The 283,508-nt window shown below is 38.7% G+C and overlaps 13 protein-coding genes, 1 long non-coding RNA gene and 1 other non-coding gene across 19 annotated transcripts; 8 read left to right on the forward strand and 7 right to left on the reverse strand.

Annotated features, from left to right (window-relative positions):
• Positions 1–433: 433 nt before the first annotated feature.
• Positions 434–150,915, forward strand: LOC149948166 (uncharacterized). Of its 3 annotated transcripts, XM_090173098.1 has the most exons (29): positions 434–464; positions 9,248–9,304; positions 72,936–73,747; positions 128,977–129,068; positions 132,803–132,925; positions 133,003–133,112; positions 133,182–133,243; positions 136,393–136,930; positions 137,580–137,793; positions 137,889–137,990; positions 138,053–138,159; positions 138,227–138,421; positions 138,486–138,545; positions 138,618–138,717; positions 139,328–139,471; positions 139,602–139,689; positions 141,812–141,944; positions 142,023–142,075; positions 142,261–142,375; positions 144,554–144,660; positions 144,727–144,980; positions 145,048–145,114; positions 147,080–147,146; positions 147,215–147,303; positions 147,377–147,506; positions 147,924–147,965; positions 148,065–148,121; positions 148,200–148,236; positions 149,214–150,915. In XM_090173098.1, the coding sequence occupies exons 3-29, from the start codon at positions 73,074–73,076 to the stop codon at positions 150,143–150,145; spliced, it is 4,692 nt and encodes a 1,563-aa protein (XP_090029224.1). In that variant the 5' UTR covers positions 434–464; positions 9,248–9,304; positions 72,936–73,073; the 3' UTR covers positions 150,146–150,915. The 3 variants fall into 3 exon arrangements, with proteins under 3 accessions (XP_090029224.1, XP_090029223.1, XP_090029225.1); XM_090173097.1 differs by lacking the exons at positions 434–464; positions 9,248–9,304 and adding an exon at positions 33,381–33,661; XM_090173099.1 differs by lacking the exons at positions 434–464; positions 9,248–9,304 and adding an exon at positions 33,381–33,661 and having other exon boundaries at positions 136,396–136,930.
• A 20,486-nt stretch (positions 150,916–171,401) lies between these two features.
• On the reverse strand, positions 171,402–172,132 carry RpS21 (ribosomal protein S21). The gene is made up of 5 exons (XM_090171859.1): positions 172,026–172,132; positions 171,850–171,901; positions 171,649–171,784; positions 171,533–171,588; positions 171,402–171,475 (listed from the first exon to the last, which is right to left on the reverse strand). The coding sequence occupies exons 2-5, from the start codon at positions 171,897–171,899 to the stop codon at positions 171,466–171,468; spliced, it is 252 nt and encodes an 83-aa protein (XP_090027985.1). The 5' UTR covers positions 171,900–171,901; positions 172,026–172,132; the 3' UTR covers positions 171,402–171,465.
• A 163-nt stretch (positions 172,133–172,295) lies between these two features.
• Positions 172,296–175,995, forward strand: Rab1 (RAS oncogene family member Rab1). The gene is made up of 7 exons (XM_090173101.1): positions 172,296–172,510; positions 173,166–173,238; positions 173,456–173,503; positions 173,572–173,619; positions 173,687–173,782; positions 173,842–173,973; positions 175,187–175,995. Exons 1-7 carry the CDS (start codon positions 172,488–172,490, stop codon positions 175,385–175,387), a joined length of 621 nt encoding a protein of 206 aa, XP_090029227.1. The 5' UTR covers positions 172,296–172,487; the 3' UTR covers positions 175,388–175,995.
• An 823-nt stretch (positions 175,996–176,818) lies between these two features.
• On the reverse strand, positions 176,819–179,682 carry rept (RuvB-like helicase 2 rept). Its single transcript, XM_090173102.1, has 8 exons — positions 179,567–179,682; positions 179,250–179,502; positions 179,062–179,191; positions 178,829–179,002; positions 178,551–178,768; positions 178,159–178,492; positions 177,114–177,243; positions 176,819–177,053 (listed from the first exon to the last, which is right to left on the reverse strand). Exons 1-8 carry the CDS (start codon positions 179,582–179,584, stop codon positions 176,907–176,909), a joined length of 1,404 nt encoding a protein of 467 aa, XP_090029228.1. The 5' UTR covers positions 179,585–179,682; the 3' UTR covers positions 176,819–176,906.
• Positions 179,683–187,302: 7,620 nt separating this feature from the next.
• fy (fuzzy planar cell polarity protein-like protein) lies at positions 187,303–205,125 on the forward strand. The gene is made up of 8 exons (XM_090173105.1): positions 187,303–187,814; positions 199,617–199,738; positions 203,551–203,704; positions 203,768–203,884; positions 203,949–204,242; positions 204,305–204,668; positions 204,726–204,852; positions 204,914–205,125. The coding sequence occupies exons 1-8, from the start codon at positions 187,644–187,646 to the stop codon at positions 204,969–204,971; spliced, it is 1,407 nt and encodes a 468-aa protein (XP_090029231.1). The 5' UTR covers positions 187,303–187,643; the 3' UTR covers positions 204,972–205,125.
• LOC149948171 (uncharacterized) lies at positions 204,147–205,418 on the reverse strand. Its single transcript, XR_016480559.1, has 3 exons — positions 205,329–205,418; positions 204,293–204,428; positions 204,147–204,229 (listed from the first exon to the last, which is right to left on the reverse strand). It is a non-coding gene; the product is annotated as an uncharacterized LOC149948171 (long non-coding RNA).
• Positions 205,398–206,767, forward strand: Uba4 (Ubiquitin-like activating enzyme 4). Its single transcript, XM_090173106.1, has 2 exons — positions 205,398–206,209; positions 206,266–206,767. Exons 1-2 carry the CDS (start codon positions 205,497–205,499, stop codon positions 206,765–206,767), a joined length of 1,215 nt encoding a protein of 404 aa, XP_090029232.1. The 5' UTR covers positions 205,398–205,496.
• A 73-nt stretch (positions 206,768–206,840) lies between these two features.
• Positions 206,841–208,896, forward strand: LOC149948173 (cytochrome P450 302a1, mitochondrial-like). The gene is made up of 8 exons (XM_090173104.1): positions 206,841–206,972; positions 207,032–207,254; positions 207,320–207,507; positions 207,568–207,775; positions 207,835–207,985; positions 208,043–208,291; positions 208,417–208,623; positions 208,689–208,896. Exons 1-8 carry the CDS (start codon positions 206,843–206,845, stop codon positions 208,797–208,799), a joined length of 1,467 nt encoding a protein of 488 aa, XP_090029230.1. The 5' UTR covers positions 206,841–206,842; the 3' UTR covers positions 208,800–208,896.
• A 1,366-nt stretch (positions 208,897–210,262) lies between these two features.
• LOC149948174 (uncharacterized) lies at positions 210,263–212,973 on the reverse strand. Its single transcript, XM_090173107.1, has 9 exons — positions 212,880–212,973; positions 212,398–212,752; positions 212,220–212,336; positions 211,824–212,160; positions 211,626–211,761; positions 211,512–211,554; positions 211,137–211,307; positions 210,883–211,063; positions 210,263–210,818 (listed from the first exon to the last, which is right to left on the reverse strand). Exons 2-9 carry the CDS (start codon positions 212,722–212,724, stop codon positions 210,691–210,693), a joined length of 1,440 nt encoding a protein of 479 aa, XP_090029233.1. The 5' UTR covers positions 212,725–212,752; positions 212,880–212,973; the 3' UTR covers positions 210,263–210,690.
• Positions 212,858–215,104, forward strand: LOC149948175 (protein ILRUN). The gene is made up of 7 exons (XM_090173108.1): positions 212,858–212,984; positions 213,068–213,382; positions 213,510–213,664; positions 213,755–213,952; positions 214,024–214,167; positions 214,263–214,429; positions 214,722–215,104. Exons 2-7 carry the CDS (start codon positions 213,204–213,206, stop codon positions 214,785–214,787), a joined length of 909 nt encoding a protein of 302 aa, XP_090029234.1. The 5' UTR covers positions 212,858–212,984; positions 213,068–213,203; the 3' UTR covers positions 214,788–215,104.
• A 5,785-nt stretch (positions 215,105–220,889) lies between these two features.
• Positions 220,890–232,388, reverse strand: LOC149948176 (uncharacterized). The gene is made up of 4 exons (XM_090172870.1): positions 232,286–232,388; positions 229,528–229,797; positions 221,965–222,075; positions 220,890–221,095 (listed from the first exon to the last, which is right to left on the reverse strand). The coding sequence occupies exons 2-3, from the start codon at positions 229,793–229,795 to the stop codon at positions 221,969–221,971; spliced, it is 375 nt and encodes a 124-aa protein (XP_090028996.1). The 5' UTR covers positions 229,796–229,797; positions 232,286–232,388; the 3' UTR covers positions 220,890–221,095; positions 221,965–221,968.
• A 13,752-nt stretch (positions 232,389–246,140) lies between these two features.
• TRNAL-CAA (transfer RNA leucine (anticodon CAA)) lies at positions 246,141–246,261 on the reverse strand. The gene is made up of 2 exons: positions 246,224–246,261; positions 246,141–246,186 (listed from the first exon to the last, which is right to left on the reverse strand). It is a non-coding gene; the product is annotated as a tRNA-Leu (tRNA).
• Positions 246,262–246,861: 600 nt separating this feature from the next.
• Positions 246,862–256,167, forward strand: msps (msps cytoskeleton-associated protein 5). Its single transcript, XM_090173109.1, has 32 exons — positions 246,862–246,998; positions 247,430–247,522; positions 247,583–247,776; positions 247,835–247,961; positions 248,029–248,280; positions 248,377–248,500; positions 248,559–248,779; positions 248,843–249,037; positions 249,109–249,273; positions 249,329–249,637; positions 249,703–249,825; positions 249,888–249,998; positions 250,058–250,431; positions 250,489–250,546; positions 250,613–250,887; positions 250,949–251,123; positions 251,203–251,316; positions 251,379–251,631; positions 251,693–251,949; positions 252,007–252,282; positions 252,342–252,545; positions 252,606–252,741; positions 252,810–253,398; positions 253,463–253,772; positions 253,852–254,115; positions 254,188–254,376; positions 254,490–254,672; positions 254,834–254,929; positions 254,992–255,235; positions 255,301–255,404; positions 255,481–255,525; positions 255,586–256,167. Exons 2-32 carry the CDS (start codon positions 247,466–247,468, stop codon positions 255,700–255,702), a joined length of 6,141 nt encoding a protein of 2,046 aa, XP_090029235.1. The 5' UTR covers positions 246,862–246,998; positions 247,430–247,465; the 3' UTR covers positions 255,703–256,167.
• A 9,813-nt stretch (positions 256,168–265,980) lies between these two features.
• Positions 265,981–270,687, reverse strand: LOC149948179 (uncharacterized). 3 transcript variants are annotated; one of them, XM_090173111.1, is made up of 8 exons: positions 270,491–270,686; positions 270,341–270,416; positions 269,366–269,498; positions 269,219–269,265; positions 269,050–269,124; positions 268,676–268,856; positions 268,090–268,179; positions 265,981–268,021 (listed from the first exon to the last, which is right to left on the reverse strand). In XM_090173111.1, exons 1-8 carry the CDS (start codon positions 270,491–270,493, stop codon positions 267,538–267,540), a joined length of 1,089 nt encoding a protein of 362 aa, XP_090029237.1. In that variant the 5' UTR covers positions 270,494–270,686; the 3' UTR covers positions 265,981–267,537. The 3 variants fall into 3 exon arrangements, with proteins under 3 accessions (XP_090029237.1, XP_090029236.1, XP_090029238.1); XM_090173110.1 differs by having other exon boundaries at positions 270,341–270,687; XM_090173112.1 differs by lacking the exons at positions 269,219–269,265; positions 269,366–269,498 and having other exon boundaries at positions 270,341–270,687.
• A 124-nt stretch (positions 270,688–270,811) lies between these two features.
• LOC149948180 (transmembrane protein 41B-like) lies at positions 270,812–272,401 on the forward strand. Its single transcript, XM_090173113.1, has 6 exons — positions 270,812–271,061; positions 271,244–271,358; positions 271,419–271,547; positions 271,611–271,704; positions 271,771–271,875; positions 271,938–272,401. The coding sequence occupies exons 1-6, from the start codon at positions 270,950–270,952 to the stop codon at positions 272,244–272,246; spliced, it is 864 nt and encodes a 287-aa protein (XP_090029239.1). The 5' UTR covers positions 270,812–270,949; the 3' UTR covers positions 272,247–272,401.
• Positions 272,402–283,508: the final 11,107 nt, after the last annotated feature.

Here is a 283,508-nt window from a genome sequence, read left to right on the forward strand (position 1 = left end):
CGGCATCATCTCTCTCCGGGAAGCTGAGGAGCCGAGGACTATAAAATTCGGTCGCAATGCCGATGTTTGCCGTGGTGGCGCTGCGATAGCTCCTCCGTTCGCGGCTGCAGCCAGGAGAGAGAAAAGAGAGAAGTGGTTGAATGTGGTTCTCTCTCTTTGTCCGTGACCGGCGCGGCCTTTTCTTTCGCCGTGAACCCCAAATTTTTGGCCAGTCGGACGTTCTCTTCCAAATTTGCACAATCGCGCGGACCCGGTCCAGTCCCTGCGTCCGCCCTTCGAGGACTACGGCGATTGCCCATTTTTTCGGACATTGAGGCTCGCGATTTCTGGACTCTGTTCGCCAATAAGGACCGAACCCTGTTCCTAATAAGGTATTTCGCGCGGTAACGCGTTTATTGAAAGTCGGACGCAAAAATTAATTACCTTTTTTTGTGTATTTGTGGACAAGTCGTCTCCGTTTTCGGGTAAGATTTCTATTTTATTTTCTTTTGCTAGGTTTTTCATCGTGGTTTTAATAGTTGATATTTAAGTTTGGAGGTTATTTGAATAGTGGGAAACATTTTAGATGAAAGCAGACGTAATATAAGGACCCAAAAAAGCAATTATAATTTACCCAACAGTCTCTAATCTATTTAATTAGGGTTTATCACGCAATCGCGATCAATTTTTAAACAAATTTTATGTATATAAATATTGATCCACCATTTATTATATAAAGAGTAAAATAGCTTGATATTACTTAACCATTCCATCTTTTCAAATATAAATGAAAAAAATTATAATTTCTTGTCGGTTATGACCAAATAGAATTGAAGATCATTTTTACTTGCTAGATAATCCAAACCACGAATCAAAAAGATAATTAAATAATAATTAAATTAATTATCTTTTACCACTTTAAATTGAATATCGTCGCTTATGCGAAATCACTTTCGTTAAATAACTACAAAATAAAATTTCATCGTGAAAGGAACTCATTGAGTTTCGTTAAATCCTTAATAGAACAACTTTTAAAAAAATTAATCAGTGATAATCAGTGAAAGAGAACTGTCACATTCTAGGGTCTATCTGAAGATAAATAAAACAAGATCGAGTTACGGGAGAGAAAAAAAAGGACCCGATGTTTGATTAGAATTCTGAAAAATATGCCATGTCGATGGAGCCATTTAAGCGTAAAAACTATTCATAAATACACTTTGAAACTGAAAATAGAAAAAGGTCCAAATCTTAGAGCGCTTTTAAATCATTAAGATTCTGGAAAATATATTCAACCTCTCGAATTTCCCGTTAAGTGGCTGAGCAAGACACACGCTCCTCAGCAGGGAAGACTCTCTGCCGATCCTTACAAAGTCCACCCCCCCCCCCCCGCCTCTCTTCCGCGAACTGCCGACCCCCCCCCCCCCTTTTAACTCGACATCTTTCCAGCACTGGATAGGATGATGAGGAAGGCGAAATCTTAAAAGAGTTTAATCTAATATTTCATTTCTATATAAACTAATTCCAAGTCAGCCGCCCACCACTCGTATAAATATTCTTAAAAAAATTCTATATATGTAATAACGAATCAATGAAATAGCCGTTGGTAAATTTGGTTAATTTTACGAAGTTTATGTAAATTATGAGCTGTATTTCTTTTTCCGAGTTTTCTTACTAGGGTAAAAATCGATTCGATAAAGTCTACGCTAAACCGTTTTTCTTCCAAATAATACCCTAGAGAACTGGGTTTTATATTCTTGTCAGATAATCCTCGACAAATTTTTAAATGATAGTTGTTTTGGCTGTAAAGTGTTAAGCGGCAATTACGTTCAGGGCTTCAGCATAATCCAATTTGATAACCCCGGCTTAAGTTTTCAACTTTGTATCATAAGAGGTTAAATTTTTTTTCAGAGCCTAATAAGGAACGTTTTTAAAATCTTCGCGCTAATCTTTGTCTTTAAGTTCCTTAAGAAACAAAAATGTTGATAATAGTCAAATCCCACCAAAATCAATCATATTTTCTCTAAGATAATCGTATCATTTAACATACGGGTCCATTTTTAGTCCAAGCCATTAAGTAGGCCTTCGAAATCGCTCTATACAATTTTGAGGCGAAACTTTTAGAGCCTCCGCGATTCGAGTCGAGCTAATAGGCGAGGTTGTAGTCGTATTTCTCGTCCGTTAGCAGAGTGGCGTAAAAGATTGAAATGGCGTATACTGTGATTGGCCCGAAATATTCGTCGTTCGATAAATATTGTTAGTCGCGGTGTCGTCCTATGTTTGAACATCGCCTCCTCACTCGTTATTCATGGCCGGTCCGCCTTCTTCGATATTGTGTCTGCTCCATCAATCAGCCGATGCGGGGCCGATGCGGAGTCGTACAATTAACTGGAACTATAGAGTGGCGTGGAGTAGAGGAAAGCCCGCGGGGGGCAGGCGACGCCCTTTCCACCATTGTTTTAATTGTTTCTCTATATTTATTAATGGTTAGCTTCTGGGAAATCGCTTAGTCGTCGCCGTATTTGGATTTAAATTTTCTCCGGGTTTAATTAAATCTTCCTCTCTGTGTTTGCGTGTGTGTGGAAAGTGGAGGCGTTGAATTATCGAGAAAGTTTTCATATTTTAGGTGATGTAGAATAGATCTTTTAAAGCGTCTTCAAAATGGGCTAAGACTTTATTTGAATTTCATTAATACGCCGTTAAAATCCGAAATATTGTTTCGTTATTTTTGGGAGGAGAAGTAACGTTGAATCTATTAGGCGAGATTCCGGATAATCGAGCCGATTCTCGAGTCGCGAAGGCTGTGGCAGCGAAGCCAAAATAATCCGTCGAAAATCCAATATGTTATTTCGGTGAAATTGGGAGTCGTCGGCGATTGTGAAACGCGAAAACGCAGATACGAGTATTGCAGGGAAGGCTATTTAGGCTGTCCGGCTTAGCATCAATGGGGCGCTCGCGTCGGAGGCATTATTTCCAATCTAGTCGGGGTGTTGCTCTGCCGATAAGAGTGATTAGGCTCCGCTCTATGAGGCGCGGCGCGCTCGAATTATGTCGATTGGGCTCCGCGCTCCCCTCAACGCTCTTTCGAAGCACCATTCGCCTCTAAATGAGCGCCTCAATCCCAGTGTTCTATGTAGATTGCTCCAAACTGGAAACCCTATTTAGAGAGTAGGCCAATTACCTTAAGCCTCGGATAGCCCGCCTTTGCCGCTAGTTGATCCACCCGAAAATTATTATTCACGCGATTTTTTTAAATTGCCATTATGACTACGGAAGACGAATTGGCGTAAATTTATATTAGGCGTTTATCACCCCATCTCCACGAGGCTACCGTCGATAGATGCTGTGGTTTTCCTCGGATAACTTTCGCGTATTTCATCATTTTCCCCTTCGTACGTAGCTACGAAGAGCTAGTGATGCTAGCGAGGGGCCGACATTCGTACAAATCCCGTACACTCAATCGAAAAATTATTTTGAAAATCCGAAAATCAGCCCAGAAAACCCAGAAATCAACACGATATTAATCGTGCTCTGAAATCTCAAAATCAGTTTCGGATTTCTGTAATCACTTTGAGATTCAATCGCTTCCAAAATCTCAAAATCTGCCCAGAAAACCCAGAATCAACACGACAACCGTGCTCTGAAATCTCAAAATCAGTTTCTGATTACTGAAATAACTTTGAGATTCAATCGCTTCCAAAATCTCAAAATCAGCCCAGAAAACCCAGAATCAACACGACAACCGTGCTCTGAAATCTCAAAATCAGTTTCGGATTTATGAAATCCTTTTGAGATTCAATCGATTCCAAAATCTCAAAATCAGCCCAGAAAACCCAGAATCAACACGACAACCGTGCTCTGAAATCTCAAAATCAGTTTCGGATTTATGAAATCCTTTTGAGATTCAATCGATTCCAAAATCTCAAAATCAGCCCAGAAAACCCAGAATCAACACGACAACCGTGCTCTGAAATCTCAAAATCAGTTTCTGATTACTGAAATAACTTTGAGATTCAATCGTTTCCAAAATCTCAAAATCAGACCAGAAAACCCAGAATCAACACGACAACCGTGCTCTGAAATCTCAAAATCAGTTTCGGATTTATGAAATCCTTTTGAGATTCAATCGATTCCAAAATCTCAAAATCAGCCCAGAAAACCCAGAATCAACACGACAACCGTGCTCTGAAATCTCAAAATCAGTTTCTGATTTCTGAAATCATTTTGAGATTCAATCGCTTCCAAAATCTCAAAATCTGCCCAGAAAACCCAGAAATCAACACGACGACAATCGTGCGCTGAAATCTCAAAATCAATTTCTGATTTATGAAATCCTTTTGAGATTCAATCGATTCCAAAATTTCAAAATCTGCCCAGAAAACCCAGAATCAACACGAAAGTTGCGCTCTGAAATCTCAAAATCAGTTTCTGATATTACTATGAGATTCAAAATCCCGTACACAAAATTTTCAAATGTCGAACCCCTCGAATGTTGTAGTCTGGCACTGAACTCTTTAAATTTCGCCCCCGAAAGCCAAAATCAGGTGCTGTCACGAAACTGTGAGTCTTGACTCCGCTATTTGTCGAGGATGGTATTTTGGGGAAAGATACTAGGCGCTCGTAAAAGTGTTGGAAATGCGGTGCTTTTAAAGGCTAAAAATAGATCTGTAGCCCGGGAATTGCCGTTTTTAAGCTGAAGAAACTCAACATGGTTATCAAAGGATAAATTATAATTTCTAAAATGCCAATGAATTTTTACGACCAAAACTAGGAGGATTCAAGCTAACCTGGAGTGGTTGTCTCCCGTTTTAGGCGGGGCAGTAAAAAATTCACGGACATAACAAGTATCGCCATCTATCGTAGAACCTTTACACTTTTAATCGGCTTTACGTCTGCTAGTTTTTCTATTCGCGTATTTCTAGTCCCGTGTTTTTAGTAGGAATAGACAATGAATTTTAATATTCGACAACTAGCAGACGAATTTTTTAAAAACATGTAGAAAAGGTGGCGCTAAACTCGTATGTCCGCGATTCTGGCTCGCGCGGCGTTGCCGTAGAGAGAGAGGGGAGCTCGTAGTGGGGGAATACACTTTTCTATTCCAGGGTACCGAATTTTCATATTCCTAGACCAAATAATTGGGTTTCATTTTAATTTTAAATTTTCAAGGGGGGAGTATAACTTAGAAGGAGAGTACCCGAGGTGTTTATGGCTGATTTTGTTCAAAGTCGGGCGTGATGTAGACCTATATGAGATATGAAATTCCCCAAAAGGAGACGTTACACTACCCATTTGTTTTGCCATGGTAACCGAAAATATTTTGGACCACTTCAAACAAAAAAATCTCCATTTCTCGGTTTCACCTACGAAATTGTTTTTTAATTTGGACCACATTTAGATAAATTTCATCAAGTTTGGGTAAATTGTAACATTTTTGGGGTAAAATAAGGAAAAAATCTTATTGTAAGTGGTAAAAACCATTTTCGTTTGCCATGGGAAATTGAAAAGGTAGTGCAACGTCTCCTTTTGGGAAATTTCATATATCATATAGGTCTGCATTACGCCCGACTTTGAACAAAATCGGCAATAAACACCTCGGGTACTCTCCTTGTTAGTACACTTTTCAGGACAAATGATGTCATCCAGGAACCTTCTAACTGAAATTTCAAGGGGAGAAGGGCAAGGCCCTTGATATTTCACCCTGACACTTTTATCCGCAAATTGTATCGTGGTTTAAACATACCATTGTTTGATTTCCGCAAACGAAACATTGAAATATCACGAAGGAAGGGAGCGCTTATAGCGCAACAAAGCGTGCATTAAAATTCTAAAACAAATTAGCCTGGATACTACGCGGTATAAACCGGCCAAGCTCGGCGGCCGAAGGATCAATTACTTGAAGGACCTTGAAACGAGAGGTCGTTGAACAAAAGATGAATTTCCACGCGCGCGAAAAGAGAGCCGTGGGCGGACACCGAAAGTACGTGGAGCCCATCTTTGTCTTTAATGATTCCCGGGATGGTTTTTTTTTGGCCCTTTGAACGAGTTTTAAGAAATCTCGTAATAATGCAACCGCGGCGGTCGTCGGCGCTGGGATGATCTGGCATTAAGCGCCTTTTTTATCGGGTCGAAAGGGGGTCGTTTTAGAGACGTTGGTCAGTCAGCCGATGGGCATTCTTTGGCCGGATGTACGCGCCTCTTTCGCCTCATCAACGAACCCTTCCTCTGGCCACCTTCATTGACTCTCAATCTGAGCGGAGATGATCCAAGGCGGAATTGACCGTCCTCTTTTATGGTGGCGTGTTGCTTTCCGATACGTCGACTTTTATTATCTCGGTCGGCTTCAGTTCAAAAGCCACACGATATTTTACATCTTAAAGTCCAAATCACTCCCTGCCACTATTGTACCATGACCGCCTTTATTTATTTTGTAAATTTTTATTAAAATGCTTTATCAGAAGTATGTAATATTTGGCGATTAGTTCATCGATTTTTAAAAATTTTGTCATTTTACGTCGTCAGGCGGAGTAATACACGCTGTAATTTGTTTAGCAGTGATGCGGTGTACGCTTCCGCGGTTTGACCATGGGAAATTTCTTGGATCCTACTGCGACACCAGTAGTGGCACTAAGGATGGGCTGAAGTCGGCTTTAGCCCCCCTGCATTTCTGAGAGGGGCCACATATTTATATTAAAAGGGCCACATATTTGAATTTATGAATTGTTTCTCTCGAGAAATTGGTTTTATTGCAAAGAACCCTTTTTCTGGAAACAAAATCTTTCAAAATAAATTCGTTTACTGAAGAAGATAATAGACCATAAACAGATAGAGGAAGGGAGGAAGGGACATGTGGGAAGGCTAGCCACAAAATTATAAGGGGTCACTAAAGTTGTAAGGGCCACAAAATTCTTAGGGGTCACAAAATAATTAGCCCACCTGTGAAAAAAAAATTAGCGCCGCTACTGCCTCTCACCTAAGAAATATAGTATATAGGCTTCAGCTTAGGAAATATAGCGCCATCTACCTTAAAGGCCTAGGTTTTCTTCTGTCTGTTTTCCTTTAGGTTCACTTCCTACCGCGCAAATATCCTGGTGGTAGGCCAACGTGTTCTGCGGTTGGCCTACCACCATTATATTTGCGTGGCGGGAAGTAAACTTAAAGGAAAACAGGCGGAAGAAAACCTAGGCCTTTAACATCCGTAAACTAAATATGTGAAGAAATAGCAGACACCTTTTGAATTTCTTGGTTTTCCGGTAGAACTTTCGGCCGTTATGCAGAGACAATTTTGAACCAGCAGACAGCTTTCATATATTTAATTTAAAACTCGGTCGGTAGGCGGCGATACTTATGACCAAAATTTAAACTACGCACGAAGCCTATAGGCTTCTAGTTTTTGTTAACTTTGAATTTTGATCGCAGCCAGGACGCGGTAGTTTAAGCGTTAAGCGTTCGTTACTTATATTTACAATAAAACGGGCCTTAATTGCGTTTCTGGCCGCACGTTACTACTAGATTTTATACATTTATATAGGAGGCGTTACCTTCGGGCCCCGCCGTTAAAAATCTTATTCATCGCGTCACGAGATGGCGCCATTCAACTTTGATAAAGAAAATAATAAAAATGGCGGCAACGAGGCACGCACTTTCGGGGGCTAAGTACCGGAACCTAGAAATAACGGTAGGCTTAAAGAAAGCTGACGGTAATTCCCCCATCTGGTCACAAATTTCCGGGGAAATGTTTTCTAAAGTGCAAAAAGAAAAAGTAGTGAAAAGAAAAACCAAATATATTTCACGTTTTAAGTGAAGTGGTTCGGCACTCGCTCGGGAGGTGGTGCCACAGTCGCGGTCTTCTCGGCGCGGTATATTCCAGTGTCGAAATGAAAAATGGCCGCCGCCAATGGCACTTCTGGGGAAACTCGGCTGTTTTTTAGCCTAAAGTGGCTCCACCGTGCCGTAAAGGAGAGCTTCCAAGGTGGCAAATACGGGGAAGGTGGCGCAGTATCAGCGCACTCCACTTATACGGGGAATAGAGGTATTAGGCGCGCCATTGTAACGTCCCGTTAAAAGTACGTTATCGAAACACTTTTCTTTCGCCTCGCGTAGCCGTTCCCTTTTAGTCCTTCAAAGGAAATTTTACTACTTAGTTTCGCAACCATTACGCAATTTTGATATTAAACGAAGCGTTTAAAGTAAACAAATATAAAGTTTCGTTGCTTTCAGCTTCGTACTTAATGAGAAATAATTAGTAGAACGCCAGAAGAATTTTAATTTTAGCGTGGTGATTGACGTCATTGACTACACGTTATTTCTCATTGGCCGCTATCCCCAAAATGTAGATGCTACTGATTCCGTGATCAAATCCGAAAAATCTCCTTTAGAATTATGGAATTCTACTACTGAATTTGGTACTTGCGTGCTTGCACGGTTTTAAAAACACGCGCTCACGCTTATCCTTTAGAGCGCGAGCTAAATTGGCATCGCCATATTAGCTAGCAAGGATATTAGAAGAATCATCTTGGTAGGATAGCGGGGACGATATAATCTACCAGATGCAGTGGGGAAAATTCAGGCAGAACCATAGTTCATGACGTCACAAACTAGGCGCGATCAAATTATTGTTCAGAATAAAAGCCACAGCACTCGTAAATTTAATTTTAATATTTTCGGAAAACCCATCATCAAATGAACGAGAAAATATTAAGTAGTTCGGTTTCTTTTCCTAAAATCTATTTTCAACTTACTCTTTAAGAAAAAATAGTGTGGGGATAAATACATCCTATGGTGTCATAGTAAAGCTATTCCATAGGGGGGAATATGGTTTTAAAAAAAAGTAATTATCCCCAGAAAGTTAAATTTTTAGATTTTACATCGTTTGCTGAGAAATACACTCGTTAAATTTTAAGAGTTTTATGTTTCTTTGGAAGCCTAGGTGCAATTTTGTTAATGTTTGAGACCACGAGGCCTTAGGGGCGGTCCCAGTGGCGTAGCCAGGATTTTGTTTTGGGGGGGCACGCCATTGTAAAAAAAGTAAAAAAATAAAAATATTTGTACGTACGACCATACGCTACTGTTAGGGCCCCTATTTGCTAATCCGCCATTGGTTCGGGGCCATTGGAAACTGCCTTGGGCCTTCGAAGTTATATAGTCTAGATAGAGACTTTTCTGTTGAGAGTTATAGAATTCGGGTAAAAGCAATTTCCGCACATTTTAACAGAAATTCGGGCTGGTTTTGGATAAATTTCTTTTGTGAATTAATTTGAACTTTAAATTGCAGATTGGTTGTCCAAAGGAGGTGAATCGAAACGGTACCTTTCGGCGGACACCATTTTCCGTGAGTTTATATTTGGACCATTCAATTACTAGTCCATTAGTAATGTAAATGATAATTGCCTTAATTGTTAACCAATTTGTCTTAACATATTCGTGTTGATTGGTCAGACCTAGCATATAAGGCATACGTTTTTGGTTGAAATCGGACGCCATCTTGCAAAATGGTGGATTTCCTTATCTACAAATAAAATAATCTTAGCCGATTTGGTTGAAATATACTTGATTGGTTGATCATATCCAATAGATCTAGGAAAATAATGGATTCCATAAAAGGGTAACTTCACCATTTTTTGCGCAGTTTTTAGCATTTAGTTTCTTTTTGTTGAAATTGAAAAAAAGATAAAGTTTGAGAAAATTTTTACTCAACGGATAAATTAAAAAACCACATTTAGTAGGAAACCAAAAGATATCTATCCACGGCTTACTTGTCCCAATATTTCTATCACCGGGTAGATTTCACTAAAGCCTAGATTAACGCGTTTCTGAATGTTAAACGTAATTACTAGTCTTACCTACATTGGCTGGCTGGCTGTAGAAGATTTTTCTTAAATTACTAACAAATTTTTTTTATAGAACTACATAGATACATCAGAAGCCATTTTCATTTATTTTCCCTAATGAAATAACACGGTTAGTATGAAGTGACGTACCGTGAAAATGAAAAATTAGTTTCTGGGCCACTTTTTATAGTTGATATACTTGTTTATGAGTAATATGAGTAAGCCGTCAGGTAGCGCTTGTCCGCGGCTCAAAGATGCGCGAATGACGTCACGGCGAGGAAAGTTAGTCGAAGGGGTTCCGCTTTTCTTTAATAAACGAGTTTAGGCCGACAACTTTCTTTTTTCGTCGTTGCGTAAAAATGTAGCCTACCTTCTAATTAAGGGCCGCCGAGGCTTAGGGAACAGAGAGAGAGATAGAGAGAGAGAGTATTAGATGACCAGCTGGGACAGTTTAATTATCCGACAAAACTCGACGTGAAATCCGCTACCTTCTCAAGCTTCCTTCTGAATTCTTAATACTAGTTTTAATATAGTCTTCTGAACGTAGATGGCGCCCTCAAATTTTCCTTTTCTGGAAATTTGACGTTCTCTTTTTACCTCCCTCGCGATTGATTTACATTACATTGCAGTACATTTTATAATATTTTATTTATTTTATATATTCGGAGGAGTGAGACTGCTGTGATATAAATATTTGTTGAAATGATCTTTCAGGTGGTTTTAGGTCGTTGTCTGATAGCAAAAGTCTGGCCAAGGCCTACGCGCAATGTTTTATCTTTACAAATGTATGTTTCAGTTTTAAATATTGTAAATAATTCCGGGAAATATATTACTTACCATTATTTACTAGTGTCGTTAATTTTTCGGAAAAATAAAATTGGAACATAAATTAATTTTTAAGGGTTTTTAATTTTTTTATCTTTTATCGATTTAAAACGTCTAACTTCTAAGAACAGTAAACATACTACAAAACATTAATAGTGTTACATTGTTAATCAGTTTAAGCTAGTCTAGAGATTTAGTTTTACTTTTAGATTCGAAAAAAAAAGGAAAAATTTGCAAACAATATTAGAGTAATCATGCAATGAAAACTTTTCTTTATTTTTTTCGGAAAAATACGGAAAATTTTCCGGAAAAGGGCCTCGGTCATTTTACGGAAAATTTTACGACTTAGTCAAGTTACAACACTATTTACCACTTTACCCATTTTATAGCATAACGTTATTTACCTCCCGTTAAATAACACTTTGGAATAGGCCACAAAATCGGAAATAATATGTAAAAATGTTTAGTTTTATTTACAAATTGTAGGAAATCAATGAAATTATTTGTTTACGATATAGTTCGGCCACCGAGAAGGGGCTGAAAGCTTTCCGCTTCCGAGTCGGGCGCCGTAAATTGTCTTTCACTCGACATAAATAATTAAAGAGCGTAGAATTAAAGTTCCTCACTCGTATTTAATTCACAACCTCAAGTTATAATTAGTTTTTGAAAAATCCGTTCGCTTTGAGTGGCCGAGGAGCTCAGCGCAATTCATCAAGGGGACCCCAATATAGGAAACCGACGTTTTTTTGTTGAGAATTTCTCCGTCTTGGCGAAGTTTGCGCTTTGAAACGGAATAAAAACGCATTAGGCGATGGCGCTTTGAGGCGCTTGACAGAATCTGTTTGACTGGACGGCGGGTGGCGACGGGGCGGGGGGCTTCTGGTCGATGTGATTAACGAGCTTAACTCGCGTCGCTTTTCGGCTCTTAATGAAGGCCGATCCCGCTTGTTTCGACGCTGCGAACTTGACCCTCGCAAGAGGCTTTTCCAACTGCCGTCAAGCTGGCATCACCGAAAGATGGCGATGCTAGCCAAACTCTCGGCCGTCTTCGCTTTTAAGCCGTTTGTCTCGAAAATGATATTACAGCGATCGCTTCCTGGTTCCTTCCCCCCTTTTTTTGGCCGTTCGGGGTATCTTAAAGGGGTGTGTAGCCTATTCCAAATGTCGCGAACAGTTTTCTCAAATGGCCTTGCTTAACAAATATTTAATTAGCGTTTTCAGTTAACGTAGAACCACCTAGCGACCGCGGAGAGAAGCTCGATTTGTTACCGGATTTTCGAACGTTAAACAAACGCTTTGTGTTTTAAAATGACAAATCGTCAATAAACTTCTCGTATTGACCGCTACGTGGCTCTATTTGAAAGGCGATTTTTCCTTTCTGTTTTAATTGAAATAAAATCATCTCCAACTGTCTCGCCCCGCCCCCTGGTGAACGTGCTGCCAACACTTTGGAAACAAATGCGTACAACTTTGACAGTAGCTCAGTCGTTGTAGCAACTGATTACGATTATGATATAGATTTATTTTAAAATTATGATTTAAGATTAGCGCCCCCAGACGAGTTCGCGAAATGCATTATGGATGTTCGCTTTCTTTATCAATGACGTCACCAAACTAATAAAAAAATAAAATAAAAGCAAGGAGGATAGGAAGGGAGGTGAAGTAGGAGGGATGAACGCGCCGGCATCCTTGTAAGAAGCTTAGCGCGTGCTCGGCGGGAAAAATGGCGGCAAGATTGCGGCCGCTACGCTACGTGTACCCGCCGTTTTCCCGAAATTTTCCCGCCGAGCTCGTGCTAAACTTCTTACAAGGATGCTGGCGCGTTCATCCCTCCTACTTCGCCTCCCTTCCTATCCTCCTTGATAAAAGCTTGTAACTACGAATAATATCAAAACTTCAGACAAAAACACGAGACAAAATTTAAGCGCAAAAAACCGTTAAGAAGCGAAAACCAATAATTTATTTTGTCACTTAAACCACGATCACACTAGAGCTTAAGTCGGTTTGAATGCCAGTTTTGCGCAATGAAATTGAGAGAACCTGTGAACGATGCTTTAGTCTACGCAACTTGCCTATTGACACCGATAAATCCGAATATCTGAACTATAGGTGACTTTGGGGAGGTCGTAACGGGGAAAAAATAAAAATGGTAGCCCCCAGTCGAAAGCGCCACAAATTATCTATAAAGTCTGCGTTGAACATCAGTTTCTCCTCAAACTCAATTCGCGACCGAAAACTATCGCTACGGCCCCTTTGGTTCGCCATTGAAACCTAGATAGGTAGCGACATAAGTCTATAATATTGTTAAATAAGTTTGTCATTTTGGGGAATATTTTACTAGTAACGGATTGACGTCATCACAAGAAGAAAATCTCCTCCTAGCGAGGCGCTGTCAAAGGCTACGTGTAACGCGTTAGCAAGCGGAAGCAAAACTGCGACGAAGCCCGTAATGCAGTCGGTCTTGTGAATAGCTCTAAGTAAAACTTTTGCATGTGAAGATTAGGAAGTGTCACACTTATGTAAAATATTATATACTTATGGTAGTGGCTAAAGCAGACGCTATTAGCTTTTAGTCATCGTTTTTGGTAAATTTGACTTTATAAATAATTATACTTGCATTTGAATATAATTTTTGCATCGTTTGCTTATAAATTTATTTAAAAAAAACGTTATTTGTCTGTAGCAGACGCTAGATCAGAGGCGCTACCTCGGAGAAGCTAGCGCCGTTACGCCACCTGGACTCGTTTCGGTCGAGAATAATGTTTCCCGCTCCCTGGCCGTGATCAAAACATAGGGGCTTCGTCACTAAGCCTAGGTTAAAAACGTGTTTCAGTCATAATCTTTAATTTTTTTACAATTATAGATAGAGACTTAAGTATTATTATGTCCAAGTCGTCATTAAATTAAGTTTAACCAGTTAATCTTTTTTTCAACTAAAAATGTATAAATATTTAAAAACATGACTTGCCACAAAATTTTAAGTATGACTTTCTTTAAAAGCTAAACTTTTAAAGATTTATTTAATGAAGCTGTTCAACGGTAAACTTTAAAGCAATTTTATAACCACGTGACTATTTTAAAAGTTTATACCGTTTGATGGCGCACAAATGTTTCCCGAAAGAAATTTTACCCAGTTTACCTTGCAATTTATGCTATCGCCTAAACTTCCTTATTAGAACTTTTGCGGGCAGCACTGTTTTCTTCCAAGTATTTTTCAATAATAAATAGCCAGCTTTTTCGGATATGTTTCAAGTGCACCAGTTCGTAAATCCTCTGTTTTTAAAAGAATTCTTCTTCTTTTGTTCCGCTGATAAGAACGGAGTCAACGGCGTATCCAGGATTTACCTAAAAGCACTTAAGTTTGATCCATTTCGTAGAATCGTGGTATTCAAGTTTTCGTGATTCCCAGAAGATATTCTCCGTCTACACTGAGAGAAAGAGAGCCTGTGTTCGTACCAGATTGCCCCCCCCCCCTTACTGGCAGAAATGGGCAACGATTACACTACAAAAACTGTGCTCACACGAATAATTGTTGGTATTCATTTAAGCATACAACATTTTAAATCTTAATAAATAAAAATTAAAAACCACTTTAGTTACGAAATAATTAACAATGATTGAATTAAATATAATGAAATCATATTTATTACGTAACTAAAGTGGTTTTTAAAATTTATTTATTACGAGATACAGTAAGAAGCCGTCGATTTTTATTATTTTAAATATTTATATAACAGCTACATGCAGTTGGGACACTAAAAATTAAGGAAGTACACCCAATTATTCAAATTTCGTGAACATCGGAAGGAATTTAATGTTTTATAATTTATCCACAAATGCTTTGCTAATTAAACTTGTTTAGTTTTCTGACTACTTAGAGTATATTATAAAAATTTGATATTCGCAACTTTACGAAAAAAATTCTTTTAGTTTTTTATCCATATTGCTGTTAGTTATTGTTTTACGTTTAAGAACCCAATAAATTACATGATTGGGATATTACATCAATGACACGTGGCGGAATCCATGCCTCTACTTGGAATGCTTATCCCGCCGTATCGCGTATGGTAAGATCACTCTGACGGCTTTGGCCCCGCCTACGAGAGAAAAAATCCCCTCTGCGCGCGCTCCCCTTTCACGTTGTTGTTTGTTAAGTTAATATAGTGACGTCAAAAAAACCGTCAGCCACATCGAGATGAAAATCTGCCACGATAATCATTCCAAGTAGAGGTATGGATTCCTGCACTTAGAGCCGTCAAATCTCACTGAAATAACAAAAGGAAAGTTCTGTAGCAGTCCAAAGTGCAGTTAAAAAAGGCGGTTCGAAACACATTGATAAAAATATATTTTAAATTCGACCTACTGTTAATTCTTGTTATAGCAGACGAATGTTTTTAATTACACCAGTGGCGTAAGTATAACAACCACTCTTTGGAGATAGGTGGCCATCCTCCAGAAGCTTACCGCATTCTTTATCCCGAACGCATGGTATTACGGGAGTTCGCGTTGAAGACGCGGGAGCGGCGGGATGGTGCTAGTTACGGTTGAGGACATGGGATGGTGCTAGTTATGGATGAGGACATGGGATGGTGCTAGTTATGGTTGAGGACATGGGATGGTGCTAGTTACGGTTGAGGACATGGGATGGTGCTAGTTATGGTTGAGGACATGGGATGGTGCTAGTTAGGGTTGAGGACATGGGATGGTGCTAGTTAGGGTTGAGGACATGGGATGGTGCTAGTTAGGGTTGAGGACATGGGATGGTGCTAGTTATGGTTGAGGACATGGGATAGTGCTAGTTAGGGTTGAGGACATGGGATGGTGCTAGTTACGGTTGAGGACATGGGATGGTGCTAGTTAGGGTTGAGGACATGGGATGGTGCTAGATAAGTGTTTAGGACACGGGATGGTGCTAGTTAGGGTTGAGGACATGGGATGGTGCTAGTTACGGTTGAGGACATGGGATGGTGCTAGTTATGGATGAGGACATGGGATGGTGCTAGTTATGGTTGAGGACATGGGATGGTGCTAGTTACGGTTGAGGACATGGGATGGTGCTAGTTATGGTTGAGGACATGGGATGGTGCTAGTTAGGGTTGAGGACATGGGATGGTGCTAGTTAGGGTTGAGGACATGGGATGGTGCTAGTTAGGGTTGAGGACATGGGATGGTGCTAGTTATGGTTGAGGACATGGGATGGTGCTAGTTAGGGTTGAGGACATGGGATGGTGCTAGTTACGGTTGAGGACATGGGATGGTGCTAGTTAGGGTTGAGGACATGGGATGGTGCTAGATAAGTGTTTAGGACACGGGATGGTGCTAGTTAAGTGTTTAGGACACGGGATGGTGCTAGTTAAGTGTTCAGGACACGGGATGTTATTACCTAGGACTGAGGAAACGGGATGTGGTTAATTAGGGTTGAGGACACGGGGTGTGGTTATTAATTAGGGTTGAGGACACAGGATGTTGTTAATAAGGGTTGACGACAAGGGATTAGAAATAAGAGTTGTGTTTCTGAAGGTATTTATTTTTCAAATTGGAGATTTAGACGCGTTATGTGTGTCATTTATCAACCCGGGCGTGGCTGCTCTACCAAGTAAGATAATATTTTATATGTAAAAATTTTGAAAAGATGTCATTATTGCCCTATCGTCGTACGTTAATTTTCTTCTCGCCTGGACAATCCCGTAAACATGGGGCTCTATAGAGTACGAGTGATTGACGCGCAGCGCCTCTAGAGGCGAGCTCGCGCGTAACTTAAAAATGAACTACAATTCCCGTTGACGCTAATGTAAATGTAGCGACGATTTAAAGTAAATTAAAAACTGTTTTAAAAAAAAATATTTGATAAACATTTTTCCATAATAAATGAATTTAAAGGAAACCCAAAAAAGCTTTTAAGATATATTTTATCGTTTTATTTTCGAAAAATGCGGGCGTAAAGTTCATGCGTATGCCTAGATCTACATCTACGGAGAGAGCGGTGATTCCCGGTGAATTTTAAATACTTCTATCTTTTACAACCTTGAGTAATATTTTATAGAAATTACAAGCTTTAGTACCGGGCTTCGCCCGGGGTCTCAGTTTTAATGAATTAGATCTGATTTGTACGTAAGAAAGGTAAACGCTGTAGCAAAAACGACACACGCGTAGCAAAAACGCCACACGACTGTAATTACGAAGGCTTATTGTTCCACGCGCGTAACAGCGAGCCACGGATTTAAAGATTGATCGAAAATCTCAGGCGTATACGCGTTTATAAGGGTTATCGGAGGATGGCAGTTTCCGATCACTTAGTTCGCGGATAGTCCGTCGTTGATCCTCGGCCCGAGCGGGCTCTCTTTGAAGTACGAATGGCGGGTTCGCGCGGGAATCTTCGCTGGCGATTAGCATCGAGTCCGTCGATATCTCGGCGCCGCCTTTAAAATGATTCCCGACAATAAGCCTAATTCGATATTTTAAATAATTACTCCCGAAATCCGCGATTCCCATTTAACACGATGGCTTGCCCCACTTTGATTACGTCCAATTAATATTAACGACGCTGTAAACACCGCGAATTAACGACGTAGTCCGGATTATTTAAAGGACCACGTCGGCCTTTGGATTTTACTCTTTTCCCGGGCGAGTTCCGGAAATAGCGCTGGCAAAATTCCAGAATGTGATTGGCTGAAGTGGAGATTTACTGAGATTTTCAAACGCCGCTGTGGCCTTGTGGTCCTTTCTCCTGGCGGACGTTAGACCTAAGGTTATACTCCCTTTAAAGGTCCTCACCTTTGTCGATATACTTGATATCTGGAGCTGGGAAAATGGCAAAATTTTATTGACAAGGGTAAATGTTGGGAAAGAAAAACTTATGTTGCGTTATGATACGAATCCGTACTGGTAGGGTTTTCTGATGGTTTTTCTGAAATCGAATGATTTACAGTTAATTAATTCTTAAAAATCTTTAAATTGTTTATCGTTTGTCTTAGGTGAATTAAATATAACACGATTCTAGTCACTATAAAATCACCTATACGCGAAACCTTTCAGAAATTATTTATTTTCGTAACTGGATATTTTTATGATTTATTTTCTACTCAATCGTTTCGTACAGCGAATGTAAAGTACGACAAAGAAAGCGAAAAATGCACTTATAAAACTAGGATATTCATGCTTTATAGCAATTTATTATAATTCGTGCTTTAAATGCGCTTAATAATAATAAATACCATGGCATTAAGAAGAAGGTCCGAAAATGTTAGCGATGAATAATTTCCTTTTGGAAGAAACGGAAAGTTATTTGTACTTTTGGAGACGTGAAATAGTACTTCTACTATTTAGAACGCCTCTTAGTATTCGTACCGTTGATTTCACCCGATGATTCTTAACACTAAACTCAACTCATTGATATTGTTAGCAGCCTTCAACAGTACATGTACCATCAGGCATCTTCAACAAGAATTTATTTCGGTCCTTTAGAATATGGGACAGCTCCCTCGCATACTACCAGACACCACCCTCGTATACTACCAGGCACCACCCTCGTATACTACCCGGCACCACCCTCGTATACTACCAGGCACCACCCTCGTATACTACCCGGCACCACCCTCGTATACTACCAGGCACCACCCTCGTATACTACCCAGCACCACCCTCGTATACTACCCGGCAGCACCCTCGCATACTTCCTGACACCACCCTCGTATACTACCAGGAACCACCCTCGTATACTACCAGGCACCACCCGTGTATACTTTTAAACCTTACCCCTGCATACTACCAGACACCACCCTCGCATACTTCCAAACCCCACCCTCGTATACTACCAGGCACCACCCTCGTATACTACCAGATACCAGCTTCGTATACTACCAGACACCAGCTTCGCATACTTCCAAACACCACCCGTATATACTTTTAAACCTTACCCTCGTATACTACCAGGCACCACCCTCGCATACTTCCAAACCCCACAATCGCATACTTCCTAACCCCACCCTCGTATACTACCAGGCACCACCCTCGCATACTAACTAGAGAAATATGGGATGGTGATACCAGAGGCGTCAAAATATTTACAAGTACCCGAATACAATCTTCATATTATAAATGATAATATAATTTCGACTGACGCCATTATATGAACAATGAGCTATAAATGCGCTTCTTTCGGAAAACCAGGTTGTCGTCAATTAATTTTATTCAAAAATTGCATTGGTCAAAAATGTTTCTTATTTTCCGCCTAACGTTACTTTTCGGTATTTCATTTTAAAAATATATTTCTTTAACTGAGGTAATTTTTGGAACGAGAAAACTATGGGAATAAATTTCGACGTCGAATACATTACGCGCAGTGAAACATTTTCTTTAAATAATATATCTCCGCCATTGAAAATTCTCCGATCGTTTTCTGAGAAATGGATATAATAGCGTGATTAACTGGCGGGGGCCGTAGTGCTGTCCCGGAGCTTCTCGCTCCGCTAAAAGGAGGAGTCACTTTCGCTGCGCGGAATAGCAGGGAAAAATGATCGCTGATTGCTCTTCGGGGGGGGGGGGGTCTCGGCCACTGTCACCCTGCTCTGGCGAATGTCCATGGGCGAATATAAGACGACCCGGAGATGATTCGGACAGAGCCGGCGCTCCGATCCGAGAGAGACGTAATATGGCCCGCTAGAAAGCCAGTCCCAATTTCTCGGAGGTAAGCGAGCATTACGCCCCCTGGTTGCCGAAGAGGGCAACCGCCGCGTTCGGGCTAGCGGGGAGGGGCTGCTCCGGACAGATTTAGATAAAGGTTGACAGAGGCGAAGATCGAATGGTGGCCCCCGAAAAAGAGAAGGTTATTTTAAAACTTCCTTTCCCGAGCTCACCCCTTTTTAGGCGATGGATGCGACCGTTCCTCTTTCGCGATCCCTTTATTTTTGGGCGGCCTTAACCCCTTTTTTTAACCCTCGCCCGAAACTAATGCATTTCGCGTCCGTGTTCGCGCGCTGGGTGATATTCAACTTCGAAGGGAATTCGATAGATTTGAAAATTTAATAAAGTCCAAATTGGAAAAAGTCGGATCCCTAGATCGTCAAACGATTTGGAACGTAAAATTTCTGCAGCGGGTGTCAGAGTGTCTTCGCGACGCGGCCACCTTGTTGGTCGTCATCGCTGAGAAATGGTCTTTCGGGGAGTCGCGAGCGATCGATTTGGCGTGCCCTCCTCTTCGTCCCGTCTTAGCGGGGAATAGAAGAAGCTGCCAGCTGGATAGAAGAGCGGCCGCGACTCCAGAAAAGCGGCCAGGATTTTCTGGCTTTCTCCTTTTGGCCGCGTCGTTGATGGCTTACATTAAATTTTTTCACTCTCTCCCCATTTTTATTTCTCTTTTTTATTACCGAAGTTTTCTTCATTCGCGCACCGCACGCGCTGCTGATCCGCGCCCGCCGCGGTGGCCTTTTTTGGTTGTAGAAAATGGATGTTCCGACGTTTCCCTTTCGCATTGAAAATGACAAGAATGGATGCCTCTTTTAGCAAATACGGACGGATTTAGTTTCCGGAATATCCCGGATCTCCGATAAACCTTCCACCTCCTCCGACAACCAAAGTCTCCCGTATTTTATCTATTTTGACTTCTGATACTTAAGTCGATTCTGGTGGAGGGCGCAAAAGCACCCCGCTGATTTGCTTACGTTCTTTCCTTAATGGAGGCAACACCTTGTATTCATCGCGTTGCTGAAACCCTTTTTTTAATTCCTTTATCAAAAATAATTTCCTTATCCAATTATTTTTTAATTCCTTGATCAAAAATAATTTCCATATCCTATTATTTTTTAATTCCTTGATCGAAAATAAATTCCTTATCCTATTATTTTTAATTCCTTGATCAAAAATAATTTCCTTATCCTATTATTTTTTTAATTCCTTGATCAAAATTAATTTCCTTATCCTATTATTTTTTAATTCATTGATCAAAAATAATTTCCTTATCCAATTATTTTTTAATTCCTTGATCAAAAATAATTTCCTTATCCTATTATTTTTTAATTCATTGATCAAAAATAATTTCCTTATCCTATTATTTTTTAATTCCTTGATCAAAAATAATTTCCTTATCCTATTATTTTTTAATTCCTTGATCAAAAATAATTTCCTTATCCTATTATTTTTTAATTCCTTGATCAAAAATAAATTCCTTATCCTATTATTTTTAATTCCTTGATCAAAAATAATTTCCTTATCCTATTTTTTAATCCATTTATCAAAAATAATTTCCTTATCCTATTTTTTAATCCATTTATCAAGAATCATTTTTAATTCCTTTATTTTTTAATAAATAATAGAAAATAATTGTTTAATTCCTTTTTTAATACCTTGATCAAGAACCATTAATACTATCATTTAAAATTCCTTGGTCCAATATACTTTTTTACTTCCTTTAATTGTTTGATTTATTGATCAAGGAATTAAAAAATTTAAATAGATTAAAAAAAGATTCTTTATGTAATAGTACCTGCACTAAATAAATATTTCAGTGATTGAAGATGAGTAGAGGCTATCAAGGGCACAGTCAACTTAGGTACTTAGAAGAATTCAAATTAGTAGCCTCCGTAGTCCAATGGCAGTGGCTTTTTTGGCAGCTCTTTCTACCAAATTTCGCGTAACAAATGACGATACGATGTTGGGATGAATATTTTCGTCTATAATCTCGGTAACCAAACTTCTTTAACTCTCCGGGCTAGTTCGGAGATTATGAAATGATGAAATCCCAAAAATATCCTATTACCACGGTCTTACGTGCCCCAAAATAGTCTCGGAATAAAATGAAAAAAGGACACCACCTCAGTCAGTAGCTGGCAGGACGCAAACGGCGGGTTCAATTTATTAGGAGTCGATGCGCTCCCCTCGTTGGTAGCCACCTCAGTCGGTAGCTGGCAGGAGGAGACCTTGCTGGAAGAAAGAGATCCACTTCGGGCTCCATACTCCGTTTCAATTAATCTTTCTCAGCTCGGAGGCGGCCGGGGTGGTCGTGCCCGAGACATTTCGTCACCCAGGGTGCCGCCCGGGAATTGGAATTCAGCTCCTCTTCCTCGCAACCACCCAGCCCGAGCTGCCCATTTTTCACCCTGAAACGAACCTAGGCTAGCGACGGTATCTTCTCGAATGCAGCGCGACGAATTTCATTTTGTCTAATCGAACAAAGGGACTTTGTTTTCTGGCGGAGGTAAATTTATACCAAATTGGCCTTTATAGGTTTCGCTCGAATACCTTTCATTCGCGAGACAAGAACATCGATAGATTATCTCTCTAACTTTTGAATTGGTACATAGAGAATCATTTTTAAGCGACGAAACCACTACTAAAGACGGTGAAAAAAAATCAATACACTTCTGGAAGGAATTGAACCTACGCCACTGCCATTGGACTACGGAGGCCACCAATTTCAATTCTTCGTATATAGTAGCTACTAGCTAATCGTGTTTCATATATTCGATTGTTGACTGTGCCCTTGATAGCCTCTACTCATCTTCAATCACTGAAATATTTATTAATCTTTTTTTAATCCCTTTAAAGGGACTTTCCAGGGAGGTGTGAAGTCGATTCCAAAAACGTCGACCAAGTAACGTATTTTAAAAGGACTTCACCCCCCACCACAGCTCTCCCTTGAAAGTCCCTTTAAATTTTTAATTCCTTGATCAAGAAATCAAACAATTAAAGGAATTAAAAAATTATTTCGGACCAAAGGATTTTAAATGATAGTATTATAAAATGGTTCTTGATCAAGGAATTAAAAAATGAATTAAACAATTATTTTGGATTATTTATTAAAAGATAAAGCGATTAAAATATTACTCAAGATTAATGAATAAAAAATACAGGAATTAAAAATGATTCTTGATAAAGGAATTAAAAAATTATAGGATAAGGAAATTATTTTTGATCAAGGAATTTCAAATGAAGGGATTAAAAAATTATTATTGATCAAGGAATTTCAAATGAAGGAATTATAAAATTATTTTTGATCAAGGAATTTAAAATGAAGGGATTATAAAATTATTATTGATCAAGGGACTTAAAATGAAGGGATTAGAAAATTATTATTGATCAAGGGACTTAAAATGAAGGGATTAGAAAATTATTATTGATCAAGTAAATAAAGAGATTATAAAATTTTTATTGATCAAGTAAATAAAGGGATTATAAAATTTTTATTGATCAAGTAAATAAAGGGATTATAAAATTATTATTGATCAAGTAAATAAAGGGATTATAAAATTATTATATCAAGTAAATAAAGGGATTATGAAATTATTATTGATCAAGTAAATAAAGGGATTATAAAATTATTATTGATCAAGTAAATAAAAGGATTATAAAATTATTATTGATCAAGTTAATAAAAAATAAGGGGATTAAGAAATGATACTTGATCAGGGAGGTGAAAAAATTTAAAGAAATGTGAATCTTGGATCTTATATAATCTGTAATATCTCGCTGACTGTTACAGGTGGCTTCCTGGTTCAGTGTTTCGTCCACCTACAAGACGGCATCTTGTTTCCAAATCGACCTTGTGATTCCGAGAATGTTTATCCGGAGTTTCCCTTAAAACCCTTCAATTATTATCAGTCATTTATCAGATACATTATATAACGGTTGCCCGTTGCAACCTCTCGTACTCGCGCGGATCTGTCGCAAGCGAGAGGTTAAACTTCAAGAATAAAACGTGTACAAAGAACGCGTGGAGGACATTAAAGTTTTAAAAAGTAATTTCTTTCGTAGAACTTTAATTGGGTCAGGACGAGTATTAGCCAAAGAAATAATCATAAATCAATAATTTCGTTAGCGTAATTTAGGCGTTCGACGCATTATCCTTACGCGTTTTACGGCATGGCGCTTAATCTCCGCTAATAAGAGTCGCGATTAGGCATGCGAACTTAAGTGAGCGAAAAAAACTTGTCTGAGAATTTAGGTGGCGATGTCACTTTCGAATCAAAAGAAAATTTACTTTCACGCGCCAGAAGAACACCGAAGAAGAGTGTGGTGATTGAGAGGCCCTTTTCTCTTTCATATTCGGAAAAAAATGAATTTCTGCGCCATGTTTTGGGCAGCTTCTCTTGGTTAATAGTCCGGAACGCGGGTCATCGCTCCCCCTTCCTTCCACTCTTTCTCCCTAAAAAAAAACCTGTTTGCATTTCTTTTTGGTATTTTTTTATTTTCCAATTTTTTTAAAAGTATTGTTGAACCCTTTAGCTGAAATTATAGTTGGAGAACAACTCGACGATGCGGTTTAATCGAAATATAAATGGGTCTCCGTGTCTGTCTTTCTGTTTCGAGGTTTGATTTTTCGACGAGAACTGTTTTCACAGAAACGGGATTTTGTGTTTACAAAATGAGTTGATTTATAGAGATCACGTTTACAACAACGCCATTAGAAAAGATTAATTTTTCTAACAGTTAATAATTTAATTAACCAAGGTTAGACGCTTAACAGTTCATTTTTACAACTTAACGGGTTTTTTATTTTTATTTGATCGCGCTCATAATACTGACAAATATTCCAAATATATTTAAAGCCAATAGATAGCAGCTCTAATATCGAAAGTATTACTTTTAGGCCATCAAATTCTGTACGGACGATCCCTCGATAACTTCAATCGACGCTTCTTTAGATTTTAGTCAATCTAAACTTAGACCAAGAAACTAAACGTTTATGTTATAAAAAAACGGGAAAATAGATATTTGACATTCAGGTGGTTTCGGTTCGCGAGAAATAATTTTGAAAAATCAATTTTATTTTATTATTTATTTATTTTTTAGACGATTAAACCAATTTCAGCTTCCATGACCAAATTAAAAGTTGACATCAGGGTTGGCAAAAAAACCGGTTTTTTCTTGAAAAGTCCACTGGTATGGTTTTTTGCAAGTTAAAACCGGATTTTTGGAGTTTTTCCGGATTTTTCAAAAATCATACATTTGCCTTGTTATTAAATAAAATCGTATTATTTCCGTCCTCCACTATGATGCCCACCCGCTTTTGGCATCCAACACCAGCCTTGGAAATAAGTTTTTTTAAACTGGTCCTTATGACCAGTGACCCCCTAGCTTATGAATTATAATAACAGTAAATTACTGTTATTACACTTAATTACAGCAAATTTGGGATAGTTCCATAGACTAAACTGTATGTTTCCACCAATAAAAATCTCTTTTTTGGCTAAGTATAGAAACGTTTCTTAGTGATTTTTTTTTATAACAATGAGTTTTTAAAAAGTCCAGATTTTTTCATAAATTTTTTAACGTGGTTTAAACCGGTTTAATCTACGTGGATAAAACCGGACTGGTTACCACCGAGCCAACCCTGGTTGACAGCGTAATCTTCCCTGATGTTTTATCCCCTTGAATGATTTCGATAGTACCAGCAATTTATAAAAGAGTAAATGTGTTTTTATTTCACTTTTAATTGGCACTAAGCCGCTTCTTCATTTCTCACGTCCGTTACAACTATTTTCCAGTTGATTAACTTAAGATGGTTCGAAAATTCGACGGAAAATTAGCCTTTTTAGTTTTCATAGAGCCTCCTAGAGGGAAACTTGAGAACTTCACTAAGCTGTTGAGCAGACGGATCTGGTTTAGGAGCGACAAACGCAGCACCCCACGCAAGGAGTTAGACGCTTTAGCGCCTGCTGCCGTCGGAAGGGGAAAATTCGGATATTGTCATCCCCCCGCCCGTAAAACGTTCAGTGTAAAGGCTCGTCCAATGAGATTTGTACGCAACACTGCGTTAGCGTGTTTAAAGACTAGCCGCGTTCTTCTTGTGTTTGTTGCTCCTAGCTAGCACTTTCGCCTCGCAGCAAGAGGAGCCGGGTTCAATTCCAGCTGGGTGAAAATTTTAAATAACTCCTTCCGTGTTGAGTTTGCAAGTTATTTCCCCATTGGTTAAAAAGGGGTTTTCCCTTCTATAAAAACTGCTTGATAATAAAGGTAGGTTGTGTAGGGTAGTGCTCGGAATTGTTTATTCATTATCCACAAATTCTCCGATTTATTTAAAAAACGTTGGTAAAAAGAATATCATTTTAACTTATTGAATTATGTTTTTTACGCAACCAAGCATTTATTTGAATAAAAGTGGCATTTATTTAAATAATTGTTTGTTTTATTTAAATAATAGGCTTACTCACTTTCGATTATTTAAACATTTTACAATTTTTATTCAACTATTGGTTATTTAAATAAATATTATTTAAATATCGTCGAACTTATTTTATTCATGGATAAAAATTAATCGAAATCCGAGCACTAGTGTAGGGAGTTGTTGGCTCGTGTGACATCAAAGGCTTGCCAACACCACCCTACGCATTGTAACCCGGCCACTTGAATGAAAAGGCATTAAAAGTAGCTAGATGAATTGGGCTTAAGGTGGTGCTTTCAGGGGCGTCCCCAAGGAGGGGGACGGGGTGGAGAGCCCCCCCCCCCCCCTTGGGGAAATCAACCCCTTCGGTATTAGCCTTGTTAATTATTATATATTAATATTATTTTATTATTTAAAAACGACAAATATTTATACTTTGTACGTAAAATTTTTAGTAAATGTCGCTAAGGTTTTCGGTAACCTTAAATTAGGCTTGAAAAAGTGTAAATATTTCGTTGGCTAACAATGATCACCAATAAAAATAAAATAAAGGCAGCTAATCCGCGTAAGAAATTATCTCGAATACAAACTCGTGATTCCAACATTAACTTTAATTTATTCTGATAATGAAGAATTGTAGCAATTTACAATTCAAACACCGCGTGGTTTAGAGCTCCGTATATATCGCCGTACAAATATTTGCGACCGAGACATTGTTCAGACGCGCTTGTCGGTTTGGCACTCGTTACCTTCCTCAAGGACGCGCCACTCTCACTCCAGGAAAATTTGGCAATAAACCGCTTTTTATAATGAATTAAAAATTAACGTTGTATCTACACTTCTTAGTGGGAATAACCCAGGAGGAACTGATGTCGCTGTTGACATTTAAACATCCTAAATTGCTTCTGGAAAACACATTGGCACACGTATACAGGCGTAATTAATTTTTCGTTTTGAATAATGAAATAACTATAAAAGAAACTCAATGGTATTCTCTCAAGAAATTATTTTTTGAGTTTTATTGTTGCAAAGTTGTAGCGCCGTCTTACATACTAATATGCAGGAAAGTTTTGCGCGTGTAAAAGTAGTTGTTAGTTCAAATGCCAAAATTCCGTAAAATCATTTCCTTACAAAATTAATTTTCTTCCTCCATCAATAAAATTATCAGCATGAAAATGTTTTTTTTTGCGCTGAGTGGTTAGCTCTTTCGCCTAGCAGCAGGAGGAGCAGGGTTCAATCCCAGGAGTCGTGGCACTAGGACTCTGTAGGAGCACTCGTAGCTATTCCTTCCGAGTTGAGTTTCCAAGTTATCTCCTCACTGGTTGAAGGGGATTTCCCTCGAGTTCATCGCTTTCCCTCTTGCCATGAAAACATGTTAACGTTAATAGTAAGTGTAGGGAGCTGTTATCTCGCGTGGCATATATAATACATCTTACGCAACATACAATAAAAAGTAAAATTATTTCTTCCCTAAGGAAATGTCAAATATTATTCAGTGGTCATCTCTAGTAAACATGTTTTCGATTTAACGCGTGTAATGATAAAATACAATTTGGAATTTCGCTGTGGCAATTCTGATCATTTATTACTTTGACATTCGGGTCAAGGTAGTATCGACATTACTTTCCTTTTAAACTCGGTTAAATTGGCAACGTGTCAATCACGGTGAAAATGAAGAACCACGCGTGATAGCTCTCACACTTAAAGCCAAGTTATAAAACGAATTAATTTTTCCGCATTAAATTTGTATAAATAGTAATATTTGTTGTGTTTAAAGGAAGAGAAACGAATAAAACTAAAGAATAGAAACTAATAATAATAATAATAATAATAAAAATAATAATAATAATAATAATAATAATAATAACAATCAGCTAGGCTAATACCTAAGGCACAACCTTAGGCCCAAGTCAAAAGTAGGAGGCCACCAACGGTCAATATATAAGAATTAAATGACAAAACTGGTAAAAAAGACCGTATATTTAATAAAATAAATCGCAGTACTTCGGCAAAATATGCCTTCAAGGCGGTACAAGATTTGAAAATTTAAAAGCACGCGCGGTGGAATGCCTAATGAACGCGAGCCGTAAAAAGAGAGCTAGAAATAACTACACCGAAAAACTAAAGAGGGAAAAATATTACAGAAATATAAAATTTAACGGAACGAAAGCTTTTCGTTCAGTCCGGCTGGGAATTCCGTTCCGAATTTGATAGGCCCAAGTCATCAAGCGACTTTTAATGAATTTTAACAGGTGGCCGGGTTACAATGCGTAGGAGGGTGGTGGCAAGCTCTTCATGCCACGCGAGCCAACAGCTCCCTACATTTACTATTACCATTAACCTCTACAAGTTTTAAGGAAGAGCAAACCGAAGAACTCGGGGGAAAACCCCTTTAACCAGCGTGGAAATAACTTACAAACTTATCGCGGAAGGAGTGGTGCCGAGTTTTCACCCAGTGCCCCAATCTGGAAACGAACCCGGAACCTCTTGCTGCGAAGCGAGATTGCTAACCACCCCACTTACGGCAAGCCAGTATAGCTTTCAAACCTTTATATACTTTTAACGCCTAGTGATAGCAACAGTTATACTATTCATTATCGATATTTTCTTTATTGCTATACGTGAATAATTTTATAACCTGAAATTATGAAAAAATAACAACAAAATTTTGCCAAGGTCCAAGTTTTTAATTGACAATAGGGTGAGGAGGAAGTGAAATATATGAGTGTTTGTCGGCCGTCGACTAACTGGTCACAGTTCAAACCCCTTGGCAACATGCACGCGATCTTTCCAAGTTGAGAATTGTAACTTTTGGGCAGTGGTCTGTGACCGTCCCTTCGTGACTGACGCCTAGTTATGAACTAATATTTACAAAAATTCTTTTAACACTAACCTTTTGAAATGGTCATTTTTCTTTTGTGGTGCGGTGAATTTATTTAACGCTCGAAGGAGAACGTCAAAATTCGACTCACGGACTGATTTGGCGATTTGATAACAGCTGTTTTATAAGGGTATTATGCACCAATGGCATTTTACAATAGTCTAGGACTATGTTGCTTTTATATTACGTCAAATCCGGTATCGTTAAATCGTATATTCTTAAATATTTTTTCGTTGGCTTCTTAAGTCGTATATTCTTAAACATTTTTGCGTTGGGATTTTAAATCGAATATTCTGAAACATTTTTCCTTTGAGTTTTTAAATCGTATATTCTTAAATATTTTTTCGTTGGCTTCTTAAATCTTATATTCTGAAACATTTTTTCGTTGGGATTTTAAATCGAATATTCTGAAATATTTTTCCTTTTAGTTTTTAAATCGTATATTCTTAAAAAAAAAAATTCGTCGGGTTCTTAAATCGTATATTCTGAAATATTTTTTCGTTGGGTTTCTAAATCATATATCCTTAAATATTTTTTCGTTGGGTTTCTAAATCGTATATTCTTGAACATTTTTCCTTTGAGTTTTTAAATCGTATATTCTTAAATATTTTTTCGTTGGCTTTTTAAATCGTATATTCTTAAAAAAAATTTCGTCGGGTTCTTAAATCGTATATTCTTAAATATTTTTTCGTTGGGTTCTTAAATTGTATATTATTAAACATTTTTTCGTTGGGATTTAAAATCGTATATTCTGAAACATTTTTCCTTTTAGTTTTTAAATCGTATATTCTTAAAAAATTTCATTGGCTTCTTAAATCGTATATTCTTAAACATTTTTTCGTTGGGATTTTAAATCGAATATTCTTAAATATTTTTCCTTTGAGTTTTTAAATCGTATATTCTTAAATATTTTTTGGTGGGCTTCTTAAATCGTATATTCTTAAACATTTTTCCTTTGAGTTTTTAAATCGTATATTCTGAAGCCTTTTTCCTTTGAGTTTTTAAATCGTATATTCTGAAGCCTTTTTCCTTTGAGTTTTTAAATCGTATATTCTGAAGCCTTTTTCCTTTGAGTTTTTAAATCGTATATTCTTAAATATTTTTTGTGGGCTTCTTAAATCCTATATTCTTAAAAAAAAAATTCGTTGGAATTTTAAATCGTATATTCTTAAACATTTTTCCTTTAGTTTTTAAATCGTATATTCTTAAATATTTTTTCGATGGATTCTTAAATCGTATATTCTTAAACATTTTTTCGTTGGGATTTTAAATCGAATATTCTGAAATATTTTTCCTTTGAGTTTTTAAATCGTATATTCTGAAATATTTTTTCGTTGGGTTTTTAAATCATATATTGTTAATTCATGGAAATACAGTATATTATTTACCACTTTTTCCATTTTATACAATAACGTTATTTACCATTATTTACCACATAATTTACCACCGGTTAAATAGCACTTCGGAATCCTGGTGGGCGCTTTTTGGGCTACTTTAATTTCCGATTGTGCTTGGGGACTTCACTTATACCTGGCAACTCTGACTAGTGACGCCACTGTACACCAGTAATCACCGGTAATCATGTAGTATTCTATAATAATTAAAAGGTAATCAAAGGTATTAACTTGTTACAATTTGGAATACGCAGTTATTATTTAGATGATAAACGGAGTTCAGTGTCGGGTATTCAACGGTATTCGGGCATGGTATCCGAGACAAAATTCTTGATTTCTATTGAAAATCTGTTCAAAGTGAAGAATTCGAATAGAAATAACGGTAATCATCGTAATCATAATAATAATAACGTTGAATAAATGGAAATGTTTAGTAATCATGTGTACGAAAGACCCCCGAGCGTCAGCCACGTCTCCAGGATCTCCGAAATGAAGGGGACACACACTCCGTTGCCTCCACCTCGAAATTCAAATATTTTTTCCGCAAGTCAATATTGGCGTACGGGGAATACATTTCAATCGAGATGAGGTATTATTAATTGTTATTGATTTTAAAGCGGTATTAGCCCGTTGGGGGAATTTTCGACGGGAAATTTTTTCCACTGCAGTATAAGCGCTACTTATAAATATTTAACTTTTTTTTCTGTCATGGCTTTTTATGAATGTAATAAAAGAGACACTGAAGTTGAGTTGGTGTTAAACAGTGGCTAGACGTGGAACTACGGTTCGAAAAATTTTGAGGTGTTAAAATAAACTAGATTTAGTCATAAAGTATCGTGTCTCTTTTATTACATTCATTTATAAGCGCTACTTAATTTTGGTTTAATCCATCATGTTTTTGTCAGTTTACGAATCTCAAGCAGCCATTGCCACAAGCGAACTTGGAAAAGCTGTCGAAGCTAAACTTGAATCATTCCGAGGTTCCCGTTTTAAAAGCATAAACGCTTAACCTCTCTAATGATAAAAACCTGTTTCCCAGTAATATCATTTTATTACGACACTGGAGAGCAACAAAATTAAAAATTTAAACAGCTTTTATTTAGAAAGGGTCTTCCAAACCAGTCATTTCACGGACATCCTACGCGCGATTTTACTACTTGGAATTTCACTGTACGTGTACTTAAGACTGTAAAATAATTAACTTTAAAATTGAAATTTTGCTTAGCGTGGATGAAACGCGAGATACGACACCAAAAATATTAAACTTTTATAACATGTCGGAATAACGTACAGAAGGTGCCTAATTTTTTTTAAATTGTGTTTAATGTGACATTTTTTCAGATAAAATTAATTACGCGATATCTAAGCGTCCTATTTTAATCAACTTAAGGCGAAAAAAAAATTTTAATTTAATTCCTGGGTTAAACTACAAAAAACTCGGAATATAATTCATTCGTGTTCTGAAACCACGCTTTAAATTTCCCCTATGGGTGTATTGTACGGGCTTAGTCTCAGCGCTCTCCCCTTTTATTTGTGGAATGTACACGAATAGTCTAAATGTACACGTTCTCCGTACACGTTCTCCTTACACGTTTTTGTACGGCCGTAATTTCTATTTACAATAGCTATATCATAAGTTTATCATCACACTTCGTGTAACTGTGTCATTTTTCTTAAATGACAAAACATTTTCGTTGGATTTTCGACTAAATTATAACAGATCTTTGGCTCGTCGTCATAGTGATTGCACCACTTGGTTTGGTTTTTAATATTACGTATATTTCGCGTCAATTCTACGTCACTCCATACATAGCCGCAGGAATTCATACCTCTACTTGGAATGCTTAGCCTGCCGTATCACGTATGGTAAGATCGCTCTGACGGCTTTGGCCCCGCCTACGATAAAAAAAAATCCCCTCTCACGTTGTTGTTTGTTAAGTTAACATAGTGACGTCAAAAAAACCGTCAGCCACATCGAGACGAAAATCTGCCGCGATAAACATTCCAAGTAGAGGTATGGATTCCTGATAGCCGTCAATAACTATTCCGCAAGGTTGTTCAAAATTCTTTTTGAGTTAGTAAAAGTATTTTGTGGGTTTGATATGCGGAAAAACATTTTCCAAATGTTTTTACTCTGGTACGAACATTGCGGCTCTTGTAGAGAAAGTTCGTCTGCTATTTACTCCCAAGTAATCATAGAGGGCGATACTCAGTTACTCACTTACTCAGAAGCTTTATTTATTTCCCACGCTGGCTGCGAGGATGGTTTTGAAATATCTACGTAATTATTATTAATTACTAATTATTAATAATTAAAAACTAGCTGTGCATTTGTAAAATCATTTTGAAAAACCCTTTTCAAAATGCATTTTGTATTTTATTTTGAGTTGCAAAAACCATTTTCAAATTTTGTATTTTTATTTTGAGTTGCAAAAACCATTTTTAAAACGCATTTTGTATTTTTATTTTGAACTGCAAAAACCATTTTCAAAATGCATTTTGTTTCTTTGAACTGCAAAAACCATTTTACATTTTAAATTTTGTTTCTTTGAACTGCAAAAACCATTTTACATTTTACATTTTGTTTCTTTGAACTGCAAAAACCATTTTACATTTTACATTTTGTTTCTTTGAACTGCAAAAACCATTTTACATTTTACATTTTGTTTCTTTGAACTGCAAAAACCATTTTACATTTTACATTTTGTTTCTTTGAACTGCAAAAACCATTTTACATTTTACATTTTGTTTCTTTGAACTGCAAAAACCATTTTACATTTTACATTTTGGTTCTTTGAACTGCAAAAACCATTTTACATTTTACATTTTGTTACTTTGAACTGCAAAAACCATTTTACATTTTGTTTCTTTGAACTGCAAAAACCATTTTACATTTTGTTTCTTTGAACTGCAAAAACCATTTTACATTTTACATTTTGTATTTCAAATGCATTTTGTATTTTGCATTTTGAGTTATGGAGAAAGTATTTTGCATTTTGAAAAAAAACGCTTTTTGAACAACCCTTCTATTCCGACAAGCTGACCCACTTACGAAACGTATTCATATATACTTATGGTTATACGTTCTCCGTTACACTCAATATAACTTGTAAAAAGCCAGAAGAACGCTTACAAAAATATAGCTATAAAAATTGTATATGTCGAAATACATAATAACGTTTTCATGTCGACGGTGACGATCCCAACAGGTTCTTCGCGCGATGAAATCCGAATCCGGCGCGTCACGTCGTTCTGTATGAAAGCTCCCTCGTGACCAGCTCTTTCGTCGCTACCCCCCTGACACGGTCGTACATGTACCGGATCCCGCGCCGTCGGAGAGAGACCGGAGAGCGGTAGAGGGCAAACGCGGCGTCGGCTCGCTAACGTCGGTACCTGTCGAGCGAGTGGCTCCGTTTGAAGTTTCGGCGCGCAGCTACAGGTGTACTCGAATTACTCGGCGCGCGCGCTCGAGTGACGTTCCGCGTGTGGCTCCTCTTCGATCTAATAAAAGCCCCCTCCCCCTTCCATATTCCGATCATTTGCTCGATTTTACGATTAGTGCACGGGCTCACTTCTCCGGCTCCGGCTCTGAGCGGGGTTTTCTCAAAATCTAATCTCGCTAAAAGCCGACGGATTGCGCTTCTGGTTCGTTTCAAGCCGGGTAAGTTTTCCGAACTTTTAACAAGTTCTTGTTTTTTAATACCTTTTAACCGAGCGCGAATAAGCTCAGTTTCTTACCTTCGACGAGGTCAAGGTTAAGTTTCCCGGAACGATTTCGATTGAAAAAGGGTTTCCCACCTTCATTTTGCCGATCGAATTTCTGGCACGATTATTAATTTATATATTTGCAGGGCTCCCAGAGTTCCTATAATTCCTATAAATTCCTATAATTTCAATATCCTCCTATAATTTCCTATTTTCTCAAAATTGTTCCTATAAATTCCTATTTTTTCGAAATTTTCTAGTTTTTCTATAGCTATATCCAGAAATTCCTATAATTTTAAAAATAATGTATTAGAAAACAGCCTTAACGTTTGGGAAAAATTTGCCTTCTTAATAGAGCTTAGCCCGAAAACATCAACGGTTGGTCTCCCAGAGTTCCTATAAATTCCCATAATTTCAATATACTCCTATAATTGCCTACTTTTTCAAAATTGTTCTTATAAATTCCTATTTTTAGCTAAAATGTTAATAAAAATTCCTAATTTTAGTTAAAATGTTCCTATAAATTCCTATTTTTTGGCTAAAAATGCTCCTATAAATTCCTATTTTTTCTATGAAATTTCCTATAATTCCTATAATATTTAAAAAAAAAATCGCTGGGAGCCCTGTATTTGTAAAAAAAAAAAAGTGAGATAGAAGCTCGTACACAGGGCCATGACATTTCGGGCCTCGGGCCAAATTATGTCATCGCGGGCCCATAAAAATGACGCGGATTTTGCCCGTACAAAAAAGAAGTGTACGCAAAACACGCGCAACGCGTAGTAACCTTGAACCATTGTGTATTTTTTTTTGCCTGGGCTTAATCACTCTCGGGGTACGTTCAACAACCTTCATATTCATATTCGCACCAAAAAAAACCGTAACAGTTGTTGAACTATAGAGTAGCTTGGGCTACGGCCACCATTTTGTGCGGGTGTTTTTTTTCTATGCGAAATAGCATGGATGACGTCTTGTCATATGAGACTGAAATCACTGAATTGTCGCTTTTTCCGGTTGCAGGGTGACCACAAAATTTTCAGATTCAAATTCCCTGACTATTCCCTGTTTTCTCTGACCCTTTTTTTATAATTTGTATTATATGCTTTACTTTTATCAGAAGTTAATAAGTTTAAATGGACTTTTATTTCAGTAAAAGGTTATTTTAATGTTCAAAAAATTAGCGAAACTTTCAAGGAAATAAATGATAATCATAGAATTTATCATAGATTTACAGTAAATTTACCTTCAAAAAGTGGCATGATAAAATTGAATTCTCTGACTTTTTACCAATTCTTAAAATGTCCTAACCTTTCCCTGACTTTTTAGGCCCCTTTTTAAATTCCCTGACTTTTGCAAGATTTCCCTGTTTTCCCTGACGCGTGCCAACCCAGGTATGTAACGTACCGATGGGTATCGGAGGAGATCCGATTAACCCGATCGACGAGCATGTTTTTCAGATACGTTTAATAAACGTATACGCTTCTTGGACCTAATTTTTATTGATTGATTATAAACGATTTTTGAACGTTTTGGCTTCGAACAACCATTTACATCGATCGGTAACGCAATCGGAATTATCGAATTGTTTTACGATTTTGTTTGTTGATCCCAGTCTCTATTAGAGAGGTTAAGTCACCCCTCCGAAACCTGCACGAGGAACTTTTAGGAGTGAAGTTTGTACAGAATACAGCTACGTCTATAGTCCGAAAAGTGTTCCCTTTCGCGTTTCAGAGTGGTGGCTTAACTCGTCTAATTTGTTTCCCTGTACAGACCACTTTTAGAAAGTCCATCAGTTGAATCGATCTAAATTGTTACTTTTGATAATCAACCGGTACCGCCAAAACAAATCTCTTTACAAGCGAGTGGGCTTCGGTTTTGAGAATTCGGGTTTTGTAACAGTAATTGCGCGTTTATAAATATGGGAGATGTAGACTGTTTACGGTAGTCATCATTTGGTGAGTCAACCTTCAGGCTGTTCTATACATCTGCTCCAATGTATTATGATAGAAAATACGGTACTCGACAACCAAATACTTTCGACGAAAATATTTCGGATTCCAGAATATCATTTCTTCTTAGTACTTTGTAAAAGGTACGATTTCATTACCTCCACCGTTCTTATGATTTTAGGTGTTTTGGGTGGTTCATTTTTATTGTAATAGAAATTCATTTATTTTGTAATTTTTAAAATGTTAATATTATATCAAAAGTCAAAATTTAGGCCAGAGATTCCAACAGTAGACCGGTTTGGGGCTCATCAGTACTGCGTAGGAACTCTGGCTATCCTCGGAAATCTGCCGATATCAGTAAAACTAATAAACATTAGGACACTCTGAATGTTTATTATGTTAATATTATTTTATATATATTATGTTAAAGAGGTTACTATATTGGTTTTTAAGAATATGATCATAATTAAGTGTTTAAATGATAATGTAACTAACAAATATATGGTCACAAAAATAGGTTTTTTGCTTCGGAATATCGAAATTTTTATTTTAAAACAAACACTTTATTTTATTACCTATTTTAAATTTTTAGTTATTCCGTAATTAACTAAAGTGTTGAATAGTTTTAAGTATACATTCGGTGAACGATAAGTAGATATAATTTGGGGCCTTCAGTTTTATCAAGACGTTTGACGTATATACTAATGATACAGGCTAAATTCGTATCTTTCGAAGATAAAATGGGGTGTGATAATCTCGTATTTTAGTTTGTTCTCGTTTTATTGCCCTTGCACCTCATGTTTTTGGCGTTTTCGAAATGGCCCGCTAGAAGTAAATTTTGTGGCGCATAGCTAGATACCATTTTGAAAATATAGAAAAATTATAAATTAAATAATAACGAAAAATGAGATATCGGTATTTGATTGTATACAAAAGTGTTTTTAAAATTTCGTAGAAAAATTAATAGGGTATCGCACACGTATTAAAAAATTGGGAAAATACCTTTTTTGACGAATTTCCTCAGCACTATTGTTTCCTCCGAAACATTTTGAAAAATCCACGCGTGTCCTTCTATTGTTGAAAATTTAACGTTTAAACTTAGGGAGTAACATTTAATATAATCGAGTTTAGGCACTAGAAATAATTTAATTAAAAGTTCAATTTATTGGTAAGATACGTGTTTCAAGCGAAAAACATTAGCTGTATATATGGAAATGGTTACTACTGATCTCGGTGAATAGAGTCAATAACTTTAGAGTATTTCCACCATCACTAGAGATTAAACTAACAAGGAGACTACCCGAGGTGTAACACACCGATTTTGTTCAAACTCGGGGGTTAAGTAGGCCTTAATGAATCAAGAAAATTCCCAAAATGAAAAGTTTCAATGGAAACCGAAAATGTTTTTGACAACACAAAATGGAAAATTCCTTACCGAAAATAACATGGGATTTTGAAAATTTATAAGGAAAAATTTCCAAAAAAATTAAAAATTTTGATATGCAAAAACTAGAAAAAAATTGATCAATTCGTCAATTTTGATAAACATTTTTTAGTTTTTGCATTTTAGAAATTTTCAAAATCCCATGTTTTTGGGTAAGGAATTTTCCATTTTGTGTTGTCAAAACATTTTCGGTTGCTATGGCAAAACTAAGGCCCATTGAACTTTTTCCTTTTGGGAATTTTCTTGATTCATTAAGGCCTACTTAACCCCCGAGTTTGAACAAAATCGGTGTGTTACACCTCGGGTAGTCTCCTTGTAAGAGTGGGTGTGTTACTTAAAAGGTGTAGCCGAAATTTTGCTAGGAGTAAACTAATACTCGAACAAATAAATGAAATAATGAAAAATGTTATTAACGGGTGAAGTCTATATGGTTTAGACTTCCCTTCACCCCATATACCTTAATACAATGTATGGAGATGCTATTATTCTATAAACTAATATTTCCAAAAATGCTATTAACAAATTAAGGACAACATCTCGTTAATTCTCTTGAAAAAGAATATTTTGTTATGCCTAGAAATATAGGCAATAGCAAAGGTAGTAAGTATAATTATAATGAGAAAAAATACTACTAAAGTAATACAATGTCAAAACAGAGTGTAATTTTGCCAAGTCGCTAAATTACACGTGTATTGATCCACATTTCGTTGCTGTCACTATAAATTTTGTAGAACGCGGTACCGGTATCAGCGGCTGTTGAATTAGACGACAGATGTCATTTATTCCGATTTAACCGGTACTTCCCCTACCCTCAGAATCATCTTCCTAATTTAATCGGAAGTTTGCGCAATTTGAAAGGGCAAAGAAGTGTTATCATTAAGGGACGATGCTGTCCATGGCAAGTCGCCGTTCCTTTGACGCATCCATAGATTCTCAATATGCGTCACTTTGTTTTTCATTTGGGAAAATAATAGGAATACACTTCCCACGTCTGAAGCTTGTTTTCCACTGGCGCGCGCAACGACGCGTTTCTCAGCTTTGAAACGTTCCAACGTTTTTACGCGCGTAAAGAAAATAAAATTATGACGCCCGCTAGTGGAAAACAAGCTTAACGCGAAACGAAGGTTACTGCTCTATCGAACGGCTATAAAAAGAATTACATTGTGCATCGCTTTCACGATTACAAAAGCAATTCAGTTCATAATCTGAGATGGTATATACTTTTAGCGGCCTCAAAAGTAATTCAGTACATAATCTCAGGTTTTATATTTCATCATAGCCTCAAAGTTATTTCAGCTTATAATCTGAAACGGTATATCGTTTTAGCAGTCTCAAAGGTAATTCAGTTATTAATCTGAGACGGTATATCGTTTTAGCAGTCTCAAAGGTAATTCAGTTTCTAATCTCAGACGGTATATCGTTTTAGCAGTCTCAAAGGTAATTCAGTTCCTAATCTGAGACGGTATATCGTTTTAGCAGTCTCAAAGGTAATTCAGTTCCTAATCTGAGACGGTATATCGTTTTAGCAGTCTCAAAGGTAATTCAGTTCCTAATCTGAGACGGTATATCGTTTTAGCATTCTCAAAGGTAATTCAGTTATTAATCTGAGACGGTATATCGTTTTAGCAGTCTCAAAGGTAATTCAGTTTCTAATCTCAGACGGTATATCGTTTTAGCATTCTCAAAGGTAATTCAGTTCCTAATCTGAGACGGTATATCGTTTTAGCAGTCTCAAAGGTAATTCAGTTCCTAATCTGAGACGGTATATCGTTTTAGCAGTCTCAAAGGTAATTCAGTTCCTAATCTGAGACGGTATATCGTTTTAGCAGTCTCAAAGGTAATTCAGTTCCTAATCTGAGACGGTAGATCGTTTTAGCAGTCTTAGAAGTAATTCTGTTCATAATCTGAGATTGTATATATCCTTTTAGCAGCCTCAAAAATAATTTAGTTCATAATCTGAGATTGTATAAAGTAATTCAGTACATAATCTGAGATTGCAAGGTGGGGTGGCGGAGTGGTTAGCACTTTCACCAAGAGGAGCCGGGTTGGATCCCATGTGGAAGCACTGGGTGAAAACTCGGAAACACTTCTTCCGCGTTGAGTTTGCAAGTTATCTCCCCGCTGGTTAAAGGGGCTTCCCTCGAGTACTTCGTTTTCCCCTTCCAACAAATCTTGTTGAGGTTAACGGTAATAATGAGTGTAGGGAGCTGTTGGCTCGCGTGGCATAAAGGGCTTTCCCCCTCCCTCCTCCGCAATTTATCCCGGTCACCCAAATTAAATTGCAATAAAAGTCGCTAGGGGACTTGGGCCTAGGGTGGGGCCTTCAGTATTACTATCATTTTAGCAGTCTCATAAATATTTCAGTTCGCATTCTAGGACTGTATATCATTTTAGCAGCTTGAAAAGTAATTCAGTTTGTAATCTGACACTGTATTTCAGGTGCCTTTTTTTGAAATTATCAAATATCAAAAGGTGGTTTGGGGTTTTTACTTATTTATTTATTTTAGTATATTTATTTAGTTTACCGGTAACTTTAACCTTGGGCAGTAGCGGAAGCAAATTCCTAATATGGTCGCCATTTTGAGATCAATTGTTTTTCTATGGGATGTATGTGTTGAATGGTCTCGCGCTGTAAAAACCTCTCGATACTCAAATGTTAATAATTATACTTATCTTTTTCAAAAGTATTCTATGTGAAGCGAAACACCTGTTCAAAGTGCGATCAAAGAAAATATAGAAGAGGATTTGAAACTACATATATCTCGGCTTTTTAAAAGCGTAATGACTTCTATTTCAATAGACACAGGCTTACGTGAAAATATTATCGGAAGTGAGTAGCCCTAACATCCTCGAGATGGAATTACCTCTACTTACTTTAGACCAATATTTGAAAGCGCTTTCCCATCGACTAAAAGCATTTATTCTAATATTTGATTTAGTTCTTTATATACATCGTTAGTTCGTATACCCCATTTATACCCACAATCCCTAAGCGATTTGTGTGTATACTAAGATCACGTACTGTGTAGCCGCCGCCGAAACTTACATAACTCTTGAACAATTAGGCCTAGAAAGTTCAATGATATGTCAATCGACATTAAATATCAGATACTCAATAGCTCAAAATTAATTTCGAGTTGGATACTTTCGGCGTGCTTTTCAGGGCACCGCGCGTTTTTAATTTTATATTCAATGTGACACTATTGCTATGGACGGAATTCCGTTAAGTATTTGTTTGTCGTGGAAAGCGACGACACGGTAGATGGAGCTACAAGCTACACGCCAAGCTTTGGTGGGAAGTTTGAAATAACGCTTCGCGAATCGTTATATAGTCTTTGTTGGAGATCTGGTGGGAAGTTTGAAATTAATAAAAATAATTAAAAGAAAAAGAATTAAAAATTTAATATGATTAGTTTGGCGGGAAGTTTGAATTAGACAATTTCTTTGGATATGCTAGAATAGGATTATAATTGGCGGAATGTTTGAATTAGACAATTTCTTTCGATATGCTAGAATAGGATTATAATTGGCGGGATGTTTGAATTATATAATTTCTTTCGATATGTTATAATAAGAATATTTTTCGACGTTGTAAATTAATTATATTGGATTATTATTGCACGTCGTAAGACATCGAAGGTAGCTTAACTATTTAACCTTTGATACTTTGCGTCGATTTGAAACTAATATACCGACTGGGCCGACTTGTTATAAAGCGTGGTCATGGGTTAAAATCACTCTTTGGTTATTAATGCTTAGTGAGTTAGTTATGTTAAATGACAGGGTGATTGAAATGTTTTTAATATACAGGGTGGTTGAGAAAACCGTAACTTTTTTATTATAGTACGTTTATTAAGCTAATGTACAAGGTGGTTGAAAATTTGTTCAAATTTAAATTTAATATTCAAAATATATTTAATACATCGGAGGGTTTGTGTGTACTCAAATGTCCGTGACATACTAGCACAATAACCCTTCCAAGAGTGCGCACTTTTCTCTCGTGATAAGCCAGCCACCTTATGTTGTTCACTTTCCTTTTCACACGAAAAACAAATAGTAGTTTTACCAAGAATGTATTTATTTATTTTTAGGAAGAATGATTATGTTGCGACAATCGCCGGGCACGTTGAACGCCTTTCCCCCGTCTCGCGCGGGGGGGAAAGACAAAACGTCACCGGCGTTTGATTTCCATCGCGTTAGGTGACGTAAATTTTAAGCAGCCAATGAAATACCGGGACTATTCGTTTTATTTTAAGCGGAGGAGCGTACTGGGGGGACCAACGGGTGGTTTGAGAGAAAGGCTAAAAACCGTCTCGACATAGACATTCTCCCTAGGTATAAATAAATACATTCTTGGTTTTACCCTGTACTACATTTTTACATAAAGAAATGAACCCTACCCTAATATCGACTAAAGGCTAGACCCTCCTATGCGCGAGCAGTTATTAAAATGCTATATATAGACTTAAAAGACTATTAAGCCCGTGTAACCAGTGGCGCACCCAGGGGGGAGGGGTTTTAACCCCCCCCCCCCGAAATTAAGTTAAAAAAAGATGGAACATTTCTCTCTAGCCCCCCCCCCCTCCGAAAAATATTCTGGGTACTCCACTGCGTGTAACGTTTGAAGTTGAAGTTAAGAAAACCTACGTAAAACCTCTCGATATGCCCTTGACCATGAGACATTATTTAACTTCTACATTGTTAATGGACGTAAGCCAATATTTTAATTAACTATCGCGGCAATATTTCTCATTTATATTCACGACATCATCTCGGAGTGAGAATACGAAATGACATTAGACGAATAAACGATGTGTTGTTCATTTACCCCAAATGAAGAAATTCGCCTTTTTATTCTGGTGGACTCATAAGACAGGTTGAGGCATGATGGAGATTTTTCCTTTACCCGTTTCTCTCGAGTTTTTTAGATGGTTTCTTCGCTATGTAAAAATAAGAAGACCCGCTCGAGATTACATTGCTTCAGGGGTAAAATTATTTTTCCATGAAATTGAACATTTTGCGGTTCGGTCGCGGACTAACGGGTTTTAGAGGGTATACTCTAACTCAAAGCGAGATTTATTTCATACAGTTCCTTAATGATAAAAAAGTCGCTAATTACATTTGTGACTTAACCATTTTTTTACTTAGCTACTTTTACGAATTACTGCGTGCATTTTTTGCTTTCATAAATTTATGCGGATTTCTGTAGATTATTTTTCGTCATGTAATTAGCTTAAAATGTAAATGATCTACTCTTTTTAAACCTTCAATCTAAAGTTCCAAATTAATTAAAATAAGAAACCGTTTGGAACAAAAAAGGTATTGTTTTGCATTGATTTAAGCGTTGACGTGCGTAAATATCGTAAATTTCGCAATTTTGTTTATATTTATTCTGGAGAAAATAGCGTGATTTATGGGTTAATGCACTACGTGCGTCAATAGCTCGCTCCAGTCTTTTCGTGCTGGTATATTTCCCCAAAGCCAAATTTAAAAACAGCTTATTCAGATATATTATTCAAAATGTACAGTTTTAATGTTCGCATTTGAATTTTTTCCCGAATAATAATTATTTCCGTTCCATATTTACTCAGCTTAAAATCTTCCCATTTTATTCATACATAAATTAATTGTGTCGAATAAACAACCAAATAAACTTGAGCCTTATTATAAACCTCTCTGATTTGGTTCTACTAAAATAGTATTGGTATTTAAAAGTATACAATCTAGCTAACAACTTGCGCTACGATGTTTGAAGTGCGTGATAAAATTTTAATTTAAAAACTAAAATAAGAGTTTTAAATAATATTTTTTCGCGCATTTGAAACATCGTTGTTCATTATTTTCTATCATTATAGTGTTGGTAATTTTGTTTTCGTTATTTAATGATATATATAATATATAAAACCAGAAGTAAGGTTTTCGGCTGCGGAGAGGCGGTTCCCTTTGGTACTAATTAAGTATTCATTTTAATAACGTAGCTAAATTACGGTCACATTTTCCCTGTTCAATTTTTCTATTTACACTTTCAAAATGATGTTAATGATGATTTTTTATTTTTACGTGATTTATATTCCAAGTTTCATATTTTAATTTTATCTCATACGAAAGGAAATAATCAAGTTACTAACTTTTGTAACTGATGTAGCTAAAAAGTTTATGTATTCAACAAAATGTCTCAGAAATGTAGATAATTTTGACGCTAATTTTTGCTGAAACGTAGATCATTTTGACTATAATTTTGGTCAAATGTAGATAATTTTGACTAAAAATTTGGTGAAATATAGATCATTTTGACTTTTATTTTGTTGAAATGTAGATAACCTTGACGGTAAATTTTGGTAAAATGTAAATAATCTTGACGGTGAATTTTGGTGAAATGTAGATAACCTTGACGGTGAGCTTTGGTGAAATTTAAATAATTTTGACAGTGAATTTTGGTGAAATGTAGATAATCTTGACGGTAAGTTTTGGTGAAATGTAGATAACCTTGACGGTGAGCTTTGGTGAAATTTAAATAATTTTGACGGTGAATTTTGGTGAAATGTAGATAATTTTCACGGCGATTTTTTCTGAAATTTCTAACTAATAATGATTTTGATAATAACAACAATTTAGAGACTGATACTGCGTGTTAAACAAACTTTTTTTATTAAAATTAAGAATATATACTTATAAATGAAAAAAAATGCTTCTAGGACTGACGTAACTCAGGTGCTTTATTCATTTGACAGCGTTTCGAACTGGAATAATCAACTGTTTATCTCCAGTTTTCAATTAAGTTTTTGATGCTGTAAAATATCTTATCTATTGATGGGTTCGGCCACAGTCAAGCCTCTTCAAAATGTGATAATTGTAAACTCTTCACCCGTTTCCGATGCGAGATAAGATCTTTAAATATATCTGAATTGGGAAATGGTTTTGTATTTGGAAAATTTTCAATATAATCTTGCAAATTCAAAGATTCCCCAAATATAGAAAACAAAACGTTATATATAGATAGATATAGATATATATATATATATATATATATATATATATGTATATGCTCTGATGCGCAATTAAAAGTTTATTGATTAAAACTCGTTAATCTTTAAGTACTATTAGATCATTATTTTTAGAATGTAAATTAAAATTCAAAGACTTTTGTTGATATTGGAAATAAGATAATTAAGTGATCGAAAAAAGGTACGATAAAGTGAAATCTTTCTGAATATAGCTTTCCAGAATACTTTGAAAATCGCTTCACTATCCCACATGAATGCCCCTCATTGTCAAATAACACATTGTGTCGAGGTGATCGATGAATATTATACGGATAAACATATCTATTATGTAAATTTCATCGATGACGTATTAGGGCTCAAATCAACCTGTTTAATCGAGGGAAGGGGGGAGGCACCAACTTTTGAAATATCTTTTTATTCATTTTGTGATTATCATAACGCGCTCTTCGCGGGGGTTCATTCCCGGCGGCCCCAGAAGATGTTCCGACGGAAACGCGAGTAGTAAAATGATCGATTCCCAGCGGCATTTCGTAATAGAGTTTAAGCCTCGGCCAAAGTTTTTCCTTCTCAAATGCCGAAATGGAAGGCTGGCACGCGACTTTGTTTTTCCTATATTTTATGGCCATACGTTACCATTCGCTTTCCCGTTCAAGGCAGAACTTCTATTTTCGATATTGTTATAAAACTGGGTCGAACTTGCATTATTAAGGATTTCGCTCAGTCTTACTTAGATATTTGACTAGGTATGCCGATACATTCCATTAAATCAGCTAGGCTAATACCCAAGGCACCACCTTAGGCCCAAGTCATCGAGCGCCTTTTAAAGCCATTGATTCAGGTGGCCGGGTTACAATGCGTAGGAGGGTGGTGGCAAGCCCCGCATTCCAGGTGAGCCAACAGCTCCCTACACTCACTATTACCGTTAACCTCAACAAATTTTTATGGAAGGGGAAACCGAAGAACTCGGGGGAAACCCCTTAAACCAGTGGGGAGAGAACTTGCAAACTCAACGCGGAAGGAGTTGTTCCGAGTTTTCAACCAGTGCCACAAGTAAATTTTTTATTAATAAGTAGCAATGCGAAACCGAACAATACTATAAACCAATTTTGCGTAAATTACTCGCTACAATATAACTGTTGATTTTATAAAATAAAAAGCGCTCTTGCCCAACTTGTTAAAATGTTGCTCTTACGTCACAAGACCCAGCCTTATTAGTATATTCTTCACACGAGCGATTTGCACTCGTGCTAGAAAAACCTATTTCCTTCTGGCGACTGCAGCGCGCGCTCGTAGGCTTGTATAAAGTAAAAGACTGTGACGTAAGAGTAACATTTAAACAAGAAAGCCTCGTTACTTTATAAAAAGAACTATTCACGTTTTATTTTGGAACCACGCAACATATTTTTTTGTAACAGCCTTTATAGGGACTTGGCAGCGTGACGTCACGCCGTACCTTTGGCTATGGCCGCCATACTGTTACGCTTTTTCCTCCAATTCGAAAAAGCATGGGTGACGTATATCTACGTCATTCTGTCCAGTCTCTATGAATTCTCTTTTTTTCTTAACATCGTTGGCTTGGTTTAACAAAGTCGTAACTTGAAAAATTTACTTTTGAGAAATTCAACTTTAAAGTTTTAGAACCTTGTACTAAATCAGGTATTTTAGAGAAGTATAAAATAGAAACTATTTTAGAGTATAATATATATGAAAAACAACTTGCAATGAGTTAAAAAACAAAAATCTAATGTTAAAATAGAAAATATCAAGTTTAATTACTACATTTTTCAACCCAGTTGTTTAGATCAATAATATCGTAACTTGAAGTTACTACTTTTTTAACCTCAGTTGCTAAGATCAATAATATCGTAACTTGAAGTTACTACTCTTTTTAACCTCAGTTGTTTAGATAAATAATACCGTAACTTGAAGCTACTACTTATTTTAACCTCAGTTGCTTAGATCAATAATGTCGTAACATGAAGCTACTACTTTTTTAACCTCAGTTGTTTAGATCAATAATATCGTAACTTGAAGCTACTACTTTTTTAACCTCAGTTGTTTAGATCAATAATATCGTAACTTGAAGTTACTAAATTAATTTTAAACCAAGTTGCTTAGATCAATAATATCGTAACTTGAAGTTAATAAATTAATTTTAAACATTTTTCTGGATTAATAATATCGTAACCAAGATAAGACATTTTTTAAATTGTAATATCTCCATAACTATAAATTATAGTAAATGTCCTCAGTAGAGTTACGACTAAGTTAGAGTTGCGACTTTATTAAACCAAGCCAGCGACATGTAGTGGGCTCAGTTAACTTGGACCCCCCAAACGCTGTGTTCAAAAACTAACAAGTTGATTGAAAGGCACCCATTATGCACCATTTTGCACCATCAGTAACCCATTACGCACCCATGGTACATCAAATAATAATTGGGGGGGGGGGCAAAGTTAACCCCCCAATTAATATTTGATGTAATGCTATAGGGCTAAGGGTGCATAATGATTCGACTGTGGTGCATAATGGTGCGTTTGATTGGTTAACAAGTTTTAGGGAAAAGTGGAAGTGGGGGGGCTCGGATAAAGTTGCCCCCCCCCTTTGAAATTGCAATTTCTTACTGCCTTTCAATCAACTTGTTAGTTTTTGAACACAGCGTTTGGTGGGGCCAAGTTAACTGAGCCCATGTGGTGGTTTATTCAGACGAAAAATGAATGTTTTTCTTTCGGTCGAACGTCTGTGCTAGCATTTGATATTTATCTTTTCCGTGTCCACGATCTTCTTAGTCGCTTTTATAACGTGGCTTTTAATGGAATTGAGATGTTGATGTAAACTCTTCTGTATCGGGCAGTCGCCATGGAAACAGCTTATAATGTTCAAAATAAGGGTAAAACGTGATAAAGGTCGTGTTATTTTAGGACACACATTTTTTCCTCCGATATATTGATGATTCGAGAGAAAAAAAGTAGTTTTAATCGAGAACTCGATAAAAAACATTTTTTCGTGTTAGTCGCTTTGGTAAAAGTATCCATTATCTATTTCCTATAAGTTATTTATTGGGGCATTCGCCGTCGTTATTTTTCACCGATTGACTATCCAAATTTCCATGAACTACTTTCTTACGCTATAAAAGTTTTATTTGTCTAATCTATTTGGGCGACGTGCACCCGAGGAAACGAGCCCAGACACGATCCGCGTAAATCAATACGTAGATAAAATGCTCCAGTCATCTTTGCTTTGTTAATGTTAAATAAGTATTTTATTTTCCGACCGAAACGATATTATATTTAGATACAATATTTAAGTTTTGCTATTTAAGAATTTTAAATGTGGGTTGTGTAATATTTAAACTCTTTTAAATAAAATATTTATTATATACGCGTATTTTTTTAAATTTTCCCAGTTCATGATTAAACTTTCTCTAATGTTTCCATAGAAGGTATTAATATAGTTTTAATAAACACTAAAATACTCGTAACAAAATTGGTCCCAGATCAGAGTTATATTTAACATTGAACTGTTCTTGGTTTTACAAAACCATCGATAAAAATAACAAAAACCTAAGAGAAGTTAATGAAGGTTTATATTCCAACCACGCTGAAGATGGCGCCACACAACGCTAGGGTACTTTCCCGCTTCTTATTAATAACGGCGTAAGGTGCATTGCAACGTGTTAACTGGCGCCATCTTCCGCGTGGTCGGTGTAAAAATTTTCTCATTATCCGTAGATAATTTCGTATTCTTTTAGTTCACATAATAAGCGCAACGTATACAGGGTTGTCATATTTTACAATTTAAGAGTCGCCATTTTGAAGGTTATAAGATCGCCATTATGGCAATTTTATTTCCCCCTGTTTTTGTTTTGTAGATATTAACGCTAGTTTATTTATATATATATAAAGTTATATTTTATATTTTAAATTTCGATAATCGAATTGATACTATAAGTAAATATGTTCTTTAACTTGCTCCAAGTATATGTAAGTAACATTTATACTCGTTGAAATTCATATGAAAAAACTGGTTTGGCAGTTTCTCGGTAATGTCTTTGACTGCGGCCAATTTAATACTTCATATTCATGAAATTGAAATGAGTATTGATCGCAGCGAGTGTTTCTTCCCGAAGAAAAAACAGTGCCATGAAGCTAATATGCAAGAGCCACGCTCTTTATCCTTGCTTATTCGCAGAGCTGTTTTGCCTTTCAGTTCCTTTAAATTAAACAAAGCTTTTATTGATAAGAAACCTTTCTCAGAAAATGGGACACGTAACGCGGCCCGAGACTTTTCGGGGAAGTAATTTATTCACCAGATCGAACCGAAGAAAGAAAAATATTATAATTGATAATACTATAATATTTCAAAAGTTAAAATTCAAAAATAAGATTATCCGGGGAACTCCGTGAAATAATATTCATACTTTAGAACGCTACCTGAGGTATGTTCCCATTTAACCCAATTTGACCTTCTCCCAAAGTTATCAGTTCTCCCAAAAACATGGTGTCCCATTTGTCCCAATTCCATTTCTCCGAACCGGAGTTCATTTAACCCAAAAATATGTATTCCCATTTTTCCCAACGATCAAGTTTCCCAAAAATATAGATTCCCCTTTCTCCCAATCATTATTTGGAATCGGTAAACAAAGTAAGTTTACCGTTTTGTGAATATGTGAATTGACTTGGCGTTATAGGTTAGGTTAGGTTAGGTTAGGTTAGATTAGGTTAGGATCCAAAACCCCAGAAGAATTCCTCGAAGCGATAAAATGGGGATTCGATGTAAAATGAAATATGTACTTGCATATTAAAATAAAACTTAGATTCATGTTTATACCAAGTGTAATTTTGGGACAAATGGGATTTGGGATAACTATTTTGGGACAAATGGGATTGGGACAACTATTTTGGGACAAATGGGATTGGGACAAATGGGATTGGGACAAATGGGATTGGGACAAATGGGATTGGGACAAATGGGATTGGGAGAAATGGGAATTGGGAGAAATGGGATTGGGAGAAATGGGAATTGGGAGAAATGGGATTGGGAGAAATGGGATTGGGAGAAATTGGAATTGGGAGAACTATTTTGGGCGAAATGCAGGTAAACCCTACCTGACAGCGAAACCTACGTGACCTTTGAAAGAAATTTGAAATAAGTAATAACAGAAGTTAATGAACCGAAGTTATCGAAATAGCGCTCAGAATCGGAGGGCGTTTTCCTTATGAAAATGATGTGAAAGTCGAGTCAAATAAAAGCTAATTTCCATCCCAGTCTTTTGACGCGATAAATTGCACTTGGGAATTGTGGGTATAGCTATTTATATGTATAAAAAATGGTTTCATTAAAACAAAAAAGTTTTTTTTTCGGCCTAGGAGTGCGCAAAATTTCAAATTCGAGGTCAAAATGTTACTTCATAAGGAAAACGCCTCCAACATGGGGAGTATAGCAGTCTGATAACTTCGGTTCATTTACTTTTGGTAATAAATAATAAGTAAATAATAATCAGCTAGGCTAATACCCAAGGCACCGCCGTAGGCCCAAGTCATCTAGCGACTTTTATGGCCTCTGGTGGCCGGGCTACAATGCGTATTACTTTATTTATTTATTTAATTTGAACGTTACTTTAACCTTCGTTTTAGTATATTTCAATGCTTTTCCTATAATTAGATATTATTTTGTATTTCAGGCGGTTTTTTCTAATTTCCCGCGTGCTTAGTTCGCTTTTCGTAATAAAGATGGTGCTCAATGTACTAAATCCCTTTGATAAAATGTAAACTGCTTCTACAATGAACTGCACTGAACGGAATTAAGAATATCGTCGTCTGCTTAAAAGAAGTTCCTTTTATATTAAAACAAATTTAAATTTTATTCGTGCAAATTTTCCTATATGTACCTATATTATCAAAGAAAATGGTATTATATTATCTTAAAAATCGACGGTTGAATTTTCTATATTCCTATAAATTTGTTAGGGTTTTTCAGTGGTCACCCTGTATAGAACAAAAACCTAATTTTTCTCAAAATGTGGTTTTTAGAGTCGCTTCACTTTTACTCTCATGTCATGTCGCGTTCTATAGAATTAATATTATTTCATAGAGTACTCTAATAACACTGAATTTAGAACGTTGAATGGGATAACGCCATTATTCAAACCTAAAGCTGAAAAAGGCTTAACGGTGAACGTCGACGGAAAATCAAATTGTATTTAGTGCCAATGGAAGTTTTTACCCTTGCCTCGGGCTGGTTTGACGCTCAACCAACGGGACAAAATAGCAGCCTCGCTAAATTCGCTACCTGAGGCCAAACGTAAAGCGAAGCTTTAAGGAAAAAAAGTGTTTTGTTTTATAATAATCATAATCATAATCTAATAATGGGAATGTAATGAAGTAAAATACATAGGTATATTTTAATAAAAATTAAAACATTAGTTCGGGGTAAAAACAATTAACCGATTTATAAAATGAAAATTTTGAAGATGAAAGACATTTTGATTGATTTGGGTACATTTGTTCGAATTTCATTCTTCCGAATGGTGGTACAAATGTCCGAATGATCATTTGTCCGAATGTCGGAAAACGTATTTCATTTGCCCGAAAAATTGATCACAACTTTTGTTGGTGATTTAGTCGTTCAATTTATGTTAACTTTACTGGTGAATTTCATTTGTTCGAATAATCGTTTGTCCGTTAATATAAGAAATAGTAACATTAACGTGAACCTAACCTAACCTAACCTAAAACAGCAATAAGAAATACTAATTTAGCGACAGAATTCGGACAAGTGATGCTACCGATTCGGCCGAATGAAACAAACAAGTTGTCCAATTCGAACAATTGAAACATTTGTTATTTATGAAATTCGAACATTTGTTCCACCGTTCGGACGATTGAAATTCTAACAAATGTACCTACCCCTTTTGATTGATGCATTAAGTGTATTAAAAAATTTGTTGTTAAACTTGTTAATTCATATTTGACAGTCTAAAAAAAATTGGTACGTACAATCTGTGTAGTTTATAACGTATATTACGCGTCGCACCATCTTTTTCAATAAAATAATTACCACAAATTAACGCGATATTTCTTTAAAAAATGATCCACGACTGTCTTGTTTCTTGGCCTAACATTGCTGCCAGAATTTTGACAAAAGTTTTGTAAGTCCAGTCACGTTATCACAAACTCTATATTTGATTTTGATGGATACAGCAATTTTTTGGCAAAGAATTGCAGATATTTATTTAAATTTGAAATATTGAATGCTATTTTGTTGTCTACGTAATCAAAGATATTTTTGCAATTTAATGATAGGATATTTTTAATTTATCAAAATATTTAAATTAATTTGACTGGTAATAAGATTATGACACGTCTTTGTTGAAATAATGAAACACCACAAATAGAGTTTTTTCTCTCTGTAACTCTAAAATTTATCTAGATGCCATTTTTTTAATTTTTTTTAATTAGTATTCGTTTGATAACAATATTGTTCAGATTGTACTATTACGTTAGTTTAATAGAAGGTTGCCTTTAGAGATATTTCTAAGGGTATAGAAAAAGTCTTAATATGGAATAATTGTATTTCAAGGCCTTAAAAGACTTTATTTACTGGATATACGAGAAACCACCCATAACTGGATATTTCTATTTTTCCGCGATCGTAAATAAATTTAATATTTATTAACTTAAAGAAATAGGCCGATAAAAATATTTCGCCTAAGTTGTTCTCTTTCCCTCACTACTAGAGGATTTCGGAAAGGGGGTAGGAAGATGAAGTAAGTCTGTGACGTATTTTCAAAGCAGCGCCATCTATGTACAGATATAAAAACTATAAAAAACGTTAAAGACAAATTTCGTCTGCTGCAGTATTTTTGTGGGAAAGTCATAAGCCTTAGCAAGAATCGTGGCCTTACGCGAACTTTTCTTATGATTAACAAGTCAATTTTAAGTTAAAAATATAAAATAAATCGTCTAATTGGAATTGGAGGATCTGTTTACTGTTTTATTTAAAAGCTATTTAATTTACATTTATCAAAAACATTAACAAACCTTTCCATTGGAAAATCCATCGCTTCAAACTTGCCGATTCGCGAATTGCGAATTCGTTAGACTGCAAAAAAAAATCGTCGAGGTTGGCCGTAAATTCCGACCAATCAAAGAAATCCTCTTTTTCGCAGGTTTACGCGGCGGAAGTACTGATGGGAAGTCTCCTCGTAGGATCATATTTTTATCGGCCTATTTATTAGTTTTGGAGAAGGAAAACATGTAAAAATATTAATAACAATTATGTGAAACAATAATTATCCACAATCGCTTGATTCTTCATTTAAATCGTCCAGAATGTATGCTTAGACGGTCGGTGGCCATCTTGGTCCAACTCTCCTTCGGGTATGGAGATGCGACTTATATTTACGTACTAAATTCAGTTTCCAAAGAAGGGTCCGGAGTATCGCGTATCCGCCGCCCCAAAAAAGTATGATTGTAAGATCAATAATTTCTCCCCCCTCCCTCGAACTTAAATCCTCGCTACGCCACTGATTCTATTCAAACTTTCATTTTGATTTGGTAAAGGATAGAAATGACGACATCAGTGTACGTCAAATATGCCAATGGAAAGTCGAAAATTGAAAGTGGTTACCACGGCAACGGGATCGCTAAAGTGAAAACTTGATAAACCCGAGTCTTCCGCGTCAATATAGAGCCACCGTGAATTTATTCATAGGAATAAATTCCAGTTCGCGCGTAATAATGATGAAAAAACGCTGAGAGAGAATTTGGTAAGCGAACCGAAATCTTTCTGGCGGATGAGATGTATTCCCGTGACATTTCTTCGAACTTTTCCCGTTCGTTCAGATTCTTCCGCGAAAATAACGCGCCAAACGGAGAATGGAAGTAAAATCTATCGTCTTAATGTTTTCGTTGATTACTTATCGGGAGCGTAGCCCGTGGGGAGTACGGTCGCTAAAAATAACAGCGTACGCCGGAGAGAAAGGAGACTGGCCTAATTAAATTTGTGACGTGTATACTGCCGTAGCATTCTCTATCTTTCTGCCAGTCCGTTCGGGGCTATAGTTAATGAGTCTTTGTTATTTCGGCTATCTGCAGGCCGGCAGATAGCGGCGCCATCGTAACAAGGACTAATGAACGCGACAATTAGCGCAATCGAAAGCGAGGGAGAGCTAGGCGGTACTTTTTGCAGCCCGGGATGTTATTGGAACATGGCTTCTCATTCCGTTTGTTTTTACATTTACTGTCGATGCTTTATCGTTCGCTGTTTTTTTTTACGCCCGCGAGGCGGTAACGGGCGTTTTAGGCCTTAAGCCTTTGCTATTTGTAGTACACTGTTTTTGCCCCCCCCCCCGGAGAAGATCGCCTAGTTTTACTGCTAATGGTGAGATATCTGAAATGTTATTTAACCCCCCCCCCCCCTTCTACCCTTTGGAGTAAATGGCCGTAAAAAAGATTGAAAAATATTATAATTTATTTTTGCCGAATTCGGGTGTTTTTATTTATTTCGAAATAGGTAGTTCAAATTAATTATTCGCCTAAATTGAGGAAAGTCTGGAAACGGCGATTCATCCTAATAGCGAATTAATTCCCTATAGATGACGAAATATAAACAATGGAAAATGTCGAGATGTCCCTGTTGAATATATGTATGAATTCTTAATTTTTGAAATAATTGTTTTTATTCACGCGCGATGGACCTCGCGATGCTAATACCGGAGCATTTTATTAGTATTGTTGCGATATTCCATATTTAAATGTATGAATTTAATGTGTTGGCACAGGTGTCTTCCAACCTTAACGAGGAAGTTCTTCGATATAAAAATTTGTCGTGTTTGTAATTTTTTCAGATGGTAATTTTCTGGATCGTAGCAGCTCATCCAGAAACAATTTTTTGACTTGTGGCGCTCAATAAAATCCGAATACCTTTATCGCTTCCGTACCCAGCAATATAATTAAAGGTTTAAGGTCGTAAGGTGGTGATTTCCTGAATATGTAGCCTATAAGCCCGCGTCAGGAAACGCGTAGGTTAAACAGTCTGAGAATAATTAGACTACAATCCCTTTTCTAGCGCACGCTTAAGCTAGTAAAAACATTTGAGCTCATAATGAACCTGAATTATATGATGTTTTTCAATCTTTTTTTCCTCTAAGTCAAACCTGAAAATGAACGGTTGTTTTTAATGTATTAATATTAAATGACAGGCTGCAATAGGTCCTTCAATAAAATATTTTGAAGGAAATCGCCAAGAACCTGGAAGTTACTGTTTATTTGGTGCTTGTGGAAATAATGAAAACTTTTCACCTGTATGGTATGCAACAAATGTTTCCTTTTAACCAGGTAGCTTTTTTGGCAAAAACACGACGTTCTGTTTGAAATTTAATAAATAGGTTTCCCATAAAAATAACTTTTCTTCAAAACAATCTTCAAAGGCTTTCTTGATGTGGGCGGTGAACCAAAGAATAACTTTGAACCGAAATGCGTTTGCTCTTACAACGAACAAGATGGATTACAACTATAGGGCTATAGTAAAATAATCTGAAAAATTCGACGAAGCACAGAGTTTCAACAGAATTGTGATAAGTCCTATAACAGGTCGTTAGCAATATTGGAATGAATTATCGCCTTTACAGACAGTTTACGTTTGGCCGGGTTTCTGCTAAATCGTACGACATTTTCTGTTCCAAATTACCCGGTTTCCTGATCAAACCTGTAGGAGACTTTTATTAGTATGTTCCAAGCTAGGAGCAACAAACACAGCACCCTACACAAGAAGAACGCAACCCGTCCAAATTTGTGCATTTTCTCGCGTACAATTTCCATTGGTTAGACGCTTTAGCGCCTGCTGCCGTCAGAAGGGGAAAATTAGGTAATTGTCTTCACTACCGCCCGTAAAACGTGCAGCGTAAAGGCTCGCCTAATGAAATTTGTACACAACACTGCGTTAGCGTGTTTTAAGGCTAGCTGCGTTCTCCTTGTGTTTGTTGCTCCTAGGTTCCAAAATGGAACGTAAATTGATGTGCAAATTCCCCTTATTATTGTCTTCTCTTAAGCTTTGGTAATAATTTTTAATTGCGTAACTAACACTTTCATTTTCAACGGATCCACGTATCTTTACTTATATCATATCACTTTATGTTCCTATTAATTTTTATAAACTATAATAAACTTGACATAACTCGATTAATTATAAATATTATCTTAATAATTATGATTAATTCCTTTCACGTTAATTTTCATTAGGGGGTATTTCTAATTTTAATTATTTTAAATCAAATCGGGGTGGCGTTATTTTTTTAATTGACCGCGTGCTAAGTTGAAGGCAGGTTTCGGATGAACCCATCGTTACGCGCGCTAATTATTTGTGGAGCTTCTGGGTGAGAGGTTCGTTGCTCTGAATTATAATCCACTCGCTCTAATTACCCAAGAGAGTACATTGTAGGGCCCGAGCTCTGCGCTGACTTTGTAGTTTTTATTTCGTAATTCGAATTAATATTCGTCATCTACGAAGTCGCCAACTTCACAATGGGCAAATGACGGGGTTGATTTTTATAAATTTGTGTCACACTGCGTGTTTTTCTGTATCAGATGTTCTCGGAAATACAAGCGCGCTCCTAGAATTGGGTGAACTCGGTCGAGGGAAATAACAACCGTTACAACAAAGTTCAGTTTCCGTTTAGAAATTCATTTTGAGGAGCGATAACGAGATGATTTTTACGAAACTTCCCCTTTTTGAATCTGAATTTTACAATGATCTTATAGTTATATTTTTGTTAAAATATTTTTATAATAAATAATAATATTCAGCCATTAATTCAGGTAGCAGAGTTACAACGCGTAGGCAGGGGCGGATCCATAGGGGGGGGGTGATGGGGGCGATCGCCCCCCTTAGAATACTTGAAAAAACATAAAACACATTTGAAGTTATTGAAATATATTTAAAGAGACTAGAGTATATTAGACTTTCTAGTTGTAGAAAGTACTTTGTTTAAGCAAACGAAAATGAGAGCTCCACGTTACATTTTCACGCTCCATCTACTTTAATACCAGCCAACTAAATTTGTGAAGAAATAGCAGACGACTTTTGAATTCCCATGATCGCCCCTCCTTACTTGATGGCCTGGATCCGCTCCTGCGCGTAGGAGGGTGTTGGCAAGCCCTTCATGCCACGTGGACCCAACAGCTCCCTACACTAACCATTACCGTTAACCTTAACAAGTTTAATAGTCTAGCGCTCGCGATCACTTTTGTACATTGAAGCGTGAAAGCTTTGTTACATTATTATTTATGTTGAACTTTGTTAAATTATGTTTCGAAAAACATAAAATAACACGAAAGCAACGTATTTTTGAAATATTTTTAACTAGATTTCTCGATTCGAGTGGCATTTATTTAAATACCATACTAAACATTTCTAACAATCTACGCGTAGCTTTTCTAAAATAATTCCACATTTTATTATTTAAATAATAATTTAATAATCAGCCAATAGTTCCCATGCCAAACGAACTGGGTTAAAAATGCTCGTTGGAAATTCAAATCTTCAATAGCCGCTTCAATAAACCCCCTTCGTAGCCTAATCGGGAACACTGAAAAAAATATTTGCCAGTTTCTAGATTAGCCTTGATAGCCAAAGAAGCCAATTTCAATCCATGCTCAAGTCAACTAAATTCGACATTCACCTTATATTAGTAATTGTTTCCTTAAGGTTGGTTTTCAATTTTCAAAATGGAAGAAATAAATATTTCCGTTAGGCCTAAAGCCTGGGTTCACACGGGCAGTGTTTTCCTGGTTTTCTATATTTTCTAGTTTTACCGCCTTTTCCCGTGGCTCTGGCGTGCAGGAACACGACTGTACACACGGACAAAATTTGCCGGAATTTATCACAGCGAGCGCTGCCGGGGAACGAGAAAACGGATAACCTTTTTTGAGGGGCGTTGGGCTCGACCTGCAAGCGAGCGTTATGCCGTCACGCAGGAATCCATAACGCTACTTGGAATGAATAACGGCTTCGTTTCCCCGCCGTTGTGGCGGAACATAGTAGGCGGAGCTTATAAGCCTTTGTTTGTCACTGAATTTGACGTCATTTAAGGCGGTATAAGCGTTTTAGCCCCTCCCACAATGTTCCGCCACAAAATACCACAGGGGATATGTGGAGATACTCATTCCAAGTAGCGTTATGGATTCCTGCGTCACGTGGTAGACGCAAAAATTCTTAAGCCTACTTTTAAAGGCTTTCAAAATCGCTCCTTATATCACGTGACAGCGAAACGCTCGCTGATTAGGCGAACTCAAAGAGCTTCAAAAACCGGGAAAATAAAGTAGAGATATTTCAACATTTTTTTTCTCCGTTTTCTCGTTTACCGGCAGCGCTGACGGCGGAAAAATCCCTAAAATTTTGTCCGTGTGTACAGTTTTTTTCCCGTGCCCCAGAACAACGGGAAAAGGTGGTAAAACGAGAAAATCAGGAAAACACTGCCCGAGTGAACCAGACTTTAGCCGTGGTTTCCAAAGGGCTTCAAATACCCAAAAAACGGTGCCTGTGCAAGCGGTTTTCTCATTTTTTTCGCGTTTCATATAGACTAGTTTCCACAAGGGGCAAAAACGTCACGGCGGAGAGCGTCGACGCAAAAATAATGTATAAAGCCTGATTTTCACTATAGGCAAAAACGCTAAAAAGTATTAACCTTGGTTTCCACACTAGCTTAAGTAACGGCGTCTCACTCAACTTTTAGTACGTAAATAGTGCTATAGTGGAAACTAAGATTTCGGCCTATAGGTCACGAGGTTTTCGCTATAGTGAAAATCAGCCTATCTGGCGCCATATCTTGCTCTAGGCTCTGTGTATTGATACTGAATCGGTTTTATTGAGTATTTTAAGCCTTTTACGAATTGTACAAAATACTATCGGGTATGAACTAGGCTGAATAATAGAATTTAAAGGATAGTAATATTTGTAAATAAACAGGACTGAATGTCGATAAACAATCTTTATGTTAATTGATACGTCTCATTTATCATCCGCGGAAAAATAGTGGATTTTATAAAATAAAAAGTGGTCTTGCCCAACTTGTTAAAATGTTGCTCTTACGTCACAAGACCCAGCTTTATTTGTGTATTCTTCGCACGAGCCATTTGCACGCGCTCTAGAAAAAGCTATATTCCTCGCGACTGTAGCGCGCGCTAGTAGGCTTGTCAAAGTAAGACACTGTGACGTAAGAGCAACATTTCAACAAGAAGGCCACGTTAGTTTATAAAAAGAACTATTGGCTCCACCACTTCAAACTGTTCAAGTTGGAATTTTCTCACTCGATTTTTTATTTCGGTTCTGTGTTAAGTCAGTCTCGAGAAAACGGTGAATATCGTATACTGGAATAACTCGCGCCGAGGTCGGAGGATACTCCGGAACGCGATGGAATGTGGCCCGGAAGAAAGGCGGCCACGGAAACGTCGAGGAGTCGCGTTTGACGACTGCAATAATCTCTCCCTTTCTCATCGTGGCCGCCCGAGAGCGTTTAAGCCGCGAAATGTATTCCATCGCTGAGAAAAATTCTCGTTTTCGTCGGTGATGGAGAATGGCGAGAGCATCCACGAGACACCGGAGGGAAGATGAAGTCGTTCGAATCTCTCTGTTCTACGTTTCTCTTTTTACTAAGACAAAGAAACCGGGAGGATTTCGCGTAGATACCCGTTCGAGTTTTCCGCCGCCCTCGAGAACCTGCAATTACGCAAACACGGACTTGCACGCACCAATCTCGGGAGATTCGAAATATTTCCAACCATACGGTATCTCTTCTACCCACTTCGTAATAGAAAATCAGGCCTCTAAAATGCGTTAGAAAATTGGGTAGTTGGTATAGTCTACCTACTATTTCCTAGAAGCAACAAACACAGCACCCCACACAAGGAGAACGCAACCCGTCAAAAGTCGCGCATTTTCTCGCGTACATTTTTCATTGGCTAGAAGCTTTAGCGCCTGCTGTCGTCGGAAGGGGAAAATGCGGAGATTGTCTTCCCCCCCGCCCGTAAAACGTTCAGCATATAGGTTCGTCCAATGAAATTTGTACACAACACTGCGTTAGCGTGTTTAAGGCTAGCTGCGTTCTCCTTGTGTTTGTTGCTCCTAGCTATTTCCGAGGGGTCGGACATTTGCCTGTTTTGTGTATGGGATTTTGGATTTTTTAAAAATCCAGGATTTTTTAATCTAGATTTGTCATACAAAGTCTATGGGAGCAAAATTCTTGGATTTTGGATTTGTGGATTTTTTCCCAAATTTTGTACGGGATTTGGCCAAATGACCGACCCCTCGGCTATTTCGTTGTTGGTCATTATAACCTTTGTTTCGACTTTAACCTTAACACTTTTTATATCATCTTTCTTACCGTGGCAAAATCAGGGTTCATACAGACCTGGAAAACCTGGAAATATAAGGGAATTAGATTGTTGATAGAAAAGTCAGGGAAATATCAGGGAAGTTCCCATTTTTTAGAAAAAATCATGGAAATTTATGAGGGTTATGTGCCTTAAGTTTTTATTACTTCTTTACCAATTTACTTGAAAGGTCTTAGTTTCAATTGAAATTATCTTGCACCTGAAAAAATCAGAGAAATCTGTTTGCCAATAGTTTGAAGAAAACTGAAAATCGTTAGTTTCCGAGATCATTGTTTTTTTGTTATTTCCAACAACGCAAATTGTTTATCCATATTTCCAAACGCCAAAGAACGAAGCTCGATCGTTTAGCCCGCTCAGCTTGTCCACTCCACTCTGTTCTCCTTTTGGCATTTCGAGGCATTTGCATGTTCGTTCGAGGCTAGAGAAGGAACCGTCAAATTATTAGTTTTCCCGGAGATGCGTTTAAATATTCAGATTGGTCCGCTCCGCCGAAAAGACAAGGCTAGAGAGAGAAGGGGAAAACGTTTCTTTGGCTCGCGGATACGCCGCCTAAAGACTTTTCGCCGCGTCGGCCAACTTCACTCGCCCTTGCCATTTATATTTATAAGGTAGAAAATGGCCTCCACTCGGAGAACGATTCCTAAATCAATTCTTCTTTTCTTCAGCGCCGTTTTCGCCCAGCATCCAAATCATCGAATTTTAATAAGAACCTTCGATATCATTTCAGTCGCGCTTCGGATAGATCTCTATTTTTAGAATGTTTACGATATATTAATTTCAATATTTTTATTTCGAGCCGTATGTTTTAGAATTAAGCTTCGTTTCGTTGTAAAGGAAAAACATTTATTTAATTCGAGAGACATCTGACGAAGGGTTTTCGAGCGTTTTCTTCTCGAGGAGAGACGGATGTAGGCGCGTTTTTAAAAACCGGAAAGTAAAGTACTTCTCACATTGGAGAGTCAAAAAGATTCTTTCTTAAGAGCTCTTCGAGTGGATTTCTCGTTGTCGACCTAAATTTAAATATTAGAGAGGTTAAACTAAGCTCTGTAACCTTTAGCGGTACCACCGAGTTAACTTGACGAAACATTGACGAAGTGTAGCGGGGAACCTCAATCTCTAGTACAAGCTCTTCAAACGTACTCGAAACTATACACGCGGCTCACTTGACGGTTTGTTTTATTAATCGTTTCTGCGATTGCAAAGTGCGCTTTAAAAGCCCGTTTTCTGGCAACGCTTCTTTCCATCCGAGCTCGAACGCTTTACGCTGTCACTAAATTTGATCGATTCGCCACGATTTCCAAATTCGCGTTCGTATAAGGACCCCGAATTGTAAGTGGTGTTATGGCTTATTAATGATATTTTTCTTGGTTGAATTTGGCCTAGATTGGGGACGCGCGTAAAAAAACTTAAAGGGAATATAACCTCAGGTATTTGGTGTGGAACACCAACGTTTGCGGCTCTGGCCGCTCTTGCCTTTGGCTTTAGAAATGTTTGGCGCCACTGTACAGGGTAATTTGAAAAATTGATGGGTTTTTCCATAAAGATTGCTTTGCGGGTTATATTCGCTGTAAATTAACCGGAAATTGGTATTTTCGACAAGATGAAGTAAATGTGTATTTCAATATTATACTTTAGTAACAAACCTCTGGAAAGAAATCTATAAATATAAGTCTTATTGTTTGTCCTTTTATTTATTTATTTGTAAATGTCATGTTCCTAAAAACTCGAGAACGGTTAGCTCTAGAGCTTTGATATTTTAACTCAATGTTCAGCGCCTAATTTCCAACCAAACGCGCCTAATTCCAAATACCTGACATGGTTATTAATCTAATTCAATTTTATTTTACTCGACTTTGGACTTTCGCCTCTTTTTGTTTCCCGTATCTATTTTTCCGGCTGGTCTCGGCTTTCAATTTTTGTTCTCGACTTCCACCACTTATCTTAGTCGCCCGTATAGCTCTACATTGACGGACAGGTAGAAGGGGTCATCTTTGGTATATCTTTTTTGTAAAAGAGGAAACGAAAGTCAAGTAGTTCCTTTGTAAGAGGCCGAGTGAAAGGGCTAAAAAATTTAGGTCGCTCCCAAATGGAGAAATAAAATAAAGTTTGGTTAAGGAATACAAAATAAGTCTCTTTAAATGTAATCGTAAGTTTAAATGTTAGTTCGCTTTTCATTCCTGAAGACGGCGTACTTTGATTACGTACAAATCAAAAAAACCCCGGGCGAAGCCTGGTATTAAAGCTAGTCACCTATAAGAGGTCTTATATTCGAAATAACTGTTACCTTCGACAGGCGGGTATTGTTCGGGCTCCGCTGGAAATAAAGTGATCTGTGATAAATATGATTAGATTTGAAATAGGTGAAATTTATTGAAGAGCTTGAAAGGGCTTGTAAAACAATTTGTTTTTTTTATAAATATTTTCCCACTTAAAAATTGAATTGAAAGTACCTCAACCACCGTTCGCTTATTCTGGAACAAAAGGGGGATACTTTTCGCTTATTCCGGAACAAAAGGGGGATAGTTTTCGCTTATTCTGGAACAAAAGGTGGCTACTTTTCGCTTGTTCTGGAACAAAAGGGGGATATTTTTCGCTTGTTCTGGAACAAAAGGGGGATACTTTTCGCATGTTCTGGATCAAAAGGTGGATACTATTCGCTGGTTCTGGAACAAAAGGTGGATTATATTCACTAATTCACTAGTTCTGGAACAAAAGGGGGATTCTTTTCGCTTGTTCTGGAAAGTGGATACATTTGCGCTAAGTTAAACTATTCGTTTGTATTGGTGGATACAATTACTCTAACGGTGAACGTCCGAGTATTGGGGATACACTTTTTACTCCTCCTCAAAAGTAGGTGTAAAGAGAGTAAACTGATAAAATCGTCTGCTTATCCAGAATTTATCTATATACTAACACGTCTATTTTGGGAAAATATTTTTACATCGACTCAATCTATTCGCTACCACAGAATCGGAGTAAAATGACGTCATAGGGTAATTCTTCTTACTCTACTCCAAAAACCCGGAACAAACGAAAAGCCTCTACCTATTGGTGAACAATCCCTAGAAAACTAACCATTTTTTTGCGTCTTGAGAAATGTACCTGATCTTTTTCCACTATTAAAATAAATCAAACCTTCGTACTCCATTTTCCACGAATAATCCTGATTCAATATCAATTTAAACCAAGTCTATGAAACAGCGCGATCAACAAATTTGAACGAATGGGACCTACTTTATTAACGCGAGAGAAAAATAAGTGAATTGTGTACGGGCAGATCCCGCATTAAAGGTATGAGAAAATATACGTTTTCGAGGGTCGTCGTTCTACTTAAAATATAAAGAGAGGGCGCTACGAGCGAGTTTGTAGGCTAGCCTCTCGCTAAAGAACGTCATCAGTCTCTGGCGGCGTGTCATCTTCTCCCTTGAAACAACTCCTGGAATTTCCCTCTCGCTCTCTTTGGCTGGAAATTCAGTGGAACCCAAGAATTTTTGCTTGTTCAGAATTCATTCGACATTTTCGCGGCATCGTTCTCTCTCTACGCTCCTTTCTATTCCAAAGAGCGAATTTTGAACGAGAGAGAGATGTGTGAAGCAAAGAAAAACCTTTTATAGGAATAGGAAAACTTTCTCCAAACTTATTTTCGACCCTTTTTTTTTTGGAGTAACGTTTGTCGGTTTCTGGAACCGTTGTGGCACTTCAGGCTAACCCCACTCCTTCCTCCCTACCGCATTTTTACATTTTTAAAATGTTTTATTTTTTTACACGAGATCTATAGGCGGTGGCGGGATGGGTGTTAAAGGAACCGCGGGAGGGGGGGGTGAATAGATGGTTGAACGGGCGGCGGGTTATTTGAAGTGTGACCGACCGAAATGGATTCGAAGCCTATATGCATTATTTTTCTTTTTTTCGGGCGCCCTTTTCGTAACGATCGGAAGGTGGTGGTGGTGAGTTTTCGGTTTTGTGGCTGGGTTTGTTTGGTGTCCTTATTTCGACATATATTTGTTGCTGTATATATTTTTATTCTGATGGCTCTCTTCGTCGGCTATTGGTCGCCATTTATTTTTCCGTTTTGTCGTCGGCCGAACGCTTCGTGTATGCGTTTCCGTTCGCGAATATCGCTGAAGATTCACTAGGAATTCACGTTGTCTACTCGGAGTGGATTATCCGGTATATTTTCCTTCCGATTGGGAAGAACGTGGCGGGTGGATGATAGATATAACCACGGGAGGTTTCTATTTTTTGTCCGAGAATACCCGGAAAGACAAATACACCTGTTACGCTGGAGAGTATTATCAAAAGTTCTTGGATTAACTGATGAAGACGAATTATCTTTTCAGTTGGTTTCGTAATTGTAAATTTTGGGTGCGTTCAGTAACGCTCATAGAAAACATCGATGAGTAATCGATGCCAACATTTGGTTACTGTACGATTTTTCGCGTCACCCAGGAATGTTTTAGTTGGGTTGTAATTCTTCGAGTGGGTTTACAATTCGCGTGTGTTCTTGAATTTAATAATAACTTTTAAAAAATGCCCTTAACTAAGACGTTTTGTCATTACGCTCCTTAAACAAACAAAGACAAAGAGTGGAATCAACTCACCGATCCCGAACGGTACAGATCCGCTATAAACCAACAAATCGCCTCCACCCATTACCAAAAACCATATCATATTGGCAGATGATTTTTAAATAGGCATTTTAACTAGGGGCTTCCGTGATTGAGTTCTAAGAGACTGCAATTTTCAAAAAGAAAGGGGACTTCTTATTTTTACAGTGACCCTAGAGTAATATTCTTGGAACTGCCGCTGGTGATTCTGTCCTACTTGATTTACCCGTTTTTGAACTTTTGATAATAACAGCCTATCATTAACCCCTAAAAATCACACATATTTCAAATTTGGGGTACGTTCGGTAACGCTCGTCAAAAACCTCGATTTGTAATCGATGCCAACATTTTGTTACTGTACGATATTTCGATGGGCATCCGATACTCATCAAATAAACCATCTCGGAGAGAAGGTTTTTTTTGATGTCTCGACGTCAAACGCGGCGGTGTTTACAGTTTAGCTGGCGGATGAGTTAAAATTATACAACTGTAGTTTTAATCAACAATTCTATTGGTTTGGTCAAAGGCCTATCATTTAATTGAAATGCCTCAGCAACTGAAAGGACCGTTTTCGCTTTTTTAATAAAAGACTGATCGTTGCGACAATAAAGAATATGGTCGTCAACAATTTCATCATTTACCAACTCCTGAATTATTGAAAATAATATTTTTAACTTCCTCTGATTTTCGGGCTCCGTAACATTTATAGCCGCCATCTTTGCCCACCGACCCTCGGGATATTATGTCATTCCTAAAATTTCCAGGGTTCCGCGGATTTGGTTTCTGATAGCGAAGGGTTCGGCGAACAATAAAGGTTGAAAACAACTGGTTGAACAAGCGAATAGTTTAATTTAGCATTTTAGCGTAAAAGATGTACACCTTTCTTTCCAGAACAAGCGAAAGTATCCACCTACTAATTCCGCTTGTAACTGGGTGTAGTGGCAGTAAGATTGGTAGTTTGAAAATCGTTTGCACGCGTCCCAGTCGGATGTTTGGAAAGGTACTTCTATAGGAACCGTGTTATCCCGTTTCTATTTAGCATACGTTTAGGTCGAGGTCGAGCGGGCCAGGTGGCGAATTTAATCCTCTTTGTTTCGTCGCCTTCTTGGTGGCCTTTAAAATCATTTCCATACATTCTCATTCTCTGGCGATTCTACTCAAACGGAATGACGGGCGATGCACGGCGCGCGCTCAAATTAAATCTTTCAAATGCAAATGCTACAATCTAGCGACCAAACCAAAGACCCTTTTGACTAGCTTGATTTCGATTATTTTTCGCTTCGCCTTCAACGATTTTTACCTCCCGTAAAAAAGATTTTGATATTTTTGCATTTGAAATTTGATCAAAGGTGGCATTTCGCCATTGAAAAGAACCATGACGTAAAGTTTGGTACCTCCGCTTTGGATGGCAAGAACAAATGGCAATGTGCAAATGGAGGAAATTTCCAAAACGTGTTGGCCACGCAAAGGCTTTTGTTGGTCGAGTTTTGGAGATTGATCTGTTTTTTTAAAACGATTCTTAACTCCAAATAAAACTAAATCTTAATACGAAATACCTCTATTAATAGAAAGGTTAAGTAACCCCACGAAAACGTAGAAGTGTAGATTGTACAGAACAAAGCTACATCAAAATACCTACAGGTTTCACCTATAGGTTTGCGATAAATGGGCATATTTTGTAGTAAAAGAGGTATTTTTCTCGAGCGTGTGTGTGAACACGGAAACGCAAAATCTGTTAACAAAAGTCTAAAACTATGGTGATCAACAAAGTTGTGCAAAAAATTAGTTCATGACTCAGTGGCGTAGCCACGTAGACAAGGGGCCTACCTTTGACTGTACTAAATTTCCATCCCCTTCTCGACTCCCCTTTTAACATTTACTTATACTTCGACCCCCCCTCTTGATGAATTTCTGACTACGCCACTGGTTCATGTGAATAGGTATTATGTTGGTAGTTAATTTCATGAGCTGAGAACTGTTTTCAATCAATTTTTATAAAAATTGGTAGCTCAATTCTTTTGAGTTGGAAAATATTGGGTTGTGGTGTACAATCACTTGTATTTGTCGTGTCATATGTTTATCAAAAAAAGGTAAATTTAATTTTAGGTTTTCAATCTATAATGTTGACATATCGAAGCTAGATTATTTTCCAGATATTCGTAAAGATAATTTGCCGATATATAGGCCCATTAATATCGTCCCTCCTTCATTGTTGAACTTACTAAATTGGAGAGTGTATAGATCATATCTAATTGCGAAGAGAAAGTTTGGCTCGTTTGGAAAGGGACAGTTGCGCGGGGCACCCTTCAGCGGTGACACACGCGACCGTCACTGGACACTTGGCGTGAAAGCGGCGCTCATCGAACGTCTTACGGGGTCGGAGTGTCCGGTGAGGGCGGCGAGGCGATGGGAGGCTAGTTGGTCATCTGTCAGTGGCACGCGTTCGCTTGGTCAGTGACCGACTTTTGTCCGAGCCGCTTTTCGCGTGTAAGCTGTCATCGGCAGAATGGGCCGCCCACTTACAATGCCATCCTGTCCGACCATTGTCCTTTTTCTAATCAATTGGCTCGTCGCGTATACGCAGTTTACGCAACTTTTAAAACTCAACAATTGAATATGTCTATAGAGACCTGGCCGAAGTTCCAACCTGTCGACTCGATAACTATCTCGCTCGAAAACGGAGAATCGCTGTCTTTGGTTTTAATTTGCCCACTAAGAAATGGTGACGTCAATCGGATGACGGAGACTACATTTATGTTTTGGGATTTGGCGAGATTTCCCATGTCTTGAAAAGATATAATATTTCAGACTGTAGGGCCGCATTCTAAAGGTAGGCTTCCTTATAGTTATTATAGGAAAAATGAAAAACAAAAAGTGCTATCGCGGCCCCGAACCCAAATCGTATACATTGGCTCCAACGCGCTAAACGTTGGCCTTCTCAATTTTCGGAAGTCAATTTGGCGAGATTTACCATGATAATAGAGTAGGCGAAGACGGCCGCGAGAATATTTTAATTTAACGGCTTGGCCCCTTTAAGTCAGTACACAGTGACTTTAGTCAGATTGAACGACGAGGCGTTGCAGCGGAACCCGAGAAGTCCGCGTTCTGCTCGCGGCGGATTGATCCACCGAAACTCGCGATTCAATTAGAATAGACGTTTCTGAGATTTCCGCCGCTAGTTTCTAACGTTGCTCACACGTTTTAAAGATATTATTCAAATTAACTAATTAAAACCAGATAGAATAACAGTCCTTTTTAATTATGGATTTAATAGATCTACAACCACTAGTTTTAGTGGTTTATCGCGCTAGCTCCGGGAAAAATTCCAAAATACGATTGGTCGGATAGTAGTATCACGGAAAGGGAGGAGTTAGGCGATTGTCACCTAAATGGCGGTGTGTCCCTTTAAGGCATTCACCTCCTACACTTTTCGCCTGTTCTCGAACTAAAAGTGTAGTGTACTCTTTTTAACCTAAAATGTTTTATTCGCCTGTTCCGGGGATGATAATTACTCCGCCCCAGAAACTATTCGCTTGATCCGTAGTAATTAGGGCTACTCTTTTTACTCCTTCTGGAAAAGAGGTGTAAAGAAAGTAAATCGGATTTGGTCGTCTGCTAGCCAGCATTTATCCGCTGAAAAGGCCACAGGCAGCCTTTTTTTAAAAAGTTTTTACTCTGACTCAAACTATTCGGCACCTCAGAATCGGAGTAAAATGACGTCATAGTATTAGTCTTCTTACCCTACTTCGAAATCCCGGAACAAGCGAAACGAAACCACCTATCGCATCAGCGTATCGTTCGACAAAGTGCTTTAAGGAACCTTCTCTTTGAACCTTAGAACGGTAATAATGCTACGGTATTTTTGAGAGAGCGATTAGATGATGGTGGAGGTGAGGGTGTCGATTGAAAACTAAGCGTCGCCATCTAGTAGCACCGCTAGACGACATTTTTTCGCTTTAAAATTGATCCAACGTGTTGCGGACAAACCTTGCCCTCCTACTCCGGGTCCTCGGAGCCCGGGTCGATAAGCGGGAGGGAATCGGCGCTCAGGTAGTTCTCGTCGCGAGCGCCGCGGATGGCCCGGGCTTTCATTTGGTAAACTGATATTTATAGGACGCGTTATACCTTGGCTATTCAGTAGGCGGCGGCGCGCCTGTCAAGCTGAGATAGAGCGGCTTTAAGCCGATTTTGGTAATGCATATTAAATGGCAGCACTGCTTGGCGGCGCGTTGACTTCCTTCCGACGCCCGCATCCGTGCGCCTCCGCAATGCGCGCCTTATCGCGAAACCGGCGGCAACCCATCTCTACCAGAGAAAGATGTTCTGGTCGAAATACTCGCGGGTTTTGCTGGCTAAGGCGCCACTTCATTTGGTATTTCTTACTTCGCCTCAGATTTTATTCGTAGAATATGTTTTATTATTGGAATGTGGTTAACCTATGCTATCAAAAATATATTCGGGTTAACGAAATTTTTAGCTTATGACTTAACTTGGACTGAAACAAGTTAAAGGCCGACTACATAAATCTTCGGTTTACTCTGTCTTTCACTGGAAGTAGGCTGACTGCATGGCACACGTGTATTGCAGTAAGCCTACTTCCAGTGAACGACAGAATAAACCGAAGATTTATGTAGTCGGCCTTTAAGGCTAGAAATGAAAACCACGTTACGTTATTTTAACCTTTTACGGTTGAGAAAAACGTGTCTTCTGGCCTTCTCCACTCCCTGGACCCTCGAAGAAAGCTCTAAAACGAACGCCAATATTCGATGCAATATTACTGACGCGCTCATTTCGCGAATTTTCCCGAAACGCGCAATTTTTGGGATTAAAATACGATAGATACATACAGTGAATGATTTTGCTGCGAATTTCGCAATTACCAAATATTTACGTTATACATTTCTAAAGTTTAGGGTTTTACAGGTTTACACATTTAATAACATTTATAATTTAATTATTTTATATTTCATTTAATTAAGATTTATCGCGCAATCATTTATTTGACAGGTTGATTCGCTCGCGTTAATGGCGCGACTGTCAGCGGTAAGTTTCTCTCGCGGTTTCTGGCTGTTTTGTCACTTAGCGCGGGGCATCCTGATGAGATCACCGGTGATATGGGATGTTTTATTGCTCCTAGGTGCAGCGGTATATTCAATTCTGACAACGTGATCATCCGGATACATTTTTGACAATGGATAAAATCTACAATTTATCCATATGATTTATTTATAGAGATGTGAGCCGGTAAATTTACCGAGGTTAATTTACCGTTAATGGTAAAATTACGGAAAATTTAACAATATTTTTATAAACCAAAAACCACCCAAAAATATTTTGTTAAACTTCAAATAAACGAACCAAAAAGCACACCTTAAGCTTTTAAAGACATCGTAAAAAGGATCATTACCAGCTTTACAAGCTAATTACGAAAATTCTGATATTGAAATAAATAAAAAAATTCATGGTAAATTTACTGATTTTATTTTTACCGGTAAATTCGCCTCAATACTTATTTATGATTACAAAACCGGGCACATAGCCCCTCACTACCACGTAACTGTCGTAGAGGCGGGGCTAAGCTTATCGATTTTTATGACGCTGTAAGAGCTACTCTCCAATTGGTCCGAGAAACGAACCCCACAATCCCACATCATTCTGGTCATTTAAGCGGGCATATCATTTAATTCCATCTTAAGATAAATCTCTTCAATCTTTTACTGTATTACCGTATGCGAAACAAATCATACCTTTTTAAACATCATCTTAGACCCGAGTCATCTAGCGACTTTTAATGCCTTAAAACAGGTAGCCGGGTTCTTACAAGAAACGCGATGCAATTACCAAACTCAACGTAGTTTGAACACAAAGCGAGTAAAAGTCCTTCAGGGAAGCCCCCAAACGGAAACCGCATTTTAATATCCTTTAAAAGTGAAATAAAACGTTCTTTCTGTTTCGCTATTAAACCTAATCGGACATTTTAAAGACGACTACCGTATACGGAATTGGTTTAAGGTAATTGAATAAAATATTCTTCCTCTTTAAAAGTTACCAAACGGCTTTATTTTTATTTTAGCGTGGCCGAGCAATCCAAACTTGTCTTAAGTTCATTTCGATGCCGGAATATCAAATTTATTCCTTCAAACAACAGGAAAATTCTTTTAAACGGGGGATGCGAGACTAACTGTCGATGCTTAAATATCCTTTTATAGACAATGACGAATTATTCCAAAATGCCTATACTGTTTTTTTTTCCCGTTAGGCTAATTTAACCGGGAAAATTTTCGAATAAAAAGCTTTATTTCCTGCTAGGTTGCGAAAAAAATCCGATTCATTGTTTATGAACTTTATCTTCGTATAGCCTTGAAGTATCTCAATCGCGTCTGACGTAACTCGACAGCGAACTCAAAGCCTATAGTTACCATTCGGGGCCGTTGCGTCGAGCCACGATAGACATTGTCCTTCCTGTTAGTTTGTATAAATGCGCGTAGCTCTATTATCCGTTTAAACGAGTGACTTTTGTCTCAATTTATACGCCAAGTTTCGGCTTTATCATCGCGGTCGCTTCGCTGTCGTTAGTCGATGTCATTAGAGGATCGACTGCGCCACACCGAAAAAGGCTTACTCATTTCCCGCGTCACCCTGACCCCCTGCCCCCCCCCCCCCCGGCCCTATTGGCCCTGGTTTCGGTTTCTCCTTTTATAAAAATCTAATCCGATGATGGTGAAGTGCTTATTTGCTCTAATCTTGGAAGAAATCCATCTTCCGATGAGTTTACTTTCTCGTGCTGAGCTCCATCGCTGCTTACGACGGATATTTCGCCTCGCGCCGTATCGGATGAGATTTTCAGACGTAGCTTATGACTCGGACGTAATGTTGTCGTTGTTGAGGCCTAACGTTTCGCGCCGTACCTCTTTTACGGCAGCGGTGGATACATATGCCTCCCCCCCCCCCTTCTTTGACGCTGGTGCTGATCGACCTACGGTGGTATGGCCCCAGTTGCTAGGTACACCGGGCTATAAATTCTGACACACTGCTTTACCTAGGAGCAACAAACACAAGGAGAACGCAGCTAGCCTTTAAACACGCTAACGTAGTTATGTGTACAAATTTCATTGGACGAGCCTTTACGCTGAACGTTTTACGGAAAAGGGGGGAGACAATTTCCGAATTTTCCCCTTCCGACGGCAGCAGGCGCTAAAGCGTCTAACCAATGAAAAATGTACACGTTGCGTTCTCCTTGTGTGGTGTGCTGTGTTTGTTGCTCCTAGGTTATACGGATAAGTAAATTTAAGGCTGAACCATAAAACCTTTACGAAATTTGCTTCACGTTATTTAAATTTAATAAATTTCGTTTGAAATAATAATTGTTGGATTCTACAGAAAGAGGCAACGCTCGCTATCATATTAATATTTTACTCTCGCGAGCGACATGATTGCGCGCCTGACGAACTTGTTTCATCTTTATGGCGCTTGAGGCTCTCGAATATAATTTGAAAGCGCCTTGAAGTAGGCTTTGCGCCGGAGTATAGTTTTTCTCTCAGTTCCTCTATCTATTTCCAGCCAGAGTTCAAAATATTGGAGTAAGGATTTTGACAGTTTTTTCACGAAGGGCAACAAGTTTTTCCATTTTCTCTCTTTACACTTTCGAGCCATTCTTCGGTTCTCTTGACATTTATGACTCTAAAATGGGACATTTTCTGGGGGGAGGAAGAGATAGAAGTATACGCGTGTAGCCTAATTTACCCAAATCCCATATCCGTACAGCCCACCACGTCATCTTTGTTTATCTTGGGAAGTCTTGAATGGGAAAATATATTTACATAAAGGGCGAAAGTGGGGGGAAAAGGATGCTTTTTGAAGGGTAAATTTTAATACTTTGAACCTGGCATCTCGAAACGGCGGCTTTTATTATTGGAAATTTCGCGTCTCGAAATGTTGGCGTCGTGTGACGCGTCTGTTTATTACTTTCGAGAATAAACGAATTTTTTTTCAATTAAGCTTAAAACCTTATAATACGATTATAATTGTGTTATAAGTGGACCATAACTCTATAATATTGTTCCATAAGTTGGTCACTTTGGGGAATATTTTTCTGAGAGCTAGTAACGGAGTGACGTAATCCCAAGAAGAAAATCTCCCCCTAGCGAGGCGTTGTCAAAGGCTCGCGTGACGCGCCAGCAAGCGGACTCAAAACGTTGACAAAGCCCGTAATGCAGTCTGTCTTGTGAATAGCTCTCAGTAAAACTTTTGCGTGTGGAGAATATCAAGTGTCACCCTTATGTAACCATATTATACACTTATGGTGGACGGTAAGGCAGATGGATATTTCGTTTTAAATTAAATAGGATGAATTCATTAAATTTTAATTCGATTTGTTAGTCATTTCGGAGTGGTTAGCACTTTCGCCTCGCAGCAAGAGGAGCTGGGTTCGATCCCAGCTTGTGGCACTGGGTGAGAACTCGGAACAACTCCTTCCGCGTTGAGTTTGCAAGTTCTCTCCCCACTGGTTTAAGGGGTTTTCCCCCGAGCTCTTGGGTTTCCCCTTCCATAAAAACTTGTCAAGGTTAACGGTAATAGTTAGTGTAGGGAGCTGTTGGCTCGATCTCGTGGCAGGCAGGGTTTGCCACCACCCTCCTACGCATTGTAACCCGGCCACCTGAATTAATGGCTTCAAAAGTCGCTTGATGACTTAGGCCTAAGGTGGTGCCTTGGGTATTAGCCTAGCTGATTATAATCTATGGAAATGACCCACTCATATTGAATATAATTTTAATAAACCATATTTGATCAATTCGAGCGAATTAACACTGAACCACATTCCTTTTTTTCATTCGCAGGGCAAAGAGTGATCTGGCTGGTCAATCTGACTGTAATATGACCACCAAAGATGGACTGGGGGTCAGCGACGGACGATTGGGGACGGACTTGGAATCGAGCGGAAGTAGTTGTAGGTGGTGACGCGCTCAGTCGGAAAGATGACCTCGGTGCGTCAACTCGGCGGGCGTCTGCTGCTGACGGTGACTTGCTTGAGCAGTTTGCGGTTGGCGACGCTCGGATCGGAGACCACGTACACCAAGTGCGGCGGGACATTCAAGGGGGACGTTCGCGGGGTCATCGCGACCCCCAATTTCCCCGAGCCGTACCCCGTGCCCATCAGCTGCCGATGGGTCATCGAGGCGCCCCAGGACAAAGTGGTGGCGGTCTACTTTACGCAGTTCTACATGCGCGAAGGACTCCAGATCTCCGAGTACGCCCACTTTCAGCCCGAAATGTTCATCGATAAACGCGACTACGGCACCGTCAGCTCGGACGGCGAGCCGACCTATTTGGTGACGGACAAGCCCATCATGGTGCTGGACTTCAACGTCCACGACGCGGGCAACATTCACACCCGGGTTCGAGAGTTCTTCCTGGACGTTTTCGGCTTCAATTTGACCTACGAAGTGTTGGGCAAGGACGAGCCGGTGCGCGTCAAGGACACTTGCATCTACCATCGGTGTTCCTTCACCGGAAATTGTTACGCCAATAAGGATTTTACCGAGTACAATTGTAGCTGTTTCGCCGATTTCTACGGCGACGAGTGTCAGTACAGCAGCCGCTGCGGACCAGCCGTCAAGAACGAAATTTGCCAGAATGGAGGAACCTGTCGGTGAGAAGCGTTCCTTTCTATTCGCTTACTTATTTAGTCATTGTCGACTTAAGCGACCATAGCTGAACGCGAAGAGCCGGGCTCGAGCTCACCTCACAGAATTCGTATATGAGCTTATGGTTGGTCTCGGGCTCACCTCACAGAATTCGTATATGAGCTTATGGTTGGTCTCGGGCTCACCTCACAGAATTCGTATATGAGCTTATGGTTGGTCTCGGGCTCACCTCACAGAATTAGTATATGAGCTTATGGTTGGTCTCGGGCTCACCTCACAGAATTCATATATGAGCTTATGGTTGGTCTCGGGCTCACCTCACTGAATTCGTATATGAGCTTATGGTTGGTCTCAGGCTCACCTTGGTCTCACCAATTACTGGCCGGGTCTCGGGCTCGAGCTCGCAATTTAAATTTCTTCGCCGATGTGAGGTCTCGAGCTCATTAGATTTAAAACCTACAAACCGTCTCGGGCTCGGACTGTAGTTATAAATATACGGGCAGTCTCGGGCTCACGCTCACTATATTTACAATTTGACATTTGATCTCTGGCTCAGGCTCACTATAGTTACTTACAAATAAAATGGTGTCCTCGAGCTTGGTCTCACTATGTTTTAAACTACTAAAGACTCAAGCTCGATCGAGCTCGATGTTTCGTCGCACAATTTATTTATCAAATAGCCAAAATAAATTTCGAACGTGGGCTTAGGGCTAAACAATATCGCGAATTGGAAGGAGATCGAGCTCATCCCCAGATACGAAAACAGTATTCACATCGGTCTCTGGCTCAATCGTAATCGTCAGTTGAGCTTGGGCTCACCTCATATATGAAAACTACCAAAATCTGTCTCGAGCTCGGGCTCAAGTATTATGATAAAATTAGCGAATAAGTAGATTAGTCCATTACGAAAATGGATAATTAAGCTAAACCCTAAAGAAATTTGAAGAAATTTAAAAACTTACAAATAGCTCGTACCGATAGGTCTTCGAGCAAACCAAATGACGCGAAACTCGGACCAAATAGATCTTCGAGTGAAAAATTAAATTAAATAAAATAGCCAGAATTTTCAACGGTAGACCGGTTTCGTCCTATTTGGGACTCGTCAGTACCGTGCGGGAAGGCTGGCTTTCGACTATAGACGCTAAAAGAAATTATTCGCTCCAAAATAAAAACCGTCAAAAGGAAGGGTTTTTAAAATAAAAACGCGTGAATCTCGATGATATCGCCCATTTTTTCGTCGCACGTGTAATTATTTATTCTGATAATAAAATAGAATCACGTGGGCTTAGCAATATTTATCTGTATTTGTCTTGGCCAATAAGATTATCCCTTCCGAGCAAGCACGCGCCAATTTACACAATGAACCGATGAAGATTTTCAAATCAATTTCTTTTAAGATCTATTACACCGAAAAGAGAAACTAAGCCTAAACCTTAAAAATTTCAAAACGAGTTGCGTAGCAACGAAAAGCCGAATAGGGGGAGAGTGGTGGAGAATAGTATATACGAAATGTAACGTTAAAAGGAACCACCTATGGACTGAAATGCAAAGGATGATAAAATTAGCGAATAAGTAGACTAGTCCATTATGAAAAGGGATAAAAAAGCTAAACCCTAAACAAATTTGAAGAAATTTAAAAACTTACAAATAGCTCGGACCGATAGGTCTTGGAGCAAACAAACGGTAGACCGGTTTCGTCCTATTTGGGACTCGTCATTGGTTAGACTCTTTAGCGCCCGCTGCCGTCGGAAGGCTGGTTTGCGACTATTACCATAAGTAACATAATAACAATAAGTATGACACTTATTGCTTTAATGCTAATTTTCTAACCGAACCTTCTTCCGGCACTGATACTCTCTTCAAGCTGTGACTTGGACTGGCGACTTACCGTTTTGGATGACTACTTTTTGATAAAAATTTAAGCCTAATATCGGAGAGCACGTTCTGGAGTCGCGAGGGGCTTTGGCTTTGTTTTGAAGCCCGCGTGCGAATCACACGTGATAAAAAAAACACGAGCTCGTGGCGCCGAGAAAAATGTTTTTAATTTTTATGATTTAGCCTAATATTCCGCCTATCTATCGGAAACCAGATATTTTGGCTTAGCGGAAGTCTCGCGTATTTTAGACACTAGAGGGCTCCGTGCTGAGAAAACATCTTGATTACGCAATAACTATGAAAATCAGTTCGGTTGTAAATCTCGTTAATTGTCATACTTATTGTAATTACGTTACTTATGCTATTACTAATACTCAAATATTATTTCGAGCTCAAAGTTGAGCTCTTAGTACGTTAATTTTGAATACGGGCTCGGGCTGGAGCTCCAAGTAATGTGAATCATGAAATGGGTTCAAGCTCGAGCTCGAAATAATTTGTATTTTAACAGGGGATCAAGCTCGGGTTCGCTAGTTACAATACGCGTTCCACATTACCTCAGCTCGGGCTCAGTTTTAACGTGAAAACTTATCGGTCTCGTCTCAGGCTCACAATATTTATTTAAAATACCTGAGCTCGGTCTGAAATTGAGCCCGTTGCGACGGAGCTTAATTTGGATGGAAAGCGCTATTAAATGAAACCTCTCCGTAACGAGACGTTGTATTAAAATAAAAGCAATGATAACATTAATTCGACATTAATTCGACATTAATCTGAGAGATTAATCATCCGAAACTTGCTAGCTTTGCTTTCTCGTAACTAAAACGCCTATCGAAAGCTCTTAGTCTTCGCAAAAACAATCAAAATTAAGCGATTAAAAATTCTAAAAGATAAACCTATTTAGTCTAAATTTATGATGAACGTAACTCTAAAACCTCATATCTCTAAATCACTGACCTGTTGGTTTGATTTTAAATAATATGATTTTTTATCGTAACCACCGCTCTCGAATGTCCCCGGGAAGAATAATAAAAACAATGGTGGCAGGGGTGGAAATTCTGATTAATAATCGAAGAATTAGCGTATAAACCGCCGAAATTGAGTATCGTTCGCGATCAATAAAGAACCGCTGTCATTTTTTGACGGGGCGGCGATTGCGCTCCCAAGGAAAATAGTAATTGATTTCCCCTTTTTTTGGGGAGGCGACCACTAGCCCCCTCGCCCGTTTGATGGGCCCGGGATTACGCGCGCTGACCCCCCAGGCGGGGCTATCGGCGATGAGGAGAGTCTGCTTTGTAATTGATTCCTTTTCCCAACTAATTAATTTCCTGGTCTAATTAATTCTGTTTCTTGCTACAGTCGTTAGATTACGGAAAACCCTGACTGGTCCGGGCCCCTTCTCTACCCCTTAATTGCTATTGAGCGTCACTTTTTGGCGCTAGATGAGCCCGAAAGTGGCGCCACAGCTCCTCTTCCAAAAATATGAATTTTGCGAAAATGAATTTGTCGATTTTTCGGGTTAAGTTGCGAATTAATTGGGCGCGCCTGATTGAAAAGTAACGTAATTTATGGTTAAATTTGGGCCCACATTCTCGTTCTTTATAGATGGCCTTTAAAATATTAAATTTTTCGCCTGGAAAATCTAATCGAGCCATTTTTCAAATTGTGGCTTTAAAAACGAAATTGTGACCGGTGGTTCAGGGTACACTTTCACGGAAAATCGGGGGGTTTCCTTTTTGTACACTGCACTCGACTTTGATGCGATTTGAGCTCCTAGGTGGCAGCAGTGGTAGCCCCAATAAACCGCGGTGCCTTTTTATTAAATGTTTATTCCGTTAAATTGACTCGATTCCGCAATTTTTGACGCTAGATGGCGCCTAGGAGCAACATTTGAGCGGTAGAAGCCTTTATAAATAGTCACGTGGTTATAAAATAGCTTTAAAGTTTACCGTTAAACGACGATTTCCAGCTTCATTAAATAAATCTTTAAAAGTTTAGCTTTTAAAGAAAGTCATACTTAAAATTTTATGGTATGTTATCTTTTTAAATATTTTATGTATACTTTTTTAGTTGAAAAAAATATTAATTTGTTAAACTTAATTTAATAACGACTCGGACATAAGTATAATTATTGTGATAGTGATGTTAAGTCTCTGTCTATAATTGTAAAAAATGAAAGACTAAAACACGTTTTTAACCTAGGCCATGGCCAACTTTGACCCTCTTGCAATAGAGGCCAACCCATTCGCCGAAATTCCATGAACAAGGATTTTCCCGCTACAAACCATCCTATCAACTATCGGCACGCTCGTTTTTATATAGGCTTCAATGCAAAAACTATTCTAAAAATAATTTTCCGCTAGGGGCGCTGAACGCCGAGAGATATTTTGGTTCGTAGGTTAACATAGAAACTTAAACGAATGGGTTGGCCGCTACTGCGTGAGTGTCAAAGTTGGCCGTGCCTAAGCTTAGTCCATTGAGTTGGGAATATTAATCTAGAGATCCAATCAAATCTGCTCCCCGCGAAACAAGTTTTTGAAAAATACGAATGTGCCGTCTGCTCTAAAATGACGAGCAAACGTTATCATATGACCCGTGGCGCCATCCGTTATTTTGAAGAAAAAAATCTTTTTGCTTGAAAACGCGTCTTATTTGAACGAACCATTGAGAGATAGACGGCGCCACGGGTAGAATGATAACGTTTTCTCGTCATTTGGGACGCCGATGGGAGCAGACGACAGTATTCTTATTTTTAAAAACCTGTTTCGCGAAATACTGAAATCCGACGTTTTGATTGGACCTCTCGATTAATATTCCCAACTCAATGGCTTAGTCACGCAGCCCCTATGTTTTGACCACGGCCAACCCCGATCGCGGAAACGCGTTATAGAATTTGGCAGTGCTTTGACGAATTTCCGGCAACATTTTAACAAGTTAGCTAAGACCGAAACAATTTATGCTATCGCCTGAAGCTAAGTTTTAGTAGGGCTCTCGGTCCGGACAATGCCCGCGGGGGGATTTCGATATGGTTCGCTTTATTCGGACAGACGGGGTCCGGGTTTTTTTTGGCAAGCATCTCAAAAAGGATCACTTTTCTCGGTTTGTCTTAGCGCGGTAGGTTTTTTTTTGTCCTTTCCCGAGAAAATCCAATTAGCCTTTTATGAGCCTTCGATGCTATATTTCGAGGGATGTTGCAACGGGGAAATCCAGCCAACGGAGGAGGGAGACCGTGAAGCCGATGGTTCAGGCGGAGCGCCGATTCACTTTTCTACAAAATGACCCGATGGTCGCGTTCGCACTGATTGATTCCAACTTTCAGAGATTTTTCGTCCTTAAGGCTGGTTCGCACGGGCAGTGTTTTTCTGTGATTTTCTCGTTTTACTTACTTTTCCCGTTGCTCTGGCGCCCGGGAAAACGACTGTACGCAGGGACATAATTTGCCGGATTTTACCGCCGTCAGCGCTGCCGGTAAACGAGAAAACTGAGAAAAAAATGTTGAAATATCTCTACTTTATTTTCGCAGTTTTTTGAAGCAGTTTGAGCTCGACCAATCAGTTACGTGATATAAAGCCCCATTTTCACGGCCCGTGTGAAACAGCTTTTACAAAGACTGACACTACAATCTAGTTAATTACAAGATTTCAACCAGCGCAATGTGGTCAAAGCTCTGTTAATTGCGCGTTATTGAATCTGATGTCGATTTTTATGGGGCTTAAATAAACTCGGCGTGTCGCTCTCTGATGTAGTAAATCCTAATGACATTGTCGTTAAATAATGATTAACCCGTTTTAACTCGACCAATTTCCGCCGCGTTAAATCACCCCCCCCCCCCCCCCCTATAGCCTTTTATACGTTTCCCCGCTGTACAGGCAATCTGAACTACTCTGCGCCCGTAGAAGTGTTCCACACGCGCAACACCCATTTTCGCCGAGAAGTTAATTTACAGGATGTGACCTACTAGCCTACTAACTCCATCTATACGGAAATATACTTATTAAAAATGGTTAGTTCAAGCGATAAACATTTGGCTTGAAATTATTTCGTGGAGTTTATAATTGTCTCGGCCAGATTGAACGTTGAATTGAAAGGTTTTAAAAATAATATTGTGAGCTTAACAGAAGTCTAAGTAAATTAAGTGGTTTACATAATGTTGAAATGATACACTTACCCCTGTAGCACAAAGAGTCGATTTAGGGTCGGGCTTTAGTCGAATAGTCGCTTTTCGGTCCTGGTCCAAATGCCGACTCTAAAAGTCTTAAACCTTTTTGAGATAATTTCGCGTAAGTACGCTTTTGATCCCTTTTAAGGTCGGTATGGTGACCTAATAGATTGGACCACTTACCGACCCAATAAGTCTTATCAATGCAACTATTAATTAGAGTCCGAACGTGGACCTTAAATTGTAATTGCAGTCGTGACTTGAAAAAGCCATTGCACATTTATAACACGACTAATGGTCGACTTATATCCAACAGTTTATTTTTAAATTAATCGCGCAGAACTGTGAAAATTAGCAATTTAATAAAACAAATTAAAACAGTTTTTTAAATAATTTCTTTTCTTTTGTCGAAAAAGATCATATATTCAGCCTGAAAATGTTTGCTTTTTCAAAAATCTCTTAACTCAAGTAGGTCATATTCGTGTAATTAAATATTTTAGGGAAATACATTGTTAATTCAAATCGAGGGAATGTTCTGCGAGCACTGCTAAAATATTTTATGCCTCTTAAACTGTTTGGATTGAATCTGAAATTACGATAAATCGTTGATTCATGTTTACAAACTTAGAAAAAGATGTTACCAATACAAACACAGCTAAATATTTTTTAGGAAATCAAATTGGTACATTTTTTAGGTCGAGTCGGAAATACGGTTAAATTGGTCGTCGGCCCAACGTCGTTTCGGAGTCGCTAAACTGTCTACTTGAAGTCGGCTCAGAGTTATTTCAGATTCGGCCAGTAGTCATTTAAGAGTCGGTTATATATCCATATTAAGTAAAATTTTCTAGTCGATCGACGGTCGGCCGACCATTATTCTACTAGGACAATATTTGTCGGCCCCATATGCGGCTAGGACATTTCGACTAAAAAAGGAAGGTCGGCCAACTGTCGGCCGACCATGCTGATTGACCTTTTTTGTCGACGTCGGCCCGACCTCAAATTGCTACATGGGATTACTTTTTTAAGTTGGCATACAGTCAAACGTTAAAGGTAGGCCGACAATTTTTCGGGTAGGACATTTCGACTCAAAATAGTACGGTTGGCCGACAGTCGGCCGACCACAGATTTTTAATAATTCGTCGACGTCGGCCCGACTCTGAAACAATTCTTTTGTGCTGCAGGGGTAGCCGAAATCAAATTAAATTAATTCAATGGTTTAAATAAAGTTTAAGTAAAAATAAACTTAGCTGAAATCAAAGTAAATTAATTCAATGGTTTAAATAATATTTAAGTAATAATAAACTTAGCCGAAATCAAAGTAAATTAAGTTGTTTAAATAATATTTAAGAAATAATAAACTTAGCCGAAACAAAGTAAATTAGTTAAATGGTTTAAATACTATTTAAGTAAAAATAAACTTAGCTGAAATCAAAGTAAATTAATTCAATGGTTTAAACAATATTTAAGTAATAATAAACTTAGCCGAAATCAAAGTAAATTAAGTTGTTTAAATAATATTTAAGAAATCATAAACTTAGCCGAAACAAAGTAAATTAATTCAATGGTTTAAATAATATTTAATTTATAATAAACTTAGCCGAAATCAAAGTAAATTAATTAAATGGTTTAAAAAATATTTAAGTAATAATAAACTTAGCCATAATCCAAATAAATTAAGTGGTTTAAATAATATTGAAATAATAAACTTAGCCAAGATAAAAGTAAATTAATTAAATGGTTTAAATAATATTTAAGTAATAATAAACTTAGCCGAAAACAAAGTAAATTAAGTTATTTTTGTTATAAAAATTCAAAGAATACTTAATAATAATTTCTTAAATAGATGGCGCCAGCTCTTTTCGGTTCATAAATATTTTTATTTCTTCCCGTTAATACGCGGAAAAACGCGTCATTATGCTCCTTCAACTGGCGTTTTTTTCGGGCGTGACAATGACGACCCTGTATTGGTTCGAATGGGTGAAAGAAGCGGGTGCTGCCGCCATTTGCCTTCTAACGCGAACGGAGCCCCTCGCGCGCGGAATATAAAAGCGAGGACGATTGGGTTGTACCGGTATTTTATCTTTTGAGGCGATAAGAGGCATAAACACAGGGACGGCGGGAACGCGCATTGTGTCTACAATGGACGCGTCCTCTCTTTCTCTCTCGCTTATAGAGGGAGCCACTCTCCGCTAAATACGATTAGCGGCCGCCGTTGGAATGCCAACTGCGCCCCGGCCTTTCTTCCTGGGCGCCGGGATGAGCTCTTATAGCCAAAACGAGAGAGAGGGTTTCGGGGGATCTGGATAGTTTTATAACTGACTTAAAACGCGGCAAGAGGCAGCGTTGCGTAAACGCCTACAAAATACTAACAAATGTACGAGCGAGGGTGAGCGTGGCACGATCCTTTCGAACGTAACGCGCTCCCTCCGCCATCTAGCGAACCATAAAGGAAAGATAAAACATTTTGGTGCCCTCTTCTTCTCCCGTATATACGCACAGAGCGATGATTCTGGGAAACCTTTGTTTGTTTTTATTAGATTTAATTTCGCACGGATGAAGTAGCTTTTATGTTTTCTTCCCAAAGATGGCGCTTTTTGAAAAAAGTCACCCGAAGGCGGCTGCCAAGAACGGTTTCTCTTCGTGACGCGTTCTGATATAGCTAATATCATAAGTAAAGTAATGTTAATAAGGATAACATTTCTAGCTTTTCGTTCTGCCTCCTTACGTCTCCACTGACTAATTACTAGAAGGATTGGAAACTTCTTAATATATTTCCTTATTTCTTACTTGAAATTTAACAGTTCCGATAATTCGCGGAAAATGTAGACTGCACACAAATTCGATAAATATAACCTCTAGGGATGTAAATTGGGCTTATAATAGATATGTTATTTAATAATTGTAAAATTTTTGCATTTTAAATTTTACTCAGCCTTGACTTTGATTAAAGGCCGACTACTTAAATCTTCGGTTTACTCTGTCTTTCATTGGAAGTAGGCTGACTGCATGGCACACGTGTATTGCAGTAAGCCTACTTCCAGTGAAAGACAGAGTAAACCGAAGATTTATGTAGTCGGCCTTTAAGTGAGAAATTGATTTTTTCGTCACTTTGAACCTAAAGTTAATTAATCCGTGGTAAGACCCTGTAAATTTCTTTTATCACCAATGAATATGTACCTAGTTAACAATATTTCCTTAAATGGAGTACGGACTTCAGTATTTAAGACAGATCAACTAATTTGGCTCTAATGGAAGTTAGAGCTGATTGGCGCTAATTACGTTACAAACAAGCTGTAGCGCTTATCAGGGACGATTTTTCACTGAAATTGGTTTTGCATCGTAAAAATATTTCGTTTACACTATTTACAGGCTACAGCCGCGTTTGAAAAATTCTGGATGAAAATCGAGTAGTCGGGGAATTTGAATATGGGTCTAAAAGTCAGGGAACTTCCAAAATTAGTCTAAAAATCAGTGAAATGATAGGGAATTTAATTACGGTTGCAAAAAGGAAACCTTTACTAAAATACAGGTTAACAAAAGGAAAATTTAGCGCCAAATATGTCTTGGAAAATCACCGGAGATGGTCAGGGAAAATCATGGAATTGATTCTGAAAAACTGTGACAGCTCTGTGGGTGAAATTCAAACGCCAACGTGGCCCTAGAGTTAATTCCATATGGAAGCTCTTTCAAAGGACACGTTATAAGGAGGAAACTTCAGCTAGTTATTGAAGGTTTTTGCCATTTCAGGATACAGTGGATGGCTATCGACTCTAATTAGGCTGAAATGATCTGTTATTTGGTTCTGTCTGGCGCCCCTTCCAACGAAACATTGTTATCCTCTCATGTCTACAACCGAAACTATCGGAGAGCTCTCGATGTAGCGTAGTAATGGTGGTAGAAAATTCGTCTATTGGGACGAGACGGATGACGTGGAGGAGGGGGGGGGGTTTGGGGGAAGGGTTCGAGTTGGAATTTCATTACGAGAGAGTATCAGATTGTGATCTGTGCGTGTGCCGGTATGTGGGGGGGCTTCGGCGCGATGGAGAACCGCATTGCGCCTAAGCCCAACCCGGCGCCCAGGATCAATAGCGGCCTCGTGAATATATTGATGCACCCCTTCCGCCTAAGCCCCTCTCTCCCTTTTCAACGCTCTCTGGCGGAGGCTCCATCTTCGGCGCGCCACTTGTTTACTCTGGCTGGTGGCGCACTTTTTATTATTCTTGATGAATTAATGGCGAAATTTTTAGTGCATTATTAAAGCGTGTTCGCCTTCTTGCCTCTCTTTTTTGCCGCTGATGTTCGACGCGCTGAAATATTTCGCGGAGGAATTTCTATCCGTTTTTCTATCACGCGCTTCTCCAGTGTTTGCTCAGGAATGACAATCGATACAATGTACAGGCCCCCTTAGCGCTGACTAGCTAGACTAAGCGGTTTTTTTCTTACCAGACTCTATGAGAGAGTAAGAGAGCGCGCGCCAGGGATGAGTTTACGTCACGCTGATGGGTTTTACACGGGTTGATGCGACTTGTTACCCTTGTCCGTCAGAACGTTTTGTCGGTTTTTCCGTGGGTTTTATTTCTGTTGATTGTTGATCTATTTCGAATACGTTGGTTCGTCGGGTTGTTTGAACGTGTATAAAGTCTGGAATCTTTTCAAGTCGACCAAAATATTATTTTGTCCGTAAATGAAGTAAAACTTGTAAAATTCGTAGCTAAAGCTATGAGGATGCTATTAGTAACTAAACTCTAATAGGTTAAGCGTCTGAGCTTAAATGTGTAGGTTTGCACGAGTTAATTTCTAGCGGGGTTGGCAAGAACCAGCCAGGCCGGTTTTAACCACCGAAAAAAATCCATGGTTAAATCCACTATTTTTTATTAAAAAAATATTCAGAAATGAATTAGAAATATTGAAAATTTAAGTACTATTTATTTCAAATAAAAAAGCAGAATATTCTGCATTTTTTATTCCAAAACTTAACCTTCACTTTTTGTCGTCTGCTACGTCGTCTCACGAAGTAATGAGGGCTAGATATAAGCAATTGAGGGATCTTAAAATTCATTTTGCACGTGGAAATATGCCGCCATGTTAGGGTATAAAAGCCTGCTATAACTCACAATGTGGACTGTCACGCGCAATAACGTCATTTTGAAATCGGGCAATTTGAGCATTGTACTGTCACGCGCAAAAACGTCATTTTGAAATCGGGCAATTTGAGCATTTTCGAAGTGATGAGGGCTAGATATAAGCAATTTGAGCATTTGTATTAGTGGTTTTAACCGGTTTCCAGCCCTGATTTCTAAAAGTTCGAGGTAACGCGTAGACGCGTGTCGTGAAATTGCCGCTTAAAATGTCTAATATAAGTAGAGCTCGGCGAAACAGCTAAATTAACCGCTAAAATTTCGATTAACCATAAAAATTAGGATTAACTGTTTATTCGTGGGTATTATCCAGACTAAAAAGCAATTTAACATGTAAAAATAATAGATTTTTTCGGGTAATTTGTGGATAAATGTGTGTTTTGGATAAAAATAAATAAAGTGATTAATTCTTATCCAAACGCCGAGCTCTAAATATAAGGGTGACGTCGAAACGAAATTACGCGTCTTCGATAACAGATGGCGCTGTATTATTAAACACCACCCCACGCGCGTCTTCCTTTCTTTTCTGGTCGGCATTCGTAAGCCTTAATATATTTTCGGACTGTATTGAAATTCTAAAGGAGAGTTTTTTGGTTATTCCCGGACAGTCCAGAATCCCGGCGTGTGCCCCCGATTGGCCCTAGATCCGGAGATAGTGTACCCGTTGTAAAGCGAAATCTGACCCTCGTAATATTTGGCGAGAGGGGTTTATTCGCTGGGCTCGATCGGAAATCAATGCGAGCCTATAAACCGCGTTTGCGAAGATTGAATAAAGAATCGGCGAGTTTAAAGGCTAGAACGGCTCCTCCTTTCACACGCTCTTCCTCGAGAAAGAGAGTGAGAAATTTTCGGCCACTCTGTCAAGTTAATGCTTCCGAAAAGGGAGCCTTCCTCCTTCTTTTTATAGGATTTGCTCACTTTTCCAACGCTTCTTTTCGCTTGTTTTTAGTTTCAATCGTTCTGCCATTAAGGTATTAAGGTTTCGACTATTTTTCGACGGTGTCATACCGTTGATTAATTTTTAAATTGTTTTATAATATTTCTAGCGCATTTTCGTTTTTTAATGTCGCTCACCTAGAGATGGCGGTAGTGGGTAACTTCTTCCCTAACGTCGGTGCAGCGCGCTCGGAACACGTCTACAGGGGCCACTTTTGGTCAAAACGGGAGTTCAGTTGGTTTTGATTCGCTATTTGGTCAAAAACAAGGGCGCAGTGAAGATTTTTTTAGGGGAAGAGGCGGATTAGAATTTACCCTACTTGAACCGAATGTTGCGAAGGCAAAACATTTCGGAGTTGGCGTCCAAAGTTAGATTTCGACAACTCAATTAATATTTGCCAACTGCGAAAACGTTAAGGGATTTACCTATCCCCCTAGGCCTCAAATTGTTTCGTCCCTGGTTCAAAAATAGCAATGTTTTTACAAATCCCTAAGTGCTTAAACGGTCTCATTGCTCGGCGCTCAGAAATGGGTCACCAACCTTTAGGTTAACTAACAAGGAGACTATCCGAGGTGGCTATCACCGATTTTATTGAAACTCGGAAGTTAGGTAGACCTTATAGTAGTATGAAAATTGCCAAAGGGAAAAGTTGCAATGGGCTTTAGGTTTCCTATGGCAACCGAAAATGTTTTGACCTCTCCATTTAAAAAAAACTTGTTATATTCTCGGTTACCCAAATTTTGTTAAAATTTAACCAATATTGATAAATTTTACCCAAAATCCTTAATCAATTTTACCCAAAATAAATCAAATTCATCTTTTGGGTAAGTTTTGAAAATTTAATTTTTTCAATTTTTTTAAGTAAGTACCGTGTAAAACCGAGAAAAGCCCATGCTTTTTAAATGGAGATTTTTTTGTTTTGGAGATCAAAAACATTTTCGGTTGCCATGGGAAAACTAAAGCCCATTGCAACTTTTCCTTTTGGCAATTTTCATACTACCATAGGGCTACCTAGCCTCCAAATTTCAACAAAATCGGTGATAACCACCTCGGGTAGTCTCCTTGTAAGAAGGAGCGTCAACGTCATTAAAGGCAATCGTGATAAACTTATAGTTTGTCCTTCAAAGATCGTATGATTCAGATTGAGCCGATTCCCGGTCGTGCCGTTTGAAAGTGTGTACGTTGAAATAAATTTGGAAGACGACGAACGCGTAGAGAGCTCCCGTTGGCAGCGCGACGCTTGTTAGGTGCGCTAAATGAGAGAAATCCTGGAAGGCCGCTTATGCGAAGGGCTCTACGGGGTTGGGGGGGGGGGGGGCGCTGAGAGTCGGTCGGCGGCTGGGCTTTACTTAGAGAGCGGCTCAGTATTGGCCGCTGGCATTTCAATCACCGCGCTTCCGGAAAGATCGGCTTATCAGCTCCGGGACGGCGCTTGCGGGCCTCGGGCCAACGGCCCCGCTTTTTACGCCGTTCTCCGCCGCCCGGCGCTATTCAAAGCGACCGCCAACCCGAGAGGAAGCCCCGAGAATTGAGCCGCCGCGTTGGTATCTAAGCCTTGGCCGTATTCGAGCCGTAGGCGTAGTAAGCGAAAGCGAGTCCATAATGACCTTAGCCTTTAGGCTGTAGTCAAAGGTTTAGTTGATCGAACGAGGCGCTAGAGGGGGCCGTAGTGATCGACTGGTAATCGATGACGTCATAAGGGCCTTTCTCCTCGCCTTTAATACGATAATAAGCCGGCCAAGGGGGGGGCGAAATGGGGGGCGGCGAGCGTCCGTTCTCCGGGCCGGAGTCGATTTTTGACAAATTGCGGGCCGCCAGAGGCTGTAATGACGGCTTCTGTTACGGACCTAGTTCCTGGCACTCCCGACAGGAGGAGCCCGTCTCCCTCGTGACGTAGCTGACGTCCTCAATTTGGGCCTTCGAGTATGATGACGCGACGCACCTCGCCTCCTGATGTACCGATTTGACGTTGACGCTTCGATTGTCTGACCCTGTTTTTCCCAACACTTCGCTGTAGAGATTAAAATATTTAATTAATAACCCGTCGACCTTATTCCTTAATGCGTTTGGTCAGATTTTTCCGAAACGTTATTACGCTCGTAGGGAGGATTAAATCATAAAAAAAACGCGCGATAAGTTGAAAATAGCTACAGACGCTTTTCACCCGTCAAGCTTGGTTTCCACCAGCGCGCGTCAAAAAGCGACACTCAGCTTTAAAACGTGCAAATGTTCTTACGCGCGACAAAAAAATTACATTATGACGCTCTCTTACGCGCGTTGGTGGAAACCAAGCTTTAAGCTTTTTTTCCACTAGCGCGCGTCATAATGCTATTTTCTTTACGCGCGTAAAAACGTTTGAACGTTTCAAAACTGAGAAACGCGTCCTAGCGCGCGCCAGTAGAAAACAAGCTTTATACTATACTTGCAGCAGTTTTCAAAGCTTTCCGACGTTGCGTTAAAGTTACTATTATCATAAGTAACGTAATACGCGTAATACTTACGCGAGATGGTAAAATCTTTGTACAATGATTAATGCTTTTCGGAAAATATTCGGTGATTTCCAGTTATTTTTTATAGATTTTCCATGATCACCTGATTAAACTTGATTACTAGCCTATAGTAGTGATGTTACTTACGCTACTACACAACTAAAAGAAAGCTTATGTCATAACATAGCCATAATCTTTATTTTCTTTTTCATTAACTGTTTGAAACAAATTATCGATTGGGTTTACTCTCTCGCATTTCTACAATATTTTTATCGCTTAAATAATAATCAGCTAGGCTAATTACCCAAGGCACCACCTTAGGCATAAGTCATCAAGCGACTTTTGAAGCCATTAATTCAGGTGGCCGGGTTACAATGCGTAGGAGGGTGGTGGCAAACCCTGCCTGCCACGAGATCGAGCCAACAGCTCCCTACACTTACTATTACCGTTAACCTAGACAAGTTTTTATGAAAAGAGGAAACCTAAGAACTCGGGGGAAAACCCCTTTAACCAGTGGGGAGATAACTTGCAAACTCAACTATCACCCAGTTGCCACAAGTTGGGATCGAACCCGGCTCCTCTTAAATGAACTAATTAAATTTAGAGAACCGATAACAAAAAGGATGACTTTCCTAACATTTCGTGTATAGAACAGATGGCTAAACTGCTTAATAAAATCTCCAGCACGTCGAAGCAAAGATAGTTCACGAAACCGTTAAATCGTCCCGTTAAGAACAGAAGTACATCATTGTTCTTCGAAATAAACAAGCTGGAAACACGACGGGAGGCCATTTCATATACTATCGCGGCCTGCTATAGTTTTTGGAATGTTCTTTTTTATCGCAGTTATAGGATGAAAGTATTTGTAGTCTTTGCCGATAGATGTCGCGGGATTAGTCGAAAGAATAGTAGCGGAAGACGAGGCGGAGGAGGAGAGGCGCGGGAGGGTTTCGCCGGAAGTAGGGATCGCGATTCCGGCATTAATCTCTCTTGTATTTCTGCCGCTGATTTCCTGCCATTCGTCTTCCCCTCAAAACAACCACCCTCCCTCCTTTTTTTCTACCCTCGACCTTTTTTTTATTTATAGGACAGATTCTATCGAAGCTTTTGTTGTAGGTATTTTTCTCGCTTGAATAGAAACCGCGGAATTGGCATCAATTTTATTTTTTCTTCACAGCGTGAAAATAAAAATAAAACAATAACAGTTTTATTTTTTTGCTTCTGTAACGAACGAAATTGAAGTTCGCGGTCTGTCTGTCTGTCTGTCTGTCTGTCTGTCTGTCTGTCTGTAAGATAGCTTTCACGTGACGTCATAGTTTCGATAAATGAAAGCTAATTCTTTTCCCCATCAGACACGGCCCTCCTTTAAACCACAGGGTCTGAAATGGTGAGCTCATAGGCATATTTATATAGGTAACCGTGATAACCTAAACAAACCTGATTCTAATTAGAACAGCTAGCTAACCACAAACTTCGCGTTCTACAAACAACCCCGCCGTCTATTGTCGAATAAGCAAACATTGAATCGCTAAGTAGGGTGAGCGAAATTAAGAAATTTTATTTGAAAAAATCGTAAACTTAAAATAACCTCCAATGTAGAAAATTTTATTTGGTAGGAGGACTGTCACCAAAACCAAAATATACGAGGTTTTTTTTTACAGAAAGATAGAAAATATATTAATAATTATGTCCCTGAAATTTTATACTTATTGGAAAAGTATTTAAATGGTTACGCTACTTTTTCCGCAACCTACAGCAAACGGCTCCAAAAATTTCCGAAATCGCGGTTGAGCCTGCGTGCAGCGCCAAAAAAATGAAGCGGCCAGAATTTGAGAAAGGGTGGCGTGTAAGGCATATTAAAAACACGATTAACTACAATCTACCAATATAACTCGGCTAAAAAGCCAAGGAGAATGTGGTAGCAGACGACAGCTCCGACCGAAAAACGATAAAACCGGGGAAAAAATATTTCGTTCACGAGATGGCGCTGCAGGTAGGTTCAACCAAGCGGTTCTGAGATTCTTGAGTCGGGGGGGATAAACCATGAAATTTGGTTGCTAATAATAAATCAAATACTGGAAATATTAACATGATTTTTTTTGTATAACCACTTTCGGACGTCCTCTATCCATTTAAATGGTTTTTAACCAATTTAAGGGTGGTGACAGTTCTCCTTTAAGACCTTATTTTTTTATAACACTATTTTTCCTTCGGGATTATTTTTTTATACATATCTTTAAAGTGTGGTTCACACTGCCACGAATGTTTTTGCGTTTTCTCATCTTTGACAGAACGGCGGACATCTTCCGGTCGTGTGAACGCGACTTACGAGCGACTCGAGCAAAAATTTGAAAATCGTAGAATTGGTGAAGCGGGCTGGTCTTCGAAAAGCTCCTTTTCGGAACCGAGCTTAGACGCGCTTGGGCGGGGCTCGGAAGCCATCTCGATATCGCTCATTTCGGAGCGGGGCCTACTTAATGAGCCACATCTAAGTGCTGTCTAAAGTCTCAACTCCATAGATCAAATTAAAATCGCCCGCTAGACACCAAAGCCCTCCCCGCAAATAAATATCCATTTACGACCTTTTTTCTATCTTTCTTCGCCTTTTTCACAATAGAAACAATCTCCCCTTCTTAAGCCTCGCCACGAATTTCTTTACGCTTAATTTAAAAATATCTCCGAAATGGAAACATAACCGTTAACCGACCAAAAAGAAACAACGGAGAGACCCGATTGCTTTTAGATTTCATTGTTGTTTCGTTCGTACGAGAATCATCTTTCAAATGTTTCTTAATTAAGTCTCTTTTTCCCGGATTTTTTTCGTTGATAATATTCCAGCAAAGATAATATAGAACTTCGTAACGAAGCTTTTACCCACTTCCGGCAATTGACCGTCAGAAAAATTGCCCTTCGTCGGTTGCTGTAATACGCTATTCAAAGTTGGTTACCATGGTAACTATGGAGCTTAATTTTTCGGGGTTCCGGCAGCAAGTGGGTTAACGCTATTGACTACAAATAGTTATTTTTTTTTCGTTGAGTTTGCAAGTTTTCTCCCTGTCTGTAAAAGGGGTTTTTCTCCATGCTCTTCGGTTTCCCCTTTCCATAAAAGCTCGCCGTAAAAAATATATTTTAAACTTCTAGTTAAAGGAAATGACGTACTTCTGATTGAACGCGTATTGCTCCAGAATTCTGGGTATTGACTGGCGCCCTCTCGCGCCTACTTTCATATAGTCGCGGAAAATCGAGTTTATTAATTATAGTGTATTATTATTTTTTATTTATTATTGCAATTATAAATTATAATACATCCAGTTCGCAAATTCAAATTAGAAAAAATATATTTTTCAAATAAAATATATCCCGTTTCAACCATTTTTCAGATGGCGCTTCAGGCGGAGTTCTAGAGCGTTTACATTCTGAGAATTATAACATCATGGCAGCGCTAGGAGCAACAAACACAAGGAGAACGCACCTAGCCATTAAACATGTTAACGCAGTGTTGCGTACAAATTTCATTGGACGAACCTTTTCGCTAAGCGTTTTTCGGAAAGTGGGAAGACAATTTCCGAATTTTTCCCTTCCGACGAGAGCAGGCGCTAAAGCGTGTAACCAATGAAAACTATACACACGAAAATGCACGATTTTTGACGGGTTGCGTTCTCCTTGTGTGGGGTGCTAAAATAATTTTAAAGAACCCATGCATATTCAGACTTGGAAATAACGGGAGTCCAAGTCGCAAATGGCTCTTAAAATAAATCAGGGGCAGTAGCGGCGCCAGGATTTTTGGGGAGGTAGGCCAACCTTTGGAGGCCCCACCAAAATTATGGAGGCCCACCCACCACAATTTTTTCAAATACGTCCACGGGCATTATTTTTTTTTTTTGAAGCAAGTGGTGAAATTTTTGGGTAAAATGGGTACGCGACGAAATAATTAGAGTTAATTATGAATTTAAACATAACTAAAAACTGAGTGTGTGTTGATCATTTTTTGTGTACCGATAACACTTAACAAATGAGTGGTTATTTACTAATTTCTACCACTGAATTCCAGTCTATCAATTTACATTCATTCCTTCGATACTTCGCGTGTACATTAATTACATCAAAACTTACAACTTTACGAAAATGAATGAAAATTATGAACGTAGCTACACTAAGTAAAGTAAGTTTAAGAACCAATTAATTAATCTAAAATTAAAGATACAATTTCGATATAGTAGCGCTCGCGGAAAATTAAAACTAAAAAATAAACTACTGTCGCAGAAAAGTGACTCGTACCTTTGAAAGGAATAAAAACAGCAGTGTCGTTAAGCCAATCACTCGCATTGAATATTGGAAAATTAATAAATAAATAAATTATTTCGCAAACAAATTACAGAATTTTTTATATTAAATAATTTGGAGGCCCATATATTAAAATTTTGAGGCCCCTTAAAGGGAATATAACCTGCAAAGCAATCTTTACGGAAGACCCCTTCAATTTTTCAAATGTCCCTGTACAGTGGCGCCAAACATTTTTAAAGCCAAAGGCAAGAGCGGCCAGAGCTGCTAGCGTTGGTGTTCCACACCAAATACCTGAGGTTATATTCCCTTTAAGACGACTTTTGGAGGCCCCTACCAAAATTTCAAGTAGGCACAGGCCTACCCCGGCCTATTGCTGGCGCCGCTACTGATCAGGGGGCCCTTAAAATAAATCATTCGAAAGGAGGTTGCGGGCCATAGGGTCCCCAAATTTATTAAAAATAGTTATAAAAAACTTCACGGAAATCCTGGAAAATAATTTTTCACGCCGTCTCAGAAACACTGTTTTCCTACCCTTGTCGAGAGCGAAATCTAGCCTTAAAGTTAACGTTTTAAAGTCAATAAATGCTTGCGTAAGTAACGTAACCAATTTTTATTTTCCCTCCCTATTTTTAAAATGCTTGCCCCTTTTCACCCCCCCCCCCACCCCTCGGCCTTCAATAAAAATAAACTTAAGGGGGGACGGGAGACCGTAGGGCCCCTGATAAAAATATCACTATTTCCAAGTCTGCCCATGTTGAAGGATATTTCAATAGTAATGTTAGGCCTAACTACGAACTCGCAATAACCGTAGTGCCGTCGTAATCTACTTGTTCCAACAATTTAAGACGCGGCAGTTCCGAGTGATTAAAATTCTAGAAGCGAAATTAGGAAGTTAATTCAACTGGCAATTTCTCGATATCCGCTCGTGATGATTTAGGCCGTAAAAATTGGATTTCTCGTTTTCGCTTTTATTTTCCACTACGCTAATAGATGTCGCTCTATTGGTGTAAATCGGGCTCGAGCCGTGGCTGCGGGTGTAATGGCCGTGATAATCTCCTTCGCCGTAGTTTCGGTCCGCATCAGTCATTTTTAAAATTGATCGTCGCGCCCAGTTCAGTGTGCAATTTCTAGAAAAGCCGTAATAAGACTCGAGGTACTGCTATAACTCTATACTACTAGTATCGCTACACTAGCGCTTTTGAATTTATGGCCATCGAAAAGTACAGCGCCGTACTAACACCGTCCAATAAGCAGTCACACTCACCCCCTCTACCGGACAGCTTTTCCTCGCTTAACAAATTTCGTAATGGTCCATAAAATTTGGCTGTAAATCGCCTACCTCCCCCCGAGTTGCCGCCTTTACTTTATCGAAACATTCGCCGTAATAGTTTTCCCCGTTAGATGGCGCACAGAGCTGTTTTATGTCGAATGTAATTATATTCACGAGGCATCCAATTTGTTTATCCGTCGCTTTTTAGGAGCGAAAAAGTTTGTCGCACTTTCATTATTGGATTTTTTCATTTCTCTCAACTTTGGTTTGCTTAAAGCGTAGAAAGTCTGGAGCGAGCGAATCGATTTGGTATCCACTCGTACAAAATTTTGAACATCTCAAGAACAAACCAGGTCCCATTTTTAAATAGCGAACCTAGATATTTGAGGTCAAAGGTCAAACTGAGATGGAATCAAATATTGAACATCAATAGACGAAATTTGTTTTTTTTCAGCCATCCGCCGTTGAAATTATATCTTCGCAAGCAGGGTTCGTACATAACCTGGAAAAGTCAAGGAATTTAAAAATGTTTGCAAAAGGTCGTTGAAAACTCAGGGAATTTGAAAATTATTCCAAAATTAAGGTCAAGGAAAAGTCAGGGAATTTAAAAAATGTTTGCAAAAGGTCATTGAAAACTCAGGGAATTTGAAAATGATTCTAAAATTAAGGTCAAGGAAAAGTCAAGGAATTTAAAAAATGTTTGCAAAAGGTCATTGAAAACTCAGGGAATTTGAAAATGATTCCAAAATTAAGTTCAAGGAAAAGTCAAGGAATTTAAAAAATGTTTGCAAAAGGTCATTGAAAACTCAGGGAATTTTAAAATGATTCCAAAATTAAGGTCAAGGAAAAGTCAAGGAATTTTAAAATGACTCCAAAAAAATCAGTCAATAAATTTTTGAAAGATGTATTAAAAAATACATAATAGGCCTAAATATTTTTCAAGATTTTACCTTATCCTCCAAAAATGGTCAAGGAAAATTTGGCAATTTGGTCGGGGAAAACGTGGAATTGTCATAGAATTTCATTCCGGAAATTTTGTGTGAACCCTGGAAAAGTGAACTAAGTTTAATAGAGGGTTTCCAATAAAAGTTTTCACTCTTGCTGATGAAATTCATTGACTTTAAATTAAAAATCGCCACAGAAAAGGATTGCTTCTTACCTTCAAAGTCACAGATTGCTCTCGCCTATAAAAAAACGTTTTCGCATCAGATATAAATAAATTAGAGTCAAATATACATTTATAATTTAAGTGATTAATTAGATAGATTAGTGGCTTCTAAACAATTATTCGCACATGGACAACTTTTATCTAACCCTTCAAACCAACTAGTGTACAAGGAGACGACCCGAGGTGTAACGCACCGATTTTGTTCAAGCTCGGGGGTTTGATGTTTCATGTAACTTGAAAAACTCTAAAGGGAAATGTCTCCATAGGCAACCGTTTGGCCATGGCAACCAAAAATATTTTTGACAACACAAAATGGAAATTTTCCCATTGAAAATAACATGGGAATCTGACCAATTTTAAGGGTACCCCTGTAAAAAATTTAAATTTTTGAAAATGCTTAAAATAGAAAATATAAATAAAAAAATAATGAAAAATTTCGAAATTGATTAATATTTTTACAGGGGGGAGGGGTTACCCTTAAAATTGGCCAGATTCCCATGTTATATTCAATGGGAAAATTTCAATTTTATGTTGGTTGCCATGGCAAAACGGTTGCCCATTGAAAGTTCCCTTTAGAGTTTTTCAAGTTACATGAAGGTCTACCAAACCCCCGAGTTTGAACTAAATCGGTGCGTTACACCTCGGGTCGTCTCCTTGTTAGTTAGATAGTAATCATTGAAATACTAATCACTAATCAGCTAGGCCAATTACCCAAGGAACCACCTTATTCCCAAGTCATCTAGCGACTTATACCTAACCAAACTTGTTTTTGCGTTAAGCCAGAGCTTCGATACTAAATTCTCGAACGCATTTGCTTAATTGTAAGGACATGATATCGGAAACAAGTTCTTGTAGTTTAATTGTAGAAAATGTACTGTCGAAATACATTTTGCGATCGCTTGTAGTACCATTCAAAGTTAGTCGATCGATTTAAATAAAATATTTAACTTAAGCCCCAATTCTAAATATTATCCACGTTAGGATTCCGATTTAGTTTAGCTTCGCGTTGCTTCAATATCAGATCCTCAACTAGCGAAAGACAATCTAGTCTATTTTTGGTCTACTAGCGCCTGTAGAAGTGTTCTACGCGCCATACACCGGAGCTCCGGGAGAAGCTTACTGTACGACTTCTCTAAATATATAATTTCTACTCCAAAAATAATCTAATTTTAGTTTAGCCTCGAAAGAGACGAATATCCGTAGATATCGGCGCGTCTTTAAATAATTCGGGACGGTTTTTTTCGTAGCAATGTCGTATAAACGACCTTACTAGGCGTTTTTCTTCGAAACATAAGCCTCTTATTATTATACAGAGCGAGGTTTCTTCCACTGACAGGAACTGGCCAAATACACCGAAAGAAAGCGAAGCTCGATAGTATTCTACGAGGCGTGAACAACGTTCTTGTTTTTTGGCAGAGGATTTTCTTGGTGAAGCCGAGTAGCCTTTTCGTTGACGATAGGGTTTGATGGGCAAACAATGGAAGTTTGGCGGGAAACCCCAAACTTAAGAATAACAATACTCTCTCTCTCTTTTGGTTTAGCTCCGAGGAGCGAGCGGCCTATGTCACTCCACTCCAAATAATGTCTCTCAAATTCAATTTACGAGATTCCTCGTCCGGGATCTGTTAGCCGGCGAAAAGACCATTTTGGGCTTCTTTTGAGTGTGTCTGTGGAAGGGGGGGGGGGTGAAAGGGACCTTCTTTTGCTTAGTTTCGCTTCACTTATTTTGTCGGAGTTATTACACTAGTTTTCCTTTTACCTCGTCTCGAGCGACGACTTTGAGACGGTCAGCAGCTGTTTCAATTATTTTTTCTCGCCTAGTAATACCTGTCTGATTCCATGCCGTCATTCACTAAGATCATAATTCATTTTGCTTAGATAATTAAAAGTAAATATTGTTTATTCCCGATATTTTCTCTAATTTCCGATAATTGTATCCGTAATGTTGCTATTCCGAGGATAGGTTTCGTAGTTTTTCCAGATACAGGGTGGAAGCCTCAGCCGTGGTCCAGCCTCGGTACTTCTCCTAGTACGCCAGAGTGCTGCGGATGGAACACTTCTACAGGCGTCGGTAGGCCAAAAATAGACCAATGGGAGAATTGGATGCCTCAGCCGTGGTCCAGCCTCGGTACTTTTCGTAGACTAAAAATAGGGCTCGGTAAAGTTGGCACCCCCTATTTTTCTTTACTCGAATTAACCATCTTATATTATGGCACCCAATATGCACCATAACGCACCATCAAAGACACGTTACGCACCCCCTGGGAACCGAAGGAAATTTACAATATAAAAGGGGTGCCAACTTTATCTCAACACCCCCACTTCAACTTTTGTGGAAAAGACATGCACCAATCAATCGCACCCATTACGCACCATGATGCACCATTATCAGCGTTTTTCGCACCGTATTGGTTTTAGATTTATTCAAATATTACAGTGGGGGTGCCAGATTTACTTCAGCACCCCCATATACCTAGCGCCCTATAAAGATGACCAATCAATCGCACCCATTACGCACCATTATGCACCGTACGCTTTTAATTACGCACCATACTAGTTCATGAATTACGTTCATTTTTAATTTTAGGATTATTTAAATATAAATTGGAACTGGGGGGGTGCCAGATTTACTTCAGCACCCCCATATACCTAGCGCCCTATAAAGATGACCAATCAATCGCACCCATTACGCACCATTATCCACCGTACGCTTTTAATTACGCACCATACTAGTTCATGAATTACGTTCATTTTTAATTTTAGGATTATTTAAATATAAATTGGAACTGTGGGGGTGCCAGATTTACTTCAGCACCCCCATATACCTAGCGCCCTATAAAGATGACCAATCAATCGCACCCATTACGCACCATTATGCACCGTACGCTTTTAATTACGCACCATACTAGTTCATGAATTACGTTCATTTTTAATTTTAGGATTATTTAAATATAAATTGGAACTGGGGGGTGCCAGATTTACTTCAGCACCCCCATATACCTAGCGCCCTATAAAGATGACCAATCAATCGCACCCATTACGCACCATTATGCACCGTACGCTTTTAATTACGCACCATACTAGTTCATGAATTACGTTCATTTTTAATTTTAGGATTATTTAAATATAAATTGGAACTGTGGGGGTGCCAGATTTACTTCAGCACCCCCATATACCTAGCGCCCTATAAAGATGACCAATCAATCGCACCCATTACGCACCATTATGCACCGTACGCTTTTAATTACGCACCATACTAGTTCATGAATTACGTTCATTTTTAATTTTAGGATTATTTAAATATAAATTGGAACTGGGGGGGTGCCAGATTTACTTCAGCACCCCCATATACCTAGCGCCCTATAAAGATGACCAATCAATCGCACCCATTACGCACCATTATCCACCGTACGCTTTTAATTACGCACCATACTAGTTCATGAATTACGTTCATTTTTAATTTTAGGATTATTTAAATATAAATTGGAACTGTGGGGGTGCCAGATTTACTTCAGCACCCCCATATACCTAGCGCCCTATAAAGATGACCAATCAATCGCACGCCGTGGATCTTTTGTATTCGTTAGATAGTTGTAAAAGATGTTGTAGTTAGGTATTGTTTCCTGCTAACTAATCATACTAGTTTTGTCCCGCTGGAGTTGGGCAAAGGGGGGAATTTTCGGCCCCCAAATGGAAACCAACGACGCGTAATCTAAAATGAGATTTTTCTTCAACAACTCATTGGAACTGCTTTATTTTCCCAAGAAGCGCGCATTCCTCGCTTTTCATTACAACAGAGTTTCCGAAAGTTACACCGGATAACCAGGGAGTGGCCGCAGGGGGAGAGGCGACGACTTCGGGAGACACTCCCGCAAAGAGGAAAATTATTTGGGTAGCGTCGCCAACCTGTAAGACAATTATCGTTTTGTAGGATAATTTGACATTCCCTACAACGTACGATACCATTTGAAGTGTCCCACGTTAACTTTAAGCTTTCGATGTGCATCTAATATTACGGCCTTGGCCGACTTGTTAATTTTAGGATTATTTAATAATAAAGGAGGTCAAAAATTTTTACGTTTAGTTTTTTAATAATATTGAATAACTCAAAAATAACGAAAACAAAGTTTCTAAACTTTTGACAATTATATGGCTGGGGGCAAAGGGCTTTTCGCGCCCTAATAATATTTAGAACCTCAGAAATACCCTTTTCACTATCTCCGCTTCTTCTAAGAAGTGACTTTGCTTACTTTGTATCAAAAGTAAAATTTTTCCTGTTGGGATTCTTGAAAGTTGGTAGACATAGTTTGAGTCGTTCTTTATTTAATTGGGGTAAGGTTAAGGCAAACTATTGTTGGATTTAACGTGCGCATCCGACTTAACACTTCTACGAGTTTTTTTGCGCGAATATAATTTGGCATCTTGTTTTTCACAAGTTGGCCCATTACCAAAGAAATCTATGAAGTATTTAAAGGTTTTGTTTCTTATCTCCAAAAATTGAAACCCAAAGCTTCTCACGTGCTCTTGCTAATTAGAGTTGCTCCGGTTTTTTGGTACGTAACGCAATACAATTTACGGAGGAAAGACTGTTTCCCCGATTTCGTGTATACGTGATATCGGCTCCATGGAAACAGTAAAGAGGGATTTTTTTTTGGTCTTCTAGGAAAAGTTCATGTGGACGGTAGGTAGGGTCCATAGTTGTACATTTATTCTTTCGACGTGAAATTTTAAAACAGGCTAGTTGGAATAGACATGATCTCAGAGAAGGTTTAATTACTTCCCAGTCTAGTAGTTTTGAATTTTATATTTTAAGCTTAAAATAAGTGTGAAACCAAAATGGCTCCCAAAGCTAGAACGAAAGAAGACACAGAAAATATCTTACGTGCTTTATCAAAATTTAAAGAAAAAATATATCATCATAATAGCGTTACAGGAAAATCGTTTAAAGTATGGCAAGATGTAAGTGCCGAATTGGACAGCCATATGACGGGATTGGCGTTGTATACTTACGTTATGAAAAACATCAAGGAAAACAACATTCAAGTGTGTAAAGCTCTAGGCATTGATTTAACGAGTGATGAAGACCGAAGTGGAAGTTCGTCTCCAAGATCTAACCGCAGTTCTCAAGAAAGCGAAACTCCGAGTGAAACCTCTGAAAAGTCCGATAATTCGAATACGGCTCGTTTTGTTTTATCAATTAAACCCGAAGACTATAAGTTAATGGCACCGGAAGAAACTACTTTTAGATGTCGAGAGAAATCTAAATTACGAAAACATCGTAAGTACGTGGTTTTTAAACCCCGAGTGTGGGCAGACATCGTGCAAAATTATTTTTTCGAGAAAACCAAATTTCCCTGCACCTTAAGTTTCAAATGTGCACGAATCCATACTAGAAGTGATGTCTATGCAAAAATCCTGGGTCGCTGTTCGGACTGCCAGGCGACGTTTTTTGGATACGTCAAAGATGAGCCAAACCCGGTTTATGGTATGGACATCGAATGTGTTTTGCGGGGAAAATTTAATTCGTCCCATGAAGGATTAAAAAGGAATTTATCAGGAGATAGAAGAAAAGAAATGGTGGAAAAAATGACAGAAAAGAGTTTAACACCAGGTATGATTCGAATGGAGATGGCAAGTGATAAAATGAGTTTCGGAGATATCGAACCGTGTATTATCCCTTCGGCGGAAGTGCTTAAAGTCGCTAAATATCAGCACTTAAAGGCCCTTAAGCTGGACGATGATCCTTTCACGGCAGTTTGCAAGATGATGAGTATATCAATATTTCAAGGTGTAATTAGAGACTTAGGTTATTTTAAATTCCGAGCCATCTACTGGACCCATACGCAATTACATGTTTACAAGGCCTATTGCGAAAACAATTTAGAGAACTGTAAAATATCAATAGACGCAACTGGCTCAGTTGTGAAAAAATTACAGCGACCTAGTGGTAAAAGTGGCCATATATTTCTTTACGAAGCAACCGTGAACGACTTAATCAATAAGAAACAATTTGCAGTGACTCAAATGCTTTCTGAGGCACATGATGCAACGTCAATTTATCTTTGGTTGCAAATGTGGATAAACTCGGGTGCCATAAGACCGAAAGAATGTGTATCGGATATGTCTTTAGCTCTACTTCATGCCGTATGCAGGGCCTTTGCTAATTGCACGTCCCTTTCGGATTACATATCGCGTTGTGGGGACATTTTAATATCAAAGAAGATCGATGTTCTTTTACCAGAGTCTTTCATTAGATGTGATGTTGCTCATACAATGAAATTAATTGCCAGTTGGCCTAGTTTAAAAACGGAAAAAGTAAGAACCAGAAGGTTTTTTCTACACGCTATGGGTCAAATTATCCAAACTGAAACTCTTGAAGATTTAGAAAATTTTCTTCGAGCTATTTTGATAGTTTCACTTAGCGAGACAGAAGGGCAAAGCCTTAAGACCGGAAATAACACAAAATGCGAACTTAGAAAGTCATGGCTTCAAGGAAAAATATCGGGAATTCAATCTGAAAGCGTTGAGGTCTTAGCCGTGTCAGTACCTGAAAATTTGAACGTCGAACATGAGGAGAGCACAAAGAGATCGCCTTTCGAAGATTTTATCTCTCAAATTATTCACACGTGTGAGCAAGAAGTTTTTAACTCGGAATTTCCAGAAAATAATCCCGAGGAAGAAGGTAACCGGGGTAACCAACAACTAGTTCCTCATTTGAAAAAAAGACTTGATGAAATTGGCAAAACTTTTACCACTTTGGACCAGCCTAATGCGACCTGTTTTTAAACTAGGAAGTACAGTGGCTACCAGTGCCGGAGTTGAAAGTAGCTTTAATGATTTGAAACATCGAGTTTTTAAAAACCACCAACTCCCCCTTAGTATCGATGAGTTTTTGTCGATTCATATCAAATCCTTGGTTGGGAGAATGAACTTAATTGAATCAAATACGCAATCTCAGAAAAAAAACATCATGGTCATTTCTCCACAAACTAACGGTGAGTAAATAATTTTATGTATAGCATTTATTCACTATGTTTCTACATGCATGTATTAATTTATACCATGAATGTAGAACCGCATTAGGTAGGTCTAGTTTTTATGACGTCGCTCACGAGCGGCAGCTACAAACGTTTTAACAAGCAGATTTTTAGTTTTCTTTGAGTCCAAAAAGTTGCAATATTTATTCTTACGATCAAACGAAAATAATTTTTAATAATATTAATAGTGCATTTTATTATAAATAATATGTAAGATTTTTCGTATTAGTAGAGGTAATATTCTAAGAGTAGCAAGTAAATTTCTTTATCGGTTAAAATACGAAAAACGGGGATTTTTCGTAGAACCAGATACGCTTGTGAAAATGTTTAAGCCTATCCGAGACGCAGATGACAGCAAAGATATTTCAGATCGATATTCTTGGTAGAAATGAATACATTCATGGTTTCTAGAATCAATTGAGAAATTATGTAACAACTGAGAATATTTTGGAAAGTTATCTTAAATAATACACTTATTTACCAAATTCCATGTCTGTTTTTATAAACGTCATGTTATTTAGTATGATTTAGAACTTAATTTTAAAAAAATGAACTATTTCAAATATGGGGCTGTTCACAAATTACGTAACGCAAAAAAACCGTTTTCGACATCTCCCTCCCCCTTGTAACAGAGAGTAACTAAAGGACAGACCCCACCCCCTAAATTACGTCACAAATACTCGACACCCCCCATTATAATAACACCATTAATCTCAAAAATATAAAATTTCTTTCAAAATTAAGTAAATTTCGGTATTATTCTGCCCCTAGAAAGATAATTTGTAGCGTTTTTATTTTTAATTGATCCTTCATATAAATATATTTCACTTATGTAACACTAGATGGTAGTCCGGGACTTCCGCTAAGATTTCACTATTGGGTCTTGCGGATAAAATGGTCTGTTATTGTCTAGGGGATTTTGTTGTAAGCTTAGTTTAGATTAAGGGAATCGAATGCGTTGCCAAATTACTTATTTTATTATCTTTGCTTAAATGGCCAATCGACCAAGTTATAGTAAGAATGGAAAAATCAACCCATTGATAGTGATAGTAATTTAATTTATACCAGAATCCATGTAAGGATGATAAATTCGAAAACTAAGCTTTGTGAAATTATTATAACTGAACGGTAATTAAAAGTGCCCTCTCGGTACACTTGTAAAGGGGTTTTCCCCGAGTGCTTCGGTTTCCCCTTTCCATCAAAACTTGCAGAGGTTTTAAAGCGATAGTTAGTGTAGAGCCGCTAGCGGTTATCTGTGGCAGGGCTAGCCACAACCATCCCACGCGGTTTAAATTTCCCCCGCATCGCTGTTAAAAGGGCCTCAGGCCTGTTGCGATGCAGGTAATAAGCAGTAGATTATTATTATTATTATTATTATTATAGTATATCAAATTATAGGCTGTCAGTGATATTATGAAATTGGCTTAGTCGGAAAATTATTTAACTATCAAGAGGGTTGCTTATAAATCGAACTTAAGACATTGACATTAAATTTTAACTTTAAATATTAAGATACCGATTTTAAATCGAATTTAGGAAATAAAATGTACGATACGATTAGGTGGCTGTTGGAGTCCATTGAGAAAGATGAGCTTGATGAAAGTGCAGTCACGGCTTATGAGCTTGATGAAAGTGCAGTAAATAAGTACCGTACACGTTACCCGGTAGCGGCGCATGGTGGGTTATCTTGCCTCTTTTTGCTATCGTGAGCTCAACGCCTCTTTTCTTACATAATCGGGGAGCTCATGGAACGCAGCATCATTACTGGTCCGCACTTTATTATTTTTTTCGTTTTTAATTTTTTTCTTGTTATCAAAAAGGTTTTAAGACTAATTTTTAACTTTAGGTCTCTCTTTTCTGTTACCACTCTGTTACCACTTTTTCTTCCCGCGCACCATAGTTTTTTATTCATCCGTTTGTGGGTCATCTTTATGGTCCCTTTTCTAGGAAAGCGCCAATTCGAAACGTAGTGACTAAGTGGTCATAAAACACAAATTATAAGATTTTATTTTTGGCAACGCATTCGGTTTTGGGAAATGCGTAAATGTTTTTATATGGCCTAAGAAAAATGCAACCATATGTCGGGGTGGTAAGAAATTGGATATCTGACCAGCAGATTCCAATCGTTAGAAGCGGACCTCCCTCGTGGTTGAGCGGGAATCTGGGGGGGGGGGGGGGGGGATCCTAACCCTCGAACCCTAACAAACAATTTTAAAATTTAAATTGGGAGATATCGAAATAGATAATGCTTAGGAATAATATACGCTGCAACTCACACTATTATATATGATAAAACAAGTTAAAATAATTGATAATTTAAATTCCTATGCTAATTTATGATATGTGACGTAACAGTTCAGTGAACCCTCCCCCTGTCACATTTAGTAACGCTTGAACAAACCCCCCTCCCCCTTATCGATTTAGGTAATTTGTGAACAGCCCCTATTCCCAAAATAAATACTTAGACGTTCCATGCCTCTCTTTATTTCAAATACGGAAGTATATATATTTATATTAAATCATTAGAACATTCAGATGAACAAATTATTCAAACAGAGGAATCTCCTGATGGTAGTTTCCCTGAAGATGTCTCCGATAAAATTTGTCACTTTTGCCAGGTAATACCAAAAAACTGTCAAGATTTTAGTTCTTTATAAACATATTTAGATGAAACCGTTAGCTTTTAATTAGTAATTACAAACGAATTAGTGTTATAATTTTTGTTAACTACCGTTTTGTATTTGATTCAAACTTATGTATTTGAAGGTCCAATTAGCCTTATGAATTAGCCTTTGGAACTGATGTAATACTGTAGCGAATCAGAGTCTTTCGCGAAAAGTAGTCGCGATACAGATGCTCGGGAATTTTAGAATAGTCTTTAAATTTAAGCAATATAAGTTATTTAACTACTTGTGAAAGATATTACTTAAAACGGATGAATCGTAAGAATAATGTCTGAAAGATATTAAACAGTTTTCCCAAGGCAAAAGCATTATTTGTTACTATTTTATTCTCTATTATACGATTAAACTCTCTAAGCTCAATTTTCACCGCCTCTGATTAGCTACAGAATTATTAAAGCAGTTTAAAAATTTTCAGCTACCTTATTTTATGCTCTGATTAGGCGTAAAGCTAATTTATCGTTACTATGTTCCGAGCTATATTTTCTCCAATTAAATTTATTTTTTGCCTTAAAATAAACAAAATATTTCATTTATTTAGAAAACTTCAACAGAAACGTTTCTTGTACGGTTTAATAACCCAACGTCTTCAGATCAAAATGCTTATAGTTGGAGTTGCAAAAATCACCTGGAAATTATTTCTCGTAAAATCATTTTATTGATAAATAAACAGTGTTGTAGTCGAGAAAAGCATTGTTAGCTTAATGTACCACTTTAGAGAAACGATCATTACAGTGGTAAAATTGGCATATATGACAAAAACTGGTGTATATAAAAAATATAAAAAAATTGTTAATATATATCTCCCCACTATAGAGTTTTAACTACCTCAGTAGCGCTTTGTTAGCTTCGGGACTTTGTTTTAGGACTACACCACTGTAAATAATTTTACTTTAGTTTTAAATTTTTATGATTTTAATATTTAGCCGATACTAGTTCCTCATCTACAACAAAATGCATCGCTTGTATTCGGGGAGACTTCCCATCAAGTGCCCACAAGTGTACCATATGCAATGTATGTTTAAAAATAATGTAATTACAACGCAATAACTAATATAATATATTTATGAAAACGCTAGATAAATGTTCATATCCTTCCTGGATGTTCTCTCTTCGTCGAAGGAGAAGAAGAAGGATACGGCGAAAAACGTATCTGTTGCAATTGCGCCCCGAAGGCGCCCCAACAGAAAGAAGCGATAAAAGAGTCTACTTCATTTGAAAACTGGCGAAACCAAGGCACTAGTCCCAAAAAACGACCACGAAAATCCTATCTAAATAAACTATCTGAACTTTCCAGAATTGACTTTTCCTCAAAACAGAACGCACTGCCTATAGGTCTCTTAAAAAATGCTAATTCGTTATCTCTGCAACCAATCAAAATTCAAAAACTTAAATATTCACTTACCAACACTTGCGCGTTTGATAGTATTATTCAAGCTCTGTGCGTAGGCTATTGCGATTCCGCCGAGGTTAAAAACGTAGTTTATGATCCAAACACGGACACACCGATATTTATACTAGTTGAACGAATGATGCGTGTTGGAATTAAACTAAATATTTACAGACAAAGAGCAGTAATTTTGAAAGATCTTTTCGAAAACGAAACTTCGCCCTTCAATATAATTATTGTAAAATGCGAATTATCAGCAGTGGAACTTTTAAGAAAAATAAATTTAGGACCATGCCTTAAAGAAAGTAGTAAATGCGATTGCAATTCCGAAACAAGAGACATATTGAAGAATTTCGTCACAATAGATTGTTCACCAACAGCTATTGACCAAATGGAAGAGTTAGTTCAAACGTATTTGTCAACGGAAATATTTGTGGAATGCTACCTTTGCAAGGGCATTAAGAAAATAACACAATCTTTCCCAGATTTTCATTTCTTTATAGAATTGACAGATATTACGTCAAGAATGGATTGTGAAACCAGCGTGGCATTAAAACTTTCAAACATACCAAAATCAATTAAGTTAAATAGCAAGACCTACTTTTGTCGAGCCGTAGTATCTTTTCAGGGATTGAATTCACCTGGTATTATTGGCCATTACGTGTGTTACGGGCTACGTCCAAACGACTAGTGGGAAAAGTACGACGATTTGGCAAAGACCAGTATAGAGGTTTCAGATAACACACAAGTTTACCCTCATATAGTATATTTCTCAATATAAAGGAGAAGAATCGTTAAAAGTTGAATAAAACCGCCTATATTAGTGATAAAAACTCTTTTGGCATTTAAGTATTTTTTGTTGCTACCATTTATTCTTATATTCTAATATAAAACTACTCCGATATATTTGTTTAAAATATTTTTATACCTTTATATGCTCTACGCAATTGAATTAATTCCATCAGTATAAATATTTCTTTACCTTAATTATTTTGAATTAAAAGGTAAAATAGTCGACATAACGGAAAAATAAGCGACAAAATGCCAAATTTAAAATAGTGCATAGAATGTCTCGAACATATCTAAAATATAAACGCAGTTTTTATTACACACTAAAAGTTAAGATAAATACACCATACCTAAAATTCTATGTCTTTATTTTGGATTTCTTTCTCTTTGTAATAAAAATATTTGCAAAAAGTTCAGTTGACCTAATTTCTAGGGTGCTAAGTAAATCCGGCACCTCCACTGTAATATTTGAATAAATCTGAAACCAGTATGGTGCGTAATTAAAAGCGTACGGTGCATAATGGTGCGTAATGGGTGCGATTGATTGGTCATCTTTATAGGGCGCTAGGTATATGGGGGTGCTGAAGTAAATCTGGCACCCCCACAGTTCCAATTTATATTTAAATAATCCTAAAATTAAAAATGAACGTAATTCATGAACTAGTATGGTGCGTAATTAAAAGCGTACGGTGCATAATGGTGCGTAATGGGTGCGATTGATTGGTCATCTTTATAGGGCGCTAGGTATATGGGGGTGCTGAAGTAAATCTGGCACCCCCACAGTTCCAATTTATATTTAAATAATCCTAAAATTAAAAATGAACGTAATTCATGAACTAGTATGGTGCGTAATTAAAAGCGTACGGTGCATAATGGTGCGTAATGGGTGCGATTGATTGGTCATCTTTATAGGGCGCTAGGTATATGGGGGTGCTGAAGTAAATCTGGCACCCCCACAGTTCCAATTTATATTTAAATAATCCTAAAATTAAAAATGAACGTAATTCATGAACTAGTATGGTGCGTAATTAAAAGCGTACGGTGCATAATGGTGCGTAATGGGTGCGATTGATTGGTCATCTTTATAGGGCACTAGGTATATGGGGGTGCTGAAGTAAATCTGGCACCCCCCCAGTTCCAATTTATATTTAAATAATCCTAAAATTAAAAATGAACGTAATTCATGAACTAGTATGGTGCGTAATTAAAAGCGTACGGTGCATAATGGTGCGTAATGGGTGCGATTGATTGGTCATCTTTATAGGGCGCTAGGTATATGGGGGTGCTGAAGTAAATCTGGCACCCCCACAGTTCCAATTTATATTTAAATAATCCTAAAATTAAAAATGAACGTAATTCATGAACTAGTATGGTGCGTAATTAAAAGCGTACGGTGCATAATGGTGCGTAATGGGTGCGATTGATTGGTCATCTTTATAGGGCGCTAGGTATATGGGGGTGCTGAAGTAAATCTGGCACCCCCACAGTTCCAATTTATATTTAAATAATCCTAAAATTAAAAATGAACGTAATTCATGAACTAGTATGGTGCGTAATTAAAAGCGTACGGTGCATAATGGTGCGTAATGGGTGCGATTGATTGGTCATCTTTATAGGGCGCTAGGTATATGGGGGTGCTGAAGTAAATCTGGCACCCCCACAGTTCCAATTTATATTTAAATAATCCTAAAATTAAAAATGAACGTAATTCATGAACTAGTATGGTGCGTAATTAAAAGCGTACGGTGCATAATGGTGCGTAATGGGTGCGATTGATTGGTGATCTTTATAGGGCGCTAGGTATATGGGGGTGCTGAAGTAAATCTGGCACCCCCACTGTAATATTTGAATAAATCTAAAACCAATACGGTGCGAAAAACGCTGTTAATGGTGCATAATGGTGCGTAATGGGTGCGATTGATTGGTGCATGTCTTTTCCACAAAAGTTGAAGTGGGGGTGTTGAGATAAAGTTGGCACCCCTTTTATATTGTAAATTTCCTTCGGTTCCCAGGGGGTGCGTAACGTGTCTTTGATGGTGCGTTATGGTGCATATTGGGTGCCATAATATAAGATGGTTAATTCGAGTAAAGAAAAATAGGGGGTGCCAACTTTACCGAGCCTATGAACCAATGGAAGAATTAGAAGCGCATCTTCCAAATGCTTTTTCGGGCGATTGAATAAAGATGCGCTTCTAATTATGCCATTGGTCTATTTTTGGAATACCAGCGCCTGTAGAAGTGTTCGACCCGCAGCACTCTGGTGTACTAGGAGAAGTACCGAGGCTGGACCAAGGCTGAGGCTTCCATCCTGTATATTTGCGAATAATTAATATGGATTACATTTTTGTTTCTGTTGTAAGTCGGAAAATTTTCCGTATTTTTCCGAAAAAAATGACAAAGGTATTCATTCCATGATTAGTCTAATATTGTTTGCAAATTTAAATAAAGCGACATTTTCGCCTCATTTTTTCGAATCCAAAAGGGCTCCATTTTAGGTGCACTAACTAATTTTAAAATTGATTTCTTGGGGGGGGCTAACTTAATGGAGCCATCTAAAAGTAAAACTAAACCTCTAGACTAGTTTTATCTTTAAAGGCGAGTCTTTCTAACGGTACGTCAATAAAGCGCCAACATAGCGTAGTAGGTTTCCGAGAGTGCGGTTGTGTAGAACTACGTTCCACTGTAACAAGCGAGGTATCAAGTTATCAAAAATATCTGTCTGCACTCTGAACGTTTTTCCCACTAACCATGATACTACTACTGATATTTGGCGTTATTTTAGGAAATCTACAAAATTCGGGAAATTTATTGGTGAATACTACAAAATAAAAACCCGTAAAAAGTAATTTATGTTTAAATTTTTTATTTTTCCGAATTGAGGAAAACTTTATGGAAACTTTTCCTCATTTTATTTTTCCGGAAAATAAACAACCCTAATTTTTGTTATTTTGGGGCACACCTGCTAAGTTCATATTGTTCTAGACCGTGGCGTAGACAAGGGGAGGGTTTCCGTGTCAAAAGCTCCCTTGGGTGTACCTTTGGCTGTACCAAATTTTCACCCCTTCTCGACCCCCGTGAAGGATTTCTGGCTACGCCACTGGTTCTAGAATATTACCTATAGATCGATTTATAATTTTTAAACGGCAAAGACGACTTTAAAGGGGTAAAATTCATTCGAGGTAACATGGTGATGGCGTTATTTGTTAGTAGATGGCGCTCTGATAGCAGCATGACGTCATAATTTTGATTTTCAACGATTGGTTGAAAGTTTTCAGTTTTTATTGGAGAACGGTTTTGTCGAGATTTAAAATACAAAATTTTCTTCCCTGATTGGATAGTTTAAAATGATATTATAGTGCCATCTATGGCGGAGAGTGTTAACTTCTTTTAAAATTAATTGTTAATTTAAATTACAAAAATTATATATTTTTAATAAGAATTTAAAGTATTATATTTTAGTATTTAGTTAATAACTTTTAAAAAAATTATTTTTAATAAACTTTATAGTGTCGCCATCTACCTCAAACATTATTAAATAGGAATGTACCTCGGGTGGATTTCGCCCCTTTTTGCATATTTTCCTGTAGGCAATATGTGAATGCGTCTATAAGATGGTAAAAGATTAATATTTCTACTTATTTCGCAGTCTAGAAACTTGAGTTTTTCCCACTATACGCGGGCTATTTTGGATTTTTCGCTCCTAAATTCCATTCTATTTCTAATACTCTAGCTTTCTTTCAATGGTATTATTATTCCACGCGATGGCTTTTGATTCGTGCCGTCTTGGAAGAAATGGGTACTTTCAGACAGCAAAGCGCTCATTTAACGGAGGAAAGTACAAATCATGATATTTCCAGTTGATTACGGAGCAATGTAGCTTTGGCATTAAAATAGGCAGTAGGATCAGAGGCGTACCGACCCGGGTTAAGGGGGTTAATATTTAACCGGGCGCCAAGCTGTCTATCATGTAGGGGGGCTCCAAAACACTCCTATCTTTAATGTTCAATTGTTCTTTAAATTAGTGATAATAGAATTTTAATAATTTTATATAGGGGGGCGCCATTTTGAAACTTTTTAACTAGGTGCCATGTACCCTCGGTACGCCACTGACAAGGAGACATCCCGAAGTGTAACCCACCGATTTTGTTCAAACTCGGGGGATTGGTAGACCTTCATGTATCATGAAAAATCCTAAAGGGAATTTATTCAATGGGCAACCGTTTTGCCATGGCAACGAAAAATGTTTTTGACAACACAAAATATTAAATTTTCCCATTGAAAATAACATGGGATTTTGACCTCAAATTGATCAAAAGTTGATCAGTTTTGATGTTTTTTTTTCTCAATGTATATCTATTTTTTCTATTTTTGTCATTTTCGAAATTTTGAAATTGGTTAAAATTTTTCACAGGGGGGGCTAGGAATCGTTCAGAATCCCATGTTATTTTCAATGGGAAAATTTAAATTTGTTGTTGTCAAAAACATTTTTTGTTGCCATGGCAAAACGGTTGCCCATTGAATAAATTCCCTTTAGGATTTTTCAAGTTACATGAAGGTCTACCAATCCCCCGAGTTTGAACAAAATCGGTGGGTTACACTTCGGGATGTCTCCTTGTGAGTACGACAGCATTCCGTCAAAATACAAAGGCATAAAGCGAGGAGATCTAAGATAATAAGAAGAACAGTGGTACCACATTCCCCTCCCCCGTGCCCTCCCCCTCTACGGTTCAAAACACGGAAGAGAGTTAGAATTTAACCAGAGTATACACATAGCGAGTAATTGAAAAATAGTCTGATAACTTGTTTTTTAACGTAACTAGAGCCAATTACCCTGTCCTTTGTTCTGATGGCGGGGTTGTGAAATTCGTCGATCCACCATAAATATGGAAGTTCATACTCTATTTAAGCCACGCCTACCTATCTATAAAAGTATAGTGTCGAATCCCTCTACGGATTTCTTAGTCCATTCAGGAGTGATAATTTTCCATCCAAATGTAGTATCTTCTGTAGAATGGGTGGCATTCCGACTGGGATAGAAACTCGGGCTGGAAACCTTGTTACGGGGTATTCTGGTAAGAATGCAATAAAAGTTGGCAGCCGGCGTTAAACGCCATAAGAAACCGCTTCCTTTTCCCATCGAATTGTCCGCGGCGCGGTTTATCCAGTGACTGTCTTCGTCGTATCGGGGCAACGGTGGGGCCATTTTGGAAGAGCCCGCCCTCCCGAAACGAGAGAGAGGGGACTTGATTCTAGTAAGCGGATAACGTTCGTAGTAAAAGCAATGAGTCTATGGCTGGCCAGCCTATTTCTCTACCAATAAGACATCGATTTTTACTTTAGGTTTTTACTCTGACGTCATCGGCGTCACGTGGTCTCTGGAACGGACAAATATAGCGGAACGAGGCGGGGGGGGCAGAAGCGGGGGCGGCGAGGAAACATTGTTCCGGCCGTCCTTAATGCGTTTGTCGATGACAGTTGGTAAATGGAGTGAGGCCTAAGGCGGGGTCTTCTCCGCACTCGCACTCTCTGTCTTCGTCTGGACGACAACTCTTTTTATTCTGGTACAGGCGGGGATGTTACGCGCGATATTCCTAATGCGTGAGATGCTTTTTATCGGCCATGTGCGTGGTACGGTCCCCGCCGAGGGAGAGACCTCTGAAGAGAGAAAATGTTATAGCATCGGCGCGCCGCTATTAATTTATGGCCTGGTGTTTCCTCCAATATAGTTCATCCGAAACGAGACTTCGCGTATCATGTTTGTAATCAACCCCTCTCTAATATCCATTATTTTTCTCTATAAATCATAAATTTTTCCCGCTAAAAGTAATATCTCTACTGTTATCTCTCAAATATTCTAAATATTTAATCTATTGCGTATTTAAATTAGTACTTGTTAAAATATTATAACTATAATTAAAGATTTTTAAAATGGTTTAAATTCGCAAATCGCATTTAGTTAAAATCTAATTAGTTAATTTTGTTTCAAAACGCCCTTTTAGTTTGATGTAGAATTTATAAATATTCGATGTAGTAGCCCAAACGCTCTATCGTGGAACTATTTTCCGTACGGAAGAATGTTCCATTAAAAGACAGACATCGCTATTGGGTCCCTGCAACCCTTAAAAGCAAATTTCCCTGATTATTCGGAGAGACTCCTGTTTGTTGGAAGGCGCATCTTTTCCGGGGCTGGTGATCGGAGATACTCCTGTTTGTTGGAAGATGGCGATATCCATCCTTAAGGCGCATCTTTGTCGGGGCTGGCGAGGGAATCTCTTGTCCGCTTAAACCTCGTGGACTAAACCGGACAAATACGCTTCAAAATTCCACATTTTTTTAAATCTTAAAGGCCGACTACATAAATCTTCGGTTTACTCTGTCTTTCACTGGAAGTAGGCTGACTGCATTGCATACGTGTATTGTAGTAAGCCTACTTCCAGTGAAAGACAGAGTAAACCGAAGATCTAGGTAGTCGGCCTTTAAAAGACTCTAATGTTATTATTATTTCAGTCAACCTTTATATGAACTCTTTATACTACATCAATAAATAAAATTACTTGATCAATTTTTGTGCGGTTAAACAAATTTATCTCCATGTTCGTAACGTAAATTTGGTCAGATGAGTTCATAAGTTAAGAAAATTATGATCTTACTTTAATAAATGACAAATTCTGTCTTTTTGGTAAAGTTGTTAGTATTCCTAAAAAATAAAATGTGGAAAATTTTTCAGAAAATTTCCGCAAATCGGAAAAAAAATTGAAACATAGATTACTTTTTAATGATTTTTAATGTTTTTAACTTTTTATCAATATAAAATGTCTATTAACTGTAAAATACTACTAAACATTAATAGTGTTACATTGTTAATCAGTTTAAACTAGTCTAGAGGTTTAGTTTTTCTTTAAGATTCGAAAAAATGAGGCGAAAAAATTTAAAGTGTTGGTTGCACGAAAAATCGATAGTAATAAAAACGAATGAATGCGGGCTTGTTTTGAAGCCCAGGATGTTCTCTTTGCAAAAATGTCATTGTCGAAACACATTTCCAAGCCTAAGTGTATTAACTTTGAGTCCGAAACTGACCTTTTTCGCTCCCCAAAATCCTGAAATTTTTGGCGAATTTTTCTCCTCCGTAGCACGAGCAATTTGGGGCAAATCAAAGCTGTAGTTTTATTCCTAAAATAGAAGGAACTGAAGTGGAGGGATTCTGTTTACTTGTAGAAGTTTTCAAACCAGAGGTTTTTAATCATAATATTAGGCTTATTATCGAAATAAAAAATATTTTTTTACGCGCGCGCGACCCGACGTTTAACAAATAATTTACGAGGAGCCTTCGGTTTCATATCGTTTTTCTACTACGTAGGCTTGTGTATGCCTATTTCAATTACTACTGCGTAGGACTTTTTCCTGGGTGTTAAATCAACCCGCTTTTAATCCCAGATGTAAAGAAATGTATTACAGACAATTAGCCAATGATACGCTTCGCATTTTCTGACGTCATGGGTGCCGAGAAGTCTGGAAATTCGCCGAAAAACTCGATTTCCACCATTTCAACTTCTTTTTATAATAATTCAAAGACCACTTAACCGATTTTGATGAAATATTCTGTACTTGCTATAAAATGTTTGCTCTTTCTAATGAACCATTAATAGCCATAGCTAAAATTTCGTGCAACCAACACTTTAAATTTGAAAACATCATATTAGACTAATCATGAATTGAAAACTTTTTTTTACTTTTTTCGGAAAAATAGGGAAAATTTTCCGTAAAAAAGGCCTCGGTCATTTTCCGACTTCCAACTCTGTTTTTTGGAATCTTTTCGGTTGTTGAGATGCTAGTCAATCCACTCTTTCTTTGAATATGTGGCCTGTGTTCGATACCCGGGACTTTCAATATTTATGTTAATGATCAGCATTGCAACACTTTAAAATAGTAACAAATCATTTTCGGATGCTGGGTTGTTGTCAGCATAAGCACTACAAACAAGGATTTATAAAGATGGTAACCGAATAACGGGGATGTAAGCCCAAACAGAGATATAACTGAGGTATTTCGGTTTCTTTATTTTTATTAAAGGAAATATAACCTCAACGCATTCTTTGCGGTCAAGGTACGTGAATTTTAAGAGGGGGGTCGAGAAGGGGGTGGAAATTTAGTACAGTCAAAGGTAGACCCAAGGGGGGTCTGGACTCGGAAACCGCCCCCTTGTCTACGCCACTGATCTCATTTAGGAATACGCGTTTAACTAATTTTTTTCAAAATCAGCGTTTAATGGGTTTTGACTATGGATAAAAATAAATAGTTAAGGGGGTGTTTTAAAAAAAAAAAAAAAAACAATACGAAACATAAAGTGGGTTGAACCATAAAAATCATTTTGAACCGAAAAAAAAATCCAATTAAATCCACTAGTGTGGACTTTTGCCTAAAAACCCGTTTTTCTGATCTTGAACCATCCTAATGGTTTAGTAAAAAAAACCAATGGGGGAGGGGGTTATTAGGAACGCCTTACCCCCCCCTCAAGTAAATGGATTAGCTTCATTTCCAAGATGGCTCCCGAGAAATGTCACGCGATTTATTCTTTGACGATGGCGCCACTTAACGATATTGTGGTGAAATTGGATTTGGTCCTTCCCACGGTTCTTGCTCGATTTATTTTCATCCTTGAGCGTATATCCCACATACCTCCTAAGGATATCTTATAATGTATTCAATATGATTTTGTTTGCGAGAACAACGTTTCCGTTTGCGGAAAACCGAGGAGCTGACGCGGCCATTTGGATCTCGTTTATCCGAGTAACGTTAGTCTCTCGGTAGACACCAAACACGCGATGTTATTTGAAACTATGGTTTATTACATTATCTCGAAAGGTTTTGATCTACTGGAGAATAGAAATGTCTTAATGGAACTACTTCGCTACTTTATCGTGCGGATTTTCCACCGAAATTAATTGGAAAAAAATAACTCTTACAGGGCAACCTAATTACCGCGACCAAATTGATTGCGGTAGTTTATTTCGCAACTGCCCAATCTATTATTTTTCATTTATTACCTTTTGCGGCTAACTGGGTTTTCACTTCACTATTTTGTCTCGGAAACCAATTCCACTTTTCTTTTTAAAACTATAAGTCGTACTTTAAACTTAATTATTCCCATATTGTAATTTATTTTCACTAACGCAAAATATATTTTATTACTCATCAATTAAAACCAAGAATTTAGTAATTCACCCCAAGTTGAAATAAATATGTTGAAATTATTTATAGAGCTGGTCGCAATTCCCCCTCACGCTCCCAATGTTTCCACACGGGTGACTTTTTTTTCCCTTTTTTGGAGCGAATAAAGCAATTTTTCCCGCTAAATTCTAACCGACGGCACTTCTGTTAAAATGCGCCGCAGAAATTATTATTTTTTCCCAAATGTGGACTAAATGAGGACGATTTTCATTCCATATTTAAGTTTAAGGAGGCCACAAATGGTATAATTCCCTTATCGGTTCCTTTTTTCAGTTTTAATAGATTTTAAACTACTAAACAGCCGCTCTGTTACTGCATTAGAATAAGGCAAGCACAAAAAGAATCTCACTAGTTTTGGAAGCTGAGTGAACATTGGTTCATTGTATTTATTCGAAAGTAGCCCAACTGGCATATCATTTATTCATTTCGAAATTTGAAATGAATAAATGATATGGCCCGTAAGTTCGTAACGGCAAGGATACGGGTAACCAAGGATAGGATCCTTGGGGTAACGACCCAGCCGGGCCGTAGCAGACTATTCTAATTAGAACAAGAGCTGATTCGATTCGAGTACGCAGTGAGCAGCCTTGCGCAGTGAATCTAGCGAGTTCAGAAAAGGTCTAGAAATAAGTATGCACTATATAGTTTTCTCTATCGTTAACTTTTCCCGCGAAATTTCCCGTTCTGAGTGATTTTCCCCGCTTTATTCCCTTTTTCCCGCTTTCGAATATTTTGCAGCGCTCTTAGTCAGTTTTCCCCGAAAACGGGATTTATTCCCGCAATGTGGAAACACTGCCCCAATTCCCCCTCACGCTCTCAATTCCCCCTCACGCTCTCAATTCCCCCTCACGCTCTCAATAACCCACACGCACCCAATACCCCCACACGCTCCCAATCCCCCTCCCAATTCCCCCCACACTCCCCATATCCCCTCACGCACTCATTTCCCCCTCACGCACTCATTTCCCCCTCACGCACTCATTTCCCCCTCGCGCACTCATTTCCCCCTCGCGCACTCATTTCCCCCTCGCGCACTCATTTCCCCCTCACGCTCTCAATTCCCCCTCGCGCTCTCAATTCCCCCTCGCGCTCTCAATTCCCCCTCACGCTATCAATTCCCCCTCACGCTCTCAATACCCCCACACGCTCCAAATCTCCCTCCCAATTCCCCCCACGCTCCCAATACCCCCACACGCTCCCAATCTCCCTCCCAATTCCCCCCACGCTCCCAATATCCCCTTGGGCACCCAATCCCCCCTCACGCACCCATTTCCCCCTCGCGCTCTCAATTCCCCCACACGCTCTCAATACCCCCACACGCTCCCAATTCCCCCTAACGCTCCCAATTCCCCCTAACGCTCCCAATTCCCCCTCACGCACTCAATTCCCCCTCACGCACTCAATTCCCCCTCACGCACTCAATTCCCCCTCACGCACTCAATTCCCCCTCACGCACCCAATCCCCCCACAGGCTCCCAATCCCTCCACAGGCTCCCAATCCCCCCACACGCTCCCAATCCCCCCACAGGCTCCCATTCCCCCTCACGCTCTCAATTCCCCCTCACGCTCCAAATCTCCCTCCCAATTCCCCCCACGCTCTCAATTCCCCCTCACGCTCTCAATTCCCCCTCACGCTCTCAATTCCCCCTCACGCTCTCAATTCCCCTTCACGCTCTCAATTCCCCCTCACGCTCTCAATTCCCCCTCACGCTCTCAATTCCCCCTCACGCTCTCAATTCCCCCTAACGCTCCCAATTCCCCCTAACGCTCCCAATTCCCCCACAGGCTCCCAATCCCCACACACGCTCCCAATCCCCCTCTCAATTCCCCCTCACGCTCTCAATTCCCCCCACGCTCTCAATTCCCCCACAGGCTCCCAATCCCCACACACGCTCCCAATCCCCCTCTCAATTCCCCCTCACGCTCTCAATTCCCCCACACGCTCCCAATCCCCCCACAGGCTCCCAATCCCCACACACGCTCCCAATCCCCCTCTCAATTCCCCCTCACGCTCTCAATTCCCCCCACGCTCTCAATTCCCCCTCACGCTCTCAATTCCCCCTCACGCTCTCAATTCCCCCTCACGCTCTCAATTCCCCCTCACGCTCTCAATTCCCCCTCACGCTCCCAATTCCCCCTAACGCTCCCAATTCCCCCTCACGCACTCAATTCCCCCTCACGCACTCAATTCCCCCTCACGCACCCAATCCCCCCACAGGCTCCCAATCCCTCCACAGGCTCCCAATCCCCCCACACGCTCCCAATCCCCCCACAGGCTCCCATTCCCCCTCACGCTCTCAATTCCCCCTCACGCTCTCAATTCCCCCTCACGCTCCAAATCTCCCTCCCAATTCCCCCCACGCTCCCAATATCCCCTTGGGCACCCAATCCCCCCTCACGCACCCATTTCCCCCTCACGCACCCATTTCCCCCTCGCGCTCTCAATTCCCCCTCACGCTCTCAATACCCCCACACGCTCCCAATTCCCCCTAACGCTCCCAATTCCCCCTCGCGCTCTCAATTCCCCCTCACGCTCTCAATACCCCCACACGCTCCCAATTCCCCCTAACGCTCCCAATTCCCCCTAACGCTCCCAATTCCCCCACACGCTCCCAATCCCCCCACAGGCTCCCAATCCCCACACACGCTCCCAATCCCCACACACGCTCCCAATCCCCCTCTCAATTCCCCCTCACGCTCTCAATTCCCCCCACGCTCTCAATTCCCCCTCACGCTCTCAATTCCCCCTCACGCTCTCAATTCCCCCTCACGCTCTCAATTCCCCCTCACGCTCTCAATTCCCCCTCACGCTCCCAATTCCCCCTAACGCTCCCAATTCCCCCTCACGCACTCAATTCCCTCTCACGCACTCAATTCCCCCTCACGCACTCAATTCCCCCTCACGCACCCAATCCCCCCACAGGCTCCCAATCCCCCCACAGGCTCCCATTCCCCCTCACGCTCTCAATTCCCCCTCACGCTCCAAATCTCCCTCCCAATTCCCCCCACGCTCCCAATATCCCCTTGGGCACCCAATCCCCCCTCACGCACCCATTTCCCCCTCACGCACCCATTTCCCCCTCGCGCTCTCAATTCCCCCTCACGCTCTCAATACCCCCACACGCTCCCAATTCCCCCTAACGCTCCCAATTCCCCCACACGCTCCCAATCCCCCCACAGGCTCCCAATCCCCACACACGCTCCCAATCCCCCTCTCAATTCCCCCTCACGCTCTCAATTCCCCCCACGCTCTCAATTCCCCCTCACGCTCTCAATTCCCCCTCACGCTCTCAATTCCCCCTCACGCTCTCAATTCCCCCTCACGCTCTCAATTCCCCCTCACGCTCCCAATTCCCCCTAACGCTCCCAATTCCCCCTCACGCACTCAATTCCCCCTCACGCACTCAATTCCCCCTCACGCACCCAATCCCCCCACAGGCTCCCAATCCCTCCACAGGCTCCCAATCCCCCCACACGCTCCCAATCCCCCCACAGGCTCCCATTCCCCCTCACGCTCTCAATTCCCCCTCACGCTCCAAATCTCCCTCCCAATTCCCCCCACGCTCCCAATATCCCCTTGGGCACCCAATCCCCCCTCACGCACCCATTTCCCCCTCACGCACCCATTTCCCCTCGCGCTCTCAATTCCCCCTCACGCTCTCAATACCCCCACACGCTCCCAATTCCCCCTAACGCTCCCAATTCCCCCTAACGCTCCCAATTCCCCCTAACGCTCCCAATTCCCCCTCACGCACTCAATTCCCCCTCACGCACTCAATTCCCCCTCACGCACTCAATTCCCCCTCACGCACTCAATTCCCCCTCACGCACTCAATTCCCCCTCACGCACCCAATCCCCCCACAGGCTCCCAATCCCTCCACAGGCTCCCAATCCCCCCACAGGCTCCCAATCCCCCACACGCTCCCAATCCCCCCACAGGCTCCCAATCCCCACACACGCTCCCAATCCCCCTCTCAATTCCCCCTCACGCTCTCAATTCCCCCTCACGCTCTCAATTCCCCCCACGCTCTCAATTCCCCCTCACGCTCTCAATTCCCCCTCACGCTCTCAATTCCCCCTCACGCTCTCAATTCCCCCTCACGCTCTCAATTCCACCTCACGCACTCAATACCCCCTCACGCACTCAATTTCCCCTCACGCACTCAATACCCCTTCACGCACTCAATACCCCTTCACGCACTCAATTCCACCTCACGCACTCAATACCCCCTCACGCACTCAATTTCCCCTCACGCACTCAATTTCCCCTCACGCACTCAATACCCCTTCACGCACTCAATACCCCTTCACGCACTCAATTCCCCCTCACGCTCCCAATTCCCCCTAACGCTCCCAATTCCCCCTCACGCACTCAATTCCCCCTCACGCACTCAATTCCCCCTCACGCACCCAATCCCCCCACAGGCTCCCAATCCCTCCACAGGCTCCCAATCCCCCCACACGCTCCCAATCCCCCCACAGGCTCCCATTCCCCCTCACGCTCTCAATTCCCCCTCACGCTCTCAATTCCCCCTCACGCTCCAAATCTCCCTCCCAATTCCCCCCACGCTCCCAATATCCCCTTGGGCACCCAATCCCCCCTCACGCACCCATTTCCCCCTCACGCACCCATTTCCCCTCGCGCTCTCAATTCCCCCTCACGCTCTCAATACCCCCACACGCTCCCAATTCCCCCTAACGCTCCCAATTCCCCCTAACGCTCCCAATTCCCCCTAACGCTCCCAATTCCCCCTCACGCACTCAATTCCCCCTCACGCACTCAATTCCCCCTCACGCACTCAATTCCCCCTCACGCACTCAATTCCCCCTCACGCACCCAATCCCCCCACAGGCTCCCAATCCCTCCACAGGCTCCCAATCCCCCCACAGGCTCCCATTCCCCCTCACGCTCTCAATTCCCCCTCACGCTCTCAATTCCCCCTCACGCTCCAAATCTCCCTCCCAATTCCCCCCACGCTCTCAATTCCCCCACACGCTCCCAATCCCCCCACAGGCTCCCAATCCCCACACACGCTCCCAATCCCCCTCTCAATTCCCCCTCACGCTCTCAATTCCCCCTCACGCTCTCAATTCCCCCCACGCTCTCAATTCCCCCTCACGCTCTCAATTCCCCCTCACGCTCTCAATTCCCCCTCACGCTCTCAATTCCCCCTCACGCTCTCAATTCCACCTCACGCACTCAATACCCCCTCACGCACTCAATTTCCCCTCACGCACTCAATACCCCTTCACGCACTCAATACCCCTTCACGCACTCAATTCCCCCTCACGCACTCAATTCCCCCCCACGCTCCCAATACACCCATGGATAAAAAAAATATTAGGAAAATGAATCAAATTAATAAAGCATATTTTTCATATTAAATGGAATTTTTATTCGTTGTTTCGGGATATTTTTACTTAATATATCGAAAACAAAGAATGAACGGGAGAGGACATTATATTATAGAAACAATAGACGCTTAAAATAATAGGAAGTTTTGAATAGGCAATTAGGCGAAGAAGACGGCCTGTATCGAACGCATCCGTCTCTCTTATCTCTTAAGCCTCGGTCGCTAAGCCTCGGCGGCTCTCGAGCCTCCTCTGACTGATGAAAAAGAACATCTCCCTCCTTTATGCAAATTTTCTCACTTTTTCATCCTAGACGATGCGAAAAAAGTCGGAGGTCCCTCTTGGAAACTGAATTAGGGTAGAAGACGGAAACGAAATTAACGCCATCTTTGGGTGAACGTTCGAATTAACTCGCGGGACACTTTATTTTACAAAAACTCTTTCCCTTTTTTCTCGGGATTCTCTCTCTCTCTCTCTCGGCTTTGGAGACATTCTATTATCCGAAAAATTTTCCGAAATCAAATGGAACTTTTACGCTCTCGACACTTTAATGAAAAGGGGACGTGAAAAAACAAAAGAAAAAATATATTAAAGTAACAAGAAGTAGAATTTTTCGAACGCGTATACGCCGAACAAAAGAACGGGGGCGTTAATTTTAACTAAGAATGCCAGCTCATTAGGAATTTAAATTTAAACTCTAAAGAGAAACGAAAGAACGCCTTTTTCGAGTTGGATGTAGCGCGTACCCTAGAAACGGATTATTTCTACCCTTTCTTTTTCACTCCGTTTTCGCCAACTGTTTCCCTATTTTATTTATCACTCGTGTCTCGGCCAGATTCTAGTGATATATAATTTTGTTTCATTTTTTAAGTTCTACTCGTAGATCGGATGTATTTTAAATCTCGCGTAATTTAGGCTAATTTAGTTGTTGTGGATGCCTAAAATTATATATTTCAAAGGTTTTAAGATGGAAACTTTAAAAGCGGTATTTAACGTTTTAAAATACGATCGAAAATTAGTTTATAATTTAAATGCTTATACCAGCCAGCCAACCAGCCAGAAATATTAAACGTATTACTTTATATTTAAATATAAACAAAGAAACATAAAAGAAGACTTCGTATTATGGTTAAATGCCCTTTAATCATATTTGAGATTTGATCCGAAAATATCTTACTTTTACGAACTAAAATCGTTAAAAATACCGTTTGAAACTTTTCGGCTAAATAGGTCAATTAAATTAGACGTGACTAGTGGCGCCTCCAGTCGCCATTTACCGGTACCTTTTAAATCGCCTACTCCAACAGTCGGACATTATCGTAATAGGCCTAGTACGTTCTGTAAGCGATTAGCGTGCAAAGAAAAGACCCATCGAATTTCTTTCTCCTGGCAATGATCTTTCATTTTCTTCACGTTCTACGCTCTGCGAATAGAACTCTGGCCTGGCTAGCCTTTCGATGCCATTTTCAAGTGTATATCACCCTGACTACTCTTAAAAGAATGAAGTTTCTTCGTCGGGGGGGGGGGGGGGCTATAGGATCCCTTTTTTTCCCTCCTCCTAATATCGTTTTATACCCGAAAATTCTCGAGAATATATTTTTGAAAGATGGGGAGGGCAGCGAGAATGAGAGAGGGAGCCGTGTGGATGAACGTGGCGCGAATTCCCAATTTATTCTCGAAGAATTAAATAGGGACAAGTTGTCCACGGGCATAATTGACAGTTTTCAGCAATGGATATCGCGCTGAGGTCTAGGTAGGTGTAAGCCCTAGGACACCGCGCTTTTTTTAATAATTTAATTGTAAAGTATTAAATTTTGTAATAATTTAATTGTAAAGTATAAAGTATTCAATTTTGAATAATTTAATTGTAAAGTATTAAATTTTGAATAATTTAATTGTAAAGTATTCAATTTTGAATAATTTAATTGTAAAGTATTCAATTTTGAATAATTTTATTGTAAAGTATTAAATTTTTTCATAATTCAATTGTAAAGTATTAAATTTTGATTAATTTAATTGTAACGTATTAAATTTTTATTAATTTAATTGTAACGTATTCAATTTTTATTAATTTAATTGTAATGTATTCAATTAAGATCGGGACATATTAAAAAGGGCAATGGATATCGCGCTGAGGTCTAGGTAGGTGTAAGCCCTAGGACACCGCGCTTTTTTTAATAATTTAATTGTAAAGTATTAAATTTTGTAATAATTTAATTGTAAAGTATTAAATTTTGTAATAATTTAATTGTAAATTATTACATTTTTTCATAATTTAATTGTAAAGTATTAAATTTTTTCATAATTTAATTGTGAAGTATTAAATTTTTTCATAATTTAATTGTAAAGTATTAAATTTTGAATAATTTAATTGTAAAGTATTAAATTTTGTAATAATTTAATTGTAAAGTATTAAATTTTGTAATAATTTAATTGTAAATTATTACATTTTTTCATAATTTAATTGTAAAGTATTAAATTTTTTCATAATTTAATTGTGAAGTATTAAATTTTTTCATAATTTAATTGTAAAGTATTAAATTTTGAATAATTTAATTGTAAAGTATTAAATTTTGAATAATTTAATTGTAAAGTATTCAATTTTGAATAATTTAATTGTAAAGTATTCAATTTTGAATAATTTAATTGTAAAGTATTCAATTTTGAATAATTTAATTGTAAAGTATTCAATTTTGAATAATTTAATTGTAAAGTATAAAGTATTCAATTTTGAATAATTTAATTGTAAAGTATTAAATTTTGAATAATTTAATTGTAAAGTATTCAATTTTGAATAATTTAATTGTAAAGTATTCAATTTTGAATAATTTAATTGTAAAGTATTCAATTTTGAATAATTTTATTGTAAAGTATTAAATTTTTTCATAATTCAATTGTAAAGTATTAAATTTTGATTAATTTAATTGTAACGTATTAAATTTTTATTAATTTAATTGTAACGTATTCAATTTTTATTAATTTAATTGTAATGTATTCAATTAAGATCGGGCCATATTAAAAAGGGCACCAGAAATTATTAGCCTAGGGGCGCCTGAAGGGTAAAGACGGCCCTGTAGACGGATTGCCACAACTACGATTTACATTTTAAAAGATGACGTCAGAAAGAGTAAAGATATTTTAAAAGTTGACGTCAGAAAGAGTAAAGGTATTTTAAAAGATGACGTCAGAAAGAATAAAGATATTTTAAAACATGATGTCAAAAAGAGTAAAGATATTTTAAAATATGACGTCCGAAAGAGTAATGATATTTTCCAAGATGACGTCATAAAATTCTCCGAGTGTTATTTTGTTGATTTTCCAATCAAATAGGAAGTAACATATTATAATTTAACAGACTACAATTGAAAATTTGTATTTCCTGCTAACACCGAAGTGGTATTAGTGTAAAATTGAGAAACGAATAATTAGGAAAAGCGTAAAAAGTTAAATTTTTTCATCCCGATTAAGGCAAATAAATTTATATTTAATAGAAATCGTACCATTAGAATGTATAAACTGACTTTATTGAGAGTTTTACTTTTGTAGTTACTATAACTATTTTAATTAGCTAATTCTACTACAACAACTACCGTCACCCCGAACGAGTGTGTCTCAATTTAAAATAACTTTCATTCTTGCTTTTCGAAAAGCTGTAAGCGAAATCGTCGATTCAGCGAAGCGTTTGGAATAAGATTTTTCTGATCTCGTAAAGCTTGCTGACTTGCGAACAAAAATTTCCGTGCCACTTTATAATCTTCGCCTTTTTACTCCATATCTGCTCCCCCCCCCCTGCCCTCCCCCTTTTTCATCTTTCTTTTGTGGCGCTCTTCGACACCTCCTACACGGAGCATCTTCGCGCCTCTTAAAGAGAAACTCGGTTTCACCAGTTTTTCGAGATTCGTTAAGTACATTTTAATTGTCATCACTTTGTATCGTTTTGCCCGTTTGAACATGGGGTGACGGAGTGGTTAGCACTTTCACCTCGCAGCGAGAGGAGCCGGGTTCAATCCTAGCTTGTGGCACTGGGTGAAAACTCGGAACAACTACTTCCGCGTTAAGTTTGCAAGTTCTCTCCTCACTGGTTTAAGGGGTTTTCCACCGAGTTCTTCGGTTTCCCCTTTCCATAAAAACTTGTTGGGGTTAACGGTAATAGTGAGTGTAGGGAGCTGTTGGCTCGCCTGGCATGCGTGGCTTACCACCACCCTCTTATACGCGTTGTAACCCGGATACCTGAATTAATGGCTTTAAAAGTCACTCGATGACTTGGGCCTAAGGTGGTGCCTTGGGTATTAGCCTTGCTGATTTAATGGAATGTATCGGAATACCTAGTCAAATATCTAAGTAACACTGAGAGAAATTCTTAATGCAGTTCGACCCAGTTTTATAACAATATCGAAAATAGAAGTTCTGCCTTGAACGGGAAAGCGAATGTAACGTATGGCCATAAAATAAAGGAAAAACAAAGTCGCGTGCCAGCCTTCCGTTTCGGCATTTGAGAAGGAAAAACTTTGGCCGAGGCTTAAACTCTATTACGAAATGCCGCTGGGAATCGATCATTTTACTACTCGCGTTTCCGTCGGAACATCTTCTGGGGCCGCCGGGAATGAACCCCCGCGAAGAGCGCGTTATGATAATCACAAAATGAATAAAAAGATATTTCAAAAGTTGGTGCCTCCCCCCTTCCCTCGATTAAACAGGTTGATTTGAGCCCTAATACGTCATCGACGAAATTTACATAATAGATATGTTTATCCGTATAATAGTCAGGGTGTGAATGTAAAATTATTTGCTTTACTTTGGAAAATTTGCCAAGTTTAATTTTTCAACTGAAATGGTTTCAATGCATCCTAACCTAAATAATTGGCCTTGTCTTAAAAAAGTCTTTGACCGATTTCAATTAGTTTTAACGATTTAAATTATCGTAAAAATGTTGCCGAACTAAGGTAATAATTAGGTTTGTAGCCTTCGCTTTTAACACACAATCCTACGAAATACGGAATATCAGCACAATATTCGAAATAGTCAAATGTATAACAAATGATTATTTTAAATTTAATTTAATTAAAATTAAGTAAGGGAATTGTTAAAAAGTACATTTAACTTTTGCTCGTGTGGCATGATGGGCTTGCCACCACCCTCCTACGCATTGTAACCCGGCCACCTGAATTAATGGCTTTAAAAGTCGCTTGATGACTTGGGCCTAAGGTGGTGTTGATTATTATTATTAATAAATTATTACTTTAAAAAAACGTGTTGCGTAATATGCTAACTTTTGATATTTAAATGTAAAAGATTTAGTTTTAATGTTTATTTAGCATATTTTAAGCCTAGCCACTCTCTAGAATTTATGTTCATGTGGCTGTACTGTAAAGTAACATACTAATAATAATAGTAACAATTTTTGTTCATGATATTCCATTTATATTACTATATCAGAAATCTTACAAACCACAGTTAAGGCTAACTTCATAAATTAAAAAAAAAATACTTAACCTCACTATTTATAGTTCAATTTTGGCTATTAATTGGCTATTTATACTTCTAAATTTTAAGAGTAAATAGAGCGGTAAATGGAACCCTGAAAACGCTTTGATCTTTCGGAACTGGAGTTTTGGCCATTTTGGCGATAGCCGGGAGTGGATCTACTTTGGAGAATATCCCGGGAAACGCGCTGCTTCAAACTGAACTAATTAACGAGTTTGCGAAATAAAATAATCCAGATTTGCGGGGGTACTTTTCTAATTAGAATCCTTCGCTAATCCCTGGCTCGCACCTCCCCTTCATTTCCAACCGCACTCAACGTCGAAGAAAGATGGTGCTAATTTGGCACTCACCCTCATTCTAATCGCGGGATTAAAAAGGCTGGAAATCTGCCGTAGGTTGTCATTTTGTAGAATTACCTTCCACCGATAACTTCACGCGCTGTGCCTTATTTCACTGTATTATCTCTTTTTAATTACTCGAGCTTTCACCTGACGTTATTATCCTTCTAGGTGAACACTCTAGCGTTTGCGCCGCGGCTGAACCATTGGGCTGAACTAGTGAATTCGGCTTCCCGTAATTAAAAATTTTATTAGAGGTGTCGCCGTCTATTGGCAGATTTTCCAATTAAACACGGTCGTCTGCGCAATTAAAATCTGCTTTGTCCAACAGCCTGTATGGTGAAAATTTATCTCCGCATAAATAGATTTCAAGTATTGAAACAATTGGAAGCAATTTATTTTCAGTTTTTTAAGTAAATGCGATATATTGTTTTAAAAGAACGCTGTAAGTTAGTATAAAGTTAATAGCTCTTTATATAAAATACGAGAGGTCACCTGATTACGTTAGATTCATCGTGCAGTTAAAGTTAGAGAGCGCGCGCATATTTTTGTTTTTGTTGAGCTCGCGCGAAAACGTGCGAGACCCTCTACACGCAAATATAAGAAAGCGCGCTCCCAAATATAACACTTTTTATAGGTCTACATATATGCGTATATATTATTTTATAGAAAGAGCTATTACTATCAACTTTCAAAACACTAATAAGAAGTATAAAAGGCAATATATGAAATGCAATTATTCCTTTTACCTCGACAGAAAACTTGACCCGCTCTTTGTACATTGTTTTGAGCAAAATCTCGCCTTTGAATCAAGTTTCTCAAATGTTGCTTCTCACGCGGTACCTCCGTCAAAGGGTCATTTTCCTAGTAGCTCCGGTTTCCTTTTAATTATAATTCTAGCAACTTTTATCTCGGTGCGATTAAAACTAGAAATTGTAAGTGTTCCGTTGGGGGGGGGGGGTAGCTGGCTCGCGAGTGTACCCGTCCTATCGAAACAAAAGGCTTAAGAATGTTGGCCGGGAATAAATTTAAAAGACTTGATAATATTGCGTTTTAACCATTAACTGTTAATACGGTCGCGGTCTTAACTTCAATTGTCACCTTCTCTTCTTAGTAGCGGCCGCCTATGTCCGTGCCCCGACGAATCGGACGTATAATTAAGCGAAGGCGTTGGGAAACCTCATCCGTCACCCCCCTTTAGCCTATAGAGTGTAATTATAATATTAACGGAAGTCGCCCTTCTCCGTAATTTATGAAAGGACTGGCGCCCCTGCTTTGTCCCGCCTAGGCGTCGAGACCTAATTAAATTGTCGTTAAATAATGATTAACCCGTTTTAACCCTCTCTAACCCGGATTTAAGCTTTTATTTTAATTCTTGTCGCTGTCAGTTTTAATTTCACTTCTTTTTACGGCGAAAATCTGGCCAACTGGCGCCTGTGGAAGTGTTCTTAACGCGCTACACCAATGTTCAGGGAGAAGTTAATTTACAGGGTTTGAACTACTAACGCCATCTCTCGATGATGGAGATGAAATACGCGTTATTTCTTAATTTCTATATACGTTAATTTGCATTTAAAAGGTTTGAAACTAAATGTGTTTCGTGTTTATTTTATTCAGGTATTATATCGGATCGGAGGCGATAATTTGCGACTGCGTGGAAGGTTATGAAGGGAGCCATTGCGAAAAGAAAAGTAGAGTCATTTTCCAACGTAAGTATCTATTTCTAACCGTCTACTTACTGCAGTTATTTGCACTCCGCTAGATTTGCTTTCGCGTGCCGCTAATTAATTTTGTTATTGTATGGTAAAATATTTATTATTATTTTCACCTATGTAGGATTAAAAATACCTTAGTTTAGTACGTACATTCCGTTAAATAAATCTTCGGCCGTTGGGATTTTGGCACTTATTTGCGATTATCTCAAAAACTATGAATGATAGCAAGTTGAAACCAATTTTATTTTTAATATTTTACTAATATCTATCATACCTATTTCTTTATTCAGGTGTAGCATTTCCATATCCGCCGGAAACGCCAAATGTCGTTTTTAACAACTTTTTTAATAATGATGATACGCCCCTGCGACCTGCATTTTTGGATTCACAAGGGTCGATTCATATTTAGAAAGTGCCATTGTTATCCGGCTAAGTCGAACGGCTGCTAAGCTACGGCCTATCGAAAATTCGGGTCTCATACGGAAAATTCTAAAATGCTCGAGGCGACCGAGAAATAATATTTTATTGTTGAGCAAAAAACACTTTCGTCGTTTCATTGTGGGTAACACAATAAGTATACAGGGTCTTTTTTTTTTGCTCGGAAAAGTGTTTTTTTTCAAAAACTATTTATAGTACCGATTTCAAATTTGGAAGGTCAATTCTCTATACCGGGGGACATCAGTTTGAGAAATTTGAGCGTTTTCGGTAATGTTTTTCACCAATTTTGAAAAATTATTTTTCGACCACTAGGTGCGATTTTCTATTATAAAGTTGTAGGCCGTCATCGAAAACCCTTAAAAATTGTTCACTCGACGAAAAACAATTTATTTATCAGTGAAAATTCGAGCTTGAAAAATTTACAAGTTGGTGAAGCCAAATTACGATTGTTTGAAACGATAATTGAAACCGAATTACCTAATCCAGTTGAAACTTTGGTTAAAAAAACGACCGGATTTAAAAAACACGAGGCTATAGGTCCATCCTAAACATGCATTGGGTATTTAAAGGAAAACTTTGGGAGATTATTATTAGTGTTTGATAATATTTCGAACAATGCCTCGTTATTCAGTAGCTGAGCGTACCGAGATAGTTGCCATTTACTATGGAGAAGCAGCGCAAAACCTTAGAAGAGTGACTGAAATCTTCGCAGAAAGACATCCAAATGGAGCACCATCTGTAAATACAGTAAGACGAGCAATTCACGATTTCAATCAATTTGGTAACTTGCAACCTAGGTTTCGCGGATTGGGTCAACCGGATTTAGACTTCGAGAACAATGTACTCGCGTACTTTGTGGCATATCCTCGTCACAGTTGCGCTAACGCCGCTGCTGATTTGGGTTGTTCTGCAAATCGTGTGTGGAAAATTCTTCGTAAGAATCGCTATCACCCATACAGAGCTACGCTCCACCAAGGACTAATTGACGGAGACCATCAAAGACGTTATGAATTTAGCAACTGGTTACTAAATGCTGTCCAAGAAGATAGACAATTTTTGCGCCATGTTTTGTTCTCCGACGAAGCGTCATTTTCTAGAGATGGGCCCTTTAATCATCAAAACAGCCATCTTTGGTCTGACATCAATGATCAACCCACATTGGGGTTTTGAATATCATCACCAGGTTCAATTTGAACGGGTCAATGTTTGGGTTGGACTTGTTGGAAACCGTTTGATTGGTCCCTTTTTCCTGCCGACGAACCTCAACGGCCAAAGTTATTTACATTTTCTACAGAACGAACTGAGTGACGCAATCGACGACCTTCCATTGGCTGAAAGACGCCAGTTGTGGTTTCAGCAAGATGGCGCCCCTCCGCATTTTTCCCGGCAAGTAATTGAGCACCTCAACAACGAGTTTCCTGAAAGGTGGATAGGGAGAAATGGTCCAGTGCATTGGCCAGCAAGGTCACCTGACCTAACACCGCTGGATTATTTTCTCTGGGGATTCGTTAAAGCAAAGGTATACGCCACGCCCATTGAAACTAGGGAGGAACTCATTAGACGAATAATCAGTGCTTGCCGAGACGTCACACCAGAAATGTTAGAGAAAGCGTTTGAGAACTTAATTGTCCGCGCACAAACCTGTGTTGCAGCCAATGGTGATATTATTGAAAATGTTTTGTAAAAATTTATGTGAATAAAATATCTGCATTTAAAAACCAAACGTGTACATTTTTTCAAGTGTGAAAACTCTACTACGTTTGTATTAGACTTGTTCCCTTTTCAATTATCGTTTCAAACAATCGTAATTTGGCTTCACCAACTTGTAAATTTTTCAAGCTCGAATTTTCACTGATAAATAAGTTGTTTTTCGTCGAGTGAACAATTTTTAAGGGTTTTCGATGACGGCCTACAACTTTATAATAGAAATTTTTTATCTCGCACCTAGTGGTCGAAAAATAATTTTTCAAAATTGGTGAAAAACATTACCGAAAACGCTCAAATTTCTCAAACTGATGTCCCCCGGTATAGAGAATTGACCTTCCAAATTTGAAATCGGTACTATAAATAGTTTTTGAAAAAAAACACTTTTCCGAGCAAAAAAAAGACCCTGTATATATATTGATTTAACGAGTTGTGGGAATAATATTGATTAATTAGGCATTTTAGAATTTTCCGAATGAGACCCGAATTTTCGATAGGCCGTATCTTAGCAGCCGTTCGACTTAGCCGGATAACAATGGGACTTTCTAAAAAAGAACCGACCCTTTTGAATCCAAAAATGCAGGTTTCAGGGGCATAACATCATTATTAAAAAAGTTGTCAAAAACGATATTTGGCGTTTCCGGCGGATATGGAAGTTCTACACGTGAATCAAGAAATAGGTATGAAAGATATTAGTAAAATATTAAAAATAAAATTGGTTTCAACTTGCTATCATTCGTAGTTTTTGAGATAATCGCGAATAAGTGCCAAAATCCCAACGGCCGAAGACTTATTTAACAGAGTGTACTTATTTAAATCCTCGGAAAATACTCCTGAAATTCAACAAATGTGTAAAATGTAATTTTTAAACAACCATTAAGAACACTATTTCGCGTGTTTTTATTATAAAATTATAAAGAATTTTTTAATTCAAATTCAATTTGTACGCAAAGTAAAGTATGATTGAGAATTTAAAACACGTTATAAACTAACAAGGAGAGTACCCGAGGTATTTATTGCCGATTTTGTTCAAAGTCGTGCGTAATGTAGCCTTATATGAGGTTTGAAATTTCCCAAAAGGAGACGTTGCACTACCTATTAGATTTGCCATGGCAACCAAAAATGTTTTTAACCACTTAAAACAAAAAATCTCCATTTAAAAAAGCATGGGATTTTTTTCTCTACGAAAGTTTTAAAAAAAATTACTTTAAATTTACCGAATGGTTTTACCGGTAAATTTACCAATTGTTTTATAAAGCAAAAACCACCCAAAAATATTTTGTTAAACTTCAAATAAAAGAAGAAAAAATTACATTTGACATTCGACCAGAAAACCAAATAATTTTCCAGCACTGTCATTTTACGTTCCATACATTTAAATGTATTTCTAAGGGGGTTATCTAGGAGGTTTATCTAAGTTTAATGTAACCTAAGGCTATGTTAAAATAAAAATAGTATTTTTATAATTATTAAGAAATCAAACCATTATTTTGATTAAATCAAAAAATTCGTGGTAAATATACAGTTTTTATTTTTACCGGTAAATTAAGATAACTATTTGAAATACACCTTTTATTCGATTTCAGCTTTGGAGTGTTTGGAGAAAGGCTGCAGCCAGACGTGCACGAAAGGCCGCTCGAACGTCACCGAATGCACGTGTTACGCCGGTTTCAAACTGCACGACGACAAGAAATCTTGTATACACACAGGTACGTTGCCCCCCCCCCCCCCTTTCAATTTCCAATTATATAAGCCACTTAAGAATGAGCGTTGATTTCGGGTATAGGTCGAACGCGTTTCTTGATCAGTTTTCGTCTGCTCGATTGGAATGTTGATCCTGCCCGTTTGGGGGAGAACCGACTTCACGTGCAGCTCAAAAAAGGCATCGAGAATGCGGTATGATTTCGACAACTTTCGCATCGACTGACTCGTTGCGTTCGCGTCTTTAACTTTTCCCCGTTTCAGTTGCTGTCATTGTTCGTGCCCAGACTTCATCACGTTGAGAATTTGACGGTTCTCGATTTCCAGTAAGACATATTATAATTATCTTTTTTTAAACATACCGTTGTTCCTCTCGACAGAAACTACTTAGTTTGAAAGTGATACGCGATTCACGTTGGTAGATGGCAGCACTCAATGTGGCAAGAGTAGATATTAGACCAATTTGTATTTCTCAAAATGGAGTTTTTAGACCCGCTTTACATTGCTCTCGGGTAGCGATTTTGGATTTGTGTACATTTGTTCGAATTTCATTCGTCCGAACGGTGGTACAAATGTCCGAATGATCATTTGTCCGAATGCCGGAAAACAGGATCATATGTCCGAAAACGTATTTAATTTGCCCGAAAACTTTATCACAACTTTTGTTGGCGATTTAGTCGTGCAATTTATGTTAACTTTACTGGCGAATTTCATTTGTTCGAATAATCGTTTGTCCGTTTTTTCAAACATTAGGAATTGGTTGGTTTTTTTTAAATATTGTAAATATAAGAAAATAGTAACATTAACGTGAACCTAACCTAACCTAACCTAACCTAAAATATCCACAACATTCAACGCAATTCCCATTTACTAACAAACAACGATATTTACAATGTAGTTTTTTATTTTTAATTCTTGCACTAAAAAAAATCCGGACCAAAAAAAACACCAATAAGAAATACTAATTTAGCGACCGAATTTGGACAAGTGATGCTACCGATTCGGACGAATGAAGCAAACAAGTTGTCCAATTCGAACAATTGAAACATTTGTTATTTCGGCGGTTCGGACTAGAGCTCGGCGTTTGGATAAGAATTAATCACTTTATTTATTTTTATCCAAAACACACAATTATCCACAAATTATCCGAAAAAAATCTATTATTTTTACATGTTAAATTGTTTTTTAGTCTGGATAATACCCACGAATAAACAGTTAATCGTAATTTTTATGGTTAATCGAAATTTTAGCGGTTAATTTATCTGTTTCGCCGAGCTCTAGTTCGGACGAATGAAATTCGAACATTTGTTCCACCGTTCGGACGATTGAAATTCGAACAAATGTACCTACCCCCGATTTTTTCCGACAAAATTCAAGTAAATTTCACTTTATTATAAATCTATAAAACCATTTGAAAATAATTTTTTTCCGCCATTGGTAAATGGATTGTTTCTTGTAAAAACGATGGAAACTACGGGCCATTTCTCGTGGGAATATAAAAACTAGTTGGTTTATTTTGGGAGAGAAGCGAAAGGTCGTTGTTAACTTCGGTTGTCTAGCGGGCCTGAGAATTGATCCTCCCGTCGCCGTCCTATTGTTTACACTTCGCGAGCCTCCTTGATTGCTTTCTTCATCAATTGGCCACTTTTCATTTTGTATCGTCAACCATTGGCCCTAGATGGCGCGCTCTGTTTTCCCCGAGTTTTATTGTCTCTCCGCTAGTCTCGCGAGATTGCCTTCTTTACTTTGTCGGCGCGTTGATAAAAAGGCGTAAGCTTATCTGGCCAAGTAATACGCCGGAGCGACCTTGTTTTCCTTTCGCTCGCCCACGCCATCTCTCATAAATTATCTAGAACGATATTTTTTTTACTGCAGCTTCCGCGAGATGGTGCCGTAATCTTAATCCAATCAGTCTGTCCTATATTTTGTTTTGCCCAATTTTAATTCCCGACTAAAACATACGGGAAATAAGAAGAAAATTAAATCCGATCTAATTTATCCAACCATTTTAGCGAGTAAGTACATTAGCCAAGCGCTTTCCGCGCGTAGAAATATTTCACAGTGCGCCCCGAAACAAAAGTTGATCGCTAGAGTTACTTACAAGAGAAGATTTTCACCGATTTTGTTCAAATTCCGGCGAAAAGTAGACCTTTACGTAACTTGAAATATTCCAAAAGGAAAAGTTACGACGGGCTTAATTTAGTTTTGCCATGGCAAACCAAAAATGTTTTTGATAACTTAAAACCTACTTTTGCATATATGGAAATTAACATCCATTAGAAATATTTAAAAAAATAATTAGGTGGTTTTTTTTTCGCCTGTTCTGGGTTTTTTGAGCAGGTTCAAAAGTGTAGCCCTATGACGTCTTTTACTCCAATTCTATCTTGACGAAAAAAACGAGTTGGAGTAAGAAGGGAGTAGTTAGAGGTTAAAGGTTATATATTTTTTTGTTTTTAAGATGGCGACCGGTGGTGAGATCACCAATATAGGACTCATTTTTCTTATTTATTTAATAATAATAATAATCAGCTAGGCTAATACAGAAGACACCACCTGAGATCTAAGTCATCAAGCAACTTTTATAGTCATTAAATAGCATTGAACAATTGGATATTCGTTATTAAAAGCTTCAAAACCCGTTATGTTTTCGTGAAATGAAATTTAAGCAGACGAATTTTCTATATAAGCTAGATTACTCCCTCTACACCTCCTTTCGAGGAGGAGTAAAAAATGTAACCTTTGAGCTCTGGAACAAGCGAACGAAATTCGGGACAGGGTAAATCTTACCCCGAGAACAGGCGAATAAAACATTTTAGGGTAAAAAGTTTAAATTTTTTGTCCTGGGACAGGCGAAAAAAAACCACCTAGTATATATTAAAAAAACTTTACTCTGGGTAAATTCAGGTTAATTTGCGTAAATGCGTGTAAATTTGGGGTTATATTATTTAAAATGGTTAAAAATGTAAAATGTAAATTTCGGTAAATATTAGTAAAATCAGTAAATTAGGTAAATGCAAGTAAATTGACCAAATTTTATCCAAATTAACCCAATGTACAATTTTTTTAACACATAATTTATTTTTTATTATTTTAAAATTTTTCAAATGGCCCTAAAAATTAGCGATTTGTCCATGTTAATTTCCATAGGGAAAAGTAGATTTCAAGTAATCAAAAATATTTTTGGTTGCCATGGGAAAACTAAAGCCCGTCGAAAATTTTCTTTTTGGGTAATTTCAAGTTACATAAAGGTCTACTTATCCACCGAATTTAAACCGAATCGGAGAAAATCACCTCGGGTCGTCTTTTTGTTAGTGGTCCCTAAAATTGACTGTGGCTAGTGTTGGAAGTGGCAATATTTGAGTATGTCATAATTGTATTACGAGTTATTAGACGTTTCGAATTAAGAGCCGCGAGGTCTACTAGGAAGTAGATTCTAATAGTTAGGCTTGACTTGGCTTCTGGTTTTGTTTTGGAGCAGTGAAGCAGCCGTGGTTCAATTTCACCTTTTCGGCAATATGGAGGACAGCGAGAAAGCGCGGCAAGCCATGGAAGAGGCGCTGCGCAGGGGCAAAGTGGGCAATTACTCCGTCGACCGAAATTACATCCGCTTCGAATGGGAACCCGGTTTGAGCATCCAAGGCCTCGAGGCCTCCGAGAGCATGCCGGCCGTCGAGGGCTCGGAACTCAGCCTGGCCTGCATCGTCCAAGGCTCGAGCGGCATCAAGGTGTTCTGGCTCAAGGACGGCGCGCCCATCAACATCAACACCAGCTACCGCGCCATTTGGACCAACGTCATTCCGAAGAACTCCAAGAAGCAGTACACGGCCTTGCTGGGATTCGACACCACCACCTCCTTGGACACCGGCATCTTCACGTGCGTCGTCGACGATTGGGGACTGGTCCAGAACAAGTCTTTCGAGGTCGTCATCCACTCGGTGCCCAAACCTCACCTGAGCCCCATGACTGCCACCATTCACGAAGGGGACGGTATCATCATTACTTGTTTGTCGCGGGTAAGACACGATCTCATTTCCTCCTTCTTCTTTCACCCGGAAGATTTTCTCGGATAAATACTTTTCCATCGAAATAGTAATACACTTTTAAAAACAAATCAAAAGAATGGCGATCATTTTATGAAATCCCTAAAATACTTTGTAAAGAAACGAATTCTTTCTCCTGGAATTGTTGAAATTGTATTCGCTTCGAATACAATTTATAGAAAAATAGCGCTTTAGCGTACTAGCCCGCCTCCAGTATACACACGGTAAAGCTAGACTTTCTAAAATGTTTAACCAACGGAAAACTTGGAAGGAATAAGTAGACCGAAAATAAAGATCGCGAGTGTGTCGCGGGATTTCCCCTCTGGCATTACGCTTGAAAAGGAATCGCCGTAAGACCGCTACAGTCCTTTTTGGAAGAATAGCCTTTTTGGGAAACAAACTATAGAAATACGAGGCCATCTCCAAATTCTCGTCTGGATATGTAAAATAGTCGATGTTCCATTATCTATATAACCGTAGCTTATCTTCTGGTTTCCGTAAGTCGATAGTTTTAGGTCAACTTCGGTATTGCCGTTAGATATACGCGGGTACATTGGCTCGCGGATCCGCCGAATATTAGAGTCGGGTGACGACGAAAAGCAAACACTCTCGTATTTCGCAGGACGACGTCAATACGAACCTGGGCTACAACTGGCTGAAGAACGGCGTTATTCTGAACCCTCTATCGGAACCGGAAATGATCGAAGACTTATTTCCGGTCGGAAGTCGAATTTTGCTGAAGGCTGCCGTCACTACCGCCATCTACACTTGTATCATTACCAGTACCGCTGGCGCCACGCGCAAGGATAGCGTCATTACTGTCATCAACAAAGGAAGTACGTCATTACAGGCGGCGCGCGCCCTAAATCTACGATACGGTGGGGGGGGGGGAATAAACCGGTAATCTTAACCTTTGACTTTGTCTATTCAGGGAAAATATCGACTTGCGGGCCCGAAGAGTACCTGAACGTCAAATGGAACGAGACCGCCTCCAATTCCGACGACATACAGCCTTGCCCCATTGGCTTCAGAGGTACGACCCGCCGACGAACGCTTTCATTCGGATTCCCTCTCTGATCGCTTTGACACTTTCAGGTGACGTGAAACGACAATGCCTGTTACGTCAGAAGGACATCGCCATGTGGGAGGAGCCTGATTTTTCCGGTTGCTTAGCCGGAGAATTTATCGCGATATCTAAAAATGTAAATCTCCCTTCCATTCACTAGCCCTTCGAACTCGCTACTTATCATTGTTCTCTCTTTTTTTAAGTTTGAGAGTTTGAAGATGGGCTACTTGTTTACGTCGGTGCGGAAAGTCTTGGAGGACCTGAATAAATATTTGCGCAAGAAGAAGGAGCAATTGCACGTCTCCGAAGGGGTCCCAGTCGTCGACTTGCTGGACAGCATCCAAGAGTACGAACACAGAAATATTGCCGAAGAGGACACTATTCGGAACAATTCTCAGGTACTTTTCTTCGGTATCTTTGGACCTTCGAGTCCCGTGCTAAAAGCGAAATATTTTGATTTAGGTTTTCCTAGATGTCGTATCATTCCTGTTAACCATTCCTCATCTGGTACAGAAACAATCGGTAAGCGTGACAAATATTTCCATAAGTATCTCGAAAGAGTACTCCGTCTAAATTGAGCATTCCAATCGTTAGCATTTGATCAAACTCCATCATTTGTTGCTGAGTTACGGTTTGTTACACGGATCCCTCACGGAAAATGAAACTTTTCAAACGTTCGAAAGATCCACTTTAGGTATGAACTCTCTTTCTTTCCATTAAAATTCATAGAGAAAAATTAAAAAGTATACTATGAACTACATCAGGAATCCATACCTCTACTTGGAATGCTTATCCTGCCGTATCGCGTCACTCTGACGGCTTTAGCCCCGCCTACGTGAGATAAAAAAATCCCCTCTGCGCGCGCTCCCCTCTCACGTTGTTGTTCGTTAAGTTGACATAGTGACGTCAAAAAAACCGTCAGCCACATCGAGACGAAAATCTGCCGCGATAAGCATTCCAAGTAGAGGTATGGATTCCTGACTAAATTCGTGAAATATATTTATAGCCGTTTGTTGGGTGGTTGATTTCTTTGATTTAAGTCAGATTTAATTAGTACTTGTAATTTGGTTTATTTGAATTTCCAATTTCTACTAAATCTAATTTGCACATACTCATAATTACACTGATTTAAATGAAGAAGATTTAAATTTTAAAATCAATGATTTTGTTTTACAACACATCATTTGATTTAAAGCAAAAATCCTTATATCCGCGTTATTTTGGCAAAACTGAGAAAATGGTAGTTGGTAGCGTATTCCTTTTTGATAAGTAATTAATTAACGTTTATAAAATATCTTTCGCAGTCATGGAAGTTGGTAAAATTCAGAAGGATAATAACAAGATGGCGCTGGTGTTTCCCAAGAAGGAACTTCAAGAAACGGGTCCGTCCTGGTTGACTGACTCTTTGGAGCTGGACATCGGCACATGGGCGGACTATTACGTTGAGGGTAAACAGATGATGCTTCGCAATGATGAAAGCCATTCCATTGCTCCATCTCCCGCCAGAGGGAGACTCGCGGCTTAATCAATCATCGCTATTGATCGAAGCGAATGCCTAACGGTTCTTAATTATTTCAGGAAATAATTCGTTGAGCGTTGCTGTCGTTTTTTACAAGAATCTGTCAGTGTTCCTTCCCAAACTTTTCCTCTCTCAACAGGAGACAGAGTAAGCGGTATTTGATTTACTCCTATTCGCTTCGATAGATGGCGCTCTCGCCCTCAAAAATGACCCCGTATCTTGGCTTTGATCTCTTATTGGTTCTGATTTATGATTTATTTTCTCCGGTTAATTATTGATGGTCGGTTTTTGTATTATCTCTCGCGCCGCGCGCGCGTAGAAAGAATTAGCTTAAGGAAATTGGAGGATGTACATTAATAAATATAGTCCTCTTTCAAATGGCTCGGGCCAGCGAAAGATGGCGCTATCAATCGAATGTAATGAAAATTGGCGCGGAAGTAATCGAAGAGGGAGCAATAGTTAGTTGGCAATAGTTCCTTAGAAAGTGTCGCAAATATATATTAGTTGAGGCCGTTTATAATGCATTGCTGCGCTGTAAAGGTGGTACTGTATGTAAAGAGATTTTCCCGCAATAGAAGCTTACGCTACTCATTGTAATTCGTTCTCAATGGATAGCTAGCGATAGATGTTTCTATAAAATAAAACCTCCGATTTATTTCATCCATGAATATTCAGTTGGAATACTCAAGGTCCATTCTCCAGAGGCGGAAATTGGAGCCTATTAAAAATTTAAAACACTATGAAAAAGGGTTTGAAAAAGGTACCAAAAGCCTAATTAACCTAATTCCATCGACTTCTTATTAAAAAATTATAACGAAAAGGATACTTTTAAGTAATAGTTCTTTTTATAAACTAACGTGGCCTTCTTGTTGAAATGTTGCTCTTACGTCACAGTCTCTTACTTTGACAAGCCTACGAGCGCACGCTACAGTCGCGAGGAATATAGCTTTTTCTAGAGCGCGTGCAAATCGCTCGTGCGAGGAATACACTAATAAAGCTGGGTCTTGTGACGTAAGAGCAACATTTTAACAAGTTGGGCAAGACCACTTTTTATTTTATAAAATCAACTATTGGCCTAAGCGATTCAAATTGATATCGATTGTAACACGCGCGCCTGTCCTGGTGACTCTACTGAACATTTCCAATACTATAGTTTTTGTAAAACTTGTTTATTCGTGTTTTGAAATTAGTAGAGTTTACGTAACTACGCGCAAACAGTTTTTTAACAGTTAAGTTTTTCTTAAAAATTCTAACTGTCAACTACATCATGTCGGGTAGCACTTTCGCCTCGCAGCAAGAGGAGCTTGTTTCGATCCCCGCTTGTGGCACTGGGTGAAAACTTCGAACAGCTCCTTCCACGTTGAGTTGGCAAATTCTCTCCCCACTGGTTAAAGGCCTAGGTATTCTTCCGCGTGTCACCCTTTAAATTTACTTTCCTTCCAACCAAATACCCTGGTGGTAGGCCAACGTGTTCCGCGGTTGGCCTACCACCAGGATATTTGTTTGGCGGGAATTACGCTTAAAGGGTGACAGGCAGAAGAAAACCTAGGCCTTTAAAGAGGTTTCACCCCCGAGTTATTTGTTTCCCCTTTCCATAAACACTTGTTTAGTTTAAGGATAATAGGGAGTGTAGGCAGCTGTTGGCTCGCGTGTAGAGATCGGCGGAACAAATAAATTAACCGGCCAAATTTCGATTAATCATAAAAATTTTGATTAACTGTTTATTTATGAACATTATATACGAATAAACAACGATTTAACATGCAAAATAATGGGATTTTTCTGATATTTTTTTGATAATTGTCGGTTATGAATAAAAATAAATAATTGGATAATTTGAATATTCAAACGCCGATCTCTACTCGCGGGGCATGCAAGGCTTGCCACCACCCACCTACTTATTGTAACCCGGCCACCTTATTTAAAGGCATTAAAAGTCGTTAGGTGACTTGGGCTTAAGCTGGTGCCTTGGGTATTAGCCTACCCTAGCTAAAATTTTTGAACCCCGGTCTCAAGAGGTGAGCTTGCTACCATCAAGCCAATGATAAAATAACACGTGAAGAAGTAAGGGGCACATCGCGTCATTTCATTGGTCGTGGATGATGACGGGAAAATAGGCCCCGCCTTTCGTTTTTAAAGAAGGGACACGGTTGAATATTCATGGGGGAAATAAATTCGTGATAGTATTAGCATAGTCTTTGACTGGTAAAAGTAACGGGGTAACTAAGAAAAGCTTTGGTTGTTTTGGCCTCCCTCCCTTGACTCCTAGAGGCTTGGATCTGGAGTATCATTTGCATTCTCGCCTGGTGGGTGTGGCTATCAAGGGGAAGCAACCAATCACGACCAAGCCCATCAATGGATTGAACGTCAAAGCTCGCCTTTCTCATCTCAATCAGTCTTTCGTAAGCGCTCGAATGCAATTTCAAATTTTGGAGAATACCGGAAAGCCGAATCGATTAATTAATTTAATTCCAATTTAGGGCGAAGGAATGATGTGGAATATTTCTTGCGGCGTGGCTGACTTTCAAAACGGGTGAGTTAACTATTAACCCATTTCCAAATTACGTTTTTTCGCGCGACACTACCCTTACGTGTTTGGGTCCATCCGGTCTATTTACCCCATCCTACGTAGGAGTAGTGTTTGCAGGCGCAAAATGGTTTTTGAAATCACTCGACTGTCAAAAACTTCCCTCTAACATTCCTAGTGCGTCTTTACAGGAAAATAGAATTTTCCGTTGAAGGTTGCGAACCCGTTTCCACGGGCAACTATACGCTCTGCCAATGTACCCAACTTGGAACGTACGCTGTCCTCCTTACCACATTCCTACAAAATGTAAGAACTAATTATATTCTTAATTACGTATCTTGATAGTTCACTGCCAATTTCCTTAACGACCATCGTTACCTCGTCTACTTTCGATGGATAACGTTATCAGCGAGATCGAAATTAGACTTATCAACCTTTAGGTTCTACTTTCGCGTCCTTTGAACAAAGAGTATGGAGGAAATAGAGATAAAACAACCGGGAGAGGTCCGCAACGAAACGTTCACCACCGAGGGGGTTGACAATGGGGAAAAACATCTGTAAACCGAGCTTCAAAATAGCTACCGCAGCGCCATTTCGGAAAAGAAACGAAATTTTTATAAAATAATTATTACATTTTCTGAACTGCGCCTGTGGTTGGCACAAAGAGTATGGAGGAAATAGTGATATGATCTAAATACATTTTCAAATTAAAAAGGTACTCCCAGAAAAGACCACGCGCTATCAAAGAATTATCTTTGGCGCTATTGTTGCAATTTTTGTGCCTTTACTACATTTTCTGAACTGCGCCTGTGGTTGGCACAAAGAGTATGGAGGAAATAGTGATATGATCTAAATACATTTTCAAATTAAAAAGGTACTCCAAGAAAAGACCACGCGCTATCAAAGAATTCTCTTTGGCGCTATTGTTGCAATTTTTGTGCCTTTTCCATAACGAAGAATCCCGAAATGGCGCTGCGGTAGCTATTTTGAATCTCGGTTTACAGATGTGTTTCCCCATTGTCAACCCCCTCCGTGGTGAACGTTTCGTTGCGGACCTCTCCCGGTTGTTTTATCTCTATTTCCTCCATACTCTTTGCTTTGAAAACGCTTATTTTGGCCGCCATTTTTGTGGCGAATTTCGCTTTACCGATATATAAGAAAGGATTCTTATTACTGGTGTAGTTGTCTGATGTTGTAGCGATTTTGTTTATTGTCATAATTTTGAGGCTAATCTTTGGCCTAAATTGTCCCAATATCGATAGCAAATCGTATTCGCTTTACGTTAATTCTGATTTCTGTTCGCTAGATTCTCCGAAATCTATTATTAATGAAACATTATACGGCGTATCTCTTGAAGAATATATCGTCGTGGTAATAATAAGACTCGCGTCTCCTTCTTTCCGTATTTTGGGCGGCCAGATAACTTCATCCATAATAAATAAGCGACCACCCCCTCACGTCCCGAGTTTGGGAGAAAATATGTTCTCGGGGGTGTCTTGTAAAATTGAGCGCCGGAATCTCAGGAAATTCCTCGGGCCGAGGTTTGATTTAGGATCCGAGGAAGACGAGGTACACGCGCGCAACGACGGGGGTGGGGTGGCCAGGATCGGAATGGGAAGACGACGCTAAGGCGGCTATCACGGGGTGGAACTTGAGGGGGCATTGAGACGCACAGTCCGTCTCGAGCTATCGATCGTCGGACGCGGCCTCGTCTCGCTGGTCTGGTTGGGCCCACTCGAGTGTGGCCTATTCAATAACGCGGTAATGCCTTAAGGCTGCCTTTGCCTTCGCTCGCCGCTGATCGCCGGTAAGCCCATTGCCGTTGTTCTCATGATCTTTCGCGTTTCGATGTCTCGCCTACAGACGGCCTTTCTAGCGACGCCCGGCTCTTAACCGAAGGATGGCCCTTTTAGAGCGATTGTTCCAACGACACTCCGTCATCCAATTACAATTACCATTGACACTCCGGACCCCCACGACGCGGCCCGTACCACTTACACCCCAGCGCGTTTATTAAATTGTTATCGAACGCCGATTATCAATACGCCTATTGTAGGAAGTTTTCGGTAATTCTGTCTTTATTCGTGTACGCTCGAAACGGTGTGAGATAAATCTAAAATCTTTAAAGGAAAATATTACGAATTAAATTTTGGGTATTCTTGGGTGGGCTAATGTAATGGCTCTTTTGTAATACGATACGCTGGAAGAAATTAAACGCGAAATAAATTCGAATGGCGTAAACCGTAAACCTTCTTCGATAACTATAACAATTTCCATAAAAATTGTCGCTTAAAGGCCGACTACATAAATCTTCGGTTTACTCTGTCTTTCACTGGAAGTAGGCTTACTGCAATACACGTGTGCCATGCAGTCAGCCTACTTCCAGTGAAAGACAGAGTAAACCGAAGATTTATGTAGTCGGCCTTTAAGAATCGCTATCCACTTTTCCGTCTACGAAACTCCTAAATGTACTCTTTGTCACAGGGTGATCACCTGGACGGTATGGGATTTGAGATGATTGCTGGTCTGGGTTGCGTCATTTGTGCCTTGTTGATCTGTTTAACACTAGCTATTCTTATCATTTTTTGGAGGTGAATATTCGAAACGCCGGCTTTTTGCGATGATATATAAGTCGCTATTTTGTTTACAATCCGCAGACAAATACAAGGGGCCATCACGGCTCTGAAGATCCAAATTTGCATCGCGCTGTTGGGGGCGTACGGCACCATGCTCAAGGCTCTGCACGAGTCACTCACCAAGGAATACTTCCCGCACGTCATCTCCATCATCCAGTTTTTCCTACTGGCCGCCTTCTGCATGCAACTCTGCATGGGATTAACCGTTTACATAGAATTCGTCGACATGAGGAACGTCCGATACCCTGAGCTCAAAATTGCCGCCATGGGTTGGGGTAACTGCGTTTACAGTCATCCCCTCTCGAGGCTTTCATATCCAACTAAATCACCTTTTCTTTTCAGCCTTTCCGCTTATCGTAGTAGGCGCCACCTTAGCTGCTCAAGTTTTGGAAGGGTTTCGCCTCCAAAGGTAACGTGCTCATTAAACTCTCTCTTTTTCGAATAATCACTTAAAGGACAACGCGAGTGGCCATGTAGGGGGGGGGGGGCGCTTGGTTTGGAACTATGTTTTCTTCTACAAGTCGTAAACCTTATTCTCCTTGGCCTAATTTCGCTCTCATTTGCAAATTTTTCGATTTTCTTAGCTCACGACCAACGAACCCAGGATTTTATATTTATTTATTTATTATGGAGAAAAGAACAGAGTTAGTTTCCGAGAGTTTGACGTCAATATTTTCGATTTAACAATGTTTGGGAATAAAATTATTTATCAATTTAATATTTTAATTAAGGAGGTTGAAACATTAGGCCTTGGACGCGGTAAATTTCTGCCGCTAGCCTCACCTTAGATTAAGAAAATTCTCAGTCCGAGGCCCCACACACTTGGTCCTATATCCCGTCTCCCTTAACAATTTCCCTATCATTATACCCCGACAGAATATTTATCTTTGTTTTATTACAATTCTTTTGTATAAAGGATCCGACTTTTCGGTAAGTTCGGAAACTTCACTTTCCTCGGCCATTTTCGCGATTAAAGAATGCACGGATTTTGCATAAAAACCGCGAGAGGCGCATTTATACAAAATGAATTCGGCAAAGATGGTCTGTTTTTTTTACAGAGGGAAAGGCTATGACAGATAGCGCACGCGCAGTCGTTCTTTTTATCTATAAGATAATTTACCCCCTGCGTGGTCACTTGCGTTGCCCTTTAAGGAGTGTTTGCCTATTTCTGGTATTCTTATTTTTTTGGGGTAGAGGCGTGGTTGATTTGTATTTATGTAAAAGGCGTGAAGTCTTTAAAACGCTTAAGGCCAGGCTCTCACTGTTCTTCGTAACGTCTCCGTCTTACCTTTCACAAGCCTTTGCTCCGTAACGGAGACAATGCCTTGTGAAAGGCAGGACGTATACGAAATGGAGAGCCACTGGGCGCCTATCATAAGGCGGGGTTTGTAACGAAAGCCGCGACCAAAAAGCTTGGAATTTTAAAGCTTCCCTCAGGCCCGTATATGGGGGGCGGTGGCCAGGGGATACCCCCAAATAAATATTTGAGTATCCCCATCCTGATCGACCCAAAAAAAATCGATTGCTCATCTACCAACTAATATCATATAACATCGGTTACCTGTATTTTTAATAAAATAATCTGTTTTCAACGAAGTCGAAATTCATAATTTAAAAAATAACCAAATAAAGCCAATTTCGGTATATTTACTAATTTCGGGAGTGGGAGTTAAAAATTACGATTTTTAGTATCAAGGCATTGACACCCCCAAGAAAAATTGAGCGCCCCGGAGTTTTGGTGGCTGGTTATGGGCCTGGCTTCCCGCGTTTCAAATTTCAAGCTTTTGTTTGATGCTTTCTTCAGAAAGGGCTAATGAAACCCCGCCTTTAGAGTAGTTTTTCATTACCAGTGCCGTCTTTCCCATGGGCAAAAAGGGCACTGCCCTAGGGCCCCAAGATTCTGGAGGGCCCCATTTTTAAATTGCAAAATAAATTTTAATATTGCCCGAAAGTCCTAAACATTATATTTAATCGCGTCATAACCTGGATAAATCTAAAACGAATAAAGACTTTCGGTTGTTAGTATTTTTAAAACTCAGAATAAGCTTCTTCTTTATTAACCTTTAGTAGGACAAGTGAAACTATTTGAATCGATAGTTGTAGATTAGAGCAACGATGGAATTCGCACTGGAGGTTAGAATCTTGGGTGGCGTTATTAGGGGTCTCACCCATAGCTTTGCCCAGGGGCCTCCAATTACGTAAAGACGGCCTTGTTCGTTAAGGAGGCGTGATTTATATAAAGTGTCGTTTACTGGATTGTTCAGAGTGTATTAATCGAACCTTTATCGTTAGTGGTTTGATTTAACACTATAAAATATACAGGCACATATTTTGGAGTGTTATTTACTAAAAATGTTGGTTCAATTTATTTCAGTTGGTGGTTGAAATTCGAAACAAATTATTTTTACGCTTACGTTACATCGGTTTTTATCGTATCTTTAGTAAGTTGGATTCTTTACTTTAAATCTTTACAATAATTACGGCGCTAAAAGTTTCGTTTCTTATCTAGCTACAAGTATTGTTATTTTTAACCGTCAAAGCGGAATTGCGACGGCACGAAAAAGCCGACGCGCATCATAGGAGGAGGGCGAGAAACAGGTCAGTTTTCTTTCCCATTCTGATTGGTTAAATCGCATTTAGCTCGCTTTCTGATTGGCGCTTCTTACCGCAGGGCGAGCCTACTACATCGCTCTTTAGTCCTCCTCGTCATATTATTATTCGTTTCCGTCTCAAGTATATTGTATATAAATTTCGACGATGTCATATTTAAATATATATTTGCCTTCAGTTCGGCACTTCTGGTGAGTCGATTTTCGTAAGACCATATGTAACATAATTACTCATAAGTATAACATTTCCATTGAAAAAAATTCAATGAGTCCTTGTTTCACGAGGAACATACATTGAGCGGACCCAAAAATGCAAAAATGCTTATTGAAAAGGTTACCATGGAAATTAAATCGTGTGATCGCGAGGCACGATCTAAACTTGACATGGGCAAAGTCAGAAACGCGCGAGGAATTCTCACTACCTTCCGTTTCCCATCAGTAAAGTTGATGACGGAGTTGTAAGTGACGTAGCTTACGTCATATCCCGTGAACAAGGTTTCATTAACGAAAATGCTTGTATGGCATACTTATGAGTAATTATGTTACATATGGTAAGACCGATAATTGGGAAACGATTAACGGTAATTAACGAATCTATTCCGCAATTAGGGGCTGGTGGTGTTTCTCTCGTACACTCTTTTAAGCGAAAATGTAAGCAACATTTGAAAATACCCTTTCTTTATTTTTGTTTTGACGTTTGGTTGCCAGTTCTTAATAGTAATTTATCGGGATTTCAATTATTTGAAACAGATAAATAGAATATGTTTTACGTGTAGTAATGAAGATCCGGATGCCGACGACGAATACGTAAACAATTCGTTCTTTTCATTTAGTTGATAATTAAATTGTCAATTTCAAGAAAATACAATGTCTCATTTTTATTAGGAGAACAAATTTAGAAGTCGGAGCAATTCCTATAAGTGTAAGTACCGTTTGATTTCGACGCCACCTATTTTAGGGCGTATTCTGATTTAATTCGTAGGCCCCTCCTATTTTACGGACTGGGGTGGGCGTGTCAAATGATGGGCGTTTCATTCTTCCGATTAGGGGCGGAACTTACGACTGGAATTGGAAGTCGTAATACGTTTAGCCAGTTTTATTTGTGTTACTTGAATCAGGCCCTTAAGGGGTCGCAGTGTGCCATAACTGGTGGCTTTACCGGGGAGTCGGGGTCCGCCTCTTGTAACCCATAAGGGCGGTGGCGCACTGGGAGGTGTTAGCCGTGATCTCCACCTCCGACTTCGGTCAGGTATGGGCTGGAAACTGGGCTTCAGCTCCGGCTAACGGAGAGGGTCCAGGCATCCTGTCGCCTCGGAGGCTCGGTGGATTTGGTAGCTGCTGTGGGGCGGCGGGTCTCCGTATGAGGCGCTGTGGGCTGGTTTGCCGGCCTTTTGGAGCCCATTGGGATCTCCGGTGCCACCTGTGCCAGGTTACGCTGGGTCGCAGTGTGCCCTCGTTCCCCTTTTAGGAGCCTTTTCTTAAGGGCTTGGCACTTAACCTATGTCGGTGGGGTGCTGGTTAGAGATGCTAGAGCTTCCGCTCTTATTCCCACTGCTGTATACGAAGTGAGGGGTTGGTCGCCCCATTGTTGCACCTTCTGCTGGGTTGAGCGGCTTGCGTCGAAGGTGTGACCGTCAGCGGTAGGGTTCTCTCGTTGCCTTGGCTGTTTTGTCACTTGTCCGGGTTGTGGACGCTGGCGTAGGGCATAATGATTATGACCTCCGGTGATGTTGATGTAACATTTCAGGTACACCGGGCTATAAACCTGACACGTGTTACTAGAACCAAGGAATTAAATCCGATTTTGAAATATAATGACTGGGAAGGCGTGATTATTTTAACGGGCGTTGCTAAAAAGGAAGTGTAACGTGTTTCTTTTTTGTTCAAACCGCCCAACAGCTTTCTTGAAGCCTGAGATAGTGGGCGACACGGAATACTGCCCGGATGCCTTTCCGAGTAGCGAGACGGTGGAACAACGTCACGAGCGCATTCGTCGCGTGAGATCTCAAATCGACAAGAGTTCGGCAAATCATCGCGATTGGAAAGACATGGACCACGCCCTCTTGATGCCGTCGGTGGACAAGTTCGACCCGGCATCGGACAGCGACGGCAGTCACCACGCCGACGTCACTCGCGGAGCGGGAGCCCCGAACTTCGGCCACCATTTGGGTGGACTCGGGGTTCACGAACACGCTTGGCACTGCCCCCACTCGCGAACCGGTTCCTTCCCGCCCCTCGAGTTGCAGCAACTGGAGGGCAGTCCTCGGAGCAGCCACCTGTACTTGGTGGAGCCGCCAGTGACCACGGCTTCCGCTAGTCCCTACGATCTCAGTCCGACCGCGGAGAGCGTGTCGTTGCGAGGCGGCTACGCTGGCGGCCATTCGAGCGGGTGCCAGCTCCATCGCGGTCACTCGGACGCCTCGGAGTCGGAGTCCTCTCAAAGCTCCAGCACGGACGATAGTGCCTTAGTCCCGGGGGGCGGAGCTGCCAGACCGTTTGTCCCATACAGGCCCAGTAGCGGACTCCAGTTCGAGCGCGCGCCAATCAGCGAGGAGGACGAGACTGATTACGACGGGGACAAACCCGAGAACCTCCAACGGCTGTTTCCGAGCGACGCCAGGTGCGGCTCGAACCCCAGGACTAAGAGGGAAAAGAGTGCGGACGACGGAACGCCTACTAATCCCTCCTACCACCGAGAGAGGGCGCTACTCAGGGTTTCTGAAAGTTGTAGCACGGAAGGTGACAGTAGCGAAATTGAACTACCGACCAGTCACGACGAAGATGCCGCAACTGGTACTTCGAAAAAATCTTGGAGTATCACCACAGTATGACCCCGCCTCCCTCCTTATATTTTTTAAAAAAATATTACCCAAAAAAAATAATTATAATAATAAAAATATGAGGGAAGTTGGTTTTAGTTCGATTCTCGGCCCCGCACAAAAATTGAAACAAAAAATGCTCACCTACACGCCACACACTTTATCTATTTCATATCAAATTGTATATAATGTTATTAAGGAAAAAATCGCTCACCAGATGTCGGGACGAGTTTTTACATATTTCCACCTAACGATGAAATAAAATGTCCTCTTAAAAAAAAACATTACTGTTAAAATTCGTCAAAATATGAGGGTGTTAAATTGTTTTTGGTATATATTATTAATACGGATAGGGGTATAAATAACGAATCCTGTTTTATAACATTGTTAAGAAAAACTAGTAGAGTTAGAAAGTTTGTTTGTAAGAGAAAAGAACTGCTAAACGTCACAGTGACTATCAAAAAAAAACCAAAAGTCCTTTTTTTACGTTGTCGCTCGACCGTCAACGCCTTAGTATTAGTTCTCCGTGATAATCTTAAGTGCTCTTGCCAGTTCCGATAATTTATTCAAATTTATTGATCGTTCCCTTTGTCCTACCTATATCGCGGCTAAATGTATTTATTCATTGACCACCAAAGATTATTTTACTCTCTTTCCCGTTCTTTTTGGTCCATATAATATAATATACGACGTGACCTACAAACGTTTAAGTTTCAATTATGGAACTATAAACTAAACAGAAAAGGTTTTATTATTTTATTATTAAGAGCTATAAATGAAAATATATTAGCGATAGTATTTTATGAATTAATAATGTTCAGTTAAATTGTGTTTCCCACATTGGGAAATGATGTATTTCAAGTAAGAAATATTATTCTCCCTCTCCCCCCAAAAAGGAAAAAGTTCTTTAATTTTTTTATCAAAATCCCCGAATTTTTTGTTGTAAATAATGACATAATAAAATTCGAAACTTGAGCATGTTAATTGTTGTTAATTATTTTCTTAATATTATTATTATGGTTCTTTACTCGGGACGCAGTCTTGAATACACCACCCCGCCTTCTACGAATGGGTCCACGCGAAATTATCATTTCTCCTTGATAAAAATTTAACTGGTGCGCCCTTAGTTTGGTATTAATTCCCACTATTTAACTCTGCCAATATCACGCTGCTGTTATGAACCAAATGATGTATTTCGTTTCCATTAAAATATCTGGACGCTGGAAGCTGGATGAGAAGACTTACAAAGGAGACGACCCGAGGTGATAATCACCGATTTTGTTCAAAGTCGGGTATAATGTACACCTCTATGTAACTTGAAAAACCTCCAAGGGAAAAGTTGCGACGGGCTTTCGTTTTGCCATGGCAACCGAAAATGTTTTTGACAACATGATTTGGAATTATTTCCATTGAAAATAACATGGGAATCTGACGGATTTTAAGGGTCCCCCAATTGACCAAATTGCATTTAAACTTGAAAAAAAATTTATTTTTAAAATCAATTAAAATTTTGTTTAACGTTTTTGAAATTTTCAAAATTTTCATTTCTTAAAAGGTTTCAGATTCCCATGTTGCATTTTCAATGGATAAATCTCAAATCATGTTGTCAAAAACGTTTTCGGTTGCCATGGCAAAACGAAAGCCCGTCGCAACTTTTCCCTCGCGGGTTTTTTAAGGTACATGGAGGTGTACACTATACCCGAGTTTGAACAAAATCGGTGATTGTCACCTCGGGTCGTCTCCTTGTTAGTGAGGACAGTCAAGTGTAGTAGCCGAGAGGGAGTCACAGAAATAGAAGGAAGCACCGCCGTAATTTCTGGTGGCCCGATAGTATGCTCACTGCCAATGTGTTCTGTCTCGGTTAATTACCATTTAAACCCGAAAGCTTGCAGATTTTTAATTTCAAAAAAATATTTTGTGAGCCATGTAGTATCGGTCATTTGTTTTAATTCATATCAAAAATCATCCCAAGTTGATTTGAAAGTAAAAACTTTAAAGAAAGGCACTCACACGATAGCGGTAAAGTTTTAGAGCCAAGGCTTATAACTGGTAAGTAAACTTTCCATAAAGATATAAAGAATGAAAAACTTTCTGTAATCTCTCGTTAATAAATGCGGTACTTCCTCCATAGTTTTGGCTTTCTAATTCCCTTTCAATATAACTTCCTTATTCCCCTCTTGCCCACTAGATGAAGAGAAAAGACGGCTCTTATTCAACGCGAGCAGACGACATTAAAACTATCGTAAAGAACCTTCTCTCAACTCCCACCCCACTAAGCTCCGCCTAGTCAAATTAGCCCTTCCCAATATAGTCTCATTCTCGACCGTACAGCAGCGCTGGCTCCTAGTTTTTTTTTAAATTTTCATTTTCTCGGAAATCGAAGAGACAAGTTTTGACATCACGTTTTCTAGACAAAGCTTACACCTTGAAAGGGCTAATTTGACTACTTAGAGAAATCATAAACTTATGCTAATATTAAGTCTCAAAAAGTCTGATCTCTGCCACAAAGCCAGGACATTAAAGAAATCAAATGTTTCCAACTGTTGCATACCAAGGTCTTTAACCTTTATTATTATTATTATTATTATTGAAAGGGGTGGAAAGCCGCGCACTTCGACCCTGGGTCCATTGTGTAACCCCCAAACCGTGACTTCAAATAAAAAGTCCTATTTCCGACACAAAGCTAAGAATCAGCTTGACCGGGATGTTGAAGAAGTCATGTGTCTCCAGCCGGTGCATACCGAGATGCTCAAACCTTTGAGCCGCATAGTAATCACAGCTGCAAAGAATGTGAGAGGTAGTTTCCTCTTCAGCTAAACAAGCCCTACAAATTGGGTCATCACTAACTCCAATAAGATTTAGGTGTCTGTTAAGGTGGCAATGGCCTGTAAGTACTAAGTAGGCTAGTGACCAATCTTATATTAGTCTTAGAGAGTGAGAGTAACTCTTTTGCTCTCTGCCTTTGATCATCCATCTCAAGAATTCTTCCCTTGATAGTGAGAATTCTCACTTCTCAAAATTTTGACGGTCCCTCTCACAGGAGGTGATGCAATCTCTTCTCACGAATTCTCTTGAGAAGAGTGAGAATGCGCAGGCTCCCCCTCTTTTATTAAAAGAGAAGAGCGCGAGCGCGGGCTCCCCCTCTTGTACTAAAAGAGAAAATCGCGAGCGCGGGCTCCCCCTCTTGTATTAAAAGAGAAAATCGCGAGCGCGGGCTCCCCCTCTTGTATTAAAAGAGAAGAGCGCGAGCGTGGGCTCCCCCTCTTGTACTAAAAGAGAAAATTGCGAGCGCGGGCTCCCCCTCTTGTACTAAAAGAGAAAATCGCGAGCGCGGGCTCCCCCTCTTGTATTAAAAGAGAAAATCGCGAGCGCGGGCTCCCCCTCTTGTATTAAAAGAGAAGAGCGCGAGCGCGGGCTCCCCCTCTTGTATTAAAAGAGAAGAGCCCGAGCGTGGGCTCCCCTCTTGTATTAAAAGAGAAGAGCCCGAGCGTGGGCTCCCCTCTTGTATTAAAAGAGAAGAGCCCGAGCGTGGGCTCCCCCTCTTGTATTAAAAGAGAAGAGCCCGAGCGTGGGCTCCCCCTCTTGTATTAAAAGAGAAAATCGCGAGCGCGGGCTCCCCCTCTTGTATTAAAAGAGAAGAGCGCGAGCGCGGGCTCCCCCTCTTGTACTAAAAGAGAAAATCGCGAGCGCGGGCTCCCCCTCTTGTATTAAAAGAGAAGAGCCCGAGCGTGGGCTCCCCTCTTGTATTAAAAGAGAAGAGCCCGAGCGTGGGCTCCCCTCTTGTATTAAAAGAGAAGAGCCCGAGCGTGGGCTCCCCCTCTTGTATTAAAAGAGAAGAGCCCGAGCGTGGGCTCCCCCTCTTGTATTAAAAGAGAAAATCGCGAGCGCGGGCTCCCCCTCTTGTACTAAAAGAGAAGAGCCCGAGCGTGGGCTCCCCCTCTTGTATTAAAAGAGAAGAGCGCGAGCGCGGGCTCCCCCTCTTGTACTAAAAGAACAAATCGCGAGCGCGGGCTCCCCCTCTTGTATTAAAAGAGAAGAGCCCGAGCGTGAGCTCCATTATTTGGGAAAAAAGAAAACAGCGCGAGCACGAGCTCAGCCGCTAAGAATAAAAGAGAAGGCGTGAGCGCGAGCTTAAGCGCCGCCCTTAGAGAGGAGTGTGAAATTTAAAACAATTGATTCCCGCCTTTCTTCACGAATCACATCACGTCGTGCTTTTTCTGAATGTGAATTTCCCAGAATCTATCGGCCTCATTACGAGCAGACCGCGAGCTCTAGCTCTTCCTCTTAAAAAAGCGCGAGCGTGGGCTCCCTCTCTTGTATTAAAAGAGAAGAGCGCGAGCGTGGGCTCCCTCTCTTGTACTAAAAGAGAAGAGCGCCAGCGTGGGCTCCCTATCTTGTATTAAAAGAGAAGAGCGCGAGCGTGGGCTCGCTCTCTTGTACTAAAAGAGAAGAGCGCGAGAGCGGGCTCCCCCTCTTGTATTAAAAGAGAAGAGCGCGAGCGCGGGCTCCCCCTCTTGTACTAAAAGAGAAAATCGCGAGCGCGGGCTCCCCCTCTTGTATTAAAAGAGAAGAGCCCGAGCGTGGGCTCCCCTCTTGTATTAAAAGAGAAGAGCCCGAGCGTGGGCTCCCCCTCTTGTATTAAAAGAGAAGAGCCCGAGCGTGGGCTCCCCCTCTTGTATTAAAAGAGAAAATCGCGAGCGCGGGCTCCCCCTCTTGTACTAAAAGAGAAGAGCCCGAGCGTGGGCTCCCCCTCTTGTATTAAAAGAGAAGAGCGCGAGCGCGGGCTCCCCCTCTTGTACTAAAAGAACAAATCGCGAGCGCGGGCTCCCCCTCTTGTATTAAAAGAGAAGAGCCCGAGCGTGAGCTCCATTATTTGGGAAAAAAGAAAACAGCGCGAGCACGAGCTCAGCCGCTAAGAATAAAAGAGAAGGCGTGAGCGCGAGCTTAAGCGCCGCCCTTAGAGAGGAGTGTGAAATTTAAAACAATTGATTCCCGCCTTTCTTCACGAATCACATCACGTCGTGCTTTTTCTGAATGTGAATTTCCCAGAATCTATCGGCCTCATTACGAGCAGACCGCGAGCTCTAGCTCTTCCTCTTAAAAAAGCGCGAGCGTGGGCTCCCTCTCTTGTATTAAAAGAGAAGAGCGCGAGCGTGGGCTCCCTCTCTTGTACTAAAAGAGAAGAGCGCCAGCGTGGGCTCCCTATCTTGTATTAAAAGAGAAGAGCGCGAGCGTGGGCTCGCTCTCTTGTACTAAAAGAGAAGAGCGCGAGAGCGGGCTCCCCCTCTTGTACTAAAAGAGAAGAGCGCGAGCGCGGGCTCCCCCTCTTGTACTAAAAGAGAAAATCGCGAGCGCGGGCTCCCCCTCTTGTATTAAAAGAGAAGAGCCCGAGCGTGGGCTCTTCTCTTGTACTAAAAGAGAAGAGCGCGAGCGCGGGCTCCCCCTCTTGTACTAAAAGAACAAATCGCGAGCGCGGGCTCCCCCTCTTGTATTAAAAGAGAAGAGCCCGAGCGTGAGCTCCATTATTTGGGAAAAAAGAAAACAGCGCGAGCACGAGCTCAGCCGCTAAGAATAAAAGAGAAGGCGTGAGCGCGAGCTTAAGCGCCGCCCTTAGAGAGGAGTGTGAAATTTAAAACAATTGATTCCCGCCTTTCTTCACGAATCACATCACGTCGTGCTTTTTCTGAATGTGAATTTCCCAGAATCTATCGGCCTCATTACGAGCAGACCGCGAGCTCTAGCTCTTCCTCTTAAAAAAGCGCGAGCGTGGGCTCCCTCTCTTGTATTAAAAGAGAAGAGCGCGAGCGTGGGCTCCCTCTCTTGTACTAAAAGAGAAGAGCGCCAGCGTGGGCTCCCTATCTTGTATTAAAAGAGAAGAGCGCGAGCGTGGGCTCGCTCTCTTGTACTAAAAGAGAAGAGCGCGAGAGCGGGCTCCCCCTCTTGTACTAAAAGAGAAGAGCCCGAGCGCGGGCTCGAACTACTCACTGTGAAAGAGAAGAGCGCGAGCTCTGAAATTTAGTTTTTGCCTATCTCTGTACATTTGTCACCGGTTCGAGGGGTCCGTCACTTCGATGAATCGTGCACGAGATTCCGAATCAAGGAATCTGGAATCAAGATTCTTGATTCTGCTAAGATTCCAGATTCTAGCCAGATTCCGTGATTCCGCCATGATTCCTTAATATTCCGTGATTCAACTCTTGATTCATTGATTCTTATTTGATTCCTTGATTCTTGTTCGATTCCGTGATTCTTGTTCAGTTCCGCGATTCCTGTTCGGCTACACACTTGTACAAGGTTCCTTGATTCATCTATTCGCAACCAAAACCAATCTAGCTGTTCGAATATTATAGAAAAGGCTTAAGGTTAAAGTCCACTAAATAGAGTATAAGTTGTTTATTAAAATACTCAACATCGGCTCTCTGACCACGTTATCATTGTGGGGGGGGGGCAGAATAACGTGTAAAAGGTTGGTGTATATGGCTGGAAACCTTCACACCATGCACACAGGAGAAGGACTCATTAACTACAATGCCATCAAGTAATACAAAAGGCCTAAACAAACGTCCGAAAAGAGTTATAGTCAAGCTTGAATGGTTTTACGTAAAATGTCACAGGACGCCGCACCAACTTCGGTGAATCCGGCGTGTACCGCACTGAGGACGTCTACTAGATTGGTCGGCAGAGCCCTAGACGTAAGTGCCCGTAGAGGAAAAGCCCGAGCCGTCCGTCGCGATGGGCAAGCGAATAAGGTGTGGGAAGCGTCATCCATTGCGGCTCCACACCGAGCGCAGGAGGCCGTGGGACTTAGATTAAAGTGATGGAGGACCGCCCTAGTGGGAAGTCTGTCACAGCCGAGGCGCGCTAGTAGCGTGTCATCCCGCCGCGTTAAAGTTATCCGCATAATGGCTTGCGAGCCAGGAAAAGGCTTCGCGTCCAGAAGAGGCCATTGTGTCCTAGTTACTGACCACTCTTGAGTCCAAGCTGATGAAATTGCCGTGCGGCAGGCGCTTCCCCCCCCCCCCCCCCACGAGGAGGAAGTCCACCTTTGCTGGGCGTAGAAGCTTAGTAACTCCCGCCAGACGGTCCGCCATTTCATTGCCCGGAACTCCAACATGAGCCGGACACCACAGGAGAGATATGGGCCACTGGTATCCATCACAAAAGTCGTCCGTAGAACGAGAGTGAAGCTGCGTGAGAGCGCTTTTCGAATCCGAGCAAATAACCAAAATGCCTTGTAGGTTGACCGACGCGTCAGACAAAGCCATTTGAATAGCGAAGAGTTCAATCCTTTTTATGGGATGACCGGAATCCACAAGACACGTCGCGCCGACATTGATCGCCGGGATCACGAATGCCGCACTCACCACACCAGAGCCCTCAGCCAACGAGCCGTCGGTATACATGACTGTAGCGTTCTTTCCGTGAGGTTCTAGAGCCGCGAGGAAAAGTTGTCGCAGAATATCCGAACTGTTTTCCTCCTTAGCGGTAGTGATACAAGTCGAGATAATCATCGCGATGGGTGGTTGCCAGGACGGCGAATCCTTAAAAGACAAATGGCGACGGGAGGTATTGAAGAGCCAGCTCAGGTTGTGGGCCTGTGCCAAACGCCAAGCCCTCAGTAAGAATGGTAAACGTCCCAACGGGAAGCGATGTTCCAAAGTCTCGAGAGGAGACAATCCTTCCCTCAAAAAGGAGGTGTAGTAAGCAGTGTGTCAGAATTTATAGCCCGGTGTACCTAGTAACAGAGACCATAGCACCGGAGTTCTATCATCATAGTGCCCTACGCCAGCGTCCACCTAGCCCGGACAGGTGACAAATCCACCTTTGACGCAAGCCACTCAACCCAGCAGAAGGTGCAGCAATGGTTTAACCATTTCCCACTTCGCAGACAGCAGTGGGATTAAGAGTCAAACCCTTTGGAGAGAGCTCCTAAAGGGGAACGACGAGCACACAGCAGTCCTAGTAACCCGGTACAGCTGGCACCGGAGATCCCGGTGTGACTCCGAAAGGCCGGGAAACAGGACGGCGTGCCCTCAAATGGAGGCTCGCCGCCCCACAGCAGCCAGTGGTAAAGCGGATCTTAAGCACTTCCATCCCGACACATGGGGAAGGAAGCTGTACCGTCGGAAGAGACCTAGCAACCAGAATCGCAACGCCGCCCCTGGCGCCTTTCGCCGGGGGTGGGAGAGAAACGCGGTCCGCATCATAAAATCCAAAGTGGACGTTGAAATTTAACTTTATTTTTCATTAATAGATGGCACCGCGGTCTCCACTCAAGTCGTTTTTTTTTCGAAGAATAAGATTCATGGCCATCTCTAATAACAGAGGCCTTTTCATAATACAGGTGGCAATGATAGAGCCGAGAGTTGCTGTAAGTGTGACCGAGGCTTATGACTGTGATTAATTAAACCAATTTTAGATTCCATGATTAATCTTTGATTCCGTGATTCACACGAGATTCCGTGATTCGTATGTGATTCATCGATTCGAGTAGGATTCCAAGATTCCGAAGATTCGGATATTCTAGAGATTCGGAATCACGGAATCAAGGTCCGTACGAGATTCCTCGAAGTGACGGACTCCTCGCACCGGTTATTCCGCGCGTACTCAGCAGTCGGAGTGTTAAAACACAATCCTCGTTTCTCGTCCCTCTTGACGAGCGGGTCTCTCTACCCCCTTCCGTGAGGTATAGAGGGGGCAAAAATAATAAAGAAAAGAACAGTGATCAGGTATATGGATAAGGTACCGCCATCTACCTACTCGTTATTATATTGGCGCTTACACTCGACCATCCTGATTACATAAAACTCCTGATTTACCGTAGTTACAAAAATTTACTATTTTACCCTGTGATACTTTTGAACGTTAATTACATTTAAATCGGGTTAAACTGAAATTGATTTATACTTTTTACAATCACCGTGTATGTCTGTCTGTGTGTCCTGCGAACGCATTCGCATTTTCCATGCAAAGGTTAATCATTGCGTACGCAGTTTCTCGAAATCTCTGCGTTCGCAGTTGCTAGGACTGTCGAAGGGTTGGCAAAACCACCGTGTGACGACGAGCGTTAAAGGATTAAGTTGCGGTTGGGTTTGGTTTGGATGGTTTTTTTCTTTAACGCTCACCATCGCGACAGTTTTAACTCAGTTAGATTGGATATTTCGTTATTGTAATGTTTATGTGTAGGGTGTGAATGTTGAGTTTGTTTTATGACGGTTGCGGGTGTTGAGTCTGTTGTGTTTGTGTTTGTGTTTGTACGGGCAACCTCTCAACGTCCAATGGCAGGGTTTCCACCAATTGTTCACGGTATTCGTCTTAGTATCAATTTGCGATTTAATGGCGAACCCGGATCTGCTGCGTGCAAGAGATTTACTCTAACCACTGAGCCACCGACGCTTATTAAGCTACGGTGTTCTTCAGCTTTGGCGAATGTCTTTTACGAAGTTTTAACGTTAGGTACTATAATTTATTCTACATCATTTTAAATATTTATAAATTATATTAATCCTATATTTAATTAAATATTTATAAATTATATTAATCCTATATTTAATTAAATATTTATAAATTATATTAATCCTATATTTAATTAAATATTTATAAATTATATTAATCCTATATTTAATTAAATATTTATAAATTATATTAATTTTACATTTAATTAAATATTTATAAATTATATTAATCTCATATTTATTTAAATATTTAAGTATTTTAATGTAAAATTTTATAGTGATCAGGAATTAACTCGGGTCGCATTGCTACCATGCGGATAGTTCACCGCCCAGCCATCGACTTCCTTAGGGAAAATATGAAAGTAAAGGAACCATTATGATAAGGCGGGTTTTTTTTACTAAACGGATGAATACAATATCTGTGGATATTGTTTATTGAACTTTGTTTTTTAATTTTTGTGAACTTGTTAAAGTCTAAATTTTTAAGTATGAAAATTTAAAGGTCAAATCTTGTTTTAGCGCAGTCAGCAGATAAGATGGTTTTTTGTAATTTATTTAGTTTTTTCAGTCTTTTTTTTATTTTTTGTGTGTTTAGCGTATTAGTTTTCAAGGGTAATAGTTCATTTATGAAGAAAATATCGAGTTGGATACATCGTGCTCTTACACATATGTTGGTCTGGGTTTTTAACTGGGTCATCATTACTTCGTAATTTATTTTAAACGTTTTCTCGACTGATTAAGATGTTTAATGCAGTTCATCAATTGGGTTCGTTTGATTTTATTTATAAAGAGCCCTAACTATTCCGTCTACGGTCATTTATTGATATACGAGCTGTCGTTTAGTCAAGTGGCTTTTTGTGCTTTGTTAATGGTAAGGTTTTCGCTTCTTGTTAATACATTTTCTATTGGGGTGGATATTTGGATATCTACGATTCCTAATGCAGTCATTGATTTCCTGGGTGTGCGAGTCATTATATGATATTGGAAATTGGACGGCATTGGTCTTTTTCATGCGGTATGTGTCACAACGTCAACAGGAAGTCTACGAGTCGTCCACTACCAGATGTCGAATATAGCTATTCTACGGTATCTTCGTCAAGGGTGAGTGGTGAAATAAAATGAGCGTTAAAGATGCGACAAGTATTTCGTAAGCGAGAAAATATAAATACCCTCTGTAGATATTTATTTCATTAAAATTGGCTTCATATTATATTTAACTGATAAACTTGTACTGTTAATAGGGTTAAATTAAATTGTGCATTGTTTTAGTGCGTCTAACTCACTGTTGTAACTATACTTAATTTATAATATTCTAAATAAATTAAACTCGGTTGTTTCGTCTCAATTATTTTAATTAAAATTAAAATTTTATACCGGGCGGGATTGAACCGGGATTACGTTTTTAGTAAATAACTCTGAATTGCGGAGATATCTTTAAGGGTCGTCTCGAGAAATTAATACCACTAGGGACAATTCTTCCGAGGAGAGGTATATTTTGGCTTGCCAACTTGTTTATAAATTATACGGAATTACGAAACAAAAACCATAATACACTATTCAGTAACATAAAACTAGATCCAATATTTAGACTTAAATTTCGCGGCATGATGGCATTTAAAGAATATTTACAAACTATATACAATTAACAAATAATACTAGATTGGTACTGGAGCGACATTACTGCAAGAACTGCAGAAGCTAGATGACACACCTTATTCAAACGACAGGCGGTTTTATATACGGTCGAAATCTTATCTCTAAAGGAGATAACGGAAAGATAATATTTCGTTGATAAAAAATATCTTCATTGCTCTTTTTCTTCAACACTCGCCCTCAATGAAGATATCGCAGGAGTGATGAAGACTCAGGTTCTGGCGGTGTTGTAGTATCGGGCCATTTTCGTTGAAGCTTCAACGGTTCCCAATGACCTTTCTTCCCGTGAGGTAAGTTGACCTTTACGTGACTAGAGCCTCTTCTGCCGTCTTCGGAAGTACATCGCAGATAAGGAAGACCTTGTCGACTGGTGTGCACGTGCAGCAAGTGTTTTTCCTTGACCTTAGAGTCGATCGATCTCGAAGGACAGGACCTGTAGCTCCAGTGGGTATTTCGACGGGTGTGGTGGCCACGTCTTGGGATACACCGATGGATTTGGTGGGTACGTCTCGGGATGCATCGACGGATCTGGATGTCTCGTCTCTCGGGATGTCAACAGCTCTGGATGGCTCGTCTCGGGATACCTCATCGGATCTGACTATCCCCTCTCGGCTGCTGGACTCTGACATCTGCTCGCCCTGTCTGGTGACATCATCATGAGCAGGGATAGGAGTTTCAAAGGAACGTCACTCGGGATCGGATTTTACATCTCGGGACCGAAGAACTTTGTCTCGCTTGTTCTTTGAAACGGCGGCAAGATTGACATTGTTTGAAGGACCATCCTTACTTCCTCTAAAGTAGTTATGGTAGCTTTGCAAATAGCGATAGCTTCAGTTAGAACGACTCTCGAACTTTGTAAATATTCCGACAAGGAGTTGGTAATACCTAATATTTCATCTAAAGCCGTAATCAAAATCAAGTTAGTGAAGTTTTGTAATTGCAATATGTACCCTCGACACTCGGCAGCTTCTTCGGACTTACCATTTTCAACCAAGTTCTCCAATGCTAATAGAACAGAATCCAATCTACTTCTGAAGTAATGAAGACCTTTTTTTCACTCCACCACCTAGTGTCGTAGCTTTGCGGCATTTTAAGAACTATTTCGTAGCCCAGCTCTTTTTGAGAATTATCAAATCATTCACTCCTAGTAAGTGAATTGCTTTGGAAATTATAGATCGCTTGAACTAGTCCGAGTAATTCCCTAACCGCGACTATATTGGAGCAGCATTCAACCAAAACTAAATTTAAACGATGGGTATAGCAATGGACGTACCGACAATTTCCACCTACTGCCTTCTCTATTTGAACCCTCACCCCTTTTACGTGCCCACTCATTACATCATAAGTCTGAGCAACGTAATTTTCAATTTTCACCGTCAAAAGGGTAATTATAGCCAAGCTGATGCTTTCAGAGTCGAACTTATGCAAATCTGTGTATGCTAAAAATCGCTCTACTACGCCAATTTCCTTTCTAGGATACCTAATGCAAACACTCAGCTGTTCTACTCCCGCTTTATCTCTAGTCTCATCAGCAATTACGGAAAAGAAACCACCCGATTCATTAACCTCCTTTGCCATCATTCGCCTAACAAAATTTCCACTAAGGTTAATGTATTTAGCATTATTTGGCATACTTTTGCACTTGGCTTTTGTAAAGCCCACATTTGCATCCACAAATGTAGGCTTTGTCCCTAACAGTCTTTCCCTTTACTTCAGAGAGTTATCTCGTTGTTTTGGGCCAACGCTGCTCGGGAAGGTAGGGATGACTCATCCTCGCTCGCGCCGTCCACCTTTGGAATTCTCCGAAAGTGGCGACCTCTGACCCGAAGGGTTAAGAGCGGGGTAAAGTTACCGGTGACGCTTACTATTGCACCACAGTGAGTCCGCAAATATTTCTTGGCGGGCTTTCTTCTCCAGCCAATTAGGTTGGAGACCGGTAGCGTCATCCGAGGGCCCGCTATATAAGGGACGTCGGGACAATGGACTAACTCTCTTGGTTACGGACTCCGACCTAACCAGTCATATCTTTTCTATTCTCTCTTCCAGAGAAAGTTTAGTGCCATGCCTTGTAATATTTGGTAACTATTTATATATTATTATTAATAAAGAGTATTTTATAGTGTAACTCTCGTACATGCGGTTTAAACATAAGCCGACAATTTCCAGGCTTCACATTTTTAAGTCGGGACAATTTATATTTAATAAATCTAAAATTTCTACCAAATTGCCCCTGTTCCCATTTTCATCGTCCGAGAGCTCGACTTCCAAATATATGTACGACTCGACAACATTCATTTTGCTTCTCTGAAGAACGAAGTCACCATTTAAGGTGGACTCAGATGTTCTCCGCGAAACTCGTACACTCGTCTAATAGTAGCTGTAGGTCAGCACCACTTCGCTAACAAGACAATATCGTCCGCATACTTTCAAATTCATCATACTTTGGGATACGAGCACCCACTCCCAAGAGCGACAACTTGACCGCGAGCTCATCGAGAAAAACCACGAACAATAACGGATATAATGGGCAGCCTTGACGCAGCCCGACAATGCTCTCTATGGGTTCCGTTGAGATGTCGTTCAGAGTATTGTTGCGCTACCGAACGGCCCTGGAACTGACCCCGTATCGGGCATGAACTAATTCCCACCTTGCCCTCGGCTAGGGAGAACCGGATTGAACCGGCCGAGCAACGTTTCCCGCTAGGGAATAAAAGGCGCTCGTGTCGCTCCCGTCTCCCTTAAAAGGGGTCTTCGGATAAACATAGTTTGGATGGTAGTTTCTATGGGATAAAGCTCTTGAGCTGGACTAACGCTGCAAAAGCGAAGCCTCTCAAGCAACGCGGTAAGGTCGCCGGCTGGAAAAGCCAGCCCTGCCCTCCTACTAGAGTACGGCGCCGCCGCGGTTCACGCCGGCTTTTCCCTTATTTTCGGCGCGCTACGCCACCACCGCCGTACTATTTTCCTATTTTCTAAAAAAATCCAAGGGCTCTTACTCTAGTCTTTATAGTTATTGTTCAATGAATGATTTCTAGCAGAAATTCTATGAAAGAGCAAGATTGGTAAAATTTGGACTAGAAAAGGTTGCCTCGAAAAGGGGGCTTTGATTTACCCGTCGTCTGATTCTAGGTCTGTTATTCAGCCTTCTACTGTAGTACATGACGTCACTGGTTCGGAAAATGCTAGGCTTCTCAAAGTTACAAGTGACGTCACCTGGTTCGGCCAATAGCATTTATTTTCGTACATGAGACTCCCTTGATGAAAGAGTATAAAGAAATATATTTTAGTTTCTGGTCTCTCTTGGTGTATTTACTGTATTATATTTTTTTACATTGTTTGTGGGCCTTTTTAATGATTTCGCTGCAGTGGTGGATACAGAAAAACTCGAAGGGGCGCTAAATGACATTTTGAGATATGAGTGTAATAACATAACATCAAATCACATGCAAATCTTATACCTCCCCCACACTGCATTCGCCACTGTTACGCCGGAAAGCGCCGCCGTCGCTGGTTAAATTATCCTTACGCCACCACCGTTGAAAATTTGTCGGCGCGCCGCCGCCAAAGGCTCTAAAAATGAGACACGCCGCCACTGATCATTTTTACATCGGCGTCGGACTCTACCTCCTACTATCCGAATTCGACAGTAATTTCTGTAAAAAATTGTATGTATTAAATAAAATATATTTGTAGTTATTTACCTACGTAACAACTGGTGGAGGTGCCGGACAGGTTCACATTCCTCGTCGCATGACCGACTCCTCCGACACCGAGATCTACGCCGACCCCTACGTCGACTCCAACGCCGACCCCTACGTCGACTCCAACGCCGACGTACCCAAAGAGGCTCCCGCCTCCAATTCAGATTCACCGTTCGTTGCCGCTAATCCCAACGCAGTCACAGCTACCGGGGAAAGAGACTCCTTTCCAGTCACCTACGCCAAACAACCAGCCGAGAACGCCTCTAATCCTTCTCGCCGCTCCAGGCGCAATCTCCGACTTCAACCGGAGTTTGGACTCCTGTCCAGTGGCGTAGCGTGCATTTCTTCCACCCGGGGCCAACCCTAAATTTGCCGCCCCCCCCCCCAAAAAAAGTAGGCAAAAATTCTGTGATACTCTGTTGATTGCAAAATGATTCAAGTCGTTAAAAAATTAAAATTTTATTCTGCGTGTTTTTTGCAACGCGAACTCTTTTATGCAATGGTCAATATTAATTTGTACCTCTTGTTCGATTGCCACGATACCCAGATTTGTTAATCTGAACGACATTGTAGATTTTAAATAGTAACTGCACCGCGCTTCTCAATAACAATAACTGACGTTTCGTTCGAGCCGGTTAGACTCGTCGACTGTTTTCTGTTGGTGGTTGTTGCAGTGTTGCCACACCGCGCGTTGCCCGGCTAGACTCGTAGACTGTTCTGTTGACGGCATAGAAATTTCATAAACACAGCGCACGGTGTGACATCAGTGCATCGAGGTTAACGGTAATAGTTAGTGTAGGGAGCTGTTGGCTCGAACGCGTGGCATGCAGGGCTTGCCACCACCCTCCTACGCATTGTAACCCGGCCACCTGAATTAATGGCTTCAAAAGTCGCTTGATGACTTAGGCCTAAGGTGGTGCCTTGGGTATTAGCCTAGCTGATTATTATTATTATTATCAGAAATTATAGCCCAGTGTACCGGTAACAAAAGAACCACACCACCGGAGGCCTATCATCATAATGCCCTACGCCAGCGTCCACAGCCCGAACAGGTGACAAAACCAACATGGGTAGTAGTACCCTACTACTGAAGGTCGCAAGCCGCTCTCCCAGCAGAAGGTTCAACAATGGGTTGACCAATTCGCCCCTTCGCACACAGCAGTGGGTTACATGAGCGGGTGCTCTAGCATCGGAATCCAGCACCTTAACTACATAGGTGAGGTGCCAAAGCCCTTAAGAAAAGGTGGACTAAAGGGGGACAACGGCCACACTGCGGTCCAGCGTAACCCGGCACGATCGGCACCGTAGATCCCAATGGGCGCCACAGCGCCTCATACGGAGACCCGCCGCCCCACAGCAGGCCACCAAATCCGCCTAGGCGACAGGATGCCTGGCCCCTCTCCATTAGCTTGAGCTGAAGCTTAGTTTCCAGCCCTTACCTGACCGAAGTCGGAGGTCGGAGATCGGACCATTTGATCTCAGCTAACATCTCCCGGTGTGCCACCGCCCTTATGGGTTACAAGAGCCGGACCCCGACTCCTCAGTAAAGCCACCAGTTATTGAACACTCAGACCCCTTAAGGGCCTGTGACAACACTGCAATAGTCGCCTGCCAGCGGCTGCCGCCAATGTCACTTTTCTGACCCAGAATATCGGCCGGTCGCGTTGGTTTCAATTTGCCAGGCCGCCCCCTACATCTATGCCGCCCGGGGCCATGGCCCCCTTTGCCCCCCCCACGCTACGCCACTGCTCCTGTCCCAACCGACTTGCCCGACAAGCACTACTCTCATTACGTCATCCACTATGAACAACGCAGCTGATATTTCCGCAGCACTCGCAGCAGCTTTCAAAGCGCTGACTGTTCGGAGGGACTTGCCAAAATTTCATCCAGAAGTTACCGACGTCAACGACTGGCTAGCAATTTTTAAGCAAAGCACAGCCGAACCCGATCGAGTATCATGCCTCTCCAAGCTTCTCAAGGGTAAAGCCCTCAACTGGTACGCTCTCCAATTACGTGACCCTCCAAACGCCAACAGAAATTAGGCCACTTGGGAAACTGCTCTGACATCAACGAATTGTTATCACGCACCAGAAACCAGGTGAAGATCCAATCACGTATTATCGGGATGTCCTCGTATTGGGCTCCCTGGCTAATCCCGCTATGACGGAGCAAGAAAAAGTTAATCATCTCCTTCGGGGCCTTACCAATGAAGTTCGTGACAAAAGGGTTCTCATGGAACCCACCACTACCTTTCAGTTTCTAGCGAAACTTCAATTACTAGCAACGGTCCATACCACTACCAATGCTACTCCAACGTCTTCAAGTGAGGGTCGTATTCTCGATCTCCTCGCCACCGTCTTACAAAATCAATCCCACTCTGCCAGAAACTCGTCAAATCCGTCATCACCCACTTTTATACACTCCATCCACGAAACGAAGGACTGCATTATCTCCGCACCGAAGTACAGGACCTACGGAGAGACATGGAGGAAATTCGACAACTCTGGCGACGACGTGACCACGACTCAAGCTCTGGTAGACGCTGTTTTAACTGTGGCTCCAACAATCACCTCGTCTCTTCCTGCCAGAACGATCGTGCCTCTCGTGGCTTAGAGCTTGACGACCATCGTGACCGATACCGATCGCCTTCAGGAGACCGACGGGATGGATACCGCTCTCTTTCTACCGATCGTAGAGACTCTTACCGTCACCCCTCCGACGACCACCGTGGGTCCAGTTCTTTCCAAGGCCGTTCAAACTACCCCTGGCGGGGAATAACTAACTCACCCTATCCCAGGAACTCGGGAAAGGGAACCGACGACCCTATTAGGAGGAGTTAGGTCGTCCACCCATATCACCTCTCTCCTCCTTAGTACGCCTGACAAACTCATCACTATCCCAGCTTCCTTAGAAAGCGTATCAATTAAAGTCATTATCGATTCTGGAAGCACAAAGAACATCATTAGCTCAGCATTTTGATCAGGCTCCATCCTGCTCCCAAAATTGGACTCCGAGTTGCAGATGGCTCACTTGTCGCTCCCATAGGGGCTACCCAACTTTCCTTGCATGTTGGATCTCAAAGTTACGACGTCGAAGCGCTGGTCCTCAACAACTTCAGCCATGATCTTTTGCTCGGTCTAGAGTTCTGTTACACCAATGGAGTGGACATAAACTATCGAAAACGTACCGTCAGCCTCAACGATTTTACTTGGAATTTACCCGATCATATTTTTGAACGTTCCTTCAAAGCTCGCTGCACCTCTGACGTGACCATTCCTCCAAAAACTGAAATGGTCCTGGAAATCTGTATACGGAACGCATCCGATACTCTACTAATCGAAGCTGCACCTACAGTTTTCGAACACTTCGGGGTTCTTATTTGCAAGACTCTCACCGACTTCAGGAAAGGCGTGGCCCTAATTAGGGTGGCTAACCCCCATCAGCGCCTAAATTTCTTGCCACGGCGCACGAAATCTTGGACCTTCACTTTCTCGAGGAATCCGCTAACGGAGGCACGTCACATAACCTCCCCGACACTCTGGACATCGGCTACCAACTAACAAGGTCCGAGTTAGAGAGCTGCAGAGCAGCGAAAATACCATACCATTTCCGCTCCGTTTTGTTTCCCGGTATTGTACATATATCCGTTTCCGGTCCGCTTTGATTCTCGTCCGTTGTTTCCGGTCCGTTTAGTTTCTCGCCTATTATTTCCGTCCGTTTCCGGTCCGCTTTGTTTCTCGTCCGTAATTTCCCTCGGTTTCCGGTCCGCTTTGTTTCTCGTCCGTTATTTCCGTCTGTTTCCGCTCCGGTTTATTTCTAGCCCAATATTTCCGTCCGTTTTCGCTCAGGTTTATTTCTAGCCCATTATTTCCGTCCGTTTCCGCTCCGGTTTATTTCTAGCCCATTATTTCCGTCCGTTTCCGCTCCGTTTTGTTTGTCGCCTATCATTTCGGTCAGTTTCCGCTCCGTTTCATTATTATTTCCTTTCGTGTTCCGCTCAGTTTCTTTAATCGTCTATATTACTTAATATTTATGCTCAGTTTCCGCTCCCGTTTTATATTTTCCTTTCCCTCAGTATGCACTCTTTTTAGAAAAGTTTACTGGGCGCCGCCATTATCGTACAGACAACCAACGAGCCAGCCCTCTACCGCAGAAATTTCATCCCCCCAAAACCGGTTTTCTCAAACACCCTCCCCGTAGACTGTAAGGTAATGGCGGTCGATTGGGAAGGCGCGTTTAAGAGTCTACAGTCTTGAAAAATGAGGAAAAATTATTTTATTTTCCTAAATACAGAAATTTACAGAAACAATTATTATTTATATTGAATTGAATGTAAAACTAAAACTTTACCGCAAGCCGGGTCACCCCGCCAATTTATTCCCCCTTTTCGCTAAATGGCCTTTGTACCTTTTGCGAATCTGCGCATTGATGTACGCAACGTAGTCGTAGAGAAAAAGGCTTCGTTCAGTAGCTTGCAATAAATTAAGCGTTGCAGTATTTCGGAACCGGTTTTATACTGTACGTTTTCTTCCATTTCCGGTGTGACGTAGCGTTGCTGAAACATTTGAACCTGCTCCTCCAGCCGGTTTCTTCGTTGTTAAACGGAATCGTGACGACACAGCAGACGATATTTTATAAAATTTACAACAATCGTAAAAAAGCGTTCAACAAGACAGGATAAAAAGTCTCAACGGAATCAACGAAAACGTAAAACGGTAAAAGACCGTTAAGCTTCACTGAACGTAGCCAAAGGCTTCAGTTGCAGTTATGTTTCCCACGAGCCGGTGAAGAAGGGGGATTATGATCTCACTGTCTGGAAAAGTGGGAGACCCAATCAGCAGCCAAGAGAGAAATGAAAACAGTGTCCATGCTTCAATATACGACGTTTTTTTTTCGGAAATTTGCTCCGATCCCGTTCCGTTACAACGATTTTTCGGAAATTTGCTCCCATCCCGTTCCGTTACAAAGATTTTTCGGAAATTTGCTCCTTTCCCGTTCCGTTACAACGATTTTTCGGAAATTTGCTCCCATCCCGTTCCGTTACAAAGATTTTTCGGAAATTTGCTCCCATCCCGTTCCGTTACAAAGATTTTTCGGAAATTTGCTCCGATCCCGTTCCGTTACAACGATTTTTCGGAAATTTGCTCCTATCCCGTTCCGTTACAACGATTTTTCGGAAATTTGCTGCCATCCCGTTCCGTTACAAAGATTTTTCGGAAATTTGCTCCCATCCCGTTCCGTTACAAAGATTTTTCGGAAATTTGCTCCGATCCCATTCCGTTACAATGATTTTTCTCAAATTGGCTCAGATTCCGTTCCGTTACAACAAATTTTCGGAAATTAGCTCAGATTCCGTTCCAGCGCCGCGGAACGGAACGGAGTCCGCGGAAACGGAATAATTTCCGCTCCGTTGCAGCTCTCTAGTCCGAGTTACACCAACTACGACTTGTATACGGGCACGAAATAATCTTATCGCCTTCTTGGTGAACTTGTTTCCTATTCGGGAGGGAACGAATTTTTCTGAGGGAAAATCAAATTTCTCTTTTTTGAGGCATTTCAAGCTAGCCTTGCACCAAACGGGTTTAGAGAAACGTCGGGTTCAGCAGTTCAGGTTTATATTAAGGCTACGTTGACACCCAGTGCGGAGAGAGTATAGGTCTATTTGGACAAGCATATCCGCCATTGGCAGCATAGTCATTTGACTACTTAGAAGTATCAAAAAAACTTATGATATTAGGGGATGTACAATGGACGTCAATACTATAGCATAAAACGTGAAAATTACACTGGTTAGAGATATTTACTTAAAATAACATTTCTCATCTGTAATAAATTTAGAAAATAGCAATATAGTGTTTTTCGCGTGCGCTCTTGTTTCTCCTGAATTGTTTGAAAATATCAGCGGGCACTTGCGAAAGTACATGTTTCAAGAGTGCATTAACTAACAATAATATAAATTAAAACAAACGACTGATACTACATGGTTCATAAGATATTTATTTGAAATTAAAAATCTGCAAGCTTTCAGGTTCAAGACCCCTTCCCAAGTAACTGTCTTAGTTAATTACTATTTAAAGCCGAAAGCTTGCAGATTTTTAATTTCAAATAAATATCTTGTGAGCCACGTAGTATCAGTAGTTTGTTTTAATTCATATTATTATAATTCTAACAATGGTCAGTAAATTTTACTTATGATTACATTAAATAAAATTCAAAATACAGAGAGATGAACACTTCTCTCATAATGGGTGATATTATGTACTTCTAATAGTACATACATTGTATTATTTATTATCCCAATTATTTAGTCCCTCTCTAACTCACCTAATTTTTGTATTTCTAGCACTACATTCAGTCAGTTTATGACAAGCTATGCTACATAATACCTTGCAGTTTGGATTCTTTTATATGTCTATAATAAATGATGCTTATTATAGTTCCTGTAAATATGTAAAAAAAAAATTATATTTTTTTTATTTGTTTATTGACATTTAAACAACTTGTTTACAATTTCATTAGAAATCTCTTAGAAATCCCTATAAATTAAAAAATTGTTAGAAAACATTTATAACACCAGTTATGGATTTACATACTTGCGAATAATTCCATCCTTCTTCGCTAACCTATTGATACAATCATCAGATTCTCCCTAATGTGTGATATAATAATATTAGTACTTATACAAGCAGTCTAATTTTCTTGAATTTACCATTCTTCTGATAGCTCCACATATAGCATATGCCTTAGACTCTCCAGTTACCCGTCCTGTAGACTCATCTACTTCAGCTAAATTAATTTGAATACTGGCATAATCTTTAGCATGAATGATCCTATTACTGGCAGAGCTACAATAAAAATTCAGATAATAAATATCAACTATACTTAAGTTCTTTAAACGCCTTTATAGTACCATTTACGTGGAATGTAGAGATCTACAAATTCTCCTGCTTCGTTTTGCATGACTAAAAGAAAATGGACACGTGCATTAACTAAGGCTTAAGTAAAATATTTTTAATTAATAATACCAAATTTTATATAGATTAAACAAAATTAAAATCATCTTAATTTTTTTTATCATACACCTACTTTTGATTGCTGTTTTCTTTAACTTTAAAAAAGGCAAAATATTTAAAAAAAGCTTTTGTTCTCGAGAACACACTAGGAAAACGTGGTACTTTAAACAACTTTGCCGAAAAATGGCTGAGTTAATTTTCAGCCACCTACCGGCGAATGCGAAAAGCTCTTTCACCTAAGCATTTTATAGAAATTTGATTGGTCAATTTTTAGGTTTTGAGAATGACGTAATTTCACTGGCATTTTGTCATTGGGCGGTTAATAGATTCCCCTGGCCACCGATAGAGAGCGGTAGTCTCTTTCAAAAATTGTCAAGCGAAGTCTTATGACGTTTAGTTGAAAGGAGGTGGTAAACGTTCCTTTATTTCCGGGCAAGAGATTCGCTTAATTACGTATTTTTCACATTTACGCCCAAAATAAGTTTCGTAATAACTAAATAGTAAAGAATCGAAATTAAACAGTTTATACTGAGAAATGTCCACAATGAACCCCGAATAGTAAGTTATTATTCTTTATTTTGTATGAAAATATGTTAGTAGGAGTTACTTGGCGAAATTTTCTAAGCCTAACTTGCGAAGCCTTGTAAAGGCCTAAACAAGGTTTAAAGCGTCACAAAATTTTGTAAGACCTTGCATTAAATGACTAATTTCGGTGTTTCGTCAAGCATTGTTCTCTTCATGGTTTTCAATCGTATTTTGTCTAGTTATAATTAGCTGTAAAAACACTATTATCGGTGGAAGTCCCAATTTTCTTGGGTTAAGTATTCGATATGCATTTTATATTTGACCGTCATTTCATATTGTTTATTAATTAACAAACAACATTTATTGTGAAAGTCTATAAGGTCATTTGAAAGTAAACCCAATATTAACTCTTTATTAAACAAGCCTAGAGTAAACAACTTATGATAGATAATATATATATATATAGTTTAAAAACTATTGCCTATTTTATATTTGAAGCAAAAGCCGAGCTGTTTGTGGTTAATAGTTTCTATTAATATCATATTAGGTTAATATTAAGTTTTTTTATACTATGAAAAAGTCATAATATCTTATCTTCATAAAGCATGGTACATAAATTTATTATAGTTCCAAAGTAAAAAAAAATTGTATTTTTGTGATTGTTAGATTTTGCTCTTTATAATTTCAGTGATTACTTATTTAAACTTTTGTTGATTGGAGACTCTGGTGTAGGAAAATCGTGTCTTCTTTTACGTTTTGCGGTAAGAAACATTCCTTGGTCTAGAGCTCCAACATTTTAGGAATCTTGTATTATATTCAATCAAAAGATTAAAAAAGTTTTTTTTGCAATCCAAAACTTTTTAAAATGGCAGATTTTGCCACAAATTTTCAATGTGGTGCAAGATTCAAAAAAAGTTTGACCTCTGCCCTGTTGCCTCCCCTATAATTTTTTTTAAATGAATTTATTTAATATTTTAGGATGACACATACACAGAAAGTTACATCAGTACAATCGGAGTAGACTTTGTTAGTAACTTAATTATTTACAATGAGGGTATATTTCTTTCTAAAATTGTTTTTTGTATCTTTATCAGAAAATCAGAACCATAGAGTTAGATGGAAAAACCATAAAATTACAAATTGTAAGAATTTGTTTTCCTTAGCCTACATTTAGTTCCACTTATTACTTAACAATTTATAATTATTTAGTGGGACACAGCGGGGCAAGAAAGGTTTAGAACAATTACTTCCAGTTATTACAGAGGAGCTCATGGAATTATTGTCGTATATGATGTCACTGACCAGGTAGAATTGATTTTGTTAATATCAATTCTCAGGTTTTAATATATGGTTCGTATACTTAGGAATCATTCAATAACGTAAAACAATGGCTACAAGAAATTGACCGCTATGCGTGTGAAAACGTAAATAAGCTTCTGGTGGGAAATAAATGTGATATCACAGGAAAGAAAGCTGTTGATTATACTACGGCTAAGGTCAGAATTGTTTTATTACATTATTGCTCGAAGGTTTCGTGTAAGAATTCAAAGTATCAGGTGGGACCTAAACATTAACAATTCTAGATTTAAATCTCTTAGTCTGAGGCTAATGTGGAGTTGCCTCTATTGATTTCAACTCTATTAAATTAAATCTGAATCTAACTAAAAATCTATTTTTTATTTGATTTTGTGTGAGTTTTCTGTCTGTTATTGGAAGCTTTCCTTAAAAATCTGGTTACCTGTGATAGATATTGCGGTGAGGAGAAACTGTAGAAATCAATCTAAAATAAGTGTTAGTAGGATATTAAATATTTTAAAGACTACATAAGTGCAGCATAGGTCAGAAATACGTCTTTGTTAATTCTTAAAGGGCCACATAATAATTTAAATATTTCTAATAAATTTCAGGTAGCTCCTCCTCTTATTGACCTAATATGAAATTCAAACAATCCTGTAGCCCTATAATTACCAAACCACCCATTTCTTGTCTCGCTTTCAGGCAGTTGGTTGGGTTGGACCGTCAGTGGGCTTAGGGGTGAAACATCCCAGGTAGAAAAGTTCTGTTAAAGCCTTGCAGCTAAAAATGTGCCTTAAAGCATTCTTTATGGAAGACTCCTAACAATTTCGCAAGAATTCACTAACCAGTGCCAGATATATTTAAAGCCATATAACGGAGAGGTCAATATTACAAGTGTTGGTGTTCCTCACCAAATACCTGCACTTCTATTCCCTTTAAGAAGTTTTTCTTAGGATCTTTTTTGATTGGAGGACTTTTGACTGACCCTTTTTAGACCAGTTAGTTTTAACCCAAAAATGCTGCTTGTGTTACAGTGGCGAATATCTCGTTGAAAATTTCCATGTAGCATTGAGTCTCTTTACTAGTTTTTGAATTGGCCGAGAGAAGGCACCTATTAGTGTTAGGTGGTGCTATATTTGCCAAGTTCTAAAAGTAAGCAGCAAAAGGGAGAGTCTAAGTTGAGTTTAGCACAGAAGACAATAACCAATGGGAAAGCGGCGAAGAGCAGTAAAATTACATTCTAATTGTTATAAGAGGCCTTTTCATTGTTTTTTATGGATGGTTGGGTTAGTTTTAGGCTCTCCATTTGGTACCATTACAATACTTCATGCCTCATGGACCAGTAATGAATTCTCACACTGCCTGGTTTTTTTTACCCGAGTGGAATGAATTTGACATTTGGATTATTTATAGGAGTTTGCCGATCAGCTGGCCATTCCATTTTTGGAGACGAGTGCGAAAAACGCTACTAATGTTGAGCAAGCCTTCATGACGATGGCTGCTGAGATCAAGAACCGCATGGGACCTCCAACGTCGGGCGGGGAAGCCATTCGACCTGGTGATAAGATCAATCCCAGCACTCCCCTTAAATCGCAAGGTTCAGGATGCTGTTGAAGTGATCTTAGGGATATTAATGAACGGTTGAAGACTCCGCAACTGTAACTTTGATAGAAAGATGTGAACTTTTTCCATAATTTCCTCCTTTGTTTATATATATTAAGCTGACTAAAAGATTTAAATGAACGACACTTTAGCTAAAACATTTTATTTTCCGCCCCTTCTATTTAGTTCTAGCCTTTCTCCCCCCAAAATCACCCGTTACTTTAATATTTTGTTGGCATAGACGTTTTTACACTGTGGTTAAATTTTAGGCAATTTTTGGGAGGTATTTTCTGTTTGGGAGTACCGATATAGACGTTTAGATGTAAAATATTTCTATTCCCTCTGCAAAAACAGCCTAAGCTTTAATTTACGTATTTTTTACAATGACTGATACAGAGGGGAAAAATTTATTTAGAACTTTCTCTATTTGAAAAAGAAATTGTGTCAATTTTGGCCGCTTTTAAAAACCTCCGAAATGTTGTCGGGGGTTTTGTATAATTTATGCCTTAACGTGTAAAGAAAATCGGAATGTATGTTAATTTTTTTTCAGAGTTTCATTAATATAAAACTAAAGATTTTCTTTTGATTCCCTGGGTTATATTTAAAAAAAAAAAAAAATTTAGAATAACGCAACATTTTGTTAAAACGCCATTCCAATTTATTCGGGGGACATTTAGAAGAACGTACTTCAAGGAAAATAAATGGGGGAAAATGAAAAAATTGTAATATCCAATTTGGTCCAGGAAGCGAAAACAAAAGCTGAATAGCTATAAAAATAATTTAATTGCACTTGAAATTAAAAGAAACCAAAATTACTATAGTTCCATGTAATGAAATATTGGTGTTTTAATTAAAATATCTGGATTTGGCACCTTTGCCTATTTAAGTACTTTTGAAATAATGTTTTTATTTCTTAACTTTTAGAACACATTTCTGTTTTATGTCAGTAGCAGAAACTAGTGTTGGCTGATATTGTATTTTAACCTAGGAGCAACAAACACAATGAGAACACAGCTAGCCCTTAAACACTAACGCAGTGTTGTGTACAAATTTCATTGGACAAACCTTTAAGCTGAACGTTTTACGAAAAGGGGGAAGACAATTTCTGAATTTTCCTCTTCGGGTGAATGCAGGTGTTCTAACCAATGATAACTGTATGCATGACTGTTGACTGGTTGCGTTTTCCTTGTGTGGGATGATGTGTTTGTTGTTCCTAGGTTTAACTGATTGTAAGATTACCAATGCCTTTTATATATACAATTTAGTAAACCGATTATTACCTTAGCTTAAGGGACAAGTGAGGTAAGCTTGTGGAATTGAGGTAGCTGAATGAGCTTTTTAATAGGTAATTTCGGTGCTAACCAATTTATCAGGAAAATAATTAGTGTTTTTTGTTTAACCTATCACGAGCAAAAACGTTGACCAATATAAAACAATTGAACGAATATGAAAGTTTTATTTACATGATCAAAAATACACATGAAACTTCCATAAACAAAGCAAGTCTGATGTATTCAATTGAATGTGGCTTTCATGTTTCCATGGGTGTTGGCCCTTCCTTTGGAAGCTCATTAAACATGAATTCTTCCTGATATTCTTTCAAAAATTGTGCAGAGCGAATTTCATCAAAAAACAGGGAATATACTCTCTTAATATCTGCCACTGAAACTTCAGTTCCCTAAAATAAAAATTTCACAATCAATATTTTTCGAGGTTATCAACAATGTGGGATTAATACCTTTCTCTTTTTGCAAACCAAGTACGCAGTTGTAATCAGTTGGATGGCGTAACGTAAGGAAGTTTCAATTCCAATACGAGTGAGGACTAACAAGGCATCGTCACTCATTTCAACATCTTCTTCTTCACATCTAAATGAAAGCGAAATATCTCTCAGTTTATCTCCACAAATTTGTGTTTAATTCAGTGGAGTAGCCAGAAATTCATCAAGGGGGAAGTCCAAGTATGTAAATGTTAAGAGGGGATTGAGAAAGGGGTGGTAATTTAGTACAGTCAAAGATAGGTCCAAGGGGGTCTGGACTCAGAATCCTCGCCTTATCTACGCCACTGTTTTAAATAGACAAGTTAAGCCAGCCCTCGAAAACTAAGTTGTGTCTCAACTATTATGAGTGCGTGCAACAACTCAAAAAAAGGCTCAGCACTGAGCATCGTATGAAAAAACTGTTGTACAGGGTTTTCCCATTTCTGGTTTTGTCATCACGATTCCAATTGGATTGTTATTGGATCCATTGGCTCGGCGGGTCAATGGATCCCATGCCCATCGAAGAAAGTGCATTGTTTTCCGAGCACTTGCAAAGCACATGTTGAAATTTTTGAAATGTTTATTGTAGGATAGTCTAATTAAATGTTCTTCAATCTCATTACAAAGTTCATTTATAAGCAAATTAGCAATTTACTTTCAGCTCTCGCCATCCTATCTATTTGCGAAATCACAATTGGGGAAATAAAACCATACAATAACCTATAGCGCATCATGATGGGAATCGACCAATTTTTTTTTAAATGTCATACAGCAACCTTTGCGTTGAAACATCACTGAAATTGGAATCGCTTTTTTGAGAAAGCATATTTGACTCGTTGAACTATGTGCATAATGTACACTTTTACAATATGCGAGATAGGGCTTAACCTGCCTATTAAATTCCTGCCTTTTCAAAATCTATTCCCATTGGTAGAAAACTGGCAATTAAGGTAACAAGATAAGTTACATCAGGATCAAGCTCTTTCTAACAATATCTAGGGTTAATGTATTAATAAAACATTACCTTATTTTGAGAATTTGTTTTATATCCTTTTCATCGTAGGGGGCAGTAGAAATAATAACAAGTCGATCTAAAAGATCAATTGGTATTCCATGAGGGCTTTTATAATTAGTGCCTCGAATTCTTGTAATGCCTCGGTTAGTGGCCATAATTAAAATTGGTGCCATTTCACTCTCCAATGCCCGATTTAAAAAGGAAAAGCACTCAATATCAAGCATGTGCACTTCATCTATAAATAAAACTCCTGGAACTATATCAGCTTTCCCTTCTTCGCGCCATTCGGCAACTTTAGTGTTAATTTGTTCTCTGACTTCCGCTTTTATTTCACCAGTATCACCTAAAGAGAAAACAAAATTAAGTTTTTTATTGAAAAGACGTAACTTTTTTAATATTACCAGAGAAAAGGGCTAAAAATCCCTGGGTCCTGCAGTTAATCACGTCAATTTCATGTAGAGTCACAGTGTGCACAACTTCTTTCCTTTTTTGTAATTCACCCTCTGGGCACTGTACAAATTTAGTTTGCGGTCCCATTGCATCGTAATCTCGAGCCCGTGTAAATGATCGCCCTAGCTTGCTGATTTTTCCCGTTACTTTGTCAATTGTGATAATGTCACTAGATAAATACTATGTTTCACTCAATTTGATCTAAGATTTATCAAAATGAGCTATTTACCCAGCTTGGACTTTTTCTTTAGTTAGAGATTCGATCATTTTCTGACCCAAATCATAAATGGTTTCCATTTCAGTGGTTTTCAAAGTCAGTTTCCCAACTTTGGCGCCTGTACCAGTGACTGGACGGTCTATTTGTATTTCAACCACCTCTCCTTCGATGATCTCAGTTTCTTCCCTAAGCAAATTACATTTATGATTGCTGTGAAGAATGATTGATAAACATTTTTTTGGTACTTTATTCTAACACCAATTGATTTCCTAATTGCTTGCATTAATGCTTCGGTTTTAGACATTTCAAGTGAAAATATTTCACTGCCAGAGATAGCTGTGAAGGGCGTGTCAGGTCCCAGTGCTTGCGCCATTCCTGTATTTAAAATTATTTTTTAACTTAAGTTTAAGGTATTTTACATTATGCATTTTACCCATGGCAATTGCAGTTTTCCCAGTACCAGGCTGCCCAGCGATCAAAACAGCTCTGCCTGCTATTTTACCTTCTTTGATCATTTCTAAAATAATTCCAGCAGAACGTCGCGCCTGTAGCTGACCAACCATTCCCTGTGACACTGGTCTTGGGTCCAGAGTATCATCCAAGCCTAGACCTCTTATGTGAGAATGTGCTCCAATGCGTTCTATTCGAGTGATTTCTCGAACTTCCTGAACTTTACTCAATGTACCCTATGATAATAATTATTATTTTTATGTGACTGTTTAGATATATCCTGCTGGGGAAAAAACATACCTGTGTAATACCCGCCATGGCAGAATTCGGAAAGTTAGCTTAATTACTTAAAATAAACGATACTTCTTTCATGGAACTGCTTCTTTGTTTCAATTACGAACATGCACGAGGTTATTATTAAAGTATTACAATTTTTAATACTGTACTGGAAATCTGTAAAGTGCTGGTATCTAGCGATGGCGAACTATACTAATACTTTATACTATAGATGGGGCTACCTTTCTTGTGAAATACTTGATTTACTACCGGCCGCGAGAGCGAGCGCGTGGAGGCGGCCGTGGATTTTCCCATTGCGTTGGGAATATTAATCTAGAGGTCCAATCGAAACGTCGGATTTCAGTATTTCGCGAAACAAGTTTTTAAAAATAAGAATACTGTCGTCTGCTCCCATCGGCGTCCCAAATGACGAGAAAACGTTATCATTCTACCCGTGGCGCCGTCTATCTCTCAATGATTCGTTCAAATAAGACGCATTTTCAAGCAAAAATATTTTTTTTCTTCAAAATAATGGATGGCGCCACGAGTCATATGATAACGTTTGCTCGTCATTTTAGAGCAGACGGCACATTCGTATTTTTCAAAAACTTGTTTCGCGGGGAGCAGATTTGATTGGATCTCTAGATTAATATTCCCAACTCAATGGATTTTCCATGAACGTCCGAAATTAATGAACCGATAGAATATTTAGATATTTAAATCAAAGCTTTTATAAATTTAAGTTGAATAGATTATAATACATTAATAAATTTATCATTCGTTTGCCAAATAATAACATTCTTTATATATGATAAATTCACGATAGATGGCAATTTGGATGTCTGAATAATGCTGGAGATTCCCTTAAAATCCACAAACAAGCTGGGCTAGCTAACACCAGAGTTCTCTGCTAACACCATTTCGCAAAATTAATCTTTCCTAGGTTTTGCGAAGAGTTTAGTGCAGTCTATAGCAGTTTAAATTTTGAATTGACCGAGTTTAAATTTATGTGGTAGACATTGTGTTAATAGCGTTTTCCTTTTTTGACTGCTCAACTGCAGTGCTTCCACTTGGACAATCTCTTTTTTCCCTCTGTCGGTTATAATAAATAACTTTTTATCCCTTTACAGATTTATAATTTTTAGGCCTTATATAAAGAAAAACTTTTTTCTTAAAAATATTTTGAAATCGGTAGGAGTGTGCAAAATATTTGGTTAGACCAAATAATTCGATCGAATACCAAATCGAATAGCACTTGGGAAAGTTCGCGAATATTCGTTTTTCTTGATCAAATAGTCGTATATGCGAAAAGATAGGGAAAAAGTATTTGGTATTTTCAAATAGTTTGCAAACTGGTCGAATAACCGTGGGTCTTTTTTTAATTTGTTGAGTTTCAAGGCCATCAGAGGAGAACGCTTTGAAATTTCTGAACTAGTGCTTATTTCTGGCACCTCTCTTTAGGCTACAGCGGCAAGGACCATATAAAGAGTAACTTATTCATACCGTGTGTATTAAAACTTCTTAGCGAAAGGCAGAAGTTGTTTATTCTAGCGCCTATTGGCTAGATTATTCGCGTGTTCTTTGTTATGGAATTTTCTAGAATAGCAAAGTAAAACTAAAACGTAAACCAAGTTCAAAACAAAACTAATAACTGGGAGAAAGGTTGAAGTAAGTAACTTTTTGGATTTTTCGGTTTTGAATTTTTGAGTTCACTAAATTATTGGTTTAAAATAGTTGTAAATTAAATTAAATATTATTTTTTTATTTGTAATAAATGATCTGCTCCTTCGTGTTTTACATATATTTAAAAACTCGAGATCTTAATGAAGTTTTTGCAAAGCATGAAAAATATAGCAGATCATTTCGATTTTAATTGTAGTTAGTAGTTACTAAAAAAACTCGCCAGCTGACTTGGACCTGGAGTAGTTAAACTTTAAAAATGTGTATTTTAAATTTGGTTTGTAAAAGTTTTCTTTGAAAAAATTTAGTATTATAGTTTAAATTTATTAAATAAAATAAAATATAAATTATACATTTGGTTTAGTATTTTACTATTGCAAGTAAAATGAACAGTGATTTCAATTACTTTTTAAATTTTTTGACAAATATGCAAACTATTTGGTTATTTCAAAACCAAATACGTCGAATTATTTGGTATTCGAAATACTATTTAGTATTTGATCAGTTAACTGGCTTAGAATTTTGCTCTAAAAATATTCGATCAAATTATTTTGATATTCGATTCGATCCCCAAAAAATGGTATTTGCACACCTCTAAAATCTGTGACACTATGAGAATGGTCAAGTCTAGTATTTGAAGAACTTGACGAAAATAATTCTGGAGAAATTTAGGGAAATTCTCAGTCGGCCAAATGGACTGCTCATTTGTCCGACTGTTCATTCGGTCGATTTCTCGTTTGACTGACTGCTCGTTTGGCCGACTGCTCATTTGGCCGACTGCTCGTTTGGCCGACTGCTCATTTGGCCGACTGCTCATTTGGCCGACTACTCATTTGGCCGACTACTCATTTGGTGGTTGGACGATACTAGGTGCGTTTGGCTAGGTACTGTCCTCTAGGTCACGTTTTAGAAGGCCCAGCTTGGTTATAAAGAACGGGGCGGGGGGGGGCGCCAGTCCGGCCCCCCAGCGCTCGAGCGAAGTGAGTGCGCGGCGCCGTCAGGCGCCAATACTTAGAATACATTGCCCGTTCTATAAGTCAACCTAACACTAAAGACATAGTATAGGACAGGCTATAGTATAACAGTCGGTCAAATGAGCCGTTCATTTGGCTCAGTCGGCCAAATGAGCAATCGTTCAAATGAGCAGTCGGCCAAATGAGCAGTCGGTCAAATGGGCAGCTCATTTGGCCGACCAGAATTTCGGCTAAAAGAGTAGTTGGCCAAAAGAGTAGTCGGCCTAATGAGTAGTCGGCCAAATGGGCATTCGGACATATGAGTAGTCGGAAAAAAGAAAAGTCGGCCAAATGAAGAGTCGGCCAAATGCACCCCATCCGTTTATTTTCTTCGATCGGTTTTCGACATTGTAGAGTTGTATAAAAGACTGATTTATTATTTCAACGACATTATATAAGTTATTTATACAATGAAAATCATGACGTTCACAAGAATATACATTACCGTGAATTTTAATTTTATAAAAGTTTTGAATTTACTGGCCTTGAAAAAAATAAGCTTAGAAAGCTTTTTTTATGTCTAATTGTTTTCCCTTTCATTTCCAGGTTTTTTCTCTTGAAATTTTATTCTGGCGAACTTTGGCATGCAACATAATTAGTTTTCTAATTAAACTAGGGCGATTATCATGGTCCAACCCCCATTCAACGTCAAACATATGGTCTTGAAGTTCGCTGAAAATTAAAAACACTTAAATTCCGAGATAAGTATAAAATAATTCCTATAATATTACATACTTTTGAACTGAGCATTTTATTTCTTTCCGAAATCGGTTTTTACAGTGCGAAAAAACCGCAATTTTTACCATTTTTAATTTTCCGCCATTCTGCTAATATTATAGACGCGAAAAAAGCAAACACAAAAGTACCATGGAACTAGCGTTAGTTGGTTCCATGAAAGTACCATCGTGCGCAGTGGCTCGCGGCCTTCAAAATTTCCGCCGTAACCATGGCGACAACGTTTAATGCGCTTGTCAGATGGCGCGGATAGCCCGATTCCACCCTAATGGAAGCCTTCTAGCTTGCCCGTTTTCTTTGGGATTGGCGGAAAGCGCAGTGGTTCTAGTCTCATTTCTATTTCTATGATCGACTCCCGATCGACGCCACCCGGTAATAAAAACAGAAAATATAAAAACGTCCGCTAGCTTAGTAGCTTCTCCAAGGTAGCGCCTATGATCTGTGTGTAGTGTCTGCAACCTAGGAGCAACAAACACAACACCCCACATTGAGAGTTATTCACAAGACAGACTGCATTACCGGTTTCGTCGCCGTTTTGCGTTCGCTTGCTAACGCGTCACACGTAGCCTTTGATGACGTAACTCCATTACTAGCACTCAGTAAAATATTCCCCAGTGTGACAAACGCGAGGGACAGATCACTAGCATGATTATTAGGTCACCCTCAAATGATTAAAACGGATTTAATCATGATTGAAATGATTTAAATCGGATTAAATCATGATTGAAATGATTAAATCGGATTAAATCTCGATTAAAATGATTAGAATGATTAAATCTATTAAAATGATTAGAATGATTATATCAAGATTAAAGTGATTAAATCGTGATTAATATGATTAAATCGTGATCAAAATGATTAAATCGTGTTTAAAATGATTTAGTACGATATAGTATTTTACGAGGTATTTTATTAAGTTTATTGATATTATTTTTTCGGTACAAACACTACTTGTTTTACTAAGTTCATGCATTGATATTAAAAATTAGACTACTCATTAATTAAAATATGAAATCGGGATTGAAAAGATTAAATCGTGATTAAAGTTGTTAAATCGTGATTAAATTGATTAAATCGTGATTATATTGATTAAAATGATTAAATCGTGATTAAATTGATTAAATCGTGATTATATTGATTAAAATGATTAAATCGTGATTAAATTGATTAAATCGTGATTATATTGATTTAATAATGATTAAATTTTTAATCATTCAATTATGTTTATTAGGCCACTCTAAAGCTTAGTGATCTGCCCCTCTTACAAACGTATGGAACAATATTATAGACTTATGGTATTACTTATGCAACAAACCACTAAGCACCCCCGAAATTGTCGAAAGCAAAGCCATAGGAGGAGGGAGCGGATCATATCGGAACACTTTGGGGAGGTGACAGATATACTAGAGCGTATATTCCCTTTCATGGCGAATTCCATTTACGCTCTCGGGTTTCATTTTATTTTCCCAATTCAGATTATATTACGATAACGTCCCCAGATTAATCTTGGAATCATCCGAGAACAGTTAAAATTACTCAGAATAAAGTAATGGCTTTAAACGTCACAGGACGACACTCTTGCTTTTTTCTATGCATAAACCATGGACTAATTAATTAGTCCATGCATAAACAATTTGTGCTCAAGATGGCGGCTATGGCCAAAGCTACGAAGTACTACTATTCTGGAATTAACAATAATTTGTACATTCGAAAATGTATTTATTTATGATAATAACCATGTTGAGACGGTTGTTAGCGTTGCTCACAATCCTCCCCATGCTCGAAAAGAAAGTTTCTTCCCCTTAAACCAGGCCCGTTAATTGGGGGGTGCCCGGGGATGCTCAGCGCCCCCAAATGAATACTTGGGCATCCCCCAACGTAGTCTCGATCGAGAAACGGTTGGAAAGAATTTTTGGATTGCCTCCAAAATTCTTCTGTTGCTGACGTCACCCAGATGAGATCCCATTGATTTTCAATAGGATCTCATCTCAGTGACGTCATGGTGTTCGTTAGCAACGAAGTTACCAACCTTAGCCCTTAGCAACCACAGCGTATCGAGGCAACCTTTTATAGCCTAAAATTTACTAACCTGGGGCATCCCCAACCCGACCCAACTAATATCATATACCATCGGTTACCGGTATTTTTAATAAAAAATTCTGTTTTCAACGAAATCGAAATTCATAATCTAAAAAATAACGTAATAAAGCCAATTTCGGTATATTTACTAATTTCAGGAGTGAGAGTTAAAACTTACGATTTTTAGTATCAAGGCATTGGCGGCCCCCAAGAAAATTTGAGCGCCCTCAAGTTTTGGCGGCTGGTTACGGGCCTGCTATAAACAAAATCAATCAGCCTGGTTCTCCAAAGCGATTTAAACGCTACCGAGGGGTACAGTGTTTCCATTTTGCGGCGAAAAGGGGCGTTTTCGGCGAAAACTGTCTCGGTGGGCACCATAAATTTTAAAAATTAAGGTAAATCTATGGGGGGAAATTGCGGCGAAAACGGCGGCGAAAATCGACTATAGAACCGGCGAAAACTGGTAAAATTGTCCCTAAAATAGGCGAAAATCTCTACCGCAGATTGGAAACACTGGAGGGGTAAGACAGTCTCAGATAATCTGTACACCAAGCTCGTGCATTTAGCACTGTTAAAGGTACATATTTCCAAGAGTTCGCGAGTTCCATTTAGCACCGAGTTCGCAGAGTGTCTTACCCCTCGAACGCTACATCCTCCTTATATATACTAATAAATGCATTGTTGGTTAATTTCTACCAGAAATTAAAACATTTATCGCATTAATAATTAAAAAGTTTATTATTTACTCGTTCTGCACTATAATCAAAAGACAACCTCCTACTCTTTTCCCACAAAACGAATTGACTATCGCCTAAACTTTCCAGAACTTATAGCGATCAATGTTAATTTATTCCGTGAAAATATAGGTTTACAAAAGAAACAGTTTATGCAGATGTTTCGTGTCAGTAAAACCGTTGGAACATTTTCAGCGAGCATTCGTAACGGTTGGCGTATTTCGCCATCTCGCAGCCGGTTCCTGCCAAAAAGACCTTGTTTCATGAAAATCAGCGTGTTGAAACTAGAAAGTACCCATCGTTCCTGGAGTCCAGGGGAATAAATCCGCGGGATTCTATTCAAACGGGGACAATCGGGACCCCCTCCCCGTATTTGATGTGGCGCGTGCCGCGATTAACATCTGCTAAATTTAACCCCCAAATCATCCCCCCTTTAAATAATGCAACTCCATCTTCCAAACAAAATGGTTTTGAACGGTGAAAAAAACTGTCCTGGATAATATTATCTATTTTGCATTAGAAAACTAATAGTTTCTTAATTTTGTCGAAATAAATAAAATTAACTTTACATGCGGTTTAAAATACGGACATTACATTTCGAGACTAGGTGGTTTCTTTTCGTTTGTTACGGGATTTCGGAGTAGGATAAGAAGAGTAACACTATGACGTCATTTTACTCAGATCCTGTGGTGGCGAATAGTTTGAGTCGGCTTAAAAACGTTATTCCAAAATGGCTGCCTGTGCAGTGGCGGCGCCAGGAATTTTCGCGAGGGTAGGCAAACCAAATAAATGGGACCCCCTTTTCTCAAAGAAATGTTTCAATAAAATAAAGTAGTGATGTACATGACGAACAAAAAATTTCTAACAACAGTAAAACGAGTCCAAATATAACAGAACTGGGTTTATGTACTAGAAGATACCTAAAAAATTTCTAAATACATTATCGACAATTGTTTCATTGTTATTTATAAATAATTTTATCTCTTGGGACAATTTTGAGACCCTTTCTAGATCAATTTGGGGCTCATAGGGTGATTTTGGGGCCCCTCAAAATTTTACCTGGCCTACCACCTAGCGCCGCCACTGTGCCCTTGGTCTTTTTAGCGGATAAATTCTGTCTAGTAGACCTCATTTCAGAAGGAGTAAAATGAGTAGCCCTAATTCTCCGGAACAAGCGAATAGGTTATGGGACGGAGTAATTATCATCCCCGGAACAGGCGAATAAAACGTTTTAGGATAAAAAGAGTACACTTTTAGTCCGAGAACAGGTGAAAAGAAACCCCCTAGTATTTCATTTTATCGTGAATTTCGGTCCGGGGGATGTAAAAAGGACCCCCTCGTGCTTTACGCGGTTATGAAACTGAAGGTTCTTTTTTAATGAAAACAACCTGGTTGCGTAGCGTTGCCCCGGGGAAGCCCTGGGGGTGACTCATTTTGGAACCCGAGCGCGATCTCTCGAGCCCCTCCCGCGACCCCCCAGTTCACGAAGGGCAGGGCAAAAGTGTGTGTGTGTATTTTTTGGGGAGGCTAAGACCGACAGAGGGGAGTACGATTCATTCAGTCCCACACGCATCGACCGAGACAGTATCGAAGGATTTTGTCTCCGGATTCTGATCCGGACACCCAAACTTGTTCCCAGCATCTTTCTACCATCCCGATCCCGATACAGTTTTACCGTCTATGATATGGATCATTTCGCCAAGTTTAAGCGTCTCGAATTAAACGTAATTTGAAATTAACAGAGCTTGACGGGCGTTCGAAGATCGAATTGTATATCACCGAGTGCGCTATTTTTCCCTGACATTTGCGCGTTTTTCGTCGGAGTGAGGTGGCAATTCCGAATTTAGCGCGAAAACAATCATGGGGAAAAGACAGCGTTCCGGTTTACCCGCGTCCGGAGAGATCCAAAACAAGCCACCGGCGCAAATAGCGCACGCGCAGAAGAAAATTAAAATGTCGGCTTTCTTAGTCGCTCTGACGGCTGATGGTGGAGTGCCTTTAATGTCCAGAAAAACGGGAGATTTAAAAGCCGTAAGTGTTCGTTTTGTATTAAATCGCTCGTCTAAGTGTCCCCCGTATCGTTTTCAATTAAATTCGCGTTGAATAGAAGTTAATTTTTGAAGAAATCTCCATTAAACTCTTAAGCCTCGGCTTATTCGCTATACGAAAATTACGAATTTCCGAGGGTTGGTTACGCATGGTTTAACAGCTGACTCGGATAGTTCAGTAGCCTGACTTCGTAGTTATCGAAAAACCAGTTTGCAATCTTAGCTCTAATAAGCTAACGTACGTGTTTTGTAGTTATTATAAACAAATTTTCAATGCGTGTTGTAGGTTTATTCGCGGTGACTACCCGGGTCGTAATTTAAACCAATTTGGTATTTATGTCTAAATAAGGCACCGAACCTCTCGTTTGTTTACGAGTGAAGGCAGCACGAAACACGTTTCACGAGCTTTTTAAGTAAATTCTTTGGGTAATCACCCTGTCCTGTCAAAATATAATAACGCGGCAACCCATTTCGGGGAAAGGTCAATAAGGAGGTTGTCCATAAGAAAAGGGTGTTTTTCTTTAAACACCTAAAATTATGGCCCTACGCTAATCTCTTTACAATTTTTTGTTTGGGCTGATTCAAAGTGTGTCAAATACGTGAGTGCATTTTGTTAGTTAGTGGGAGTTGAAAATACAGTTTTTATCGCAAACACCCATACGTTTACCCGACATTGTATCCAATTTTAAATGCACTTGCGTTTAACTTATGCCTTATATGTAACCCGTGATTTAAAATATAATCAAGTCTTGTTCCCACGTAACTCTTAAAAATTATCAAGTACAAGTATCGAGCTAATCTATTGGAAATTAATATATTGAATTAATATATCTCAATTGCCACCAAAATCGAGTTTTTATTAAAAAAAAAGGGGGCGATTCTCGACGGGCTTGCATAATGGGCGACAACCGGTTAAACGCGCATCATAAAAATAATAGCCCCCAGCGTCGGAAAAGACAATTTTATCCCAACTTCGCATCTTCACCCTATTCTACTTTTCGCCCGATTCTCGATTGAGAATTTGGAAATTAATGGGCCCGTCTTTGTATGTCTATCAAATTTAATAATCAGCTAGGCTAATACCCAAGGCACCACCGAGGGGCTAACCACTCTTAGAAAGTCTGTACACCAGATTACGCTTAGATTAGCACTGCCAAAGGCAGGGACTTCAAAGATTACGCGTAATCCCATTAGTACAGTCAAAGGTACGGCTCTGTACACCGAATACGCGGAGTGATCAGCCCCTCGGCACCACCTTAAGCCCAAGTCATTTAGCGACTTATAATGCCTTCAGGGTTGCCACTTTACCTGGAAAACCTGGAATAGTCAGGGAATTTGAATATGGGTCTAAAAATCAGGGAAAAGTCAGGGAATTTAATTTTGGTTGCAAATAGGAAACCTTTACTAAAATATAGGGTAAAAATCAGGGTTCGAATTTAAAAAACCCACCCAAAAAAACCCACGGGTGTTTTGGGTTGGACCCACCTTGAAAAACCCACAATAAAGCCCACTTAAACCCACCTTAAAAAGTTTCAAAAATGAAGAAAAAAGTTTAAATTTATAGTTTAATAATTAAACTATATTAAAGAATTTAAAGAATTAAACTTTAATTCTTTAAATTCTATAATATTACAAAAATATTGCTTTTTTATTTGTATTTACACAAAATACATTACCAGTGTTTTGGTAAACACTAATCTAACAGTAGCAAGTTAACAGTGTTTTAGGTGATTCGATGCAAAGTATACAGATATGCAATAATTACCTTATTATTTTTTCCTATATTTTCCTATTTAGTGCCCTATGTTTTCCTATATTTCGCCTATTTAGTTTCCTTTATTTTCCTATAATTCGACTCTAAAATTCCTATTTTTCCTATATAACATTTTCAAAGCCTTTCCCTGGTCACCCTGCTAATCTTGAATGAAATTAAATTTAATTATTATTTAATTTTAATATTTTAGTTTGCTCAGATTTTCTATTTATTTTCATTTTTTAAGAACCTATTTTTTTACCAATTTTTATACCCCCATTGAAATACATTGTGTGATTTAAATCGGCCAACCGTGAATTGTGTTTAGTGTTTTCAAATTATCACCTTCCACTGCGTTTAAAATTGATAATTTCGTATTAACTAGACCCTAATTCTATATGACTTATGTAGGGGTGCACCGATATATGCCTATCTATATATAGAGATCAGATCCGGAGAAAAACGAATATCCTATTACATCCTATATTTTTAGCAAAATCCCCAAAAAGTCTTATAATTTTGATATTTTGACAATTTAACTCAGTTAAATTGCTAGTTTTAACTATAGGATAAATTCCTATACAAAGTCATTCAAATCCCGTCAATCAGTTAAATTGATAGATTTAGCTATAGGATAAATTTCTATACAAAAAATAGTCGTGTAAAATCCTATAATTTTGGGAAAAAATCTTGTAAAATCCTATAATTTTGGAAAAAAATAGTCCTATAAAATCCTATAATTTTGGAAAAATAGTCCTAAAAAATCCTATAATTTTGGAAAAATAGTCCTAAAAAATCCTATAATTTTGGAAAAATAGTCCTAAAAAATCCTATAATTTCGAAAAAATATTCCTATAAAATCCTATAATTTCGAAAAAATAGTCCTATAAAGTACTATATTTTAGAAATGTAATCCTATTTTTTCAAATGTTTAGTTCATTGATTTTCTGTTCAGGTAGTACATATCGGTTATATGATATTTAATTATTATGGAAACCCTAAAAATCTACCCCGAAATAGTGCTCCTAGAAAATGTCCACTCCCGAACGTGCCACGGCCTCTCGCGACCGCTTGTTCGTTGTCGTATTAAACCCTCCATTTTATGTCTCCGATAATTAGCGAGTTAAAATGTGAGGCCTATTGAATTAAGAAGTCCGCCGCGGGCGGGATCGAGCGCCGCCGAGTTCTCACGCCGGAGTCGCGTCGCCACCAGAGCGAGCCACCAGCCTCTATTAATCTCGAACACGAAGATCATGAATGTAATGGCGTATTTCCATAAATCTCATTTTTCATCTTCGTAAAAGGGCTACTCGCGCAAATAGAGAAAACGGGGGTCATCGTCTGCCTAATGAGTCTATTCCGGCCCCTCGAATGACATCTCCGCAACTCCTTCCCATAAACATATTTGCATTTGCCAAACGCCTCTAGGCTCCGAACTCGCTTATTCTCGCTATTCCACGAATTTCCTAAATAAAAAGTTGCTTTCTTTATCCAGGCAAATTATGTTTATTATATAACCTTGTTTTGGTTTTTTGTCTTTAGCTACGAGGCACTTTTTCTGAAGCGTTCGCGAATCTCTTTTTCTGGGTTATGCCGGGTACTTTTATTGAGGCCGTACATTGAAAAGGTGGACCTATTTCGTTGTTTAATATTCCTCAAAATCCAACAGGCGTTTCAATAAATTATCAACCCCCTCCCCCCTACACGCGAGTCACTGAATAAAATAGTCACGTGTTTCCGTTAGTCTTATTTGGCGGGGTTAAAGGTGATAGCGCGCGCGCACGCCTGTTCTTTTCGGGAGGCGCGTGCGAAATTGAACGCGCACCGCGCGCTTTAAAGTATAACGTTTTTACTAGTATGTCCTGGCTCCAGTGGCGTAGCTAAGACACCGTAGCCCCCCCCCCCCGAAACTCTTTTCTGGGATTTTAGTCGTTATCTACATAAGTCTATAATTTTATTATAGAGTTTGTCACTGGAGAATATTTTATTGAGAGCTAGTAACGGAGTAACGTCATCACCAGAAGAAAATCTCGCTGTCATAGGCTACGTGTGACGCGTTAGCAAGCGGACGCGAAACGGCGACGAAGCCCGTAATCCAGTGTTTTGCGAATAGCTCTCAGTAAAACTTTTGCGTGTGAAGAATAGGAAGTGTCACACTTATGTAATAATATTATACACTTACGGTATCTAGCATATTATTTGATAGGAATTTAGGGGCCCCTGCAGCCCTATGGCCCTCCTGAATTGCGGGGGCCTTATTTACGTCTTTGCTTGGCTCTCTGTATTACTACTTCCAGGCAAATCGCTGAACAGGTTTTATTCAAGTGTCTATTAAGGTTATTTGGAAATAAATAACGTAAAAAACAAAACGGCTAGACAGTATAGCCATCGTACTACACGTTGTCCGTACGCGTTTTATTGCGGGGCTTAATCCCGTCAAATCCGTGTTCCGTGATTATTTTGTCCGTTGTTCCGCGGCAAAAATGGAATATTGAATGATCTTGTTTATCTAGTTTCGATGACCTTCTTTTTTCCTTCGTATCTTGATATTCTCTTCAAATTTTGATCGCGCTAAATAACGTTAGTTCCGTACAAATAATTTATTCTTAGCTCCACCGCCCTACATGTGGAGGGACCAAGATTTTTTTTAATTATCGTACTATTTAGAAAACTACTTCAATCTGTCTTCGCGAAAACAACGTGTTCTTCGCCAGGAATTCCAATCAGCCTGCTAAAAATTGTTATTTTTTTTATCTTTCCTCGAAAAGTGGGACTAACGTAATAAAAAGATTCAACGCTCCTCATTTTCCATCGTCCGAAAAACGGTACAGCGACTGATAACAAAGTCTCTCCATCTTCCATGGTCTCTCGAGTCATAAATATAAAAAATAAAATAGTTTCTATGGAAAGCCAATAAGCCCGGGGGCACTGTAGCGCCCTCTTTTTTTCGTCTTCTTCGGGTAATTATCTTTATTATCCCCAACCTCCTTAAAGTACCTGCCGCGATCTTTTCCGAGGAAGGACCTACAAAATGTAACCTTGTAAAATCACGGGGCTTTTACGTTTAATTCGTTGATAGGGGTCATTCCCGCTACGATTTCACGGCTCTCGGCCATTTTTGGAAATTGAGATGATTGCTTTGGAGAAACAGATCCGTTTAGGGCCTTACTAGGTACCAGTGCAGATTTCACCCCTCGAACTCCTTTTTTTCGAAGCGTTAGTTGGTGGTATTTTATTAATTTAGGCCCACAGGCTACGGCTATTTAGTTTGGAATTCTATTTATTTCCGGGTTATCCGTCGGATCTTTTTTTTTTTTCGGGGGTTAGAGGTCAAGGGTGGGGTCGGATTCCGCGGAGGCACGGTACTAATAGGCGTGGCAAAGCCTGTATCGAGCGGCAATACTTGCTAATTTTCATTTTCCACAACTTTGTACTGTTTAGATTTAAGGTAAATATGCGTTACTAGGATTAGATTTAAGGGGACTATAGGTTTCGATATAAGGGGACTATAGTTTTCGATTTAAGGGGACTATAGGTTTCGATTTAAGGGGACTATAGGTTTCGATTTAAGGGGACTATAGGTTTCGATTTAAGGGGACTATAGGTTTCGATTTAAGGGGACTATAGGTTTCGATTTAAGGGGACTATAGGTTTCGATTTAAGGGGACTATAGGTTTCGATTTAAGGGGACTATAGGTTTCGATTTAAGGGGACTATAGGTTTCGATTTAAGGGGACTATAGGTTTCGATTTAAGGGGACTATAGGTTTCGATATAAGGGGACTATAGGTTTCGATTTAAGGGGACTATAGGTTTCGATATAAGGGGACTATAGGTTTCGATATAAGGGGACTATAGGTTTCGATATAAGGGGACTATAGGTTTCGATATAAGGGGACTATAGGTTTCGATATAAGGGGACTATAGGTTTCGATATAAGGGGACTATAGGTTTCGATATAAGGGGACTATAGGTTTCGATATAAGGGGACTATAGGTTTCAATATAAGGGGACTATAGGTTTCAATATAAGGGGACTATAGGTTTCGATATAAGGGGACTATAGGTTTCGATATAAGGGGACTATAGGTTTCGATATAAGGGGACTATAGGTTTCGATTTAAGGGGACTATGTTTCGATTTCAAAATGAGCTATATTCCTAAAATGAAATGAGTGAAAATTTAAAATTGTCCGTTGATTATATTTTTTCATCATACTCCTTAATGGAGTATCGAAATGTTCCCACTAAAATTCGTTTTCTCCCGCGTAATTAACCTATTTCTATCACCTTTTTTTTTTGGAAAAACCCATTTCTGTCATCTCATGTTTTTCAAAAAGTAGGTTCTTTTTAATTAATGATCTCCTTTTCTCTGGGATGCTCGTTTCTTTTCACGTAAAAATTCTAAATTTCGGAACCACTTCCATTTTTCTTTGGCCAGCGTAGCCTATGGCATCGTGTAAAAAGCCCAAAAGATGATGGAGATTTGGATAGTGTCAATATCTTCGACATTGCCCCGAGAGACTGTTTTCAATAAGGATCTTTTAATAGAATATCTCGCGAATGATTTAACGAAAGAGTCGGTACATTTTGTAGGAAGTTTCTCACGACTACTTTGAATAGTCATTTTGAATAAGTAAGGAAATTTGGATTGATTTTAAAACTTAAAATACATTGACAAATTAACGTTCTGTTAAACGATTAACCGGTTTTAAAAATAGGCAATTCAAATCGATCGCTACATATAGCTATAATCGATCGCTACGTATAGCTATAATCGATCGCTACGTATAGCTATAATCGATCGCTACGTATAGCTATAATCGATCGCTACGTATAGCTATAATCGATCGATACGTATAGTTATAATCGATCGATACGTATAGTTATAATCGATCGATACGTATAGCTCTAATCGATTGAATTTGAAAATTTTCGAGGGTCGGTGTATTCGGGGCCTTGTAATTAGATTTAAGGCCCGGCCAAATTATGTCATAGCGGGGCCCTTCCAACTAGAATTTTCAAGGGGGGGGATTTACTGGGCCCCTAGAAAGCACGCTTCTGGGCCCCACTTCCCCCCGTCTGCACCGCCCTGGGTGTGTTTACCAGTTACCGAGACTAGGGTTTAAATTCCTAAAATATTTCTTAAAAGTAGGACCCCCCCCCTTGTAGCGGCGACGAAGTCTATTGTTTGTGATAAAGCCTTTGGGCGGAGGGAGGGGGGTGGAAATGAGTTCGATGTAAACTGCGAAGGTGTGCCCCGGGGTCCAACGTTTTCCCACACTTTATATTTTCGGAGGTCGCCGATAGGTCGCGCTCCTCTTCATTTATGGGTGGCCGCACCTTGAAAAATCCTCGCCGCCCGATATCGCGCTTTTATCGCTTTCAAACATTCTAAAGAGAGTAGTAGCGGCATCTCGATGGCTTTTGGCCCAAAGGGCAAACTCGTAATCACCCTCATTAAAGCGAGCGCCTCATTACATTTTTGGGCCCTTTTTCGTCCGTTACGCAAGACGGATTCCCCATTTTTGGACAGATCTTCGTCGCGTTTATTGTCTGCCTTCGCAAAATGTCCCATTGTTCGTCTCTTCCTTTAAACAATGGACGTTTAATGAAAGCCGGTTTCCGATTCGATTTCCCTTTCGCCGCCTCTTCTGCCATTCTATGGATGGCCCGATAATTAATTTTATTGTTCGCCGAAATCGTATTGTTTAGGTCTTACTGCCTCGAATTTTTTAACCGAAATTTGACTCGAGGGATACGAGGGTTCAACTTGAATTATTTTTATTTCATTCCGATGAAGGATTGAACCGTTCCTTTAGAGTCCAAGGTAGAATTTTTCGTAACAGGGTTGCCATAGGAAATTTTTAAATAGGCATAAAAGTCGGGGAATTTTTAAATAGGCATAAAAGTCGGGGAATTTTTAAATAGGCATAAAAGTCGGGGAATTTTTAAATAGGCATAAAAGTCGGGGAATTTTTAAATAGGCATAAAAGTCGGGGAATTTTTAAATAGGCATAAAAGTCGGGGAATTTTAGGAATTGGCCAATAAAACGTTTTTTAAGTTATAAAGGTTAAGTAAATTCGTTAACTTTTGATTAAAATAAAATAGTAAGTTTAAAATTGTCTAATTTGGACCCGAAGAAAAGTTCGGGGAATTTGAATCTTTTAATATCATGGCAACCCTGTCAAGCAGCGTCGGGTCTTTCAAGGGCGCCGGTTTCAGTTCATTGAAGGTCCAGTGGGATGAAAAAGAATAATAAGGGGCGGAAGGGGAGCGGACGACTTCGAATAAAAAGAAGTGCGTTTGTTAATTATAACATTTTTTTTCATCGAAATTAATTGGCAAACCCGTTTTGGGAAATCTTCGGTTTCTTCATTGTGCCTTAATAAAGTCGTTAATTTTCGCGCTCGCTTTAAAGAAAACCGCGCGTCGATTCTTATCGTGAATGAAAATATAATTTCGTCCGTCTGATAATGAAAGGTTAAAAAGAGGACGCGATTGAAGCGAGCCCCGTTTCCTGCCCGTTCCCGCTTTGAATCTCATTCCAAATATTCCGATTCCCGGATTCGCATTTTCAGACGCGCTTTCGCTTTTCTGGAAAGCAATCCTTCGAACGGCGGGTGGCCGCGAGCTCTCCTTTCATATTCGCTCATTTTACAAACGAAACTTATTGAGGCCTTCACGAAATATGGATTTCAAATAGGGCTGTGCGATTAGTGGTTTTAGGCAATCGAGTCGGTTATCGAGTATCAAATTTTTTTCATCGAGTATTCGAGTCGAGTCGAGTAATCGAATACTTGATTAAGGGTGAACTTTCTCTTATTCGAGTCGATTAACTAAAAAAAACTTCGAGTAATATTTTTAACGAGTCGGGTTACCGAGTACTTAATTAGGAGCTGGTTTTATTTAAGTAATTATGAAATTAAATTTAAAAGGAGTATAAAGTAACTTTCAATGCTGAAAAATATTATTTTAATTTAAATGAACCACAGTTTCCACAACTTTTTAAGTACCGTGTATTGCTCCCAAAAAGTTGTAAAAACCCCTCTTTGAACTTTGAAGAAACGATGATAGAAAAAACAAATACTCGACGAGTTTAGAGAGCAGCTTAGTCGAGTAATCGGGTACCCGAATATGCAAATTTTTGGTACTCGGTAATCGACGCTTATTCTTCAATTCACTTATTCGAGGTCGAGTTCAAGTACTCGACCTAAAAAAAAGGTTCGAGTACTGGCACAGCCCTAATTTAAAATGTTTCACCAATGGATCAGACTGATTAGGTTGAAACGATGCCCTAGGTAGGGGGGTGAAAAACGTCACCCGTCGGAACATGCAGTGTTGCCAATGTTTGAAAGTCGAAATTCCCACGAATTCTCACACCGCTACTTAGCCCCGCCCCCAACGAAAACTCAACGGAAAAAAAATTATTGAAATTACAATGTTTAAACATTTTGGTTGTTAAGCCTATGCATCAAAGCTTTTGAAAAAAAAAAATATTTTTTCCCACAGAACCAAAATGTATCCCAAAAATTCCCACAATATGGGAAATTTCCCACAATCTGGCAACACTGGTCGGAAGACGCCGGTTTTAGGGAACCGTTGGTGAAGCGGGCTGTTTTTATTTTGTCATGGGGAACTTGCTCTTCGAGCGTGAGCGGGTAAAAATAAATGCTTTCGTAGTTTAACAATAACTATAAGCAGAAGTTTGAAATATATATCTTACGAGATAACTATCACCGTTGCTTCAAAGTTCAAAGAGGGGTTTTTACAAATTTTTGAGGGGCCATAAACGGTACCTACAAAGTTGTGGAAACTGTGGTTCATTTAAATTAAAGGAATATTTTTCAGCATTGAAAGTTACTTTATACTCCTTTTTTAATGTCATAATTTCTTGAATAAAACCAGCTCCTAATCAAGTACTCGATAACCCGATTCGTTAAAAATATTAATCGATGTTTTTTTTTTTAGTTACTCGACTCGAATAAGAGAAAGTTTCTTCTTAATCAAGTACTCGATTACTCGACTCGACTCGAATACTCGATGAAAAAAATTGATACTCGATAACCGACTCGATTGCCTAAAACCACTAATCACACAGCCCTAACTATTCACGACTGTATTATTATTAAAGGGACACCAAATAGTGGGAATTTAAATAATCACGTGGTTTTGGGAAGGTATGTCCCAGTGGCCCTTAAATGTAAAATAAAAACAGACACATGTTTCGAACAGATAATATTAGCTTACATGGAATTATTTGAAAAATGATCTAAAAATTCGGAGAAAATCAGGAAATTTCATTTTGGTTGCAAATGGAAAATGTTTACTAAAATATAGACTAAAAATTTACAAATTTTGGCGTTAAAAAGTCAGGGAAAACATCTGGCATTGTTTAGGAAAAGTCAGGGAATTTAAATCTGAAGAAACGGTGCCCCTGGTCGTTGTTAGAATGCCAGAATGTTATAATCCGCTTGCAAATCTGTTATTGCTCTTGAAAGTAGAAACTGTTAATTATAAAAATTATCCAATATTATTTTTCTTAAAATCCTCAATTCAATGGTTGAAATTCTTGGAATTATAATTTCTTCTGTCGTTTGCCTCCAAGGTGAATCTCTACCTGTAACGACGATTCATAAAAATAACGAAGTTTGATAATTCTGGCCGAAATGAGAAAAAACGAGTGGAGCGGTTTTAATTACGGTAATTAACGAAAACACGAAAATTTATCCCTTTTTTTATCGTTGTGCCCTTCTCGCAAATTGCATCGCCCCTGAAATGAAAATGCTGGTCTGGTGAACGACCTTCGAGCGAATAGTAGAGCACCATTAAATATTCGGTAATTAAAGATCCGTGGCACCCCTTTCCCGAGCTACGACGCCCATTAAAAACGAGAAAATGTGTAATTCAAAACCCAAATAATGAAGGTGCTTCTTTGCCTCGCAGCTACACTACGACCACATTCATTCCTCGATCGAAAAGTTCAAAGGAAGCGGGATTCGCGAACAGACTTTTTCGTGGCGGAAATTTACGTTATTTGGAATTCCATTTAAGGCTCTCGGAGGGTCACTATTTGAAACTCACTTTTGGGTTGACAAAAACAGCGCGCCAATAGGCGATATTATAAAGTCAGATATGCTTGCTCAACTTGTTAAAATGGGATAACGAAATAGTACAGTTAAAGCCTACGGATGAATTCATAGGCTCTTTGGTGGGAAAGCTAATCAAAACAAGAAGGCCACGTTTCTTTATTATATCGCCTATTCAACTGTAGCGCTCAGTATTTTTACCATGGCCGCCATTATGAGCGCAGATTTTTTTATCTATAGGAAAAAGCGTGAATGACGTCATGTGACGTCGCAGTATGGTTAAAATTTGCGTTTGTTTAGTGAAAACCATTGGAGGGACGGCTAAAGTTGCGTAATATTTCTCGAAATTTACACTGTATAATTTAGCACTTGGCGTGCAGGGTAAATTGAATTAATGATTATTTAAATTCTATGTTTATGTTGGATCAAAGAATTGAAAATTTCTGCCACCAGGTTTCACACGATTATTTTGCAAACGTATCTAATTGCATTAAAACACTCTCTCTGAATTCTGGTAAATTTAAATTCTATGTTTATTTTGGATCAAAGAATTGAAAATTTCTGCCACTATGTTTCACACGATTATTTTGCAAACGTATCTAATTGCATTAACACTTTCTTTCTCTGAATTCTGGTAAATTTAAATTCTATGTTTATGTTGGATCAAAGAATTGAAAATTTCTGCCACCAGGTTTCACACGCGCTAGTTGCGTTAAAAAATGTCGTAGCACCTGTTAGCGTACGTACGATTGTCCGATTTAGTTCGTACTCTTTTTAAAACTATATTTGTGCCTCCTACTATACTCGCGCTATTGAAAGACTTGTCTTATTGGTTTGCATTTAATTCTAAGACTCATTTTGGCGTACCCCGACGAGCTTATTTTTAGAACCGTGTCGTTCGGTTGGAGTTTGGTGGCCGAAGATTGATATATTTTCCTTTGACAGCTACCGTATGCCTTGATTGGGACTCTGAATGGCGTCAACCTTTATGGGAGGTTGCAAGGAGCCAATTTATTGAGCGCGACGACGGAGGACGCCAAAATATTGTGGAAGGTCTTCTACGACAGGTACCGTGTCTCTTTCGAACTCTCACCTGATTCGGCAAACCCTCGTAGTTTTATTGTCTTCGAAAGCCCCCTAAAAAGATAGCCCGCGCTTTTACGCTAGACACTCCTCGCTCAGATAAAAAATAGTGGCCATAAACTCTTTTTTTACGTTCTTCTTTGTGCCTCAACTGATTTATTGTTCAGGAATGGTTCGGAAAGGAGGCAACGAAGCTGAAATGTTTGGCATTCTGGACATTTACAGAGTACGGCCTCCGCTTCGCCTCCGTTATTTTACTACTTCTTATTATTTTGTTTATATCCAATAATCCAATATACTCGGAAGAAAATTAATGGAAGTTATCTGAACGCTATACATCCCACGCGCCATTTCCAAGCTCAGGGGGGACTTTCAAGGGAGGTGTGAGGGGTTGGTAGTCGATTCAAAAAACGTCACTGAAACGTCATCAGTCAAGGAGAACGCAACCCGTCAAAAGACGTGCATTTTCTTGTGTACAATTTTGATTGGCTAGACGCTTTAGCGCCTGCTGCGGTCGGAAGGGGAAAATTCCGAAATTGTCTCCCCCCCCTCCCGTAAACCGTTCAGCGTAAAGGCTCGTCCAATGAAATTTGTACGCAACACTGCGTTAGCGTGTTTAAAGGCTAGCTGCGTTCTCCTTGTGTTTGTTGCTCCTAGGTTTAAGGCTCATACGCGCATTGTGGGGTCCTAGGTGTAAAATCGTCCCCGTCCAACCATGCATTCCATGACGACAATGCGATTTACTTGTAATACCAGACTTCCAATTTATGTGTAAAATACGCGAATAGGTAGAATAGTCCACAATGAAAAGGGATAAAAAAGCTAAACCCTAAACAAATTTGAAGAAATTAAAAAAAACTTACAAATAACTAGTACCAATAGGTCTTCGAGTAAACAAACTAAACATCCCTTTTCATTATGGACTATTCTAGCTATTCGCGTATTTTATCACTCTTCGCAATGCAGTCCATAGGTGGTTCTTATTAAAGGCCGACTACATAAATCTTCGGTTTACTCTGTCTTTAACTGGAAGTAGGCTGACTGCATGGCGCACGTGTATTGCAGTAAGCCTACTTCCAGTGAAAGACAGAGTAAACCGAAGATTTATGTAGTCGGCCTTTAGCGTAACATTTCGAATTTATGTAATTTAGGTAATTAATAAACCTCGAAGAAGTGAAAAATAACACCGATGCTTAAGAATCTAAACTTAATGTGTAAAATAATGCGTTTATACTGACAAACAAAACAGTTTTATCATCCGAAGAACCCATTTAAAGTTGAACACCGCTTAAAATTTGGCAACCTTCTAAACCTCTTTTACTATACGAAATAGTTGATTTTATAAAATAAAAAGTGGTCTTGCCCAACTTGTTAAAATGTTGCTTCTACGTCACAAGATACAGCTTTATTAGTATATTAGTGATTTGCACGCGCGCTAAAAAAACCTATATTCCTCGCTACTGTAGCGCGCGCTAGTAGGCTTGTGAAAGTAAGAGACTGTGACGTAAGAGCAGCATTTCAACAAGAAGGCCACGTTAGTTTATAAAAAGAACTATTTAAAGGTTTTTTGGGAATAGAGGAAATATCCAACTAGTTTCACCAAAAGTAAATAGTCCGAAAAGTCTATGGACTTAGCGCCACAAAATATTTAAGAGCAAATATTTTACCGCTGCGGTAAAAATGTAATAGCTTTTTTTGAGGAGTTAATAAGAGAAAAATAATTAAGCATTATCCAATAGGAGAGATCCTATATAGCTACGCTAAGGGATATGTAAAAGTTTTTCGTGAGGCCGTACAACCGTATCGTGGCGCCCTCTAGTGGAATGGAGTAAAATTAACAAGAAACACGTGATAAGTTTTGGGAAATAAATGTTTTTACTCCCTGCTACCTAGGAGCAACAAACACAAGGAGAACGCAGCTAGCCTTTAAACACGCTAACGCAGTGTTGTGTACAAATTTCATTGGACGAGCATTAACGCTGAACGTTTTACGGAAAGGGGGGTGGGAGACAATTTCCAAATTTTCCCCTTCCGACCATGAATATATTCATTTCAACCATGAATATCGAACTATATCAATACCCTTTCTACCATCTGGGGTTAAGATGGGGTGTGCCTTTCTGCGTTTTATGTAATCACTTGAGCCAATTAGGAGACAGGCATTTGTCGTTGACTCGATCCGCGAAACGTTTCCGGGATTACGCGATTTAACCGGTGAAGAAAATGACTCGTGATTCTTAGAAAAATACCTGTACTTTAACCAAATTACTTGATAATCATAAATAAAAGAATTTATTATTAATATTCTTACCTATTTTCGTTCAATCAAAAAGATGTGTATTAAAATTTTATAAACTAAATTTCAAGCTTAGCCTTGGCACTGAAAGCTAGTCAAGTTTCAATTCCTTGCCCTTCAATACAATTTTTGGGCGGTGGCGCCTGACCAACGTCATAATAACTAAGCCCCTCCCATCCTAGCGACTGAGGCCAGACTACCTAATGTAGTTCAATATTAATGGTTAAAATGAATACATTCATGGTAAAACGATATAATGTGAAGAATAGGAAGTGTCACAATTAAGTAACGATATTATACACTTATGATATTACTTATATACACTTCTACAAGTGGTATAGTTTTTACCAGCTGGTAAAACTAATTTTTACATTTCAATTTAAACAAATAATACGTCTAAAAAAAGCAAGAATTCTCTATATCTGTTAACTAAACTGTAATTTACTTTAAACCTAAATGGAAATATAACATATATTATTTCTGTTGCTTTCCCCCAAAGGCTACTCCCCTTTATGGGTTTTCGCATTTTTGGCATTACTTAGTGGTTTGTTGCGGAAGTATTTCCAAAAAATTGTTGGGCTCAGGGGTCTTCCATACAGAACGTGTTCTAGGTGATATTCCTATTAAGAAGGAATACTTAAATATTTAGGAAAACAACTTAAGATATTTTCTAATAAACGTTTGAAAATCTATCCATATTGAGTTTTTGAAGTAAAAACCATGTCAACATGCTTAAATATAGTCTTAATGACCCCCAAAAATTTAACAAACAGCATTATTTACTTGCTTTTTGGTAAAGATATTATCATGTGCAAAAAAACCTCAATTGTAAACATGTTTGAAGCTAGGAGCAACAAACACAAGGAGAACGCAGCTAGCCTTTAAACACGCTAACGAAGGGTTGTGTACGAATTTCATTGGACGAGCGTCACGAGCCTTTACGCTGAACGTTTTACGGGCGGGAGGGGGGGAAGACAATTTCCGTATTTTCCCCTTCCGACGGTAGCAGGCGCTAAAGCGTCTAACCAATGAAAAATGTACACAAGAAAAGCCTCGACTTTTGACAGGTTGCGTTCTCCATGTGTGGGGTGTTGTGTTTGTTGCTCCTAGTTTGAAGTGTAACTTACAGTGGCGTACCGAGGGTATATGGCGCCGTTTAGAAAGTTTCAAAATTCTATTGAATGAAGAATCAGAATTAGGCCTATCACTGGTTGAAGAAACAATTGGACATTAAAGATAATGGTGTTTGGGCGCCCCCTACATGATAGCCAGCTTGGCGCCAAGTTAAATATTAACCCCCTTAACCCGGTTCTTTACGCCTCTGGTTACTTACGATTTTTTCTGTGTATGTACTTACATTGTTAGTTACGGACTATCAATTGCCACCAAAGAAAAGCCCATGTTTATTCCATTTTTTAGCAAATTTCAATAACATTGCTTAATTTCTGTTATACCTTTAGACTTAAATAAATAACTATATATTATCTTTTTCATTTACAGTGTTGTTTTAATCATTGTGACTAATAATGATGGTGTCAATGATTCGCACCTCACATCCTTACTGGATAATGTCTTTGCATCCATGGTTTTACTTGTGGGGATTGACAGACTGAAACAAATTAACAATGTTGACCGTTTAAAAAGAGATCTCAAAGTCAGTTAATAATTCTTTATTTTATAATTTAAAATTATTTAATATTTATGCCTTTATTTGCAGGCTTGCTACAATTTGGTTGACTATTTGATACAACAATTAGATCAGGGTTTATCTACAATTGGTGACTTAACTGGATTTGTTGACTGTATGCTATGTCCTGAAGCGCTTCAACTTGAAGTAATATTTTTAAATAACTATTTTAAGCATTTCAACATAAACTAATTTGTTTTTGTTTCAATAGCATTATTTGGAAGGCTTTACGGAGTATGCTGATTCTGATTATGGTTGTCTACTAGTCAGGGGGAAAGTGGCTGTTGCCACGAAGAAATGGTGGAGTTTAACAGGACAGGAGCTGGTTCTTCTGTCATCTTTTGTCAATTCCTCCCCCAAAACCACAACGAGAGATGTTCCTATGTTTCTTCCTACAAGTTGTCCACAAGCAAGCAATCGTTTATTGACTTTTCATCTTGTCCAGGGAGTTGACCTTTGCTTTTTGTGTGGGCCAAATCCGAGGCTGGATGACTTGGAAGAAGAAGTATGATCAATATTACCTTTCAAAATTTTAAACTTGAAAGTAAATTTTACCTTTTTTTGTAGGTACCTAGGTTCTGGAAAGAATCATTTGAAATGCTCAAACAAGTTTCAAGTCTTCACCCACGTAATTTCCCATTGACAATAAAACTTGATCGCCATGTTTTGGGTTTTGCGTTACTCCATGAAACTAAACATAAATGTTTGTCAAGCATTTATCCGTTTGTTTCTAGTGAAGATCATATTTTAGACTCTAAAACTATAACACTGACTACAAAGTTAAAAGAAAGTAAAGGCTGCATTAGTTTGAGACGAAGACAAGAATTGCTTCGCGCATTGTATAAACTAGTCGTCGGAACGTATTATCCTGTAAAAGAATCTACAGTTACTGAAAACATCAAAGGTGCCGTTGCTAATCCAATCACTGAAGGTAAAAAGAAATAAAAAAATCTTTAAATTCTTGATTTTAACTATTTGTTATTTTTAGATAATAATCTGGAAAATGCAGCTGAAGTTTATATTTGCATGGACCATTTTAAATTCTATGCCATCCGGGAGAAACCATACCAAATATTTATATTATTTAATTCATCTGTACCATTATATGCAATGAGGTATAGTTTTAAATATATATATCCTTTTTAATATAACTTATTTTTATTATTTTTATTGCAGGTCTGTTAGCCATCAAACATTAAAATTATTGACAACTTATAAAATGTATCACTTATAGCATTTTTTATGTTAATTTATTTTTCCATCAAAAAGAATCGAGTTAGTTCGATTCCTTCTTGATTGTATGTATAAATCAATGTAAATAAGAGTAGCACAAGCTGTTTCATCCAAAGATCCTATTCAGATAACATTTTGTTGAAGAAAATAAAATTTTTCTTGGAAGACCAATTTTGGCATCTTTCTGTCTTGAAAAATAGACCTGTCAAAAATGCATGGGGGGTATTTTTCATATGTATTTGTCTCAAAACCAGTTTTAATTCAGTTGTTGTAGATGTTTGGCTGTTAAGGTAGTGTTTTAGGCTTCGCTTTTCGTTTATATATATATATATATAATTTGGGTGAGTATTCTACTTACAATTTAAGTTAAGTGACATTTGGTGGCATGCCCATTTATTCCTGGCCCCTGTCCGGCTCTTGATAATTCATTGTTAAATCGTCTGCTTTCTTTTCTGGCAAAATCGATTTTTACCATTTTATTGAGAGTGTGCCCTAAGGCTTGTTATAATTTCCTTTAAATTTTATTATGGATAACGATAGTATTATAACAAAGAGTGAAATCGAACGTTATAGTCGTCAGATTCTTTTGCCAGAAATAGGAAAAAAGGGTCAGTTATCACTTAAAAATGCCAGAGTTTTAATAGTAGGAGCAGGGGGCCTTGGCTGCCCTGTTGGAACGTATTTAGCAGCTTCTGGAGTGAAGTTCATAAGCGTCGTCGATTATGATACGGTAGATATTAGTAATCTGCACCGACAGGTTTTATTTAGAGAAAGTGATATAGGTGTTTCAAAAGCTCAAGCTTTTGCTGACAGCCTTAAAAACTTGAATTCTGATGTTCAATGTTATCCATATACAGAGCTGTTATCCAGTAGCAATGCCATTTCGATGATTGAAAATAATGACATTGTAGTTGATGCCACTGATAATGTTGCTACCCGGTATTTGCTTAATGATGCATGTGTTATATCTGGAAAACCTCTTGTCTCTGGTAGTGCGTTGCGTTTTGAAGGACAATTAACTATTTATAACTATGAGAAAGGGCCTTGTTATCGTTGTTTATTTCCTAAACCTCCACCTCCTGAGACCGTAACTAATTGTTCAGATGGTGGAATCTTGGGTCCTGTAACAGGTGTCATTGGTAGTATGCAGGCCATGGAAGTTATGAAAATAATATTAGGTTTAGAACCGTCATATTCACGGAAATTGCTGCTTTATAACGCTCTTGATGGCTCTTTTAGGTATTCTTGTTGTTTTTTTATTTTATGGTAAGAAATTACAGTAATATGTTTTATAGGCAAATTAAGCTTCGACCTAAACAAGAAAACTGCGAAGTTTGTGGAGACAACCCAACAATTACTAAATTAATTGACTATGTGCAATTTTGTGGTGCTCCTGCTCAAGATAAAACTCCATCCATAAACATTTTAGATACAAAATATAGAATATCCTGTAACCAATATGCTAAAATTCGGCAAAATAACATTCCTCATTTATTGGTTGATGTTAGAAATAAGCACAATTTTCAAATATGTCAATTACCTGATAGTGTTAACATTCCCATTGAAGAAATTTCCAATGGAATTCCTAATCAAACCCTAAATAATGTTATTCAGACATTGAAACCCAATGAAAATGGGAATCGACTTGTGTATATCATTTGTCGTAGGGGTAACGACTCTCAGAAAGCAGTGAAAGCTCTTCAAGATAATTTAGAGACGGATGTAATTATTAAAGATATAATAGGTGGCTTGTTATCCTATGGAAAAAATGTAGACCCTAATTTTCCAATTTATTAAAATAAATCTGCCAAATGTCACTATTTACTGATTGAGACAATTTTTTCTGAACATTTTCAATAATTTAGGTTTAAAATGAACAGAAATGTTCATTTATTTTTGCGTTTCGTTCATTCTGGCCCCCATGAAATTAAAGCATTCTCCGCAATACCATCTCCACCAACAATTCCAATATTAGGAAATTTACATTTACTTCAACCATTTGGTTAGTGGTTTATTGTTATGTGTGTCTGATTCATGACCTTTAATAATTAAATCGTATAGGACTGGAGAAACTTTATGACTTCTATGAAGAAATGTATAATTTGTATGGTGGAATCATAAAATTAAATATTGGAGTGAAACTTGTAGCTTTATTCAATCCAGAAGATATCAAAACTGTTCTTCAAAATGAAGGGCGTTATCCTTCAAGGCCATCTTTTGAAGCGTTAAAGAAATATAAACTTGAAGATCCTAAGAAATACAATTCTTATGGAATATTTACTGAGTAATATGTTGTGAAATTTTGATTAAAAAACACAAAGGCTAAAATTAAATATATTTTCCTCACAGAAATGGACCTATTTGGCATAAATTACGCCAATCATGTAACTTTATTTTGAAGCCCAACTTTCCTCCAAAATTTCTTTCTACACAAGAAAAAGTTGCGGAAGATTTTGTGTATTTCATGAAAAATTATTTAAACGAATCAAATGAAATTGAAGATATTTTACCATTTCTTTACAAATATACTCAAGAAGGTATGTATTCTTGAATCCCTTTTTGAAAAAATGGTTGTGTAACTTTTTGGATAAATGTAGCTATTGGTGTAATCTGTTTTGGAAAACGTCTAAATGTTCTACCGCAAAAGAACATTTTTGTGTCAAATTTATCTGGTAAAGCGGTTGAGGAAGCAGTTTTGCAGTCACTTGATTGTTTAGCAAAGACTTTGATTGGCTTTCCTTGGTGGAAATGGTTTTCAACGCCAACATACAGAAAATTGCGAGGATCACAAGACTTTATTCATGGGTTTGTGTGTTTTTTTTATTGTGGTATTATGTTAGTGTAATAGTTATATTTATATTCAGAATCGCCTTGGAAAATTTTACTATGGCCAAAAACAAAATGCAAAATTGTGAGAATAACATGTTATTAATTGAACTTGCCCAAAATACAACACTAGATCCTCGTGACATTAACTCAATCATTATGGACCTGTTTTTTGCAGGGATTGATGCAGTAAGATACTTTTTTCTTTTCTATTTGACCCTTATTCACTATATTTTGTTCTCCAAGACAGGAAATGCTTTGGGCTTTTTGTTATATCATTTGGGCTGTCACCCCGAAATTCAAGACAAGGTGTATGAAGAAATTGTTGAAAGTTTCCCTGCCACAAAAATTACAAATTCCTTGGATATTGGAGAAAAACTCCCATATTTAAAAGCATGTATGAAAGAAAGCCATAGAATTACAGCAACAGCTGGTGGAACTGCTCGTATTTTGGCAAATGATTGTGTTTTGAGTGGCTACAAAGTACCAGCTGGGGTGATTTTATTAACTTTATTTTAGCTAAATATTTTGATTCTCATTTAGCAAACACGTACATTTCCTCTCATATCTACACAATTTTATTTACCAATTTTAAGTTATGAAATCTTAATTGTTTTCAGACCCTTTGCATTGGTATAAATCCCATTATTTCACGTTTGGGATGTTATTTTGAAGATCCTTTGACATTCGATCCCCAGCGCTGGATTTCTTCTCGATTCAAAAGAAATAAAATTAATCCCTATTTAGTTATGCCATTTGGGCATGGTTCTCGCAGGTGTGTTGGCCAACGAATAGCTGAACAAGAAATGTTACTACTACTGATAAAGGTAATTTCATCTCTCTCCTTGGGCTCCAAAGCCAAAATTAAATTCTAATTATATTGTTCTTTTAGCTTTTGAAAAGTTTCAAGGTGGAGTATGTGGGTGAAAAGGTTGGCTGGCTGATGAGAATGCAACTAACACCCAATAAACCTTTAAAGTTTAAATTTTTTAATCGAAAATAGGGGGTGAAGTGTAGTACAGCGGCCTCATCGAATTTGATATTAATTTTGGTTGCGCCTGATAGACCTTGTCACGTAGATGTCGAGGGTATTTTTTATTTTGTCCGCAAATGAGTATTTAATTGTTTAATTTAATTTTTTTAATTTAAAGAATTTCTCATTTTCATTGAATTTTATATTAATTTTGGTTGCGCCTGATAGACATTGTCACGTAGATGTCGAGGGTAATTTTTATTTTGGCCGCAAATGATTATTTAATTGTTTAACTTAATTTTTTTAATTTTAAAAATTTCTCATTTTCATTGAATTTTATATTAATTTTGGTTGCGCCTGATAGACCTTGTCACGTAGATGCCGAGGGTAATTTTTATTTTGGCCGCAAATGATTATTTAATATTTTAATGTAATTTTAAATTTCTAATTTTTGGGCATTTGCACGTGTTTTGTTGTACTTATTTCCGTCGTGTGTTCGCCGGCAACACAGTTTCGGTGTCCTAATGAATTCCACGTGATATTCCCTTTTTGTATAAAATCAGTTACAGTTTTTGTTCATTTTCTCGGTGTTTTGTATTTTTGGGCCACAAAGTGATATTCCCGTACTTTATCAAATCTTTTACAGTTTTTGTTCATTTTCTCGGTGTTTTCTATTATTGGGCCACTATATACTTGATGCGTAAGGCTTGGTACTGTCCTCTAGGTCGCGTTATAGATGGCCCATCGCTTTTTTTAGTATGGGGTTGGGGAGGCGCTGCGCGCCCCCAGCGCTTGAGCGAAGTGAGTGCGCGGCGCCGTCAGGCGCCAATACGGGGAGTTTAGTAACGTCTTTTACGTGTTTTGGAAGTAATTATCTTCGTCGGGTTGTCGCCTACACCACGGCTTGTTACTGTTTGTTTAGGTTTCCACTCTACTAACTTTTTAACATTAAGTTAGTTAATTTAATTATCATTTTCGACCCAAAAACAAGTTTCGTAATCAACGCGTCAAGTGCTACACTCTCCGCCACCCAAAAATACAAAAACACGGTAATTTCCTACAATTAGTACATTTTTAACATTAAGTTAATTAATTTAATTATCATTTGCGGCCCAAAAAAATTGTTTCGTAATCTACGCGTCAAGTGCTACATTCTCCGCCACCCAAAAATACAAAACCACGGTAATTCCCTAAAATTAGTACATTTTTAACATTAAGTTAATTAATTTAATTATCATTTGCGGCCCAAAAAAAATTAGTTTCGTAATCTACGCGTCAACTGCTACATTCTCCGCCACCCAAAAATACAAAAACACGGTAATTCCCTAAAATTATTACATTTTTAACATTAAGTTAATTAATTTAATTATCATTTGCGGCCCCAAAAAAAATTAGTTTCGTAATCTACGCGTCAAGTGCTACATTCTCCACCAAAAAAAAACACGAAATTACATGAGGCCGCTGTAGTGCAATTTTGCCAAAATAGGTTTTATATGAAATAGGATAATAATCTTTAAAAATGAATACATGTTATAGTAGAAGCGCACAGTGTTAAACTTTGCCAGTTTATGTTAAGTCGTTGAAATTTTTTGTACAGACTCTTATTGGACTTATAATAACAAATTCTTTTGAACGACCAAAAAAATTAAATTGGGGCCAAAATGATTGTCGAAATTTTAGATGTTATTATCTCGAATAAAGATCTACAATTCTATATGTCAGTACAAACATTTTAGAGATTTATCATAAACCGGCAACATTAGACTTTGTTATTAATGCTGCACTCCTATTATTTAAAATGCAATATAACTTTTTTTATGTAACAAGCAAAATATTTTTTTACAATTACAATTTTTGTAGAAATATAGTAAATTCTTAGTTAAATATAATGAATTATTTAGTATATATAAAGAATACTGGTTTAAAGATAACCACTGAATAAGAATTCATTCTGGGGTTCAGTTTTTATGGTAGTAGATAGAGATTCCATTTTGTTTTGTGTGTTTGAACAATACGGTTCCCAGTTTTTATCACGTCCATAGCTAAATGCTGGAGAAAAAATAAATTAGGTAAGTTTTTGACAAATATTAAATAAGGTACAAGTTTGGTTTACATTGCTTCACTTTCTCAACTTTCACACGTGAATTTTCATCCTGTTCCTCATTCCATATTCTTCGTGCATTCTCCACCAATTCACTTTCATCTTTCATTTCTCGATCGTAAAAATCTTGCGCATCATCAGAGATGCTTCTGATGGCGCGGTCCAATTCCTTTTCATCATGCTGTTTGAAATTCTGGTACGTAAAATTTTATATCGTTATATTCAGCGACTTGTTTTTATAACAAGGTAGTCCAGATATAAAATACTTGATTAGCATCAGTTCTAAAACTAACCAATGTTGGAGTTTCCTTGAGGTTAAAATTATTTTTAGCTTCTTGATTCAAAACCCACAAGTAACTACCGCCTACGCGGTTCATTTTCACAAAGCGATGGCCAACACTCAAGTTATGTCTGATGGAATTTTGTATAGACATTTTCTAGAATGTAAAAGAAAAGGTTCAATAAATTCAAACCAACATTGAATTCCACTAACTGAATCAAGGGCGTAGTTGAGGGATCAAACGCTAAGGGGGGGGGGGGACTGTTTAAGGGGGGGGGCTAAAACAATAATGCGCCAAATTGTTTTGGCAAGAACTAGTGTATAAACGCCGTTGAAATCATCGGTTAATCGGTTTATTTACCTTAGTGTTATCATTGCCCGCGTCTAAAACTGGATATCGTTCTCTGTAACGTTATTTTTATTTTTAGTGTAGATCTTAATTTTCGTTTTAATCTTTTAGTTAGTAAACGTTTACCTGATCCAGTCGTAAATCCCGTTAACTGTTAAGCTTTCTTTGTCTAATAGTGCCTTTTCAATCAATAACTGATAGGGAAGTTTCGGTTTGCGTTTTTTGCTAACCGCTTTGTTAGTTTCAAGTAGTACATATGACTCTGTAATTAATAAAATTACAAATTTAGGGTACTTTTCGTATCGAAACTGTTGATTTATTAACCTGTATCACTAGAGCTGTCGGAAGTTTTGTTAGTTTTTAACTTTGTTTGTGTTGGTTTGGGCTGGGGCTTGACTGTTTGCGCCCGAGCCTTATCGAATATTCCCCCGACGCGAAATTCCAAAAGCCACTTTAGATTTCGATCACGATTCGGTGCTTGCCCATTAAGGCTATTAAAGTTCGTATTTTGAGTTGTAAGCTCTCTCGATCCATACGGTACACGCAACATGTAGGGTCGACTACGAGGTCTCCCTCGTTTACGAAACATTTGAAATGGTGCTCTTGGTGCGTGTGGAAAAGGAACGTACATAAATGGTTGCGATTGGCAAGGAATACTTTCCTACGTATATTTTTTAATGTTAAGCCTTGGTCATTAAGGAAAATAAAATTTTATTTTACCTCGGCCATGGTATAAAATCCATAATGAGATGGAATTGGCTGTATGTTTCTAGAGCAATTGGCTATTGGACCGGTTGTTTCCAGTGACATTTGTGATGGTGTCGCGTTATACGCTGGCTATACGGACGCAATATATTTTAATTATTACTTCTTTTATATTGAGTGCTGCGGTACCTACTTGGTAAACGTTAAAAGTATTGTAGGTTGTTAGGCTGCTATTCTCTGTGTATATATCAAAGTTTACTTTCGATTCATCATGGTCATATTGATTTGTGAATAAATTCGAATCGAAGTTAATATTTGAATAATCTTCTTTATAATTTTCTCCGATTTGTAGATCTTCAAGACTTATGTTGTTTAAATCTGCGTAGTCTACTTCCTTATCGTTGATTGTTGGATTTGGAAAGTCCTCGATAAGTTTAATTCCGTTACAATCCGGTATTATTTCGTAATCCAGAGGTGTGTCCAGGATATCATATTTTTGCGAAGGCGATTTATTTGCCATTTTGAATCTTGAATAATTGCTAATGGAACTAGATAAAACTAAATAGTAGCAATCGATACCGTTAAATTTAAAGATGTTTACTCCGTTAAGTCGCCATTGACTTCTTTTAAACTTTTTAGTAGGGTTTCTAAGGAAACGGAAAAAATGTCACGTACCAACTCGCTTTTGATGTTCCCTCCAGAATTGTTTCCAAACAATCATTGGCTAACAGTTTCCCGCCAAAAAGGACCTCAAACTCGGAATGGTCCATTAATTTGAAGGTAATGTTACAAAATAGATGGCTCTATCAGTCCGCTGATCCGAAATAATGGATGACGTAATATTGACCTCTTTTTTTTTAAAGTGACGTCATGGTTACGTGTAGATGATTTTCAAGATGGTCGAAATCACCAACGTGAATGTGTTAATTTTCTGAATTTTGGTTTGTTATTGGAAGAGTTATTACTGTTTATTTCATCAAGAACATATTTTATTAATGCATGGTAATTAAGAAAATGTCAATGATGGATGTTGACAACGACATAGATGGAAACCTTTTGCAGCAATTTAGCTGTTTAGGTACGACCGACCGCGATGTTTTGATTAATCAATTCCAAAAATTGCTCGGTAACCAGCTCAATGCGACAGATTGCGCCTTTTTTCTGGACATGAATAACTGGTAAGTTTATTTTAAACCTATTTCGTGTTTTGTGAACTCTTGACAAAAAGTTGTAGTAAGAATTGCATCATCACCGTTGACTATGATGACTTACGAAGTTTGTTAATATCTGATTCAATTACTTTAGGAATTTACAAGCGGCCATTTGTTCTTACTTCGATTTTGAAGCGTCAAAAGAAAATCTTCCTTCCATGTCATTTCTTAAAGATGTGACTATTGGGGAAGGTGAAGCTGTTCCTCCTAACACAAAGTTCATCAAAACATGGAGGATACAAAATTCTGGTGAATATATATATATATATATATGGAGGGTAATAGATAGTAACAAGTTAATAAAAGAGATTGACTTTTATGCAATTATAATATTATTAGGAGAATCCTCTTGGCCCCCAGGGTGCTCTCTGAAGTTTACTAGTGGAGATCAACTAAGCCATCATGATCGTGTAATGGTTGATCAGTTACCCGCCCACGACTGTTGTGATGTCTCAGTTGAAATGTCAAGTCCCTCCACTCCTGGAATATATCAGGGACAGTGGCGGATGTGTACGGCCACTGGCCAACTATTTGGAGGTGCTTTCTAAACATTTGTACTAATTTAGTTATTGTGGATGGAAGTTTTAACACCAATTGTTATTTTACAGAAATAATATGGGTGATAGTAACAGTAGCTGAAGGTGGATTATTAGCAGTAACGCAACAAATGGAAGCGTTTCATCAACTAGGTTCTCCAAGGACGCACATTATCGAAAATGAACATCATCTAAATCCATTTGCCACTTGCAATGGTAATTATAACTGAGTTTGACTGAATTTTCCAAAATCTTCATCAATATCTTTAAAGATATTTGGAATAAAATGTATAAAAATATGTCTATTATAGGAAGTGCCAGTATAAGGCATGTTTCAAATGTGATTGCCATCCCTATGCCACCTGTTCAAACAAGTCCCCCAAGTGCCACTAGTGCCCCGTTGGGTTCACCTACGTTAGTTCCAAATTCTCAAGAAATGGGAATAACGCAACCCCCCGCCTCATCTTCCTATCCCAACGTAAGTAGCGGATTTACCAGTTCCTTACTCTAAGGAAACCACTAAATTTTGATATATCCAGCGTTGGATCTGTGATCTTTAGTTATGTTGCTTAGTATTTTTCTGTACTTTTCTCTTGAATCGTAAATTTATCAAAATCCTTAAAACTCCACTTTAGTAGCAGATCCACTGTATAACCAAATCCTAAAATACTATAAAAATTAATTTCTTAATAATTTTTAATGAAAATTAAAGTTTAAATGTGTAATTATTAAAATTTATGTAAATATACAATGGACTTTCCATTTTACAGGAAAGTTGTTTAACATGGAATTTAGGGCAAACGCAGAGACACGAGAAATCTAAAAATGACTGTTAGTTTGGTTTCAATTTGTTTATTTTAACGTCCTAAAGTGTCACTTTAAAAAATAAATCTTATTTCTGTAAAGGAAAAAAGCAAAACTCATTTGTTACGTTTTCAAAATACTTTTTATTTTATTTGTAAATCTGAATGTCTTTTATTTAATCAGGATTTGGGATTGTTATGATTAGAATTTTAAATTTTTTGACGCAGATTTTTTAATTTTTTATAGAATGACCTATTTTGGTTATTTTTTCTCTTTCTAAAAAAAAAATTGTTCCTTTTAAAATTTATGCCTACTCAAAAACGATGCGTGTATGATTGTAAATAAAATCAAAAGTATGGCTGTTGAAGTAATTTTAATGCATATTTAAAAAAAATGTAATCTTATTTCTCATTTGAACAAGAATTTATTTATAGTGATGGAAATCTGGTAGAGTTGGTTAACGATTTTAGTACGTTCCTTCCTCAAAGATGTGGTTAGTATGGCATTTGAGTGCAAAAAAACTCCAGTGGATAGGTGTTGAAATATCACAGACCAAACGTATATAAAAGGTGGTTTCTTTTCGCCTGTTTCGGAGTAGGGTACGAATAGTGTAGGGGCGACGTCAGCTTAGTTTTTGTAATTAAAATTAATTAATAATCAGTTGGGCAACCTTGGCCCAAGTCATCAAGCGACTTTTAATGTCTTTAATCAGGTGGCTGGGTTACAATGCATGGGAGGTTGTTGGCAAGCCCTTCATGCCTCGCGAGCCAACAGCTCCCTACACTCTCCATTACCGTTAGCCTCTACCATTTTTATGGATATGGGAAACCCCCTCTAACTTTCAAATACAATTAAATAGTAACCCTCTGATTTTGTGCGGTGAATAGCCTGTGGCCATTTTAGTAGGTAAATTCTAGATAAGTAGCCGATATTAGATAGTTGGTTTTCGTCTGTTATAAGACTAAAAGTGTTCTCTTTTTACCCTCAAACGTGTTATTCGAATGTTCCGGAGTAGTAGGGCTACGCTTTCTACCCCTCCTAAAAAGAGGGAATGTAGCCCAGATACTCTGAAATTAACGTATAGCTCACGGTGTAGAGTAATTCTCTTCATCAGAACTAGAGGTGAGTTAAACCGGGTGGGTACAAATTAGACCCCGACGGCGATCTGGTGATTTTCCATTGGGAGCGCGATAGGCGGTCGCCGACCGCGTTGAACCAAAATTTAACGGCGGCGGCGTTTGTATGAAATTTCGTTTTCATTGTAGGACGTGATAAAGAATTTTTGGTAAAGCTGCAAAATCTTCAGCGGCGGCGGTGAAAAAAACAATGATCGTCGGGGTCTAGTACAAAATCACCTAGGAGCAACAAACACAAGGAGAACGCAGCTAGCCTTTAAACACGCTAACGCAGTGTTGTGAACAAATTTCATTGGACGGGCCTTTACGCTGGGCGGGGGAGACAATTTTGGAATTTTTACTTACTGATGACAGCAGGTACTCTAACCAATGAAAACTGTACACAAGAAAATCCATGACTTTTGACAGGTTGCGTTCTCCTTGTGTTTGTTGCTCCTAGCTTTCACCCTTTAAGTTTACTTCCCGCCAAACAAATACCCTGGTGGTAGGTCACAGCAGAACACGTTGGCCTACCACCAACGTATTTGTTTGGAAGGAAAGTAAATTTAAAGGGTGACATGCGGATGAAAACCTAGGCCATTATGGCGAATTTCCACTTGACTTTAATTAGTCAGACGTCGCCCGGTATAATTTTAAAGTCAATAGACGATTCTATAAAATAAAGTAAAAAATAGAATATGTTGCCTCTTACTAACTTTTACAAGTCTAGGAGCGCGCGCTACACTGTCGCGAGGAATATTGGTTTTTCTAGCGCGCGTGCAAATCGCGCTTGCAAAGATTGTACTAACAAAGTCGTGTTTTGTGACGTAAGAGCAACATATTATATTTTTTTACTTTTTATTCATTTTATTTTATAGAAACATCTACTGTTTCAATTTGTTTGATGCTATTTCATGGTTACATTTTTTGTACCCAGCCAATCATGACATTATGGAAAATCCGAACCGAGTTTTGTGAAAGTTGATTCCGGCCGGGCTTGAGCTCGGGTAGGCTTTGAAAGTTTCGGGCCTAAAATGTACGGGCTTTTTTATGAATTTTGGGCTTGAGCCTGGGTCGGGTAGGTTTTAAAAAAGCTAGGCCCGACTCGCCTCTAACTAGAACAAGCGAATAGTTCAATTTAGCCTATGGTTCCCGAACAAACAAAGTATCTACGTAGAGAGAGTCGTTTTCCGCCATGCTGCGTGAGCATACACCGCATCACGGCTTAAGATTTACTGCTTGACTATATAAACAAAATTAACAATTTACACTAGGGATATTTTCGATTTGGGTACATTTGTTCGAATTTCATTCGTCCGAACGGTGGTACAAATGTCCGAATGATCATTTGTCCGAATGCCGGAAAACAGGATCATAGAAATCTCATAGGTAACTAGAATGCTGCCGTGTAACTGGCAAATGGATCAAACGCCGTGGCAGACGATAGCCAGATCTCAGCCAATCCGAGCTCAAGGAGTGGTTCTGCCAAGAATTTAATGTAACCAGGGAGAATGACGTCACCTAGCGGAACCAAGGAGGATTATTATCCTCCTTGGCGGAACAACTCTACGGCCTCTCATTGGCTGAAGGCTCAAAACGAACTGGCGACAAGCTCGGCCGTAGGCGGCAGCATTCTAGTTACCTATGAGATTTCTATGAACAGGATCGTATGTCCGAAAACGTATTTATCACAACTTTTGTTGGTGATTTAGTCGTTCAATTTATGTTAACTTTACTGGCGAATTTCATTTGTTCGAATAATCGTTTGTCCGTTTTTTCGAACATTAGGAATTGGTGGTTGTTTTTTAAATATTGTTTTATTAGGTTTAATTTAATTAACGTAGGTGTATTGAGGTTTTTATTTTCTTATAACTGGAATTTCAATTTAATTCGACAACTATTTTCAATTCCTGCAGGCATTTTTCCCACTACCATTTAACCCAGTTATTAAATTAATTAATTATATATTGTTTAAAATATATTTAAATACTTACCACTTAATAAATCGTCTAATTGTCTGCAGTTAATTGAAAGATCTAGTGGCACATCCATTATCCCAGAAAATAAATAACTGACGCTAAATTTTATTAACTTTTTACATAAATTTATTTGAAAATAAAACCGATGATGCGGAAATTCAAATAAAACCGGCTGATGCCAGCATGCCACAAGGTAACTAAAGAATCGGAGCATGCCAGCTAGGAGCAACAAACACAAGGAGAACGCAGCTAGCCTTTAAACACGCTAACGAAGGGTTGTGTACGAATTTCATTCCACGAGCGTCACGAGCCTTTACGCTGAACGTTTTACGGGCGGGGGCGAAGAAAATTTCCGGATTTTCCCCTTCCGACGGCAGCAGGCGCTAAAGCTTCTAGCCAATGAAAAACGTACACAAGAAATTCCACGACTTTTGACGGTTTGCGTTCTCCTTGTGTGGGGTATTGTGTTTGTTGCTCCTTGATGCCAGCCATGTGGGAATTCCGAAGTCACGTGACGATTTATTTGCCCCTGAAGTTGAAGCCAACGCGCCCTAGTGAGACGATCGCGAACTAGTCACATCTCTGGCTGCTGCGGAACGTAAGCGTGACGCGAAAAGCTGCCCGAGAAGTGTCTCTTGTATTTTAGTCTATGATTAGTCTCACGTACAGTGTAGCCGATGCCGCCGATGGCGCCGTGTCGCGCATACCTCTTCAACGGTTATAACTAGAAGAGTCTATGATATATCGTTCGAATGTACATACATTACCATTGATAGCCTTTCATAAAGTTTTCAAATCGGAGCCCAAGAAGTTGTTCATTTGCCCAATTTACTCTTTTCGGTGATTTTGCTTTATGTGGTAGATATTTTCATTAAAATTAAGTCCGATAACGTTAAAAAACATTTTATTGGATAGGTTAGGATTCAGCGGACCTACAACTTCGGTTAAATCAGTAAATAATAAATTTAAGTATAGTTTTCAGGGTAATTTACGGGACCCCAATTTTCATGTTTTTATATTATCGCCTAAAAATCTACATACAGTTCCTTAATTTAAGTCCGATTTTCATGAAAGTTATATTTTTGAATAGCAGCTATTCAAAAATGTAAGGATCGTTTTTGCAATTCTAGGTTAAATGTAAACCACAGCTGCTGTGGTTTACCTAGAATTGTAAAAACGTTCCTTAAATTTAATTCTAAGTAAGGTTTTTTGGGCAGCGTATACGGACCCCCGCAATTTCCAACATTGTAAATCCGCGTGTTTATAGAGGTCTACGCGCGCGTTTCCCTCTAGCGTTTTTCAAGGCCGTTCAGAGTGGGCCGCGCTTTTAACGTCTGAACAGAAGTAACAATTAAGTATGACACTGATCTACCTAGTCTTCGGCGTATGACCAGAAGTAATAAGTGTGACACTCAACGTAACAATTAAGTGTGACACTCAACGTAACAAATAAGTGTAACACTCAACGTAACAGATAAGTGTGATCAGAAGTAACAAATAAGTGTGATCAGAAGTAACAAATAAGTATGAAACTGATCGAACTAGTCTTTGTCGTATAACCAGAAGAAATAAGTGTGACACTCAACGGCTGACTAGTAGTAACAAATAAGTGTTATCAGATGTAAAAAATAAGAGTGACACTGATCGAAGGAATCTTCGATGCTTTCAAAGTATGACTAGAAGTAACAAATAAGTGTAAATTTGTATATATGTGTGACCGTGGATATATTTTGGTTGTGATACCGGCGTTCCAGGTTGCTGTGAGTAGCTCAAACAAACTTAACACATTAGGAGGATTGTGTGTATTCTGACCGTCGTACGTCTTGTTTTTTTTTTATTCTTGCACTAAAAAAAATGCGGACCAAAAAAAACAGCAATAAGAAATACTAATTTAGCGACAGAATTCGGACAAGTGATGCTACCGATTCGGACGAATGAAACAAACAAGCTGTTTAATTCGAACAATTGAAACATTTGTTATTTCGGCGGTTCGGACGAATGAAATTTGAACATTTGTTCCACCGTTCGGACGATTGAAATTCGAACAAATGTACCTACCCCATATTTTCATATTTATAAATCATATTCTTACGATGAGATAGTTGGTAAATATCACCAGAAGTACATAAATTATACTTTTGATATCACTTAAATGCTCTTCCAAAGTTCTGAGGTAGCGCAAATGATCTAGCGTCTGCTAATATCAAAATATAATAAAATGCAAATATTAACCTTGTATGCCTTCTATTTCGATTACCATAACCCTTTAATACGCGTAATTGCGTACCATAAACAGTTCTTACACCACTGGCTGACAAAATCTGATAGCATCTGCTAATACGCTACCTATCAAGTTTGCGACGACCAACGGGATCTCGATCGAGAAACGGTTTGAAAGAATTTTTGGGTTGCCTCCAAATTTCGTCTGTTGCTGACGTCACCCAGATGAGATCCCATTGATTTTCAATAGGATCTCATCTCAGTGACGTCACGATGTTCGTTAGCAACGAAGTTACCAACCTTAGCCATTAGCAACCACAGCGTATCGTGGCAACCTTTTATAGCCTAAAATTTACTAACCTTGTGCGACGACAACCCAGAGAAGGCGTATGGGTAGTTTTCGGCACGGCCAACTTTGATCACGCGCTGTTCGCGCTACAGCGGCCAACACATTCGTTGAAGTTTCCATGTTAACCTATGAGCAAAAGATATCTGTATGGTTTGAGCTCCCTAGCGGAATATTATTTTTCGAATAGTTTTTCCATTGAAGCCAATATAAAAATGAGCGTGGCGCTGAACTCCTACAGATTATAGAACAGTTTATAGGAGGAAAATCCTTGCTCACGGGGTTTCGACGAATGGGCTGGCGAGAGATCAAAGTTGGCAGTGTTTTTCTGTCACCAACCAATAAAAAATGGCGCGGTTTTCGGAAAACGGTTACCGATCCATGTCTGGTCTTTTTTGTTGAATAATTTATTATGTATGCTTAAGGAGTATGATATAATTCAGTTTCGTCGGTGGAAATAATGAAATTATCATCTAAAGTTTCAATTTATTTAAAATAACTAGACGGGTAATATCACGCGATCGAGTCGCGATACATCGAGAAATAAAATGTCAACCAAGTCTTAGGATCTTGAGCATTCGGTTTCGTTTCTTTTAAGGTATTTCGCATTCATACTTTTATCCGTACGAAACCGGCATCTTCTGAAATTTCATTGTATCTACAAGAAAGCATTCCTCAACCTAAAGAAATCGGTAAGTAGTAAATTCAAATATTCCAAGCTTCGAGTTACACTTTTTGTTCTGAATAATCGGATAAAAAAATTAAGAAGGGTTTTATCATTCCTTTTACCGTAAGCAACATAAACGCATAAGTGTGACACTGAAAGATTTCCTTTAATGATAGATCTGTAGAGCGGTTGCGTATTCGAAAGTTTTGGAACATAAAACACCTTACTTCCTGCTCCATTCATTGACATAATTAATGTCAGGGTAGTACGAGCGAAAACGCGTTTAGCTCTCAAATTCGAAAATAGCTAACTTCAATAATAGCCAATTTTTTGTTCAATAATTCGTCATAGTGTTTCCAAAGTAAGCGTTGTTATTACATTTAAAAGCGTTTCAATTTTCAATAAACTTTGGTTGATGGCTAGCGATGGAAACTTTTCGACCGTCGCTACCTGGCAGTATCAAAGACTAGTAACGACTAGCGGTGTATTGTCGGAACTTAGCAAAGTTATGATTTACGCAGTCAGTGGCGAAATAGACTTTCTTTAAAAAAATGCGTGGGGAAAATTGAAAGTGTCATACTTATGTTTATTACGTTATTGGTTTTCGAAACACTCGATGGTATTATTTTAAGTATCTTAACGCACTCGAGCAATAGCTAGCTTAAAGGCTTAAATTTTTTCATTTCCATTTCGGCAATCCACTATTAAGTAAAGTGCAACTTATACCCTCCGAAGGAAATGTATTTTACACGATTTAGAAATAGAAAGTAGAGAGACTTTGAGGGGAGACATATTTTTTTTTGGAATTCCAGCGGTGGTCGCGTGAAGATTTTTCTTAGAGTGATAATCATTTATTTCTTATTTTATTTCACCGATACTGACCTCTTCACCTCCGCCTTCCACTCTTCTGCATTTTTTCCCTGTAGGCGCTCATTACTCCCGAGTCAGCTCCTTTATAATGCAATAAATAATCAGCCAAGTCCACCCCCATCGCTGTAAAAAAGTGATAAAATTTTTAAGTTTACAACCTTTAATAAACACCCAAATATGTAATATTAAGCTATTAATAGGAGAAAAAAATAAAAACCGTTTTATTATTCGAAATATCTTCTGGAGTCTCGAACTCGCATCCAAAATATTTCGTAGTCGGTTGTCTCGGGGGGAATCAAGTTTATATTTAAAACAAATTGCATTCCCTATTTTGTAAGATACGCTCTAAGGGGTCTAAAATAGCGTTTACGTTTACTCCTAGAAAGAGAGAGATAGTGTCAAAAGTAACATCTTTCACGAGATAAGTAGCCCTCTACGCCGAACAAAATGAAACGTGTGCTGTCGCTGGCTTGAAGCGATTTCCCATGCCCGAGAATTTCCCGTACACCGCATCACGGTTTAAAAGTTACCATATTACTCCACCCGCGCACTTACGCTGCCTTAGAATATTTAATAAAAAATAATAATCAGCTAGGCTAATACCCAAGACACCACATTATAGGCCTAATTCATCTAGAAAATTTCCATGCCATTAATTCAGGTGGCCGAGTTTTAACGCGTAGGAGGGATGGGGCAAGCCCTTCGTGCCACGCGAGCCAAAATCTCCCTACGCTAACTAGTACCGTTAACCTCGATAAATAAATAGGAGAAACTGAAGAGCTCGGGGGAAAACAACCAGTGGGCATGGAACTTTCAAACTCAACGCGGAAGGAGTTAAAGCAAGTGGGGGCTATATAAAAAATAATAAAAAAATTGCTTCTATAAGCGCTTCTAGGTGGCAGCTAGGAGCAACAAACACAAGGAGAACGCAGCTTGCCTTTAAACACGCTAACGCAGTGTTGTGTACAAATTTCATTGGGCTAATCTTTACGCTGAGCGTTTTACGGAAAGGGGAAGACAATTTCAGTATTTCCCCCTTCCAACGGCAACAGGCGTTAAAGCGTCTAACCAATGAAAACTGTACGCAAGAAAATCAACGACTTTTGACGGGCTGCGTTCTCCTTGTGTGTTTGTTGTTCCTAGGTGGCAGCACCTTCCGGGACCTAAAGCGAAAGGCGAGTTGTCGGCCGTCAATTGGCTTCCCGAAATCACGTGTTTAATAAGCTAATAGTCACGTGATTCCGAGAAGCCAATCAACGCGAGAAGCTCCCAATTTGCCACACCTTTTAGGCTAGATTTTGATTCTTACTCAACTTTTTTTGATTATTACGACATCTAGCGCGATCGAATGCAACTAGACACTTGCTTTAATTGTTCCGAGTTTTCACCTATATGGCCCCAAAGTGGGATCGGACCCGACTCCTCTTGCTGCGAGGCGAAAGTGCCACCACACTTACTTATTTATAAACTATATTTTCCCGATGTAATGTTTTGAAAAGTCCTCTCACTATTTTTTTATCCAATAAGCGAATAACATCAACAGTATCGGGATCTGTCTTAACAGATATTATATTCTTCCAACTGCTCCTCGCGAGTGGTGATTTCGTATAAGCGGGTTTATAAAGACTTATAAACTTACGGCATATGTAACATAATTACTCATAAGTATGCCACTGTACCTTTATTCCATTCAAAAATCTTCACTAACGGTTGGTTTCACCACGAACCAGTAAAAAGGTGGACTACGCTAGATTTTAACCTTTTTATTCCTCCTAGTAATTTTGGGAGTCACACTATTGGCTACTAACATATTTATTTAAGCCAATGGAAAACCTCTAAATTAAGAAGGAATTTTTTGCGTTGAAATTTTAGTCAGCCCAATGTAGCTATATTGAAATTCATAAACTCGCTCGGTTTGTGCGGATGAAGTTAAATAATTAATGAGTAGTTTAAAAAAGAAAAGGTTGGGGAAAATGACCCATACGGTTCGGGTCAGAGATCACTTTCCGAAAATGGAACAAGTCGTCGAAGAGGGATATTCCACCAGCATTTTTAAAACCCATACCAAGCCTAGAAGAGTTAGGCCTAGGCTCAAAAGAATCTGCAAAGACTCCAACCTTGTAGATGCCCCAGAAAAGCTCAACCTGAATTTCAACTATTTTTTCCAGTAAACCTGCTTCTTTTATTTGACAATGCAATTTTTTTTAGAACCTGAGTCTCCGAAAACTTCATTAATTGCATTAACAGCACTTGACAGTATATTGTAGTTCATTTTAGCTCCTAAGCCTTGGTTGTTCAAACCAGTTTGTTTACTAAAATAATGGCCGTCGGTTTATCAGAAGTAGAGCTAATTGAGCGACGGCCTAATCAGCATTTGATATTTGATGACGTCAAATATTACATCAAATATGACGTCAAATATTACGTAGGGTACGGATGACGCAATATCTGTGAAACAAACTGTTAGTAAAGAAATATAGCTAGTGGCATACTTATGAGTAATTATGTTACATATGCTTCCGGAAATAAGTGGGTGAAAAACGTAGCGGTAGAATAAATGGGAAAGTTCGTCTTGATTAATGATATTGCAGCTCTATTTTAGCTTCGTGAATGGGGGAACTTATTTCGCTGATTCGTTGAAATCAGACTTCCGAGTGGCGAAAAAGGGAGATTGGCAGTTTCTCTCAATTAGAATGATAGAGCGAGACGAGCTGGGAAAAGACAAATAATCCAACAGGTGTTTCGCCCCCGAATTATCCCCGTTTGACAATCTCAAAGGACAATTAGGGATAATATTATACGCGTCCCGTGATTAGCGGCACCTCCTCTGATTAGCGATTACCATAATGCAATTGATTGCCTTTCGACCATTGTTCAACATCGTCTTCTCTCTTCGACTAATTTCGCGACTATTCACGAGAATTTGGCTATTGTAAAATTTATACGCCGCCATTGAGAACTAGATAGTGAGCTTCCAGCCTGTTTACCGCTATTATTTTCCGATAGGAAGATATTTATTTTAATTAATTAATTTATTTAATTAGCGTAAGCAACGTAAGAACAATAAGTATGACAATTAGTAAAAATTATCATCGAACTGATTGAGCTATTGCGCAATCAAAATTTAGTTTAGTTTAGAGCCCCCTAGAGACTAAATACGTCCCTAGGAGAAAAATACTACTACCATAAATAAAGTAATAACGATAAGTATGTCACTTCCCATAGTTTTAACGCTAATTTTCCTATCGAACCTATTTTCGACACTGACACTCTCGCCAAGCTCCGACTTGAACTGAGTAATGGTATATTTCGCCTTGGACTTATTTAGACACCAGGGGGCTCTAGTCTGAACTGAAACCTTGATTGCTGAAAATCAGTTTAGTTATCATAATTGTCATACTTACTAGTATTCCGTTACTTACGCTTCTACTAAAGACGATAATTGGTTGCGAGACCAAGTCAGAGTGTCAATTTTGAAAAAACATTCGGTAAGAAAATTAAATTAGTAGGGGTGTGCAAAATATTTGGTTAGACCAAATAATTCGATCGAATACCAAATCGAATAGCACTTGGGAAAGTTCGCGAATATTCGTTTTTCTTGATCAAACAGTCGAATATTTGAAAAGATAGGAAAAAAATATTTGGTATTTTCAAAAAGTTTGCAAACTGGTCGAATAACCGCGGGTCTTTTTCTAATTTGTTGAGTTTCGAGGCCACCAGAGGAGAACGCTGGGGTAGTTAAACTTTAAAAATGTGTATTTTAAATATTGTTTGTAAAAGTTTTCTATAGTTTAAATTTATTAAATAAAATAAAATATATATTCTACATTTGGTTTAGTATTTTATTATTTCAAGTAAAATGAACAGTGATTTCAATTACTTTTTTATTTTTTGACAAATATGCAAACTATTTGGTTATTTCAAAACCAAATACGTCGAATTATTTGGTATTCGAAATACTATTTGGTATTTAATCAGTTAACTGGCTTAAAATTTTGCTCTAAAAATATTCGACCAAATTATTTGACGTTATAAAAATTCGATTTGGTATTTGACGTGCCTTGAAAAAAATATTTGATATTCGATTCGATCCCCAAAAAATGGTATTTGCATACCTCTAAAAATTAGCAATAAAATAATAGGAAATTTCATAATTATTTTTTATTGCGTAATTAGTAAATTTAATTTTTATTTCAATATTCCATTTTAAATTTTGTCGGTTTGAGGTTTCCCGGTGACTTTCGCGGTTGGAAATAATTTTTTATGCCAGCTGTAGGCGTTTAATTTCGCTCACGATAACCGAAAGTGTTAATTGCGTTTATGATGAGCGAAGGGAGCGTGAAATTTATTCCATTCGGTCTCGACATTCTCCGTAAATGCCAAATCAACTGTCCGGGCCTATTGTTCCGTTCCCTCCAAGCCCATCATATATAATAATCATGTCCGTCGCTTTTAATACGGAGCAGGACCGGCGAAAGGGGGGACGAAAATAATGTACTATTCTTCTTCAATTGCACGCACGCCTCCTCCCTAAACTATGATCCTGGTTACGTTATTCGGAATATAACTTATTAGGGCCAATTCAACCTTTAGGGCCCGGGCCAGCCTTGCCATAATTATGGTACAAATACCATAATTTTGCATAAAATTATAAATGGTACTATTATATGGAGAGTGTACTATATAGTACCAAAATGTACCATATTTCAAACCTATTGTATTATAATGGTACTATTTTTATATTTACATTATTTCTACTACTAAAATAATAAGAATTTCTTATTAACTATGGCTGCGTTCAACAACTATCAACGGAGAAAAACCGCTGAGTTATCGTTGAGTTCTTTTAATCACAAAAATCTAAAAGTTGTTGTACGATTTCATAGTTCGCTGACTTAACGAACAAAATATCGTCTGCTACCCCTCCTTTAACTTTGTCGAATGACGTCACGACACCGATGAGCAACGGAAAAACCTGCTCCTCCGACCGCTGACTTCGTTGAGCAACATGACGTAGAAACCGGAAGTTCAAAAAAGCGTACAGTAAGCTCAACGCTCAGCGCTGAGTCCGCTGAGTCCCGCTGAACGTAGCCCATACATATAATCATCGCCTGAAAGCAAAAACAACGTAAATTGATGCTAATTAAAAGTTAAAGTTACGTAGTTTTTGCTTTTAGGCGACGAAATATTAAGCACGCGTTCAAGTGTTGCCAAATCACTCGATAGTCGATACCATAGAAATCGGAATTTATAATCGACGCGCGCGGCAAAATTTCTAAAATCGTTCTATAGTTAGTAATTCCGATTTCTATGGTCGATACTGACTACATCCACTCCCCATAAAGAAACGACACGCGAGAACAGTTAACTGCATGTTTAAATTAAACGTAATTAATACTATTTTATATTGGTACCATAATTACAATTGTTGCATGTACTATAAATTTTTACCCTTTGTACAATAATTCGGTCAGAAAAATTTTTCAACGCTGACCCGGGTTTAGAGTTGCACGGTTTTCTCGGGTTCTTCCCCGAAATTATACCGCTATCTCCGGTAATAACGGCTCTGATGGGGCCCGGGATTTTGGTTTTCCCGGGGCCCGGCCAACTCTCGGTGGCCCCGACTATTTTCAGAAGTTAATAATATATCTCTTATTAGAGAAGAATTCTTCCATGGGCCAAATAATGATAAATCCAGGACATGACTCTATGCGAAAAACCGGTCCAACAACGCTAACACCCGACCACTATGGCCCCCTATTGGGAAAAACGCGCGATCGCGAACCTACGTCATTTTGGGGGCAAATTTTTTAGGGACAGTTTTCAAAAATAATACACATGGTCGTCGTAGTAAATATCCTGGAATATTTATTCACAGTTATCATATCAGGTTTTATCGTATAAAGTGTGGATATTAAAGTAAGTACTTATTTTTATACGTACTAAGTTCATAATTAGTATAATATATATAATTATATAATATTAAACATATACTTTCCTAGAATCGTTAAAATTAATCTAAAAATGAGGGGCCAAATATGGCAGGATTTTCGACTTGTCAACTCTAGATGGCGTTCGGGAAACCGGAAATTTCTGCTTGATTTTGCTCCCATTTTTGTTTAATTGCTCCTCCCCCCCCCCCCCTACTAAAATGGCCGCCTGTATCTTTTGGTGGACGACCGATTTAGTACGTGTGAAGGTACCAGAGTCATGTCCTGGATTTATCAGTATTTGGCCCATGATTCATCTAGGCCGGATGTGTACAGGGCCGTATTGAGGCATGTCACATGTGCCAAGTGTGCCATGGCCCAGGGTACCCGTCTTCGAAATTAATGCTTTTTCCTTTTTTTCATTTTATTATTTCAATATATGTATATAACCGCATTGGCATTATTAGAGTCAAAAAGTAAGGTCTGAATTTTTTTAAGGTCCCCAAATTCTACTTTGTACAGTGTTAGTCCGGCCCTGGATGTGTACACGGCATCACGGCTCAAAGTTTACCTCGCGTATTATTTTCCTTGTAAAATGTTAAAATTACACCGCGTAGGAATAGGCTAATTAATAATACTAATTTCAATCTGTAATAGTTTTAGAAACTAGCCATATGGTTTTCTTCCTAAACGCATTTCGAAAAGTCAGAGGAAGCCTGCGAAGGTACGTGTTTCAAGCGGAAAATGTTAGCGGGTTAGGGAGATGTAATTGACACGCGTTATAAAGGATCTTATAATCTAAATCCACGGTATGGTACTATAGATTGAAACGATTGTAGACCATTGGACCGAAATCCCATTCGTCCGAATGTACCATTCAACCGAATTCCAATCGACCAAAAACCGCGTTTTGCTCGGTTTTCATTCAATATACCGTTAGTGATACATATTTATATATCGTTGGTTACGTGACGATAGTATATCTAATTTGGACTAAACTATGTCTTCAATATTTATTATTTCGTACCGACGTGTATTTTTAGACCTTTTTCCCTTGAAATTTGATATTTTCCGGGTTTCATTTTGGAAAATAACCTTGATAAGACCCGACGTGAAATAGTTGCCTACCATATCTAACCTAACCCAACCTAACCTAACCTAACCCAACCTGAACTAACCTAACCTAACCCAACCTGAACTAACCTAACCTAACCCAACCTGAACTAACCTAACCTAACCTAACCTAACCTAACCCAACCCAACCCAACCCAACCCAACCCAACCTGAACTAACCTAACCTAACCTAACCTAACCCAACCTAACCTAACCCAACCCAACCTGAACTAACCTAACCTAACCTAACCCAACCTGAATTAACCTACCCGAAGTGAAAACGAACCAGATTTAAATTTCCCATTCAACTGAATCCCGCCATGTTGGGCTATAAACGAAAATACTTTTCGGTTCAATGGGATTCGGTCAAACGTGATTCGGTCCAATAGTATACAACCGATTGAAACATGTATTCCGTGGCAAGTTTCTCTCCATTTTCTTGATCAAAACTGCCTTTTAAAACGACTTAAACTGGGCTCACAGTTCTGTGGACTTTTCCTAATAATTTGTCCTAGACGGTTCAAGTTCTTACCGGATCGTTTAGCGGCCAAAAACGTTTGCCAGGGGTATACTTGGCGTCTCGGGATGAGCAGACTGGGCGCCATCAGGTACTCGCCGCCCTGGACTTTGGCTATCAGCGGGAAATCGTCCACCGGCGACGAAGCCGGGTTGTCGTTCAACACTCGAGCCTGTTGCAGGCGCTCTTCGATGGACAGTCCACTCGGGTAGCTGTCGGTGAAGACCAACCGCCCTAGGAAGGCCAAGCTCAAGAGAAAGGTCACCAGATACTGGGCTGCCATTGCTGCGTTTGACAAAATGTAGCGATCAATCGGAAATGAAAAGTTATTCAAACCATCGCGGAGTTTATAGGCGCTCTTCGTAAAGAACTAAAAATGCGCTTCTCCGTTGAGGAACCAGGATATCGAGACTCGTACGGAGTCGATTCTCCGCGGGATTAACTTCGTAAGACGCGCAGCCCTAATTTAATCGTGTCCGCCACTTTCTCTCGAATTGAGACCCAACCCAAAGATTGACACCGAATTTCGGTTACATTCAATTTGGAACGGTAAATCGTCCTTTTTATTAGACCATAAGTAACGTAACATCAATAAGTATGCCAATTGGCAAACAATTATCACCGAAATCATTTTCAGATCTATTTCGCAATCTAGGCTTAGTTCTCCGCACAGAGAAAAAAAAAATGGCCAATACGAATATACTATACCAAAGACACGATACTCAGCTCGAGTGCGAGTCAGGGGCGTAGGAACGTTCTAGAAGTTGGAGGGGGCAAAGAGAAACCAAAAGGGGTCTGGAGAATGGTTTTGAATTTTTAATGGAGTGTAGCTTCTCCGAATGCACGTGTACATTTTACTACTATGTAAATTGGCGGGAAAAGACTGAAATTTAAACACATTTGAGGTTCTATAAGTTTTTTATGCTTTTAAAATGAGAATTTGAGCCTTTTGAAGATTTCAACTGACCAAAAGGTTGGAGGGGGCAATAACATTAGTTGCCCCTCACAGCAAAATTCTAGGGAGGGGCATTGCCCCCCTGGCCCCCCCTGGTGCGAGTCCAAGTTGGAGCTTGCCGAGAATGTCAGTGTCGAAAAAAAGTTCGTCAGGAAATTAGCATTAAAACCATATGAAGTGTCCTACTTATTTTGCTACGTTACTTATGCTCAGTCCATTTTCGTGTACGAGCTAAGTTTCGCTAGTAACTGAAGTTTTTCGCATTCGTTACTATATTCTCGCTTCGTATATAACGGTTTGACGCCATTTCGTGTCACCAAGACGATGTAAGGCCTCTGAAGCTTTAAAATGTCCATTTCAGATGAAAGTCTCGGTCTCGTGATGAGACTACGCGGGGAAGATGGACGTAAAGAGATACTTTCATTTTCAATTCTTCCTAAATTAATTCGCTCGCGTAAGGAGAGATGAAATTTGAGTAAAAAAGCGAGACATCAAAGCGGCAAATGTTTTCTTTCTTTTTTTTAATTCGCGATGAATTGGCCAAGTACCCTTTGCTTTTCTCAGCCGCTAATCTTATTAACGGATTCATTTGAATAAATAACTAGTCAAACTTAATTTCTAGCCCCATCTACGCTTTCCGTCCCAGTAAATGAATTGACGCTTTCTTTTTCAAGCTTTTCAACGTGTATTTGTCTTTCAATAAATACCCCGCTAACAGAGCCGCTTATTTCTTTAACAGTTATCCCATTATCTCGACGTTGAATCGGGACTCAATCGTCCGCAATTCGATTGGCATCTGGGCCACCTTCTGGCCTGATTGCTAGCCTTTACTCGTTATTACCGCTTTTAAATATTAATTATTTTCATCGAATGCATTTTGCCAAACTCTCCACGTATAATTTAAATCGTCATTTCGTGGATTATTAACAACCTTTTAAAGCCGTTGCTTACAAGGAGACATCCCGAAGTGTAACCCACCGATTTTGTTCAAACTCGGGGGATTGGTAGACCGTCATGTATCATGAAAAATCCTAAAGGGAATTTATTCAATGGGAAACCGTTTTGCCATGGCAACGAAAAATGTTTTTGACAACAACAAATGGAAATTTTCCCATTGAAAATAACACGGGATTCTGACCAATTCCTAGGGTCCCCCCCCCCCCTGTGAAACATTTAACAAATTTCGAAAATGCCAAAAATAGAAAAAAATTGACAAAAAAACATCATAATTGATCAACTTTTGATCAATTTGAGATAAATCTCATGTTATTTTCAATGGGAAAATTTAATATTTTGTGTTGTCAAAAACATTTTTCGTTGCCATGGCAAAACGGTTGCCCATTGAATAAATTCCCTTTAGGATTTTTCATGATACATGAAGGTCTACCAATCCCCCGAGTTTGAACAAAATCGGTGGGTTACACTTCGGGATGTCTCCTTGTTGGTTTAAGCCTTTTTCATTTAGAGAGGTTAAGAAAACGACTAGGCTTCTACACCGGCTAGCTAAACGCTAACTTCGAAGTAGTAAAAAGTCATCCCGAAGTTCCCGTTTAAACGGTATTTTGCTTAACTTCGCTTCTATTAGAAAGTAATAAATATTGAAAGAAATGGATGGTTCATTTTCTTCAGGCCAAAGTTAAAATAGAATTTTGCCCCACTTCAGAATAGAACATCTAGATCGGGCTAAATTTCGTCCGTAAAATGTTATTCGTAAATTAATTAAATTTATCTAAAACTATTTCTGTATCGATCAAAATTATGGGTAAAGTTTAAATCTGATATTAAAAGTAATTCGGTAAAAAAGAGTGAAGATCATACCTCGATATGGATGTATTGAAAGTCGTTGAGAGTCTGTTTGCAAAGTTCTTTCCTATAGCGCGATGAAGTAGTCGGTGCAGGCCACTTGTCGAGCAGACTTGATTGCAGAGACCGCATCGCTTGTCCGCGCCGTCCCTTTATCTCGGAGAAGCTCCCCCCCTCTCACTTCAACCGCGCTTTCCGCCCCCGACGAGCCACGCCATTGGCCCAATCTTCGGCGGGAATAAGGGGCGGGATTGAAATTTCCGTAAAAGAAATACTACTATTGTAATGCCTATGAAAACGAGATTTAATCCTTAGCCTACGGGATTATTTTTCTCATAAACTTAATGTCTTACCCACTAAACTGGAAAAATGTTCAAGTTCGCGTTGTTTCGAACTAGCTATTTTTAGGTTAGGGATATCCGTCTTCTAAATAAATGTTTTTAACATTTTTTTCACATTATTATTTAAATATTTTTAAGTTTATTTGTAAAATTTACCTCAGACTGAATTTTTTTAGGGACCCCAAATTCAACTTTGCACAGGACCCCCAATAGTGTGAATTCGGCCATGTTTTTAATAGTGCGGACGACTCGTCGACTGCTTATAAGGATTTAGAACCATAAAAGGTGCGATTTCGAAGGTTCAATAGTACAATTTTGAACCTTGCATGTTACAATTTAAAACCTTAAATGTTACAATTTAGAACCATAAATGTGACAATTTTGAACCTTTGTGAGGTACAATTATAACCTTTGTGAGGTACAATTATAACCTTTGTGAGGTACAATTATAACCTTTAGATGTAAGAATTTTGAACCTTATATGGTACGATTATGTACTATTTAATGGAACTATTTCGAGCCCTAAAGAGTAGAATTTTCAACCTTGAATGGAACAATTTTGTACCTTTTAATGGTACGATTCTAAACCTAAAGTTCGAACGATTTTGAACCTTTAAATGGAACGATTTTTAATCTTTTGAGGATACAATTATCACCCAACTTCGAAGGCTCAAATTCCAACCTTACATAATGGTACATTTTTGTACTAAAAGAGGTACATAATGGGTTGCGAAACTTTGAACCCCAAAAGGTACAATTTACAACCTTTTTGTACTACATAATATTGTTATTATCGAAATATCAGACCTAAATACAGTGCCGCATTATCCATAAGGCTGAAGCCAATTAAGGGCTCACCAAGAGCCGGGGCCAAGCAGGTGCCCGTGCATCACAAGGGGGAGGGGGATGTTGTGTGGTTGAGGGGCCCAAAGAAACTCGAAGCCTACGGTCCCTGCCATGGGTTAATACGGCGCTATTGAAAATAAATACATTCTGGAATTACTCAAATAAAGTAAGCCAATTTAAAAGAAGGATTCAGTTATTATTCACTTTTACTTAGCACTTCTAAAAAATAGCATTTATACTCAACTCAGGTTAAACCTTAAAATTAAAAATTGTAAGTGTTAATAATCTTTCGGAAATTTTTTGAAGAAAAACTATTAATTCGATCTATCAAAATATAAACGGATTGTCTATTGATTGTTTTTAGTAGCAATCGAATTAGAGAAATCGCCCTTGAGGAGTTAGATTTTCAGAAAGTATCAAAAACCTATATAGGAATATTAAATGCTTGTCACGTAGTTGTCTGCATTAGTAAGCGAAGAAATACCATGATATCATGCTTTCTTACTTTCATTCAATTTAGACTAACGGAGATATTTACTAAACTTTAATTATGATTTAAATCTTCAAAAGTAAATAATTTTAATAGTGAGTTGAATTTACACATTTAAAAAAAAATGTAATCTTAACATAACTTTTGCAGTATACAATTGAAACAGTTAATTCCCAATTTCTGAAATATAAGCAATGTTTTGCTAATACCCGCTTAGGCCCAAGAAACTATGTATGATTTCACTTGGAATGTTTAAGGAAGACTATGGTTGCCCTGATAATTATCATAGAAACAGGCGTGGTTTACAGCGGAGATTTCATTCGCGACGTGCTAAGCCAGATTCGGCTCCTATAGTCGACTGTAAGCGTGGTCTCGAATAGAAGTTATTTTCCGTTCTCTTTTTAAGCTAGGAATATGAAAACTCGGTACCCTGGAATAGAAAAGTGTATTCCCCCACTACGAGCTCCCCTCTCTCTCTACGGCAACACAGCGCGAGCCAGAATCGCGGACATACGAGTTTAGCGCCACCTTTTCTACATGTTTAAAAAAAATTCGTCTGCTAGTTTTCGAATATTAAAATTCATTGTCTATTCCTACTAAAAACACGGGACTAGAAATACGCGAATAGAAAAACTAGCAGACGAAAAGCCGATTAAAAGTGTAAAGGTTCTACGATAGATGGCGATACTTGTTGTGTCCGTGAATTTTTTACTTCCCCGCCTAAAACGGGAGACGACCACTCCAGGTTTACTTGAATCCTCCTAGTTTTAAGCATCTAAATACGTGAATTTACACGGAACGGAAGATCTTCAGTGTTAGCAAGTGCAGAAAATTCCTTGGGCCTTATTTTGAATTCTTCAATCACCCTGCAGAACCGGGCATAATTATGTTTCAAATTAAAGATGACGAGGAGTTTACTAACCAAAAATAATTTACAACACGCTGTATCACCTGGTTCAATAGCCTGGACGGACAAACGTGGGTGTCGTCATAAGCCGGGTATCGCTTCCATCGGCGGATAGATTCGCCAAAGCTATATATTTTCAACGTTTTGTTGTTTTTCACAGGGTGATTTTCTTCGCCTAAATAATTCGATTGAGTGTTTTCGAGGGTGTTAAGTCCCCACTTTTCCACCAAAATGGCATAGATTTTTTAGATTTTGAACCCATCCGCGGCAATAATGATTCCAAAAATCCATATAACCGCTCGCGTCTTTGACATTTGCATGCGGGACATATATCACCACTTCCCTTTCAGAAAAAAAAATATTCTTAAAATGTCGTGAAACTGGCTTTATTTTATTTCGAAATTTGAGTATGACTTATTTTACATAGTTATGTAGGTGTCTATATTCTATCAAAAATAGAACAGCAAAAAGGCAGAGTACGCGTCCATTTTTTCGCTTGTTATAAGTCCTAGTTTTGATAATCGGAATCGAATGGTCTATTTTTGATCTACTGTCGCCTGTAGAAGTGTTCCACGCGCGCTACATCGCTTTTCAGGGAGAAGCTAATTTACACAATTTGAACTACCAGCGCCATCTTTTAACAGAGCGCCGGCGGAAATTTAGTTCGTCTCGATGCCACATACACTCAAAAGTCTATAGCAACCTTGACTAAAAACCAACTTACTGCATTTAAAAAAAAATGACCGAGCGAGCCAGGTTTACTAGGAATATAAAAAATATTTGGTTATCAGGTATACTGTCTAAGTCGACGCTTCAATAAAACATCTTCAAGGAAATTGCCACAAGAAGTAATATTACCGAGAGCCAGGACCTTCAAGTTACTTTTTATATAATGCTTGTTAGTGTTTCCTTTTAACCCGTTATTGGTTTTTGACATATTAAGGCTTAGCAAAAACACAACGTTCTGTTTACAGGTGATAAGTTTCCATTATTTCAACAAGCACTATATAAAAAGTAACTTTCAGGTACTGGCTTTTGAAACTTACTTCTGGGCGATTTCCTTGATGATATTTTATTTAAGAGCCTATTTCCGCCAAAGATTAAAACGGTAGACAGTTTTAAGCTACAAAAAATAACGCGTAACGAGGAAAATTTCGGTTCATTCGGCCTAATAAACTTTGCATGAACTAAATCCTAGTTTCCGTAATATTACCAAATTGGATCGAAGTTGGCCGTGCGCCTCTAATTGACTGTGGTGGCAAGTGGAAATTGAGCCTTCGAAATATTATTACATTCTTAAAGTGTAGGCCGCGGTCGTAAAGACCGCTTTACGATGGGCCCTATCTGATTGATCTGGCATTTTTACTTGCTAAGCATATTTTTTACGTTCTCGGCGAGGTTATGCCGATCTGTATAGACGTGTAGGTGTTTACGTCTAAATGCGATTTATTTATTTATTTATATAATCATAAGCCTATCATAAGGTCCTCATAAGCAAAGGTTTAGGCCACATTTTTTTCGATAACATTCCCGTTATTAAGAGGTAGTTATTCAAAATCTGCACCTCCTAGTGGCTACGTCCTCAGCTATGTATTTCTGAAATAAATTTCGCGAAATGCATGATGAATGCGCACAAGCCGTGCGCGAACGTTTTTAAACTTAGAACCACGCGGGAGAAATCACCGCCGCGAGCCCTGAGCACCTTGGATTAAGAATATTCTTAATCCAAGGTCGTAGCTCTACCAAGACAAGAGAATATTTTAGATGTAGAAATTTTATCGTCGTACGTTAATTTTCTTCTCTCCAGGACGACGCCGTTACCATGGACCTATATGGTGGGCCTATATGGTAGACCTTTACTTATGGGGACCTTATGATAGGCTTATGATATAATAAGTACACGGTTTACTAAGCTTGGAAAGCTTATATGCAAACACACTGGAGGTACAACATCAGATAGGCTGTAGTAAAAAAAAAAGAAATGAACAAAAAAAAAACACTAATAGATCGACGTAGACTAGAATAAAATAAAAAAGGATATAAAGATGGATTTAAACCAAGAATGTATTTATTTATACTCAGGGAGAATGATTATGTCGAGACTATTTTAGCGTTTCTGCAATTCCACCCGTTGGGGCCCCCGGTATGCTCCTCCGCTTTAATAAAATCAAATAATACTGCAATCTCATTGGTTCTTAAAAATTACGTTTTTCGACGCGATTAACGCTGCTGCGAGGACGCAAAAAATAAGACGGTGTTAGGGTAGAGCATAGCGCCGAACCATTTTTCAACGGCGGCGACGGGAACGATAATTAGTTCGGCGGCGGCGTGGCGCGCCGATTTGCAGGAAATAATCGGCGGCGTTGAAAAAAATCGGCGGCGGCGGCGCCTAAAGGAAAAAACTGTCCCCCCCCTCAGAAATAGCGCCAGCCTGTTAATAGACCGCTAGAACTTAAACTGTTAAAACGAGACAGAGGTAAATTTGGTTACATATGTAACTTATTTAATTATAAGTGTGCCAGAAATAACTTTTTCTCAACGAGACCTTGTTGCAAGGATATGACGTAATTGACGTCACTTCCCAGTCGATGACGGTTTTATCGTCATCAAAAGTAGTTCTGGTGGGGAGGTAAGGAAGTTAAAACCAGTTTTACGCGACGTTAGTGCTGTATTTTCTTTGGTGGCTGTGAAACAAGGTCTCATTTAAATTTTTAATACAGAGATGTTAAACAGAGGCACACTTATGAGTAACTATGTTACATATGATACTATTAAACTAAAACATTCACGCTAGTAATAACAATACTGTACTTATTTACTACCATTTCACTATTCACTCTTTTTAGAAACGTTTACTGTTCGCCGCCGTTATCGTACAGACAACCAACAAGCCAGCCCTCTACCGCAGTAATTTTATCCCTCCAAAACCGGTTTTTTCGTCACCCTCCCCCTAGACTGTAAGGTCATGGCGGTCGATTGGGAAGGCGCGTCTATTATCACAAATTGTTTTATCTTTGTATCAAAGAAATTTTAAAAATATAATAGACTAGTTATTGCTGAATAGAGCTGATACGTTTCTGTACGAGGCGAGGCAACTCCAAAGCCGTTTTCGTTTCTCTCTCTCCGATCCCAGCTTTCTGGTGCAGAAAATTGTTTGTGTGCGCGGTGCAGTGGGGCCAGATCTTTTGGAAATCGTAGCACTACCAATAGAGATGTATCACGTCGTCTGCTCTCCCTAGCTTTACCAGTGGAAACGGTCGCCATGTTGTGGGGGTTTCTCAATGCTAAAAAGCATTAGTGACGTTAGTCACGTGGTCACTAAAATATCTCTATAGAAAAATCTATGTAGTTCGAATTTCGAACTAAAAACGCAATTATTATACTTGAATAATGGAAATTAATTCGGCGGCGAAATCAAAATGTTTCGGCGGCGGCGGCGCCGCCGTTATTAAATTTATCGGCGGCGGGGTTTCGGCGTTATCTAAATAATCGGCGGTGGCGGCGTTTGATCGGCGGCGCTATCCTCTAGGTTAGGGCCTCAAGTTCCCTCAACGTGTCCGTCGATAGTCTCGGCATATTCATTCTCCCTGAGTATAAATAAATACATTCTTGTTTAAACAATGAAAGTAAACGGAGTAATGTAAAATACAAAAGTACCAGGGAGGATTAGGAGTTTTAGGACTGAATTTGAGTTCTAACATGGGCCCCAATTTTTTTTCGGAATGTCCGACGCGTTACGAATTTAAGGGCATCCGGTAGTAATGAATTCCACAGATTAACATTGCTATGAGTAAAATGGCACTGCCTCAAATTGGTAGAGGATCTAGGTTTGATTATTTTGGTAGAATGACCACGGATTGGCTAGAATCAAGACAAATCCGAGTAAATACGGAATTTCCGGATTTATCGCTCAATGAGGGTACAAGGTCTCTCCGCTAATATTCTTTCAAAACAGGGTTCCTCAATTATACTCTTAGCTTAATCCGTAGCAGATTTTCCAAGGTTTAGGACGAGACTAACTTAATCCAAAACCCGAAAAAGGTTCCTATTTTCGATACTTTAGTTTACGTACCAAATTTGGTTTCATTTTGTAAAATAACTAAAAAACAATTATTTTTAACATAAGTAGGCTCTTGTTGAAAACTTTAATGAAAAATTTATAATTTTGATGATCAAAGCACTCGAAAAACTCTATATTTAAAAAATACTATGATCTATCAAATCGCGATATTTAGGTGGGGGTTTGGAATGTGTATGATGTCCGACCAGCGAATTCCAACGCGTCAGCAATGTGATTTTTCGCCGACTTCAGGACAAAATTCATGAATAAATAATCGGTATTCCTGTCAGCCGTATCTGCTGTTTTATTAGATTTCTGTCTTTCCGATCTTCAAAAATGTACTGAATCTGATTTTCTATACGTGTAGTGTGGATATTATTTACCTGAATAAAGTAAAATTTTCAATGCGGTATGGTAGTCCGTGAGCCAGACGCCGAAAATTAACTTTTTGGTACCAACTCGAGGGACCAGAAAATTTTATAATTTCTAGTTAGGGGGTCACGTGTGCATGCCGAAAACACTTGATAGACATCTGGATCGCCCAGCTATCCAAGATGGCGGCCAATCCAAGATGGCGGTGCGCGCCTTTCTATTAACGGCCATAACTTTTGATCTACTCATCCGATTGCGACGAACTCAACGTTATAAAATAGGTATTTGTATTCTTAATATAGGTTCTATGAGTTAATTTCGTAAAACTAACGGTTCACCTTAAAATATAAAATATATCCTTTAAGTAATTAAACGTATCGCAGCTTATGCAACTTCATTACGCTAAAACTAAAGTTTAATTTTTTTAGTGTCAAATAAATGTAAGACTAGACTCCTAGCTTTCATTTGATGTACATTGTGACCGTCTACTATGTATACTTACCTACTTATGCGCAATATTAAGATAGGGGGTGATTTCGATTTTTGACTCAATTCCTGATATGTCTATACGAAAAATAACAATAACCCACTTTCCCAGAGGTCACAATTTTTTTCGACCCATCTCTATTAATAAAAAATAATGTGTTTAGAAAAATACAAATGATACGATGGCGTTACTAAGGGGTCACGTCCCTATCCCCCCGCCCAATTGTAACAACATTGTTTATTTTTAAATTTATTTGTTATTCGATTGTGTGCTCATACGATCTAAGATCCTACCTACCACACTGGAATTTTTAGTAAGATTAATACTCAATTGAAGTTAATGTTAAAAAATTCACTTTGTTACGTCACATTTTATTCGCTATCGCTTTCGTCAGTGTCTTCAAATGGAGTATAAATGTTTTCCTCTACATCAATATTTGTACATTCTTGGAGTTTGCACGCAGCTGTGCATTTCATTTTATTTAAAATACAAGTGCAGTTTAATGGACGACAAACTCTGGTGCAGCTGCAAGCCATTAGGCTTAGTACAACATCAGGCGCAGGAAGTCCGGTCATCCAAAGGATATCGAGTTGTCCCTTATCGTTCAATTTCCATCCATGTTTTTCTGTCGGATCTGGTATATTTGGAGAGCTAACTAAACTTCTCTTCCAAATAGCAGCTTGATAATTTGCTCGTAAGGTATGCTGTCTTAGGGTGTCTTTGCAAGGCGGTAACTGTCCAGACTCAATGTTTCCTTTCTTCGCGCGGAACATTTTGTTTTGGCGCAATAAATTTGGCATGTTAACGCTTGAAATGATGAAAATGTTCTATCAGAGAGTTCCCATTCCGAACCGAGATCCGAGACGGCTTCCCGGATACTAGTGTCTTGCAAAATGCACTTAAACGCTTTGAGCTTACCTTGTCCCGCTAGGGCGCTTACAGAGTCGCTGCCTGTCCAACAATGAAGTCCAATAAGCGCATTACATAAACCTGACCCCAAAGCTGCAGCTAGTTTTGATACGTCAACGATTCTTATTTTATCTTTTGTGCCTCGTCTTACGAAAATGTAACTTGATATTTTAGAACTGAAAACTATGCACAAAATAAGAACGTCAGTGTCGTCAGCGGCAATTATTATTGTCGGGTATTCTTTTTCCGCGTGTTTTGCGTGTAAAATTAACCTTGTATCGGCCTCTTCTTGGCTTGACTCTAGTTCTTGAAGGTCTTCGCAGCTGTCTTTCTTCAGTTTCGTGCATTTACCATTGCACGACACGATCATGGTCTTCGTTAAAAGTCTATCTCTTATTTCTTGAGTTTTCCATTTTTTTTCCAGGAAAGTTATAAGATTAGACTTGCTTTCGGCGCATGTTAAAAGTCGTCTCCAATTTCGAATTTTGTGGCCTGGTCTTATGTCATGAAAAACCACTCCTTCGTTAGAGCCTCGATTTACGCGTTCGGCAGATTTTATTGATACTTTTTTGTAAACATCAAACACTACATCGATTCGATCACTGTCTCCACCAACACTTAGCATCTGCTGAAATATTTGGAGTGAAAGTTCCTCAAAAGTATGGTTTTCTCCGTGTAGTCTTTGAATAATTGCCATTGCATCGATTAAAGTAGCTCTGGACCCGCTAATACTTCTAGTCGGAGCCACTTTATTTTCGAGAAACTTCGCGAAAGATGCTTTGTTAGTTTTCTTTAGTGATCCATCCGCGTTCGCGAGCGTCCAAGGTATAGGACCAAGTGGGTGAGAAAATACCTCTTGCATATCTAATTTGCGGTTTTCTGCTACTAAAACCATATTGGCGAAGAGCCTTTGATCCGCTTTTAAAATAATTTCCTTGTTTTTAACTTTCATTGATCGAGGTTTTGTAGAGGAAGTTTTTTAATGGGTTCATGAAAACCCTTACCATGCTGGATTCGATTTTCTTGAAAGCTTTTATAGGCAGCTTCTCCTTTGTGATAAGCATTCAAAAGATCTTGGCTAACAGTGGGGGGTGCGAGGGCTCCAGTGGATATATTGACGATATCGGAAGGATCAACGCCAAATGGATTAGTCCAATTGCTATCTAATAGTTCGTACATCGAACGAACGTCATCTTCGTCTCTTTTAATTCTAGAGTTTAGCAAATCGTGATGAGAAAAAAGAACTCTTTGATTAGAAATTTGCTCTCTTAGTTGACGTAAAGACCATGCTCTATGTTCGGATGTAAGGTAATATTTCGAAACCGTCCCTGGTTTGAGACTGAAACCTCGTGTCCCACCTGCCGTCTGGGTATCTTTGTTGACGGTTGTTGATCAACTGCTATCCTACCGAACGGATTTTTGTAGCGAAGTTGTACGGAAAAACCACCACGTAGAAAATGTTCGTGCAAATCAGGTGCTGTATTTTCAATTTGGGTCATTTGGGCGTAGTAGATCGGTAAATACCTCGCGTAGTTTATTTTGTCCAGAGCAAAAGCCCACGGAATAATATCACGAATAGCTGCAAAATGGAGGTACCAATTGCCTTCACGGTCGGCTCGAATCAGTCTAAGCAACGTATCGACCATGTCAATGTACGTCATCCAGTATTGCGAGAGAGGGCCACGCTCTGGGCGCAACAGATTCATATATTTCTCGAGTTTGTTCAGTATAAGCTTGCAAGATTCGTTTTCCAGAGCCGAAATGTACGTATCCCTGTTTGCGTTCTCACAAATATCTGAAATAGAAGTTTTAGCTTCTGCTAAAACATTTTCGTCGTGTTCCAATTCGATCCAAGTTTCGAAGCCTTTCCAAACCAAGCGCATCAGTGCTTCGTAAGTCAATTTGTGTAAGTGAACGGCCCTGTTATAATATTTACCTTCAAGAACTTTGTTAATAGATCCTTCAACGATCACTCCAGATTCCACGGCTAAGTCACGCAGACCCGAGTCCCCAAACATTTTACCAATATTTGACAGAAAATTACAGATTATGTGGAAATTTCCCATTATGATCACCACATTTTTAAAATATTCTTGGTTACTCCATACAATTTCAGCTGCCTTAGCGTAAAGTGCTTGGTTGAAAACCACTGAAATATTTTCAAGATTCAGGGAGTCCTTAATTTTTAAACACTGCTTTATAATTTCTTGTACTGTGGACATTTCAGTCGCTGGCACGTTTATAGTTGGTAAATATCCTACTGTGTCTGCAATAGGACTTGTTCCGTTCATTTTTGTAAGAATGTTGAATCCTGTCCAAGAACATACTGTTTGTTTTTCAGAACAGTGGTTTCTAGAAAATATCCAAAGTAAATCCTGGACTCGAGAATTTGGTACATGTGTAATTGTGTGCTCGAAAATGTTCTTCGGTACAATCGCTGGTGGACTTTGCTTTTTACCAATTACGTAGACATCAAGTAATTTTTCTGCAGTTTTTATTGTTCTTCTTTTTTCTTTCTTACTGATTACCGAAGAGGTTCTTGGTGATAAACACGAATGGGACACATTCTGAACAATTATCCCGTTAACTCTATGTGAGGTTCCAGCACCACTTAGGACTTCTTCTTGGCGGTAAATATTATCGAAGGCCATCACAGTTGGGACATTTGGGTGGACGTTGGAGGGTAGTGGAACGCAATCGGTAGCGACGCTCTCTAACTTCTCGATACATAGAGCAGTATCAATTTCCTCAAGCTTCGAATAGGATATGGAATGACCCAAGCTATTCATAATTTTTATTAGCTCTACATTTCCAGTAAGGGTTTTGATGGCCCAGGGAAGTAAAATATGTTTAGGAGTTAAGACTTTGCCTAATAAAATAGCGTATATAACATCTTGGGATAGCGACCACATGACTCTAGAGAGCTTTGTAGATTTTCCCCCGCCAATAATACTCTTAAAAACTGGCTTAAAGATTCGGGTATCGCGAGATAGTTTGAATCCAACTCTAGTGGGTCAGGTGGCCAATTTTGCTCAAAAACGCTTTTTTTAACGTCTTGCCGCAAAAAGGTTGCCGCTTGACAAATAAACGATGATGAATTTTGTGTTTCGTTGAGCTGAATCAATTTGCGTTTTAATCTAATGTGATCCTGAAGTAGCGTATCAAGCGACATATTATCAGACCTGACATAGGATCTGTTATCCACGATAAAAAAGACAATGGACTCACCGAACTCGGTTTCAAGATTTCTTCTCAAATGTTTTTTAGTTGAGTTCAGTATTTGGTTTTCTGGTACACCTTCGTTGCTCATTAGATTAACTAACTTCGCTGTAAGATCTATCATTGAAGTAAATGATGATTTCGAAATTAAATTATCTCTTAAGTATTGAAAAAGGTGGTTTAAAGCTGATATTTCAGCCAGTTTATATGGTTCAATTGTAGACAACTTCCCTACTTTACTTTGCTGACTTGCAAATGACTTTTCACGAGTGTAATTCTTGTGACAAGATTTATGGTAGTGAGCTTCCGCAGCGATTAAATCTCTTGACGTGATAGCTATCATTCTTGAATCACTTCGTTCAATTGCAATTTCGCGGGTATTGGTTCCAGGTTTATATTTATTTCGCTCGCAGAATATACAGAGTTTTTCATACACCCTTGACTCGGACGGGGGATTTCGCGTGGACCTACGTGGATCAAGATTTACACAATCACTTTCAGGGCCGTCTTTACGTGATTGGGGGCCCCTGGGCAAAGCGATACGCGGGGCCCCTAATAATTCCAGACAATTTCTTAAAGGCCTAGGTTTTTTTCTGCCTGTCCCCCTTTAAATTAACTTATTGGAGCACAAATACCCCGGTGGCCTAATTTAAAGGCAGAAGAAAAACTAGGCTTTTAACCTCCAATGCAAAGTCCATCGTCGCCCTAATCTTCAAATATTGGTTCAAATAAAAAATGCGACGGTCTACACCATCTATATCACGAAAAGACATGTTTTAGATAGTTTAAAAATTTGTAAAATGTAAATAGACAATACTACAATTTAAAAAATGTGAAAAACAATATTTGTAAGATTCATCTTTTTCACCTTACAAAAGTTGAAAATGGGGCCCTCCAGAATCTTGGGGCCCTAGGGCAGTGCCCTATTTGCCCAATGGTAAAGACGGCACTGATCACTTTGCTCACCCGCTGCAGGTTCCACTTGCTTCTCTTCTAGTTCCTTGAGAGATTTTTTTAATGTAAAAGTTGACCTGCAGTTTCTGTGGTAGAAAATATCTGGGACACTCGATGTCGCTTCATTCGATACGTGAATGTCCAAAATTGGTTGGAACTTTCTAATTTCGGCAGCTTTGTACAATGCAATCCAAGACTCTACATCTTTTGGTTTTATAAGCTCGTTCAAGGGACTCTTTTTCTCACATAAAACACAAACACCTAACTCTTTTCTGGATTTCGTTTTTCCCGACATGTTTCATTTAAATAACCTAGCTTAGTTTTTAGAGCACTGAGCTACCTCGACCACCTCGGGAAAATATAACTTTTTTAAACAAAAGTAGAAATACCCCAGCTCAGCCCAGGCCCAAACGGACTACGTACTATTATGCAAGTGATAATGGACACCAAAAAATTATCCCGTCCGGGGTTGAGGGCAAAGAGCATGGCTGTGTATCGAATATAAACGTTTTATTTCTACCAAAAACAATGACTCAGGCACGAAAGCTCTATACTTTCGTTGTCTCGCGCATAAATAACAATAATAGGTAAATCGCCCCCTGTCTTAATATTGCGCATAAGTAGGTAAGTATCCATAGTAGGCGGTCACAATTTACATCAAATGAAAGCTAAGAGTCTAGTCTTACATGTATTTGACACCAAAAAAATTAAACATTATTTTTAGCGTAATGAAGTTGCTTAAGCTGCGATACGTATAATTACTTAAAGGAGATATTTTGTATTTTAAGGTGAACCGTTAGTTTTACGAAATTAACTCATAGGATCTAATATATTAAGAATACAAATACCTATTTTATAACGTTAAGTTCGTCGCAATCGCATGAGTAGATCAAATGTTATGACCGTTAATAGAAAGGCGCGCGCCGCCATCTTGGATTGGCCGCCATCTTGGATAGCTGAGCGATCCAGATGTCTATCAAGTGTTTTCGGCATGCACACGTGACCCCCTAACTAGAAATTATAAAATTTTCTGGTCCCTCGAGTTGGTACCAAATTTTTGCCTGGCTCACGGACTATGGATTGTTTTTGAAATTTCCAGTCTTGTTTCAAAGTTGGGGCTCCACTAGTGACATCTATAGTACAAAAATTTCCCCAAAATAAGAAAATTACAAATTTCTTACTTTAAGTTTAATTTGCTTTTTGGCTGATAGTTCATGGTTGAATTAAGAAATTTATGAAAAGAAATGGAATTAAATTTCGACAAAAACATAAATAAAAATTGTCTTGTCAGAAGTGGGATTCGAACCCACGCCCACATACGTGGACCAGAAATCACAGGCTTCGTGGATAAGAAGCGAAGGTTTTACCCTTGAGTCTGGCGCCTTAGACCGCTCGGCCATCCTGACATGAGCAATGAGTAGAAATTATTATAAAATAGGGTAAGTATTATATGTAATGTCAATGTTATAACGTTTTTGACGTTACTTCCCTCCTCCAAGACGTTACCGTGTCAAAAACTTAAATTTATAATTCAGCTTCTCAAACAATCTTCGTGATGCTTAATAAAATTTTTACATATTTAACTTGGAGCATGGCATTAAATTTCTAAATTAATGTAAAACTATTAGTTATTAATTCTGGAACAAATTAAAGATATTTTTTTGGGGATATAGAATATTATTAATCCAAGATAGAATCCTTGCTTAAATAAATATATATTTATTTATAATTATATATATATAAATAAATATATATATATATATATATATATTTTATATATATATATATATATATATATATATATATATATATATATATATATATATATATATATATATATATATTTTATATATAAATATATTTTCAACGGTTCTGCATTTGGCTTTCACAAATTGATTGGATGATTTTTTATCCCGGGAAGTATTTGAAAATCAAGCGTTTCTATTGGTTCGTTTCTTCTTTTTAAATCTAATTTTTTTGGTAAGAATGGCGGGTATGTGTCGTCCGTTGTTTATATAGGAGTGAGGTATAAAGAAATATCCATGATGTCCAGTCGTAAACGTATTAGAATCAATTAGGAATTTCTATAAGTAACCTAAGTTCTTTTGCATTCATTATTTTTATAGATCGACTCTTAAATTAGGTGAGATTACGTTCTTCATATTATTTTGTTTGACGTGTAGCGGTACGCCTTTGCTTGAATCGTTTGTATTAACTTTTTTGAAGAAAATATCGAAGCTAAGAAATCAATAAACCTACGCTTTTAAAAGTAACCCAACCTACGTATGGAGCTTATAAAACTTGTAATGTTGTGTCATTCGGATGAGTCAATGTTTTGAGCTAATATTTAAAGGAAGTTTTGGGGACTCGCCCTTTGAAGCTTCTGGGTTTTTCTTTATCTCTTTGGGTTAATAATTAATATTCATGAGTTGTAAATGTGTAATAACATCAAATGTTCTGGCATTGGGAAATTTGGTCAGCAATTTTGCTAGAAAACCTATTTCACTGTGTTTAGTGGTTAGTATTTACAAAGGTTAACATTGTTGTAAGCCTAATTTTAACATGTCATTACAGGTTAAATAGAACTTAGAAATTTCACACAAACACAACATGGATGAAGAAACTGAATTTACAAAATTACCTACAGATGAGAAATGTCAACATAAAGTTAGTTCAAAATATTGAAACACTACTTTCATAGCGAGTCTAATTTTTGGTTACCTTTAGCTATGGAAAGCCCGAGTTGCAGGCTACGAAGAAGCGGCAAAACTTTTCCAACAACAAACAGATGAAAAAAGCCCAGAATTCAGCAAATACTTGGGTCTGATTAAGAAATTTGTGCTAGACAGTAATGCGGCTGCCCAGGAGAAAGGTCTTGTTGCTACTTTAGCGTTTGTTGAAAATGCTGCTGCAGCTGGAAAGTATGTTAAACATTTTTAGCTACTTTATTTACAAATTTAATGAAATGTTGATATTTAGAACTTGTGGAGAAGTTATGGGAGGCTTGGTTACCAAAGGATTTAGCTCATCACGTACAAAAACTAAAGAACTTTCCATTGAAATTGCTTTAATGTATGTAGAAATTGAAAAGCAAGACCATGTTCAGGTAAGTTATCACTTATATAAACTAACTTTATTATGATTGTGATTTGTGAACTTTTTACTTAAAATAGGATGAGCTAATCAAAGGCTTAGAGAATAAGAATCCGAAAATAGTAGTGGTTTGCGTCTATGTTTTACGAGAAGCCTTGAAATTATTTGGAACCTCTGTCATTAATATAAAGCCAATGCTTAAACTAATCCCGAAACTTTTGGAAGATCGGGATAAGAACGTTCGTGAAGAGACCAAACAGCTCACTGTGGAAATATACCGATGGATCAAAGATGTGCTACGGCCATCGCTGCAATCTTTAAAACCAGTACAGGTAACGTCATTTGTGTCTCAATTCCTTTACATAAAACTCCCGTACTTCAATATTAATATCTTAAATCTTATGACTTATGATTTACCTTCTGGACAGATTTCAGAGCTGGATGCAGAATTCAGTAAAGTCGCTGGTGAAAGAGCAATTCCAACGCGATTTCTGCGCTCTCAGCAAGCTAAACAAGCTAAAATTCAAGAAGAGGAAGTGGATGATGATGATGGTGTGACTTTTTTTAGGGTGTTTAATCGACTTGGGTTTCAATGTTTGAATATTTTTAGGTGAAGATGGTGCAGATGGTGTTATCCCGGAATCAGCTGATCCTTATGATTTAATTGACCCTGTTGATATTCTTGCAAAGTTACCCAAAGATTTCTACGAACAGTGTGAAGCTAAAAAATGGCAAGAACGAAAAGCTGCTATGGAGCTTGCTTTGGAACTTTCTTCCAATCTTAAACTTGAAAACGGAGATTACGCTGATCTTGTTAAAACTTTAAAAAAAGTCAGTTGCCTTGCTTCTTGCTATAATTCTGGGTTTTATATTATTTTTATTCTTTATTTCAAGATTGTGGCCAAGGACACAAACATTTTAGTTGTAGCATTAGCAGCCAAAACGTTAGCTGGGTTAGCAACTGGTTTGAGAAAGAAATTCCACCCCTACGCAAATAGTGTTATTCAAACAATCCTCGAGAAGTTCAAGGAGAAAAAACAGAACGTCGTTACCGCACTTAGGGAAGCTATTGATGCGAGTTACCCTGCTGTAAGGTCAAATAATAAATTTTATTTTCAATTGTTTTTGTTTTTCATTTTTCATTTTCAAATGATTTTCAGACTACCATGGAAGCTATTTTAGAAGATGTGCAGTCTGCTCTTGACAATAAAAATCCCCAAATAAAAGCAGAAACCGCTGCATTTTTAACCAGAGTTTTTACCAAGATGACGCCATTGATACTAACTAAAAAGTTGCTAAAGCCTCTCTGCGTATCTCTACTTAAAGTAATTGATATTAGTTTAAAAATAAGAATTTTTTAATACATAAATGTTTAAATAGACATTGAATGATACGGATCCCCTTGTGAGAGATAACAGCTCCGAAGCATTGGGGACTGCAATGAAGGTCGTTTCGGAAAAAATTATCTTGCCCTTTTTGCCTGATGTTGACCCTCTTAAAATGGCTAAAGTCAAAGAAAACTGTGAAAAAGCAGTAATAGTCTCTGCTCCATCCACAAAGTCGTCAAAACCCAAATCAGCTAAAGTAGTGAAAAATGAAATCCCACCAGAAGAGCCTGATGAACCCAAAGCTAGAACACGGGCTGCATCAGCTCCTGTAGCAAAAAAGTCAGCAGCACCAACAAAACAGGTATTTGATATATTTTTACTTTGTTTTAATTTTGTTATTTATGATTTTCTGTTTTTGTTGGTCAGCGTCCTATGTCTGCTGTCAAACCAGCCCCAAGAAACCCAGGTGCGGCTGGTGGAAAAAAAGCAGGTAAAGGGCCAGCTGTTGAACTTCCAAAAGAAGTTGAATTCACAGAGCGAGAATTATCGGTAATTTTCAAAAGTAAATAATTAAAAACGTTTTGCTTTAACATTGCTTTTTTTATCCTCAGGATGAAGAAGTGCAGTCTCAAGCGGAAGAGATTTTCACACCCGATGTTATTGCCGGCCTAATCAGTTCAAATTGGAAGGATAGGCTATCAGCAATTGAAAAATTTAATGAAGTAATGTAGAAAATTTTTGTAGATTTACAATAAAATCTAAGAGAATAAATTCATTTCAGGTCGTACAAGCCATGGACAAAGAGAACATTCCAGCTCAAGTTCTAGTCAAACTGCTTGCGAAAAAACCAGGATTGAAAGACAATAACTTTCAGGTTTTAAAATTGCGCTTGGATATGTTAACATTCATCGCCGAAAATGGTCAAATATCTCGCTCTACTGTATCTGCCTGCATTACCGAGTTGGTAGATAAGATTGGGGATTTGAAAAATGGAGCTGCGTCCATGGCAGCGATCACTGCCTTCGCTGAAGCTACAAATTTGGATTATATTAGCCAAGAAGTTTTGCAGTTAGCTTTTGCACAAAGAAATCCTAAAAACCAAGCCGAAGCTGTCAATTGGATGTCTGTAGCCATTAAAGAATTTGGCTTTGCTGGGTACAGATCTTAATTACTTGATCATTTATTTTATTTTAATTTAAATTTCCAATTCAGCATTAACATCAAAAGCATGGTAGATTATACCAAGAAATGTTTCGCTGCTACTAATCCTGTATGTTAATTTGGTTTATATAACTACTTTTGTTTAGATTGTCAATATAATTTTTATTTTGTTAAGGCTGTTCGGAGTTCTGCTATAAATTTACTTTGTGCCATGTACATGTTTATGGGGAAAACACTAAGAACTCTATTTGAAGATGAAAAACCAGCTTTACTCCAACAAATTGATGCTGAACTAGCTAAAGTTCAGGATATGAAACCTCCGGCTCCAGTTAGAGGTCCTGCAGCCAAAGCAGCTGCAGCTAGGGCAGCTAGTGCTTCAAATGAATGCTTGCTTCAAGATGATATGAATATCCCATCTGCTGCAGATTTGATTCCACGAACTGATATTAGGTTGGTTAATTTTTTGGTTACATAAATTATTTGGCTTGGTTTATAACAAATTTCTTTCTAGTGGACAAATTACAGAAGCATTATTAACAGAGCTGGAAGATAAAAATTGGAAAGTACGAGCTGAGGCTTTGCAAAAAATTGCCAACATTTTGTCAGAGGCCAAATTTATATCTCCAAATATTGGTGATTTAACAAATGCCTTAAAATCAAGATTAACGGATTCCAATAAAAATATTGTAAGCCTTTGTTCTCAGTTTAGACATTGTGCTATGTTGTATAAATCATAAATTTAATTATTTCCTATTTTTTCTTTAGGCAGTTCAAGCTTTAACAATATGTCTTGCTCTTGCGGGTGCTCTTGGTCTACATTGTAGTAAACATGTTCGATCCATTGCACCAGGATTGTTTGTTGCAATTGGAGATAATAAGGTAGAAGAATAAATTTAGTTTAAAATTGTAATATTTTAATGTTAATAAATATCCATTTGCAGAACAATGTGAGAGCAGCTGGGTTAACTGCTTTAAATTGTTGGCTTGAAAACACAAATTTAAACTCGTTCTTTGAGTGTGAAATGGTTAGTGATGCCTTAAAGACAGAAAACCCGTTTTTGAGGATTGAACTGTTAGGTTGGCTGTCTGAAAATGTGCCTAATGCCAAAGGCTTGCCAAATTCTGAGCTGGCGCTTTGCATACCATATCTATATACTTGTCTTGAGGATAGAAATGCGGAAGTCAGGAAAAAAGGTTCCTTTCTTTAGGTTATTAAGTACTCAGTGTATGAATTGTAGCAAGCTTTTGTTTGCAGCGCAAGATGTTCTTCTTCCCTTCATGATCAATTTAGGTTATGAATCTATGGCCCGTGCAGCTGGGAAACTGAAACCAGCTTCCAAGAGCACAGTCATGTCACAATTAGATAAAGTTCGACCTAATTTGCCCGCCAAAGCCCCTCCTAAAGGCAAAACACAATCAACTAGCTCGGTTACAAGTGGTGCATCTGCCAATGGAAATCTGGAAGAAAGTGGTTCCAAAAATAGGATTCCTCGTAGCTCATCTAAGGGAAAGGTAAGTTAACGTAACTTAAATTTCACTTTTATAAATAAATTGACTTTGGTTTCGTAGATTGCATCTAAAATTGCTACCCCGCCAAATAAATCTGCAAAAAAGGAAGATGATGCTGATTCATCTACACTGGTAGCTAACAACTTGAAAGATTCAAGACATAATGATGAGAAGAACTTGAAAGTTCTCAAATGGAATTTTACAACTCCGAGAGAAGAGTTTTATCATTTATTGCGGGATCAGATGACTGCAGGCAATTGGGGGAAGGGCTTAATCACTAGTTGTTTCCACAACGACTTTAAATTTCATATCAAAGCTATAGATACTTTTGTAGAGGTAATTCTTTTAATTTAATTTGTGTAGGAATTTTTAAAATAATAAATTTCTGCTCTTAGTGTTTGAATACGGACATAGATGCAACCGTAGCTAACATTGATTTAATTCTGAAATGGCTAGCATTGAGGTTCTTCGACACAAATCCTAGCGTTATTTTGAAAGGGTTAGAGTACCTTACACAACTCTTCCCGATACTTAAAAGCAGTGGTTATCGTCTTCATGATTATGAAGCGGCTTCTTTTATTCCTTATTTGGTTCTTAAGGTAAGGTGCATTTCATATAAAGTATTATTTTGAAACCATTTAATGTAACATTCATTATAGCTTGGAGACCCTAAAGATGGTGTTCGTAAAGGTGCTAGGGACATAATTTGTCAAATATTTCACGTTTATCAAGCTAGCAAAGTATTTTCTTACATAATGCAAGGCTTAACGTCTAAAAATTCTCGTCAGAGAGCTGGTTAGCATTTAATTTTTACTTTATTTTCTTCAGTATCCTTATTGAATTGTGTTTATTTAATATTTTAGAGTGTTTGGAAGTATTAGGATTTATGTTTGAAGTATTTGGCATAACAATTTGCCAACCATCCCCAGGAGTAGCATTGAAAGAAGTGGCCAAACAAATATCTGATCGTGATAATGGAGTTAGAACTGCTGCTCTAAACTGCTTGGTTCAAGTTTATTACCAGGAAGGTGAAAAGGTGTACAAATATGTTGGACAACTTCAGGATAAAGAGAACAGTCTACTTGAAGAACGAATTAAAAGGAGTGCTAGAACAAGGCCGCCACCTGCAACTGCTTCAGTTGCTCCATTATCCAGGCTCGATAATCATAATACTAGTGGCTCGCATGTTCCTGCTCCTAAAGGAAGTCCCGCGAGTAATCAACAAATTCTACAGGCACAAACACCACAAGAAAATCAACCTGAGCATCAAATGAGGACAATTACTAGACCCAGAAGTGTAAGGCCAAGGTCAACGGGACCGTTGCAACTTCAAGTTGATGACATTGAAGAAATGTATGGCAAGGAACAAACTGAGAAAAGGATACCAGAACCAGTAGATGTTAATGCAGATGAAATATTGAATCTTCCTGACATACAACTTCCAAGAACTAGGTTAGTATTGTAATAAAGCTATTTTGGTTAACGAAACATGATTAAATCTCTATTTTCCCTGTAGAATGAGACCTGCAGCTTCAGCTGTTACTCTACTTAATAGCTCCTCAGAAGCCAATATGGCATTAAACCTTGTAATGGCTCAGCTTGCCTCCCAAGACATTCCGGTAGTCGTAGAAGCTTTCGTCCAAGTAACAGAAGTATTGAGGCAAGAAGAGAAGGCTGAAGTGGCTCTCGGCAACCGTGTGGACCAAATTCTATTAATGGGTGCTATGCAATATCGATTAGCGCATAATAAACATATGGCTGATGAAAATGTCTGCAAAGCAGATGTTGTAAAGCTGTTTCGATGTGTCACTTTAACCCTTACTACCGTAAGAGAACTGCTTGCTATTTTTAGTACATCAAATTTTAGTTTTAGTATATTTAATTAACCATTTTTAAACCTAACAGCTATTTGATCATCCAAAATTGGCTAGAATAGCAAGCAGAGATGTAATCCGGGATTTAATTCCCCATTTAGTTACTGTCATATTAGACACGAGGCTTAATGAGCTTGCTGAAGGACCATTGGTAGTAAAATCTATTAATGTGCTAGTCATAAGAATTCTTCAGAAGTCCAATCCAACGCACACCATGAGTGCGTTGATAAAGTTGTTGCATGATTGTGTTGGCAGTGTAACTGCAACTGAGCGCTACACAGAATTGATAATGAAGGTAAAATTAATTTAGTTACTCAATACTAATAATATAATATTATGAATATGTTATAATATATTATCATTTCAGTGTTTGTGGAAGATGCTTAGATTGATGAACATGTATATAAATGAACTAAATGTTGACAGAATTCTCTTGGACTGTCACGTTTTCTTAAAAGCATATCCTTCAAGTTTTTGGAAAGAACGCTCTTCAGATACACCGCTCAGAACCATTAAAACTACACTCTACCATCTCGTAAAAGCTAAAGGAGAGGACGTAAGTTTTTTTATGCCTAACAAATCTGACAAAGGCTCAAATAAAAATCAAGTTCTATAAGTTAATCTAATACAATTTGCTTTTGCTCCACTTATTGTGATAATTTTTGACAGGTTATGAAACATTTGGGTTTGATTCCAAATTTGCATGAATCAGATCTAAATTTTTACCTGAACAGAATGATAAATTTGGATAAGGGTGAAGCTGCTCCACGTCACAAATCCAATCGTGGAGCTCATCGCTCTGTTAATTTGGAAAGCCCTGAAGCTTTTCATGTAGGACAAGATCTCAAAAAAGTATCTACTTTTTTTTTTCACTGAGGGAAAGCTTTTATAATTTTGAATACTTGTATTTTAACGCATATTTTTGATAAATAAATTTTAAAACCAGGCTGTTTTTAAACATAAGTTGCTTGTTTTTCTTCAAACGTAAATGCGGCAATATTTTTCATTTATAGAGCAAGCAAAGCCCATTGCGACATCTTCCCCGAAATAGTCACGATGCGCTTGCGGAAATATTTAAGAAAATTGGGGATAAAGAACATACTAAAGAAGTTCGTATTTAAAGTAAATTCATATCGCTAACAAATTTTTTAATTCAAATGCTTTATTGAAGGGGTTAATGGAACTTTATGAATTTCAACAAGTACATCCAGAAGCAGATATCGAACCCTTCTTACAAAGGTCTTCAGAGTTCTTCCAAAATTATATCAGAAGAGGGTTAAGTAATATTGCCCAGGAAAAGAATACTGTAGGTGATACAAGACGTTCTGGTGTAGTCTCTGGCGCTACGAACACTGAATTTAAGTTTTCAAAGGAAATATCATTTTCCAAGTTAACTCAAGGCATAAGTGCAGATGGTATTGTTATACATTTGTAGGCAATATTTCAATAGTAATGTTACAAAAGATGTATATATATATAGAGGGTGGAGTTGGCTTGAAAATTCCTGCTATTGATGCTACACCATTGGACTGCTTGGAATATTTAAAAGCATTTGCTGCGCAGCTTCAACTTGATGGATCTAAGGTATGTATATTATGGTTGATGAGTTGGGTGGATCACTGACAAAATATAATGTATGTATACTTAATTTAATTTTTAGTACACTGATCCTGCCTATATTCAGCAATTTATGGCAGAAATTAAGGTAATTTTTTATATTATACAGCCATGATGGATATAAAAAATTTTATTTTGCGCCATATAGTCAAGTGGTAAAGAAGATACAGACTACAAGAAGAATTTGGAGAGTGATATCAAACAGTATGATGAGTTGAAAAAGCTTTTTGAGAAGGATATGGGAATGGTGGGAATAACACATTAGAATGGTTATTGAACTTTTAAATCCAATGTAGTTTATCTTGCTTTAATATTAATTACTTGGCAAGTTTTTGGCATCCCAACAAAACCCTTTTCTGTAATTGAACTATTCCATGCTCTCGACCACTTTTACCACTTATTTATTTCAATGATTTTAATTTTCATGGTTTTCTAGTTTTGTAAGTTTGCCTTTTAATAGAATTTAGTGTTTTAGTTTTTTTTAATTGAAATTAAGGCAACTTAAAAGTTATAAATGTAATAACTATTAATAGATAATGTAAATATGGATTACACTTGCAAATAATAATTAAAAAATGCTCTAATGTCATGTTAATTTCTGAATTTATTAACCTTGCAAGAATTCTTGATGTGCCAAGTGGAATCGGGGTGCAGTCGGTAATGCATGGAAATACATTTTTTATTGAGCCCCTGGGTAGGGGGAAGTACCCTTTTTCTGGATGGCATTGTTTTGCAAGAATGGTATTTTCAGTGCCCATTTAAAAAAAAAAACATTCTTAATATAATTCTTACAAACTGGTTATGAATTCCAGTGTTCTGTAATAATTTTCTATGCTGACTTCATTGTCACAAATTTATAATTGTCCCAGGAGGGACATTTTTTCATAGCATATTGACTTAAATTTTTTAATCATTCTACATGTGTCGAAGTATAAGCTATAAAGGATTTTTCCTTAATGAAACCTAGTGTATTTCATAATTTCCAACGTGTGATCTAGGAGCAACAAACACACAAGGAGAACGCAACCCGCCAAAAGTCGTGGATTTTCTTGTGTACGTTTTTCATTGGCTAGACGCGTTAGCGCCTGCTGCCGTCGGAAGGTGAAAATTTGGAAATTGTCTTCTCCCCCGCCCGTAAAACGTTCATCGTAAAGGCTCGTGATGCTCGTCCAATGAAATTCGTACACAACCCTTCGTGTTTAAAGGCTAGCTGTGGTCTCCTTGTGTTTGTTGCTCCTAGGTGTGATGAAATACCGATCATCATCGTCTTAGAAAGGAAATATCTGTCTATAGCGAGGGGCAGCTCACTCCAATGATTATTGACAACGGCGTAGCAACCAAAATATACTAGGGGACAACACCTGTGTTTGCCCCCCCCCCCTGAAATATTGTGAATTTGTTTTTACAACCATTATGAAAAGGATAAATGTTGTTTAAAACCTTTAACAACAAAGTAAGAGCGAATTCAACTATCGATTTTTGGTCAAATTGAAGTAAAATTTCCAAATATTTGTCCACTTTAATAATATCATATATTGTGAGCCTCGCTTCGCTCGCAATGTACCCCCCAAACTCATAAACGTTCCTACGCCCCTGATTATTGGGATACCCTCCTATAATTAAATCTTTGGCTGTACAAAGATTAAAAATGATTATTAGGAAAACCTGTAATAAAGTGATCTGCCTCTCGGTCTATAGGCGCTTCAATAAAGCCTCTTCAAGGAAAATGCCAAGAAGTAATATTTTCGAGAGCCAGGACCTGCAAGTTTCTGTTTATATAGAGTAATGGCACTGTTCGGTTGTACACATCGTAATTTTGTATAGTACATCTACCTATATTCGTTTTCAAATGTTTATATAGCGCACGCGCGCGTGAAAGTGAGTTTTTGGTTGCTGTTAAAAAAGGTGTTATTTTGCGCGTGTAAAAATAAATTAACGGCCAGTTCTGTTTTGAAATAAGAGGAAAAAGGTTTACCGGTTTTTATGTCGGAAAAGTTCGCGTCTTTTATTTCGCTGTTCACGACATTTTTTGGTCCGTCGAGCCGGATACATTCGTCAACTTGATTATGTTCCTCAACTAATCATCGAATCGGCTATCTTTCCGTGAGAGACAGTGAAAATTAGCGTGGATTCTCCGTTGGAAACCGTTTAAACCATCGATCATATCCCGATCGTAAACGAATCAACATAAGTCATCATGGATGTTCTGGTGAGAAGAAGAGCAGCTATCAAGGGACAGATCACCAGGATTGAAAATGCGGTGGGTCAAACAGCAACGAATCTATCTGACGTCGCCTTGAAGCTGTATGTAGACAAGGTGGAAAAACTATCGAAAGACTTGGATGAGGTTCACGATGCCGTAGTTGCAAATATCGATCCCGACGACGACGACTTCGCGGATCACGAAGATGAATACAACCCTCTAGTCGCTCGACTCGAAGATCTGACAATCCTACTCGTCACTGAATCAAATGAAAGAGCAGCAAACATTCCAGTGAGACAAGTCAGACCAGCTAGTGATGTACGTTTACCTAAGCTGGAACTTCCATCATTCAGCGGTGGTTACGTCGATTGGCTTCCATTTCATGATCTCTTCACGGCCACCGTACACAACAACGAATCGCTCACCGGAGCTCAGAAGTTTCAGTATTTGAAGTCATCATTACGAAACGAAGCAGCGCTCCTAGTTCAATCTATTCCGGTAACTGACGCTAACTATCTGGAGGCTTGGGATATCTTAAACAATCGGTTCAACAATACCCGGGAAATCATCGATGCACACGTAAAACGTCTCTTCAGTCAAACTAACGTCATCCAAGAATCTTCATCCGCTTTACGAACGCTCATCGATACCACCGCCGAATGCATAAGGGCGCTCAAGGTTCTCAAAGAACCAGTACAACATTGGGACTCCATACTACTTCATCTTGTAAAGGAAAAACTGGATTCAGAATCTCGCCGACAATGGGAACTTTCCCTGAGGGGGACCGAAAGACCAACTTTCGAGGATCTCGTTACATTTCTTGAACAACGGGCCAGAGCCTTAGCAGCAGCTCCGCCTACAACTACTGCAATCAAGTCGAAGCCTCCATTACATCAGAGACCGAGTACAAAGGCTCATCATGGTGCTCTGAGCGAGACGTGTCACTTTTGCAACGAAACACACTCTGTATACAAATGTACCAATTTTCTGAATGCATCTTCGGACGAGCGTTGGAACATGGTCAAGAGGAGTGCCATGTGTTTCAATTGCTTACGAACCGGTCATCAAAGCAATGACTGCAAATCTGGTCATTGTAGGAAATGCAACGCACGACATAACACACTTCTACATCAAGAGAAGGAATTAACGAAGACGAAGGCAACCTCCGGTGTAGTTTCATGCCCATCTCGTGAAATAATTGTATCAACCCAAGTTATCTTGGCAACCGCAATGGTCCAAGTCAAGGGACTTGACGAGCAACTTTATCCAGCCCGAGCGCTTCTGGACTCGGGTTCTCAAGCCAGTTTCATCACGGAACAATTCACGAGGAAACTAAGATTGAAGCGAACACGTTTCAACGTCTCAGTTGACGGAATTGGAGCAACCGGAATGAACACCTCTCAAGGCAGTGTCATGGTGAATATTCAGTCAAATATCATTAACACGTCGGAGGTCATCGTCGAGGCAATCGTCCTGAAAAAGGTCACGGATTATTTACCTAACAGTTCGTTCGATCCTGGAAATTGTCTACACTTGAAAGGCTTAACACTTGCTGATCCAACTTTTCATAGCCCTGGACAAGTGGATATTTTACTAGGTGCTGACGTGTATCTAGAGCTCTTACAAGATGGCATTTGCAAGGGGAAAGAAGGTCTTCCAGGTGCCTTTAATACTCTTTTCGGATGGGCAGTTTCCGGTCCATTGCTGATGGCCGGAAGAAGTTCGAAAATAAAGGTCCACCATTGTACATTGGAAGCAGATTTGAAACATCTTTGGGAGCTAGAAGACATCCAGCCTCGAAGAATACTATCTCCAACAGAAATTCAATGTGAAAAGAACTTTGAAGAATCACATACACGTGACTCTACAGGAAGATTCACTGTACGATTACCAAAGATAAACGATGCACCAAAACTTGGAGATTCTAAACAAATGGCAATCCGTCGATTCTCTCACTTAGAACGACGTCTACGTGTTAACCCGAATCTCTATGAGGAGTACCGCAAGTTCATGGGGGAATACATTGCCCTTGGACATATGGAACTCATTCCCTCGAATGAAATAAAAATCGAAACCAATCCATCTTACTACGTGCCTCATCATGCGGTATTCAAAGAAGACAGTACCACCACGAGAGTTCGTGTGGTGTTCGACGCCTCTGCCAAATCTACAACTGGAGTTTCCCTAAACGATCATCTGCTAGTGGGGCCAAAACTTCAAGATGATTTGGTCAACCTCCTTATTCGCTTTCGTCAACATTGCATTGTAATGAAAGCAGACCTTGCCAAAATGTTTCGTCAAATTAGAGTACATCCAGACGACTCCGATCTTCAAAGAATTGTTTGGCGAAACAACTCACACGAACCCTTGCTCGAATACCGTTTGCTAACGGTTACATATGGAACCGCATCAGCGCCATACCTAGCAACTAAAGTCTTGAAGCAACTCGGCCATGACGTGAAAGAGACACTTCCGTTGGCATCTTCGGCTTTACAAAATGACTTCTACATGGACGATCTAATGACAGGAGACGAAACGATTGAGAACGTTTTAAGACTTCAGTCAGAAATCATTCAAGCTACATCTCAAGCAGGATTTGAAATAAGGAAATGGGCGTCGAATGAAGCTGCATTATTGGATACACTACCAGCCAACATGAAGGATTTACAAAAGCCACTATGCATCGAGAACGACGAATCAGTCAAGACTCTCGGCCTATATTGGACTCCTTCGGCTGATAATTTCTCGTTTATGGTTACTTCTCCAGCGTCAAGAAGTTCAATCACTAAACGTACGATTCTTTCGGATACAGCAAGGATATTCGATCCTCTGGGACTGTTGGCACCAGTAACCGTTCGAGCGAAACTGATGTTACAGGAAATGTGGCAGCTAAAATTGAATTGGGATGAGCAACTTCCCCAACCACTTGAAGCTAAATGGAGGTCGTTTCGAACCGATTTACCAGAAATTGAAAACATTACGGTTCAACGGCACATTTCGCAAGCTAATGCTACAGACATTAGCCTGCATGGATTTTGTGACGCATCGGAGAAAGCGTACGCAGCTGCCGTATACCTGAAGACGGTGAATAACAACGGACAAATCAAAATACAACTGATCGCTGCGAAAACAAGAGTCGCTCCGCTCAAACAAATCACACTTCCGAGACTGGAATTATCTGGTGCATTACTTTTGGCTTCTCTGATTCAACTGATCAGGGAGTCATTGAGATTGGATATAGCTGATGTTCATTGCTGGTCGGACTCAACAATCGTCCTAGCTTGGTTGAAAGCTCCACCGCAACGTTGGAAAACGTTCGTAGCCAATCGAGTGTCAGAAATCCACGAGAAACTACCGAGAGCGCAATGGCATCACATTTCAGGAGATAGCAACCCTGCAGATTGCGCTTCTCGAGGAATATCCGCTAGCGAACTGGGAAATCATGGTCTCTGGTGGCATGAACCGCAGTGCCTTATTTTCGCCGCAACAACGCAAGAACTACATGAACTCTCAGAGCCAAATGAATGTTTATCCGAGGAAAGACGAATTATTTCGTTAGTAACACATCATCAAATGGATTTCACGCTCCTTTCCAAATTTTCAGCGCTTAAAAAACTCATTCATATCACCGCCTACATTCTACGTTTTGTCTTCAATTCGCGAAATGCGACAGAATTGAGGATTACTGGACCTTTATCGAAGGAAGAGAACGAAAAGGCGCTATCCCATTGGATTCGGGTCGTCCAAAGCAACAGTTTTAACGAAGAGATAGCTTGCCTTAAACAAAACAAGGAATTACCACGGAAAAGTAAAATCCTTTCGATGCGTCCGTACATCGATCAAGATGGGATTCTTAGAGTTGGTGGCAGACTTTGCCACTCCAACTTACCATACGAACAAAGGCATCATGCACTGTTACCGAGACAGAGCAAATTAACAGAACTTCTAATACAACACGAGCACGAAAAACATTTTCACGGAGGTGCTCAACTACTAACTTCTGTCTTACAGAAACGTTATTGGATCGTCGGTCTTCGTGATGCCATACGTTTCCATATCAGAAGATGTGTTTCATGTGTACGACAGCAGGCAGTCACTGTAAAGCAACTTATGGGCGATTTACCACCAGCGAGAGTAAATCCTGCTCGGCCATTTTTGAAGTGTGGAGTCGACTACGCAGGACCATTTACCCTTAAACTAATGAAGGGACGAAGTCACCTCAGGTTTAAGGGATACATTGCCGTCTTCGCTTGCTTTACCACAAGATCAATTCATCTTGAACTTGTCAGTGACATGACCACCGAAGCATTTCTGGCAGCATTGAAACGCTTTGTTGTTCGACGAGGAAAATGCGCCGACATTTACAGCGACTGTGGAACCAACTTTACAGGAGCCGATCGAGAGATGAAAACATTCATCAAATTCATAGTCTCTACAAACAACAACGATCAAGTGTCACGATGGCTCGCAGACGAAGGAATTAATTGGCACTTCAACCCGCCTGCAGCGCCACATTTTGGAGGCCTCTGGGAAGCCGGGGTGAAGTCCGTCAAGTATCATCTGAAACGAGTTCTTGGCACCATGGTTCTAAACTTTGAAGAAATGCAAACGCTTCTTTTCCAAATCGAAGCTTGCTTAAATTCACGTCCTTTAACGGCGTTAAGCTCGGATCCAAACGACTTCAATGCGTTGACACCTGGACATTTCCTAATCGGAGATGCGCTCACCGCAATACCCGAACCAGATCTCACTTCTGAAAACGTCAACCGCCTGTCACGTTGGCAATTGGGCCAACAAGTACTGCAGCACTTTTGGAACCGTTGGCGAAATGAATTCCCCTCTCGCCTTCAACAACGTCCAAAGTGGACTACACCAAAACCGAATCTACGAGTCGGCGACTTGGTCTTGCTCAAAGATGAAGATTTACCTCCAACCAAGTGGAGAACGGCAAGAATCACTGAACTTCATCCAGGACAAGACAATCAAGTTCGCGTCGTAACTGTCAGAACCTCTGACAAATCACTGAAAAGACCCGTAGTTAAATTATGCCAGTTACCACTAAACTGATTTTAATTGTATTCAAACTGTTTACTAAGGGTTATTTATGTATGCAAATGTAACTTTTCGGACTTTTACTATCTCATTTGAAATTCGTTATTTCAAGGCGGGCGGAATGTTCGGTTGTACACATCGTAATTTTGTATAGTACATCTACCTATATTCGTTTTTAAATGTTTATATAGCGCACGCGCGTGAAAGTGAGTTTTTGGTTGCTGTTAAAAAAGGTGTTATTTTGCGCGTGTAAAAATAAATTAACCGCCAGTTCTGTTTTGAAATAAGAGGAAAAAGGTTTACCGGTTTTTATGTCGGAAAAGTTCGCGTCTTTTATTTCGCTGTTCACGACAGGCACTGTGACGTCCTAGTATCATATGTAACATAATTACTCATAAGTATGCCGCTGTACCTATATTCCATACAAAAATCTTCACAAACGGTTTGTTTCACCACGAACAAGTGAAAAGGTGGACTACGTTAGATTTTAACCTTTTTATTCATCCTAGTAATTTTCGGAGTCACACTAACATATGTATTTAAGCCAATGGAAAACCTTTAAATTGAGAAGGAATTTCCGGTGTCGGAATTTTAGTCAGCCCAATCAATACCCTAGATTCGTATACAGAGAGCTTTCCCATTGACGGTTTGTTCAAAGATAATTTAAACTCGTACCCTAGATTCGAAATCACTCTCTCGCGCGTTGCCGATAACGTTTACCCACTTCCCGCCGGAACTCAGAAAAAATTCGCTCCATGGTTTGCGCCTTACCGCAACCACAGCCAACTTCGATCACGCGCTGCCGCGCTATATAGGCAACGCGTAATCGAAGTTGGCCGTGCCGCAACCAATGGAGCCCAATTTTTCTGAGGTCACGTGCCGGAAAAGGGTAAACGCTTCGTAACAAAACCGTCAATGGGAAAGCTCTCAGTATTCGAATCTAGGGTACGAGTTTAAATTATCTTTGGTTTGTTTACGAAGCGTTTACCCTTTTCCGGCACGTGACCTCAGAAAAATCGGGCTCCATCGGTTGCGGTAAGGGGCAAACCATGGACCGAATTTTTTTCTGAGTTCCAGCGGGAAAACGCTATCGGCAACGCGCGAGAGAGTGATTTCGAATCTAGGGTACGAGTTTAAATTATCTTTGGCCCAATGTAGCTTTATTGAAATTTATAAACTCGCTCGGTTTCTGCGGATGAAGTTAAATAATGAGTAGTTTAGAAAAATAAAAGGTTTGGGAAAATGTCCAATACGGTTCGGTTCAGTGATCGCTTTTCGAAAATGGAACAAGTCGTCGAAGTGGGATATTCCATCAGCGTTATTAAAACAAATACCAAGCCTAAAAGAGTTAGGACTAGGCTCAAAAAAATCTTTAATGCTTTTTAAAAGCCGTCAATTTGTTTACTAAAATAATGGCTGTCGGGTTAACAGACGTAGAGCTAATTTTCCGACGGCATAATAGGTATTCGGGAGAGTTTCGTTTGGCCAACTTCTCATTTGGCCGACCGCAAATTACACGTTACGCCAACTGCCCATTTGGCCGACTGCACATTTGTCCAATCGGACAAATGGACAGTGCATTAGACCGACTGCTCATTTTTTCGACTACTCATTTGACCGACTGCTCATTTGGCCGACTACTCATTTCGCCGATTACTCATTTGGCATTTGGACGATACTAGGTGCGTTTGGCTAGGTACTGTCATCTAGGTCGGGTTTAGAAGGCCCAGCTTGGTTATAAAGAACGGGGCTGGGGAGCGCTGTCGGCCATATAGTCTGCTCATTTGGCCGACCGAAAAGTCGACCAAATGAGCTGTCGGCCAAATGGGCATTCGGACATATGAGCAATGGGTCAAATGTGGATGTCGGCAGGCGTTAGGACTCAGGTGTCTTAACTTCCTAAGCAATATACGGACAGACGGTACATTCATAATTAAAAAAATGTATATTGTATTGTTAATTTACTATTAATTACTATAATTAGGCTAGTGTACTAGTATTTTATATCCCACTATCACTATAATGTTACTCAAGTTACTCATTTCAAATTTAATTTCGTAATTACTCGAATAAAACCAGCTCTTAATCAAGATTCGATAACCCGATTCGTTAAAAATCATCCTCCAAGGAAATCGCCAAGAAGTAATATTTCCGAGAGCGAGGACCCGAAAGTTATTGTTTATATAGTGCTTGTTGAAATAATTAAATCTTTTTTTCTGTAAACAGAACGTCGCGTCGTGTTTTTGCCAAGCCGTACGTCAAAAAAGCTACCTGTTTTAAAGGGAACTCTTGTTGTTGCCGTAAATGTGAAAAATTTCCATTATTTTAAAAAGCACTATATTGATACGTTCAATAAGGTTGAGGAAGAGAATAAGTTTATTTATAACGAAAAGGAACACGACTGAGTAATAATTTAGAATAATAATAAAAGATAAACGCGACGTTCAGGTCTTGTAGCGGGGACGGAAGATTCTTGGACGAAAATAATACTTTGGCTTAGCGGCGATTGAACCTTCTCCATCCTTCTCCGGACTTAAACCTAAAAACCCCTTCTTTTCAAACCTCCTCTAACCGTCGTTTTTTCCACCTCGCTCGAGCGCTCGTTCTTTAATCTCCTCCCCACGCTCTCCGAAGCGCGCGGGCTTTTCACCGATCTCGAATCTTGGGAAAGGTTGTTCTCTGAATGCGTCACAATATAAACAGTCACTTGCAGGTCCTGACTCTCGGAAATATTACTTCTTGGCGATTTCCTTGGAGAATGATTTATTGAAGCGTCTATTACTCGATTACTCGATGAACAAAAATTTCGCTTTCGATACCCGACTCTATTGCCTAAAACCACTACTCGCACAGCCCTATTTTTAGTTCATGATTAAGACAAATAAAAGATCATCCAGGATACCAGTACTTTACCGTCTCCTAAACGTAACCCTCCACTTGGGGGTGGCGAAGGGGATGTACCGAAATTGGGTACAATATTTAGCTTGTTTTTCTGTGTGGATTCGTCGGTCTAAAAATTCTATAAAAAATATGTGATGTATGTTGTACCCGAATTGACATAATTCTGCATTTGCAACATTTGGTGGCGCTAGTAGTCGAGGGTAACTTTGAGAAGACTCGTACGGTTTTGGAGAGGATACTGAGGATACTGCTGTCTTAGAAAATCATCCATGATTTTATCAAAGTCGTAGATATCTCCCCGATCAAAAGATAAATCGCTAATGCAACAAATGGATAATTCTATAAGATTCCTAACACTAATTTGCATTTATAACATTGAGTTTTATTGTTTTTTTTAAATACATTGTACAATCACAAAATACGATAAAACACGGGTGCTTTAAAATTGTATTTAAAACACGGTCAATTTCGTTTGAAATAAGCCCATTTTTATTGTAAGTTATCTTTCTTTAAAACTTTTGATAAATTTAAAATACTCGTTATCGAGTCTTTGGCAGCGGGTTCAATACAATACGCGTATAAGAATTACTTTGACTTTGGATAAAATTAACTTTAAAAAACTGGATATTTTAGTCATACAAAAGCTGTATAAATTGTGAAAAAGTACAAAGAATCTCGTGCATATGATTTTGTTTAGTTATGACATTCTAATTATTGGAAAAATAAGTTTTCAGTCATCATAGACATAACATTAACGACGCCGGTGTTCATTCAGATATGCCTCTTTTGATTTAATTTTTGGTAGATATATACAAATACTTTTGACTAAAAAATTGTTCGGGAACTAACTAAATGTATCAAAAAAGTTTTCAATTGCGCAATTTTAAAGGGATTCGTGAATGTATATGTCTATGATGTTTCAGGGCTGCCAACAACTTTCGTGCTTATCTTTCAAAAAATATTCAACTGGGTTTTTTAACTCTTTCATAGTTTTAGTAAAACTAACAATTACTTCAAACTTAACTTAACCTTTCAGTAATTACCGATAGTAATGTGCGCGAAAACATTATTAATAGGGTTATATCAACATCTAACATCAAATATGTATATAGTTATGTATACAGTATTGTAATTTATCCATTTCTAATATCTGTCGCAACGGGAAGAAAAATCTACACGTAGTTATATAACAAGATTCTAAACTCTATAATCGATTTTCACAACGTCAACCTGGCCCATCTTCAGGCAGCCCTGCTGTAGAGATTTTTAAACTTGAATGTCGCGTGCCCCAAAGGACGAAATCCTTTCTAAAATGTGATTTTGTTTTGCTAAACGCTACAATCTCATCTCACAAGACAAAACGATACACGCCCAACCAACGTCGATTATTTTTAAATCCAATTTGGCAACATTAATTTAACAGTTGCAGTTTCCCCGGCATCCCAACCCTTCCGCGAGAGCCGAATCGGCAATGAGTAAGCACACCAACAAGTTTAGACGCTTAGAGCCCGAAAAAAAGCGAGCCGCGTTTAACATGTAAAATATTTGTACTACTGGTAATTATAAAAACAAAACATTTGCCAACAAATAAAACGGCGATAATACTGATAAAATCAACATTTTAAAGATAACGTTACGAACATTGAATAAATAGGCGTCGTCACGCACTAATGGCGTATGATCGTAAAATTAATGTTAATGCACAGTTTACCGCCCGAAAGCTGGCGTCAACTATTTTCGCGTAGTAGTAAAAACGAGCTTTTAACTTTAAAAACTAAGGTCACTTAGCAAATTGCGAACGCAAGCGTACGGCATAAGTATACGCTTCGAGTAAAAAAGTACCCAAGCTACTAAGTGCGGAATCATAACTTTACAATTGGTAGTGCAATAACGCGCTTTTTCGAGATGCGGCGGTCCAAAAGTGTCGCGTTTGGTCGCATTCGCTTAAACTTCTTCGACGGTGACTCCGGAATTTTGGCTGGGTTGGCTTGGCATTTGGTAGTACGATCCTTGACCGGCGTGTCCTCCTGACGGGTGAGACACGGGCTCTACTGGTTTTGGCGCGCCCGCCGAATACGTGTTGTGAGTGACGTTTCTCACCTCTACCAAGCGGAAGGACTGCAAGGGTATCGCCACGACCTCCATGGCGCGATGTAGGATTTCGAAGAGTGGCACCGTGGCGTTAGCTAGGGCTCTGAATATGTTTTGGAGGAGGATGAACGGCGGAAGGATCAGGGCGTTGAAGGTGAAAACGAAGAGTGGTTTTATCAGTAGATCCGTTAGGCGCATCAGGGTGCCGGTCAGCAAATGACCGGTCACTCGGGCGACGAAAGATAAGAGCTCCAGAAATAAGGCAATGACAAAATCGGCCACGGGTTGAATGAAGGCAAAAACCTCGCCCCAATACTGGTGTCCAAATGATTGTACTCTTAGCAAAAATATTGGGATATTAGCGCTATAGCTACCAATGTACCGCCTGAGTCGAGAAAGGCTCACTTGTAGGAAAGGGGACTTAATTTTCTGGGAGGTTCGTGATAGTCCGGATTTAAGTGGCTGCAGCTCCATTCGTCGAACTTATATTCCAATCTGCAAAATAAAACTCCTATTAGCGTAAGCTCTCAGGGGTTTACTATTTTGACGATAGTTTTTGCAATATAGGAAAACCGGTCGCGTCTCCAGTCGCGGGAATACAAACACTATATTTGATTTTTGACAGAGATTTTATGGAAATAAAGACTGGGATCTTGTCGCGGGAACGGACATTTTGCGCGTATTCCGTAATATTATAAGGAATATTAATAATTGTGGAACCGAGGAGGCTAGGAGTAGCAAACGCAAGGAGAACGCATCTAGCCTTTAAACACGCTAACGCAGTGTTGCTTACAAATTTCATTGGACGAACCTTTGCGCTGAACGTTTTACGGGCGGGGGGAAGACAATTTCGGAATTTTCCCCTCCTGACGGCAGCAGGCGCTAAAGCGTCTAACCAATGAAAACTGTACGCGAGAAAATGCTCGACTTCTGACGGGTTGCGTTCTCCTCGCGTGGAGTGCTGTGTTTGTCGCTCCTAGGTGGCACTTACCTTTGATTTTCGTTTTGGGGGGTTAGGTCGAATATTCTGGGTAATTTGGGCCCTCCTCCCCTCTTTACTGGCAAAGTTTTGTCCTTGGGGGGTTTCGGTTCTTTGGTCGGGAAGTGCGGTCCCTTCAGCTTTTTGACGAATTGTTGGTGCCATTTCGGTTTTTTCGGGTCCGGAACTGAGTCTGGAAGATAAAGTAGATACTTCGTCACTACTTCGGTCTTTCTGGGCGCCGGTTGCTTATTGGAGAAGTTAAGAGAAGCCCCGTAGACGTTTAAACCGAAACTTTAGAATGCCATGACAACACCTCTCTTTTTTATCTAGACAGCGTAACGTCGGGTGCTTAACCTCTGTCGAAAGCAGCGACACTCGCTTACCTTCGTAGTCGTTGAGATTAATTTCTACGCAGGCGCTTTTGTCGGGACTGGTCGTAGGATCGGCTCCGTTCGGGCCTACGTTTCATTCGCGCCAAAAAGAAAACAAAAGAAATATCTTACGTTCGAGAATCTTAAAACTAGCTTGCGAATGCGTGTACAACAGCGTTACCATAATTTTGAGATTCATCATGTTCTGATTTTAGGCCAGTGGTGAGACTACAAAAATAATAAAGTTGCTACTTGTAAAAAAGAAAATAATTCCCTTTTCAAAAACATGAGATCGAATTCGGAATTGGCGTTAAAAATTTAATCTGACCTTTCTGTTTTTGGCATTTTGGGTACGGCCATTGGCGGGCTACTATCTTTGACAATAACATTGACTCGCTTTGACCCCGTCAATATAACACTGGCCTCTTTTGGTCCCTTCAGTTTTAGCGGTTCCGATTCCCCTAAAAATTGCAACCAAATTGCCAAAGCTCTAACATTTATTGTGATAATAGGACCAAAAATTGGTATATGATGAATCCGACAACGAAAATACATTTACTTGGCAAGCCACAAACAAACACATACGCGCTACGGGCCTATTCTTTATTATATGACCAGATCATTCGCGTTCCTATGGAGAAATGGTCTATCATCAATGCCAATTTTTGGCACAGTTTTTCATTATAATAGTCTTTAGATCAAGTCAAATTTAATATTTCATAAATTATCTCGGATGAAATGGAAATATATGTCGTTATTTTTCAATTTAATTATTTATACATTAACTGCTTTTCGTTGAAAAACGTTGGGAAAATCGATACACGGACGAACCTTATCTTTCGAGTATCGATCTCTAATATATCAGTCTAGCTAAGATAATTATGAAATCATTTCTCCATTGAAAACATCTGGATATTTTCGACTAGTACGTACGTATAGGCCTAATGAACACCGACGCAATGTATATTATCCCCCTTTTCATCAGTGTTCAAGGATAAGCATCCCGTCACCCTAAAAGAGAGGGCCGGTACATTGTAAGAGACAGGATCTTGATAAATGGGTGGCTAGAATATCTTGAACCTTGATAAAAAGGGAAAGTGAAAAAAATCAATATCGGACAGTCAATGACCTCCTTTAAGATTTTGACGTGAAAACGTGATAAACTTTAATCCGTCACTATAATTTAACTCTTTAATGTTTTAGGCTTACGAAAAGGGTCCCTCTCTTTGGGATTTACGAAGTTTTAACCCTTTACGAAGAGGAGTGTCTGGGAGGATCGGAAACAAAAATAGGCGAAAATTACCTGATCCTTGTTTCGTTTCGGTTCCCTCGCTCGTATCATCAACGTCGTCCTCTTTCTTCTTGCCAATTTTGCGAAACTTTGTGAAATTTCCAAAACTTAAAATACATAAATCCGAAAAACAATCATCTGTAATATCCATCGGCTTCTTACCATCTTTCGGACTTGGGTATTTTTCGTATACTCTATAACGGAAGTTTAAATATGCTGTCGCTGTTATAGCCAACGATTTTCCCGGGGATACGAGAGAGAGAGAGAGAGAGAGCGTTCGGAAAATCGATATTTTCGCGACGTACGTTTAACAACGCGACTCTGTTATTACCGAGCGCGACAAATTTCTCGGTTATGCTCTGAAATATGGACGGTGATTTTATAACTGCAAATTGAATTGTATTTAAGATCGAATTAACTGATTTCGGATGTTTCGGATGCTAAACCGAAAGGATAGATAGCCAATCAGGAAGTGCTTTCTCTGATCCCAGATCTAAGCCAGCCTATCAAGTTGTTTCATATTTACTGTTGTTATGACAACGGAATAGAGGAAAAGCCGAGGAAAGCGCAGAATTGTATATTTTTTCACCGCAAGAGGGATCATTTCTGGCTAGGAAGAAAATGTCTCACGGAGGATTCGAAACAACTTCAAGTAATGTTACAAGAAAACGTATTGAAAATGTACCCATTGAAGCTAATGGAGTGGAATACGACAAAACCGTTAACATAAAGGGTAGATTAATAATTTTCACGTTATATCTTTAGTTTAGTTACTAATGTACCTGAAATTAATTGAATCGTTGTTTAACTGTAAGCCTTGGTTCAACATCCTTGCTTGGAACTATTTTTATAATTACTCATCATACTTTCCCACACCATGAAAATATCGTAATTTTTTCATATATATTTACGTAGAAACAAGACCAGAAGAAGGAAGTACTAAACTAGCTTTTCTTATACTAGTTGTTGTTTTTATCACATCTGTTTCGTGTCTAGCAATAACTTACTACAATTTTCCTAAAATTGATGAGTGAGTTTATTTTAGTTTAGTAATTGAATCATAATATAATACTTAAATTACCACTTCTAGAGACAAAGCGCAACATTTTAAACTCCCAAAAAATATTGAAGATGCTAAAGCTCTTGGCAAAGTTTTATCCCATTATAAGGAACAATATTATTTCACAGTCATGGGTGGATTCTTTATGACCTATATATTGTAAGTACTACTTTTATTATGAAAACATCTGAAGTTTATTATTGAACCAACATTAAATTATAGCCTGCAATCATTCGCCATTCCTGGGTCCATTTTTCTCAGTATTTTGTCTGGTTTTCTTTTCCCTTTTCCAGCAGCATTGTTCCTAGTTTGTTTTGTAAGTTCATTTTTTTCAATGTTTAATAACTGCATTTTTTCAACAGTGTAGTTTTTTATTTTCAAGTGTTCCGCATTGGGCGCTTCATTTTGCTTTCTCTTGTCATATCTTGTTGGCCGTAAATTAGTAATAAGATACATTCCAAGCAAAGTTGCAGAGTGGTCACAACACGTATGTTTTAATGTGCGTTAAATTGAGTTATAAAACTTAAACGTTTTTTATTACAATCACAGGTTAATAATCATCGTTCTAATTTGTTGAATTACATCATTTTCTTGAGGATAACGCCATTCTTACCTAATTGGTTTATCAATATTACCTCACCAGTAATAAACGTTCCTCTTCTACCATTTTTTATTGGGACATTTTTAGGAGTAGCTCCACCATCTTTCATTGCAATTAAGGCTGGTACAACTTTACAAGAATTAACCTCATCCAGAGATGCTCTGTCATGGTCAAACTTACTGCTTTTGGCACTATTTGCTATTTTAGCAGTAGCACCTGTCCTATTTAAGAAGCGCTTAAGCAACATGTTCCGATAGACGTTACCTTTAATTTATAAACTCATTATTGTTGTTGTTTAAAGTTTTTGAATAATATTATTTTAACGGTTAAAATTATATTAACTGTAATGATATAAGTAAATTGTTATGTAGATTTATAGAGTTTGCATATTGTATAAAAAGATAAATTTGTAGATGCCAGTAAGTTCCTTTCAGTCAGGCTTTACCATATGTGCAGAGCTATAGAGGGGAATAGATATACTATACTTTGTCATATCTTACATAAGGATAGAGTAGTGGTATACAAAGCCCAACTAAAAGAATGTGTAGTCTGTATTTTTTATACAAATTAAGAGCAATAGAATGTGGCGCCATCTATTCCTTATTCTGTCAAAGGCCATCTTCCAAACGATGCCATATGTAAATACTTCAAACTAAACTTTATCTGGAACCTCTAAAAGTGCTCTCTTTTTATATAAAAACCAAAAGATATAAATTAACTTAATGCTGCTGGCATTAAAGAAAACACGTAAACTATGCAATTTGAGTGATTAGATCTGCGGTAGTCCAATTTTTCCTATTCAGCACATTTCCAAGAAAAAATAACCAAACACTACTAAATACAAACCATCATAGTTTAGTTAATTTAATGTAAATTTAAGGAATATAGAAGTGTGAATTTTTAATTCCAAATTTTTTAAAACTTTCTTGGAGTGCTACCAGATTCCATTTGGATCACATAATGGTCAAAGTGCTTGCTGAGGGTGTAAAAGGAATTATCTGATGTACTTTTCTAAAATTATCCCTGTTTTTCCATATTTAAACTTATGTGCGGTGTTTGGAATTTTCAACTTGAAGCTGTATTTTCATGAAAAATGTATTGAATGATAATTGTTGACTGGTTATATAATTAAATTCTAAATGCAGTTTATTTGCATGTTGGTTTATTGTTTCTGATCAAAGACTGGCTTGTTTTTGCTTTGTTTGTTTAGACAGTTAATTTCTTTCGTTGAGTTCCTTCATTCTTAAGCAAAAATCTATTTGTCTTTACTATTATTAATAATATTTAAAATGTTATTGTTACCATAAAAATGAAAACTAAATCTATACTACTCGCTTTTTTCTTAATGACGTCAAAAAATATCGAAATATTCCAGACCTAGCGACCTCAACAATGTAATCGCCTCTACATGCTTATTTTTATTCGAGGCCACGGCGAAATAGACGCTTAAATAAAACTTTTAGTTCATGATTAAGACAAATAAAACATCATCCAGGATAACTTTACGGTCTCCTCAACGCTTTGTGTGGATTCGTCGGTCTAAAAATTCTATAAAAAATTTTGATGTATGTTGTACCTGAATTGACATAATTCTGCGTTTGCAACATTTGGTGGCGCTAGTAATCGAGAGTAACTTTGAGAAAAATCCTGCGGTTTTCGAGAGGATACTCAGGATACTGCTGTCTTAGGAAATCATCATAAAGTCTACATGCTTATTTTTATTCGAGGCCACGGCGAAATAGACGCTTAAATAAAACCTGTTCAGTGATTTGCCTAGAAGTAGTAATACCGAGAGCCAGGACATATTCAGCGTGGGAAATAAGGCGGTGGCAGTGGGCAAATGATCAGTTTGAAAATTTCCAGGACCAGTTTATTAATTAAATCGGAGGGGGTTAGTGGTCCACTGGACCACTTAATTAATTCAAGGTGTTTTAATTTTTTTAAATTATTATGCTTGAATATTTTGCAATTGGTAGGTCCAAATGTTATATTATAAGTCTTTGGATTTGAAGGTCTGTGTAACGGCGGCTGTGGCATGTTTGTACACTCCAATTCGAATTCACTAGGGCTGTGCGAGTAGTGGTTTTAGGCAATCGCGTAGGGTATCGAGTACGAATTTTTTTTCATCGAGTATTCGAGTCGAGTAATCGAGTACTTGAATAAGATGAAACTTTGTCTCATTCGAGTCAAGTAATTTGGAAAAAACTTCGAGTAATATTTTTAACGAGTAGGGTTATCGAGTATACTTGTTTAGGAGCTGGTTTTATTCGAGTAATTAGGAAATTAAATTTAAAGTGAGCATTAACTAGCTTTCAATGATGAAAAATATTCCTTAAATTTAAATGAACCACAGTTTCCAGAACTTCCGTAACATTATAGTGACTAGTGGTATATAAAAAGATCTACTAATATACTAGACTACTAGCCTAATTATAGTAATTAATAGTAAAATAACAATACAATATACATTTATTAAATATTATTTATGTACCATCTGTCTGTATCATAGAAATCTCATAGGTAACTAGAATGCTGCCGTGTAACTGGCAAATGGACCAAAGATAATATAACTAGTACTACGTACCCTAGATTCGAAATCACGGCGTTTCTCGATAGCGCATTTTCTCGTGAGGCTTTTACTGAGTTAGCGCCGGAAGTCGGAAAAATCTGGCTCCATAGCAGGGTGAGAAATAAGGAATTATTACTCACCTTTAGTTTTCTTTCGTTTAGAAACCTTTTTAGAGCTACAGGCATGATCCATTATTGCTTTAAAACAATATATTGCAAAAATATCTGGTATCTTGAAAACCGCAAGTCAAAAACCACGGCGCAATTTTCACTAAAACTGTACGTTTTAACTAGATGTCGGTAGCCATAGAGGCAGTTTTTTCCGACTTCCGCCGGGAACTCAGTAAGAGCAAAGATAATATAACTACGTATCCTAGATTCGAAATCAAGCTCCCTTCACCAAAAGTAAATATTGAGATAAAGTCTAATAGGGGGAGAAAGTCTATCACTGCCTTCAGATTTTACCGAGGGGTCCGACACTCGTCTAAAATGCGTACGAAATTTGAAAATATTCAAATCTTTTCGTTCAGATTTGAAGATTTGACCGAAGATTAATAAATTTACAAAATTTGCAAAATTTTTCAAATTTTATATGTGATTTGCAATTTCAATGAGCTTTGATAGGGATTTGAAAATTTGGATGAGATTTGATAGGGATTTGAAAATTTAGATGAGATTTGATAGGGATTTGGAAATTTTCATGAGATTTGATAGGGATTTTAAAATTTTCATGAGATTTGATCGTGCAAGTTCTCTCCCCACTGGTTTAAGGGGTTTTCCCCCGAGCGCTTCGGTTTCCCCTTCCATAAAAACTTGTTGAGGTTAACGGCCATAGAGTGTTGTCGTTTTAATTTCCCTATTGATAAAAAACGGTAACTGTCATGGCGGCCACTATTAACACTACAGCTGTGACGTTACAAGTTTTCAAAATCGTTTAAGATGACAACACTCTATAGTTAGTGTAGGGAGCTGTTGGCTTGCGTGGCTTTTAGGGCTTGTCACCACCCTCCTACGCATTGTAACCCGGCCACCTGAATTAAAGGCTTTAAAAGTCGCTCGATGACATATGCCTAAGGTGGTGCCTTGGTGCTGATTATTATTATTATTATTATCGTCATTTTAATATTTCGATGATAAAATACGCGAAAAAGTAGATAAGTCCATAATTAAAAGGGATAATATAGCTAAATCCTAAACAAATTTGAAGAAATTTAAAAACTTACTAATAACTCGTACCGATAGGTCTTCGAGCAACGCGAAACTCGGATCAAATAGATCTTCGAGTAATAAACTAAATTAAAAATAAATAACAGTACCGTGCGGGAAATCTGGCTGGCCAGCCAGATTTCCCGCACGGTACTGATGAGTTCCAAATAGAACGAAACCGGTCTACCGTTGGAGTTTCTGGCTATTTTATTTATTTTTCTTCTAACTTAACTCTATTTTAATATTTCATTAATTTGTCTGTTTTTCGAAAATCTGTAGCTCTTTCGAGCTCGGTTCACATTTCTCTCATTATCTCATATCGATTTAAGGGGCTTCAAACCGTTTTCGTCAAAGTCTCTAGTGTGAACGCGACTCAAGTCGTGTTCACACTAGAGACTTTGAGAACCGTTTTCGATCGTTTTGAGAAATCAAAATTAATTTTGAAAAGTATAATTTCATTTTTCAACGATCACTCTATCGAAGTGGCTCAAAAAAAATCAAGTTGACCATTCCAAAACGGTCGAAAACGGTTCTCAAAGGCTAGTGTGAACCGCGGTTATTATCTTCAAACCGTTTCAAAGGGCTTCGAAATCGATTTCGTGACGTAACACCGTCCTTCCAAAGTGGTCCAAAACCGTTTCGAAATCGATTCCAACGTGTGACCAAAGCTTATGAGAAACGCAAATTTTGATTGTAATTAGGAAAGTTACTGCAGTTAGATATTTAAATTTGAAATTTATATAATTTTAAAGCAACGAAGCCAGAGTATTTCTTTAAGGGATATTTAGGCTTTTGAATTTCCAAAGGTGTGTTAATAATTGCGTTTTAATGTGAAGAGGCCAATTTTATTGAATTTACTTAACTGATCAATCTAAAAGTGTGTATTACTCTGTTTATTATGACTAAAGGGTAGAATATCAACATTTCGATATTACCAACATGTCCGGGATTTCGGGGATTTTACCGCAATATTCAGATAGTATTTCTTCGATAGATAAGAGTGTAACAGTACTTTTTACCCTAGGAGGGGTTATACTACCAGCGTGTCCGTCTGTGTGTGTGTGTGTGTGTATGGGTGTGTGTGTGTGTGTAATATCAATTTGCGATCGCATCGGGCGGGATTTGAACCCGAAACCTCCTGCTTGACAGGCGATTGTTCTACCACAGAACCACCGACACTTGTTATGCTTCATTGAAAATTAGACCTTCAGCTTTATCGGAAGCGTATTTAATAGAGTACGAAATTTTGGTTTAATTGAAATAGAATTGAAATTGAAATTATTGCATCGAAGAAATTCTAATTTAGCGTTTTCTCTATTGATTAAAAACAAATGCCCAGGCAGTCGAGCGCTTTACCACAGAACCACCGATAGCTGCTGAAAATAAGACACTCATGGTAAGCATAATAGGTAATAGACCCATAACAAAAGAGGGGCCGCAGACGAGGCTTAAGTGAGACCTATGGACGGAACATCCTGTTTGTGACGTTTTGAACCACGTGACCACCATTGAAATATACAGGCGGAAGTAAGGAAACGGATGTTCCGTCCAAATGCTGAGTTGCCAGGTAAAAATTTTAATTTTCGGCCCCCCAACTTTCATCATAGGTCTATAAAGTCTTGAACTTTTTTATGAATGAATTTATGAAGCCCGAATCTGGTTTTTGTACGAATGAAATTATGTTGATTTAATCTTGTAAATATTTATGAACTAAGTTTATATTAAATTTATAATTTTATAACTAATTTATGAATTAATAATTTAATTGTAAAATACTATCATGACGAAGAATCGAATCCAGGTTGTCGTGTTCAGTGGCGGCGCTAGGGGGTAGGCCAGGTAGGCCACTGCCTACCTTAAATTTTTGAGGGGCCCCAAAATCACCCTATAAGGGGCCCCAAATTGATCTAGAAAGGGTCTCAAAATTGTCCCAAGAGATAAAATCTATATAAATAAAATCTGATGTTTGTATATATATATATTGGTTTGTTACCTTCTATGCACGCCCAAGATAATTGTCCGATTCCCACGAAATTTGGCCAGTGGTATTGTGGCCCCTGCCGTCAGGTTTTAGGGGCGTCTTGAGATTGCTAATCTTCGTAGTTTTTGACCACGGGACCAATAACCGGTGACCGCAAGACCGAAACCCCTGACCTCACGCTGTCAAGAGATGCGGGTATTAAGAGACACACTTAGCTGCTGCATGGCATGACCTTCGACCCTTTTCGCTTGCGTTCGTTCTCTTTTCTCAGCCCACCCCTCCCCTCTCTATCTGTGTCACGCAGACCAGGGGCGTAGGAACCGGGAGGGGCAGGGGGGGCAATGCCCCTCCCTAGAATTTTGCTGGGAGGGGCTACTATTGTTATTGCCCCCTCCAACATTTGGTCAGTTGAAATCTTCAATAGGCTCAAATTATCATTTTAAAAGCATATACAGTTTATAGAACCTCAACTGTGTTTAAATTTCAGTCTTTTCCCGCCAATTTACATAGTAGTAACAAGTACACATGCATTTGGAGAAGCTACACTCCATTAAAAATTAAAAACCATTCTCCAGACCCCTTTTCGTGTATCTTTGCCCCCTCCAACTTCTAGAACGTTCCTACGCCCCTGACGCAGACACCTTTGCCCGGGCCGTATTCATTCCACGCATACCCATAATACCAACCGATATGCCATTTGATTTTAAACGCCTGCAATTTCCAATCAATCTTAGCTTCGCAATGACAATTAATAAAGCGCAAGGACAGTCACTTAAAACTGTGGGAAACCCATGCATTATGTGGCGTGCTCAAGAGTTGGAGCTGCAAATAACCTGTACATACTTACTCCAAACGGAGAAAATAAAAATGTTGTGTACAAAAACGTTTTATCATAATTACATCTTAAACTAATCAAAGAAATCAAATATATGTTAATATTACAAGATATGATATTCTGCACTATTAAACGTTTGCAATTTAAAAAAATATTTAATATGCATATTTAAAGTAAAGTGCATTTTGTTCCCGTTTTCTAAACCCTAATTTACTCAACTAGCTGAGAAGCCCGGCCGGAGCAGTAAAGTGCATTTGGTTCCCGTTTTCTAAACCCGAATTTACTCAAATAACAATGAAACAATTGTCGATAATGTAATTATAAATTTTTGATATATCTCCTAGTAAATAAAGCCAGTTCTGTTATATTTGGACTCGTTTTACTGTTGTTAGAACTTTTTTGTTCGTCATGTACATCACTACTTTATTTTATTGAAGCATTTCGTTGAGAAAAGGGGGTCCCGGATCGGGGGCCCATTTATTTGGTTTGCCTACCCTCGCGAAAATTCCTGGCGCCGCCACTGGTCGTGTTACTGAGCAGATGTTTTACCGCCGAGCTACTGACTTCCCTGAAAACGAAACACATCACAGGCAAAATATTGAAGTAAAGGAACCTTTATGATACGGCGATTTTTTATTTTGGTGAACTTGTTTATATTATTATAAATGAATTAAACTCCGTGGCTTCGTCTCAATTATTTTATTTAAAATTAATATTTTATACCGGGCGGGATTGAACCGGGATTACGTTTTAAGTAAATAACTCTGAATTGCGGTCGTCTCGAGAAATTAATACCACTAGGGACAATTCTTCCGAGGAGAGGTATATTTTGGCTTGCCAACTTGTTAATTTGTAAATTCCACGAAATATCTTTAATTCTGGACCGAGCGAGAAACAACAAGACGTACGACGGTCAGAATACACACAATCCTTTTAATGTGTTAAGTTTGTTTGAGCTATCCACAGCAACCTGCAACGCCGGTATCACAACCAAAATATATCCACGGTCACACATATATACATATTTACACTTATTTGTTACTTCTAGTCATACTTTGAAATAATCTTATTTTTTACTTCTGATCACACCTATTTGTTACTACTAGTCAGCCGTTGAGTGTCACACTTATTTCTTCTGGTTAATAATAATAATAATAATAATCAGCTAGGCTAATACCCAAGGCACCACCTTAGGCAAAACTAGTTCGATCAGTTTCATACTTATTTGTTACTTCTAATCACACTTATTACTTCTGGTCATACGCCGAAGACTAGGTCGATCAGTTTCATACTTATTTGTTACTTCTGATCACACTTATTCCTTCTGGTCATACGGTACAAGTTTATCAGTTAAATATAATACGAAGCCAATTTTAATGAAAGAAATATCTACAGAGGGTTTTTGTATTTTTCTCGCTTACGAAATACTTGCCGCATCTTTAACGCTTATTTTATTTCAAATTAAACATCTTAATCAGTCGAGAAAACGTTTAAAATAAATAACGAAGTAATGACGACCCAGTTAAGCGCACGATGTATACAACTCGATAAAAATATACGACTGAAAAAACGAAATAAAATACAAATAAAACGAAAGCTTTTTAAAATTAAAAAAACTGATCCTAATAAAACGTAAAAATACCCTCCACATCACGCCCATTCGAAATACGCAGAATTAACGTTATACTATATCCAGTTTAAAATATTAGAGTATCAAAAAATAAAAATAACGAATAAAAAAATACACAATAACAACCCAATCAATCAGACTTCAGAAACAAAACTCATAGAAAAATATTATAACGCAGTCAAGCAATCAGACTTCAGAATCAAAATAATTCATAGAAAAATATTATAACGCAGTCAAGCAATAAATTAGTTCAAATATTTAGAAATCAAGCAATAGAAAATATAATATCAAGAAGCGCAACACCTTACCATTCACAAGTACGATTTTTAACGTTATTATAATGAAACCGGATAAGCTTTTGGGGATGACTTACGCTCTTAAAGGAAATAAACTTAAAAAATAGTAGATACAAATATAAGACAGAAAAAAAACCAACAATACCAAAGATTAGACAAAAAAGAACGTAATCGGGATCAGTTAAAAAACACAACAAAAAAGCGTATCCGCAACAAGATTTCACCTTTACAATTTCATACGTAAAAAAACCATTAATATACTCACACACACGCACACACGCACGCACGCACACACACACACACACACACACACGCGCGCACTCTTTATAACGTTTTAGGTGAGATAAGAGTAAAGATGCAAAGTTATCAGTATAACTTCGGAGGGGGGTGGGATCGCGCGGGGTAGTATCAGTAGGCCTGTGAGTTTCGGAAACGGGGGGGGGGGGTTTCGGGTTCGTTCCGATTTGAAAGTCCCGTGGCCTTTATGCATCAACCATTGGATACAGGGGGTTTAAAGGGGTACAGGGAGGTTTGGAATGACTGCGAGTTTGAGTTATTTTTGCGCTCACTGCTCTTCGTAACGTCTACGTACTACCTTCCACAAGCCTCTGCTTCGTAACGGAGACAATGCCTTGTGGAAGGCAGGACGGATACGAAACGGAGAGTCAGTGGGCGCCTAGCCTAAAGCGCCACCAAACTTAAGTGGCCCTTTACACATAGTACCCCAGGAATACTCAACAACTGCCGGTTGTCTGCTAGTTATCGCTCCCGTATTTTTTTGTAAAATCAAACTCCGCTCAAGGTGTCTATTTCTTTATTATGTCTATGGTTATATCGGTAATATTTTTACTTTTTATAACGCAAAAACGTTTAATTTGAAATGTTTGGAGGAAACATGAAGTTTGTAAATGTTTCATTATCCCCAGGTTTACATATTTCTCCGTTAACATAAAAATTTAATAATTTATAACGTTTAAAAGGTTTTTAACGCCTAAGAATCGGTGCTGGTGCTGGGTTTCTCCAACTCCAAGGTGTAGAAAACTGATAACGGACAATAACCAGCCAGAAACTATATTTCAGAACTACCAATAACTTAACTTAGTGAAGTTGTTGGGAATAAAAAAAGGTCTTCACTAAATATAAGAGTTTTGGTTTAATTCACTTAAAAGAGCAAGTTCGGTACGTTATTGAATCCGGCGCCGATTTCACCTCAAGACGCGTTATTTAGTTACCCGTAGTTACCTCAGTGAGCGACTGGTGGCGTTGCTCCGTCAGCCAAGCACTGTGACACCCGGCGATCTTTTCCAAAGCTTGGAGGATAAAAGTTTTTCTGGAGAGGAAAATAGTCAAAATACGATACCTCTAGCAAAGGCGGTAATATAAGCAAGCGCGGGACAGGGGGAGTGGCCTATTTGGTCGAACGTACGTTTTAAATGACATCTAGTGGTGAAGAAATTTATTTGGAATTTGATTTTGGGTGCGAATTCGTCTCAATCGTCTGCTTTTATATTTTTTGAATCTGACGCCGATTGTAAGAGTTAGTTGCGTACGCGTAACGGTTATTAAGGCTTAGAATGATTTTTAGATTTTAAAATTTAACTTTTAATTAAATATTATGGGAAAATATTGTTGTTACGATAAATGTAAAAGTGATTCGCTATATCACAAAAACATAACTTTTTATCCGGTACCTAAGCCTGGGAAGAGAAATGTTAATTTAGAACTCACTCAAAAATGGATTTCAAGTATTAACAGAGACAAAATTACTGTATCAACTTTGAAAAAACATCATTACGTTTGCAATTTGAATTTGGTTGGTAAAATTTTAAAATTTCCGGAATTAAAATGAATGTAAATTTATCCCATTTGCTCTGCTGTTACTTTGGTGTAAAAACCAAGAAAATAGGTTCTCTAGTTCTAAATTTGTCTCAGTAATGGCAGCACTAAACGACGTTCGACCAAAATGAAACTGAGCGTCCCGAGCTGGGGAACCGAAATTTTCCCCTCCAGAAACACTTTTATCCATTGAGTTGGGAATAAATAGAGGTACAACTAAATCTGGCTGGCGCGGGATCAATTTCGTTCAATAAGGAGACTTTAACAACTTTATCGTTCTACCGTGGCGGCATCTGTCTCTAGTGGTGGCAACTACATTGCAATTGAATTTTTTCGCGAATCTCATGCGAAATTGAAATGTATGCTTACTCGTAACAAACAAACCTTTGAAGTTGTTTAAAAATAATTTTATTCTGTCAACACGATCATTTTTAACTCAAGTTACGGTGAGTTAGCTTATAATTATTTATTTTTAGCCATACAACTTTACAAAATATAGATGGCGCTACCGCTTAATTATAAAGATGAATTTCGTACAGTCTTATCAGAACAGGTCTCGCGTAACCATAGCAACCGAAATCGTAATTGTAATTCTAGCAGTATTATTCCCAATTCAATGCTTTTATCCTCCAAGTCCAAAGTAAGTTCGATATTCATGGTTGAAATTAATACATTCATGATGATAGTAAACAAAATTTTATAAGGGCTGCTTTAAGTAACTACAAACAAAAGTGACATAATTACCAAAAGTGTGTCAATCGAACCTTTTTTTAATGAATGTTACGAACGAAGTAAAAAGGGGGGAGTGGTGATGGGAAAGTGTATAGAGTGCTTTCGTCTGATACCATTTTGAAAACTTGTAACGTCACAGCTATAGTGTTAATAGTGGCCGCCATGACAGTTACCGTTTTTTATCAATAGTCTTAGTCGATAATTCAAAAAACCATTCAAAATCACAGACGATCAGTTTAGTAAAATATTTTCGGCGGCGTAATCGTCGGCCATTTTCGGTATGGAGATACAGGCCGTAAGGCAGGCAAGTCTGCCAGATTTCGATAGACCGAAAACGGCCAACTCTCTCAAATGTTTTCCTTTTCAAAATGAAAATTTTGCGGCGTAGCTATCGACTAAGACTATAGGCGAATTACATTGGTGACGTCGTGAGTT

Source organism: Leiobunum rupestre, chromosome 4, assembly GCF_980474605.1.
Source record: "Leiobunum rupestre chromosome 4, qqLeiRupe1.1.hap1, whole genome shotgun sequence".
Classification (NCBI taxonomy): domain Eukaryota; kingdom Metazoa; phylum Arthropoda; class Arachnida; order Opiliones; family Sclerosomatidae; genus Leiobunum; species Leiobunum rupestre.

What these genes read in the sequence shown, in the direction of transcription:
- LOC149948166 (XM_090173098.1), top strand. Translation starts at nt 73,074, where the DNA reads ATGACCTCGGTGCGTCAACTCGGCGGGCGTCTGCTGCTGACGGTGACT. An exon ending in CTCATCTCAATCAGTCTTTC is followed by an intron (nt 141,945 to 142,022) that starts GTAAGCGCTCGA and finishes ATTCCAATTTAG; the next exon opens with GGCGAAGGAATGATGTGGAA. An exon ending in CGGTTTTTATCGTATCTTTA is followed by an intron (nt 147,147 to 147,214) that starts GTAAGTTGGATT and finishes TTTCTTATCTAG; the next exon opens with CTACAAGTATTGTTATTTTT.
- RpS21 (XM_090171859.1), bottom strand. Translation starts at nt 171,899, where the DNA reads ATGCAAAACGAAGCAGGAGAATTTGTAGATCTCTACATTCCACGTAAA. An exon ending in CTCTACATTCCACGTAAATG is followed by an intron (nt 171,785 to 171,849) that starts GTACTATAAAGG and finishes TTTTTATTGTAG; the next exon opens with CTCTGCCAGTAATAGGATCA. An exon ending in GTGGAGCTATCAGAAGAATG is followed by an intron (nt 171,589 to 171,648) that starts GTAAATTCAAGA and finishes ATCACACATTAG; the next exon opens with GGAGAATCTGATGATTGTAT.
- Rab1 (XM_090173101.1), top strand. Translation starts at nt 172,488, where the DNA reads ATGTCCACAATGAACCCCGAATA. An exon ending in TCCACAATGAACCCCGAATA is followed by an intron (nt 172,511 to 173,165) that starts GTAAGTTATTAT and finishes TTATAATTTCAG; the next exon opens with TGATTACTTATTTAAACTTT. An exon ending in AAACCATAAAATTACAAATT is followed by an intron (nt 173,620 to 173,686) that starts GTAAGAATTTGT and finishes ATAATTATTTAG; the next exon opens with TGGGACACAGCGGGGCAAGA.
- rept (XM_090173102.1), bottom strand. An exon ending in GAAAACTGCAATTGCCATGG is followed by an intron (nt 179,192 to 179,249) that starts GTAAAATGCATA and finishes TTTTAAATACAG; the next exon opens with GAATGGCGCAAGCACTGGGA. An exon ending in AAACAAATTCTCAAAATAAG is followed by an intron (nt 177,244 to 178,158) that starts GTAATGTTTTAT and finishes GCTTTCATTTAG; the next exon opens with ATGTGAAGAAGAAGATGTTG.
- fy (XM_090173105.1), top strand. Translation starts at nt 187,644, where the DNA reads ATGGGGAAAAGACAGCGTTCCGGTTTACCCGCGTCCGGAGAGATCCAA. An exon ending in CTGAAGCGCTTCAACTTGAA is followed by an intron (nt 203,885 to 203,948) that starts GTAATATTTTTA and finishes TTGTTTCAATAG; the next exon opens with CATTATTTGGAAGGCTTTAC. An exon ending in TGCTAATCCAATCACTGAAG is followed by an intron (nt 204,669 to 204,725) that starts GTAAAAAGAAAT and finishes TGTTATTTTTAG; the next exon opens with ATAATAATCTGGAAAATGCA.
- Uba4 (XM_090173106.1), top strand. Translation starts at nt 205,497, where the DNA reads ATGGATAACGATAGTATTATAACAAAGAGTGAAATCGAACGTTATAGT. An exon ending in GCTCTTGATGGCTCTTTTAG is followed by an intron (nt 206,210 to 206,265) that starts GTATTCTTGTTG and finishes TATGTTTTATAG; the next exon opens with GCAAATTAAGCTTCGACCTA.
- LOC149948173 (XM_090173104.1), top strand. Translation starts at nt 206,843, where the DNA reads ATGAACAGAAATGTTCATTTATTTTTGCGTTTCGTTCATTCTGGCCCC. An exon ending in TTACAAATATACTCAAGAAG is followed by an intron (nt 207,508 to 207,567) that starts GTATGTATTCTT and finishes GGATAAATGTAG; the next exon opens with CTATTGGTGTAATCTGTTTT. An exon ending in GCTACAAAGTACCAGCTGGG is followed by an intron (nt 208,292 to 208,416) that starts GTGATTTTATTA and finishes AATTGTTTTCAG; the next exon opens with ACCCTTTGCATTGGTATAAA.
- LOC149948174 (XM_090173107.1), bottom strand. Translation starts at nt 212,724, where the DNA reads ATGGCAAATAAATCGCCTTCGCAAAAATATGATATCCTGGACACACCT. An exon ending in CGACAGCTCTAGTGATACAG is followed by an intron (nt 211,762 to 211,823) that starts GTTAATAAATCA and finishes TATTAATTACAG; the next exon opens with AGTCATATGTACTACTTGAA. An exon ending in CGGGCAATGATAACACTAAG is followed by an intron (nt 211,308 to 211,511) that starts GTAAATAAACCG and finishes TTTACATTCTAG; the next exon opens with AAAATGTCTATACAAAATTC.
- LOC149948175 (XM_090173108.1), top strand. Translation starts at nt 213,204, where the DNA reads ATGGTAATTAAGAAAATGTCAATGATGGATGTTGACAACGACATAGAT. An exon ending in TTTCTGGACATGAATAACTG is followed by an intron (nt 213,383 to 213,509) that starts GTAAGTTTATTT and finishes CAATTACTTTAG; the next exon opens with GAATTTACAAGCGGCCATTT. An exon ending in ATGGAGGATACAAAATTCTG is followed by an intron (nt 213,665 to 213,754) that starts GTGAATATATAT and finishes TAATATTATTAG; the next exon opens with GAGAATCCTCTTGGCCCCCA.
- LOC149948176 (XM_090172870.1), bottom strand. Translation starts at nt 229,795, where the DNA reads ATGGCAGCCCAGTATCTGGTGACCTTTCTCTTGAGCTTGGCCTTCCTA. An exon ending in TTTGGCCGCTAAACGATCCG is followed by an intron (nt 222,076 to 229,527) that starts GTAAGAACTTGA and finishes ACTTTTTTACAG; the next exon opens with CGATGGGGGTGGACTTGGCT.
- msps (XM_090173109.1), top strand. Translation starts at nt 247,466, where the DNA reads ATGGATGAAGAAACTGAATTTACAAAATTACCTACAGATGAGAAATGT. An exon ending in ATTCCACGAACTGATATTAG is followed by an intron (nt 250,888 to 250,948) that starts GTTGGTTAATTT and finishes ATTTCTTTCTAG; the next exon opens with TGGACAAATTACAGAAGCAT. An exon ending in TCACTTTAACCCTTACTACC is followed by an intron (nt 253,773 to 253,851) that starts GTAAGAGAACTG and finishes TAAACCTAACAG; the next exon opens with CTATTTGATCATCCAAAATT.
- LOC149948179 (XM_090173110.1), bottom strand. Translation starts at nt 270,479, where the DNA reads ATGGATATTACAGATGATTGTTTTTCGGATTTATGTATTTTAAGTTTT. An exon ending in AAAATGCCAAAAACAGAAAG is followed by an intron (nt 269,266 to 269,365) that starts GTCAGATTAAAT and finishes TTATTTTTGTAG; the next exon opens with TCTCACCACTGGCCTAAAAT. An exon ending in CCCCAAAACGAAAATCAAAG is followed by an intron (nt 268,180 to 268,675) that starts GTAAGTGCCACC and finishes TTTATTTTGCAG; the next exon opens with ATTGGAATATAAGTTCGACG.
- LOC149948180 (XM_090173113.1), top strand. Translation starts at nt 270,950, where the DNA reads ATGTCTCACGGAGGATTCGAAACAACTTCAAGTAATGTTACAAGAAAA. An exon ending in AATTTTCCTAAAATTGATGA is followed by an intron (nt 271,359 to 271,418) that starts GTGAGTTTATTT and finishes TACCACTTCTAG; the next exon opens with AGACAAAGCGCAACATTTTA. An exon ending in TTCTTTATGACCTATATATT is followed by an intron (nt 271,548 to 271,610) that starts GTAAGTACTACT and finishes ATTAAATTATAG; the next exon opens with CCTGCAATCATTCGCCATTC.